Below are 206,786 nucleotides of genomic sequence, written 5' to 3' on the forward strand. Positions count from 1 at the left end.
TAGGCATCTAAAACCAAGTCCTATCTAAACGAATGGTGGAATCCTGAAATCCCCAAACTGCCTGCTGAACTCACAATTAAATTACATATTTCAAATCAGCAACAAAATCTGAAATGAACTACCCCAGAAATGTTTTTTATGCTTAAAAAGGCTAGACCAGCCAATGCGCATGTGCTGGAGTTTCTAACAGCAGTTGGAGTGACACTTTACCAATCAGGGATCGGCTGTTTTATTCAAGAGGCGGGTCTATTTCGCTGTATTGCGCGTTGCAGTTTCTCCTGTTCATAAGTAACAGGAGTGAACCACTTTTATGTATCTGTAGTCCTTGGTGTCATCTGTGACTATAGACTCCAATCCAGTAGATGGCAAAAATGTGTTGCTTTGAAGCTTGTTGAACCTATCCGTAATCTCAACTACCACAGAAAATCCTCTGTTTATTAATACAAATTTGTTAATTGTTCATGTTAGTATGATAATCACACAGAATGGAGCTCTCTCTTGTTTTTTTTTCTGTCAGTAAATATGTCATGATAGCAGGGTAAATGCTGTGTTCCTCCTTCAGTCGTGTTTTCTCCTCTATACTTGCTGGGATCCAATGGGTGAGTCTTTTATGCTGAAAAGCTTTAATTTCTCTCATGCAAAACTGCTGATTAACAGCCTAATTAAGAGGACTCCCGTTGCCTCACCAACTGGAATCAACTGTGCTTCAAAGAGCTCCAGTCATCCTTGAATTCAGCTTTGCTGTAAAATGGCACCTTGCCATCAGGCTGCCAGGCCTTTCCATGTTGTTTGTTAGACTTTTGTAAGATAAAGATTTTTGGGCAAAAAAATGTTGGATTAAACAGTGTTTTCACGACGCGTCATCAATTGGCCATATTAGCTGCACTGAACGTAAACAGTGCCACTGAACAGAATGAAACTTGCGCATTTTGCTAAGTATTGCTGCTGAAAATGGTCAATTATTGTTGTGTTTTGGGCTGTACTAATCATTTGGAAAAACATTTAGAGTAATATAGACTGACAAAAGTTCTAACAAATCAAGGAGGGGAGTGCAAAAAACTGTCTGGTTGGCCAAACTGAACCAGGATTTCCAGGGCAAGAATCTTGACAACATTCGTGTTTGTTTGTTCTTACCATTTCCAGTCAGGTAGGTGAAATATTAGGCTAATATCTTAATTAATACTGGTCGTACATATCTTTACCACCTATTAACTTTAGTTTTTCAAAATATTGCTCCCTTTCATGCTTATAGAGAGTTTTTCTCTATATGATTTAGCAGCTTCCACATGTTTTTTTCTGTGATTTAGACAGCATAAATTAGCAGAACAACATATTCAATACAGTACATTAACCATGCAATCCATGTTGTTTTTTACATCTTAATATCCCCAATATGGCCACGCATCTGGGTAATTGACCAAACCGTGATGTAAATAATAGAAAATGAACAACTGTTCTCAAGTATTTAAAGTTTCCATGTAAAGAAAGGATGTGGATTATTGGGAAGTTTTTATCAGCTGTTCATTCTGACAGCACCCATTCACTGCAAAGGATCCACTGGAGAGCAAGTAATGTGCTACATTTCTCAAACTTATCTACATCTTGGATTGCCTGAGGGTGAGTACATTTTCAGCAAATCCTTTAAAATGTATACAGATTTAGTTGAGAATGGCTTCTTATCTTGTTATCCTGCTTCTTTGCCCTAGTGAAAAAATAGTATACTTAAGTATAATTTATTTGTATGTACTAAATATATTTGTGGCACACTATAAATTGGAATACTTAAAGTCTGTTAAATTGGAACAACTAATTTTGTACTAAATGTATTTTAGTTGTGCAAAAGCAGAGCTGAAGTTTAACTTAAGTTGTATTAAATATACTCGTTTGTGCTAAAGTGGAACTATTTCACGTATACTTAAGTACATATATAATATCCACTCTTGTGTTTAAGTTTTGAAATGCAGAATTCACTCACCATAAACTTTAAATGCATTTTGGTGACATAACAATTGCAATTTAATTACACTGTAAGAGTGTTGAACATACATTAGTATTATACTAATAATACTTAAGTTATACTATCCTTTACTTTTAGTGACTTTAAAACACATTGCAATGGCATTCAAAGAACACTTGAAGTGTGCTAATGGCACCATTATTGTGTGCTTCTAATGCAATAAAAACAACAGCTTAAGAAATTGCCTATTACTAACACAACCAGCATACTAGCCAACTCTTGCGCTACCAAAACAGACATGTGCCGTGTTAAACTGCGGTCACTTTATGGTCTTTCTATACTGTTACATGTACTACTATAAATATATGACAACATACAGTACAAACAATCCTAACATACATACATTCATATGGCCTTCATACATCCACAGGATCATAAGATTAGTTTGCTTCATTCATCCCTTACCGTGATTAGTTGTTGGGCTGAGTGAGCATGGACATGTTATTGGGGTTATGAAGTGGGCATCCTCTTTCAAAGGTTTCGTCTAGTTAGTTTATATGGGTATGTGTGTGTGTGTAGGTCGGTATTTTTTGTGTTCAGGAAACATGTTGTAGATGGAATTAGAACTTAGCCAGTGCACTTTCTTAAAGAGGAATATATATATCATCCTACCCCTAATGCATTTGTAAAAAGTATACTATTTTACAAATCAGTTTGCAGTACACTATGTTTGTGCTTGATGAAAGCATGAAATAACTACATTTAGAGTGTATTTTTTTTTAGTATAGACATCTCAATCTATGTGTATTTTAAATACAATTAAGTATATTTATTTTTCACTAGGGTGTATATATGTTAATGTGGTTTTTGGTAATCTCTCAGGGCTTACATAGACAGAAAGAAGCATTAATTCACCTCACATCAAAACAGCATGCTTGCATAATTTTTTCAATTCAAAATGCAGTCTGTTATCTACCACATGCATTTTGGAATGAATATGAAAATTATTAAAATGTCATTGGTTCAAATTTTCAAGATTTTTGAACATGCATTATGAATTTTATTGCATGTGGTTAGTCAGCTTATCTTCATTGTACTCAGATTGTCTATTGAAATGGTTTCATTTAGTCAGTTTTTGAAAGTAGCATATCCTTTGCTACTTTTGAGATCTCACAAAGCCTATCATTCAGCGCATGGCTGAAAGAATAAAAATAGCATCTGACAGTGCCTGAAAGCAGTAAATTATTTTATAGATCTAGTTACCTTAGCTTTTAGACACAACTCTGAAATCTTCTCTTTGTGTTTCTGAGCTATTATAGCTCAGGCTGTGTGTGAACAATTTGGGAGGAAGATCAGAGACATTTTAAGAGTCAGATGATGCACCTTACTTCATCATTTTCCACTTTTCATCTACTTGTTTTATTATGCATTGAATTTTGGGTTATTGCATTCAAAAATGTTGGACTGAAACACTAATGTGCATAAAAACTTAAAATGCACACAAAAATGCATGTGCTCAACTGAGGTGGATGCATTTTTAAGCTAATAAGTAGATGTGTATAAACTATAGTTTACTAAATAAATTCCTCAACGCACGCAACGCGTGCCTCGACAAATCATATGATTGGATAACTGTGCTAATCAGTGAATCAATCACATTGCACACAATCTGAAACATTGTTTTAGTCATTCTGAAGTGCCTGAGCCAAAGTCTGTCATCGAAATAATTTGGTATAATTACCTTAATGAACTGTTTCCAAACATCAGGCATCTGCCTTCGAATGCAAGATAACATGATTGTGTTTATTATTGCTTTTCCTCTGTGTGCACTGAGGTGCAAGTCATTTATTATGTAGGAAAAAAGAGCCACAGTGGCTACCCTGGTTACAGCAGCTAACATTTTTATTATTGATATAGTTTCCCAGGAAAAGAGTGCAGTAAAAACTCCATTTATTCTCTTTTTAAGGAAACAGATTTTAACTTATAAACCTTTAAACACAGACCTGCGTTGATGTCTTATTATTAATTGATGATATATGGTTTTGTTGAAGCAATCAGTCTGCTATTTTACAATTTTTTTTTAATTAAATTTGCAGCTTTGCAGAACACAGTACAGTACAGTTGAAGTCAAAAGTTTGCATCCCCCTCTCAGAATCATTAAAAATGTTATTTTACCAAAATAAGAGGGATCATACAAAATGCATGTTATTGTTTATTTAGTACTGATCTTAATGAGATGTTACATAAAAGACATTAACAGTCCATAAGAGAAAATAATAGTTGAATTTATAAAAATGACCCTGTTCAAAAGTTTACATTACACTTGATTCTTAATACTGTGTTGTTACCAGAATGATCCACAGCTGTGTGTTTTTTTGTTTTTGTTTTTTTGTGTAGTGATAGTTGTTCATGAGTCACTTGTTTGTCCTGAACAGTTAAACTGTCCACTGTTCTTCAGAAAAATCCTTCAGGTCCAACAAGTTCTTTGGTTTTCCAGCATTTTTGTGTATTTGAACCCTTTCCAACAATGACTGCATAATTTTGAGATCCATCTTTTCACACTGAGAACAACTGAGGGACTCATATGCAACTATTACAGAAGGTTCAAACACTCACTGATGCTCTAGAAGGAAAAACGATGCATTAAGAACCGGGGGTGAAAACTTTTGAACAGAATGGAGATGTGTACATTTTTCTTATTTTGCCTGAAGATCATATTTTTTTCATTTAGTACTGGACTTCAGAGGCTACAGAAGATAGTCACATGTTTCCCAGAAGACAGAATAAGCTACATTTACACTGATCTTCAAATTCAAAAAGTTTTCACCTCCTGGCTCTTAATGCATTGCGTTTCTTTCTGGAGCATTAGTGAGCGTTTGAACCTTCTGTAATAGTTGCATATGAGTCCCTCAGTTGTCCTCAGTGTGAAAAGATGGATCTCAAAATCATACAGTCATTGTTGGAAAGGGTTCAGATGCACAAAAATGCTGGAAAACCAAAGAATTTGTGAGACCTGAAGGATTTTTAATGCTTCTGAAAGGGGAATGCGAACTTTTGACCTCAACTGTAGTTACTGTGCATCAGAAATTACCTCGTAGTAAAACACATAGTGCTTATCTCTTAGAAGAGGAATATAGCATCAGGTAGCGCCAGTAGCCCCCTGAGTGCAATCATTTTAGGTCATCAAAATAATGGCACCCACCCCATAGTCCAAAATATGTATAAAACGATGTAGATTTTTGAAGTAACATAAATCTTTGATGGGTTTTCTACTACATATTTCAGTAAGAGACTTCATTTACGTTATATTAAGTCTTAATCATAATATCTGGGGAGTCCTTTACATATTTAAAATAAATGTATTCTATTTGATTATGTTTTAAAATGTAATTTATTCCTGTGATGCAAAGCTGAGTTTTCAGCATCCTTACTCCAGTCTTCAGTGTCACATGATCCTTCAGAAATCATTCTAATATGACAATTTGCTACTCGAGAAGCATTCCTATTAAAATGCAAAAGACGGTTGTGCTGCTTCATATTTACAAATATCTAATTTTTCAGGATTTTTAGATTAATGGAAAGTTATAAACTTTTTTTTTTTTAAATATACAACTTTTGTAACATTATAAATGTCTTTATACTGTCACTTTGCATCAATTTAATGCATCCTTTCTGAATAAAAGTATATTTTTAAAAGTATATTTTTTTTAAAAATACACTTGCTCACTTGCTCACACTTGAACGTAGTGTAGGCCTATTTTCAGTTTCAATTAAAAAGTGCACAATAATATAATGATAATTAAATATAAAATTTAGTAATATAACCTTAATTGCTTCTGCAGGTCATGTCCATCTAATATATAAAAGTGGCCAACCAATATAGGTTTTTTAATGAATGATTCCTAAACTATTACATTTCGTCCCTCTAATCCTGAATATTTGGTTATGCTCTCCTAGACAGCAATAAGATTAAATGAAAAGCAAATTGCCCAAGTCTCAGACTCCACAGACTTAAAAAAAAAAAAAAAAAGTAATGTCAGATGTGCTTCTTCTAGAGTTTCAGAAGAGATTTCACAAACTGTGCTCAGATCTGCCAACACACCAAAGTCTTCAATCAAAAGATTCAAAAAATGTCAATATGAACATTTCTTATTAAGTTCTCTCCAAACCAAATTATTCAAACTCTTCTACATCATCTCCTTTGACAGAGTTGATCGGAAATAATTTCATACTGTATGGTTGCTTTGTCAGCTCTTCCCTTTTCCTTTTCCCTCCAGCATTCCTCTTTTGATCCATATTCTGTAAGTGATTTGATCCTGCTGGCAGATTCAGGGCTGGTGATTCATAAGCTCTCGTTACACTCCAAGAGCAGCACATAAAACACACTGGAGCTGAATTTACTTAATAGCCATGATTGCGCTTGATGATAATCCTCTCCAGAGGAATAAAAACCTGTTTATTCTGCCAGAAATATTAAGCTGTGCTGTATGAATATCAGCTTTTATGTGAGTGCTCTTTAGCTTTGCTTTGTCCTCACTACTTGGATACTGCTCCATGGATATTGGAGTTGTCGTGACAAAACAAAAATACTTAGTGCTAGTGTGTTCTAGGTGGTTGCTAACATGTTCTGAGTGATTTTTCATCAGTTGCTAGGGCATTGCTATGTGGTTTCTAAAATATTCTGATTGATTTTTGCTATGCAATTGCTAGTGTTTTCTGGATATGTTTTTTGTGCCTGCTTTATAGAGGGTTTGCACTTACGTCACAAATTGTTACCCGGATGTGTGGCCATATTGGCGATACTCGGACGCAGTGGTGGATGAAGTACACAAATCAAGTACTTAAGTTAAAGTACAGATCTGTATAATAAAATATTACTCCAATAAAAGTGCTCCTATTTCAGTTTTACTCAAGTGAAAGTACAAAAGTACCGAGATAAATTATTTAGCCTTAAATTTATTTTATATAGTCTACTTAAATTAATTTTATATTAGCATATATTTTTTATAATCCTACTGCTCAAAATGCCTGGGTTTTTCCCAAAATAACCACTATATGGAGATATATATTTTTTGCTGATATAGTGTACGCTGACAAGACTGATGTAGTAATGTTCATGGTGAAGCTTAAACTGAGATTTACCTGAGCGAAAACATCAGTCATCTCATTTTCACCAGTAAGAAAAAAGTGTTTTAAAGCTTGCTGTTTTGCAAAATGTCACCGTTATGGATATGAGAATAAGGCCTGATGTTAGGAAGAACATTTTAAGAAAAATATAATTATATTTTAATAATGATTTTTTTTTTCTTTTTAGACCTTGTCTGTGGTGTCAAAACACCACTGGCCAAATGCCCCCAGAAGGCATCACTTCCCACTTTGATAATTACTGTAATTACCATGTTGTGAACATCACAGCCTTTCTTTTTCCCTCAGATGTAATGTATCTGGTTGAATAAAAATATGTGGACTTTATATCTAAAACTTACCTTAACTTAGCACCAGCAAGATTGTTAGCTAGACAGTTCTGTCTGTCTACCCGGCTAGTTAATCCAAAGAATATACACATCTATACAGTTGATAAACATATGGCTAACTGCATAGCATTTTAATAAAACTGCTAACGTTACAGCAGCAGGGAATATGAACGTGCATGAGTTATTCTATTTCATCTGTGTTATTTTAATGTTTCGTTTTTTGATCTAAAACATAGAGACACTGATGTTGATGTGTCTGCATTCAAGCACTTCAGTGGGCTTAAATAGATCACCCTTTACAGCAGATTTAGTTCACAAACAACTGAAATTTTTGACCTATATATGATTTTCAGCTGCAATAATTAATCCTAAAATTCAACATTAGTAACTTACTTTTGCAGCATCAGGCGCGTGCACGCGCTCACAAAATCTCCCAGTTCTTGCTTGTGAATTCAGTTCAATGGAGACTCGCTCTAAACGGATCATTTGAATCAGTGAGCTGTCGACTCGAGAACAGCTGCAATCGGATCATTCCAATTCGTGAATGATTCGTTTGGTGCGATTTGTGAACCGATTTAACATTTTCATCGAAAAGAATCCGTTTGTTCATGAATCAAACCCTGCTTCTGCGGCTCGGAGCACGTGATATATTATAAGGAGCTCCGAGCCGCATATAATATATTATATTATAAAAACATTACAATAATTGACTAGTTTCAGCAGCAATAATAAGCAAAATATGCAAGTTTCGTTCGGTTCAGTGGCACTGTTTACATTCAGTGCCGCCAATATGGCCGACTGATGACTTGTCATTAAAAAACACTCTGATTCTTTCGATTATTTACAAAAGTATCAGCTTCTCCTCAACATAGCATGATTTGAGCTATCACTCATGTTTGTATCACAAACAGTTACAAGTTGCACTTTAATGTTTAGAGTTAAGGGTTTGTTCAAATCAGCATGAGTAATAATAATACAGAACACGCACAGTATAAATGTACAATTCCAATATGACTCTTGCCGTGTTTGTTTATCCTCTCAATCAGTCACTCCAGGCAGCCAGAAGTCCTCTGCCAGCAGGATATTTCCATCTGACAGCTGCCACTTTGCCATGTAGCGTCTGGCCCCGCACTGACTTCCCGTATCCCAGAGTTCCACTCTTAGCACAATGTTGATCTCCCACAGGGCCAAATCCATCTTAGTTTGCTCTCGTCCACTAGCCACATTACTGCAGATGAGAGGGGACAGGAGAGCCATTTCCTGTCCCGGGGTGCGCGGCTCAGCACGAGAGCCGTCCATCAATCCTGTATCTATGGAAGCTGATATATCACTGGGGGATTCAGAGTTCACATGGCTGCCAACAACAGACACAAAGTTGGTGGCTGAGCCGGAGTCCGTCGAGACTGAAGTGTCCTCATTGCGTTCAGGTAAACAGACACACCAAGAGCGGCGCAGAGGCAAACAGGATGCCATATTTGCTCGTAAGTGCTGACTATCTGATATTGAATTCTGGCTGTGTGAGTCCTTCCTGAATGTGCGCAAGACAAGCTTCTCAGGTTGTGTGTTGTTTACTAACTCCAATTTATATGCATCTGACCTTTTTGCTGTCTTCTCATTATTCCTGTCCTGTCTGGATGTTTGTCTTCTTGCGGTCAGGTCCATATTTTAAGGAGTGTCTGGAGAACGATGCTCTGTGAAGGGGTTGAGACAGCAGAATGTGATCTCTTAAGAAGGATGGTGTTGTGTGTGTCCTATAGGGATGACTGCATTCTTATGCCATAACTATGACCTGTCTCTGCTGGAAATGAGATGCCTCACACCTTCTGGTATTGTTTGAGGCAGTGATGTCATTTAAAATTAGGTCATTGAAAGTCGTATGTGGTCAGACTGAAACTTGTGAAGTCTTAAAGAAAAAAAAGAGAACAATGTTAAAAACTAGAACATGCTCTCATGCTTGTGGTTTGAAAAACATTATTATTTTTGAAAAACACATTGCATCAGTTATAAGTAAAGCTATCTACACTGTATGATCAATAAATCTCTTACCGCGCACCACACACATCTTCGGCGTGTTACAGCTCCGACACAGCCACTGGAGCAGATAGCAGCCACTCTAGTAGCCAGTGCTTGTGTTTATACCAGTTTATACTTGTTGAAGTGTCCCAGAAGCGGCTGTCCGTACTAAGGTCAGGCCAGGGATAGGCAGCGTCGGTCCTGTAGAGTTTATTTCCAACTCTGAAAAAAAAACCTCACCTGTCTGTAGCCCTAGTAATTCTAAATACCTTGATTAGCTTGTTCAGGTGTGCTTGATTAGAGTTGGAACTAAACTCTACAGGTCATCGGCACTCCAGGACCAACGTTGCCTATCCCTGGGTTAGGCTAAAACAACTTCCCCCTCCCCCAACCCAACCATTAGAATGTCTGTAGGTTGGATAAATTTTAATTATACTGTAATGAGCTTTGTGACATCACAAAACCCAGAAAACATAGTCCAAAGGAGCCGTTGGTTGTGGTTCTTCAAAAGGGATTTTTTAAAAACAAAATATCTCCCTTTGGACTGGACTTTGAGATTTGATCTTTTTTATGCCCAAACATACACACCACACACTGACTAAAATTCAAAAAGTGAAAAAGCATAATAGGACCCCTTTAATTACTCACCCTCATTTTGTTCCAAACCCGTAAGACCTTCATTCGTCTTTGCGAATGAGGTGGTGCAAATGATGCGGTGTGAATTGTGCGTTTCGGGCGAGTTGAAAAATCTGAACTTTGGAGCTGTATGATACATCTTCGTACTTTTATAGAAACAGGAATAAAAAGGATCTTGCTTGGAAGAAAGTGAGTGAGGAGGTCGGGCAACCTGGTAAGTTGTAAAAAACGCTCTTTACTCAATTTGAGCTATATACAGTGTTGGGAAGGTTATTTTGGAAATGTAATAGGTTACAGATTACAGGTTACTTGATTTAAAATGTAATAAGTAGTGTAACTTTTCAATTACTCTATTAAAGTAATGTAACATTACTTTTAATTACTTTTTGATTACTTTCTAAGTTTTTCAACTGTTAATCATTTTGAAACATTTAAACCAGGCAGAGTTAACCTTACAGTAGCACTCAACACTAATTACTGTCAGACTTTAAAAATCCTTTATCACTTGAATTAAGATTATAATAAGTAAGGGATAATATACATCTTTATTTTGCGATAACAACTGTTTGAATGTACATTATCCCTCTTATTGCACAGCTGCTTGATAGATTATTAGATGTTTTGTGTCAAAATTATTAGACACGAAACACTGATCTGAGTTTAAATATATTTGAACGCAAAGCTTCCATGAAGAAATCAGTTGCTAGCAAATGGCAAGTTCAAACTAGACATTTTAGGGATACAGTGCAGTCATACCAGTTTTCTTACACAACATTTCACCACATAATTAATTAAGTAGTAGTGCTAGTTTGTTAGTTATCTTATAATCCATTACAGTGTACGAAAAAAAAAATGGCAGCAAGTCCACGATACCAGGATGACAGAATTAAGAAATTGTACACATAATATTGAATTAAGCTTTAATATTTTATTAGCTAACAAAACGCAAAGCTTCCGCCAAGAAAAATTATCAAGCATATAGCACTGACTTTTTTTTGTACTTATATTTTTGGGTTTTTATGCTTTTTATTGTGATAGGACAGTAGAGAGATGACAGGAAAGAGCTGGGAGGAGAGAGGGGAACGGGATCGGCAAAGGATCTCGAGACGGGAATCGAACTCGGGTCACCGTGAGCGCAGTTGTGCTATATGTCATAACAAGATCATAATATAAATAACATCATAACAAGAAATAGTTATGATACTGGGTTCGAAAAAAAAATGTTTGCATTGTTATGACAGAAAACACTAGCATCTAACAATGCCTTGGAAAAAACAATCTTAAAAAATAAAATTTATGCATAAACCCAAATAGGAAATAAAACAGTTATCGAATAAGCATTTGTCCTGTTCTGTGTCCTAAACTCCTGAAACGTTGGTGTCTCATTTTAGAGCAGTTAATGAAATTTAAAAGAAGTCAATTAAATCTGTAAGTGGGGGTGGGTGGGTGAAAAAATTAATTTGTACTACCTTTGTAATCATTGGCATTTTTCAAAAGTAACTGTAATTTAATTACATATTTTTTCTCAGTAACTATAACTAATTACAATTACATTTATTTTGTAATTAAATTACGTAATTCCGTTACATGTAACTAGTTACTCCCCAACACTGGCTATATATATACATATTGATGGACTGATCTGATGGACCCAGACACGGCCCCGAATGAGTCTACGCCGTTTTTCAGCCTTCCATAGCACATAAAGCGCAGCTACCCTCTCAACAAAATCCATGTCAGCCATTTCGCAACGAGACTGAAGCCGCCTGGCAGATGCCCCTCCCATGACGCAAATTCGCGTCTGTTGTGAAGTGAATTTCACACGTGAATGAAGCGAGTAAACTCAAAATGTTCAAGTGTCCAGCTATGCGCGAATAGCACGATTTATTCTGCAATTGCGGTTATTTGTTGAATTAACTTCTTTACGTGGGTTGTGTTTTGGCCAACCTGATCTCATGATGAAAACGTACCTGTGGGAACTTTTTCGCAAGATGTGAAATACGTAGCGCCATGTACGTTTCGTGACATATGCGCCTTGCTAAAAAAGTTCCTACAGGTGCATATTTATCATGGGATCAGGTAGGTATTGGCACAGCTCCTCAGCGTGGATGAATCTAATTTTTGAGGGGTATGTGTGGCTGTCAGTTTTGTTCTGACTAACTGAAAAAGGCATTACAATAAACCGTGCTACCAATGGTGATTAAATCTAATGATCACAAAGTTAGGTGAGATCTGGTCAAACCATGCAAATTCTTATTACTGTTAAACTTTGTTCTCAAACTGTTAGTGTTAACAACATCAACATTGCGTGACTATGTCATGTATATTTAAGTGTATTAGCGTTGTCAGTAGATTTCAATTGCTGTATGGTCTAATCTGTAATTGTCATTTGAATGTCATCGAAAGACATTCTTCTTTTAACCTCAATTACCAATATACTGTTCCTCAAAACTTGTTCTCTTTGAAATACGAAACTTTTAAAAAGTACAGTAATCCCACATATCATGTAATCAGATGCACATTTAAAACTGGAATATAATCTAATTTCAGTCAGTTACATGTGTTTCAGTGCCATCATGCACCATTAAGACTCTATTTCATTTATGACAAGTTTAATTATTCCAGCTGCTGTAAGAGCCTAGTAAGCCTACTAGCTGGGACTCCTTCTTTATGCATACAGGCGTGACATAATGACGCAAAAAGACAAACGACCCAAACTACTCAAATTAGAAAGCATTAGTACAAGCTTACTTTTGTGAATCAGCCTAAGGAGATTGGTTATGTACTTGCTCAATAATTGATTCTGGATCTTTTGATGGCAAATATTCTGACATATAGGAGTACAAGTTTTACCCTAGTCTCATTCTCCCTTCACAAAAAGTGGCACAGCTTACCCCACTCTCTGATTTTCCCTTTTGTTTTCCACTAAAATTACATTCACACAGAGGGCTGTGTTTTTGTTTTGTTTTTTTTGTCAGCTGGAAGTGTGGAGCTAGAGGGGGAATAAACAAGCAGTCAGAATTCCTCAGAGATTCAGATGTAGGGTTTAACGGTGGCCTAATTTGTAAAAGCAAAGCCACTCTACATATAGGAAGTGTGTTTCTTTCAGATAAATATGATGTTGTGTCAGGATGAGCCCCATCCCTGTCAAAATAACTCTGAGTGATTATAGTCAGATTGCACCTCTGTCTGAGCACATTGAGTCGCAATATCTCACACGGCCCTCGAGGCTTTTACAGAAATCACTTACTGTCACACCCCACCTCAAAGATGATACATCAGAGACTCACAGTGACAAACTCAATGTTATGGAGCCTTTCCTCAGATATGTTCCTGCTCAGATATTTTGTTCATCTTCTCTGGGATTATTACCTGCAGGGTTCTCATCACAAGAAGTTTCTGTAACTTTCTTCTTGGTGTTGATTTGTCGACATGGCTCTTCAAAAATCTTCAACATCAAAGCCCTTGGTGATCCTGAAACAATACTGTTCAAAAGTTTGAGGTCAGTAAATTAAAAAAAAAAAAAATCTTAAAGAAACTGATGCTTTTTTCAGAGCAAGGATCCATTAAAATGTGACAGTAAAGACTTTTATAATGTTGTGTTTAACAGTTCTCTATACTGTTCGAAATTCAGTTTCAAATAAAATTCTAATTCACTTTTTAATTCTATTTCACTTTTTCACTTTCACTTTCATAAATATCCATTTCAGTCATGAAACTGAATGATTGCGCACTTACAACCTGTTAGCAGCCACATAATTTACTATATGGGAAGTTGGTTTGCAAGATTGCTTGCTCAGCATTTAAGTAGCCTGGTTCAGTGTTCACTGTTAGCTGGTTCTCCGACACGCTATCAGAGTTCCTCTGAAACCCTCCACCTCCCCAGCTCCACCTGTCTAGATCTGCAACTGGTTTTATGTATGCTTATTTATGCAGCAGTAGCATGCATGATTGAAATGTTGTTTTGAGCTCACTATTTATCGTATACACTGCCCTCCAATGGTTTGGAAACACTCCTGGCAAAGTGTGGTTTTGGACGATATCATCATAAATCCTTATCATTTTTTGGTGCAGGTACATTAAAGTAACTTGACATTATCATTGAAGACCAGCAATAATAATTTTCATTTTGATTACATAATAATGGCAATACATACATGTCAAAGTCAGACATGCCCCTTTGCCAGCTGTGATGCCTGGTTATTGGTTTAAACTTGGCCCAGGTTTTTAAAAGATTTTTGGGTCAGCACACCTTAATAGCTTCAACAACTGATTGCCAATGAAGTTTAGATTACAATAAATTTAGGCCCAGATTATGCAGAGCTGTAATAGCTGCTAATGGTGGATATTTTGATTAAACGAAAATTTAAGTTTTTTTTTTATGTATAAACCGTTTATGTAATAAAATATGTTTTCGTAGTTTGTGTTGTCCCTTATCAGTGCATAATTAAACAGGATTCATGCCAGTATTGTCCAAAAACCCACTTTTTTAGGGTGTTTCCAAACTTTTGGAGGGGAGTGTATCTTGAGCATCAAATCAGCATGTTAGAATGATTTCTGAAGGATCATGTGACACTAAAGACTGGAGTATTGATGCTGAAAATTCAGCTTTGCATCACAGGAATTAATTACTTTTTAAAACATATTCACATAGAAAAACTGATATTTTAAATTGCAATAATATTTCTGTTTTTACTGTATTTTTGCTAAAATAAATGCAGCCTAAGGTCAAAACATTAAAGTGCTTTACTGATCTCAAACTTAGCATACATTTCCAGCCCTAACCTGAAATCAAAGTGAAATGACTAATTGAACACAGGATGTTGATCCCGGAACGTGTGCTGCTTGGGTTAATCACATTGTGCAAGCATAATCATTAATGACTGGACATTCTGAGACTTCCTGAGCACATTTGATCATTTGCCAATTAGAGCAGTTTATATGAAAATCTAATCTGCTATAAAACAGAAAATACTGCCAAATCTTCTGTGGTCCAGTATCAACATTAAGGATACTGGACCACAGTACCAAGGTAAGTTTTGATTTAATATGCAAAGTATGTAAAATTTAACAAGCTGCTGATTTATTGTATTGTGTGTCATCTTTTCAATCATGCACTACAATAGATCACATAATGTTGTGTTGGCATTATGCATTAAAAGCTGTTCATTTAGTCTGACACAAGCAGAACTGTGCCAGGCTGCTGATCTGATTAATGTAAGAAAACATATATTTCTTTTCATCATATGTGCATGTTTTGATTCTGGACTAGAATTTGACATAGTTCTCTATGAGATCATTGAAATGCCCTTCATGTACTTCTGCCCAGTCCCACTGAGAGAGTGAAAAGTTCAGCTCTATATCCATGAATGTCACAAACAGATGAATATCAGCATTCATAAAGCTCATCAAAACTCAAAATCTCTCATTCATGTGTTGATATTAATTTATGCCTGCTACAGCAAGCTGAATAAATAAATAAATAAATAAATGGGTAAAAATCAAACATACTTACATTAAAGGAATGACCTGAGCTACAGTATGTCTAGAGACTACAGTATCACAGGGACTTGAGTGTGAGCTCTTTCCATTTGAGCCAATAAGTGATCACTTGAAACATTCTAGCAACCACATAGCAACACGCTTACAACCATTTAGAATATCGTCACAACTGCATAACATCACCCTGACCTCTGACAACCACCCACAACTCCTTAACATCATGGCTACAAACTTTGTATGGACATTTAATTAAATTTAAAAATATAGTCTAGTAAAAAAAAAATAATAATAAATAAATAATAATAACATAATGGCTGTCCATGACATGCGGTGGAAAAAACTAGACATTGTGGCCTCAAATACATAATTTGGTCCCAAGACTTATTCCCTCATTTTAGTTCGACTGTGGCCATGATTTAAATAATCTCAAACATTTTAACACAATTTAACGAAATCAAGGGAACAAATTAGAACAACATGGCTACAGTTAAACCTAAAACAAGGGAACAACTTAACTTAATCAAAGGAACTAGTACAACAATTAGTACAACATGGTCACAGTTTGAAATATGGGAACGAATCAGTAAAACATGGCCAAAATAGAACTAATACTGCATTGAAATACTCGGAAGTCAGAAATTCTGCGTTCCCTGTAGGACTTTTAACTTGAACTTAAGTCAAAGTTCTTTATCAGGAGCTGTGAGGAACAACATCAACCTAGAGAATCCAAAATGGCTGCTTGGGGCATCAACAAAAGAGAAACAGTAGTACTTTATTGTTTATTAGCACCTCTGTTTGTCTGTCTCAATAAACTTAGTGGTGTATGAATCCATGTGCCATCCAATGAATATCTGTGTACTTGATTCTTCCCAGATAGCACACTAACGTCTGCAAGATGTCTGTTAAAGACCACTTGATCTGGAAAGCATCGTTCCCAGAACGTTCCCTGCAGGTTATTTTTTGGTTTAATTTTATAACCTAAAAAGAACCTTCCCAGAACGTTCCCTGCAGGTTATTTTTAGGTTTTATTTTTGTAACCTACAGAGAACTTTCCCAGAACATTCCCTGCAGGTTATTTTTAGATTGTAGTTTTACAGCCTACAGGGTTGTAAAAATACAAATCAATATGTAATAGAAAGCATGTTGAAGATACGATGGAATTCAATGGCTACCGTCAGCTGTCATTCTTTGGCCATGTCCACACTAATACGTTTTCGTTTGAAAACGCATCTTTTTCTCTCCGTTTTGGCTTTCCGTCCACACTGAGACGGCGTTTTTGGTCAAGGAAAACAGAGCTTTTTGAAAACGCTCTCCAAAGTGGATAAATTTGAAAACGCAGTTTTCGTGTTGCAGTGTGGACTGTGAAAACGGAGGCTTTTGAAAACGATGACGCATGTTTAGTCATGTGACACATATTGTACCAATAGATATCCATGTTTATACCGGTAATTGTGGCTGTTTTGTGCTGTTCGTGAATGATGAGATATTTCCGTAAATAAAATGATCCTGCCAAGAATTGTGTGAAAACGTATTATGTCTCTTACGTCTGTATCATCTCAATGAGTTTTTATTTAAAGTTTTCCTACGTTTCAGTGTGGATGAAAAACTTTTGGAAAACGCTTGAAAATGCTAGTGTGGACGGAGAGCATTTTAAAATGAAAACTCTGTTTTCAAATGTATCCGGATTAATGTAGACGTAGCCTTAGGCCCTGTTTACACTAGTGCATTTTCATTTCAAGCTGAAATGAAAACGGTCCTCGTCTACACTGGCGTTTTCACTGTGTTGCAGAAACGATCTCCGTCCACACTACACAACTGAAAACACATACAGTAACCATTCAAAATGAGCATGATGTTATTGTTTACTCGGTCATCAAGGATACGCAGAGCGAATGTGAGCAGCCACTCTATCGCTTTCAAAAGTCTCCGTTTTGGTCCATTATACACTGAACTGCAACCCCAGAGTTTTTGAGGGTTGAAAACACTGGAGTAGTGTAAACGACAAGCATAAATAGCAAAAGTTATGCGTTTTAAAACGAAAATGCACTAGTGTAAGCTTAAAATATTTTCTTTTGTGTTTAACAGAAAAAAAGACTTGAAAGCGAGTATAATGACAGAATTTTCATTCTGAATTTTCATTTCATTCAACTACCCCTTTAAGTTTACGTCTGCCTTAATTCTGATACATTTGAAAATGGCATTTTCATTTTAAAATGCTCTCCATCCACACTGGCGTTTTCAAGCATTTTCTAAAAGTTTTTCATCCACACTGAACGTCGGAAAATGTTAAATTTGCTTTGGTGAAAAGCCTCAAAAAAGCTCACCGAGATGATACAGACGGAACTATTCTTCTGGCAGGATCTTTACAAAAATATCTCACCAATCACTGACGCGTCCATGTCTCACTTACTCAGCATTATCTGATCATAAAACGCAACTGCCCTCATGTTTTGCCACAAACAGCGATCACGGGTAAATGCTCTGTCATCTTTGCAGGACTGTAATATGAAGAGTGTATAAAGTTAACATATATGTGGCATATATCAAATGTATCAAATATCAGCACTGGTATAAACAAAGATATCTATTGGTACAGTATGTGTCAGATAAATAAAAATGCGCCTCCGTTTTCACCATCCAAGTGTGTGAAGGGATTGCCAAAAACAGTGAGGAAAAGATTCAAACAAAAACGTATTAGTGTGGACAAAGAGCCAGGACCATCAACACTACATTTTCCAGTTTTAATTTTATTCATTGCATCACCTGTACAATTTTCAGCACACCTGGAGAGACAGCATGCAGACCCATCAGCCACATATGCACATGGACACTCTTTGCTGTTTATGCAGTCAGCTTAAGTCAGACTGTTGTCCTGTCTGGCTGTGAATGCTTGTGGAGAAAGAGTTTCAAACTGGCAACGTGTGGGCAGGCTACGGTGAGCAGAAAAGATCCGTCTTGGCATTTCACGCTTGTTGTTTTCTCCAAGCAGCCTCAAGCACGCTGCTTTCCTGATGTGATGTATTCAGGGAACACTGAGTGGAGTTTGGGGACAGGTGTTGGAACGCTGGGTGTCTGTCCCGGGGCTGTCTCGCACGACTGCAAGGTCAGTCTGAGGACTGCACAGTCTAGTTAGTCCCTGTAGACTGCTGCTGGTCTGACATGACTGGAAAATGCATCGATAGCTCAATAGCTATTTTTCCTGTTTTCATCCAGCAATTTAAATATTTATTATCAAATGCTTCTTGGCCGATGTCTCACTCACAGTGTCAACGTGCTTGTCAAGGGAGGGTTGTAGGCAAACATGCATAATACATGTGAAGTGTAATCTCAAGTCAGTAACACATTGGAACTCACTCCATTCGTCCTCTGACTTTGGACGAGACCGCAGGCTCTGGCATTGGGCCGCATTCTTACCGCATTCTAAGAGATATTTGCTAGGATGTACTCAAGTGTAAATGTGATCATAAAATAGTCTCAGAAGGACATGCAGTCAAGCATCAAATGTTTCTTACAATGTTTAATTTATTTCTCACAAAATATATATTTATTTAATGATATATGTTCATTTTTATATAGTAGTTTGTATTAAAAACATATTTTGTTTCATTGTGTTTTCATTAATTGTATTTTGTGGTATTTTTTTATCAATTTATATTTGCAAAACATGCATATTTAATTTAGTGTATTTTTATTTTATTAAGTGTATTTTTTCATTTAATTGTGTGAAAAAAGAAAGGAAAAAAAAAAGGAAAGATGGAGTCAAAAGTTTACATACACGTTTCAGAATTTGTGAAATGTTAATTATTTTACCAAGATAAGAAGGGTCATACAAAATGCAGGTTATTTTTAATTTAGTCATGACCTGAATAAGACATTTCACATAAAGATGTTTACATATAGTCCACAAGAGAAAATAATAGCTGAATTTATAAAAATGACCCGTTCAAAAGTTTACATACACTTGATTCTTAATACTGTGTTGTTACCTGAATAATCCATAGCTGTGTGTGTGGGTTTTTTTTTTTAGTGATAGCTGTTCATGAGTCCCTTGTTTGTCCTGAACAGTTAAACTGCCCGCGTTTTTGTGTATTTTGTGAATTTGTGTGAACCCTTTCCAGTAGTGATTTTGAACTCACTGATGCTTCAGAAGGAAAAACAATGCATTAAGGGGGTGAAAACTTTTGAAAAGAATGAAGATGTGTACATTTTTCTTATTTTGCCAAAATATCATATTTTTTTCATTTAGTCCTGCCCTTCAGAAGCTACAGCAGATACTTGCATGTTTCCCAGAAAACAAAATAAGTTAAATTTATTCTGATCTTCAAATTCAAAAAGTTTTCATCCCCTGACTGTTAATGCATTGTTTTTCTTTCTGAAGCATCAGTGAGACCTTGAACCTTCTGTAACAGTCAGTGTTGCCAAGTCCATGCTTTTCCCGCGAAATTGGGTTTCTTTAAAACTGTTGCCGCGGGTTGTTTTTCATGTCTGCGGGTTGAAGCGATTCTGATAATGTGATATTTAATTACTGAAATTACAATTTTGCCAGGGGAACCTTGCTAAAAAACGTGGATTTTACCACCTAGAATGCAATTTTTACCTGGGGAATCCCTCTAAAATGTGAATAGGCTAGTTTATGCTAATTTTGAATATGCACTTGGGCAGGTTTTATTGTGAATACCTGGCAACCCTGATAATAGTTGCATATGAGTCCCTCAGTTGTACTCAGTGTGAGAAGATGGATCTCAAAATCATACAGTCATTGTTGAAAAGGTTCAAATACACAAAAATGCAAAAAAAAAAAAAAAAAAAAAAAAACAAAGAATTTGTGGGACTTGAAGGATTTCACTAAACAACAACAACAACAAAACAGCTGTGGATCATTCAGGTAACAACACAGTATTAAGAATCAAGTGTATGTAAACTTTTGAATGGGGTCATTTTTATAAATTCAAATATTATTTTCTCTCGTGGACTATATGTAAACGTCTATTATGTGAAATATCTTATTTAGGTCAGTACTAAAAAAATAGGCATTTTGTATGATCCCTCTTATTTTGGTAAAATAATTAACATTTTGCAGATTCAGCAAGGTATATGTAAACTTTTGTCCTCAGTTGTAGATAGATCATCATGATAATTGGCACCTTAACTGATGAATTATTGGAACATCAGATAAAAATAACAGGTAGAAATGTGTTTATGGTTAATTGAGGGGTTTAAATATATGATTAACTGATATTTAGTAATATAAATTAAAAACTCGAAAATTAAATGTAAATGTAATGTAAATGTAAATTAAACTCGAGCATCTTCATGATCAATATAACGCACCTGTAGGGGACGCTAGTGGCGTCTACAGTATTCACTACTAAGTGAACATGGCAGGCTTTCTGTTGCTGTCAGAGCGTTCGCTGTAGGCTTTGATACGCCTCGTGTGATTGGCTGTGGAAGTGGTGGGCGTGGTTTCAACAGCGCTTGGTTTATATAGGGCAGGAAGCGCTCAACCACAGAGAAACTGAAGGCTTGAGGAAAGTGAGCGAGGGCTGATGTAGGGTGCTTAGAGAGGACAACAGTGAGAGCTGTTTGTAGTATTTTTCGTACAGGACGGGTAGACCAAAGACAAAACACCTCTCCAAAATGCTCTGCCATGTAACGCGACCGGACGCGGTGGTGATGGAGATTGAAGTGGACGCGAAGGCGAACGGAGAGGACTGTCTAAATAAGGTAAGATGATGAATGAAAGTCTCAATGTGAAATTGGTGTGATGTTTGTTATTAATTGGTATTTCATACCATCCGCTCTCGTGCATTATTACATATAGAAAACAAGCACAAATGTTGAAAAACAAAAGATGTTGCCTGAGCGTGGAATGAATGAGTTTTTACGAGGCACATGGAAACTTGATATCAACATCAGTCTGTTTATGTCTTAGATTTCACGCGTTTATTTATGTAAACATGCCCAATTATTTTTAGCATTTTCTTAAAGCATTTTTAAGTCTCATTCGATCATTTCTTTCGTTAGATCATGGAGACAAATAATTAAATGTTAGGTTCTGTTTACAATTACACTGTTTCAAAACGGACAAAATTATTTTGCATGATGTTTAACAGATGCAGAGTGTTGTATGTAGACGTTTACGTTATCATTTTCAGAGAAAGAGATATTTGCATACTCTAAAACAACAGTGTGTGCATGTGTGAAGGCATGCTTGAGGTTACTAGAGTTCATTCGCTTCAGCAGCAGATGTTTGGCTCATGCATGGAGATACTACACCTCCTTCAACGTAAATGACAAAGTGAACTGTTTTTAAACACCTCAACTTTTATAAATAATTTTAAGGACATCTCTGATTTTTGCACAAAACTCAAACGTTTTAGTCTAGCACCAATTTAGAAAAACGACATAAAATTTGAGCTGAGTGTAAAGTTGCGTTCTCATGACGATGTAGAGGCTTAAAATAGTGAATTAATTCGCTTGCGTAAGCATGTCATCTCAGGATATTTCCATGAAGTGTACAAACTATAGCATAGTACACTAAAGGCGTCATTTTGCCTCGCTGGACTTCAGATTTGCCCTTTAAAGGGATTTTTCTCGCCTCTATTACGTAAGACTCTTAAAAATAATCGCTTCAGACTCTTGATAAAAACAAAACAATGAAAATGTAACTCCTTGTTTGTTTGTTTCTTTTTATCTTGATTTCTTTAAATAAGCCACATTTTATCTTAATCTTAAAAGCGGCCTCAACACTCCTGGCTGCAATTTTCAAGCAGTCTTGAGGAGTTTGTTTGGCCGCTTCCGGTGTGTTTGTGGGTCCCCCAGTTTGAAGACATCTGGGTTAAAGAAATCGTTCATCCACAAATAAGGATGAGTAAACAATGACAAAGTGTCATGTTAAAAAAAAAAAAAAAAAAAAAAAGGCAGAATGTGACTAATGTGACACAAAAGAAGATGTTGGGCAGAATGTCCAAGGTGCGCTTTTTAACAAATCAGTTAAATTCTGATGTTTAACAAAGCGTGAATCTTTCTTTGTTGCTGACAGGTATGTCGGAAGTTAGGAATAATTGAGGTGGATTACTTTGGGCTGCAATTTTCTGGCAGTAAGGGAGAAAACCTGTGGCTGAACCTGAGGAACAGAATCTCCCAGCAGATGGACAATCAAACACCCTGCAGACTACGGCTCAGAGTAAAGTTCTTCGTGGAGCCTCATCTAATTCTGCAGGAGCAGACGAGGTACGTTGATTACACAAAAACGTGTATATTACCGAAAACAATAAATAGACATTATTTGAGGAAGTTTGGACTGGGAATGTTTCATCATAGTCTGTGAGAACAGAGAGTTTTAAACTTCCTTTTCAATACAGTGAGAAAAGATTTCACTAGAATTTCAGTAGAATAATGACAGGAAGAAAGGCAACTGCGCATGTGGGTGTACGAATGTGTTATATTATTGGAAGCAAAGCCATTTCTCTTGCATTCACTGCGTCTAATGTGAATTGCATGCCCGACTTGAGCTATATCTTGTGCCTGTGTTAAGATATAACCGCAAAAAAATCTAGGGCATGTTACATATTAAATATTCATTTAACAACGCTGGTTTTATGAGTGTACCTTAAGCTTCAAATCAGCTGAAGTCATGTGTCTCTATTAGAGAAGGAGCACTTTGCACAGTAGCCTGTAAAGTTTTTTTTTCCTCTCAGTACAGTGGTTTGCCCTGTAGTAACCCTGCTCCCTGTAGGTTACTGTAGGTCGTTGTGCTATGAGCGGCAGCAGGAAATGTGATCCCCTGCTCAAAGGCTCCTACCCACAGAGACTGAGCTGGCAGAGGCTGAGAGTCACCACCACCGCATGCTCTTTTATTCACTGTAACTGTGGAGTTTTGTTACTTTTCTTTGTCTGAGACAAATGTGGAGCACAAGTTAAACTATAGTAACCGCATTTGTAGCATTCTTGACCAAGTTATTTTATAAAAGTTAGAGTACAGTGAAACGCAAGAAGTGTTAGAACGCACTTTGCTTAAAGTATAAGCACAAGACTTAAGGGGTTAGTTCACCAAAAAATACAAATTCTGTCATTGACTGACTTGTCCCAAATCTGTATGACTTTCTTTTGTGGAGATGTTTTGATGAATGCTGTTAACCAAACATGTGATAATTAAGAAAAAGGCATTTTTTAGTCTTTTGTGTTCAGCCTTGGGAAGTCATAATTAATACAGTTTTGCAGTTATGAGTAAATAATGAAAATTTAAATTTTTGTTTGAACTATCCTTTTAAGAATTGTGCGAGACTAGACTAGTGTGATAGAATCGCTTATCCTTGTCTGTTTAGTTGACTTTCTGTTAATTAAAATCAATTTTTGTTCATTGAAATGGTTACATATTATATGAAAAGCTTAAACTTACAAACTAAAAATATTACCTTTGCAGTTAACTGAAATGAGCTTAAACTGAAAACTAAAATTACTAAAACTTGAAGCTACATCGAAATGTAGGTTACTCTTTACAATAAGGTACATTAGTTAACTTAAATTCACTGCGTTTAACATGAACAAAGAATGAACAGTGCATCTACAGCATTTATTAACCTTAGTGTTAATTTCAGCATTTACTAATGCAATGTCAAAATTACAGGTTGTTTGTTAACATCAGTTAATGCAGTGAACTAACATGAGCAATGAACGACTGTATTTTTATTAACTAACATTAACAAAGATGAATAAATAGTGTAATAAATGTATTATTGTTAACATTAGTTAGGGGTGGGCGATATAAGCAAAAAAATTATCACAATTTTTTTTTTTCATATCAGTCGATATCGATAATTGTCTCGATAAATGTCAAATCTTTCTTTCAAGTTTAAAGTCAGATTTTTGCTCCAATGTGAAAGTTGTAGAAACCAGACCATTAATTTTCCTTCACAAAATAAATATCTAAATAGAAAAATTAATTTCTGCATGTTCTAATGAGTTCAAATCAAGTATATCAATAATAAGCAAATCAATAATAATATCACTTTTTCTGTCTCTTAGAAATGCACATTTGATAGTAGCTTGAGGATGCAGAGGTAAAGTTTTGTTCATTATCAATCAGTAACATCTATAAAAATCGTAGCAACCTCAGTTTTATATGGTTAAGTTTTTATTTTTTATTATTATTTTTTATTTAATTAAGCATTGGTCTCCCATAGTAGCAAGCATACGTTTCAAATCATGATAAACACTGTTAAAACCACACATAATGGTACCTCAATACCATGGTAAAAATATAACTACATGGTTTTATAGGTAGCCTATTTGTATGAAAAACAGTAGTCTAAAAACATTCGGTATAAATGCACACCTGCTATAGCTTAATCACAAATACATACATACTATAATTATATGCCATTACTCCTGTAATAAAATTCAGTGTAAAAATCCCACATTTCTGCCACAATACCATGGTGCAGTGAGTGTTACTACAGTAAATCCATGGTAAATGATGGCGATGTGTAAATTGAAAAGCCTTCTGACTGTCTCGTGGCACACAGCTTTAGACTAGTTTGAATCATAAACTAGTTTGAGTCATTTGTGTTCATCGCTGAATTCAGGTGTTTCACACTTCATCTCACAGCGCTGTTTAGTGCTTGTGTGACGGAGTAAATGCACCTTTTGTAGTGAGCTTGCGCAGCGTGGCAGTTTGAACTTTGATCCAAGCAGATAAACAGTCCATGTGGCGCAATTCAAATGAGTCCCGTTCATTTACCGAACTCTTCATAACATTTTATCGAGGAAAATTATATTGCGATAATTATTGTTATCGAATTATCGCCCAGCCCTAGCTAAGTGTTACTGAAATGTAATACAAATAAATAAATAAATAAATAAACATACATACATATACATATACATATACATATATACACACATATACATATATACATATATACATATATACATATATATATATATATATATATATATATATGTATATGTATATGTATATGTGTGTATGTATGTGTGTGTATATATATATATATGTATATGTGCATGTAACTATTGCTAAAACTTAATTACTTTGAAAACTGAAAATATAAAATGGTATAAAATATAAAATAAGATAATTCACACTATTTTTAATAAATAATATAAAAGTATATAAAGAATACTAAATTACTTTGAAAACTGAAAATATAAAATGGTATAAAATATAAAATAAGATAATTCACATTTTTTAACCCTAATAAAAAGTATAAAGAATACTCTTAAAGTTTGTTTTTAAAAGTCAGAACTTCACTTTTAACCAAAAGTGTGATTCTCAGTGATTCTCTGGCTAGTCTTGTGGCTTTAAAAGAAAGTGTATTTTAACATTTATTGTGTTAGCCTGTACTTTTATTATAAGTCCCAGACTGTAAACACTGTTTACTGTAACGGAGTTAATTATTTTCTGTGGTTAGGGACTTTCTGCCAATAAATTCTCCACCAATGTCCATTCCTGCAGTTCTCGGAAATTAAATTGCCCAGTTTTCTTTTCTTTTCTAAAATTGAAGAAATGAAAGCTTTGGACTTACAATTCAAAAATGAAATTAAGCCATCAGTCTGAGGTTTTTAAGCACTCCGACAGTCAACTTCCTCCCTGGAGATAATTTGACTGGGTAGTTACAATGCTTGTCATGTAAATGAACTCTGTCAGGACGCTGGTTCCACAAATGTTTGTCTCTGATAAAGAGAGGCACAGACAGGTGTTAACAAGTTTTTTTCTTGTTACTCCAGTCTCTCTCCTTGTAGGATGTTATAAACTGTGTCACATGCTCACTCGTACTTCATTAGCTTCAGGTTGTGTGTGGCTTTGCAGTGAGTATGTACCTGCAGCGTGCCATTTTCAACCCCACAGTGAGTTCTCAGTCCTCCTCCGGTATCTGCTGTGTGCTGTTATTTGATAGGTGGCCCATTTTGGAGCCCCACGTTCTGTATTCTCCAAGCTCTGCTGGGTCCTTTTCAATAAAATGAAATGGGATGGCATGCCAGATCCTGTGTCCTCTGGGCAGAACAGCTCTGGCAGGGGCAGCATGTCCATGTACACTCGCTTCCGTTTCCTGGACAGTGTCCTTTTGTAAGGATTTGTAATTTAAAAGCCACTTTTTTGGTTTAGATGGTCTTCTGGTGACCTGAGGGAGATTAGTGGGGGTCACTGACAGATGGCGGATGAGAAGATTGAAGGATTTTTGGGGGGGAGGGAGAAACTTGGACTGGTAATTAGAAGTTGCACGTGTTGCGCTGCTTTCCACAAGGCTTCTTGATGCGACGTGGAGGGACGTCGCACCCCCAGAGCCGCCACATGTAATTTCATTCAAGCTGTTAAGGCACCCTGGACGGCCTTCCAAATGGGCACAAAAACAGCTTACAGTGTGTGAAAGTGTGAAGGCTGACGTGTTAGGAAAATCTGAGATGGCGGGGGTTGAGATTTTGTTCTCGTCTTGATGTCGACAGAGAAACAAAGCTTTGATCAGGCTGAGATTGCATATTTGGAAGAGAAAATGTGAGGCACATTGAATAACAATGAACACATTCATTGTGCTCTATATGTGGCAGGAGCTGGCAGCGTTCAGAATGGAATATTAGCATATTGCTTACAGCACAGTTACGGAATAATGCCTTTTTATAGAATGTGGGATGGTTATATATTCTTAAGTGTTTCAAACTGTAGTATGCTAGGGTGTCACATGACCTCACTGTGTTGTTGTTTTTTCCCCACAAGTGATGTCCAGGTATTATGGAATAAAGTTTTCTGTAAGAACAGCCTAAGTCAGGAGTCAAAAAAAAAAAAAAAATAAATAAATAAATAGTGTCCAATATTGTATTTATTAAAAAAAAAAAAAAAAAAAACTTTCTAAACGTTAAGATTTTAAAAATGTCTCTTATCAAGGTTTGTACAAGGTGCTTAAGGTGTTTGAAGTACTTGAATTTGACTGAAGTTTAAGCCCTGAAAATCCTATGAAAATGGCAATATTCCTGAAAAAAGGTACTTGAAAAGTGCTTGAGTTATTGAAAGACATTGCATCTAAGAAATAAGTGCTTAATTTAGTCAATAAGCACATTTATTTTCACACAAAATTCACACAATTCTAAAAACACCAAACCTTTTTTGCTTATTACAGTTAATGTCAGAAACAAATCATTTGATTCAGATTGGGACTTTAAACCGAGTATCACAAATCATTTGATTTAGATCAGGACTTTGGAACATGTATCGCAAATCATTTGATTTGTGAATTGAATGATTCAAATCAAATGATTCCCGTTACGTGAACTCAGAGAGTCCTGATCCGAAATGATGATGCTTTAGAGCGTGGATCGCAAATCACTTGATTTAGATTGAAACTGGTTCGTGAATCATTTCACGAATTGAAGAATTCAAATCAAATGATTTGCAGTACGCAAAGTTCCGATCTAAGTCAAATGATTTGCGATCTGCACACAGAATCCTGTTTTGAAATGATGATTCTTCAGATAATGGATCATGAATCATTTTATTTAGATCAGAACTTTGTGCGGGTTCACAAATCTTTTGCTTTAGATCGTTTTTTCTGAGTGCGAATTGGGAATCGTTTGATTCTGTTTGGGACTTCCAGAGTAGGTCTGTGAATCATTTGTTTCAGATAAGGATTTCAGAGAGATTTTGCAAATCTTTTTTCAGATTAATTTTTTTTTTCTTTTTAAACAGTAGAAAATATCAAACCATTAAAGTACACACACTAATCCCTTAAGAAAATTAACCCTTAAAATCTTTTTTTTTTTGAGTAGTATATATATATATATATATATATATATATATATATATTATATATATATATATATATATATATATATATATTTATATTTATATTTATATATTTATATTTTATTAATCTATTTCTTTTTTTTTTTTTTTTTTTCTCTTTCTTTTTTTTTTTTTTTTTTTTTTTTTTTTTTTCCCCCCCTGATAAGTAAGATCTAGTTCTTAAAGTCCTGGATTTTTTTTTTTATGGTGTCTGTACAAACCCTGTTTTATGCTCTCCAAGGCTGTGTTTGTTTGTTAAAAGTAAAAACGGTACTATTGTGAAATGTTGTTTTTTTTTTTTTTTTTTTTTTTTTTTTTTTTTTTTTTATTTGTATATCACTTGTGTTTAAAATTATTTTTGTTTTTAGTGTTTCGTTTTAAATACATTGAGACCAAAGGTATAGAATTTTAATATCTGCCATTTCAAAATAATTAGTAACTATCATATCAGCCAGAGTTTCATTATTCTTGCATTCCTCTTAAAACGCAAAGTATAAAACACTCTTTTGTCAAAGTAACCCATACAAGAGTAATGGACTAAATGGGGAAAGTGACGCCCATGGCAGAATATAGATGGCTGCCTGGCATTTCTGAGTGTAATTCCGGCTGCTGTCGGATGAAAACAGTCCTTTGTTCACTCTTTGGCACTGTTGTAGATTTGTGTGCGCGCACATGCATGCATGATGCGACCCAGCCTCCGGCTACAAGGGTCATGTTCTCTAACCTTGTTTGTGCAATGACCTCTGGCCTACTTCGACACTGCGTTCCACTGCTCATCGCATTGACTGGCAGTGAGCTCTGGGTATTTGTATGTATTTACCACACACTCATGCAAATGCAGCCTGAAGCCACATGGTATTCCCCCACAGAGAATTAAGTGAGTCGTGTATGTGCATGAAGTCTGGTATTCTTTCTTATCATTTTGTGTCTGGTACTTTTGATGCTATCTTAGAAACTGGGTGAACGTCTCACAGCCATAATGAGAACGAAAAATGCTACAGATGACTGAAGAGCTGAATTACAGCTGAAAATGAGCCCAAGAACTATGGTTCAGTGAATGCATAGAATTGGAAATTCCGTCGTACTATTTGATTACCATATTTGTGTGTTGTGATATTGCTGTAACATATGTAAGTCAACATGAAACAACCTTTACAAGTCATTTTAATTCTGTGATATGGCACGTTTTTACATCTAATGTTTGAAAGAAGTGGGTGTTGTTGACCAAGGGGTGATGCTTATTATGATAAATGTACTTTCTTCCTTCATCCATAACAAAAAGCAAAAAATTTGGTGTGCCTAAACAGATTCTGGAGTCGGAAATGTCAGAATGAGATCGGGCCACGTACCGAACCCTGTTGCACCTCAGCTCCTGTTCGGGACTAGAACTCTGCTCAGGCTTTCACACTTTCTCCGCTTCCTTTCTATCTCTGTCGGTACTGTTATGTAAGATGCACTAAACAGTGCACAGGCCTTTGAATGCCGAAGAGCTGCTTATATAAGACCCAGAGGGGGCCGAATGGAACAGCTTCTGCTTCTGTAGTCCATTATTATGACAGTTCCTCATGTTCATTAGTTTAAGTGCATCTTCTAAAAATAGATCCTTGTGCTTCCTCGGTGGAGAGTGCTGGTGGATGATTGCCAGATAGAAGAAATATTTACTAGTAGCGCAAAAGGGATTCAGCACAAATGACTGTGTTTTCAGTGCTTGTACGTCTATGTTTCATGTTTTAATTACGGGCTGGGGAAAATCCTCAAATGAGGCACGGTTTAAAGATAACCACCAGCCTTGAGGGCCTAATCCTGCTTACAGCATTACTGGATCTTTTGAGGATCAGAGCCGCCCCACCTCTTCTCCCAACCACAAACACTCACATGTTAAAGAAACGCCACCTTCCAAAAAAAGCATCTCTTAATCTGCCCCGTTCTATTTTCGGTACACGTAATCAGACGTGATGTTCGCATTTGTGTCAAGACAAGTGTTAGCAGACATTTTTAAAAGCGTTTCTGGCAATGTCATGTTCCATCTCCGAATCGGAGCTTCAAAATTCAGCTTCATGTGAGAAAGTAAACAAACTTCTAACCTAAAGCAAAAGCAGTTTTTTTTACATTTATATTGCTGTGTATGTGCGCTACTGTCGCAATCCTTCTTCATCTATACTCATGCAACGCACTATTAAAATCAATAGATTTGTCAGTGCTTACTGACATTTCATAAACTTAAGAGTGTAGAGGCCTTAATGCTACCTAGCTGTGCCTCATTATCCCATCCTAGAGGCCACTTTTGGTTAGACTATGTACGTTTTTGTTATGAGGGGAGAAATAAGGTCATTAGTGAGTAGTCGACTCTCAACTACGCTTGCATGCTCTTGATTATGCCCTAGCTAGTCTTTATGGCATGCTATGCGTGCCAGGCTTGTGTAAAGATGCCTGTATTGTTATGGAGGGCTTGAGTGTTTAGCATTCTCATCAGGACTGAATGATCCTGTTGATCCACAGAGGCCAGCGCCATTAGCAGAGGCACAGCACACTTTAAATAAGAGAAGGTCTCTTTTAAACATTAATCTGTGCGCTGGTTTAGCTTCAGCCCTTTGGGACGAACAGCGAGTAATGTTTATAAGATTAAGCCATGCACATACTCTTACCCTGGCTGTTTGGTTCTCTTTTAGAAACATGAGAACATCCACCACGCTCTCATGCTTGAACACCACTGGTTTTCTTTACGCCTGCAAATATGCAAAACATGCTGCTGTGATCTCAGGTCTTGTTATCTTCACAGTCAGGGCCCTGGGTGTTGTCAGCAGGAACTGCTGAGCGGGTGCTATTCGGGGTCAACGTGAGCACGAACAGATAACTGCATAGACAAACCTCTTGCCCTACATCCAGTCCTAACAACAAGGTCACCAGCAATCCCAGTAAGCCCCTGATTACCCACTTACTGCAGGAAGACTATGATGCATAAGATCCTCCTGGAGCTTCATATATGGATCACAAAACAAGCTGTAGCTTTGCATATAACATGCATGCATTGAAACGTTGAGCTGTGGAGATAACATGGAAAATGGTTTGCAAACATTCCTGTTTGTTCCCATTCCTGTGCTATTCTAACTTCAGAACTCAAACGCATTATAAACGCTTATAACCTTAAAAGAGAAGTCTTCCAAAACAAAGATTCATATATAATGTACTTGCAGCCTTGTCATCCAAGATGTTCATGTCTTTCTTCAGTCGTAAAGAAATAGTTTTTTGAGGGAAAACATTTCAGCATTTTTCTCCATATAATGGACTGATATGGTGCCCCACTTTTGAACTTCCAAAATGCAGTTTAAATGCAGCTTCAAACAATCCCAGATGCGGTTGTAAACGATCCCAGCTGAGAAAGAAGGGTCTTTACTAGCGAAACGATCAGTTATTTTCATAAAAATAATACAATTTATATACTTTTTAATGCTGAAACGCTCGTCTTGTCTTACTCTGCCTGGACTCTGATTGTCCTATATCGCTGTTTTACCTTTTTTGTTAGGAGTGTTTGATGATCTTTGCATGTTCACTTTGCAAAGACTGAGTCGGTACTTCTACATCGATGTAGGGTGATTTTGAAATGAGTTTTGAAGTTGAGGGAGAAAATACAATTGGAGTTTTTCGACATACCCTAACTTTCTTGAGTCAGAATACACAGAGTTCAGGGACAGTGAGACAAGATGTTGAGACAAGTGTTTGAGATTGAAAAAGTATTTAAGTTGTAGTTTTTAAAAAATCAAAATAACCGATCGTTTCGCTAGATAAGACCCTTCTTCCTCGGCTGGACTCGTAACCGCATTTAGGATCATTTGAAGCCGCGTTTAAACTGCATTTTGGAAGTTCAAAATCGGGGCAACATATCAGTCCATTATATGGAGAAAAATCCTGAAATGTTTTCCTCAAAAAACATAATTTCTTTACGACTGAAGAAAGAAAGACATGAACATCTTTGACAGGGTGGTGAGTATATTATCTGCAAATCTTTGTTCTGGAAGTGGGCTTCTCTTTTTAAAATTTACCATCAGCGTAGCACAAATAAACTTTACAAAAGTAGTCCAGTCGTTGGTAAAAAAAACATATTCATTTGGAAATCCAGCTGTTGAGTAGTTTACTCCAGACTAGCTCAAGTTCACAGAGGCGTAGACGACGGAAATTTATTTTTTATTTTACAAACGTTCCTTTGTTATTGTGAGTGTACACAAATAAATGTAGAGTGTTTATAGATTTGAAAGATGTATTGTTGCTACACCACTGAACTGATGGTCAATACTACTTGACTGTGTCCAAAAATGTCTAGGTTACATCTGTAACCCTCGTTCCCTGAAGGAGGGAACAGAGACGTTACGTCGAGTGACCATTTTGGGATCCCAAGTACGTCACTCGACTTGACGTCGGAGTGAATGACTGAAGGGGAATGTTTAATACATTGACATTCAAGTAGACACCGTAAGAACTACGAACGCACAAAAACTAAACGGAAACAAACACTACATAAACCAAATACAAAACTAACAATTTGCTTCATGCAATACACTAAATCCATTTACCTTCTAATCCTTTTCAGTGAGATGCACAAGTCCAATAAAGAGAGGATAAAACTGCACAAAACTGCAGGCTGTGTCCCTCACAAAACGGAAACGAGTTGCACTTTATGCAGTCACATTTTGCACGTTAAGTTAATTTCAAAATAAAAGTCCTTCTGTGATGCTCCGTACAAAAGGGTTAATACAATGCAGATTATATAATACATTTAACAAAATAGCAGTCCTTTACACTCCCACCAAATCATAAGTCACAATACATGAATGATTTCAAAATTACAAATGACATAGCAAGACACTTGTATAAAATGCATAGTTAGGGGGAAAAAAAAAAAGGGTTTACCAAACTTAACAGTAAAACCCACATTTGGACTAGACATTCGATTACAGCAGTTTACCAAAACATTACAGGATGTTGAGTAGACTACAGAAGAAGAGTTACTTGGTCATCCTTTCACCTTAATCACATCATCACTGTCAAGAAATAGATCAAGATTATGCAATTCCTTAAAAGATGATAAATGGTTTCCTTTACTTAACACTTTGTTCATTGCGAAACGCATGTCTTTGCAGAAGTTTGGCTACCAGACACTCTGCCTTTTCTCTTTCCTCAACTGTAGAAAGATTTGATTTATCCTTATTAACTTGTTAATTAAATGCGTGCGATCACTCTAACTGTATGAGACCAAGATGAGAACTTGCACAAGAGATTTACAACAGTTCCCTGGCCCACTACCCTAGTGTAAAGGGTTGAGAACTTCTGATTTCTAAGTCACATGATAGTAGTTCTGGAATCTCACTAGGAGGGAGGTTGATCTTCTGGTTCCATAAAACTTTCCTAAAACAGTCTGGCCTTATTATCGATGTATCCCAGAACAAATTTGAAGTCAGTCCAGAAGAACTCTGCGTTGTCGGTATACCGAAGCACTTCTTTAAAGATTTTACTGACATCCACTGTCAACTCCAACCTTGGAACAGTCGTTATCTTTATTGGGGACACATGGGACTTTGCCATTGAAAGAGTAACATGGACATCGTCTCTTTCATTTGTCAATCTCAGATATGAGCACTGTCCGTATCTGCTAGAACTAGCATCTGAAAAATGATGCAACTCCACTTCCTTCAACTTTCCAAAATCAGGCGGAGTCACTTTAAGTTACTCAAGTCTTTTTTCCAGAACTCCCACACTGGCTGCAACTCATAACTCAGTATGTCGTCCCAGCCTATACCCTGTCTGCATACTTCCTGAAGTGTCTTCTTTCCACGGAGGGTAAATGGAGCTATAAATCCTAGTGGGTCATTATAATGATGCAATTGTGGATAAGATTCCACGCAGAGTTGCTGGCTGTTCCTTAAGACAAATGTCAAACTTAAAGCAGTCAAGTTCTACATTCCACTGAATCCCCAATGTTCGCTCTATCAAGCAATCATCAAATGAAAGGTCAGATTCTCTTACATCATTAGCTCGTTATGAAGAAGAAATGCTTTCGAGGACAGCTTTATCATTAGAGGCAAATTTGTGAAGTCTTAAGGCCACCAATAGCCCAAAGTTCTCTGGCTTCTTGAGCAAGGTGAATTACATCCTCTGTTGTTGGTACACTTGTAACACCGTCATCTACGTAGAAGTTATTCATTACAAACTCAAAGCCCAAAGGGTACTGATCCTTGTTACCTTCAGCCAAATACTTTAATTCATAGTTCACACATCCCGGAGAGGAAGACGCTACAAAGAGATGAACTTTCATTCTGTATTCTTGAGGTTGTTCTTTCAAGTCTCCATTTCTCCACCACAAAAATCGCAGAAAATCTCTGTCTGCTTCCCATACATGGAACTGATTTTCTTAACGTCACATATTAAAGCAACAGGGTGTTGATGAAATGTTAGAAGAATACCAGTCAAATTGTTCATCAATCAGGTCCTTGAAGGAGACAATCATTCAAACCATTTCCGTCATACCTGGCAGAACAATCAAAAACAACTCTCAATTTGTCCGGTTTCTTAGGGTGGTAAACACCGTGATGAGGAACATATCATTTTTCGCCTTCGCATCCACCATCTTTACCTTCCTCTGCCTCTTCTCTTTCAATGACATCTTCTATGAATTTCACATAATGCTCCTTATACCTTTGGTCCTTTAAGAGTTTTCTCTTTAAATGATTAAGTCTCACAAGGACAAGTTGTCTGGTGTCTGGCAGCTTAGGTCTTTCTTTGAAGGGTAGAAGGGCGTTTCATAGTGTCCAGAACTATTTTTCCTTATACCATTTAATTTGTTCAAAATGTGATGTCATCTTGGGATAAGGTGTTGTTGTTGTTGTCATCATTAACATCTTTAAAATCAGATTCTAAAACACATGTAGCATCTGCTGGAGTAAGTGCAGGAATGTCCTTAACAAAAAGTCTGTGGCAGACTTAAGGTTTAAGTTCTGGGTCAGAACTTCTGCAGCAATGTAGGATGATTTTGAAATGATTTGAGGGAGAAAATACAATTGTAGTTTTTCGACATACCCTAACTGAACCAGAATACACAGAGTTCAGGCAGAGCAAGACAAGATGAGCGTTTGAGATTAAAAAGTATTTAAATTGTATTTTTTAAATTGTATTTTTTAAATTGAAAATAACCAATCGTTTTGCTAGATAAGACCCTTCTTCCTTGGCTGGGATAATTTACAACTGCATTTGGGATCAGTTTTTGGAAGTTCAAAATGGGGGCACCATATCAGTTCATTATATGGAGAAAAATCCTGAAATGTTTTCCTCAAAAAAAGTTTCTTTACTACTAAAGAAAGAGAGACATGAACATCTTGGATGAAAAGGGGGTGAGTACATTATCTGTAAATTGTTCTTCTGGAAGTGGGCTTCTCCTTTAAGTATTTGATATTAAAGACAACATATGGGTTTTATAATATTAAGGTGATTATAAAAATTGCTCTTAAAGATATAAAAATTACAAAATATTGCCTCTTAATGGAAAAGTTAAATTCTGACCCTGGCTGGCAAATATGAATTTAGAGAGTAGTTTTCACTCTACTCTTCTCTGAAGAAAAAAAAAAAAAAAAAAAAAAAAAAGTGACCAAAAGACTAAAAATAGAACAAACCTAAAAAGATGACTGTGTGCCATTCCCCAGTGAAGTCATCTTTTGTCTCGATTCTAAATTACTGAATTATCATGTGTATCATGAGGCGTATTTCATTCAAATGCAAACCTGAGGTGTGAAATTCTATCAAAAGATTATTTGAGCTTGTGTCTTGCTCTTTTTCTCGTGATTTAATGATCATTTTCTGAATTAAAACACTAGAGCTCTGTTTTCTTACTGTGTTACTGGATTACATGCGCTTTGACGGCAGAACAGGTTTAGCCACGTTTGTGGATGAACTATAGTAACCTACACCTCTCTGAGCTGAGTGTGTATTACTCAGAAATGATGCTGGGTTATCTCCGCACTAAATCTAATTTTGTGGGTGTTTTTTTTCAGCCTACGGCATCATTACGGTTTGCAAAGTTGATGGAAAACACACAAGCATCACTTGCCAAAGGCGATTGTTCACAAAGCATGTGTTTGTGCGAGTTCTGATTTTTATTGGTGTTTTCTTGCATGTTTAGGCGAATGATGATTAACACTTTGTGGATTGGTGAGGAGGTGTTTACCTGTGATGCATGGAGCTGATAGAAGGGTTTACTAGAGTTCGTTGACTGCGAGTAACCCCCGCCGCATGGCTCACAGCAATGTTATTTGACTAACTCTAAAACCACATTGTTTCAAAGGGCGCCTGAAAAGAATGAAACTCCTGTGCGGATTGGCCTCTTTGTTGCTGTCTCTGGGCAGAAGCTTCTCGTTTCATTTCAGAGGAATGTTTTGTTCTTTGCGGCAGACCCCCCTAAACATCTGGCCCCCGACAATGAGCCTGCCTGTAACGGAGAAGATGAAACGATTAGAAAGAAATTGGTGCAAAAACGGTGACGTGGTTAGGTTACGTGTTTATATATTACATGTATTTGTAATATTTATATTTGCAATCGATTTCAGTAAATTGCCTTGAAAATGTGAAACATCTGATTTGACGATGCCATAAACTTAGTGAACTTTGAGCAATTTAGATTTTCATCCCTGCCAGTTGTGAGATTTGCTTTCTAGCCAAACATCTGAGGAAATTCTGCAGAAAGTGCACCGCATTTGAAGCCAAAACCTCAAACCCACAAAAGCCCTCCTTCACAAAGCTCAAGCTCGCTCAGATATCAAGCCATGACCCATTTCTTGTCAACAGAATGGTACAGGCGTTTTAATTGAATTCTCTTCAGTTACACAATCAAATGCTCCTGTTGCAAAATGAAGATTTCCTTGTCTTTTTTATGAGAATTTGCTTCTGAGAAAATGGCCCTCGAAGACGAGAGGTGTGTGTTTGTGAATTAGTTTGAAAATATTAGAAGGAAAGTTTCACTTTTGTTGTTGGGGTGTGGCAACAACACTTCATGTACACTATTTATGTGCTAAACACTAACTACTGGGGTGTAGATTACTATTTATAGGCATTTAACATGCCTAACACACACACAGTGTTGAACGGTAGGAAAAACTGACTGCGTTATGCTTTCAATTCGCTTATCGCCCCCGACAGGTGCGGTGACATTGCTGATGAAAGTTACAGACAGACTGGGTCGTATCTCTATAACATGAACACCTGACCTTGTGCACACATACGCTGTGTTCACTTTCACTTTACTGAAATGGTTATAAAGTGAGATGTAGTGAGAGCGAGTGGCGCCCATCTGTGGCCCCCGGACCTCCTCTCATGCTCGCTAATCTGAAAGCATTAAGACTTCAGACTCCTCCACAACAGGCTATTCTCAGCTGCTCATAGCTGATAAAGTCTTTCCCTTGTGAAGGGGAAAAACACTTCTGCATACTTTCGAAGTAAATTATTTGCATAATAAATGCACGGAGTGTGGACTGAGTGTAATGTTTTGGACGCCTAACTGAATGTTAACTGTAATTAAATGGAAATGTATTCAAGTAAAATGTGTTCTAGTTAAATCTAGCAAAATTTTGTTAAATTAATTTAGCTGAACTTTAGAGTTTTTTTTTGCTTGAGTACATCTTTATATGCAATATCATAAATACTACTTTAGTCTCTGAAATGTAGTAAATGCTTAATGTACTGACAAGCATTTATGATAAACCAAAATATAGTTTTAATGTAATTTCTATTAAAACTTGTATATCATGCGTTTTTATTGTATTAGTAAATACACATTTTAATGAAGTTTCAATTTAGCACACTTAAAATATATTATATTAGCACGCTTTTTGTCTATCTTATTTGTAACATTATATAAATGTATTTATTATCAATTTAAAGCATCCTTGCTACATAAATGTAATGGAATAATACTAAAAATCTAAATTTAATATTTAAAGGTGGCCAATATGGGACATTTCCATTAATTCATTTTAGATTTTCAGTAACAGAGTTTTTTTGCAACAATTCCCCCTTGTTAACCATGGTAAAACCATTGAAACATGGTCTCTAGTGGCTTATTGTTTTAACCTCCTTTACTAAACATCAGGCATTTTTCGGTTAATGTTCCCACCATTAGAGCCACACACAGTGGTGGATCACATTGTGTGGTGTTTGTTGATGACAAGTGGCTGCATCAGCGAGGCTGCGTGTTTCTAAGATTAGTCTTGTAACGAACCTGACTGAACCGGCGCCGCGTGTTCGTCCTGGAGTAGCAGGAGTTTGACCGCTAGTAACCCGTCTCTCTCCCTGCCCCCCATCAGCCGCCTTTGTTTTGCCTGCCAGGTAATTCATCACATGAGTCTGATGTCACCGCAGGGAAGTGCCTCGTCAGGCCGGGCGAGACTCCCTTTGTCAAACGGCAGGTCTTGTTTATTTGTCTGGCCTATGAATCCACCTCAATCTTTCGTTCTCCGCCTTTTTTTTTCTAGTGTCTTTTTTTTCATCCAAAGTCAATGTTTATCAGCCCAGGGCTTTTGTCGGCAGCTCTGCGCAAACTGATATGCCGGTGTTTGTTTTCCTAAAGAGCCATCGCCTGCGTGCAGATCAGGAGTATCTCCCAGCCTGTTTTTGGTGTTCCCATGCTCCTCTGTTGGCTGGGGGAAAACATCAGTTCTGTTTGGTCTCCAAACCTAGTCTCGGGGGACTTGCAAAATTTGACATTGTGTCCTGTAGTGGACATTATTGCACATTAGCGTACGAGAACATAAGGGCTTTGGATCAGATGTACATGAACCTAAAGGAGCCAGAGCTGTGCAAGAAAAGTAAAGTTTAAGAGTAGTTCACCCATGATGCTGTTGAACAGGTTTGTGAAGAACAACAGGAACAGATGAACAGCTGATACAGTTCGGGCAGATTCAGCTCGTTTTTCCCTGAACACAAGTATGACATAACTTGTTTGTTTAAAAAAACTAAAGAAAAAACATAATATATGAACGGTTCATTTGCAGAAACCGATAACTTTCAAAACTCATGTTTTTTTCATTGTGCATTTCCGTTTAATCTCAGTCAACTTCAGTTGGGTTACCTTGATTATGTAAGAATAACACTAACACACTAAAACACAGTAAAAACATAACATTAAAAAAAAAAACAAAAGTTGTTGTTCTCATTATTATATATGAACAACAACTTTGCAATTATTTAATTAAATATTGCAAGTTGTAGTTGTTTAAAACATTTATATTGTTATAAAATTATAATATCATATTTATAAAAAATGTTTTACTACTTTTTTTCCCTTTTTAAATCATGCACAGTGCTGACATGCAAAAACAAACATTTGTTCCGTACTTAACATTTTTTATTAACTTTTTTTTTCCCCATTTTTATTTTATTTATTTATTTACTTGTTCTTTATTTACATTTTTCAGTCATACACAGTGAAGACATACAGACTCAAACTAGGGTTATTCTGGTTATCGAATAATCTGTAAATTATTCTGACAATTAATCGGATAATTATACTTTTATTTTTTTGTCATAATAAAAATAGACCTAAGCGAACAATAGCCTGTAAAATGACTTCTAATACATGTATAATAGCAATGAGATTGTAATTAGTTCAAATAAAGTATCAAAAAGAAGTAATTATATCGTTTTGTTAAACAAAAGTGTTAAAATAGCATTATGCTTTATAATTTTTAAACTGATTTAATATATCATACAGCCTTGGAAAATGGTCTAATAATGGGTTTCATGGATTCTCATCCACAGAATGCGCCACTTCCAGTATTTTGCCAGTTACTCGACACAGAAATGATTGTGCATCTGCAAAATATTTGTGTTTGCTATTACAGTGTAATTAAATTCCACTTATCTGTACATTTTCACAGCTGAGCAGGAAGTATTCTGACTCTTAGTCAAGGTGAAAAACCTTCCCTTAGAGAGAATTAATCAATAGAAAAAAAAAAAAAAACTTAAGTCCTCATGGCTGCAAGCCTGGTTTGTGTGACTTTACCGTCAAGTTTTATCCTTGAGACTTCTCCTGTCATTGATCGATCAAAGAGCAAATACTGACAGCTGAAAAGAGATCCATCCTCAGTGAAACGCACAATTAGCTCTCCTGAATTACAGCTACAGGGATTTATGTCAGCTTTATGTCAGTAGTGAGTGTGGTTTTCATGCTTTGTATGAGACGGGATGCTTATCGTTTAGTAACACGCAAGTGTTCTGCATTAAGAGCCGTGCAACCGCAAGACGTTTTTCACCAACTGATATGAGAGATAAGACTGAAACTGGAGCAAAAGTCAAACCAATTCACCCATACAAATGCAGTTACAAAGTTCTCCTGTTTGGTTTTTGAAGTGAAAGTGACCATATCAAATGAAAACCGTCATTTCTGCTTTTCTTTGACCTTTCATTATTTTCAATTGATTTTTGGCCACTTCTGGTTTTCACTGTTCCTTTCTAAAGGATCAGTTCTTCTAAAAATGATCTCCATAATAAAATGCTAGTTGGATCCAGCAAATGAGAGCATGTGCAAGACGTGTTTTTGTAATTCAAGTTCCCATCACCTGTTTCAGTCTGCGTGGATCACCCTCGCTTTCCTGTCGTACCACCTGTCGACATCCATATGCGTTTCCTTCACTTCACTTGCCACCTGTTTCAATTCGTAACTCACTTTCTTTGTCTTCTGTTCTGCTCTACAGGCACCTGTTTTTTATGCATGTGAAAGAGGATCTGCATCGTGGACATCTGCGGATGTGCTCCGAACAGGCTGAAGAGCTCAGCGCACTCCTGGCCCAGGCAGAGTTTGGTGACTATAACCAGAACACGGCCAAGTACTGGTACACTGAACTCTGTGGCACAGAGCCCAACCAAACCACTATCAACAGGTAAATAAACATGTCAGTCACTGTTATCTCTGTGAACTTGTTTGTTTTTGTTTTGCTTTTTTTTTTTTTTTTTTTTTTTTTTTTTTTTTTTCCACTGTTTAATAGAAATGACAGAAAATAGCTGTTGTTTATGGGGGGGGAAACATAAAATTCATGAACATAAACGTGTTTTATATTACAAATATATTAGAAACATTTGCTGTGGTGATCAACGTTATGTCAGAAGTTGTGTTAGTAGAGTTTAGCTTCCTTGTATTGAACCCAGAGGATTATCTATTTTATAAATCGATTAGAGAGAATAAAGTAACTCTGGTCGCTTGATTTGGCGCAGTATTTTTCTGTTAATATGTAATTTGATGGGAAGATTCATAGACTTACTTTATAGGTGATGTTTTATGTACACTTAAAGGAGAAGTCCACTTCCAGAACAGCACTTTACAAATAATGTACTCACCCCCTTGTCATCCAAGATGTTCATGTCTGTCTTTCTTCAGTTGTAAAGAAATTGTTTTTTGAGGAAAACATTTCAGCATTTTTCTCCATATAATGGACTGATATGGTGCCCCGATTCTGAACTTCCAAAATGCAGTTAGGATATGTCGAAAAACTCCCATCTCATGTTCTCCCTCAACTTTGAAATTGTCCTATATCGCTGTTTTACCTTTTTTTGTTAAGGGTGTTTGATCTTCTTTGCATGTTCACTTTGCAAAGACTGGGTCAGTACTTCTGTAGCGATGTAGGATGATTTTTGAAATGATTTTTGAAGTTGAGGGAAAAAATATTGGAGTTTTTCGACATACCCTAACTGTCTTGAGTCAGAATACACAGAGTTCATGGAAAGAAAGGCAAGACGAGCGTTTGAGATTAAAGAGTATTTAAATTTTATTTTTTTGAATGAAAATAACCGATCGTTTCGCTAGATAAGACCCTTCTGCCTCAGCTGGGATCGTTTACACCCGCATTTGGGATCGTTTGAAGCCGCATTTAAACAGCGGTCCATTTATATGGAGAAAAATCCTGAAATATTTTTCTCAAAAAACATAATTTCTTTACGACTGAAGAAAGAAAGACATGAACATCTTGGATGACAAGGTGGCGAGTACATTATCTGTTAATCTTTGTTTTGGAAGTGGACTTCTCCTTTAAAAACTTTTAAAAATGTATTTTAAAGTATCTGTAACGCTTTACAATAAGGTTCCATTAGTTAATGTATTAACCAACCTGAACTAACAATGAACAATACATTTATTACAGTATTTATTAATCTTTGTTAATGCTGGTTAATAAAAATACAGTCGTTTATTGTTCGTTCATGTTAGTTCATAGTGCATTACTTATGTAAACAAACACCACTTGTGATTTTAGTATGTTAGTAAATGTTGAAATTAACATTAACTAAGATTAATAAATGCTGTAGAATGATTGTTCAGTCATAGTTCATGTTATCTAAAGTAAACTAATGTTAACTTATTACAAATTGTGTTAAAGTAAAACTGAGATCCTACAAACTGCCATCTAGAAGGAGCAATGAATGAGTGTACTTTCTCAAAATGATACTTTAGTGTAAAGGTTGTAATTTCTTTCTTCAAATACATGTTTAAACTGGTTGTTGGGTGTTTAGGTAATTACTTACTGGACCAAATCAAGGGAGCTGAGCTGTAATCTGTGCACTCTTGTGAACATCTTATCCAGAGCCATGTGGATGTAAACAAAGCACTCCTAATGCTGTTTGACTAATTACACTGCTCCTTTTATAGAGTTCTGTTCTGACTCTTCAGCTCGTTTGGTTTAGATAATAGACGACCTAATCAACTGCAATCAAAAAGGATTAATGAAATCTGTCTGTACTGATTAATCGTCATTGTTACCGAATCAAATTAAGACTAATGCGTACAAGAAGAAAATCAAAAGGTTTCATACAGGGAAGCACGAAGCCGTGGACTTTGTCAGTGATTGACGTGTTATTTACTTGTTTGTGCACAAAATATTGGCAGCTTTATTGATATTGCCCATGTTAACGTAGTCTTTTAAAAATATCTACCAGTTGGTTTTATATGGCTGATACCGAAAGCAAAGTGTTTATTCCTGAAATATTGTTTCAACAAAAAATCATGGTTGTTATTGGTAATAATATTAGTAATGGTCACATAGCTGTAATGTAATATAAAAGAACATAATATAATATTATATAACATAACAATATAATATAATAAAATTTTTTATTATATTAAAAAATGTTGTGTGTTTTATATAATATAATATAATATAATATAATAAAAAAAAAAAAAAAAAAAATTGGGGTAATATCCAAATAGAATAGAATAGAATATTTTGTTGGTGGTGGTGTTTTTTTTTTTTTTTTTTTTTTTTTTTTTTTTCAGTTTGATTTGGCAGATATTTGAATTAGGTAATATCCAGGTATATTATATTATATTATATTATAATATTTTATATTATATTATATTATATCATATATTATATTATATTATATTATATTATATTATAATATGGGCCTTTTTGTGTCAATTTTAAGTGTTTTGAGGTCATTTGAAGCATGTACAGTTCAATTTATTTAATTGTAAATTGTAAGTAAATAGTTTTAGATTTAATTGAACAATCTTCAGATAAGTTAAATGGATCCATAACTGTAGCTATCATATGTTACCAGCCATAATAAACATAATTATCAACTTTCAGTATTGTTCTGATTTTTCTTTTTCTTTTTTTTTTTTTTTTTTTTTTTTTTTTTTTTTTAAACCAAAAGTACAACTTGGTTTGGCTTCTTCAACCTCTCTCCTTCATTTCATGTGATCAGCTGGCATCATTTTCCTCTCAGACTCAATGTGTCTTTTGTTCTTTTGGCAGTATTATAGCCAAGCACAAGGCTCTGGAGGGTTTGAGCCAGGCGTCGGTGGAGTACCAGGCCCTGCAGCTGGTGTCGTCTCTGGAGCATTATGGGGTGGAGTGGCACTGGGTACGGGACGCTGAAGGACAGAGGTTAGCTATCGGCGTGGGACCAGATGGTATCGCTATCTGCCGAGAGGACTTCAGCCTGGTTAACAGGTTAGAATGTGGCAAGGCATAAAGTGCTCTCGATTGCATAACTGTCATAAAGTAACGCCCAGTCATGTAACATTAAATCAATTTGTGCCATCGCTGCTTTTCAATAATGCCGCTTTTTCTCTTCAATGCAGGATATCTTATCCCATAATACAAATTGCCACGCAATCAGGGAAGAGCGTGTACTTGACAGTCACCAAGGAAACCAGCGACAGTGTGGTCCTGCTGTTCAAATTAATCAGTAATCGAGCGGCCAGCGGTCTGTATCGGGCCATCACAGAGACTCATGCCTTCTACAGGTGAGACCCATTTATACAGCACCATAAAACCCTTCAGCGAGCACAATTACATTCTAAAACATGATTTTTTTTTTTCACGTTAATGTTCAGTTAAGCAGCTCTGCCGGGCTTAATGTGACAAACGACTTCTGTTACATGGCTTTGAGTGTCGAGCGTTTCAGGACCAAAATATTTTATTCTTTGCACATTGTTATCATAGATGGGGAAATAATCTGTCTTTGGGCTGCTTCTTGTTAAAAGCTCTGTTGTACTTCCTTTGTGGAAAGCCTGTGTGTCAGCAGTTTGATTTGCTCTGTTGTGAGGAGTTTTGTGCTTATGTTCTTTGTCAGAAAAGTACAGGATTATGTGCTTTTGTTTTGGACTTTCTCCAAGCATAGTTTTTATTGCAAACCAGCTTCAGCCTTTCTTTTGTAAACAGGTAGCTGTGAGAACATCTTGTTGAGTTACAAAGTAACTAAAAGCAAATAAGATGTAGGTCAGTCTTACAAAAATGGGAAAACGTGTCGTAACATAATTCTGAAATATTCCAGAATTCTAAAAAAATAATAAAATCGAAATAAATTTAATAAAGAAAATCCAATCAATCAATAAAATCCCATATATAAACAACAATGATTTTATATAAATGAATCAACAAATACATAAAAATCCAATCAGTCAATTAAAATAAATAAATAATTAAATTATAAATAAAATCAGTAAATCTATAAATGAGTAAAATACCATTAATTAATCAATGAATACAATCTCATAAATGATTAAAGTCATATCATTAAATAAAATCCCCTAAATACATAAAAATAATGAATGGATTGATTGATCCATTCTGTATTTTATTATTCAATCAGTTAGTGAATCTCATAAATCAACAACAATCAGTCAATAAAAAATAAATATATAAAGAAATAAAATAAATCAATAAATAAATGGTCAAATTTCATCAGTTAATCAATGAATAAAATGCCATAAATAAAATCCCATAAATACAAACAATTGAATTTAATTAAATTGGATTGATCGATTGATTGATCAGCCAGGCAATAAATCACATGAATCAAAAAATGCATAAAATCCAAGCACTTAATAAAAAATGTATTAAATAAGTAATAAGTAAATCAATCAATAAATAAATATATACATAAATAAAATCAATAAATTATATAAATAAAGTCCCATCGGTAAATGAATAAATCAAATCTAATAAATGAAACCCAATAAATAAATAAAATCCAATAAATAATGAATGAATGGATTGATTGATTATTTGATTTGCTTTTTGTTAATTAATCAGTCAGTCAGTCAATGAATCACATAAATGGATCAACAAATACATAAAAATCGAATCAATTAAAAAAATAATAATAAATAAAATCAGTAAATCTGTTAATAAAATCCCATCAATTAATAAAATCCCATCAATAAATCCTTTCAAAAAAAAAAAAAACAATGAATAGATTGAATGACTGATTGTATGTTAGTAATCAATCAATAAGTCAGACATTGTCAATTAATCATATAATTGAATCAACGAATACATAAAAATCAATCATTCAATAAATAAATAAATAAAATCAAACCATAAATAATCCCAATCAATTAATCAATAAAAAAAAAAAAAACATTAATACAATAAAAACAAGCTCCCATTTTGGACCAATTAATGTGTGTTCTCTCTAAAATTCACGATTTTTATTTTTTTATTTATTTTAATAGTAATTCTCGTAATACAGTAATGTTATAACTGGGGGGGAAAATGTGTTTATTTGTCATGGAAATGCCACACAGAACACAATTAAATGCTTCTCCTTATGCAAAATGATTTTTGGTCGTTTTTGATTTTGGTTAAACGTACAGTTATAATTTTGGGTTTCGTTCAATCTAAGAGACATTACTCTGTAGCAACATGTGCACCCATTATTCAGCCTATGGCAAATTTACACTGCAAAGGTAACGCTTCTGAAGTGGCATTTAGGTGTCTGTTTAATGCTGCTGGAAAGTGGCATAAATACAGTTACACCACAAGCATAGCTATATACTTTGATACTAAGGGCTGAGGTGGGTCAGAGCTGGCATAATTTAATGTACCTTTTATACAACATTTGCATCTTTACACCGAATTTTAAGCAGGCATTAACTGCTGTGTTAAGACACTTCTAGACAGTCTCTTAATAAAACAGCTTTCACCTGTTTAAGTGTGCGGTAGTATAAGGTTTCATCAGTCCCCGATAAGAGCTTTTATTGCCAAGACGTTGGAGAACAGCTGCTGCTCTCTACCCTTGAACTCTAACAAGCGGCAACATCCTTCATTTTCACAACCACAGCACCTTTCCAGTCGCCCATTATCGCTGATGGATAATGGATCGTTTGAGCTGTTGTGTGGCAGGCGGCGAGCAGATAATGTGCTAGCGTGTAATATGCGGTCTCGCTCACCCATCGCTCTTGTTTTTGTCTGCAGGTGTGACACGGTAACAAACGCCGTCATGATGCAATACAGCCGGGATTTCAAGGGTCACCTGGCCTCGCTTTTCCTCAACGAGAACATCAACCTTGGCAAGAAGTATGTATTCGACATCCGGCGGACCTCCAAGGAAGTGTACGACTACGCCAGACGCGCGCTGTACAACGCCGGGATCGTGGACATGATGTCGAGGCCGGGGGAGCGCACGCCGTCGTCCCGCTCGCCGTCCCGGAACCAGGAGGGGGCGCTGGACTGCGGGGGCTGCCAGCAGAGCCGCTTGCTGCAGGAGAAGCTGCAGAAACTGCGGGAGGCGCTGCTGTGCATGCTGTGCTGCGAGGAAGAGATCGACGCCGCGTTCTGCCCCTGCGGTCACATGGTGTGCTGCCAGAACTGTGCTGAACAGCTGCAGGTCAGAGAACATTTAGTTTTAAGTACATTTTGCCAAAAATTTGTCAAAAATGTCAGGGTGATAAAGCGGTGTAGATATCATAATGAGAAAAAGTAGCTTGGGATAATCTTTTAGTCTTTCTTCCCAAAAATGTCATTTTATCAAATTAAAGTCATGCGGTGCAACCACCTGTCAGAAATGAAACTAAATATCAGATAAAAATTCAGTTGAAAAAAAAAAATAAAAAAATCCGGTCAAGTAAAATCACGTAAATAAAATAAAATTTAAAAAAAAAAAAAAAAAAAAAAAAAAAAAACGACTGAATGAATTGATTTTGTATTTTATTAATTAATCAGTCAGTCATTGAATCGCATAAATAAATCAGCAAATACATAAAATCCAATCAGTCAATAAAAATAGTAATAATAATAAATTATTAAATCTATAAATTAATAAATTAAACAATGAATAAAATCTCATAAATATTAATTCCTTAAAATGTACACAATAAAATCTTGTTAAAATATATATTTTAAGAAGTAAAATATCAGTTTGATGTTTTTTTTTTTTTTTTTTTTTTTTTTTTTAAATAGCTCAGGTTGCAAAATTTCATGTGGTGTGACTCCCCGTAAGTGTAATATTTATGAAATAAATTATTTTATTTTTAGTAAAGTGATGATTAATGATTAAAGTAATATTAATATTTTGAATTACATTTTATTTTTATACTTCTCGGTTTCCATTGTAATTTTAGAGGGGTTTTTTTGTAGTTTAATTTTATTTTTTTATGACTTTTTTCTGTTTTAGTACTTCAACATAATTGCCAGGGCATTTTTAAACATATCTAACATTTGTTTTTACTGTTAACAGTTTAAACTTTTTAAAATGTACAAAAACAAAACTTGTTTTTTCTTTTTTTAAATGGGGTCATGTAAATTTAAACTTTCTAAAATTTTAAATATTTGTTCATTCGTTTGTTTGTTCGTTTGCTGGAATTTTACTAAAATGTTTAGATATTATATAGCTGTAATGTAATCATGCCTAGTTTCGCATAATCCAGTGAATTAAATACTGTAATTTTCTCTTTTAATTTATAATTTGATGGAAATTAACCAAACGATTTACTCATAATAAATGACATCAGTACAAAATGACTTTATTTATTTATTTATTTATTTATTTATTTATTTATTTATTTATTTAGCTAGTTGCTGGCATTTTGCTAAAATGTTTAGATATGAAATAACTCTGTAATGATGCCTACTTTTGCATAATCCAGTGAATTAAATATTTTCTTATTTGATTATTTTCTCTTTTAATTTATAATTTGATGGAAATAAACCAAACAATTTATCCATAATAGACATCAGTACAAAATTCAATCATTCATTGGAATTTTGCTAAAATGTTTCGATGTGAATAACCGTAATGATGCCTAGTTTTGCGTAATCCAGTTAATTAAATACTTACATTATTTGATCGTTTTCTTTTAAAGTGATGGAAATAAACCAAACAATTTATTTAAAACAAATGACATCGGTACAAAATGACTTCACAATAACATCATAAAAATCAGTAAAGCTGTAAAATATAAAAAGCTCATTGCAATAAACAAGTAAACTCCGCATCCTATCACACCTTAAAGTTGTTCCTTTAGTGCATTTTATTATCACACTCACTTTTAGATAACATAAAACTGCTAATTGCTGTGTAAACACATTTACCGTGATATAAGCAGTACGAAAAATCTCTTCTGTTGACATGCCGCCCAGACGTAATTGGGACTATCTACCACATGAACGTTATTTGCAGGCAATATAACAATGTTACATACTGATTAGGTCTGTCGTTATCTCCCTACAGTCATGCCCGGTGTGTCGGTCAGAGGTGGAACACGTCCAGCACGTCTACTTGCCTACATGCACCAGTCTGCTCAACCTGACCATCGGCAGCGGCGACAACAGCCCCCAACCCATCCACCGAGGCATGGCCTCCCACACCTGCACTACCAACGACTACAACACCACTGAGAAGATCTACCAAAACTAAGCTCGCCTGCCTCTTTTCCACAGGACTTTGATTTCATTCGACACGGCGGGGACTAAGAGTCCGAGCGCTGCGCTGGTCGAATCGCTCCACGAAAAAACTGAGCTCTTTTGATGTTTGTGAATGTTTGTCTTCTAAATTAATTGTATCAGTTGATCTGATAAATGTATTTCGAGTGTTTTTCTTTTACTTTTTTTCATACGCAGCAGCATGCGAACATTTAATGTTTTTGCCTCATAACCTGCACAAATCTGTATGCCATGAGGAAATGTATTGTTTAGGAAGCTTTCCTTTTTCTAATTTAACTGAGTTTTACATTTGCTTTTAATATGCAGCGTCCACTTTGTTTCTTTTGCCGTGGATTTGAGTTTGTTTTAGGTTTGTTTTGAGGTTTTCGTCGTTTCCATGCCAACGAAGAGGTATTTATGGCGAGGGGCGCAGACCCTCGCGGCACTTTGAGTAGAGAGGAAGTCGTCAAACTACTGATCCTCCATTCGTATGTAGATTCGCAGCTTCCATAACCGACTCTCCGAACCCGATTGGCAAACACTCCTTGAGGCCCAGAGCTTTTATTTCACAGTTATGGTCAACCAGTGATTTGCTTTGAATTTAAAGGGTACTGAATGATCTCTCAGTGCAATGCTAACCCTTTTTTAAAAAGAGATTTTGACCTTTTATGCTTTGTTTTTGCGGATGATGTGGGAAGTTCTTTTATAGGAAGGCTAAAAAAAGATTATCTAATCGACACTGTCACTTTACCAAGGAGTTTCCTAAGTGTATTGTTCCTAGGGGTTTGCCTTAATGTAGCAGCAACACGGTGTGTTTGATATGCATTCTTTCTTTGCACAGACTATTATTGAGAGATGAAGAGGACTATTTTCTTTACTGCTGACATCTGATATCGAACAGTCACAGCAGGGGATATTTTTTCAATTTGTACAAGTAGGATTTGTTTCTGTTTGTTTGAAGCAAAAACTATGCTCTGTAAATATAGAAATAACTCTCAATCTTTTATATTTCTTTGAAAGAGAGGTATTAATAAAGCTGTTTTTTTAAACTAACATTGTTTGCGTACGTGTTTTTGTCCTAGATTCTTGCTTTGTTTTTCTCACTTTAATATGGAAATGTACTGGTAATAAATTTACTTGGGTATATTATAAACTGCAAGTTAAAAGTTATAAAACACAGGCTGTATAAGCCTCCCAGCGTACAAAACAACTCTGAGGGCAAAAGTCTCTGAGTCATTAGGCATTAGTGCTAACTCAGGTTAGACTGATGGTGAGGATCGGAGTAGATATGTGACCATGGACAACAAAATCAGTCATGAGTGACATGGGTATATTTGTAGCAATAGCCAACAATACATCGTATGGGTCAAAATGATTGTTATATCAAAACGTAATTTTTGATTAGTAATATGCATTACTAAGAACTTCATGTGGACCACTGTGAAGGTGATTTTTCTCAATATTTTGTTTTTCAGACTCAGACTTTCAAATGTACTACATTGTCTGATCAAAGCAGATGTGATGTGGGTCTTACTTTTTGTATCTACATCTATTATAATGAATATGTTTTCAGTTATTTTATTGAATTAAAGAAATTAATTCTTGAAAAGGAGAACATCTATTAACAAAGTAACACAATAACCCCATTTCACACACACACACACGTTTGTTTTTGTGAATTGTGGGGACTTTCCATAGACTTCTATAGTTTTTATACTGACTAAACGATATTGTCTATCCCCTAAACCTACCCCTTACAGGAAACATGTTTGCATTGTTACATTTTCAGATAAACACCATTTACAATTTTTAATAATTTTTTAACATTCTGGGGACCGCAGGCCAGTCAAAAAATTCAGGTTTTACTATCCTTGTGGGGACATTTGGTCCCCACAATGTAGCAAAAACAAGTACACACACACACACACAGTCTTTACTGGTAAATGAAACTCTGTGAACAAGACCTTTTTAAAATACTCGTAATTTTGCTCTGGTAAAGAAGTTGCAACACTACCAGTAAATTACCTGTACGTGCTCTTTGTGTACGCAGAACAAGACTGACACAGAATGAGCATGTACGTGTTCGGAGCGGCCTTCTACTGGGGCAATCATAACATTTTGATGCAGATGACACATTTACTCCGCTGTGTAGTGTTGGTGTAAAGTCATCTAATACTAAGGTTGCAGCTGACTGCTTGTCTCGCTGCCTTAACCGGAAATGACTTAGCAGGCAGTGGTTGCGCATGAAGTCACCTCAAGAAACTGATTTCCGACATGCTTCTGAGGCAGCGCAATGGTTTAATGATCTACAACAAAACACTACAAGAATATTTAATTACTGTAACAGGGCAGCGCAGGGGTACAAAGTAACAGTTTCTTTTTTCCATTAGGGTTAGGGTTGTGTAAATGCCTAACAGTTCTTGAAATAATCATTTCTAAGCATTAAACATCGATTGTCAGTCTTCATTCCTGTTTCTTGTGGTTTCTTATAAAAACTCATTAACGTAAACGGTGTAAATTGCATCACTAATGTCACAGAATATAGTTCTAATAATAGCAGGGCACATTTGGAGATTGGAGATTAAAATAATAGCACATTTCACTCATTTTTAAAGGAACACCACTTTTTTTGACAATAAGCTCATCACTAGAGTTAAACAGATATGGCTAGGAACAACTCTCATTCTGGCGTGATAATCAAGGAACTTTGCTGCTGTAGCATTGGTGCAGCAGGCGCAATGATATTACGCAGCACCTGAAAATAGTCTAACTTCCGTCAACATAACCAACATGACCTGCTTGCACAGGGAGACTATTTTCAGAAGCTGTGTAATATCATTGCGCCTGCTGCACCAATGGTACGGCAGCAAAGTTCCTTGATTATTACGCCGGAATGAGAGTATAGTTCCTATATCGGTCTAGAAAATTGCAACTTTTTTATTTTTCGTCAGTCTTAGTACACGATGTAACTACAGAAGAGTCAAGTTTTAAAAAGGGGAAAAATATTGAAACTTGGCCATTTTTGAGCGAGATGCTAACAGTCTAATCAGATTTAATAATCTATGCTAAGCTATGATAAAAGTGCTACCGCCACACCGAGAGATCGGCTGAATGGATTCGAAAACGGTAAAACTCGACTGTTAGGGGAGTTGGAAAATGAGCCTGTTTTCAAAAAGAGTGGAGTGTTCCTTTAAATGAAAACTAAAAACTGAGATGAAAAATTTACTTCAGCCAGAAATGTACTTTTACTATTGTAAAATAGATATTCAGCAATATCTTCAAAAGATTTTTGAATTTTGGTGCACTTTTCTTTTCTATAGTGTTGATATGACAACTAGTAAATACCCTAAATTTGGTTATGCTAGCATGTGTGGAAATATTTAGAACATGTGTTACAACTAGCCCTGTGTTAGTTTGTGCCCCGTGCTCCCCTACTGATTTCTCGCTAGAAATAACATGAAAACTGAAAAAAGTTGGTCGGAAACATACATTTTCATACAAACTGACCACCAAACACAACCTTTAGATGCCATCTTTATTTTTTCCCTCAACTATCACGGAATGGAACGTACAGGATTGTGGGATATCAACAGCAGTGAGGGCATACATCTGTGCTGCCTTCAAAAATCGACCTGAAAAAGGTATGTACGGAGGCAGGAAGTGAAGCTAACATTGGATTTAATGCTTTCCTACATTGAAATGTGTCCTAGGCAGCATTTTTCCGTTTTCGGATGCAGCCAATGTCTCTGGGCCAAAAACAGCTGCATTCATGTGAACGTTTGGCACAAAAATGAAAACATCAACAAAAACTGACCGCGTTTACCCTGTCACGTTTACAAACACAACACCGGAAGGCGCAGTTGTTTAGAGGTCATTTCTGGTGAATGATGTCACAGAATTTAGCGGTATTTTGAAACGGATGTGTGAATGGCGCTTTACCGGTAAAAAGACGGAATGGCGTTGCCTGTGTGAACAGTGCATTTTTGTATTTTGGTAAAGTCGTTCCATAATTGTGTGAAGATTTATTGGTATTACTGTGTGAAAGGAACTGTTAGCCTAACTTTATAAAGTTATTTGACCTAATTTGTTATTGTTTGATTCAAAAAGTTATGGTTTTGTTTTGAAATATTTAGAATCGTTTGTCTGCCAGTTATTTAATGAAAGTTTTAATGACGCGGCAACGTTAGATTTTAAATTGCATAACCCCAAGAAAACCTTATGATACTCATGGTTCAAAAAAGTATTAAAATTGTAAATAGAATTTACATAGGAAGCATATTAAATGCAAGTAAAGAGTATACTTTTATGTTTGTGGATATAAAATGACAAAATATCAGTGAAATAATGTCCCATCGTTATTGAGTGAAACAGATATATTTATGTAAACATGAAACTCTTATTCTGACCTGTACTTACTAAAATATATAAAATAATATGTAAACATACTTTTTTTTTAATGATTAAAGCCTCCTTGCTGACAAATGGGTAAAACCTTGAAAGATAGTGGCAAAGATGGTTAAATATTTAACATTTTAGTTAATTAGTGTTTGGGGGTTCTTTTTATCTAATGATTATTTTTCTAAATATGCCTGACGAGATTTTTTGTTATATTAAGTATTGCCACACTGAATGACATGTTAGTGGGTGTCTTCTATAAAAATGCTAAAAATGTATGACAGGGTATTTTTTGTTTAGAAAAAAATTAGTGAAACAGGACACATTCTAATATATGGAGAAAAAATATAGCTATATCAAAATGTATTGTTGTTCATATGCATCGCAGAGTAAATTATCTTAGACACCCTTGTTTTTCTTTTAACCCTTTTTTGTGAATCAGAGACTATATATGCATCATTGCATGTGCATATAGCATATATTCCTTGTTCCAGCTGATCTCTCTTTGTTTGCACAATTCTGCCTAAGGGAAATTAGCTTTGACCCACATGACCTGTGCATATAGGGCTCTGCCTAAACACTGCCACTGTGCAAATCAGATCCTGCGTCTCCTTCAGATTCAAATGAAGTGTACAAACATACTGTATGTAGCAGTGTTTTGGAAGTCATGTCAGTGTGCTTTGCCTCTCTGTATATGTTTAACAGCATCTTACCAAATTCTGTTGAATTTGAGTTACAATTATGAACATATTTTCAATATGTAAACAATCTGCGTGATCTCAGACAGTGATAAGTTAACAGCGTACTGTTTCATCTTTTATTTATCGTGTGGATCTTTTAAAGAGATATTAATTATACATAACTGGGCAAATGTGTTACATCAAAGTGCAAATCCTAAGTTTAGATGGCAATTTACACAGCCTTACAGCGCCATCTAGTGGTAAAGAATAATGTTACTGTCAAAATCGGCCACTGAGACACTGAAAAGACTCTTATTCTAATGCTGAATGTGATATTACTGTGTGAGTATGTATAATATATGCTGCCACTTGTTTTACTGTACAAGCACGAGTCTGTCTGATTTACCACTTCCACTAACCCAGTGAATAGTATTTCTGCACATTTCTGATTCAAAACTATTTAGTTTTTCCAGTCTACCAATGCTTTTTGTATAAGATGAAGTGAGTGACGAATGTGATGTTGAAAATTCAGCAAATATTTTTGCTAGTCATTTTTACTTATGAATAATGTAATCAGAATCAAGCTTGCCCATTTCAAACTGATATATTATTAGTATTGCTATGATGTCTTTGATGTTTCTTCTGAAAGGTCTTAAGAGAATTAAAAACAGAAACAAAAGCAACTGCTTACATATCTAAGCATATGGAGCAATATAATTCATATGGATAACTTCAGAAATAATATAGTATGTTGCTAGTTTCCTGTGAAACTCTTTAGACAGCAGGAGGCGCCAATGCTCTAAAATCTTAATCACCTCTGTGTTTTGCAAGTTAGTCGTTTTCTTAACATTTTGTCTGAATTTACCAACGTGAATCATCACTGCACCCCCACAGACAAAATGCAGCTTGATTCATCTGTGGTTTTGCAACCACACAAATCTCATAACCACAGTTGTTATTAAAGAATCATTTGTTTGATAGAGGGGTTTGATATGACCAACAGTGGTTTAATTGCAGGTATTTCTCATCCAGTGTTTTTTTTTAAAGAGAACTGGTTGAACTTCTGTTGGTGACCTCCATTGAGCTCTCTGCTTAAGCTCAGTGTAATATGGATGGGTTGACACTAAAAAACATTTGATTCAATAAAGGGGATCTGCAGAGGCTCCATAAACATAAAATGTGCCTGCTTGGACCTGAATTGCCTCTAACCAGACATTTATGCCGGTCTTATCCACAGTGTTTACAAGACCAGATCAGCCCAATTACCCTCCTGTAGCTGAGCAGATGGTCTCCCGTTTAGCCAAAGTTCATTATTTTTGTTGAAATACATTTGCCTTCAGTGTGAGAGCAGAGTTTGATTTTAGACTAGACTGGTGAAGGCAAGCAGGAGAAACAGGTCAAGCCTACAATTTAGCCATATTTAAAAATTATATTTGTTATCATTTAAAATTATACAAGGATGCAGATAGTTTTGCCAAAGTTTCCAGAGACTTCTCTCTTTCTCATATATCCTCACACGAAGTTCAGTGACAGCAAAGGTACAGTGAATTGACAACATCCAGCGATTTAAACGTCTTTCAAAACAAAGAAATTCTCACTGTCAGAATTGACACTGGTAAAAACAATATAAGTTAACTAAGGCTGTTAATTTAACAGGTTAATTTAGTGCAGTTAGCCAGCAGTTCCAGTAAATGTGCGAGACATACGATTCATTAGCCGCCATATAGGTATAACTAGAAGAATAACAAAAAGTGTAGTAAGTGTAAATCTATTCGCTCAACAAACCAATATGTTTATTATTATAATAAATAAAACAAACATCAATTTGCAGTTTTGAACAACAGAACAAACTCTTTTGTTCTGTTAAACCATAGAACAAACTCTTTCAGAACAAAATCAAGGGTTTGCACTTAAATTACGATTTGGTCAGTTACCCAAATGCGCGGCCATACGGGCGATACTCGGATGTAAACAACAGCATCGATTGCATGGTTAATGTTCTACTGAATACGTTGTTCTGCTAATTTATACTGTCTAAAACATGGAAAATGTGTGGAAGCTGCTAAATCATATAGAGAAGGACTTAGTAAACAGGAAAGGGTGCAATATTTTGACAAACTAAAGTTAATAGGTGGTAAAGATACGAGCAGTATTTATTTACAAATTAGCCAAATGTTTCACCTACCTGACGGGAAATGATAAAAACAAACACGAATGTTGTCAGGATTCTTGCCCTGGAAATCCTGATTCAGTTTGGCCAACCACAAACACCTTTTGTTCCTCAGACAGATTTTTGCACTCTTCTCCTTGATTTGTTATAACTTTTGGCAGTCTATAGTACTCCAAGTATTTTTCCGAGTACAGCCCAAAACATGACAGTAATTGATTATTTTCAGCAGCAATAATCAGCAAAATATGTGAGTTTGGTTTAGTGGCATTGTTTACCTTCAGTGCTGCTATTATGGCTGATTGATGATGAGTCGTGAAAACACTCTGTAAACTGGAAGTGGATAAAACTGGAAGCTGCATATATTTAAGTTACAAAATGGCCGCATCCACTCTTATGTCAAAAATAAGGTGGCTAGAGAAATCAGTGATTAGTAGGCATTCACACGAAACAAACAAAGTGCAATATGGCAAGTCAGTAGATTTAGAATTGCAATGGAACATAAAGTGTCCATATCCAAATATTGCCTAAATACTTGCCTACAAACAATATGCAAAACAGTATGTGAAATAAGTAGTATTTCATAACGTTCATAAAAGAGTAAGCAAATGTTATTTAGATGCTGCTTCTGGCGAGATTCTTAATTGTGCATCCAAATGGATGCTTAACTACCCCACGAGTTGTGAATAGCAGTGAAGTAGTGCAACTAATGTTGGTAGATCACATGACAATGACAAATTGATGAAGAGAATTACTTGTTTAATATAAATACCTAATCAGAGAGTGTGCGCTTTTAGATTCCACCAGAGTTTTAAAGGGTGTTACTCATAGCGAAGGATGCTGAAATCTATTATATATGATGCGATGGAACAGCCAGTTAGGCCCAGTATGTAGGATGATTACACCAAAAATGAAAAATATTGCAGATGGAATACAAGAAAGCATCCTCAGTGTATCTTAATTGGCTTATGTTCACTGATAGGAAGTAAATAAAAAATATATTGATTCTAAAGCAACCTTTTGTTTAAGCTATTTAAACATTTGCCATTTTTATTTAGGGTTTATAATACTGGTGATTATTTGTAACTAATCGTAGCGATTAAGTGCATCTGACTGATCATTTTTAAATAGATTGACAGCCCTATAAAGTTATTAGCCAAAATATTTTTTTTATTAAAAAAGAAAAACACTTTCAGATGGGATCTGAGAGTTGTGAAGGTTTTTGAGAACTTGTTACATAGTTTCCTTGTCCTTCCGCTGTTAAGAGTGCTACTTTAATAGGCAATTTGTATCAAAATCCTGGCTGAAGTGACATACATATTCAGCTCTCTCACTGATTGCCTAAGAACGTTATTTTCCCTGCAGGTGGTGGGCATATGTTTCTGCTGTTTTACAAATGAATGCTAAACTGTGCCTGCTATGAGATGTCTTTTTGAATTCTTCTGCAGTTCAGTGTATGAGAAAAATGGAAAAGACATGATTTAGCTTATAGCTTCACAGTGTAAGTGGAATTGATTTTGAAGCTTAGACCCCACCAGAAAAAAGTGGATTTATGTCGCTGGTTAGAAGATATTATATAACTAGACTGGTTGTGATCTGAAGATAAGATGAGTATTGGTTGACATGTTCTTTAGATGTACAAAACTGCAAAAGTGCTCAGGGGAGAGAGCTAAAGCCATGATATCACCCTCAAGACACTTTCGTTTATGAACTGCACAGGTCCCACCTCACACACTGAAGCACAGCTCATGTAATCACAGCAAATTAACCTAAAAAAATGAGTCTCTGTACAGCAATTGCTTTTCTCCCCATGTGTTTGGTTCGTATAGCTACATCAAAGTGTCCACATGACAAGCTGTGATTGTAGATAATGAAAGCAAGTCATTTTCAGATAGGAGTAAAAAGGATGCTGTAGATGTTAGTGAAGAGGCAGCCCAGCTCTATATGTGCTGTGGGTAGCTTTTTGATATTGACAGTCTATGATTGTGTGTTATTGACAACAAAACCAAGAATTCTGTCAATCTATGCATTCTGTTATTCACGTCTATCAGATTTCTATGAACTACACAAACAAACAATATACAGAAAACAGCTCTGGTGTTTTACAGCACATTCCTGGAAATTTTCACTGTAAGAAAAGTGTATGTTATTCAAACTAATTTTTCATGAATAATAATGTCAGATTACAAATGTAATGTTCTCTTTCAGTTACCCGCTGGTACCAGCATGCTGATATGTCTACAAGTGCCTAAAAAGAGTACAGGTGTGTATAACAGTGTCTAAAAGGTGAGATATTATTCTGTTTGACCTTAAAATCTGTGAGCTTCAGTTCCTTTAGCTTTATTTCCAGAAACAGTCTGCTTTTCACAAACACTGCTCAGCATTCAGTTTTTTGCCCAATGTCAGTATATTGAAACCAGACAGAGCAGATCTTCTGAAGTTTACATAAAAATGGAATATAAAATAAAAAAAATACTTGGTATTTGGCTTTAAATGTTTGAGAGTAACTGCAGTGCAGCATGTTCAAGACTAGGTTTTTTATATTTTGCCTGTAAAAATGTTACACAACGATTCTAGGTGTTGCTATGCAGTGGCTAAATGTAGTTTTTAGTAAGTTTCTATGCAGATACTATAGGCATTTCTGAGTGGTTGCGAGTCAAAAGAGCCTACCTCCAAGTCTCTGTGATATTCTGGTCTCTAGATATGACTCAGATCCTCCTTCTGTATACATAGAACATATGGGATATTTTTGCCCTTTTTATCATCCGGTAAGCAAAAATCCAACCCAGAAAAGTCAAAAAAGTAATAGCTTGTCATATCTGTAGCAAAAATGGTGCTTACAGGTATATTTATTTAAATCCCGCTCTCTGATGTTTGCCTGTAGCCTCTTACTAGAGCCTTTCGTATGCATGGACAGGCTTTTATTATTTTGGGGTTTAAAATAAGTCCAGATAAAATCTGAATCTAAATACAAGGCACAAAGACACATGGATCTTAAATAGAACCACATGCTAGGAAATCACACTGAGCAAACAAGTAATTATATTGCGCCTGTTTGTTTGTCTGCATGTGCTGTGTTGTCTAGTCAGGCTGTCTAATAAACATTTACTGCCATCGGCTAAAAGCTAATAAAAATCACTCTAAGGGGAACGAGGTAACAAAGAGAAAGTGTGACTTTCAAACTGACTGCCAGCAATGTTACTTTGTTTTAAGCAACTTTTGAAAGAGTGAAACGCCTATATGGATATACAGTATAATATATATATTGAAATTTTTACTATGTATTGCATTGGCCAATATAGCAATATGCTAACACCTAGTGTTGTGGATGTCGCATCTCTCAAGTGTTCAGTTAATCATGCCATTGACACTTGTATCCAAAGCGACTTTCATTGCATTCAAGATAAACATTTTAGCAGTTTATGCATTCCCTGGGAATCGAACCCATGACCTCAGCATTGCTAGCTACAGTACGCTCTAGTGTTTCATTATGTGTGACAGTGTAACTGGTAATATTTGAAAGCTACACTGCTCAAAACATTAAAGGATTCATTAGAGTATAACAACAAGTTATGTGGATTTCAGAGATATAAACATAACTATAAATATACATATAACAAAGAGGTTTGGTGTCTTTCACCACAGTCTCAGGAGTATAGAGAAGATTCCAGGTGACAGCCCTTTATGCAAGTAGAGGTGTGAAGCCATTGAGGAGGAACAGAGGGAGCACTGCCAGAGCTAGCTCCAACCCTAATAAACACACCTGAACCAGCTAAGCAAGGTCTTACTAGGCATGCTAGATACTCTCAGGCAGGTGTTGAGACAAGTTGGAACTAAACTCTGCAGGACACCAGCCCTCCACGACCGTGTTTGGAGACCACTGGTGGCGATAACTAGTGGGACCTGTGCTCACAGCCCAGCACCACGATGTTAAATTGGCATGCCAACTACTGGTGTCCCATTATCTTCACCTGGGGTCTCCAAACTTGGTCCTGGAGTGCTGGTGTTCTGGAAAGTTTAGCTCCAACTTGTCTCAACACATCTGCCTGGAAATGTCTAGCATGCCTAGTAAAACCTTGATTAGCTGAATCAGGTGTGTTTAATTAGTGTTGGAGCTACACTCTGGTGCACACTGGCTCTCCAGGAACAAGTTTAAAGACTCTTGCTCTTCACAGATGATAGGGTTCAGAATGACCATGTGACAGATGTGAAGGAGTCTGGAGATGCCATGGAGAACATTAAGCAGCCTGCAAAATCATTCAGGATGAGTAATTTGACAGTAGGTCACTGATGGTCTGGGAAGGAATATTACCCTTACTGCTGTGATGAAAGCCTCAGAGCCATTGACAGACCACACACAATGGGACCTAGGCTTCTTCTGGTGCATGACAATACCTGGCTTTATATGGGCTGGAGTGTTTTGGCAGTTTCCGGATGATGAATGCATTGATGCCTTTAACTGGCCCTCATGCTCCTCAGCCCTAATCCAATTGAGAACCTCTGAAAAGTTATGTATTGGAGCATTCAAAGCTGGCAAGCAGCACCACACACTGTGGTCCCCCAGGACACCATCTACTATATCAGGAGTCTCCGAACTCGGTCCTGGGGGGCTGGTATCCTCCAACTAGCTTCAAGACACCTGCCTGGAAATTTCTAGTATGCCTAGTAAGACCTTGATTACATTGGTCAGGTGTGTTTAACTAGTGTTGGAGCCACATTCTGCAGGAGAATGGCCCTCCAGGACCAAGTTTAAAGACTCGTGACAGGTGTGAAAGAGTCTGGAGATGCCATGGAGAACATTAAGCAGCCTGCAGCATCATCCAGGATGAATGGTTTGACAGTGGGTCACTGATGGTCTGGGGAGGAAAATCATTGGAGGGTCACACAGACCTCCACACGCTGGTCAGTGGTAACCTTACTGCTGTTAGGTACCGAGATGAGCCATTTGCAGACCGTACACTGATGCAGTGAGACAATGCCTGGCCTCATGTGAGCCAGAGCGTTTGGGCAGTTTCTGGATCCCCCAGGACATCATCTGCTATATTCAGGAGTCTCAAAACTCAGTCCTGGAGGTAATCAAGGTCTTACATTGCTAGAATCTTCCAGGTAGGTGGATTGAGGCAAGTTGGAGCTAAACTCTGCAGGAAACCGGCCCTCCAGGAGACCCCTGCACTACATCATCAGGATTGAAACCTTTAGCCACCATTGGATACCTTTGTTGGGCCAATTGTTGGGCCTTGCAGGAGCACAGGACCTTTTCGTTTATCAAGATCCAATGTGTGATTTAGGTGTTCCCTTAATTATCACAGTTTTGTTTACAAAATGTGTTTTCTAATTCAATTTTTATTATATAATGTTGGTCTTAGTACCTTTACTAAGTAACCTTAGTAGTTCTATATAATAGTGGAGTGAATGAGTCTTCACATAAAAAAGGTTCAGTCCCACAAATGAGCAGCTGAGCCTCTTCCACTGCCTTTTTCTGTCATGGTACCTCTCTTGTGGGAATAATGATGTCTGAAGGTAGGGTTGGCAAATAGCAAGGACAGACAGAATGGAACTGACAGTTACTAATAAATGAGCAGAAATCAGTTTTTGCCAGATGGAGATGTCACTCTAGCAACCACCTAAACATTTCACAGAGGCTGCTTTTACCCTCATATCAGCGGATTTCGCAAAGCCTTGGTTATCTGGAACTGATATCCACAATGACATCGTCACTGTGGCAAGCAAAGGGATTTTGTATCCCGCTGTGCTCCTGAATCTTCAAATTCTGATGATGACTGTAGTAGGCCTACAGCAGAAAGAAGCTGCATCTAATTTTTTGGCCAAACTTCAGACAGTTTTTAAGGAGACATTGTTGGCCTTTGCCTTTTGTCTTGGTGGCCAGACCATTTAAATACCTGAAAATGTCAGCCAAGTAGGCAGCTGAAATCATTTAGTTGGTCTACAAGGTTGAACTATGAATCCACAAAAAATGTTCTCACTTCATCATGCAAATGAAACAGATGAGTGGGAACTTTTCCAATCAAGAGTTACTGCACTTCTGTGTGTAATGGAAATTGGCATTGTCTATGCAATGTCCTTGTATAATGATGGAAACAGGCATGTTTGTAAAGGTGACACTTGATAAAGTCGATCTTTCTGACAACTCTGTCCAACAGACATTTCTTTGTGACTAATCTTTGGTGATGTGTTTATCTGCCAGAGTCTCATCTTCCTTGATTTTGCCATGAGAGTCAGACCTGAAGAATTAACCCATTTTCTGCCATGTCATCTATTCTGTGCTAAGCTATATTATTAGCCTGCTTAACTGCTTTCTTTGCCAGCATAACACTGTCCGTAGCTTTGTAGACAGGTAAAATAACATCCTCCCTGATTGGGTGTGGCATGCTGGCCTTTACTTTTTGCAGGCTTTACAGCTGTTGTTCTCCTTCACCTTATTTTAAAAAGATTTAGATGTTTAGATATTGCCACAGATTGGTTGGTTTATACAGAGCCCCTAAAAGCAAAGGTGTCCAGTTCTGCTCTTACAGGGCCATTTTCCTGCAGAGTTTGGCTTCAACACCCCTGCCTGGAGGTTCCTAGTTATCTGGAAGATCCTGATTAGTATGTTTAATTGGGGTTAGAGCTGAACTCTGCAGAACAGTGGCCTTCCAGGAGCAGGACTGGACGCCTGTGGTCTAAAGGATTTAGGTGTCCACTTCTGCTTCTGAAGGGCCATTGTCTTGCAGAGATGAGCTTATCCCAAATGAAACATCTGAACAAGCTAATCAAGGTTTTCAAGATCACTAAAAACTTAAGATGTATTGAGGAAAGATGAAGCTAAACCCTCCAGGAGCAGGTTTGGGCACCCCTGCTTTAGGGGCTTTGTAGGTTTTTAGGTTTAGGTTTGTAGCTTTAGCAGAGTTTATCTGCCTGTAATTAATGTAGGCCTGGGAATAGTTCATTTTACACATTCTTTGTGCTCCATCTACAGTAAAGTTGAGTGTGCAAGCCTTTAAAGCTATACTTCATTTATTGCGTGCCCTACCTAGCGGACTTCTTTTGCACACACAGATCATTTGTAAACGGGCAGTGCATGTCCACAAAAATCAAGCTGCAGGCTGATGATGTATTGTGCACTGAGGCATTATTAGCATCTTATAAAACAGCTTATAATTTACCTATAAACCCATTAAATACAGATTAATTGCACTCATCTGAGTAAAACCAGAGATGAATTGTGCTTGATTTTGTGGTTACAAGAGCTGTGATACTGTTCTTGCAGTGTTGCTCATGCAGGTTCTGCAAAGATTTATAACAAAGATCATTTTTGGCATCAGCTAACAGTTGCATGGATGATGACCACCCATATCCAGCAGCTCCTGGGGGCTGATAAAATGATGGTAAAATAGTAGTCAGACATTCTCCCTGATAAGGAAGCTATATCTTACTTGCCTTCTGATATATTCACTAATAGAGAAGGCTTATGGTGCATTGAGGTTATATACATGCAGCAGAATGGAGCTGATTCTTTGAATCACTATGAGTTGGTTTACACCTTTTAAAGCTTGAGCCTAGCAATCGGTGACCATGTCCTTAGCAAACTTATTCGGTGTTAGCTTTTGATTCATAGAAGTTCATGCTTATTTCTCTTGAACTGACTTTGTGCATGTTCTTTCTCCAAATTAGATTTGACCAAGGTTATCTGTCACATGATCATGTAGTTAACTGATATCAGATTAAGTGGATGTTCTGAAGACGCAGCCACAATTCATTAATCCTCTTTCATCTTAAATTATTTGAATCACTGTTTCCTGAAGCTAAATGACTAGAAGTTCTAAACCTAAAGTGAAGACAGTAGCAGTCTGATCTGAATTTAAAATCTCACACTGATGATTCAGACTTGATGTTTTTATTCCAGGAACATTATACCACAATTAACCTTTCTCGTATTTTAAAGCAGTGCTCTTTACAAGATAATACACAAAATTATTTATTTGTATAAAACCCTGCCTGGTGGATAATAAATTGAATAGTTTCTAAACCCGGTCCTGGAGTATCTCCAACATCGGATATCTCTCTCAACTGGCTCAACCATTTCAGGTCTTGAAGTCCCTGCAAATGAGCTGATGAGTTAAATCAGAGTATTTTTTCGAGTTGAGTGTACTCCAGGACCTGTATTGTGAACCACTGCATTAAGGCACAATAGTGTTGTCAAAAGTACCAACTTTGGTACCAGTTGGTAGTGAAATTTTAAAAATGTGATGATACCAGCATTTCCCACTAGCATTTTGAGTGCTGTTGAGCGGATTCGTAAACACCTCTGATTGGCTATTGTGTTAACGCACTCAAAAAGCAGGTCATATGGGTTTTTGAAAAATATCTTTTTAGCAGTTTGTAACATAGCTATCCTTGAATGTATACAGTCTGCAAGGTTTTAATAAAAAAAGTGCATTAAATATAAAGTCTCTCAAAAGAAAAAGTCGACACAGAATCGCTTTAACGAGTCGTCATATTTTGTTACCAATCTATGTCACTGGGTAACACATTTGCATAATCCCCAACTGATCACAAAATACGAACAGTCTGATCTGCCCACAAACACCTCCGCTAGTTAGTGTGTTTACATCATGTCGAGAAGACACTGTGTTCTGTACATTGCCGAAAGATGATAATGTGAAGAATCAGTGGCTAAAATTCATTTTTTCCCATGATACCACGGCAATACAATTCAAACCTTTTGTTGAATGCTCGTCATTTTACAGAGGACTGCTTCTATAGTCTTGGCTTTTATCTTCCTAGTGTAATCTGTCGTAGTGTAGACACGCATGCTGCTAAAGACCGCCTACTCTCCACCTACTGACCTAATATGTATTCATTCATTTATTCATATGTATTCAGGACGCGCACTTATCAGGTGGGATAAAAACTTTGACGGGCCGAAATGAAATCAAACCAAAACGGTTAAGTTACAATGATTTTAATTAAGACACAGGTGATACAAGGTTAACTCATAATGACATAGCGAGGGCAGGGACAGGAAAACCATATATGGGCACAAGAGGGAAAAGCCAGTACAAAAAGTTCAGGGGTGTGACACTTAATACCAAGTGAAACAAGGCCTTAGTCATCTTAGCCATCATTATTGTTTTGTTAAGTGTTTACAGTTTAGCAGCTAAACTTTAGCTGTGGGCACGATTTGCTTGCATAAGCGTTAAACTAAATGTTTTCATCATTATTTTAATAACAGATTGGAGCACTATATTATTGTTTTATATAAAGGTGCATGCTCAGGGTTGCCAGGTTTTCACAACAAAACCCGCCCAATTGCTACTCAAAACTAGCCCAGTCGTGTTTCGAGGCGGGGGGGATAGACATCGTGTTCAGGGGTGTAAATTTCATGTTTTTTTGTCAGTGTCCCCATGGTAAATTTGCATTCCAGGGGCTAAATATGACATTACTGGTGTCACTTCAACACTCGCTAACTTGCTCAAGTACTCCTTTCTGTACCAATCACAACAGGCTTGGCCAACTGACCAATCAGAACAGAGTAGGCTTATGGAAGTGAGGGGTTTCGTTTCTAAATCATTGACAAATGATTTAGATGACAAATGACCTTAGATGCATTTAAACCTGTTGTAGGGGACTCCAACACAATATTTGGACACTTTAAAAAAAGCATATGATCTCATATAATTCTACCCACTTTGAAGTGGTACTAAACTGCAGTGGAAAAGCAAACCAAGCCAAAGTAAAGCAAACCAAATTGTACCACACAGTGGAAAAGCCCCAAATAGTGTAGTGATGCACAAAGTTCTACTCACACAGAAATCGCTTTTTTCTGTTGGTCAAGCTGTCAAATTCACATGAAAAACTTGAACGCCTATGTGAAGTTCCTGAATGTGCAATGATAAATGTGGCTGCATTTTTAGACATACAGTGAAGGAGGGATCTGAGTCGTTTCTAGAGACCAGAATATCATAGAGATTTGGAGGTTAGCAACCTTAGCAAATGCATAGCAACACCCTGACAGCCACCCACAATGCCTTAGCATTGTGTCAGCAATACGCAAGTGACAAACTTCAGACAAACGTAATAATCTAGTTATATTTGTTGTAGCTGTTGTTTTCATTATTTATTATTGTGTGACAGTAAGGCATTTTTAGAGTTTATCTACAAATCTAATCACTTCTGGTTTTTAACAAGGCAACTGGCCTATACTGGTTGCCATGGTAAACCTGAGTATGAGTAGGACTTGTGCTGCAAGAGAGGCCACAGGTTATTTTTGTGTGTGTGTGTACTGTGATTCAGACTATACCAAGAGCTGCTGACATCTCTTCCCAAAGTACACTTGCACCTCTTCTGCCTAATGATCTCTTACCAAAACGATGTGTGAAAGCAGCGGTTAACCAACCAAACGCCAGATCTGTAGTCTAACAAACAGAGCATCAGAAAAGATGTTATTCCACAGAACAAAATCATTGTATTATTTCAATAAAGGGCCATAGTAAAGGTGCTTTGAGGGGAAACAGAGCAAAAAGGAGAGTTAGGAAAAGGGAGAGGGAGTTGAGAGTTTCCTCCCACGTACACATTCAGGAAGTCACTGCTGAGCAGATGCAAAGCGTCATTATGGGGCTGACTTATCCGTGCTGAGGTAATGCAATGCATCAGACCACTTCTCGATCCAGACGAGAGATGAGATGCAAATGAAATGTTTACACAGCTATTAAGATCAAGACACTTGACACACTCTCACACAAAGGCACGTCCTCCTTGTTTATTTCCGCACCGTGATTCCAGACCTCTTCTCGCTGCATCGTGAGGTTTAAAGGCCAGTGACCAAAGACCACAAAAAAGGACGAGAGATCACTCCAAACATCAAACATCCTGGAGACACAGAGGGAGGAAGCTGTTTCATTAGGCCATGGAAGAATCCAGGCCAAAACAAAACAAGCAAGAACAGTTTGTGCGTTATTTCTGCGCACACAGGAATGTGTGTAGGCTGTTCTGTTTTTACCATATAGCGATTACATACATCACTGGTAAAGCTCACTTGTGTTTGTTTGTAACAGACAAGAGAACTTTGAATGTGGAGGATTTATTGGAGGTTGAACTCCTCTAAGTTTGAGTGAGTAATACAGAAGAATGTACGAGGGGGAGGAGAGGGAAGAGATGAGAGGAGGTTACCTGTAATAACAACCCTGGAAATGCTAAAAAGCGAGGATGTATTATAAACGGCTTACTGCATACTGCGCAGTATATACTACATACTGCCTACTAGTTTTTAAATGCAGTATGTGAAAGCCAATGCATTAGGCATACATATAAAATAGTGAAAATCACTATTTTAAAAGCAGTATGGAGATCTGTCTGTCTGTCTGTCTGTGTGTGTGTGTGTGTCTGTCTGTCTGTCTATCTGTCTGTCTGTCTGTCTGTCTCTCTATCTATCTGTCTATCAATCTGTCTGTGTGTGTGTCTGTCTGTCTATCTGTCTATCTATCTATTAATTGTCATTCTATATATCTATCATTCTGTCTGTCTATCTATCTATCTATCTATTAATTGTCATTCTATATATCTATCGTTCTATCTGTCTTTCTTTCTACCTATCTATCTATCTATCCATCACTTGTCATTCTATAGATCTATCTATCTGTCTGTCTTTCTGTCTGTCTATCTATCTATTAATTGTCATTCTATATATCTATTGTTCTGTCTCTCTGTCTACCTATCATCTATCTATCTATCTATCTATCTATCTATCTATCTATCTATCTATCTATCTATCTATCTATCACTTGTCATTCTATAGATCTATCTATCTGTCTGTCTATCTGTCTGACTATCTGCCTGTGTGTGTGTGTCTGTCTGTCTATCTATCTATCTGTCTGTTTATCTATCTATCTATCTGTCTGTCTATCTGTCTGTCTGTCTGTCTATCTATTAATTGTCATTCTATATATCTATCGTTCTCTGTCTCTCTCTATCTATCTATCTATCTATCTATCTATCCTCTATCACTTGTCAATCTATATATCTATCGTTCTGTCTGTCTATCTATCTATCTATCTATCTATTAATTGTCATTCTATATATCTATCGTTCTGTCTGTCTCTCTACCTATCTATCTATCTATCTATCTATCTATCTATCCTCTATCACTTGTCATTCTATATATCTATCGTTCTGTCTGTCTGTCTATCTATCTATCTATCTATCTGTCTATTAATTGTCATTCTATATATCTATCGTTCTGTCTGTCTCTCTTTCTACCTATCACTTGTCATTCTATAGATCTATCTATCTGTCTGTCTGTCTTTCTGTCTGTCTATATCTATTAATTGTCATTCTATATATCTATCGTTCTATCTGTCTGTCTCTCTGTCTACCTATCATCTATCTATCTATCTATCTATCTATCACTTGTCATTCTATAGATCTGTCTGTCTATCTGTCTGTCTGTCTATCTATCTATCTATCTATCTGTCTGTCTGTCTGTCTATCTATCTATCTGTCTATCTGTCTGTCTATCTATTAATTGTCATTCTATATATCTATCATTCTATCTGTCTGTCTCTCTGTCTACCTATCTATCTATCTATCCTCTATCACTTGTCATTCTATAGATCTGTCTGTCTATCTATCTATCTATCTATCTATTAATTGTCATTCTATATATCTATTGTTCTATCTGTCTGTCTATCTAATTATCTATCTATCTATCTGTCACTTGTCAGTCTGTATATCTATTGTTCTATCTGTCTGTCTGTCTATCTATCTATCTATCTATCTGTCTGTCTGTCTGTCTATCTATCTGTCGGTCTATCTATCTATGTACTGAAGGACATCAACTGTTCATCTCCGGGGAAAAAAAAATGTCTTTTTTAAAAAGCATGCATTGTAATCTATATCAGCAATTTTGTGTCTTTTGCATTTCTGCCAATGCAACTGCCGGTTTCTTCGTAAAGGAGGTGTGCTTTGATTACATTTTTAGTACACTGCACATAATGTGCATACTATATATACTGCAGAAATAGCAAGAGTTACATGGTAGTAATCGAGCATTGTCAGAGAAAGCGCGAGTGACAGAATGAGTAAGGGTGCAACATATCCTGTTTTGGAAACTATAGCCACTGGTATGTGTGTGGTTGACCGGATGAGGTCAAAGGTGCAAGGGGGGTCCGGATAAGCAGCATGGGTAGTCAGGGAATGAATGGAAGGGCATTTGGTCACAAGGACGGTGGCAGAAGTTTAAAAGTAACGCATGGGCCCTCCTGGAGGCGGGGAAAGAGAAAGTGGCTCACAGTTTATCAGCTGTCCAGCCCTCCCTAACGCTTCTTATTTACGACCAGCCATAACCGGGAGGTCCTGGCCTGGCGCGCAGCATGCCTTTCCCGGCGCGCTCTGTGTACGGGAAGCCAGCAGCCGAGGTCCTCCCTGTGCTTTATTGATCTGGAAGTTGTTTGTCAGGGTGAGTGCTGCTGAGGACGCACAAGATGAGACGCTCCCGCAGAAGGCCGAACGGAGAACAGAACAGAGAGGAGGAGAGGACGGAGCAGAAGCCAATAAAAGCGTAACGGACTGCACCAAAATAGCATGTTTTAATTGGGAGGAAGTGGGCGAAAAAGCTGGAACAATGAGGAGGAAGAAAGGCATGTGATTAAAATGCCGGAGGTCGAGAGGGACCCCACCTCACCTCGCCTCACACCAAACACTCGCACAGTGGCAGGGACAACACGACAAGTCCTGCTTTCTCATCTGTCCAGCAAGCTGTTTTTCCTGTGTATTCCCATGCAAGAGGTCAAGTCATTGTTACACAGTGATAAAGTGGCTGCTCATCCTGTGTAGGGCACAATGATCTTGTAGCTACAACAAACATGTCCAGCAGTAATGTAACTCCTAAACAAATTATTCTTTCACAATTGCTGAGCCACAAATGTTCTTATCAATCAGTATGCATTTAAAACACACACACATACAGTATATGTCCATAAAAACAAATAGTTGTCATTATATATTAAATACTGGGGTAAGCAAATGTAAAAATGCAAAATTGTAGAATTTTAAAAACATACATTTCAAAATTAAGAATAAATTAAGAATGAATGTCCTTTTGTTTTATATATTTGCCAGTCTGTCTATATCTATTCATGTTATTATAAAAATCGATCTATCTATTATTCTATCTATCGTTCTATCTATTGATCCATCTATCGTTCTATCTTTTGTTCTATCTATTGTCATCGTTCTATTCTATCATTCTATCGTTCAGTTGCTATCTGTCTATCTATCTATCTATCTATCTATATCATTCTATTGCTATCTATCGTTCTATCACTCTATCTACCTATCGTTCTATCTGTTGTTCTATCGTGTTATCGTTCTATTCTCCTATCATTCTATTCTATTGTTCTATTGTTCTATTCTGTCATTCTGTCTATCGTTCTGTCGCTATCTAGCCATCTATCATTCTATCTGTCGTTCTATCTATTAATCTATCTATCGTTCTATCTATTGTCATCATTCTATTCTATCATTCTATTCTGCTATCATTCTATTTTGTCATTCTGTCTATCATTTAGTCACTATCTATCTATCTGTCTATCTATCTATCATTCTATCGCTATCTATCTATCTGTCTATCATTCTATCTATTGATCTATCTATCATTCTATCTTTCATTCTATCTATTGTCATCATTCTATTCTATCATTCTATTCTATCGTTCTGTTCTGTCGTTCTGTCTATCGTTCAGTCGCTATCTATCTATCGCTATCTATCTACCTATCATTCTGTCTGTTGTTCTATCTATTGTTCTATCTGTCTTTCTATCGTGTTATCGTTCTATTCTCCTATCATTCTATTCTATTGTTCTATTTTCTATTCTGTCATTCTGTCTATCGTTCTATCGCTATCTATCTACCTATCTGTCTATGTATCTCTCTATCATTCTATTCTCCTATCATTCTGTTCTTCTACCGTTCTATTCTGTTATTCTGTCTATCTGTCAATCTGTCTATCATTCTATGTCTAATTATCTGTTTCTCATTTTATATATTAATCATTCTTATTTGAACGTTCTTTCAATCGACTGTTCAATCTGTCTGTCAATTGTTCGTTCCTTTGATTGATTATAAATGGATCCCATTTTCAATCAGTTGTTCTATCTATCTATCTATCTGTCTATCTATCCATCTCTCTCTCTCTCTCTATCTATCTATCAATCAGAGGTTCTCATAACAGATTGGGGTAATGATGCCACATGGCTGCGCAACAGTGCTGTAAACATTCTTTCTACATCTTTCTTTTTCTCTTTCTCCTCCTCCTCCTCCTCTCCCGCCTGCATTTAGACTCGCACACTGTGTCATTCCCTCTCTCAGTTCTCTCCTCCTCCCACCTTGAGCTTCACATCGCTTTGACTGACCCAACACTCATTGGATGAGCTGGAGGGGAGAACAGCCTTCAAACATAAAACCCGCACCTCACAATATCAAAATTTTATTTCATAAAATCCTTGAGCTTGTCTCATGAAGAGTCGAGTTTTGTAGATGCATATGTGACCGTGATTTTTTTTTACTTTGACTTCACTTTTTGTTGTGACATCGCGCGTATACGGAATCAAATCTACACGATTTGCTCATCTTCTCCAATCGGGAAAACAGCCAGGAGAAGAGGACACGTTCAACAATATTTAACTAAAGAAGCCTCAATACTCACTAACAAAGTTTCCAAGAAATTCACATGCGCACCAGGAAAGGGAAAGATTTCCTCTTTGTGAATCCCGTTTCCTCAGCACATTCGGAGAAAGAGGGGAGCTTGAGAAATCATGCTGGTTTCTGTGAAGAGGGGCAAGATACTAAAGTTTCACTCCTGTAAGTTGGATGAGTCGGTTTGAGCTGTAATAGTCAACGCGTTTTTTTCCAAAGGGAACAGGAGTTTTGCCGCCGCGTTCACGAAACACGGATTGTAATTACAAAGATTGCATAGGGATTATGACATCAAATCGACCTGATCTGTGGTAAAATATTAATTAAATTCAGTTTTGCTGTTGTTGTCTGTTAAATTATGTTTTATATCAAAAGTGTGTTTTAATATGTTATATTATTTAATAAAGCTATAGGTTGAAGTGAGGACGCGCTTTAGCGTTCCGTCGCCTACGCTGATGAATGCTGGACTGTGTACACTTGTGTCAAGTTTTAGAAGCTCAGCGTTTTTCAGCTTTGCGTTTTAAGGCGTGTAAAGTGAAAAATAGTTAAACTCTTAGAAACGCGTCTCCAGATGGTTACGTTTCATTCGATCGCGTTCCGTCGTGTTGCTGTTGAACGCCAGAAGGCGTCATTTGCGAACGCAGCTAAGAAGTTTGCTTTGAAATAACAATCATTTTAAATATTGCATAGCCTAGTCTTCTCAATTATGAAGTATATATTTATATGATACGTGTACTTCTAATATTTTTTTTCACAGTATCATGAAGAACATTTTAATTATCTGACGAAGCTTGTTGTAGACGTTTTTAGTAGCATACAGTTTTATCATATAATTTCTGTCAACAAGTAACTTTGTGAATGGTGACCCATTTCAGTTCTGCCGAAACCATGTCTCAACTGTGTCTCTATCTTGATGCTTTCAGAGTCTTAGACCTTCCCATCCATTTTGAGAATGGAAGTATTCCGGATGGGGCCGCTAAGGCTCACTCTTCTAGTTCTGCTGAGCGGTGTATCATTTGGAGTGGTTGAACTGGAGCCCCTCGCTCAAAACCAGCCTCAGTCTCTCAGTCCCCATCCGCCTCATAAGAACATCACCTTGGCAGTCATCCTGCCTCGGAACAACACTGAGTACCCCTGGGCATGGCCCCGGGTTGGTCCTGCCTTGTACTGGGCCCTGGACAAGGTGAACTCTGACCCCAACCTACTGCCAGGCTACCATCTACAACTGGTCTTTAACAGCAGCGAAAACAAGGAAGAAGTGTGTTCGGATTCAGTGGCTCCTCTCGTGGCCGTGGACCTGAAGTTCTCATATAACCCCTGGGCGTTCATTGGGCCGGGATGTGACTACTCGTCCTCACAGGTGGCCCGTTTCACCACGCATTGGGAGGTTCCGATGATCACGGGTGGGGCGAGAGCGCTGGGGTTCAATTTGTACTCATCCATCACCAACATCGGCCCAACGCACAAGAAGCTGGGTGAATTTGTGGTCAGGATGCATCGGTATTTTGGATGGCACAAACACGCCCTGCTCACGTTTAGCGATAATAAGAACGACGACCGGCCGTGCTACTTTGCCGTCGAGGGGCCGTACACAGAGATGCGCAATGACAACATCACAGCAGATGACATGGTTTTTAATGAGGATGAAGAACCCGTCCGTTATGAAGTGCTTCTCCGGGACATCAGCCAGAAAGCCCGTGGTAAGTGTGACACGCCGTGGGGTGGGGAAGAGATGTCAAGTAGGAATGGCAGGCTGATGTTAAATGTCACATTTGTCAAATGAAAAAGCTCTTGCATGCATTGTCTGGCTGTTGTTGGTTTGAAGAAGCTCATCTTATTTTTCTTTCATGTTGTCATTTATCATAGCACAACGACTATGTTCACACAGCAGCGCAATACAGTTGCCAATCACATTTGGAGTAATAAATACCCTTGTGAAAAAGAAGTGCATTTAGTTGTACTGAATGTGCACTTGGAATGTACTTTGAAATTTAAAAGTATGCTTTAAAAACCAATACTTGCAGATAATATAGTATTAATGAAGTAAAAGGCCACTTAAAGAGAGTACACTTTTATGCACTTTGTGTAAAGACTGTAGAAGCTAAAAAGACAATAGACGTAAATATGGAATTACATATAAAATCTTACTTCAGTGGGTCAACAACACTCTTAAGTGTAATTAATTGCATTTAATATAAATTTAATCTATAATGTCTTTTTATTTAACATGCAGTTAAGTGTCTGAAAACACTGCATAGTTCACACTTGGGTTTATTCTTTTTAAGTTATTTCTGTAATAAGTACTCTTTTTAAAAGTATGATAAAGTGTTTTTTCTTAGGGGTATGGTTGTGTTCGATTATGAAAGAGACATGAATCATAATCAAACTCACTGCTTGAAATATAAAGTCACAGCTGATTTTTGAGAGGTAGTTAGATTGATATGTGCTGTATGAATAGACCTGCTGTCGTCACGCCATTGATATGCAGTACATGTTATATAATTGCATTCCTGTCTGTCACTAATGTGAGTGCTATAAACCTCTCTAAGGTTATAAAAATTGAAAAATTGAAAAATTGAAAAATATAAAAATTGAAAAATAGTGTGAGACTGGGAAGTTTAGAAAGGGTCGGAACCTGTATTTTGAAATGCCAAACAGCTGAGAATAAGAATCAAACCTGTGAAGACACAATACATTTTGATATTTTCTGCAGGTATATGGTTTTCTTTCCCTGTGGTTTCATGCATTATTCATGGGTTAGAGAACAGGATTGTCTCTGATGCCTGTCTATGCAGACGTCATTTGATCCACTCTTGTCACCCTTTAAATACACAGGACGATTTGAGAGTCACACCTGGTATAAAATGGAATATGGTTGTCTCAAACATTAGCTAAGTTTATACAACCATGCAATACATTAATAATGGGTTCAGTTGATGGATCAGTTGGACTGAAAATCCTTCATGTAAACACCTTACTCGATCGGTCTGAATGAAATTTCAGTCAGATTGGAAGTGTGCAGACCCGAAATAACGTGATCAATAGGAAAGAATTTAAACGCATAAATGCTTGACTTTGACAGTTTTCTTAATCAAATTCAATCTACCTTGTGTACCTGTGGAGTGCTGTGACGTGTATGTTTTCATACATTTGATGTCTTGTGAAGTTACAAACTGGTAAATGGAGATTGAATATTTACTATATATTTACAATATCATTAGATCATTTAGATATATCATCATGGCAGCAAGTACAGTTATACTAGCAGTAGCTTTGGTAACATTTACATTGGCTTTATCTGGTTCTGAACATGGCAACTGCACTTATGTTGAGGTTTTGTTTGGAATACATGAACTGCTAATGCAAACAAATATGTGAATCTGATTGCAAAAGTTTAGGGGTCATATAAACAGAAAATTCAGAATCTGAAATCAGATTAAATTCATTCAGACTGATGAAAAAGAATGCATGTAAACATAACTGCTGACGGTATGAACACTGGCAACTTCATATAATGATAAAACACAGTTTACAAAAACACAAATAGTAAAATTTTTTCTACTTACTATATATCAGCTATTTTTTCATTGTTGTGTGCTCTCAAAATATGCTCAAATGAGTAAATAAAAAGTAATTACAACAAAAAGTATAGGGAAAATAATAACTAGAGCTTTAATAGGCAGTTACGAGGGTATTATAGGTGGTTACTTTGGTAATGCTGTAGAGTGTGCTGTTCTAGGTGGTTGCTAGGGTGTACTAGGTGGTTGCTAGTAGTTGCTCTGGGATTGGTGGGGTATTCTGGGTGGTTTGTGGGATGTTTTGGATGGTTGCTGGGGTGTTATGGTGTTGCTAGGGTCTTCAGGGTGGTTGTTAGGGTGTTGCTAGGGTGTTCAGGATGGTTGTTATGTGGTTGGTAGGGTGTTCTGGGTGGTTGCTAGGGTGTTTAGGTGGTACTAAAGTGTTCATGGTGGTTGCTAAGGGGTTGGTAGGGTATTATAGGTGGTTGGTAGGGTGTTGGGGTGTTGCTAGGATGGTCAGGGTGGTTGTTGTTGGGTAATAGGGTCTTCTGGTGGTTGCTGGGGTGTTGGGGTATTGCTAGGGTGTTCAGGGTGGTTGCTATGGCATTGATAAGGTATTCTTGGTGGTTGCTAGTGTGTTGGGGTGTTGCTAGGGTGTTCAGGGGGATTGCTATGGGGTTAATAGGGTATTCTGGGTGGTTGCTGTGGGGTTAGTATGGTCTTCTGGCTGGTTTGTAGGGTGTTCTGGGTGGTTGCTAGGGTGATGGGGTGTTGGTAGGGAGTTCAGGTGGTGCTAGGATGTTCAGGGTGGTTGCTAGGGTGATATGGTGTTGCTAGGGTGTTCTGGGTGAGTGCTACGGTGTTTGGTGGTTGCTAGGGTGTTTGTATTGGTTGCTGTGGAGTTAGTAGGGTATTCTAGGTGGTTGCTAGGGTGTTGATTGGTGGGTCTTCTGGGGATTTGCTATGGTATTTTCATTGGTTGTTAGGATGTTGGGGTGTTGCTAGGGTGTTTAGATTGGTTGCTATGGGCTTAGTAGGGTCTTCTGGGTGATTGCTAGGTTATTTTGGGTGATTAAGTTGTTGGGGGTGTTGCTAGGGTGGTCAGGTGGTGCTAAGATGTTTTGAGTGGTTGCTACGGTGTTTAGTGGTTGCTAGGATGTTGGGGTGTTGCTAGGGTTTTCAGATTGGTTGCTGTGGGGTTAGTAGGGTCCTCTGGGTGGTTGCTAGGGTGTTGGGATCTTGCTAGGGCGTTCAGATTGGTTGCTATGGGATTAGTAGGGTCTTCTGGGTGGTTGCTAGGGTATTTTGGGTGGTTGTTAGGCTGCTGGGGTGTTGCTAGGGTGGTCAGGTGGTGCTAGGGTGTTTTGGGTGGTTGCTGCAGTGTTTTGTGATTGCTAGGGTGTTCAGGTTGGTTGCTGTGGGGTTAGTAGGGTCTTCTGGGTGGTTGCTAGGGTGTTCAGGTTGGTTGCTGTGGGGTTAGTAGCGTATTCTGGGTGGTTGCTAGGGTATTCTGGGTGGTTGCTAGGGTATTTTGGGTGGTTGTTAGGGTGTTCTGGTGCTCCTAGGATGTTCGGGGTGGTTGCTATGGGGTTGGTAGGGTCTTCTGGGTAGTTGCTGTCGTATTTTGGGTGGTTATTAGGGTGTTGGGGTGTTGCTAGGATGGTCAGGTGCTAGGGTGTTTTGGGCGGTTGCTAGGGTGTTGAGATGCTGCTAGGGTGTTCAGGGTGGTTTCTATGGGGTTTGGTAGTGTCTTCTGAGTGATTGCTAGCATGTTTTGGATAGTTACAAAATTCAAAATTAAAATAATTGAATAGTATTGGAAATATAAACTATAAAACAGCATTCATTGGATATTTCAGAGGTGTGAACATGACAAATTATAAACAATTACAAAAGTACACCTATAACATCCTATCACAATATGTACTTAGATAGCGAAAGAAGAAGAACATTAAATTTGACTGCTAATGTAAATACTGACAGAAATGTGACTGACAGCTTTATAACGAGAGTCTACAGACTTTTATTAAGCGTAGATTTATTACTCAGGTCTGTGTGTGAACTGCCACAGGAATTGCACAGGTGAATAGAAACAGGAGGCAGGAGCCCCTCGAGCTCATCTGTGCCCGTGGCAGAGAAATGAGTTCACGCAAGCACAGCTCTGGAAACAATTAACTCAAAAGAGATGCAAGAGCACTCTACCGCGTCCCTGTGCCCCTATTCCCAGGCTCTGACAAAAACAACTGAGCATTTCATAAAAGTTTGTACAGGTAATAAAGTCCTGAGAATATGAAAATTGGAGACAGACACAAAGGGAGGGACAGAGATATACAGAAATGTCGAGAGGGGAATGAGTACAAACGGAATAATTTTGAGAAAATTACTGGCTCGCTGTTGGCTTCACACACCAGGAGACATGAGAGTCAAGGTCGTCTCCTCTTCGGGGACGGAATAAAAAGAACTGGCAGACAGGTGGAGACTGATAGATGTAGATAGTAAAAGAGCTGAGAGAATAAATGAGTGATTCGCATCTCTCTGTTGGTCCCCTCGCTATTATTCTAATGTTTTTGTTAGTTAATGGAGCAAAATTGATTCACTAATGCGTCATGATTCTGAATCAATACATACACATTTTAGTTATTGTTATAAAATAGCACATGTAGGACAAAGCATTATGAATAAGTGATGTGTACAAAGGCGGCACATACGATGCATCTGTAGGATCTGTTGCACATACTTATATCATTCGAAAGGTGCATTTACACAACATATACTTGAGCCTTTAGATAAGTGTCACAGCCAAGGACAAAAAGGCTGAATGGAGATGCACTTTACAACATCTTAAAGAAAACCACCAGCCAGTGTTGTGTGTCACGAACTCTATATTTAAAAAGAAGCATATATTTTCACAGAAGTCACAATAGGGGAAAATATATAGAATCCAGATTCTGCCACAGAATGAAATAAATAAATAAATAAATAATATAGAGCCAGATTGGTCTCATTAATTTTCATACAAGATATGGCTACACATGTAGCCAAGTTGTAGCCAAGATTAAAAAATAAACTCATCCATTTTAAACATTCAAAACTTGTATATATGCATTTTTTCATGTGAATTTGTGAAATCTCGTGCATTGATTATTAATCAGACCAGTGTGGCCCGATATGGTAATTGTGAGTTTATCTCAGTTATGTCTTTATTTCTTGGAATTCCAAGCTTACAAATTTCACCATTTTGAGTTAACATTTCACAGTTCAGACTTTTTCCCTTTCAGCTATGAGTTTGTGTGGGTTTTCACTTTATATCACACAGTGTGATTTTATATCTTAAAGGGGTCATCGGATGCCCATTTTCCACAAGTTGATATGATTCTTTAGGGTCTTAATGAAAAGTCTCTAATATACTTTGATTAAAAAATTCTTAATGGTTTTGTAAAACAACACCCTTTTTACCTTGTCAAAATGAGCTCTGCAAAAATCATCTCATTCTAAGGGGTTGTTCCTTTAAATGCAAATGAGCTCTGCTCACCCCGGCCATCTCTTCTCTCTGTGGAATGACAATATTGTTTACTTTAGCCACATTTAACCGCGTTTAGCCGCTAAACTTCCTAATTGCCACGTTATAAGGAAAGGCGATCGCAAAGATTCATAAAAAAATGCTTATACTCACTTCTGCTGTAAGCGAAGCTGGATCATGAATGATTCGTGTGAACATAGACGTATATATGTAGATTGGGAGGCACATTCCATTCACAAACAAATGTAATCCACTGCATCTTCAGCGGCTCAGATGTCGGGAGTAAATGATGACCACTATGTTCATTATTACATCCAGCAACACAACACCTCAATCGCTCAATTGAAGTTATTCTTGTCTAGCTTACATCCCTGCTTCGGCATCGAAACAAGGAAAGTTACTGGACTGTGACAGCTGGTCTGAGGTAAGAGCTCATGTCAATCAACTATCGTGGGAGCGGCCTCTGAGAACGGCTCGATTTGAAAAAGGGGATATTATTTTTACAGATTAATTAAAAACCACTGCATGGATTTTGATCATTATAGGATAGAGTTGTACATACACTGCCAACACATTAATGTTCAAACAACATGAAAACATTACAATAATTCAAGTCAGAATTAGAAGTTGTAAGGTGGCATTGTGAAATTCACACTGCACTATAGTCAGAATTGCACTATAAACTCAAATTTCAAATAAAAAAGTCTGAAATGGAAGATGTTATCTCAGAATTTTGCAATATAGACTCACAATTGTGATAAATTAAGTCAGAATTTTGGTATATGAATTCCTTTTACATATATATATTCATTTTGTATAAGGCATTATTTATTTATACAACCGTTCTTTCTGGTCCTCAGATCTGATTGGCTGAGAGGAGTGTGCTATTCTAGTATATTGGAATGCCAACCGTTTCACTGTTTGTGTTACTCCGCTTGCAGTATTTCTCACAGTGAGTGTCATGCCAGATGTCCAAACCCACTATGATTTTAAAAATGAGGCTGTTTTTGTACTGGTGAGAATGTACTGGTTTAGACTTCAAATATGTGGTTTGTTAAAAAAGATAACGTCTATTTGAAAATTTGCTTTGAAGTTTTCGGAGATGTGAACTCCAGGGCGTCGGTGGCCGTTCAGCGCTCATGAACATCTAATTATATCTCTAATTATATCTCATGCCAACAGCTGTCTCACCTCGGCCAGATCTTCTGAAATTTACTGCTGGCCCTGATGTCTCCATAGTGGTTAAACATGAGATATAATTTGTTTTAGGTAAATCTAATAGGCAGTATTTGGTCTCATTAATCTATTATTTGTTTCAGAGCAAATAGTTTTGGCTTAGGGCAAATATATATATCAGAGCGCTGCCTTTGTACTTTGGACTGAATTGCCTAGCAAATTTTATGATGGCTGTTGTTGTTGTTTATTGAATATTATTATTCAATAAATAATATTTTAAATAAATAAACAAATAAATAATAGTATTTAATAATAGTATTTAGTATTGGGAAAAGTGATTTTAGTTACATTGTTCTCCCATTAGATGGCAACAAGATGGTTTTTATGAGTGAGTCAGCAGTAGAAGCTTTTATATTGAAAGAGACTGAAATAGGGTTGTAAACAAAGAAGTTATTGTTACTTTCACAGTGTTTCACGGTGGGTATGTAGGAATATATAAAGACCTACATTTTACTGTACAAAAGTAATACAAGACATATATTTCTGTTACATGTTAAACTGTACTTTTTTATTTTGACGGGTTGCCGTTTAGTTTCTGTTTGTATACAGTACGATATGATGCTAGTTTTCTGAATGAATGAGACGTAAAATTCACATGAAGTGACTCTCACAGCAAGATTAAGTTTATGTCGTCATATAGTGAGACGCAGAGGCCGAAAATCACAGCAAGCCTCGCGTGTGCTTCAGTATTTATGTAGTAAACAAAATCGTGTCTTTGACATTAATACATACAGAGGCAAATGGAACATGGAGGATTCATATTCTTTTTGCGTTTCAGTATTCACAGACACTAGTGCATATCACAATCCGAATTAAGTAACAGACCAACTTTTGATTTATCCAAAAATTGACAAATTCCTTGGCATTCCACACTCTAGAGTAAATTTTGTTTTTATGAATGGACTCGCGATCCCATCTGTGTTTTTGCGGAGGAGAAATTATGGACGCGCGTCCATGTAGAGATGGAAATGTCATGCTGTAAATAAAAAAAATACCATAAGGTTATTTAGTTTGTTTAATAAAAGATTATAGACTGTATAGGCCTGTTCTAAAGGAAAGGTAACCTTAAATGACTTCTATTGTAATCTGGCGCTATATTGACCTTCAAGGGGGGCAGGGGGTGCCATTGGGGGGCTGGGTGCCCCCCCTAATATAATGGTAGGGGAAACACTGCTTTCAACAACACCTTGTAAGATGCAGCCAACAAATGCACTGAGCAGCGCTGTCATCGGAAATCACCCTTAACAAATGAAAGGATGGTACAACAAAGATATCGCTTTCCTTATTGGACATTAAAACTGATGTTTTATTGTGAATAGGAGCTGAAAAATGAATGATGTATCAGATGCCGGTAATCACACTCGCTCAGTCCATAACACAGTGAGTTTTTAATACAGTAATATAATAACCTTTCAATGAAGCTACCCAACTTGTTCTAAAGTGACGTTTTCAAATTAGTAATGGAGGCTTGGCCTCAGCTGTTAAACTGTCAACTTGAGATTTGAATCTGTGGCGGAAGGAAATAGTTCTGCACAAAAGAGGACGTTCCATTGTTGTTTCTTATGTATTTACACACTTGTGCCATCAAACTGTTGTATAAATGCAAAATTTTGGCATGCTGTGTTTGTGAGGAAAAAATTGTGAGAAATTAACTCAGTTTTTTTCTTTTCTTTTTTTTTGTTTAATTCAAAAGTAGGCTTCTATACACTTTTTTTAAAGTTAGTGAATGAAACAGCAATTCTTGGCAAACATTTTTTAAGACAACAGTTTTATTCTTTCTGAAATCGTTTTTAGCATTTAGGTTTTTTTTGTTTCAGCATTTCATGTTTAATTCAATGTGTTACCTGCCATTTTCTTTGGAATTATTTGTGAATTTACTTGCAATTTCTTAGCGAAAATTGTTTTAAAGTGACTCTTACACCAAATATTTTTCAGTGTTTTAAACACATTCTGAAGTTGATCAGTCACAGTCACACGCGGCTATTATTTCTAATGTACTATGCTATTATCGGCAATAGTTCTGATTCTGTGATGAGAAAGTATGCGAATTTGGATGCAATCAAAATCCATAGCTGTGTTTGCGTTACTCCAGACAGCATGTCTCATTCTGAGTGCCAGTAGATGCAGCTAATGCTTTTCCTATCTTGCAATATGTACCCGAGAAATAACTGCAGCATGTCTGAATATTGACTCCCTATCTGTGTGAGTAATTGCTGTCTATCTAGAGCAATAGCAGAGCGGTGAAAGAAGTGAGAGTGTGAACGGTCTTCAGCTGGGGCGCTCTGTGCTCAGACGGGGTCTAAATCTTCAGCTGCTGTGCAGGCGATTAAATGGGTTCAGACACCGGAGGATAGGCTTGTTAGATGTCGACCAGGACATGGCATCCTTTTAATAAGGCTTCCCATTCCTTGATCTCAGAGTCACGCACACAAACGCATGTAAACATGCATCCACACACAATCACACACACATTTTCTGCATTCAACTGGAGTAAACAACTCATCGTTCATCTGTTGCATACAGTATCATCAAAATATGTGTCAGGATATGGGGATAGAGAACAAGATATTTTGATTAAATACTAACATTTAAACATTAAAGGAGAAGTCCACTTCCAGAACAACAATTTACAAATAATTTACTCACCCCCTTGTCATCCAAGATGTTGATGTTTTTCTGTCTTCAGTTGTAAAGAAATTATAGTTTTTTAGGAAAGCATTTAAGGATTTTTCTTCATATAATACACTTGAGTGGTACCCCGAATTAAAACTTCCAAAATGTAGTTTAAATGCAGCTTCAAATGGCTCTAAATGATTCTGGCCGAGGAAGAAGGGTCTTATCTAGTCATTTTTTTCGAAAAATTAAAATTTGTATATTTTTTAAGTATACAAAAGACATGAACATCTTGGATGACAAGGGGGTGAGTAAATTATTTGTGAATTGTTGTTCTGGAATTGGACTTCTCCTTTAAATTCATATTGTTTTTTTTTAATTGTATTTTTTTAAAAGAGATTCCTGCGTTCTAACTCCATGTGCAATTACAGATGTTAGCTATTTACACAATTCTAAAAATATACACACATTGTGCTGAAGGTTTAACAAAGATCGACAGGCAGCCCCTGGTTTAAATAATGGAATCAGCTCACTGGTATTTCCACATGAGCAAAATCCCTTGTGACTTTTGTTCTTCTTGGCTGTGGTTTATGGTTTTATTTTGGCCTGTATGACTCCCGTTACTTTTATTGACCTTGTCATCCTGCCATTTCTCTTTTTGAGCATGCAATCAATCAATTTGCAGGTTTCACTGGTATGGGGGGCAGGGGTACATTTGAGAAGGATACTTGCTAATGTCCTGCTGCTTTATCCTCATCCCTTGAAACTAATACTGATGTTGTGGCTACACGGAAGGTTGTTTGATTTTTATGTAGTTATTCTAAATCATGCTGTGTGTTTTGTATGTATTATTATTAATGGTGGTGGTGTGCAAATATTTTTTCTGTTATATTTTTAGGTGAAAATTATAAGGATAGTTCACCCAAAAATGAAAATTACCCTATGATTTACTCACCCTTAAGTCATCCTAGATGTATATGATTTCTTATTTCCACCAAATACAAACAGAGTTCTATTAAAAATGTCCTGGCTCTTTCAAGCTTTATAATAGCAGTGAACGGGTGTTGAGATTTTGAAGTCCAATAAAGTGCATCCATCCATCATTAAAAGTGCTCCACACAGCTCCAGGGGGTTAATAAAGGCCTTCTGAAGTGAATCGATGCATTTGTGTAAGAAAAATATGCTTATTTAAAACTTTATAAACCATAATCTCTAGATTCCATTAACTGTTGTACGTGCATTCACGAGAGAGTGGCATTCCAGCGAATGACGTAGGATGTAGGCGTAGCGTAAACTCTGGTGAGAATATGCTAGTCTCGTGAGAACCAAGTTTTGTTCACAGCAAACCAGTCTCCTCTTGGCTTATATCGAAATCCTCCAACATTTTTTTTTACAAATCTTCATTTTGTACTTTTAATTTATGACCTGTGTTTTGCTTTTTTCACTGGGCTTCTGCGTTCGTCATTTCAGCGTTCACCTACCTCCTACATCATCCACTGGAACACATGTACGACAGTTAACGAAAGCTAAAGATTATGGTTTATGAAGTTTTAAATATGGATATTTTTCTTGCACAAACACATTGATTCGTTTCAGAAGGCCTTTATTAACTCCCCAGAGCTGTTTGGAGTACTTTTTATGATGGATGGATGCACTTTATTGGACTTCAAAATCTCAACACCCGTTGGCACCCAGAATACAGCCAGGTTGAAGTCTCATGGCGGGAGGGAATTGAGGGAGGGAGGAGCAATGGTGGAGACCTGGCGAACAAAACCAGGGGGACAACAGATAAAGATGGAGCCGATGGAGGTGGAGACCCAGGGGGACATCAGAGGCCAGAAGGCTGAGGTGGAACCGCAGACTCAACCGAGGTAGAGACGGGGGCTCAGCAGACCATGGCAAAAGCCGGAAGGAAGGAAGAGCCCAGTAGAACCAGAGAGATGGAGGGACGAGGTGCTTCCAGAGGAGTTGAAGACTGTGATTAAGGCAGGTCAATGACTGACCAAGGCAGAGCCGGAGGGACGAGGAACCCTGGTGGAGCCAAGGGGGAGCCAAAGAGTTAGAGGGCCAAAGTGGAATCCAGTGCTCGGAGCCAGCCTGGAAAACCTGATTCAGATCCACACAGCAGAGTAGAGTTAGAGGAGGAGCTGAAGTAAAACAACAGAAGCAGGGCCAGGAAACTGTCTGTCTTTGGAAGAGGGAGAAGACACAGCAGACTTGGAAATGAGTGGAACCACTGGGCACGGGACGGGATATTTAGCTTTAAAAAATATTTTAGCTTTAAAAAATATTCATATATAAAGCATTATAAACCGTAATCTCTAGCATTCCAGCAGATGATGTAGGATGTAGGCGGAACGTAAGCACCAGTGAGAATATGCTAGTCTCGCGAAAACCAACTTTTGTTTACAGCAAAGGAAAACCAGTCTCCTCTTGGCTTATAACCCTCCCGTATTTTTCTTTACAAATCCTCGTTTTGTACTTCTAACTTGTGACCAGTATTTTGTCCTACATCATCTGCTGGAACACCACTGTCTTGTGAATGCGCGTACGACAGTTAGCGAAAGCTGGAGATTATGGTTTATAAAGGTTTAAATATAGATCATTTTCTTACAGAAATGCATTGATTTGCTTAAGAAGGCCTTTATTGACTCCCCAGAGCCATGTGGAGCACTTTTTATGATGGATGGATGCATTTAATTGAACTTCAAAATCTCATCACCCACGGGGATCCAAAACACAGCCAGGTTGAAGGCTCATCGTGGAATTGAGGGAGGGAGGAACAATTGTGTAGACCTGGTCAAGGAAAACGTTGAAGGGACGAAGCACATCCAGAGGGGTGGAAGACCATGGTGAAAACAGGTCAATGACTGACTAAGGTGGAGCTGGAGGGACGAGGAACCCCGATCAAGCTGAGGGAGGATGGAGCCCAGGTGGAGCCAAAGAGTTGGAGGGCCAAGGTGGAATCCAGGGCTCACACTTCTTTTCCTAGTTTCAAATCCGTCTTTCGACACCCAAAGCACCAGCTCGGAACCAGAAAAGTGGTTCATATCTAGCACCAAAACATTGCTGGTCTAGAAGTAAGAACCGCTTAAGTCAGGGACTGGGGACAGGGTTACCATGACCAACAAGATGAACAGCAACTTTTGACTGCCATTTTTGAAATAGCAGCTCACATCACATGTTGAATTTGCCGTGTTTGGATGCTGATGTAGGTTCGCAAAGCCATGAACATCAATAGCAACACAACATCCGCCATTGTTGATATTAGACTTGTTCAGGATGCCTCTGTGCTGTGTGGACCGGTCAGCATCTGGCATCGAAGTACTGTAAGAGCATTTCAAAAGCCTAAAAAGACTTCTGCTCTCCAGACCATCTCACAGTGCTTTGATGTCATGTGCCGGTTGGTCTGCGCGGCGCCGATGCATCTTGAGCAAACCTGGTGTGCTTGTGTTTGCTGCTTCCACACTAGCGTTGCTGGGAATGATGATATTTATTTAGTGATGTAAGACCTGGTTTTTTAGTGGCTCTTTAGGACTGGTTCTTAGAAGGCTCGCTAGTTGAACCAACTCCGAACCGACAATAGCCCTGGCTCTGAACTAGCACCCGGTTCATGCTATGATGAGGAGGACTGAAATGGAGCCAGAATATCCGGAGCCCGGAAGACCCGAGGCAGATCCATGCCACAGACCAGAGTAAGAGGAGGAGTCTAAAGGGTTGAAGGAAAACAACAAAGAGAGGACCGTCTTCGGAAGAGGAGGTGGAAGAGGGAGGCTTGGTGGGATCTCAGGAGAAACAACAGAATCGGAGATGGCTAGAACCAGCAGAAATGGGACTGGGTGGGATGGGATATTCAGCTTGTTACCACCTTCAAAATGATATATTGTAAATATTTAAAATGTTACCCAGCCCTAGTTTTCTCAGCATTACAATGCCAGTTATGTATGCCAATGTCACAGCACAGTTTTCACAACACTAGAGCCAATTTTCACAGGAATGAAACCTTGTTCACAGTTGTCATTTTTGTCTCTTTCTGAGATCTAAAGGTAATATGTTAGGTGCACAGGGGTTTGGAGGTTTGGAGCGGTCCTGGCGGGTGCTGTTAAGCCTCATTGTGAGCGTCAGTGCTCTGGCTGAGATGTGGGCGTAGAGCTAATTCAAACGGCATGCTTTTGTCCAAGAGCTGGATTACATCCTGAGTTTGTACTGTTCGTGTCAGTGTTTACCCCCAGAGCGCTGTTTACTAAATCAAAGCTGTGATTTGTGTAGAAACAGAGAGAATGAAAAAGAGAAATATGCCAGCATATAGTATCCTGAGGGAAGTTGTGGTCTTATCACCTATGATGGTGGAAATAGATCAATCCCACCATTGTAATTACACACTAATGCTGCTCGCAAATGTGGTTTTTCCTCGCATTGTCACACATGATGGTATCGGGACTGTGACACACATGCATATTTCCACATGGCAACATGGCTGGTTTTCGGGAAACAGAAAAGATGAACAGTTGCTGAAAACATTTGTTAAGGTGTTCAAAGTGGTTGTCAGTGCATTGCTAGGTGGTTGCTAGGACTTTCCTGTTAGGTGGATTCTTACTGGAGCAAGTCAAAAAAAAAAAAAGCTTTGGCTTCAGTTTCTTCTGGTTTTATCATGTGAAAATTAAGCTTAATTGTTTTAAAATATATATAAGAATTGTATATAAATAATAATAATGATAGCAGTAAAACAATGTTGTGAAAATCAGGGTGTTTTTTTTTTTTGTTTTAGTATCAGATGAAAATTAAACTTGATTGTTTAGAAAACTATAATAATTAAAAATGCAATAAAATGATAGTAATAATGATGATAATAATAATGGCAGTCATGATATGCTAATTATAATAATACTAGCTTTAAGTAAATCCTTTTTTGTTTTATCGTGAAATTAAGTAAAATAATTATAATTAGAAAAAAACAATAATTAATAATTTAGTTATCATTATTATAAGAAAGCATAATGATGATACCAGTATATCCAAAATACAGCTGCTACTACTAATAATAGCAGTAAAATATGGTGTTATTTTTTCTGTTGCAAATAGAAAATGATTAGAATTAGAAACCTATTATTATTATTATTATTATTATATTACAGTAGTACTACTAATAATATTCCAATTATAATAATATTAGCGGTAAATAAAATCTTTTTTTGTTTGTTTTGATTAGTGTTAGAAACATTATTTTTATTATTATTATTATTATTATTATTATTATTATATTACAGTAATACTGATAATAATATGCTTCTTATAATAATATTAGCAGTAAATATTTTTTTTCTGTTTAAGTCTAATTAAGTTAAAAAAATATAATTAGAAAAAAGTATTATTAATTAAATTATTATTATTATAAGGAAGCATAATAATAATAATAATAATAATAATAATAATAGCAGTAAAAATGGTGGTGTTCGTTTTTTTTTTTTTTATTGTCATCAGGTAAAAATATAAATAATTAGAATTGGAAATCTATTACTATTATTATTATTATTATTATTATTATTATTATTATTATAAATTATTATTAACAGTAATATACATAATAATATGCTAATTAGAATAATATTAGCAGTAAATAAAATCTGTTTTTTCTGTTTTATCATCAAAAATTATAATTAGAAAAAAAATTAATTATAATTTTTATTTAAAAAAAGAAGCATAACAGTGATACCAGTAGTAATAATAATAATAATAATAATAATAATAATAATAATAGCAGTAAAAAAGGGTGTTGTGCCATTTTTTCTGTTTTGTCATTAGGTGAAAATAGAAATTAATTGGAATTAGATTTACAAACTTTATTATTATTATTATTAGTAGTAGTAGTATTTAGGAGTAATATAAATAATAGTATACTAAATATTAATATAATAATAGCAGTAAATAAAATCATAAAAATAATTATCATTAGAAAAAATATTAGTCATTTAATTATCATTATTATAATAATGTTACCAATAATAATAATAATAATAATAATAACAGCAGTAAAAAATCTGTTTTTTTTCCTGTTTTGTCATCAGACAAAAATAGTTAGAATTAGAACTAGATACCTATTATTATTATTACTATTATTATTATTATGTAATAGTAATATTAATAATAGTAATAATAATAATTATTATTATTATTATTATTAGTAGTAGTATTTTGTTATATAGCACCCTTTATACATACAATATGTAAGAATATAAAAACATTTTAGACAGCAAATAAATAACATTCGATCGATTAAAAACAACATGCAAAAATAATAATAATAACATTTTCAACATTTTTTAATAATAACATTTTTTAAAAAGAAAAAAAGGAAAAATTAAAAAAGTATCTAGAAGTCATGAGCTTGCTTGAGTAAACACTAGTGATAGTGGTTGTGTAACTGATACTTCCAATGTTTACTGCTTCCAGACACTTTTTTTTCGTGCACGTCTATGTCTGGAGTTTCTATTTAGGAATGACCTCAGAGATAAGCTGCGCTCCACACAGCACTTCAACTGGACTAACGCTTTCACAATCTCCTTGGCCGCCATGATCGAACACCACAGAACAGGAACCAGGTTGTTTCCATAGCGACAAGGAGCATCTGTCCAAATGCACAAAGGCGAGTGGGCGTGACGAGACCCGTCACCTGTCGACTTCGTCGTATGTTTTCATTTAACATGGACCAGAGCTGTCGGAAAAAGAAGGACACAGCCCACACGCACGTGTACCACCCATCCACTCACAACAGAAATGCTTCTACATGCTTCAATCCAAACATCAGCTGAAACCATTGTTGCTTTAATTGCCAAGATCTTCTCAATGAAACACAACGGCTGCATGATTTCAGTTCCTAGGAGCTTTAAAGTGACACTGAGCTGCCATAACTCTTTTTTCAACTTTAAAGGAAAAAACATTCAGAGCATACCAGCTGCTGCATGATAAGTGTGAACTGACATTTCCAGTTCTCAGCCTCTGCACTGTAATTCATAAAGATCGCATGGCTTTCATTGCCAGCTGGAATGCAGAGCTCACGTCAGTCATTTAGACACAGCTGCTGATGATGGCTAGGGTTGGATGGTGACTTTCAGCAGGATGATCCGAGCTTCACACGTTGAGGTGTTGATGCGCTCACTGGTGTTCCTCAGACACATGTTCTTACATCACACACGCTGTCCTTTATAGATTAAAGTGAGCTGTCATCATCTGCTCATCCTGATGTCATCAGAAACATTTTCTTGTTTGTTTTTTAAAGGCAGACTTTTAGATGTGGTATCCGAAAGATTAGGCAGCTGACTTGAAGCGTTTGTGCACGAAAGTACCTCCTGAAACTGATTTGCGACAAATTTCTGAGGCAGCATAGTGGTTTAATGAATGAACTAAATAGAGAGAGCGTTGGTGGCAGCTAAGAGAATATTTAATTACAATACTACAGTAATTTGTGGTGGAAAGTCCGAGATGTGCATTTACACCAAAACTTACCACCAACCACAACTTACAATTCCAGTCTTTATTTTTTAGATGAGCTGTCATTGAATTTAACACTGAGGATAGAGATATACAGTCATGGCCAAAAATATTGGCACCCTTGCAATTCTCTCAGAAAATTTTTCCAATTGCAAATGTTTTGGTATTCACATGCTTATTGTTTTTGTTTGCACTGCAACAACACATTAAAACAGAGAAGAAAAGTATAACTTGATAAAATTTTACACAGAACTCAAAAATGGACTGGACAAAATTACTGGCACCTTGTCAACATTGTAAGAAATAATTGCTTTTCAAGCATGTGATGCTCCTGTAATTTGTACTTAGACACACCTGTTGCCACAACAGGTAACAGGTGCGTAACAGGTGTGGGCAATAGTAATCACACTTGCAACCAGTTAAAATAGAGAAAAACATTTGTGTTGTGTGTCACACTGAGCATGGAGAAAAAGTATAAAAAAGTATAAAGAGTTGTCTGTGGATTTCAGAGAATAACTGTGGAAAAACATGGACAATCTCAAGGCTACAAGTCCATCTCCAGAGATCTTAATGTTCCTGTGTCCACGGTGCGCAAAATCATCAAGAGGTTTACAAGAGGTTTATCTCTAGCTAACCTCCCTGGACGTGGACGGAAGAGTAAAATTATTGAAAAATTACAACGAAGCATTGTTTGAATGGTGGATAAAGAACCCTGATTAACTTCCAAACAAATTCAAACTGATCTGCAGACACAGGGTACAACAGTGTTAGCTCAAACTATCCGTCGCCATCTGAATGAAAGGGACGCTATGGTAGCAGACCACTGCTGACACAAAGGCATAAAAAAGCAAGACTGGAGTTTGCCAAAACCTATGTGAAAAAACCACAATCCTTCTGGGAGAACGTACTGTGGACAGATGAGACAAAAGTAGAGCTTTTTGGTAAAGGACATCATGGACATCACTGTTTACAAAAAAAGAAATGAGGCCTTCAAAGAAAAGAACACAGTCCCTACAGTCAAACATGGTGGAGGTTCAAAGATGTTTTGGGGTTGCTTTGCTGCTTCTGGCACTGGATGCCTCGACTGTGTGAACGGTATCATGAAATCTGATGATTACCAAAGAATTTTGGGGTGCAATGTAATGGCCAGTGTCAGAAAGCTGCATCTCCACCAGAGGTCATGGGTCTTCCAGCAGGACAATGACCCGAAACAGACTTCAAAAAGCACTCAGAAATGGGTACAAACAAAGTGCTAGAGAGTTCTGAAATGGCCAACAATGAGTTCAGATCTGATTCCCACAGAACACCTATGGAGAGATCTCAAAACAGCAGTTGGGAGAAGGCATCCTTCAAATCTGAATGACCTGGAGCAGTTTGCAAAAGAAGAGTGGTACAAAATTCCAGTAGAGAGGTGGAAGAAACTCATTCATGGTTACAGGAAGCGATTGATTTCAGTTGTTTTTTTCCAAAGGGGATGCTACCAAATATTAAGTTAAGGGTGCCAATAATTTTGTCCAGTGCATTTTTGGGTTCTGTGTGGAATTGTATAGGATTTGACTTTTCTATCTGCTGCCTTCAACAATCGATCAGATTAAGGCATTTTAGTAGACATTATGTGGCAGAATCATTGGGTTCGGATGTGGATGTTGCCTTCGTATCTTTCTATGTTGTCTGCAGAGGCTGCATTTTTCTGCTTTTGGATGCAATCAGAGTGTTCAGCCTGCTTGAATATGGATGGTGAGCGCAATTGTTAGTCTTTTAAACATTCTTCATTGAAAATCTTGCCTTTAGGCCTTGCTTTTCAATTTGGTTCATGCTTCTGCATGCTGTACCTTGGCATGTTCACAAAACACAATCAGTGGAGAATCAGTGGAGTTTGCGTGCAGTTTTTCTTCTTTGTTGTATGCATATCTTTTTGTGTGTGGGTTAACTATGCCAAGGCTTGTTCTTGAGTATCTGTTTTAAGAGTGCGTATGTTAAATATATGCCAAAATAGTTGTAAGCGTGATATTTGGCCTATTATTTTACCTATACAAACCCAAATACACTACCAGTCAAACGTTTTTGAACAGTATGAGTTTTAATGTTTTTTAAAGAAGTCTCTTCTGTTCACCAAGCCTGCATTTATTTGATCCAAAGTAGGCAAAAATCAGTACATTTTGAAATATTTTTTACTATTTAAAATAACTCTTTTCTATTTGAATATATTTTAAAATAGTATTCCTGTGATTTCAAAGCTGAATTTTTAGCATCATTACTCCAGTCACATGATTCTTGTGAAATCATTATGATCATTATGAGTAGATTTTTTTTCAGGTTTCTTTGATGAATAGAAAGTTCAGAAGAACAGCATTTATCTGAAATAGAAATCTTTTGTTATAAATGTCTTTATCATCACTTTTGATCAATTTAAAGCATGCTTGCTAAATAAAAGTATTCTTTTCTATCATTTCTTTCCCCAAAGATTTTACTGACTCCAAGCTTTTGAATGGTATAGTAATGGTATAATGTTACAAAAGCTCTTTATTTCAGATAAATGCTGATCTTTGGCTCCTTCTATTCATTAAAGAATCCTGAAAAAAAATGTGTACTCAACTGTTTTCAGCATATTAGATTAGATTGATTTCTGAAGGATTATGTGACACTGAAGACTGGAGTAATGATGCTGAAAATGTAGCTTTGATCACAGGAATAAATTACATTTTAAAATATATTCAAATAGAAAGTGGTTACTTTAAATAGTAAAAATATTTCAAAATTGTACTGTTTTGCTGTATTTTGACTCAAATAAATGCAGGCTTGGTGAGCAGAAGAGACTTTTGACTGATGTGTATGAAACCAATCAAAAGTTTGGACACACTGTCAATGAAACCGTCTACACTGCATAATGAATGTCATTTACATTGTATTTACACTTTGTTGGTCGGGATTTATGAGTGTGCAGAAGGGTAAACTCAACATGTTTGTGAATGGCAGTAATGCGCAATGTTTAAAAAAAAAAAAAAAAAAAAAAAAAAAAAAACATCATTCGCATATTCGCAAAAATGATCATTTTCAACCCTCTTTCTGAGCCCCTGAAGTGTTTTGAACACATTATCCATATTAAATCATAATTTACAGAAACAGCATTATAAAATTGTTTACTTACGGTTTGCGATGCAACTGCTGTCAGATCCAGTACAGTTGGCTGCTACCTCTTTCAACAAACGTTTCTTTGTGAACTGTCCATTACACTGTGCCTCGTTTACAAAACAATCTGCAGTCAAATGTTTCTGAACTAGCAAATAATCCTCTGATGCAATCCAGGACGCTGTTAAAAATAAACCACCAGTTGTTCCTGTCCCAGGGATAAGCTGTTTAAACTGGATGCATCGAAGCAAAAGTTCTTTTATTCTTCCATTTGCCCAGCTGTCAGGAGTTGCTCAAGCGCGTTGACTGAAAATTCAACATCTACTGTATGCTGTATCCAGTGAAGAAAGTGTCAGTGATTACAGTGGCTTCTGTGGTAATTGCTTTTAATGTATTGCTCGTTTCGGATGTAAACGTGTCAACCATCAAGCGAGTGAACACCAGTGGGCGGGGCCTGTGGCGCAATGGTGTATAACTATTCATTGATGTCTTGCTCTGGAGGTGGTCATATGTGACCCTGGACCACAAAACCAGTCGTAAGTAGCACGGGTATATTTGTAGCAATAGCCATTGCCAATAACAATACTTTGTATGGGTCAAAATTATGGATTTTTGTTTAATGGCAAAAATCATTAGGATATTAAAGGGGTCATTGGATGCAAAGTTCACTTTTACGTGTTGTTTGAACATTAATGTGTGTTGGCAGTGTATGTACACAACCACCCTATAATGATAAAAATCCACCCAGTGTTTATTTAATCTGTAAAAATAATTTACCCTTTTTCAAATAAAGCCATTCTCAGCATCTTGTCTGTGTGACAACACACCGACAGAGGCTGCTCCCATGATAGTTGATAGTAAGACATGGCCATCTTACCTTAGACCCGCCTTGAATGAGCAGTAACAGTCTTATCACCATTGTTTCGATGCCGGAGAATGTAATAATGAACACAGTAGTCGTCATTTACTGTGCTCGCACGAATCATTCGTGATCCAGCTTCACTTACAGCAGAAGTGAGTATACGTTTTTGTTTTTTTTTTGTTTTTTTTTTGTTTTTTTTATGAATCTTTGTGATCACCTTTCCTAATAACGTGCTAGTTAGCAAGTTTAGCGGCTAAATGCAGCTAAAGTAAACAGGCTCGTCACTCCACAGAGAGAAGATAGGGGCGGGGCGAGCAGAGCTCATTAACATGTAAAGCAACAGTGACCAGACCAGGATGATTTTTGCAAAGCTGATTTTGGCAAGGTAAAAAAGGTGTTTTTTACACTACCATTGAGAAATTTTAACCAAAGCATGTTATAGACTTTTCATTAAGACCCTAAAGAATCATATCAACCTGTGGAAAATGGGCATCCGATGACCCCTTTAAGTAAAGATCATGTTCCATGAAGATATATCAAAACTTGAATGAAAATCTTATTTATTCATCTTTCATATTATGTGTAAATCTCAATTTTCAAAAAATGACCCTTAGGACTGGTTTTGTGGTCCAGGATGACATTTGCAAATGTATTTGCCCATGTGATGTCACAAATCCCCCACTATCCAAATAAGCCATGTTTGGAGCTTAGTTAAAGAGATAGTTCACCAAAAAATGTTGTCATTAATTACTCATCCTCATGTCATTCCAAACCTGTTAGACCTTCTTTCATCTTCAAACCACACATTAAGATATTTTTGATGAAATCCGAGAGCTTTCTGACCTCGCATAGACAGACAATGCAATTACCACATTCAAGGCCCAGAGAGGTAGTAAGGACATTGTTAAAACAGTCCATGTGACATTCAACCATAATGTTATGATGCTATGAGAATACTTTCTGGACACAAAGAAAACAAAAATAATGACTTTATTCAACAATTTCTTTTCTTCCATGTCAATCTTCAATGTGCATTCACAAGAATATCACAACGCATGCATGTGTTGCTGCAGAAACAGGAGTAAGAAAGTATTTTTGTAGCTTCATAACATTATGGTTGAACCACTGATGTCACATGGACTATTTTAATGATGTCCTTACTACCTTTCTGGGTCCTGAATGTGTCAATTGTGTTGCTGTCTATGCAGGGTCAGAAATCTCTCGAATTTTATTAAAAATATCTTAGGTCTTATGGGTTTGGAACGACATGAGGGTGAGTACTTAATGACAGAATTTGTATTTTTGGGTAAACTATCATTTTAAATAAATGCTTTTTGATACAATCAGGACGTTGTATGCTATGAAACTCACAAAGATGTTTTAATGATACAAAGACCTCTTATATACCAAAAGATCAAGGAAAATTAGATTTTCATATCATGACTCATCTCAGTATCAACTTGGTAATGAAGTACTGGTACTTTTGACAGCGCCATTGAAGAATGAGTAGGTGTATCCAAACAAACATTTAGCCTGTACTCTTTGTAACTCATAACGTCTGATAAGGATGTCTGTGACGCCTGTTTGGGGAGTCATCGGGCAAACGGCTGCAGTTTCAGTCATTTCCCATAAAAGAGTCCATCTGTTGCCTCCACGGACCCAGAAAGAGCCGATGTTAATTGTGCCTGGTTGTTGAAACAAGTAGAGTTTGTTACCCTTTTCCAGCAGACGGATTTGTAAACACAAGGTGACTGGCACATAAAAGCAGCCATTGTCATTTCCAGTCTGTGCCAAAGGCTCAGAGACCCATGGGAGGCTCACAGAAAGGAGAGGAGCCTTCTGTGCAAGCAGACAATCTAGAGTTCCAGTCAGATCCGATTGGAGGTGTAATTCATCAGAGCGGATCGCCCCTCCTGCCACCTGAGCACAGTGCTGGGTCAATGGCAAATTGCCTATTGCTTATCTGGAATGTTCTGATTACCGAAAAGCTTCCGTAACAACAGATTTTCTTCATTATGGATGACATTATAATGTCACTGTTCACCATTTGCCAATTTTTCTCTCTTAGGACAAGGGATTGTTTGGCGTATTGTTGAATAATTTTGTTTTCTTTGCACACAAAAAGTACCCTCGTAGCTTCATAAAATTACGGTTGAACCACTGTTGTCACATGGAATATTTTAAAGATGTTCTTACTACCTTTTTGGGCCTTGAACATGGTAGTTGCATTGCTGTCTATGCAGGGTCAGAAAGCTCTCAGATTTCATTTAAAATTTCTTAATTTGTGTTCTGAAGATGAACAGTCTTATGGGTTTGGAATGGCATGAGGGTGAGTAAATAATGTCAAAATTTTAATTTTTGGGTGAACTATCCCTTTAAAGATTAGGGTGCTTTTTTTGGTATTAAAAAAGGATATTTATTTTGCTAAAGATTACTCTAAACAGTGTTATTGTATGTTTTTAATGATTAACTTTAAGAGTGTTAGATGGTGGAAATCTAAATGTGATCTAAATGAAGCTGTTTAAACTTTATACAGTTAAAATGATTTACAATGTAACATTTTCTGTGAAAGCATTTAGTCTGTTGGTGTATTTCATGGAAAGTTTGAATTGAAATCCATTTATATATGAAGTCTTTGTCCATACATCTCTCTGTATGAATGTGCGCTTAGTTACTCTTTTGCAAAGCTGGTTTCAAGGCCATACTAATGATGTATGTAGCATGCTAGTCAAACATTGCTCAGCCGCCCACCTAGCAGGTTTAATTAACTCAAAGTTTCTGTTTTCCCTGAAAGCTAGAGGCTTTTCCGGTAAATGTCTTTGTGGATCATTAATTCTGACGGTCTGACACTGGACAGCTATTCATCACAGGCAGTAATGAATGACATTCTCAGAGCATTAGAGCATCAACCACCTTGAAGTCAGTGAGGAAGAGCGAGACAGCAGAGGACAGTGACAAAGGCAGAATGAATATGCTCTCTTACAGTAATACTGACACTCTTCGGCTACACGCTCACGTTCTTAACAGCCGGTTAAATATATCTCCTACATGCCTGGGCACGCTTGTCACAAAGCATTCTCTTTAATCAGGATCTGTCACAGGACTTTATTAAGTGTATGAAAACTGACATCTCAGCTGGTGAGGGATGAAAGGCATCGGTTTGGGCCAAGTTTGCATTTTTATTTACTCTGAGTATGGCGGGTAGGGCAAAACGTTTTTTATCAAATTACTTAAAGGGATAGTTTACCCAAAATGAAAATAACCCCATGAATTACTCACCCTCAAACCATCCTAGGTGTATATGGCTTTATTCTTTCAAACGAATACAGTCAGAGTTATATTAAAAAATGTTCTTGCTTTTCCAAGCTTTATAATGGCAGTGAATGGGTGTTGAGATTTTGAAGCCTAATAAAGTGCATCCATCTATCATAAAAAGTACTCCACACGGCTCAGGGGGTTGATAAAGTCCTTCTGAAGTGAATCAATGTGTTTGTGTAAAAAAAATATTCATATTTAAAACTTTACGAACTGTAATCTGTAGCTTACGCTGACTGTCGTTCACGAGAGAGGCATTCCAGCAGATGACGTAAGATGTACAGTAGGCCTAACCTATGGTCCGGTGAGAATATGCTAGTCTCGCGAGAACCAAGTTTTGTTTACAGCAAAGGAAAACCAGTCTCCTCTTGGCTTATATAGAAATCCTCCAGCATTTTCTTTACAAATCCTTGTTTTGTACTTCTAATTAGTGACCAGTGTTTTGTTTTGCTCTCTCCACTGCACTTCTGTGTTCATCACATTCACCTGCCATGCACAACAGTTAGCAGAAGCTAGAAATGACAGTATATAATAGTATATAGTATATATTTTAGTATATCATTTGTAAAGAAAAAATGTTGGAAGATTCGATGTAAGCCAAGAGGAGACTGGTTTTCCTTTGTTGTAAACGAAACTTGATTCTCACGAAACTAGGATATTCTCACCAGAGCTTACGCTACGCCTACATCCTACATCATCCGCTGGAACCCCACTCTCTCGTGAATGCACGTACAACAGTTAGCGGAAGCTAGAGATTATGGTTTATAAAGTTTTAAATAAGGATATTTTTCTCACACAAACGCATTGATTTGCTTCAGAAGGCCTTTATTAATCCCCGGAGCCGTGTGGAGCACTTTTTATGATGGATGGATGCACTTTATTGAGAAGAAACTCATATTCACCTAGGATGGCTTGAGGGGAGTGTTGCCAAGTCCATGGTTTTCCCGCGGAATTGGCGTACTTAAACGCTATTGCTTGTTTTTCATGTCCGTGAGTTTAAGCCACCCCAATAACATGATATTTAGCCTCTGGAATGCAAATTTTACCAGGGGACCCCCCAAAACACAGTTGGGCTAGTTTTAAGTAGTAATTGGCTGGGTTTTGCTGTGAAAACCTGGCAACCCCAAAACCTGGCAACCACAATCGATATTAGGCAAAAGCTGCGATATTCATGCACGCATCTTGCCAGTGAAGCACGGTTCTGTGATCAGTAGTAAATCTCTATCTGAAGGCCTGAGGACGCTCTTGCGTGAAAACTCCAAATACCAAATAATATGTAATGTCTTTTTCCTTATGTGCTTAAATACCTAAACTGCTTGAACTGCTTGAATCGCTGCTTGCAGCTATATTTATAATTATTATTATCATTTTCATTGTAATAAAATATATAAAAATGCAGTGGTAATCGACATAGCCTTCATCAATGCTTAGAATACTATGAAATATGTTGTGTGCCTTATTCTGTGTAAGAAGCCACATCATCTCACAGAAGGATTTATTTCAAACACTCGACCGACATTATAAAGTGAGTTTGGCATAAAACATAATTAAATGTGTTATTTTCACGTGCTTTCAGATGGAGCAGCATTTTCTACACGGAGCCGTAGTTCACTTCAAAGCTACACAAACAACTTTATTATCACAGCCTGATTTCAGAATATCAATATCGTCTGCGAATATAAACGTGGTTTTGCGTAACTTGGTAGTGAATTACAGCTCTTTGTAGTAAATGCTGCTACATCTGAAAGCACGCACATGATGAAGATTTACTACTGATTACAGAACCGGCTTTACTGGCAAGATGCGCATGGATATTGCATAAAATTTATAGTCCAGTCCTAACCATTTTTGGCTGAACTATTACTTTAAATCACAATAATATGTAAAATTAGCATTTAGGAGTTAATAATGTAAATGGCTTGCTGTATGCAAAATTGAAATCTTGATGGAATTAGTAATTTATTTGAGAATTTTTTCCTAGAGTTTTATGAATACTGGTTATTTGAAATAATATTTGTCTGACATATTGCGCTTTACACTTTATACAGTAGTAGTAAAAAAGGACAGTTCACTATAAATGAATATTATTTACCATGTTGTTGTTCTAAAGCCAAGTGACCTTTCTTCTTTTTCTAAACACAAGGAGCTCTGCTTGTGCTCATTTGTATAATGGAATAAATGGTGACCACTGTCAAGCTTAAAAAAAGAAGTATACAGTAAAATAATCTTATGCAGCTCAAGAGTTTGGTGAAAAACACACCAAATTGTTATTTATAATTTTTATATTATTATATATTTATTATTTTCTGTAAATGTATTTTTCTGCATATTGAAAGATTGCAACATTAGCTTGGCAACATGCTAATGGCAAACTTTCATGGTTAGTTGTGAATCAACTCCAATGTGCAGTTCAAAGGAAGTGCTTTTTTGTTTGTTTGTTTTTTTGTGGCTGCCAGCTGAGCTTTGATACATCAATGATGACGTATTTTTGTTAGCATCTCCCTGGTACCCTCGACAAACACTTAATAGGATTTTCCATTGGCTTTTGGATTATTGGAGAAAAATAAACTCTGTGACCATTAAAATTTGTGATTCTTGAATGTTTTGTTTTCTGTTTATCTAGGCAGTAGACAGCATGGCAGCTTTCTAGCAAACTTTCAGAAAAAAAAGTATAAAACTGTCACTATATCAAAAGATACTAATATGTAATTTTTGAAGCACTAATGTGTACCTTTGAAGTATTGATATGTAACATTTATGTGTAAATAAGATTTTTAGTTTTAGTTAACTACAAAAAAACAGATTGGAACAGAACTTGCATGAATATTAGATGAAGTCAATGCTTGGCAAAGCATGTGTGTTTTGTATTTCCATGGGTGGGTATTGTGGGTATGTTGGAGCTCAGACTGTTAAAGCCCCACTATAATAAGCAGCCTTTTAAAGCGACCCTGACAATACTCCCCCAAACATTCATCTGTCAACTCTGACTTAAAAATACAAGATTTGGTTAGTAGAGTTGGCATATAAAGACTTGTTTATGGCCTGGGAACATGATTATTGTGGGGGAGGAAAGTGCTTGATGTAAAATATTGCATTTGGATTCATATCTTTGTCTGAGTTTTTTGTTTTCCGTAAGGTTTTTGATGCAATATCTCGCAGGGGCCATATACATGTCAGATTTATAGACCTGATTCAATCATTTTACCTTTGGCTGGTCGTCAGAAGTACATTCAGTCTGATTTTATCCAACTACAGGAGAATAATCATGCAAAAAAAGCTGTTTACGTGAAGTGACTTAATCTGACGAGAGAGCAGCGACAGCGTGAAATGAAAAAAGAAGAACTCGAGAGGTAATTTTTCTGTCAGTCCTGTCGTAAACTATTCCCAGCCCTGTCTTCTTGCATTAAATATGACTATGAAGGAAAAACAGAACTATTATCAAATAGTTCCCAGCAGATACGCGAGGTCTGCTGTGCCAACATCGTTTAAGGGTACAAAGAGATCCTATTAGGTCATTTTAGGAAAGGGAGTTACATGATTGTTAGCACTGGCTAAATTGCTTTTTGTTGGAATAGTGTACTAGCAGATGCATTTATGTAGTATGTACACTGACATTCAAAAGATTAGGGCTCTTTTGCTTATCAAAGCTGCATTAATTTGATCATCATTACTCTAGTCTTCAGTGTCACATGATCCTTGTACGGTAAAATGGTAAAACGTCAAGTTGGATTTAAATAATGTGATCAAAAATAATGCTGTGTGCTATTTTGAAACATTTATCCTTGAGTAATGCATACTATTTTACATGCTGTTATTAGAAAATACTGTGTAATAGGCAATGATCAGTTTCATTTTCAATACTGACTGTGCCTGAGTCAACAATTAAACTGGATTTTCACCAGGGCATCGCCATTAGCGAAATTACATCAGAATAGCTTCCAGCCCTGTGTGCATTTGACTGGGCTGTGATTCTGATTGCCTGTTGATTAGTGGGATGAGGAGTGGAGATTTCTCTTAATTAATTTGTCACCCGGTGATTATGATCACATAATCGCAAGATGAAACAAAGTGTTAGAACTAAAGATATTATTTACCACTAACAAGTCAAAGCCCTGAAAATCCTTGACAAAGTAGCTCAGTTCATAAAACCTAGCAAGCTGTCTTGTCATCAGGTGCACACAGTACAGCTCAAAGTACATATATAATATTTCGATTTTGAGAATATATGATGATTTTATGTCTTTTCCACAAATTATCCGGTTTTAAAGGAATAATTCACCACTAAAAATGAAAATGTACTCACTGTCAGGCCATCCAAGATGTAGATAAGTTTGTTTCTTCATGGGAACAGATTTGGAGAAAAAAATGGATTACATCACTTGCTCATCATCTGCAGTGAATGCACTGTAAAAAACAATTTGTTGAATCAACTTGAAAAAATTTGTTACCCAGCTGCCTTAAAATTTTAAGTTCAGTCAACTCAAAAAAGTTTAGTCAACTTGAAATTTTGGTTGTACTAAGTGACAACTTAGATATTTGAGTTGATTCAACTTAAAATTTTAAGACAGCTGGGTAACTTACCCAGCTTTTAAGTTTAACAAACCAATTTTTTTAAGTCAACTCAAATATCTAAGTTGTCACTTAGTACAACTTAACATTTCAAGTTGACTAAACTTATTTGAGTTGACTGAACTTAAAATTTTAAGGCAACAGTGTAACAAATTATTTTAATTTGACTCAACAAATTGTGTTTTTTTGTTGTTGTTGTTTACAGTGTGGGTGCCGTCAGAACAGCTGATTATAAACAGTGATGGGAATAACAGTGATATAAATAGACGGCGTAATTTTTTTCCGCAACGAGTAATCAAACGAATTACTGTTTCTCCTGTTACAACGCTGTTACCGTTACTGGCAATAAAATGTGGCATTACTATAATTTATTGTAATATTTTTATAATTTTATTTTTTCAGTTCATCTGAATGGATGCGCAGCGTACCTGTATTTGACGAACCGTAGACTCTAGTGTAAAGGCACATGGCTAACTGTAGCTTTGTCTCACACACACGCAAAGAAGGACACAAAGCGAGAGAGACTTAGATACCATGCAGAATTGACACGCTAAATGTTAACGATATTCTTTGCTGTATTTTCCTGTCAAAATAACGGAGCTCCTCTGGAATTCCTTAGCTTTAAAGAACTGCCGGTTTCTCCGGTAGTAGGCAGAACTAATGCACAAACGGCAATCTCATTGGCTGGTGCTCACCTATTATCGTCCCTGATTTGATTTCAGCAAATCAGACCGATAGAACGCATACAGCGTGATTAATATTCATGAACCCAGCAGCTCATTAATCCTTAATGTGTTTTATATTGTTATTAGTAGTATAATTCGTAGTAATTTTGCTATCTAAATTATCATAATGTCATATTCTAATGCTTGACTGAATGATGCTAAGTGTACTTTCAGATATTTAAAAAAACTGTGCCATTAAGCTTTATATATGTATAGTAGTCAACATTTAAAGTGGATCAAAACCTTTCTAAAACTAAAACAATACTCATTCTTGTCTTAGGACAACTTCGATTAACTTTTCTGATGTACTTCAAATGCTGACTACTATATAATAGTGTATGAGATATGTGATATTAATCTGGTGAGTAAACTAAAAATTTCATTTAATTTCAATTTTATTCATTTAACTTATTTAATATTGGGGGCATCCAAGTTATTTTACATATTTGAACATTTTTTTTTAAGTAACACTTTCCCTGTAGTTTAGTAGTCACTTAATAGTTACTTTCCCTGGTATTAAGTCACTTTCATAATAATGTAACTCAATTATTATCTCAGTTACTATTTGTGGGAAGTAACTAGTAAATAAACAAATTTCTTTTTTAAGGCAAAATGCCCAACACGTCTTTTGGAAAGTTGTATGTTTGTAAGAAATACATAATTCAATTAAAAGTTGTAACTTTAACCCATTGCTTCTGGTTTAAAAAATATATATATATATATATATATATACATTCCATAATAACACTCCTCCAATGAAAACGTACCCTGTTGTCCTCTAGCATCAAAATGCACCAATATATTTGTTTAGAACTGTTTTGGACAAGATAATAAACTGGATGCACTGGGGTGGTGTGGATTACTTGCAGATTATTGTGATGGTTTTATCAGCTGTTTGGACTGTCATTCTGACGGCACCCATTCACTGCAGGAGATCCATTGGTGAGCAAGTGTAGTGCTAAATTTCTTTAAATCTGTTCCCATTAAGAAACTCATCTACATTTTGGATGGCCTGAGGGTGAGTATATTATCAACAAATTTTCATTTTTAGGAGAACTATTCCATTAATATTTCAGTCCATGCCCCTCTTCAAAAACAGACCAATTATCTACTCTACTGCATGTTCTGCAAAGAAGAATTCATGCGGTGAGCGAGTCATGTTGTTAGGAAAGAAATAGAGAACGTTAAACGTAAATGTGAAGGAGACAGAAGCTATGTGGTGGCAGAATGCATATCAGAGTACTTTACCAAGCGACGAATGTGTTAAAACCTGGAAAAGAGTCACTCTTTCCAAGACTTAGACTGAGATGGCCACTTTTAAAGTCATCTACCTCACAGATTGATAGTAAAGAGTCCACACTTCAACTATACTCATAGTGCACAAGTGGGGCTGTTGAGCTTTCATGTTGGTTCTTCTGTTCCATTCTTTTTCAATGCCACATGCGTGGAGAACGCCAGACTGTTACTGGGCCAGTTATAGGAGATAATGACTTACGGGTGCTTCCCAGGGCATCATAAATGAAGACCTGTGTGTGGTCCTGTTTGGTAATCTTTTCATCCGAAATAACGAGCGCTCTCACATCTGTCACTGTTATTTAAGCCCCACCTGCTGTGAATCTCTCACTGCAGTGCTGATGCTACACACCTGAGAGACACAAGTGCTTTTTGTTATTGTTGTGGTATGTGATTAGGTTTTATGACATCTCTGAGTTGGACATAAATCAGTCTGGTTCACTCAAGTATCAAAGTCTTTTTCCAGGTGCCATAGCAACAGATACGCCACTTTATCTTCTGTCACCAGGAGTTCCTCCATGATCAATTATTTATGAAATTACTGCACAATAACACAGGCTTTCAAAGGCTCCAACAGGTGATAGAAAATCTAGATAGATGGAACAGACAGATAGATCTATCTGTCTACCCTCTGTCTTTCATTCTATCTTTCTGCCTGTCTGTTATTCTGTTGTTTGGTCTGTCTGTCATTCTATCTGTTGTTCTTTCTATCATTCTGTCTGTCTATCATTCTGTCATTCTATCTATCATTCATTCTGTCTATATGCCATTCTGTCTATTGTTCCAGCTGTCTTTCTGTCATTCTGTCTTTCATTGTTTATTGTTTGTCTGTTGTTCTGTATATTGTTCTTTCTGTCGTTCTGTCTGTCATTCTATCTATCATTCTGTTTTTCTGTCATTCTGCCTATTGTTCTATCTGTCGTTCTGTCGTTCTTGCTATCATTCTGTCTGTCTGTCTGTCATTCTTTCGTTCTATCTATCATTCTGTCTGTCATTTTCTTTTGTTCCAGCTGTCGTTTTGCCATTCTATCTATCATTCTGTCTGTCTGTCTGTCATTCTATTATTCTGTCTGTCTGTCATTCTATCTATCGTTCTGTTCGTTTGTCTGTCGTTCATTCTATTTTTCTGCCTGTCGTTCTATCTATCATGCTGTCTGTCTATCTTTTGTTCTCTCATTCTATCTATCATTCTGTTTGCCTGTCTGTCTTTCTGTCGTTCTACCATTCTGTCTGTCTATCTGTCATTCTATCGTTCATTCATTCTGTCTGCCTGTCATTCTGTCTATTGTTCCAGCTGTCTTTCTGTCATTCTGTCTTTCATTGTTTATTGTTTTGTCTGTTGTTCTGTCTATTGTTCTTTCTGTCATTCTGTCTGTCTGTCATTCTATCTTTCTGTCTGTTGTTCTTTCTGTCGTTCTGTCTGTCTTTCTATCATTCTCTCTGTCATTTTGTCTATTTGTCGTTCTGTTTTGTTCCACCTGTCGTTCTGTCATTTTATTGTTCTCTCTGTCATTCTATCTTTCATTCTGTCTATCTGTCTGTCTGTCATTCTGTCATTCTATCTATTCTGTGTGTATGTCTGTCATTCTATCACTGTCTGTCATTCTGTCTTTTGTTCCAGCTGTTGTTCTGTCGTTCTGTCTGCTTCTGTCGATTTATTCTGTCTATCTGTCTGCTTGTCGTTCTGTCATTCTGTCGTTATATCTATTGTTCCAGCTGTCTTTCTGTCATTCTGTCTTTCATTGTTTATTGTTTGTCTGTTCTGTCTAATGTTCTTTCTGTCGTTCTGTCTGTCTGTCATTCTGTCTTTCTGACTTCTGTTTAATGTTCTGTCGTTCTAGCTATCATTCTGTCTGTCTGTCATTCTATCACTCTGTCTATTTGTCGTTCTCTTTTGTTCCACCTGTCATTTTGTCATTTTATCACTCTCTCTGTCATTCTGTCGTTCTATCTTTCATTCTGTCTGTCTGTCATTCTATCTATTCTGTGTGTATGTCTGTCATTTTATCACTCTGTCTGTCATTCTGTCTTTTGTTCCAGCTGTTGTTCTGTCGTTCTATCTATCATTCTGTCTATCTGTCTGCTTGTCATTTTATCATTCTGTCGTTCTGTATATTGTTCCAGCTGTCTTTCTGTCATTCTGTCTTTTATTGTTTATTGTGTCTGTTGTTCTGTCTACTGTTCTTTCTGACATTCTGTCTGTCTGTCATTCTATCATTCTATTTTTCTGTCATTCTGTCTATTGTTCTGTCTGTCGTTCTAGCTATCATTCTGTCTCTTTCTGTCATTCTGTCTATCATTCTGTCTATTTGTCATTCTCTTTTGTTCCAGCTGTCTTTCTGTCATTCTATTTATCATTTTGTCTTTCTGTCTGTCATTCTGTTGTTGTGTCATTCTGTCTGTCTGTATTTTGTTCCAGCTGGCATTCTGTCATTCTGTCTTTCATTCTGTCTCTGTCATTCTGTCATTCTATCTATTCTGTGTGTATGTCTGTCATTCTGTCTTTTGTTCCAGCTGTTGTTCTGTCGTTCTATCTATCATTCTGTCTGTCTGCTTGTCATTCTGTCATTCTATCTATTGTTCCAGCTGTCTTTCTGTCATTCTGTCTTTTATTGTTTATTGTTTGTCTGTTGTTCTGTCTATTGTTCTTTCTGACGTTCTGTCTGTCTGTCATTCTATCATTCTGTTTTTCTGGCATTCTGTCTATTGTTCTATCTGTCGTTCTGTCGTTCTAGCTATCATTCTATTTGTCGTTCTCTTTTGTTCCAGCTGTCTTTCTGTCATTCTGTTTATCATTGCGTCTGTCTGTCTGTCATTCTGTCTTTCTATCTATTCTGTGTGTATGTCTGTCATTCTATCACTCTGTCTGTCATTCTGTCTTTTGTTCCAGCTGTTGTTCTGTCGTTCTATCTATCATTCTGTCTGTCTGTCTGTCATTCTGTCATTCTATCATTCTGTTGTTCTGTCTGTTGTTCCAGCTGTCTTTTTGTCATTCTGTCTTTCATTGTTTATTGTTTTGTCTGTTCTGTTTATTGTTCTTTCTGACATTCTGCCTGTCATTGTATCTATCTTTCTGTCATTCTGTCTATTGTTCTATCTGTCGTTCTGTCGTTCTAGCTATCATTCTGTCTGTCTGTCATTCTATCGTTTCATCTATCATTCTGTCTCCTTTGTTCTAGCTGTCATTCTATCTATCATTCTGTCTGTCGTTCTGTCATTCTGTCTATCATTCTGTCTGTCTGTCTGTCTTTCTGTCATCTATTTATGTATGTCTGTCATTCTGTCTGTCTGTTTTTAATCGCTTTGTCTGTCATTCTATTATTCCGTCTGTCTGTCTTTCTGTTATTCTATCATTCTGTCTTTCTGTTGTTCTCTCTGTTGTTTGTCTGTCATTCTATCCATCCATCCATCCATCCATCCATCCATCCATCTATCCATCCATCCATCTATCCATCTATCTAGAGACATTGTGCATATAAGATGCACATTATCCAGTGCAGTAATTTTCCATTCAAAACATGTGAGCCTTTTCTCTCATATGTTTTTTGAAGGTACTGTTATAATTAACACCTCACCTCTCTTCCTCATGAAGCTTATCATTAGGAGCGGGTCTGTGGTTAATTGCCGTGGCGATCTGACCCTTCTTTGGCATTTAGGAGCGTGAAGCACATGACTCCCAGTGCGCACTGCTTCATATGCCTGACATATGCTGCACTTCAATGACTGTTACAGACTCAAATGTTACCTGCCATCCAATACCTCCTGCAATTAACCTCAAACGTTCTGTGAAAGGGTGAATAAAAGCAGCAGAAATTCAATGTAAACGTAAATGTTAAAATACTTTTATCTCAGAATAAGATACAGAGACAAATGTAAAAACAACTATAATTATATTAGCGTTAACACTAACGCACAGTAACGTTCTGTTTATAATAAGCGCACATTGCTTTTTTCATCAGCTGGGAAAAAATAATTCTAGTGATTTCAATGATATCTTTGTGGCTGTGATGTGGCTTACCATATTCTTATAGAATTTGAATGATAAAAATTAAAATTGTATAGTTATCGTTATAGTTATCATAATTGGTGCGAATGGGCCTTAGGCTGTGTGGCACTATTAAAATGCTGCTTTTGTTTGAGTATTGCAAATGAATTGGGTCAACCAGTGGTGTGAGTTTGGAGCAGGAATCTGTTTGTGTGACCAATGGCAGGGAGTGTTTGAGAAACCTGAGAACAATTATTGCATGTCTCTTTAGTGACGCCAATGCTGCAGAAACAGATGCCAGCTTTATAGGAATAGTCTTGTCACCCTTTTTTTGTTAGTCATGCATATAAGAGACTTCTTACCTTCAGAAAGACCTGCAGATTATTAACTAGCCAAAGAATAAATTAAAAAAAAAAAAAAAGCTTTGATGCAATAAACCTTGGAACATGTAGTTTTTGGTAAAATTATCATGACAGATGTTCATTGCACAACATGATTTACGCAAGTACATGTTCTTGAAACAACATCTTTTGTTGATCCTGAACCTGTTTTGACTCAATCATAGCCTAAACCCCACTGCTGAATCACAGGAAAATGATCAGCTGATGTGAACGTTGCTCCTGAAGTCCTAGGAAGCATCTACTTAGCAATTTATAAGTTGTAATTGTAAAATGATGTTGTGATTTTGTTTGAGAAACATGAATGTGTGGGGCAATTTCATGTCTTTTGTTTTTCACTTACTGACAGAGAACAAGCTTTTTAATGCTAGTGCAACATAATGAAGAGCAAATTACGTATAATAGGGACCAAACTTAATAAAATATGAACAAAAAGAATCTTTGTGTAAATTGTAAATACAAAAAATCAAGAAAATATATTTTAAAAAATGATACGTTGTACATAAAAATATACACCTGCTCCCAACCATGTTGAAATAATGTGTGTACAGTGTATTTTTTGTCCTTTTAGACACTGCATCTTGATATACAGATGAGAGAATAGAGAGAACATATTTTGTCCTCTGGAAATTTTCTTCTGTAGCTTCTAAAGGGCAGTACCAAATGACAAAAATATAATATTGTTGTTGTCCGTCTGTCATTCTACTCATCCGTATATCCATCTATCTAGAGACATTATGCACATAAGATGCACATTATCCAGTGCAGTTATATTCAATTCTGAACGTGAGCCTTTTCTCTCATATTTTATTTGAAGGCACTGTTATAATTAACACCTCACCTCTCTTCCTCATCAAGCTTATCATTAGGAGTGGGTCTGTGGGTAATTGCTGTGGCGATCTGACCCTTCTTTGGTATTTAGGAGCGTGAAGCACATGACTCCCAGTACGCACTGCTTCATATGCCTGACATATGCTGCACTTCAATGACTGTTACAAAAGTCAAAAGTTTAGGTCAAAAGTTTACATACACCTTGCAGAATCTGCAAAATGTTAATTATTTATTTAAAATAAGAGGGATCATAGAAAATGCATATTATTTTTAATTTAGTACTGACCTGAATAAGATATTTCACATAAAAGACATTTACATATAGTCCACAAGAGAAAATAATAGTTGAATTTATCAAAATGACCCTGTTCAAACGTTTACATGCACTTGATTTTTAATACTTGTTGTTACCTGAATGATCCACAGCTGTGTTTTTTTGTTAAGTGATAGTTATTCATGAGTCCATTGTTTGTCCTGAACAGTTAAACTGCCTGCTGTTTTTCAGAAAAATTCTTCAGGTCCCACAAATTCTTTGGTTTTTCAGCATTTTTGTGTATTTGAACCCTTTCCAACAATGACTGTATGATTTTAAGATTCATCTTTTCACACTGACGACAACATATTCAACTGTTACAGAAAAAACTATGCATTAAGAGCCGGGGGTGAAAACTTTTGAACAATGAAGATGTGTACATTTTTCTTATTTAGCCTAATTTGTTTTTCATTTAGTACAGCCCTTTAGAAGCTACAGAAGATGCTTCCATGTTTCCATGAAGACATAAGTTAAATTTACCCTGATCTTAAAATTCCAAAAGTTTTCACCCCCCCAGCACTTAATGCATCTGGAGCATCAGTGAGCGTTTAAACCTGGTGTAATAGTTGCATATGAGTCCCTCAGTTGTCCTCAGTGTGAAAAGATGAATCTCAAAATCATACAGTCATTGTTGGAAAGGGTTCAAATACACAAAAATGTTGAAAACCCAAAGAATTTGTAGGACCTGAAGGATTTTTCTGAATAACAGTAGGCAGTTTAACTGTTCAGGACAAACAAGGGACTCATGAACAACTATCACTTGAAAAAAAACAAATTAACAACTATCACTAAAAAAAAAACAAACAAACAAAAAAACGCACAGCTGTGGATCATTCAGGTAACAACACAGTATTAAGAATCAAGAAAGAAATTTTTTATCAGGGTCATTTTTATCAATTCAACTATTATTTTCTCTTGTGGACTATATGTAAATGTCTTTTATGTGAAATAGCTTATTCAGGTCAGTGCTAAATATAAAAATAACATGATTTTTGTATGACCCCTCTTATTTTGGTAAAATAATTAACATTTTGCAGATTCTGCGAGGTGTATGAAAACTTTTGACCTCAGCTGTATATAATAATAAAACTACTTTAGTTAAATGTTAATATGAATTTCACTGATAAAAAAGAAAATGATTGAAAACATTATTAGATTATATATTATTATTCTAAGCACCACTAGTATTTGTCTGCAAGTTTTCACTTTAACAGAATCATTTTTGACATTACGGTCAAATATTCTCTGTTTATGCAATATAGCGGAGCCAAAGCTAATAATGGAGTTCAGAAGATCCCACAGCATTCCTGTACATGCATGACTGAAAGTCATTAATATGCACATGTTTAACTCAAATCTGAGGTTATGTAATTCTCATGCAGCCTTTGCCAAAAAAGAGTGAATTTTTAATTTTTCCAGGAAAAAATTGTTTTGTTTTCTCATCAACAAAATGCATACAAACTCAAGAATGCTAACATTTTAGCATTATTAACCAAATTAAAATCTTTTTAAAATAATTAATTGATTACCTTCTGCAGTGATTCACAAACTAAGGGCCTTTTGCCAAAAAAAAAAAAAAAAAAAAACATTGTACAGCTTAGGGGGGAAAAAACACAATTCCCTTGCTATAGTTCCATACTAAGACTCTTGGAGTGAGTTTCAGTTCGTCAGCTGTTAATAACCTCCAGCCTAATTGCAAATTAAAGTGTCAGACTTTCAGGTGCTTTTGCAGTACAACCCAAAGCTCATTTGCCACACAAGCACATTCCTTTGTAGTAATAAGCGGGATTGAATTCTCATTAAGCCTGAACTTTTTTTCCCACCGCGAGCACCCTTAAGGCAGATAATTGAGTTTCCCTATTTTGTCTTTGCAGTGGTGTATGTCTGCTGCAAGTGGGACACGTTTCGCAAGCTGATGGTGGAGTTCTTGAGGTTGGGTCTTCCTCAGGAGGAATACGCCTTCTTCTTCATCGATCTGTTTGGATACAGTCTGCAGAGAAATCCTGCCAAACCATGGGCACGTGGAGATGCTGATGACAATGCAGCCAAGGAGGCGTTTAAGGTGAGTTTGATGGGCATGCACTGTAAAAAAAAATAATAATAAAAGAAAACACAGCTATGGTTGCCAGAACTTTACAGTGGAAGATATGGTAGCAATAGAAAAATGAAAATTCTGTCATTAATTACTCAACCTCATGTCGTTCCAAACCCATAAGGCCTTCGTTCATCTTCAGAACACAAATTAAGATATTTCTGATTAAATCCGAGAGCTTTCTGACCCTGCAATGTAACTACTACATTCAAGGCCCAGCAAGGTAGTAAGGACATCATTAAAATAGTCCAAGTGACATCAGTGGTTCAACCATAATTTTATGAAGCTACAAGGTAAAATCTAAGGAATAAGAGTTATAGAGATAAGAGATATATATAAGAGTTTCATCTATGATTTTATTTAGCTCAATTTTTTCAGTATACCATTACACAGGAAATGTCAAGCCATGAAAATGCCTGACACTTTCCACAGCTTTCATAGGGAAATGCATAGGCATATTCACAGTGAAAACATATTTGTGCAGAGCTTTGTTGATGTGTGATTAGCAGCCAGCTGCAGCTGTGTTTCCCCTTTTCAGATAGGATCAGACAGTGCTGCGTTTGGCTCAAAGTCGCAGAGAAATATGGTTGGAAATTTGAAATATGCGGAAATATGACAGCTCTGTAGGTGCTAGTGAAGGCTGTCGCACGGCTTCATGTCTTCATGTGGCTCGCTGCCAACTGTCACCCCCTACCGCATCTGAAAATGAACTTTTTAAATGTTTATTTAGGCTGGAACGAGACCATGTCACACATATTTCTGTTAGCTATCCGAATCCTTTTGAACATATTTTTGGAGCAGCTAATGTCACTAATGGGATCTGGTTGAAAAGATGATTACATAAACGTCATTATCTATGAAATTGAAGGTTTAAGAGGATCTCACTGTCAAATTAGTCACAGGAGTTTTGGGAATGTGCATATAAACTATACAGCTTGGTAACGAGAGGTGTTATGACTTTTATGTGCGATCAAACTAAAGAGTCTTACCTTGTGGATGATAATATCGGTGGAAAATGTTGAAAAATTAATGTGACAAAACAGTCATCTGCCGATGTGACAGAACTAGAGTGTTTTTTTTTTCACCCTAAGGAACTGCATTATAATGAGTTTTCACACAGACTCAGAGAGGGTCTATTTACATTCATTGGCATTAACTAACAGCTGTGGTGAACTGACATTTACTTACCCACAGACAGGAATTATTCCATTAGGCTCATGATACTGATAACAGTTGGTACAGAAAATGATTTCATCAACTGTTTGCATCAGAGTTGACTGTCCTGTTTGGACATTTATGTAATAAAAGCTGCAGACTGCAGTGCAAAGCAAACATGCTCATCAAGCAGTTGGCCAAAGTTATGAGAAAGCTTCATTTGTTCATTTTGTTTCTGTTGGGACCAGAGGTTGCGTTAACCGAAAATTGTCGGTCATTGACGGAATTTTTTCAAAATCCGGAGGGCGTCCGTCACTTTGACAGATTACACTGAGGTTGATCTATTGTAAACTGTAGCTGTAATTCCCACCCCTGTCCAGTTGGTGGTGAGTGCATTCCAGTGTGGCAGCAGAGCAAGGGATCCAGAACAAAAACGAAACTGTCACAAATGTTTTGCCATGCGTTTGATTATGCACAGGTGAGTAGCCTACCCACTTTAGCTGCAGCAGTCTATCACGCCACATTAAAGAGCACAAAAACAGTATTGCTTGAATTTCCTAATTAAATGGACAGAATTTGAAATCTGAGATTTTGTTTCATATCAAAAGTAACAAAGCACAGAGCTCAGCATGTTGTGATTTATTGGATGGGAGGCACACTGTGTACTGTTCATTCATCAACTGAAAACAGCATAGACCAAAAGATCAACGGGGATTTAAGAATTGATATTGGTTCATTAAAATGAATATCTGTATATATATATATATATATTTTTTTTTTTTTTTTTACCCAGGCCCAGCGTATTTTGTTGTTTTTAAGTACTGCGCTGTCATCCTGTAGGTTCATGATTAAAAATGAAAATGTGAACAAAAATAAAAGCAATTAAATGTGTTATAATAATTAAAATATGAAAATTAAAATGACAGCAAATAATAGATTATGATGGAATATTTTCAACCCTGTCTGTCAAAATGACGGACAATGTTGAAGTCTTATAAAGATTTTTTAATTTTTGATGAAATCCGAGAGCGTTCTGATCCTGCATAGACAGCAGTGCAACTGACTTGTTCACCGCCCAGAAAGTCTATGTGACATCAGTGGTGCAACCTTAATTTTATGAAGCTACGCAAAGCTGTTTCTACATCAAATTTTTCAAAAGGCAGTCAAACCTTTTTAGAGGAGAAGTCCACTTCCAAAACAAGATTTACATATAATGTACTCACCCCCTTGTCATCCAAGATGTTCATGTCTTTCTTTCTTCAGTCGTAAAGAAATTATGTTTTTTTGAGGAAAACATTTCTGCATTTTTCTCCATATAATGGACTGATATGAACTTCCAAAATGCAGTTTAAGGGAGAACATGAGATGGGAGTTTTTCTGTCACAAACTGGAACAAAAACAGTCTAAGCAGAGTAAGACAAGATGAGCGTTTGGCATTAAAAAGTATATAAATTGTATTATTTTTATTAAAATAACCAATCATTACACTAGATAAGACCCTTCTTTCTCGGCTGCATTTTGGAAGTTCAAAATCGGGGCACCATATCAGTCCATTATATGGAGAAAAATGCTGAAATGTTTTCCTCAGAAAACATAATTTCTGTACGACTGAAGAAAGAAAGACATGAACATCCTGGATGACAAGGGGGTGAGTACATTATTTGTAAATTGTTGTTCTGGAAGTTCTCCTTTTAAGCACTTGCTGAAAATGAATCATATTTACATCACTGTAAGGTTTTCTAGTATTGTTTTGTTTGTATGTTTTGTCCTTCTGTTCTATTGAAAATCCAGGAGAAACTCTTTTTCAGACACACTGTTATCATTAGCTTGAGCTCCCATTATCCTCATCCACTTCACATGAATCATAATGTGTTATACACAAATCTGTCCTCAGAGGACAGACACAAACTGAAACACCGTGGAGGCTTTTTTTGAGTTTGAAGATTTGAGAATGTGCACTTCCCAATTTTTATACAACAGCCTTTTCATTCAGACTGTCATAATTTGGCACTTGTGGCGCAGATGCAAAAGAAAATTGTTGTAGATTCAATTTTGGCAGAAAACAGTTGGAATTATTGTGAAACTGGACAGATGACATAAAAAAACATTTTCTCAGAGGAGGCGACCGTGAAAGGGCAAAAACAAATGGTACATGCTTTGTGGAGGGAGCTGTTGATTGTTTGTGCCATTTTTTTTTATTTAAAAGCAGATTTCCAAACAAGACGAAAGAAAAAGAGCTACTCAGGATAAGTGCTTTTTAATATACAATAGCACTTTTTAATCATTGAATGTTCATTAGTGGCATTTGCTGTTTGCTTTCATGTTTGTTGTCCTTTACCCTGGACAGAAATGTTTTTTTTTTTTTTTTTTATGTACCATCTATCTTTAACCCTAAAAAGTCTGTTGTATCATATTTGATAAAATTATTTCTGCTGTCTCTTAAAGGGATAGTTCACCCAAAAATTTAAATGATCCCATTATTTACTCACCTTCCATGCATCCTAGGTGTATACAACTTCCTTCTTTCGGACAAGTACAATCAGAGTTATATAAAAAATTACCCTGACACTTTCAAGCTTTATGGTGCGTTCACACCAGACGCGACTTGCGCGAATCGTGCTATTCACGCGTAGTTGGATGCTTAAACATTTTGAGTTTACTCGCTTTATTTGCGTGTGAAATTCACTTCACAACAGAAGCGAATTCGCATCATGGGAGGGGCTTCTGCCAGGCGTCTCCAGTCTCGTTGCGAAATGGCTGACATAGATTTTGTTGAGAGGGTAGCTGCGCTTTATGTGCTATGGAAGGCTGAAAAACGGCGTAGCGCCATGTCTGGGTCCATCAGATCAGTCCATCAATATGTATATATATATAGCTCAAATTGAGTAAAGAGCGAATTTACCAGATTGTCCGACCTCCTCACTCACTTTCTTCCAAGCAAGATCCTTTTTATTCCTGTCTATAAAAGTACAAAGATGTATCATACAGCCCCGGGAATCCACATACAGCAACGTTGATTTTGTCCTCCATTGTTGTTTCGGATTTCTGCCTCCGCTTGCTACGTCATAATCACGTCACTACTAGAGCAAGCTCCCGATTGGTTAATGCGGCGCAAATATTCGCCAAAGTTCAGATTTTTGAACTTGCGTGAATTACGCGTTATGTCAACCGCACAATTCGCGTTACCTCATTCGCACGAATCACGCCGCAGGATGTCTATCGCGTCTTTGCATTGACTTAACGTGAATCACTTGCGCTTAACGCTTCATTTGTGTCTGGTGTGAACACACCATTGGAACAGCATAGACAGGTGTTTCTCTTCATCAGTCCAAACCAAGTCCAATAAAGTGCCTCACACGGCTCTGGGGGGAGAATAAAGGCCTTCTGTAGTGAACTGATGCATTTTTATAAGAAAAAAAATCATATTCAAAACATGACAGGTGCTGTGTTGACCTCTCTCCACAGCGCATTTGTGTTCATCACGTCTGAACGGCGCACGTGCAACACTGACATACTACGTCATCCTCCTGGAAAGGCTTTCGTGTACGACTAGTTGGCAACAGCTAGATTAAAGTGATTCTCACAATTTGAATATGGTTATTTTTTTTATAAAAACATATCGATTCGCTACAGGAGGGCTTTATTCACCGCTGCCCAAGGTAGTGTGAGGAACTTATAATTATGGGTGGATGCACTTTATTAGACTTATTTTGGACTAATGAAGGGAAACACTCGTCTATAGCCATGATAAAGCTTGGAAGTGCCAGAATAATTTTTAGTATAACTGATTGGATTTGTCTGAAAGAAGGAAGTCATATATACCTAGGATGCCTGGAGGGCAATTAAATAATACATTTTTGGGTGAACTGTCCCTTTAATTACTCACTCTCATGTTGTTCCAAACCCGTAAGTCCTTTATTCATCTTCAGAACACAAATTACGATTTTTTTTTTATGAAATCCGAGAACTTTCATTTGAAAAAGAAACACATGCAGAGCATCTTCCATTCTAATGAAATGCAACGATGAGCCTTTCTAAACTTGTTGTCGAACAAAAGAGAACATTATAACTTATTTTTACTTCACAGCATCAGTCAAGTGTTTGAAATAACTTCCTTTTGTGATCTGATGTGGCTTCTTATTATAGGATGTGGCAGAAAATATATTCTATACTGTATGTCGATTAGCAATGGCTTACAAATATACTTAATCATTATGAAAATACCCGAGATGGCTTAAAGAACAAAGATAAACCATATATTATTGCAGAAGAGTGTTTATTGTCCTTACATTTCATCATTCAAAACGTTTAACGTTATATCTTGTTTTTATTTAGTTACAGCAATAGAGATGCCTTTATCCATATTAGAGAAGCTGGAACGGAAAGTCATCAGTGATACTTCTTTGTGGATTTTCTGCTCGAGGGCGCCCTCTGGCGCCTAGTATTAATGAAACCCATTCTATTTTGCGTAAAAATCTGAAAAATAATACCTCTCTCAAAAGACATATTAAGCAGACATATAATAATCCACGCTTTTTCCAGTGTAAAGAGGTTTACAGGAGTATTTTGTTGTTAATTAGATGCAGAAAATAAAAAATAAATAAATACACACACACACACACACACACACACATCCCTAATAGACAGCAACACAACTGACACGTTCAAGGCCCAGAAAGCTAGTAAGGACATTGTTAAAATAGTCCATGAGATCAGTGGTTTAACCATAATGATATGAAGCTACAAGAATACTTTTTGTGAATGCAGGGTTAGAGAGCTCTCAGATTTCATTAAACATGTCTTAATTTGTGTTCGAAGATGAACAAAAGTGTTATGGGTTTAGAACAACATTAGGGTGAGTAATTAATGAAAGAATTTATCCCTTTAAGATATCAAGATGTTGTACAGAGTCTATGCCTTCTGTTGTCTGATTCATACTTTTTTAGCAAGCAAAACGCTTTTTAGTATAATCTAAAAGTGTCCACCCTCAGGTTGTGATTCATGTGTCTTTTGCTGTGAAATCTTTACTAATTTATATGACAATTTTTAGCCATAGAAATATCAACAGCTGCACTAAATCACATATTTTTGCTCAGTTTTGGTCTCTGAATAGAATTAAGGTGTATTATTTTTTTCATAAAAGCCGGATGTATCAAATATGATACTCAAGAAAAAAGATCCATTCCAGTTCCATTAAAAAAAAAAAACCTGACTATTATTTCATATGTCAGGCTTAACAGGTTTAAACAGCGCAAAAGAAGAGCAAATTATATGAATAAAATCAATAAGGACTGTGCAAACTCCGCCGCTTCATGCGTCTGTCCTTGAGCTGATTTGTTTATTGGATTAGCTGAAAAAGATTCAAATGTGTTCTGTTTGATTCATACATGTGTATCCTAAACAGTTGGAGTGAGTGAGCACTTTTTTATCCTGTACATTGAACTCCAAATTTTCTTTTGTGTTGATTCCTCACAGAGCGTGAAAATTCTGACCTACAGAGAGCCTCAGAACCCCGAGTATAAGGACTTTGTGTCCAAACTGAAGACAGATGCCATGGACATGTTTAATTTCAGCTTGGAAGATTCACTGGTAAGAGTTAATCAAAGTGCTACTAAACTAACAAAAATGATTGTCCATTTGCATTACTTGTGAAAAAAGAAGTACACTTTAGTATACTTCTACAAAGAGTACTTATTACAGAAATAACCTACTTCAAAAGAGTATACTTAAGTGCGAACTGAACCGGATAATGCCTCGCATTGATTGTAAACAGATTTCAAGACTCATCTCCTGAGACCAAACCACTGGAATGAGATTCATGTGCTGAAATTCATTCCTGATGAGTTTTTGAAACCGCACGGTTCCCCATGTTGAATGAATGTCAATCCAGTGCACACATAAGACCCTAGTGACTTTGAAGCTTATACAAGAATGCAAACGGTTTCTCTGGCTTCTCCAAGACGCAGTACATTTCACCTTGTCCTAATAGATTACAGCTGCATGCTCTCAGTTCACCTTTGGAATGTTTCTGATAAGGAATTACCCCAAGGTTTAGAAAACAAGAATGAATTGTGCCTGCTGATAGCATTGTTTACTTGCATGTGTTTTCTAAATTGTTTTAACACCTAATTCACTAAAGTAATTACGTAAATCAGATAAAGGCACAGACTTACAACATCAATGTTGATTGCAATTTGCACAGGGCAATTCCTCAGCATTCAAGCTAGTTTTGAGAGCTATGCTGTGAAAGATGCAGCAAACTCCAGACGGCTGGATTGATTCTTCAGATGCCAAAAGTAGTAAGACTGATAGCATGCATCAGCATGGGTGTGATCAACCGGTCCAAACTTAATAAGAATGAGTGGAAAAATAAATGTCCGTACAAGCAAACCCTGCTGGAGTGATGAAACAAACTGCAATGACCCGTCGCTTTCACACCACAGACTGAGAATATAAGCTGCAACTTCAAGTGCCAAGCACAAACATTCAGAGCCATGTTACTAGCATGAGCCATGGAAAATAACGTGGTTGAATGCAAAATTGTCCATTAATGGACATATGTCCGATGAGACATAATTGAAAAAGAACACTGCAAACTAGGGCTGGGCGAAATGGTCACAAAAAATTTGTATGATATTTTTTTTCATATCAGTCAATATCAATAATTATCACGATAAATGTCAAATTTTTATTTTTTTTAATTAGTTTAAAGGCAGATTTTTACTACAAAGTGAAAGTTGTAGAAACCAGATGGTTAATTATGTTTTTAAACTATCTTAAGAACAAGACAAACACTTCATGTTTTTGAATTATTTACACTTTTCCACACATTTTTCCCTAACAAAATAAATATCTTAATAGAAAAACTAGAAAAATAGAACGAGGCATCAGTTTACTGTCACTTGCATAGTGATGCAATCAAGCTGTATTTAATATATCATGATGAGTCACGAGTTCAGTATTTGCACAAAATCTGCACAGGTTTGGCTTACATGAATTTCCCCAAGACATTAATTAGTGAACATAATTTATGAAAAGTAACCCGCCAAATTGGCTGGCAATTTGACAGCGTTACCCACCACAGCAGTTTTTTACTCACATTTGGCAGGTTGCCGGGTGTTAATTTCAAACACTGATGGTAAAATTTAATTATTCTGACTGTTTACTTATTCAGTTTTTTTTAATTATTATTATTAGAATTTTTAGAGGGTCATATGATGTTGCTAAAAAGAACATTATTTTGTGTATTTGGTATAATGCAATGTGTTTGCGTGGTCTGGGGTTCAAAAAACACATTATTTTCAAAATACTGTACATTATTGTTGCTCCTCTCTGCCCTGCCTCTCTGAAACGCGTCGTTTTTTACAAAGCTTATCGTTCTGAAAAGCATGGTGTTCTCTGATTGGCCAGCTTACCGGTGCGTTGTGATTGGCTGAATACCTCAACCGTGTGTCGGAAATGTTACGCCCCATACCATGTTGTGATGCCGGGTCCCGGTGCAACGAGACAAAACAATAAAACCCATTATAAATTAGGTATTTGTTACATCCAGTGAGGACATAATTACTGATTATGACTTTTTACGCATTGCATTGCGTCGTACCACATAAGCATAACACCATGTCTGCATTTGTGATTGTAGAAACAAGAAACAACAAGCAGTACTCTACACTGCTCAAAACTCGTGTTTGAATAGCCAGTAGCAAATTATTTAAATATGAAAACTTACTTACAGGCTGTGAGTCAGAAACGCCAGACTTTCTTTGCAAAGTTGGAATCGCCCCATTTTATAGTGTGCACAGCCAGCGTTGTAGGCTACTTTCCCAGGTTCAGGAAACAGTCCTCCATAAAATGTGCTGCACCCACTTGAATATTTGTGTTGTACTGTTCTGGAACAGTGTTGTAAATATAACGTAACCACTGGTTTCTAGTTGTGTACTAATTTGGAAGGCCAAACAAAGTACTTTCGCTTTCACAACAAAACACACAGCGTTTCCACAACATTGTGGCTGCAACAATACTACAGCGAGAATAAAAGTATTTTTGAAGACAATTATTATTATTATTATCCACAAGCATTGAGTAGAGTGGCCACGTCACAGAGCCGGCTCCAGGGCACCTCCATCAGGGGGCATTTACATTTCTAGGGGGGACACAAATCATGTTGAGCAGGAGGGGGTGTTTCGGGTGGGAAGCGTGCAGTCTGTGATTACTTAAAGTTGCTGATGCTCACAAAAGTGTGCAAACTTTTTTTTACACTCGCTGTTCACTTTCGAAAACACGTTCAGCGAAAAGGGGAGGGGATGGACAAGGGGTCACAGTAACTCGTTTTGGGGGGCACGGCTCGCGAATGTGACGTGTGCAGTGTACATAAAGGGTAAGAGATTTATTCATCATACAGTGATGTAACTGTGTATTGTATTTACTTATGGTACCAGGAGTGTTTTTTAAAGTGCATAAACTCACGCTAGAACAGGCTACGCTAGTCAATGATGATGTTCTTTGACAATGTAAATGTTCTTTGCTCGTTTTCTGTAGCTGCTTTTTGAATAACTAAGGAAATGTAAACATTAGTAACTTACAATGTTTATATTAAATTGTTATCATGTTAAACACAAATTAAGTCATATTAAAAACATTAAAACATAGCAGCAATCTCACAGGCTGACGATAGGACGATATGAAAATTGAGCATATCGCCCAACGTGATATACACAAATGGCTTGTAACACTCCAAAGACAAAGGAAAACATGAAATCGCATCATATGACCCCATTAACCATTAGACCAATAGTAGCATACATCATGATAACCACAGTTAAAACCACAAATATAGCGCCTTGGGACTTCTAAATTGTCTAAAATGTCTGGGTTTTGGCTTTGTTTTGCTACTGACATGCACTTTACAGTCTTATTCATATTCATACTCTTATTCATATATATACATATTTGCATTGCTTTGGCTGTTCTTTGTACATCCCGCATTGTCGATTATGCACAATGCCTGCATGCTATTGCTTAAACAACTTTCAGTCATTACCTTCAGCCAATATGAAAGCAAAAGCCAAAACCTGGACATTGTAGGCAATTGAGAAATCCCAGCCAGGACATGTCCAGGGAAAAGAGAACATATGGTCACCCTCTTACTGAATGGACCTTTAAATTTACTAAACTGAAATAATAGATAGTTAACCCCAAAAATGAAAATTCTGTCATTAATTACTCAACCTCATGGTGTTTCAAACCCATAAGACCTTTTCTTTGGAACACAAATTAAGAGATTTTTAATGAAATCTGAGAGCTTTCTGACCCTGCTTAGTCAGCAACGCAACTGACCTGTTCAAGGCACAGAAAGGTAGTAGTGACATCATTAAAATAGTCCATGTGACATCAGTGGTTCAACCATAATTTTACAAAGCTATGAAAATACTTTCTGTGCGCAAAGAAAATAATAATGATGTTATTCAACAATTTCTTCCGTGTCAGTCTTCGATGCACATTTGTGAATGTCCATACAATGTCCATACTATCTTTCTGGGCCTTGAAAGTGGTAGTTGCATTGCTGTCTATGCAGGTTCAATCTTTCAGAATTCATCAGAAATATCTTAATTTGTGTTTCGAAGGTGAAAGAAGGTCTTACAGGTTTGGATGGACATGTGGATGAGTAATTAATGACAGAATTTTTAGTTTTTGGTGAACTATTCCTTTAATTGTGCAAGAGATCGTCAGGAATCTGGTACATTTTATATTATTCCTCATTTGCATAGAAATAAGCCCAGACTCAATCAAGACAAATTTATTTGTATAGCACTTTTTTACAGTACACATTGTTTAAAAGGCCATTGTGTATATGTTTAGCAGATTGGAGTTGACCACAATATAGGTTACATTTTGCGACAATACAAGCAACCAAGCAGGTAAGATTTGCTATATAGTATATATCGCCCTGTGTGAGTATACTGTATATGTGTGGATAAAGTTTGACCTACTAGAGCTAGGTGATGATATAGTTGTGTTTTGTGATGAAATAAATATTGCATATATTGAATCTGGTTAAAATGGACTGTGGTGTGTGAGGATATTTGTTGAAATTAAAGGTTAAAGTTAAAGTTGTGCAATGGTTGTGCAATGGTTTAATGAATTCACCTTTTTGTGGTAGAATATTCCCTTGCAGAAGATCTACATCTAATCAAAACTAAAGCCTCATGGGAAGGGAGCTTTATTTTTTGGTTCGCAGAGGTTTAGGGATAGAAAGGGAAACTGGCCCCCCGAAACCCCAGAGATGGTGGTTGTTCTTAGTCAGAGATGATTGAAGCTGCCGGCTCTGCTTGTTTGTGCTTAGACAGTAAATGTCACCCAGTACTCGCCCAGAAAAAAGCCCCAATGCATGTGCGCGTGATGAGTAACCTTTCACTGACAGTGGGGAAGAGTGGTAATTACCCTTAGCTTCAGGTCTCCTCATGCGAGTCTGTCACCACAGAGAAGTCTGTTAGCTCCAGATCAGCTCAGGGCTGGTGAAGACGTGTGCCCTGAATGAGGCGCCTGCCCGCCCATCCTCTGAAGCTGAACTACAAGCTATTGAGTGTTTTATACAACGCACCTACTAAGGACCTTCTAGAGGAATGGATTCACATTTGATCTTCTCTAGTAATAATGGTGGTCATTGCCAGATCCATTTCTTCGCTGTCGGCTGTGAGATTTTCTGCTCCCCTTCAACTCCTAGAAATAAGGGTTCTTTAAAGGTTTCTAGCACTTTAGATTTGAAAAATAATCTTCTTTTAGGTGTTTTGAACTCTTGAGTTTGTTATATGGCTCTTTGAAGATTTACCTTAAGTAGCTTCATGCTGCATAAAAGCTTACTTTGATCAATGATTAAGTTTCTGGATTATTTAGTGGTAATTCGGATAAGCATATATTTATATATTTTTTTATTTTTCATGTTTTTTTTCTACCCTTTTGTCTGAAACTTATGACTTCCTTTCATGGAACACAACAGGAGAAGTTTAGCAGAAAGACCAAGCTGTTGTTGTTTCAATCTCAAACATGTCAAAATATTTTAATGGAAAAAAATGCACTGAAATGATTAATGCATATAAATGCACCCCTCCCCAGTCAGACCTGTAAGTCATTTTTATGTTGCATGCAGTTGCTGACAAATATGATGTAGGATGATGACTGACTACATAATATAGCTTATTATAATGCAATTATATGCCCTTAAAATTCAAGATATAAATCATAGTTTAATAAAGTCACAAGATTTTTCAGAATATCCATTTCATTACTGAATAAATCCATGTTTTGAACAAATTGAGTGAGCCAGTGATTCAGTAACTTCGAATTGGTTGAAGGAATGACTGAGTGACTCACTCATTAAGAGAGTAACTTGCTTAATTTCTGAATGAATCAGCAGTTTGAATGAATCAACTGAATAAACGACTGAGTTACTCACTCATTAAGAGACTAACTTGCTTAATTTCTAAATTTTTTAATTAGAAATGTAATTTTTTTTACACTGTTAAAAGTAAAAGCTTGAATACACTGTACTATTAAAATCTAAACAGATTTCAAAACATTATGAATCTTACACTTGCTGACTTTGTAAACCGTTATAGAGGAAAAACTGGGCATCGTACAATAACTGACTGAAGATCACACAATTTCATACTTTCATGTAGATCTGAACACCAACTCACACAGAAACATGTGCTTTGTTGCTAGGAGACACATGACAAACAAAAACAATAAATCATATCAAACATGTTTGATATCCTCAGCCTGGATGAAATCATAGTATAAATTTAAAATGCCCATTATACACTATGTGATTTTATGTGAATTCTGCCAACCCAAAATCTGCAGCGTCGACTCTTCCAGTCTGTAAATGGTGGCAAAAATCAGGCCAAAAGTTATGCAGTGTATTCCAGCCTTTAGTAACAAACATTCCCACATGCAGATTTACCACCCTGCCTGTGTGCGAACTACAAACAACATAGCCGACTTATTAGCAGTGCCTGGAAAGAGTTGCAGCTGTTTCCATAGATAACTATTAGATGAGATATGCTGTACGCTCTGTGCACAGTCAAATTATTTGCTGAAGTCTAATAAGGTGCCTGCAACTCTTCTCACTGTTCTGTCATCTGTTGTTCTAGTCTGTTAGCCTGATGCATCCATCCATTTCCCTAGGGTAGTGAGCTCATTTGGAAGGTTCCCTCTGCCCGCAGCTCACACGTCTGTCTCTCCAATTAGTTGTTCCTTTCATTGCCACCATATTATTTCAGCCGAGCACATTTTCCCTCTTTCTCTCTCTCCTTGTACTTCCTTTGGTGAACTATGTACTTTTCAGATTGTCTCAAGTTTCTCTTCCCATTTCACCATGGAAGGCCTAATTTCTCCATAAATACTCTCTCTAATCCAAAGCATTGTTAGGCACTGCCTATGGCAAGGCTCTCTGATTAGATGACCCATTTCACTGTGACGTACGTGACTGTGCACAGAAAAAATAACACAAATGGAGACAGGTGTGGCAAAAGCTGCTTCCTTTTTAGGGGATTTAATCTACAATGAGCTTTCCCATGTAGAAACATCTAATGGTGGGAACAACAAGTGCAGTCATTCATCAGAGGTTGCAGAAACTGTTGAACTGGGAATCATGTATAATGGAGGACAAATAACAAATATCTTGCTGCTCGTGAAAGATTTTGTCATTAGTAGTTCTTGTTGAGGCTTATTGAGGAAGTATGCAGTCAGATGCTGATAAAACATGCAAAACATTCCATAGTGACAAAACAGGATGGACTTGAGCCATGTAGAGACCAGAATATTATATTAAAAAAATTGGGGTGGAAGTAACCAACCAGATAGGAAACCCTTTTCAAATCCAAAGCAGCTCCCAGGCAACCAACCAAAACTCCCTAGCAGCTGTACAGCAACACACTGGCAACCGCATAGTAACACCCTTGCATTCACCCAGAACACCCTGATAACCGCTATGCAGTAACTGCCCAGATTAATCAAGCAACACCTAGGCAGTCATCCTGGACACCATGGAATCTACTTAAGAACACCCAGGCAAATAACCAGAACACCATAGCAACTGCATAGCAACACCCTGGAAACTGCTATGCAGCAATCCCTAAACAACCACCCAGAACACTCTAACAACTGCATAGCAACATCCTAGCAACTGCTATGGAGCAATCCCCAGGCAACCACCGAGAATACCCTAGCAACTGCAATGCAACACCCAGGCAATCACTCGGAATACCCTAGCAACTGCATAGAAACACCCAGGCAGCCACCCAGAACTGTCTAGCAACTGCATAGCAACATTCTGGCAACTGCTATGTGTCAGTCCACAGGCAACCACCCAGTACACCCTAGCAACCACATAGTAACAGCTTTGCAATCACCCAGAACACCCTGACACTGCTGAACTGCCTAGATTAACCTAGCAACATTTAGGCAATCATCCTGAATACCAATGAAACTGTATAGCCATGCCAAGGCAACCACCAAGAACACCCTAGCAGAACACCCTAGCAAATATACAGCAAGACCCTGGCAACCACATAGTGACAACCTTGTAATCACCCAGAACACCCTGACAACCGCTATTCAGTAACAGCCCAAATTAACCAAACAACACCTAGGCAATTGTCCTGAATACCATGGAAGCTACATAGCAACTCCCTGGCAACTGCTATGCATCAATCCCCAGGAAACCACCAAAAACACCCTAGCAACTGCATAGCAACACCCAGGCAACCACCCAGAACACTCTAGCAACTGCATAGCTACAGACTTGCAATTACCCAGAACACCCTGATAACTGCTATACAGTAACCACCCAGATTAACCTAGCAACGCCTAGGCAATCACCCAGAACACCATAGCCACTGCATAGCAACACCCTGGCAACTGTTATCCATCTGTCCCCAGACAACCACCCAGAACACCCTAGCAACTGCATTACCACATCCAGAACACCCTAGCAACTGTATAGCAACACCCAGGCAACTGCATAGTAACAGCCTTGCAATCACCCAGAACACCCAGACAAATGCTATGCAGTAACCATCCAGATTAACCTAGCAACACCTAGACAAATACCCAGAACACCCTAGTAACTCCATAGCAACACTCTGGAAACTGCTATGCATCAATTCCCAGGCAACCACGCCGAAGACCCTAGTAACTGCATGGAAACACCCAGGCAACCACCCAGAACACCCTAGTAACTGCATAGGAACCCCCAGAGCATCTTAGCAGCTGCTTAGTAAGACTCTGGCAACTGCTATGCATCAATTCCCAGGCAACCACGCCGAAGACCCTAGTAACTGCATAGAAACACCCAGGCAACCACCGAGAACACCCTAGCAACTGCATAACAACACCCCGGCAACTGCAATGCATCAATTCCCAGGCAACCACTCAGAAGACCCTAGCAACTGCATAGAAACACCCAGGCAGCCACCCAGAACACCCTAGCAACTCCATAGCAACCCCCAGAGCATCTTAGCAGCTGCTTAGTAACACTCTGGCAACTGCTATGCCACACTACCCAGGCAACCACCCAAAACATCCTAGCAACTGCATAGAAACACCCAGGAACCACCCAGAACACCCTAGCAACTGCATAACAACACCATGGGACGTGCTTTGTGTCAATCCCCCAGGCAACCATCCAAAACCCTTGTAACTGCATAGCAACACCCAGGCAACTGCTATGCCACAACACCCAGGCAACCACCCAGAATACCTTAGCAACTATATAGCAACACCCTAGCAACTGCATAAAAAGACCCATACCATGGTTGTTTTCTGTTGTTGTCGTAGTTTTATTTGGATTTGTTTGTGTCTCACAGTCTTTTAGCACATGTAAATATGCTGTTGCTCTCTCTCTTTTTTCTTGATCTCTCACAGTCTGATTCTGTAATTGCTTTCGATCCTTTATTTTGTTTCCGCAATGTTTTTCTCAGTATCTCTGAACCAATTTGTTTTTTTTGGTCTAGTCCCCCTCATCTCCCACTCTCTCAGTCCATTCAACCTTTTACCCATAATTTGCATTTCATTGCGCACTTCTCTTTCTCTCAGGACAGTAGCGATCTCCTTCTCTCCTCCAGTAATCTCCAAATCCGCCGTCACCCACAGATGTTCCGTATCGATGAGTACAAGCTCTGTCTATAGTTGCTATGACAACCACACTTTTGTACATCTCTCTGCCTCCTTTGGCTTTTTGAAGCATTTTCCCTCTGTTTCATTACGCTATGCCGGAGCTCAGAGTTTGCCAGCAACCATCTGGCTCTGCGCCACTGACTTCTACCTGTGGACTGCTTTAGCTTAGACTGACTGACATTTTAGGCTAGTTACTTAACTTTGACAAGATTTTAGAAGTCAAATAAAGCTCAATTCAGCTAGGATCCTGTCTGGTTTCCCTTTAAATTATACGTAGTGTGTAACGGTAGTGGCATTGGGTAGATGGATGGTTTGTAAGGTGGACAGATGGCTGATTTTTGGCTGGAAATGCATCTTTCCCTTGCCTAAATTTAGCCAAATTAGTTATTCATGATCAGGTTTTAAGATGCCCTGGATATTTGAATCATGATAGAAGACTTTGTTGTAAAACGTTCGAGTTGTAGATGTATACTGTAAAAAGTAAAATGTTCAGATTGTAGCAGGCAACTGTTGTATCAGGTTCTTATTCAAACAGAGTGGTGATTAATGACCGAGCAGCAGACCCACAGTCTGAATAATCACATGTCAGTCTGAGCTTTCAGAACCGTCTCTCATGCACATGTTCACATACCAACATCACAGCAGCTGATATATGTACATGTTTACCCAGTGAAACTCAGGTCCCCAAAGACTGCTGGGAAACAGCAGTACAGAAACTGTTCAGTTCAGATTCTCACACATGTGGGGTGGTTGTAATCACGACTGGACGTCATGTAAGGGCAATAAAGCATACCATAATGTAATTTAGTGTCCTTGGCTGTGCCGCTCTCTCGGGTGCGTGTTTGTGTTCTCAGACTTGTGGGAAGTCAGTGCACATGTTGTTGATATGTAACCAGTGTTGGGCTGTAACTAGCTACATATAACGCAATTACGTAATTTAATTACAAAATAAATGTAATTGTAATTAGTTACAGTTACTTTTAAAAATGTTAATGATTACAAAGGGGGTTATATTTAATTTTTTTCTCACACACACATATTGAATTTACTACTTTCAGAAACTGCATTGACTGCTCTAAAATGAAACACCACTGTTTCAGGAGTTTAAGACACAGAATAAGACACATGCTTATTTGATAACTTTTCAAGTTGATAAGTTTTATTTCCTATTTGGGTTTATGCATATGCTTTATTTGTTAAGAGTTTTTTTCCAAGGCTAATTAGATGCCAGTCATAACTATGCAATTTTTTTTTTATTTCAAAACCAGTATCATAGCTATTAAACTATTTCTTGTTATGATTTAAAATCTGTATTTAACAGAATTATCTCAAAATAAATGAGAGGTGTTAAGTCTGAATTTGTGGTGGCTGTGCTTTAAATTAAATTATTACACGGCTCTGTGGAATGCTTGATTCTGATTGGTCAGTCATGACATTCCAAGGTATGTTATTCTTTGATAACAACTGGTAAAAGCTAATAACACGGACTCATCCAGGCAACTTAAGTCAGAACTATACGCTTGATAGTTTTTCTTGGTGGAAGCTTTACGTTTGGTTAGCTAATAAAATATTAAAACTCAATTTAATATTATAATGCTTCCATGAAGAAAGCAGTTGCTAGCAAGTGGCAAGTTCAAACTAGATGGACATTTAAGGGATACAGTGCACTCATACCACTTTTATTACACAATATTTCACCACATAAATAATTAAGTACTAGTACTTACAGTACTAGTTTGTTAGTTATCTTATAATTTATTACAACCACCAGTTAGAACACAAGCAGAGGAAAGACCAAGCTGATGAAAAAAAAACTATTTGCCATCACCTAGGCCACATCCTAGATTGTAGGATGAAAGTTATTATGATGCTTTAAAAATGACAAAATTGAGTTATACTGTACATTTTATTGAAATGCAAACAGAAAGATTAGAGTGCAAGCATAATTTAGACTTGTTTACCCAGGTAAACATGCAGGAGGCCTATAACTATGAATCATTAGAAATGTGTAAGGTTTTATTATAAAAATTTTTATTTATGATAAAAAAAACAGTAAATTTTTAAAGGGATAGTTCACCCAAAAATGAAAATTGCCCCATGACTTACTCACCCTCAAGCCATCCTAGGTCGAATACAATTGGAGTTATATTTAAAAAAAGCCTTGCCTCTTCTAAACTTTACAATGGCAGTGAATGGGTGTTTAAATTTTGAAGCAAAATAAAGTACATCCATCCATCATAAAAAGTGCTCCACATGGCTCCAGTGGGTTAATAAAGCCTTCTGAAGCAAATCGATGTGTTTGTGTAAGAATAATATCCATATTTTAAACTTTATAAACCGTAATCTCTAGCTTCAGCTAACTGTTACATTCACAAGAGTTGTGTTCCAGTGTATGACGTATAAAGTAGGCATAGCGTAAGCTCCGGTGAGAATATGCTAGCAAAGGAAAACCAGTCTCCTCGTGGCTTATATTGAAATCCTCTAACATCCTTGTTTTGTACTTCTGATTCATGACTGGTGTCTTGCTCTCTCCACTGCATTTCCGCGCATTCACCTACGTCATCCGCTAGAACGCCACTCTCTTGTGAACGTGCGTACCGTTAGCTGAAGCTACAGATTATGGTTTATGAAGTTGTAAATATAAATGTTTTTCTTACACAAATGCATCACTTCACTTCAGAAGGACTTTATTAACCCCCGAAACCATGTGGAGCACTTTTTATGATGGATGCATGCTCTTTATTGGACTTAAAAATTTCAACACCCATCCACTGCTATTATAAAGTTAAAAAGAGACAGGACATTTTTAATATAACTCCGACTGTATTTGTTTGAAAGAAGAAAGTCATATACACCTAAGATGGTTTGAGAATGAGTAAATCAATGGTAATTTTCATTTTTGGGTGAACTATCCCTTTAATTTTTATCAATGAATCTTACACATCCACTGAAAGAAAAAATAAATTCTGTACACTTTACACTGGAGAAAAATGTATAGATATGGATGTTTACTTGCAATGTCTTTAGAGTGTTATTTTTCCCATTTATATCCAAAATACGATGTTGTAAACATTAGTGAGTCCACACGTAAAGTAATGTTTGTTTCATTCTTACTGGTAGCCGGAGGGCGCCCTTGAGAAAAACTCCACAAGTGAGACTCACAGAAGTAATAAATCTCATGATGTTCCAGGAAAACAATAATGTGGACAAAGGCAAGGCACCCAGGTATCGCTGTAGCTGAATAAAATGCAGAAAGAGACGTTTTACCTGATGAAACATGATTGCGACAATATGGCTTATCTGTGTTCTTAAAGCCATCTTGGGTATTAGAACCATGTCAGATCACAAAAAGAAGTTATTTCAAACACCTGATTGATGTTATTAGGTGAATCTGGACAAAAAAATTGCTACTTTCCATCTCTGATGATTAGGGCTGTAGCTATCGATTATTTTAGTAATCGAGTATTCTACCGATTATTCTATTGATTAATCAAGTAATCGGATAAGAAGTCATTTTTCTTTACTAAAGAGCAATACTAAATATACAAGAGAAAATAAGATAGGTTTCTTAAAATAAACGACTAATTTGTTTCCTTTTTAGAAAAATCAACATTTTTATTGCTGAAATTGCATACATTATTAACCATGAAAAGTAATTCCCATGTATCTATCTATCTATCTATTTATCTATCTTTACCGTAAAATTACGGTACATTAAATGTCCAGCGTTTATCGGTTTGTGCGTCAGTAATAATGGTCCGTGGGGAGACATCGCCTGATTCACGCTGCGTATTTTAGCGCTGCTTAATTTTTATTATTATTTTTTTTTGCCTATATTAAAAGGTTACAGCACTGTGAGCATGAGCCGTGCAATACTGCATAGCAGATGTGCATAAGACACGCTGAGTTTTACAGAAAACGTGCTATTTATGTATTTGCAATATGTTTTTTTTTTCAAAACAAAATTATGTAATGAACTTCTGTTGTAACAAAAAGACATCTTTTAGGCTTCATGCATGTTAAACACACAATGAAGCACAAAAACATATTTTATTTAATAAATATGACTGAATTCAGATGATTTAATTGTATATTCTGCACTTTGGGGTGTGGGTTTCATTCTGAGTATTAATTAATTTTCATTTAGATAAAAATAAATAAATATGATGCTCCTCCTGATGTAAATAACAAGTTTAAAATAACTCTTACTTCTTAACTCCTCGCCGTTTTAGAATTTATTTCCATTATCAAACAAATACTCTATGTGTTGAAATAAGCACATGAGAGACAGGATGTATTTCAAAGTATTTAGGAGGAATGTGTGATATTAAACAGAATGCTGTTAAAGGAACGCTGCCATTTTTCTTTGCACACAGTCTTGTGTGGATCATCGAATTACATTCTTGCGACCCTGTCAAGTTTTCTGCTAAACATACTATCATTATGATCTCTAGAGACCTGGTAATCTAATAAAAGTAATCATATTTAAACCCCAGTTATTTGGAGATTTAATGCTAGTTTGTAATTTGTGCACTTCCTCTCTTCCAGGTGAATCTGATTTCTGGCTCATTCCACGACGGAGTCATGCTGTATTCTCATGCCCTGAACGAAACTCTGGATCGCTCGGGTGTGAGGCCCCCAGGGGACGTTATCAATAAGCGGATGTGGAATCGCACATACCATGGTCAGTTCTGTTTAAAGTCACCTATAGTCTAGCACAGCCAAATTTTGGGTTGAATGACAGAAAGTCTGGAAAACGCAGCAGCTAAATCTGAACAGGAAGAAACCATTTTGACAAATGTGTAACATCAACCACTAAATTTCGTTCACATTCTCCAAGCACTTTTTGTTTTGCTTTGCTTTTTTGTTTTTAGGTTTTTAAGCCAAAAACGTAGTCAGTATCTCCTCCTAGAGCTTTAAAGCTACAGCCACCAAACTCAGGTCAGACCTTCAGACTGGTCTGAAGTTAGTTGCTATATCTTTTCTGACTGATCCGTCTTACGGTTTTCAAAAACCAATATCAAAACCACCTAAAATCCCACATTGACTTTCATTGAGGGGGTGAAAACTTTTATACAAAGAGACCTATGGTGCTTCTAAGCTGTTTATTGCTGTAGTAAAGCTTAACAACTTCCTACTTAAAAAAAAAAAAAACAGCTAAACCAGCCTAAGCTGAATGGCTGTTTTGGCTGGTTTCCCAGACTGGTTTTAAAGGTGTTTAAAGGTGTTTAATGTGGTTTTGGCCACTTTTAGCTGGCCAAGCTGGGAGACCTGCTAAAAGACCAGCCAAGGTTAAACCAGCTAAGACTGGATAACCAGCATAGGCTGGTTTTAGCTGTTTTTTAGCTGTTTTTTTACTGGATCAACTGGTTTTAGCTGTTTTAAACATGTTACTCATGCTAGAAACATGCTAACAACATGCTAATTATGCTAGAAACATGCTAGCCACATGCTAGTAACTTGCTAATCATGCTAACAACTGCTAGTAAAATGCTAATCATGCTAGTAACATGCTACTAACTTGCTAACCATGTTAGAAACATGCTAGCAATATGCTAGTAACTTGCTAATCATGCTAGCAACATGTTAGTAACTTGTTAATCATACTAGCAACATACTAGTAACATGCTAATCATGTTAGAAACATGATGGCAACATGCTAATTATGTTAACAACATGCTAGTAATATAATCATGCTGGAAACATGCTAGTGACATGCTTATCAAACTAACATGTTAGTAATGTATTAATCATGCTAGAAACATGGCAGCAACAAGCTAGTAACATGCTAATCATGCTAGCAACATGCCGGTAACTTGTTAATCATGCTAGCAACATGCTAGTAATTTGCTAATCATGCTAACAACATGTAAGTAACATGCTAATCATGCTAGCAACATGATAGTGGCTTCCTAATCATGTTAACAACATGTAAGTAACAGGCTAATAATGCTAGAAACATGCTAGTAGCATGTTAATCATGTTAGAAACATGCTAGCAACATGCTAATCAGGCTATAAACATGCTAGCAACATGCTAATCAGGGTATAAACATGCAAGTGACTTCATAATCATGCTAACAACATGCCAGTAACTTGCTAATCATGCTAAAACATGCTTACAGCACATTAAATCATGTAAGCAATGTGCTAAATCATGATACAACATTACCTTTCATACTTTTACAACTGCTTCAAACTTTCAGGCTAGGCTTTCTCAAGCCAACTCAAAGTTTGTTCTTAAACTTAACTCATCTACTTTGGTTTTGATTTGGTCTGATTTGATTTGTTTTGCTTTAATTTTCCTTTTTTGTTTTTGTTTTGCTTTGTTTTTTTTATTGTTTTGTTTCGTTGCTTTGCTGTGCTTTGATTTGTTTGTTTTGCTTTTTGTTTTGTTTGCTTCTTTGCTTTGACTTGTGTTTTTTGTTTTATGTTTTGTTTTGCTTTGCTTTGATGTGATTTAGGGTCTGTTTTGCTTTTTGCTGTTTGATTTCATTTTGTGTTTTGCTTGGCTTTGAAGTGGTTTACATTTGTTTTTGCTTTTTGAAGTTTGCTTTTGTTCTGCTTTTTTAGTTATTTTTTGTGCTTTGTTTTGTTTAATATCTAGTTTATTATCTAGTTATATCTACTAAACTGTCTGTTAACGAGTGTCTTTCAAAGATTTAATGCCACTAACTTTACTCACTAACATTACTCATTTGTTTTTCCTGATCCGATAGCTAAAACATGTATAAACACATGCAAAAACATTCGGTAATACTTTACTTAAAGCCTTTGCCTGTAATGCAATATAAAAGTAGTTTTAATGCATTAATTATGCCTTGTAATGCACCATATAATGCATTTTATGATTTCACGAATAATTGTAACCACAGTTGTAATACGTTATGATACTTATCTATTCACAGTTACACCTTCTGAAAGTATAATGACAAGCAAACATAATAATGCATTTTAACTTTGATACAGTTATTTTTAAAAAGACATAATGGATTACAACATACATTTTAAATACCTTTATAATGCATTGTACATAAAGGCTTTAAGTAATTATGTCCATGTACAGGAACTAAGTCTGCATACAGATGATAATTTCTGGGAACACTAATTACCATAAAAAGTGAAGAGAGTGCTTAATAGAAAATTACATTACCTGGTATTACATTAGCATTTGCATTTAGAACAGGAAGAGCAGATGCATTTTAAGGAGAAACATTTATGTGGAAATAAGTGTAAATGCAGTGTGCATAATGAATCAGCAGTCCCAACAGTCTAAATGCATGAAGTAACTAATCCAGTGTTTTTTTAATCCTTCAGGAGTCTCACACCTGTAATTTCTGTAACGTCAACCAATCAGATTAGAGCTCGCCCCACTGAGTCCTTTCTAGTTCTGTGAGCATTATGAATCAGACAGACGGTGAATGGACTGTGGGCGGCCTACAGGCGTAACGCCTGTGGCTGAGACTAGAAGTCACCTAGACAGCTTGTCCACACATTCACTCGTTCGTATAAAACACAGTTCTCTTTAATCTTAAAGTTGTGGTTAGGAATAATACAGCTGATGCATATTATTCTGCAGGTGTAACAGCCCATGATGGAAACTTCATTACTCGGTTTTCAACGAGTTACTCTGCAGAATACATCAGCAGAAGTATCCGAGCATGCTGTGTTTGGACATTCAGTTTGAATGATACTCAACCGAACTGCTCATTAAATGTCTTACGAATGCATCTTTTTTCAGTTCTTGCCACTCAAGTCAATACTCAGTGCGGCCGCTTTGATCAACTTGGAGATTATTAGCGCCTCAGATTGAGCCGCGTAGACGCTCTGCTCCTCCAGGTGTCTTTATCTTTAGATCGCAGGTGTCTCATTCAGCTCCAAGATGAGATTTCTGGCGAGGAGTGAGTTTGTTTATAAAAAGCAAACAGGACACTAATAGGGGGAAAAGAAATGTCTGTCGTTTCTCCAGTTCTCCAGCCTATGTCTTTTTTTGGTCTTCCTCTCTTTCTCTCTTTTGTCTGCCTGAGCTCATTAATAAGATGTGTTTAGTTTGCTCTGCAGCTTGTGTTCAATATCCCCTTAAGGGTCCAACCAGCACCAGTCTAAGTATGGCACACGTTGCCAATTGGCAATCTTACCCGTCTTTACAACAAGGTCCAACACCCACAATCAAGTCACACTCAAATCACAGAGCCGACGTCACGATGATTAGAGGAAGGCATTTAGAAAAGAAATAGGCTTTAGAGGTAAACTGTGCCTCAGTTTAGACGCTTATATTTGAGTTTTATGGTTTTAGATCTTATATAACTTATGTATGTTCTTTTGCATGTGTGAGATAACGGGATACATAATAAATCGATCCTGAGCCCACACGTGCACAAAAACTGCTTTATGTATTTGTATGCAACATGTGGTTGATGTGTCAATGTGTGTTTGTTTCACATAAGCATATTGAAATGGAATAGAAAAATGTAAAACTAAACAGACAAGTGGAAGGAAAATACAAATAAATAAACAAAAAGAAAGAACAAACTTGGGGTTCTTCAGATTAACTGTCTGTGGCTTTGCCTGGCATAGTTCAGCTCCACATCTGAAGATGGTCAAATCAAGATCTTCAGCATTATTAGAAAATGACATGCAGGTTTGTTGGATTAGAGTCAGAACTAAACTTTGCAGGACTTGAGCGGAAAAGCTCTGTTATAAACAAACAGACAAACAAATAAAGAAAAGAATGAATATACAAAGAAAAGAAAGATCAAACAGAAAAAAGTGTTGATGAGGTTTAGAAAACTTTTTTATTTAAAAACATTAACACTTACATTAATCAATTATTTAAAAACTTGACAAGGCAAAATAAAACTCTCTCTGTTGAGTGTCTAGGCTACTGAATTCACATCAGTGAATCTGTCCCAGCCAGTTCAGTTTCACACTTTCACTGGGATGACTTGTGTTGTAGTGAAAGTGTCAGCCATCCTTGGGGCTTCTGTCAACAAAATACCTAATACCTTGGCTCACGAACAGTAAGCTTCACCAACAACCAGAACATAATGTTTTGTGTGTCTGTACTACAATGTGTCCCTGTAAACCAAAAGGCTTAAAAAAACATACTAAACAGTGTTTTATGAAATTAAAAAAAAAAAAATACTGAATACACACTGACTCATGGGGGCACATGTCACCGTTGGGACCTAAATTGAGGTTCCCATGGGTAAACAAGTTTATAAATCGTACAGAATAAGTTTTTTGAGAATGTAAGGTGTAGAGATGGTGGAGAGATGGTGTAGGGCAATAGACAATACGGCTTGTACAGTATAAAAACCAATAAGCCCTTGGAGAGTCCCTACAAGGATAGAAAACCAGATGTGTGTGTGTTTTAAACCGAAATTTACATTAGGAAGAACAAGCAAATGAAAGGAAAATAAGAATGAATGCACAAGCAAACAAAAAAGAATTAACATTTGAACAAAAATTTGAAGAAGCAAACAAGTTATAGGAATTAAAGAACTAATGCAAAAGCAAACAAAAGAAAGAATGAACGTATAACCAAATATTAGCACAAACAAAAGGAAAACAAAAACTAATGCGAAAGAATGAACAAAACAGAAAGAACAAACAAATGAAAGGAAAATAATAAACTAATACAAAAACAAACAAAAGAAAGAACAAACATGTATAGAAAATAAGAAGTAATCCAAAAACAAACAAACAAATATTAGAAAGAACAAGCAAATGAAAAGAAAATAAGAACTAATGCAAAAACAAATAGAATAACAAACAAATATTAGTAAGAACAAACAAATGAGAGGAAAATAAGAACTAATGCAAAAACAAACAAAAGATGAAAAACATAAACAAATAATAGAACAATCACATGAATGGAAAATAATAAACTAATGCAAAAATAATCAAAAGAGAGAATGAACGTATAATCTAATATTACCACAAATAAAAGGAAAATAAGAACTAATGCAAAAACAAACAAAAGAAGAAAAACATTTAAACAAATAATAGAACAATCAAATGGATGGAAAATAATAAACTAAAACAAAAATAAATAAAAGAAAGAACAAACATGAATAGGAAATAAGAAGTAACGCAAAAACAAACAAAAATCAGAAAGAACAAACGAATAGAAAATAAAAAGTAATGCAAAAATGAACAAAAGAATGAACAAATATTAGAAAGAACAAACAAATGAAAGGAAAATAAGAATGAACAAAAATTTGAAGAAGCAATCACGAAGGAATTAAAGAACTAATGCAAAAGCAAACAAAAGAAAGAATGAACATATAACCAAATATTAGCACAAAAAAAGGAAAACTAAAATTAATGTGAAAACAAATGAAAGAATGAACAAAATAGAAAGAACAAACAAATGAAAGGAAAATAAGAACTAATATAAAAACAAACAAACAAAAGAAGAAAACAAACATATAAATGAATATAAACGAAACAAACAAACAAACAAATATTAGAAACAACAAACAAATGAATGGAAAATAATCAGTAATGCAAAAACAAACAAAAGAACACAAATATTAGAAAGAATAAACAAATGAAAGGAAAATAAGAACCAATGCAAAAACAAGCAAAAGAACGAACAAACATATAAACAAATATTAGAAAGAACACACCAATGCAAAAATGAACAAAACAATTGAACAAATATTAGAAAGAACAAACAAATGAAAGGAAAATAAGAACCAATGCAAAACAAACAAAAGAACAAACAAATGTCACAGAAGGAAAATGAGTAGTATTGCACAAATGAAAAAAAAATAGAAACAAAAAAAGAAAGAACAAAACAAACAATGGATATAAAGTAAAGAAACAAATGAAGTAAAGATATTATATTTCTATTAAAGGATAATGCTGTATCAGTTATGAGCTACATACACATGGTAATTTTTATTCTTGTGTTTGTAGTTTTTTTCCATCAAACGGCTATTACAACAACACATAGTACTTGCAAATGACTGAATCTGTGGATGTAATGACTATTCACCCCCTCTCAAAGAAAAACAGTGGGCTTCTCTGCTGCTGTGAGAAGCATTATTGCACATTCAATCACTGATATGCGATTGAGGGAAATCCAGAAGTTCACAGCAGAATAACTTCATACTGCCGTCATGCCAGAATCCTATTTGAATTGTTTGTGACTGGATGATTCCCCCCTCTACTGTTTGTTTGGACTCAATATGTCCCCAATTTAAACACAAATGCCGTCAAGCTTCTCAAATTGCCCGTTCTTCCTTTTCCCCTGTTCCAACACTCCTGACGCCGTCACCTTTCTGCTCCATCTCCTTCTTCACCCCTCCATTTATCTGCCTGAAATCCCCATTATCTTCTCTCTCTCACTGTCTCTCTCTCCCTCCGATGACCTGCTATGCATAAATCCAATTTCACCATATTTACCACAGACAAATTCAATCGCCCAGGCCTCTCTCACTACTACATATCCATTTGTGGAGCACAACAACACCCAACAGACCAATAACTCCTTCAGCACACAGCTAAACACAGAATGAGTATTTAATAGTGGAACTCTTGAGAGAACTTTGTGAACCGACATGGATATGGGAATTAAATTTGCAGATCAAATTTTAAAGAAAGGTCCTCACTTACACAGATGTTGCAGGAATATCTAGGAATCATATCCACAAAACATCTTAAAGGGGAAGTCCACTTCCAAAACAAAGATTCACCTATAAAGTACTCACCCCCTTGTCATCCCAGATGTTCATGTCTTTCTTTTCTCAGTCATAAAGTAATTATGTTTTTTTGAGGAAAACATTTCAGCTTTTTCTCCATATAATGGACTGATATGGTGCCCCGATTTTGAATGTCCAAAATTCAGTTTAAATGCGGCTTCAAACGATCCCAAATGCGGTTGTAAACGATCCTAGCCGAGGAAGAAGGGTCTTGTCTAGTGAAAAGATTGATCTTTTCATTCAAAAAAAAAATATTCAATTTAAATACATTTTAATCTCAAACGCTCATCTTGTCTTGCTCTGCCTGAACTCTATGTATTCTGGCTCAAGACAAAAAACTCCAATCATATTTTCTCCCTCAACTGCAAAAATCATTTTAAAATCATCCTACATCACTGCAGAAGTACCGACACAGTCTTTGCAAAGTGAACATGCAAAGAAGATCAAACACCCTTAACAAAAAAGGTAAAACAGCGATATAGGATGATTTTGAAGTTGAGGAAGAACATGGGATGGGAGTTTTTCGACATACCCTAACTGTCATAAACCGGAACAAAAACAGTCCAGGCAGAGTAAGACAAGACGAGTTTACAACCGCATTTGGGATCATTTGAAGCCGCATTTAAACTGTATTTTGGAAGTTCAAACTCGGGGCACCATATCAGTCCATTATATGGAGAAAAATGCTGAAATGTTTTCCTCAAAAAACATAATTTCTTTACGACTGAAGAAAGAAAGACAAAGTGTTTTAGTGTTAAGACTAGCTCCTAAATCTGTGAAATGTTAGGAATAGTGAAAAGGATTTCTAACTAAGACCAAATCACAAACTATCCTCCTTGCTTAAGAAACAATACAAAAAAATCACAGAAATTCTAATGGTTTTCACTACAAATACCATTACAAACATCAACTTTTAACCATTAAAATGGTTTCCTCTAGTGTGTTTTGGGACATGTTCCATTAGGATTTAGTGGTTTTAACAAGCCACCACTAAAAGGCGAGTAGAGACCAACAGGCACCATTAAAGTTACCATTAAAACCAGTACAATTCCCAGTATAACCAATAAAACCATTAAAAATTCTTTGGTGGTTTCTATTGTTTTTTCAGCATTCTATTGTTTTTTTATTCGTCGACATCAATGCATGCAGCTCACGGCGACCCAAGTTCGAATCCCGTCTCATGGTCCTTTGTCAACCCCGCTCCCCTCTCTCTCCACCCAGTGCTTTTCTGTCTACTCTATGCTGTCCTGCCCGAATAAACGCATAAAAAAGTCCATAAATAAATATTAAAAAGAAAAAAGCAGATATCTTGCAAGGTTAAACACTACTTATATTATGTACTTATAGAAAATATAGAAATTTACTTCATAATGTAGTTACAGGGGACATTTTGTCCATGCTTTTCTAAAAAAGAAACATTTACAACAGCTTCAATTATCATCAAAGCACAATAAGTTTGAAGTGTCACCCACAGGCGAACACTGTAATTTGTACAAACATAAATGAAAAGGGGATCAGTTGGAAACAAGTTTGCAGCAAAACATTTCTGGAAGTTTGTAATTAAGATTGAGTGTATAAAATGTGAAACAGTTGCTATAAAGAGTTTATACAATGTAATTTTTTGGAACTGTCAGTGTTCAAATCTTAATTTAAAGGGCTAGTTCATTCTGTCATTTATTCACACTCATGTGATTTCAAGACTTTGGTTAATCTGCGAAACACAAATAAAGATATTTTTAATGAAATCTTCATTGAGTGACCAGGTAACCAAAACTTCAAAATTAAAAAAGGTCATAAAGGTCTGGTAAAATAAACCAATATGAAGTTTGTGCCTCCATTGCTTGCCTCTTTGGTTATAATGCAAATAATTTATATGGATTACTTTTACAACACCTACAACACCTTACAACGCCATTTTTCGTTCTTTTACATTTTGGTTACCTGGACTTTCAGTTGAAGCAAATTAAAGGTTTCATTGAAAATACTTAAACTGATGTTTCAGATTAACTGTAACGGAGTGACAGACGCATGAAGTGGGCGGATCCATATGCAAAGCTTTTATTGACATGAGACAGGGGCAAAACAGCAGGCAGAATCAAACATCAGCAAACAGGTATATTAGGACTGGACACAAGAGTAATCTGTGACACAGGAAAGGGTCGATCTACGGCGAACGTAATCCAGGGGTCTAGACAAAAGGGTAATCCTATAAACATGCGAGAGACCCAGGGCAGGGAGCTAAACAGACTAGACAAGATAAGTAGTTGAGAATACAAAACTCAGAAAACCAGACAAAACACAGGAAACTAGGAAATGGCTCTGTAATGGTTGCTAACACTGGAGAGTGTTAAATGCAACGTACAATACTCGGCAACTAGAAAAAGGAAGTACAAGGCTTATATAGTGTGCTTGATTGGTCTCAGCTGTGTGTGTCATCAGAGCAATGAATGATGGGAAATGTAGTCCGGGATGTGGTGCAACAGTCTGTGTAATGTGAAATGGCAAGGCGACTTCTGGTGGCAAGCGCACTGGCGTTCAGGACCAGATTCATGACATAAACCATAGTCTTATGGATTTGTAAGCTGTAGTAAATATTTTAAACAAAAGTATGTAGTTTAACATAAAATGCTAAATAGTTTGAATCATTTTAGCACATTTTCTGACTTTTTAATTATATTCTTTCATTCTGATTTTTATAAAAAATCATGTGATTAATAGCCATTATTTTATTCTGTTGACAGTCATAGTGTTTAACAGTAGGAATTCAGAGCTAAATCTTACATGTATTGTGGGAAAAAAACCTCCTTTGCAAAACAAATTAAAGGGATAGTTCACCCAAAAATGAAAATTCTGTTATTATTTACTCACTGTCATGTCTTTCTAAACCTGTAAGACCTTTGTTTATCTTCAGAATACAAATTAATATGCATTTGTTGAAATCTGAGAGCTTTCTGACGCTGCATAGACAGCAACGTAACTGACACGTTCAAGACCCAGAAAGGTTTGTAAGGACAATAGTCCACGTGTCCATGTATGCGTCGTGGTATTCTTGTGAACCACTGATGTCACATGGATTATTTTAATAATGTCTTTACTACCTTTCTAGGCCCTAAACATGTCAGTTGTATTGCTTTTTATGCAGGGTCAGAAAGCTCTTGGATTTCATCAAAAATATCTTAATTTGTGTTCCAAAGATGAATGAAGGTCTTACGGGTTTGGAATGACATGAGGGTGAGTAATTAATGACAGGATTTTAGTTTTTTGAGTGAACTATCATTTTAATTGGGTTCAACTGAAATAAAATTCTGGTTTAATTTTACTTCAGCTAGCATTAGTGGGTCAAATGTACTGTCCCCAGTCAGGGTAAAACAAAGCTTTGGATTTAATACTGTGGCAAAATAAAAGCCAATTATTTAATTTCAGAAACATGTTTTCTCATACTTAATATTTTCCCACACTTTATAAATGGGTCTTTATGCATGAAAATATATAGCTGTCATAATATCATATAAGGACGTCCCTCAGAAGGCCATCTTTATATGTCGAGGTTCTTGGCATTAAAAAAAAAAAAAGAAAACCCATGAAGTCGTGATTAAATATTTCAGTCGATTGACAGCACTAGTCTTTTTTATGTCTACTAGAGTCTTGAGAGAAACATCTGCGACAAAGCTGTTGTGAATGCATGCATTTCTTAAGTACTTTTTAATTTTCTTCACCCACTCGCTCTCATCCACTAAAAGCTGTCCTCTTTTCTTTATTTCCTTGTTTTTGTCCTTCATCATCTGTGGTGTATTAATACAGGTGTGTGTGGGCAGGACAGAGCCTCTGTCCATAAAAACAAACAAGGTCATCTGTTTTTGTTTTTTTGTTTTTTGTCCTGTAACATCTGCGTCCTCCTCTCAAGGGTTGTCATCTGCAGACACACCTCCTTTACCCATCCTGCCCTGCTCTGCCTGTTTTTCTTCCCTCTCTATTTCCTCCCCCTCTCATTTCACACTTTCCTCTCACACTGCTTTCCGTGACCTCTGTCTCCTCTCTTCCTCTGCCACAGACCTGTCAAGCTCCTCTGCCAATTTTATGTTCACACTCCACGTTTCAGAACTTCATCCTGTGTCTTCCATCATGGACGTGCTACATTCAGTCCCCTGCATCTTCTCCAGCTTTCTTCTTCCAGTTTGGTTCCAGATGTTTCATCCAAATGAATGTCTCTCCTTCTTTGTGTCTCTTTTTGGTGTCCATGCAACATTGGTTTTGTGCTCCACATGACTGCCTGACAGAAATCTTCGTTTAGGAGCTGGGGTCTGGCATAGACTCTAAATCAAAATGAATTTGGGAGACACTTTTATCCTTTTCAGCACAAAAAAAAACGTACTAACCCCAGTGCTACCAATCACTGACTTCTCTGTGCTTTAATGATTCATATTTGTCATTTATGAAGACAGAAATGTACTTTTATAGTCCTGTGGTTTGGTGGTTAATGATCTTGGCTTGAAGGCTGTTGGTTCAAACCCCAGTAGGGCTTACACATTAGCGAGGCACTTAACCCCAGGTGACTCCAGGGAGATGGAGCGTGTAGTAAAAATACACTGTTGCTTGGTTAAGACAGCATCTGCTAAATGCATAACATTAATAATTCTGTCTTCATTTGTTGATGTTTAACCCACAAGAACACCCAGCCCGATGCCTTGTGTTTAATGTCAGTGACATTTTTTTTTCTTCAAGCTTGCTCTGTTATTTTACACTATAGTCAATGGGCAGCGGTGCAGAGCTTTTAATAAATGCATCAGTGCACAGCACACTTATCTAATAGTGGCATTAATGGCAGTGCGACCAAGTTCCCATAGGGAGGAATGATAACACTGAAGCGGCATTCACTTCCATTACTTTAAGTGCTTTCCGCCTCGCTCTCTCGCTGTCCCCCGTGACCTTACATTATTACCCGAGAGATCCAGGTCGTAAATCCACTGTGCTGCTTGTGACCTGAGCTCAGGTCAGAGGGCAAGAGGTCACTGATGAGATTCTTTTGAGGATCTGCAGCTCTCAGATCATCATTCGTATTCATGCAAGAAGGCATGGACTAAATCCTCTCATAGCAGCAATGGAGGAGACACTCCAGAAGAGTGAGGCTCAGCAAGAAACACTGAGCAGAGGGAAAGCTGAGATGCTCTACAGATGACATTTTAGAGTGCTTTTTAGGGTTGTTTACATGTATTTGAGGATCCCTTAAATGGCTTTCAAGTGTTTGTGTTTGTAATAGATTTTTTAAGTAAGATCTTAACCCTCTAATGCATCGTGGTCACTACTATTCGGAAGCCATTGTGAACCATTTAAGTGCACAATTCCATTTAAAGTTTACTTCCAGAACAACAATTTACAAATAATTTACTCACCAAGATGTTCATGTCTTTCTGTCTTCAGTCATAAAGAAATTATGGTTTTTGAGGAAAACATTTCAGGATTTTTCTCCATATAATGGACTGATATGGTGCCCCGATTTTGAACTTCCAAAATGTAGTTTAAATGCGGCTTCAAATGGCTCTAAATGATCCCAGCTGAGGAAGAACGGTCTTATCTAGCGAGACATCTTTTTTTTTTTTTTGAAAAATAAAAAATTGTATGTTTTAAGCACAAAAGCTTGTGTAGCACAGGCTCTGGGATGCACGTCCACGATGGGCAACGATTCTTTCATTTTGAACAAATCTTTAGTGTGACTCAGAAGAACGAGTCGTCTCGGGGAGTGATTCGTTCAGTCGCGCAACATCCTATTAGGTTCTGTACTGAAATTAGTTCACCTGTTTTGAGTCTTCGGGTTTTTTGAGTCATTCGTTCGAGCCTGTGCTACACAAGCTTTTGTGCTTAAAACACACAATTTTTTATTTTTCAAAAAAAAAAGATGTCCGATCAAAAAAAATGACAGATCGTTTCGCTAGATAAGACCCTTCTTCCTCGGGTGGGATCATTTAGAGCCCTTTGAAGCTACATTTAAACTACAGTTTGGAAGTTCATAATCGAGGCACCAATGAAGTCCATTATATGGAGAAAAATCCTGAAATGTTTTCCTCAAAAAAACATAATTTCTTCTGAAGACATAAAGACATGAACATCTTGGATGACAAGGGGGTGAGTAAATTATTTGTGAATTGTTGTTCTGGAAGTGGACTTCTTTAATTATCTTTGTATCTTTTTTTTGTTTTGAGATATTACATCATATATTCACAATGGCGACAGGAAAAGGGGATGCACCATGTGCCTCAGGAATAAGTGTTAAATTCTTTTATTCTCAGAAAACCCAACAGGTACAAAAATATTTTTTCAGCAAAACAGGATGTCAGAAATACTTTCATCCACATTTTAACACTATTTTTCTTGTCCATTTTTTTCCTGTGACAGAAAATATATCTGTCCACTACAGTGGACGTCATGCAGCAAAGGGTATAATTCTGCGTATGGGGCTATATATAGATTCTGCCTTATTTTGTATATTTTATTAAAATTATGATACCATTTACACTTGTATGGATTTATTGAACAGAAATATTACATAGCCTTCAGATTTTATAATTTATTTCTATGCTTACAGTCTATATTGACTAATTGGGTCTTATAAAAGTGTAAGCATGTATACATGTGTACTGTATGAGTGCAGATATATGTGCTTACCAACTTACGTGACATTTAGTTTTTTTAGGGATGACGTCATCACGCACACCATTTTATTGGTAAAATACCAGTTGGATGGAAACAGGCTGGAGAAGCAAAAAAGTTTTTTAACGTATATTCTCTTTGTCGATAACTAAACATTGCAGAAAACTGGATGGAAACTTGACTCTTGTTGGATGGTTGTGTCCACAACACGTGTATATGTAACCACCATGTAAAAGTGAATTTTGCATCCAGTGTTGTCTATGGAAGCAGATCAGTAGTTTTGGAGCAGAGCTTTAGTGTCATTTGTAAACTGATTAACAGCCATACTTTTGAAAATAGCTGGCCTGGATATGTTGATGGTGTGCTAATCAAGACATAATTGCATGAGTCATAAAAGTTGGTTGATACGCATGCTCGTTGAGGCATAAACGCTGTGATGTGGTAATACGATCTGAATATTGTGCTGAGTCACGTGGGTTTGTGTTACACTGAGAGCAGTCAGACAGCTGGCACAGACTCTCATCCAGCATATGCTAGTGTTTAGATCTACAGCACAATCAGCCTGCATGCTTTATGTATGAAGCGCACTGTTTTACCCAGTGCAGTGCATTCTCTAGCATACTAAACCTTTTGTTTGCTTTATTTGAGGCATATTTTACTTTTTAATAAGGAGCATTTTTCATTATTTTTATTTGCTTTGCCCTTAATGGGACTCGAGAGGTGTCTGTACATAAGCACATAATGAATAGATTGTATTGGTCAAAGTAAACTGTTATTTGTTAGAAGCCATGAAAGAAGTTTGAAGAAATAAATTAGCTATCTGTACTTCTTAATGTACATTGCAATGTACTGAAATGATTTGCAGTAAAACTCAAGGCATTTAGTGAGTTTTATTTGTCTTGAACATAAAATAACATTGATATGTAATATTGGCCACCATTTGGTTAATAACTTGTTTTCAGACAAACCTTACAAAAAGTTATGAAAAAAGCTTAAAATTAGAAAAAAAAAAAACTTTTATGTTGGTTTAAGAAAAAAAAATATTTTAACATATTTTCTCTTTGAATTAAGTACATTTTTCTAAAAAGAAAAAAAAGTAATTTAATAATTGTATTTTGTCTTGACAATGTTTCTATTTTTATACTGTATTGGTGTATCCATTTCTTCTTGAAAAAACTTATTTGGAATACAAAAGCAATTGGAAAATACATTTTTATTTTTATATTTCTTGTTTTAATTGATGTTACAGTTTTAGCCTTTTTGTGTCATTTTTATTAGTTTTTTTTCCCCTGAAAACTAAAAATTTAATTTAGTATTTGCATCTTGTTTTGACAATGTTTTGAATTTTTAAACTGGAGAACAAGACAAATTGAGTACATCTAAAAGTTTTGGTAATTTAATAATTTGAATTTGTTTTTATTTTTATAGTTTCTGAGTTTTTTTTTTTTTTTTTTTTACTTTTTTACTTTTACTTTTTTTTTAAAATTAGTTAGACTATAAAAACAATTGGCAAATACATTTAAAATACAATTTTGCCAATTTAATAGTCTATAATAGTTTTTAGATTTCCTTTTTTGTTTTAAGTGATGTTACAGTTGTAGTCTTTTTTGTGTCATTTTTATTTGTTTTACTTTTTTCAAAAACTAAAAATTTAATTTAGTAATTGTATCTTGTTTTGACAATGTTTTGAATTAGTTTTTACTGGAAAGTAACACAAATTGAGTACAATTAAAAAAAATATTTAGTAATTGTATTTTATTTTGGCAATGTTTACATTTTTTGTAAATTGAGTACATATTGGTGTATCCATTTTTTATTGAAAAAAATAATTTTATTTGGACTACAAAAGCAGTTGGCAAATACATTTAAAGTGCAATTTTGCTAATTTAGTAGTTTGAAAGTAGTTTTATTATTATTTTTTTGTTCCCCAAAACAAAACAAAAAAATGTCATTTAGTAAGTGTATCTTATTTTGTCAATGTTTCAATTTTTTACCGGAAAACAAGGCGTGAATTGAGAACATATTGATGTATCCATTTTTTATTGGAAAAACAAATTTTATTTAGACTACAAAAGTGGTTGGCAAATACATTTAAAATTCAAATTTGCTAGTTTAGTAGTTTGAATTAGTTTGTATTTTTATATTTTCTTATTTTGTTTTAGTTTCTTATTTTGTGTCATTTGTATAGTTTTTTTTTCTGAAAACAAAAATATGTATATTTAGTATCTTGTATAATTGTATCTTGTTTTGACAATATTTCGGACTCTTTTACTGGAAAACAATTTAGTACATTTAAATGTAATAATTGAAAAGCTAATTTAATAGTTTGAATTAGTTTTTTATATATTCTTTTTTTTAATTTATGTTAAAGTTTTTGTCATTTTTGTGTAATTTTTATTATTACTTATTACTTTTTTTTAATACGTCAATATAGTTTCTATTTATTTGTATTTTCAGTTATTTCAGTTTTAGTCATTTTAGGACTTCAAGTTAAACTGAATGAAAATGAGAAATGTTTTCTTGGGAACTAGCTGAATTAAACTGTTTTTTTTTATGGGGGCGTTCAGTTAACATTTAAGATACTTATTTTAAGAACCAAAAATGTTTATTTTTTTGTTCATAGTTTTGCTATTAGTTAAATTTAATAACCCTGTTTGGTACATTATTCTGTTTTTAGGGTTAGACTCCATATTTTTGCACAGGAAACCGCAGTGCAGCTTCTCTCCCACAGTTTCCCACAGCGCTCTGCAATCCATATGGATGCAGACTCTTTCCTTTTTGAGTCCGAGCTCATAAACATGTCCACTTTGCATTGTAATACCTTCCATACTCAGCATCCCTTTGGAGTGACTTCTCAGCTTTCCTTTCCTGCATCATGGGTTTGCTGAAGTCAAAGAGATCATCTTCCCAGTGGCGTAATCCCTGTAGCCCTACTCCCTGGCCTCTCTCAGATTTCTTCATAAATTAGCACCATTTGGTGAGCATGTTGAAACCCACATCCCTCCATCTCACCCCCACTCACAGTCCATGAGGACATCCTTTGACCATCTGCAACAGACTGTCTATTGACATCCTCTTCGTCTCTGAGGCTCATCTTCCAATCCCGTGTTGCTTGTCTCGTCCGGTGTCCCCCACGTAACACCCTACCTCATTCAGGAGAGGCAATTTGATCAGGGGATGAGCCTGTCAATCACGCTCCTCACGTCTCCATGGCGATTACATTAGCTCCCACCCGCAGCTGAGGATGGTGCGATGTCACTTCCCCAGATGGACCCTTGCTTCCCGTGAGCAGGGATTTTTCACACAGGAACAGACCCCTCTGTTAGGGCCAGCTGTTTCCACTGACCATGCCTTTTTATGTGCATGTATGCATATATGAATTTACTTCACGTCACCTGTAGCTAGTAACGTTTCATGGGTTTGAAGTGAAAATAAGTAGAAAAATCTGTAATATATGTAGGTGGAATTTATTTAAAGGGGTCTTCGGATACAAAACTCACTTTTACATGTTGTTTGAACATAGATGTGTGTTGGCAGTGTGTGTACACAACCACCCTATAATGATAAAAATCCACCCAGTGGTATTTTTGTAATCTTTATAAGAAATATCCCCTTTTTTAAATCAAGCCATTCTCAGCTTTTTGTCAGTGTGACGTCACACCGATCAAGGCCGCTCCCACGATAGTTGATTGACATGACCGTCTTACCTTAGACCCGCCCTGATTGAGCCGTGAACAGTCTGAATCCAACTGCCATTGTTTGGACTCCGGTGCAGGGGAAGACAATAATGTCTCCAGTTGTGCGATTGAGGTGTTCTGTTGTTGGATGTAATGATGATCATAGCAGTCATCATTTACTCCCAACATCTGAGCCACTGAAGATGCAGAGGATTAACATTACTTTAGTTTTAGATGGAAATGTGCCCGGCGATCTACATAAATGCGTCTATTTTTGCGTAAATCATTTATGATGCAGCTTCACCTACAGCAGAAGTGAGTATAAGGGTTTTTATGCATCTTTGCAAATCGCCTTTCTTAACAATGTGCTAGTTAGCAAGTTTCGTGGCAAAAATGCGGCTAAATGCGGCTAAAGTAAACAGCCCGGCTTGTCACCGCATGGTCGAGAGGGGCGGGCCGGGGTGAGCAGAGCTCATTAGCATTTAAAGGAACATGCAATAGAATGGTTCGCTCTGAACAGGGCTGATTTTGACAAGGTAAAAAGGGTGTTTTTTTACACTACCACTTAGAAATTCTGACCAAAGTATGTTATAGACTTTTCATTAAGACCCTAAAGAATCATATCAACTTGTGGAAAATGGGCATCCGATGACCCCTTTAAAGGGTTCAACCAAAAATGAAAATTCCGTCATTAAAGGAGAAGTTCACTTCCAGAACAGCAATTTACAGATAATGTACTCACCCCCTTTTCATCCAGGATGTTCATGTCTTTCTTTCTTCAGACATAAAGAAATTGTGTTTTTTGAGGAAAACATTTCCGGATTTTTCTCCATATAATGGACTGATATGGTGCCATGAGTTTGAACTTCCAAAATGCAGTTTAAATGCATTTTCAAATGATTCCAGATATGGTTGTAAACGATCCCAGCGGAGGAATAAGGGTCTTATCTAGCGAAACGATCTGTTATTTTCATTTAAAAAATAAAATTTAATTTCTTGCTAATCTCAGACGACAAGGGGGTGAGTAAATTATCTGTAAATTGTTGTTCTGAAAGTGGACTTCTCCTTTAATTACTCACCCTTATGTCGTTCCAAACCCGTAAGACTTTCGTTCATCTTCAGAACACAAATTAAGATATTTTTTTATTAAATCTGAGACCCTGAATTTCCCAAATTTTATTCTTATCTTAAAATCCTCTGGTGTTTTAAAATAAGTACCTGTCCAACTTAGATTACGTCACAATGATTAGATGGCCAAACACTGAAAGAGTGTCATCTGTATGTAAATGTGTTTATCAATATTCAGAAAATTTTAAATGAGCCTATTTTTGGCCTCTATTATGCCCCTTTATATATTTTGTAATATACATGTCAGTTGTCGCCAGAATGTGTCTGTGACGTTTCAGCTCAACATACCTCACAGATGATTTACTGTTGAGTGGAAGCAGAAACAGGTTGTTTTTGTGCATGTCTCTTTAAATGCAAATGAGCTGCTGCTCCCCGCCCCCTTTTCCAGAATAGAGCTGCGCCTTTACAGCTCCTACTTCAGATACTCTGACAAAAACATCTGTTTGGTTTAGATAATCTTGTCTATCTTGCTGAAATCATGCGTTTTATACCATATTAGTTTAAATTTCTGACATACGGTTTTCTGAGCACATGCACAGAAAGCAACTGTTACACGGCATGTGAGTACTAAATATGAGTTCTCTTTTATGTCTAATTGCGCTTAAACTGTCAAATACACACAAGTTTATGTTAAAAACAACAACTGGCAAAGAAATGTCATGTTTACATTAGATCTGTGTGGCAGCAGCGCAGTATACAGTAAATAAATCAATAAATCCACTGCTCGTCTCCTCTGAGGCTGTGACTCTAAATAGTGTTTTGTGTTGTTCTGTGCAGCCAACCACAGAACAGTTTGCTTGCTTTGCTTGAACCTTTGTTATGGCGTTAGAACTGGTACACCATTGTCATTTTCGAAAAACAAAGAGACGGCACTGCGGGTGGAAACATGCAGATTAAGGGGCGGTAATATTATAATAAAATCTCCTTTATGCATCACAGGGGGAACAAAATCTGACGTGCTTGTTTTTTTCACATGCTTTGTTTTCTGTGTTAATAGATTCACTGGGGACCCAATTATAGCACTTAAACATGGAAAAAGTCAGATTTTCATTATATGTCACTTTTAAATAAAAAAAATAATTGAATATGTATGCTGATGTATATGCTAATACCTTTCTCGATTTATCCAATTAGATCTACAGTGTTTGTATCAAACCATGAGCTTTTATTACATAATATTATGGCCATCTACTGTACCAGCTGTCTGCTTTCATTCTCCTTGTATTCCCTCTCAGTTGGTTTTGCTCCAGGTTTCGCTGCTAATCAGCTGCATTCAGCAGTAAATACAGCCCATTCAGTGGCTATGCTATCCTTATCGACCTGAGCACCAGACCTGCCTTGAGCACCTCTGGGCTGCTCAAAACAGCCATTCTGTGTGAGAAGCTGAAAAAGGAAATCTATTCCCATTTGAGAAGAAATTAGACTGCACAGAGAGAGAGAAAGACAAGCTAGGAAACAAAAAGCAGACCCCTCGAAACCCTGTTTCTTTACTCATTTGATCAATGATATCCTTGTACAACTGGGCAGAGTAACAAAACTGCATTCAGTGTTATAGTAGTTTGGACTTAGTACATCTTTAGTTCAGTTTATAAATTATTAGAGGGTTTTTTATATTGATGAAAATATGAGAGAAAACTTATGAATGTACAGTTGAGCTCAAAAGTTTACATACACCTTGCAGAATCTGCAAAATGTTAATTATTTTACCTAAATAAGAGGGGTCATACAAAATGCATGTTATTTTTTATTTAGTACTGACCTGATTAAGATATTTCACATAAAAGACATTTACATATAGTCCAATAATGACCCCGTTCAAAAGTTTACATAAGCTTGATTCTTAATACTGTGTTGTTACCAGAATGATCCACAGCTGTGTTTTTTTGTTTAGTGATAGTTGTTCATGAGTCCCTTGTTTGTCCTGAAAGGTTAAACTGCCCAGTATTCTTCAGAAAAATCCTTAAGATCCACAAATTCTGTGGTTTTTCAGCAATTTTGTTCATTTGAACCCTTGCCAACAATGACTGTATGATTTTGAGATCCATCTTTTCACACTGACGTAACTGAGGGACTCATATGCAACTATTACAGAAGGTTCAAACACTCACTGATGCTCCAGAAGGAAACACAATGCATTAAGAGCCAGGGGGGTGAAAACTTTTCAGGGTAAATTTAACTTATTTTGTTTTCAGGGAAACATGTAAGTATCCTTTGTAGCTTCTGAAGGGCAGCACTAAATGAAAAAAATATGGTGGTTAGGCAAAATAAGAAAAATGTACACATCTTCATTCTATTCAAAAGTTTACACCCCCCTGCTCTTAATGTATAGTTTTTACTTCTGGAGCATCAGTGAGTGTTTCAATCTTCTGTAATAGTTGCATATGAGTCCCTCAGTTGTCCTCAGTGTGAAAAGATGGATCTCAAAATCATACAGTAATTGCTGGAAAGGGTTCAAAAATGCTGAAAAACCAAACGATTTGTGGGACCTAAAGGATTTTTCTGAAGAACAGCAGGCAACTTTTCAGGACAAACAAGGGACTCATGAACAACTATCACTAATCAAAAAAACACAGCTGTGGATCATTCAGGTAACAACACAGTATTAAGAATCAAGCGTATGTAAACTTTTGAACGAGGTCATTTTTATAAATTCAACTATAATTTTCACATGCATTTTGTATGACACCTCTTATTTTTGCAAAATAATTAACATTTTGCAGATTTGTTTAAGGTGTATGTGAAGTTTTGAACTCAACTGTATATTAGACAAGCAGCTTATTCATTTGAGTGTATCTCACTTTTTTTCCTTTTTTTTTTTTTTTGTATAAAAGGTGTATAATATAAGTTCTATTATTATTATTATAGAAATTGTATATTAAAATGGTAATAGTTATTGTACCATTGTTTTCTTATAATAATTTTCTACCATATAGGCATTATGGTAATGAAGTTATTTAAATTATAATGAAATTAATGTCTAAATAAATAAAGTTGCACCTAAAAATCTACTCCATTTTCTTTATGCAATTTATGCAAACATGTTGTCTTGAAATCCTGTAATTTAGATCAGGTAAAAACCCTCATTTTGTAATGTTTTGTCTTATAGAAGTTTAGCAAACCTTTTTTAGTCATATTGGCTTACTGTGACAAGTGTCTCATTTACAGTAGTAGAAACTTTCATAACATTGCAGCCTTTCTCAAAAGCACCGCTGATAACAGTTACACACTAAAAGGTCACTATCTTTATTTATAATTCAATCTAAGAGTAGCAGAAACCACTAAACTCTGAGCCATTCTCTATAAAACAACTATATTTGACTCAGCAAGGAACATTATTGGCAGAGTTTGTTCGCAAGCCGGCAAATGTTATCGACAGTGTGAGGAGCTGTCATGCTGTGAAGTTCTTATAACAGGCAATCAAATCCACTTGATATTGACTGAGGACTGAAAATCATTTGCTCTTAAACAATTGAGATCCAAAATCTGTCTGTCTACTCATTCTTTCAGACACTCTACCAAGCGCCAGCCATCAATTCTGACCCTGTCTGAGCTCTTGTTTTGTATTGGATGCCTAAGAGTCAATGTTTTTGTAAGTTGCTTCAGTTACAAAGTAAGAAACAAATATTGAATGTCGCTCTCACTAGAATGAGGTCAATCCATCTTTGAAGACCTTTTTACATAATCCAAAGTTAATGTTCCTCAGCGGATTTCAAAAGTAGGGTTGTACAGTGCATCAAATCAGGATATAGACTAGTGGATGTGAAAATTAACTTCATAAGCATTTCACCATTTCGTTTGAGAGGAAAAAAAAAAACTCCGGTCAGATACACAGAAACTCAAGTCTTTACGACAACCTGCCAAAATAAAAGTTTTGTTTAACTTGAAGAAATTGTGACAGAAGATGCAGTAAGATGCACTTCTCAAAGTAACATTAACATAGCATTAATAGTTTATTAAACATTATTTTTGAGGAATATGAAAAAATATCACATTTTCTCATGCATGTTTTTAACTGTTTGTCCAAAAAAAAAAAAAACCAGCTTCACCAGTTTGTTTACCAAAAGAAGGAAGGGAATGTTAAAAATTCATTCATGAAATTTTAAAACATGTATTCAGTTGTTAATATTTTATGCATTCCTTTTATTACCAACATTTGATAATAATTTTATATTAAATCATAAAATGCAAATTCCAGAAGAACAGACAACACAGAATTTCTTTGGAAAAAATAAATACAATTCATATAGCTCTAATGTTGTTAAGCTTGTATATTTTTTTAAATAAATTTTTTATGAATTCAGTTGATTTGAAATCCTTTTTAATTATTAAAATTTATTAAACCCAGAGAAATTAAATCCATAAAAATTAGGCAATGTAAACTCCATGGAGCAAATCACAGCATTACTTTGCTTGCAGGTTTAGTGTTGCAACATAAAGTTGACCCCTTTGGAAGCACAGCCTATATGAATTAAAAGCAATTGCTTTCACGATTTTGACTTTCGTTTTGTTACCTAGCAACCTTAATGTGAAGGCCAATGGGGGAGGCATGTCGCTTGTGTTTAGAGGTGCGTTTCCCATCATGCGGATCATGTGAATGGACTAATAGGACATATTTTGGTCACGGTGGGAAGAATATAGATTTAGAACTGTTTGTGTTTTTAATGCATCTTGATATGAGAAGACCCCACTTGGTCCATTCCCACACCCGAGCAAACCATCTGAATGTTCGATAAGCCCCTTCCCATAATTCAACAGTTATCCACAATCCCTCTGGTGGCTATGTGAAGTTTGTGTGTCCTGTTATTTTCATGCACATTCGCAGCACATGTTGCCACATGTTCAAACTTGCACACATATCCTGGTTAGCAAGGGAACATTCTATTAAAAACAGTTCGTAAAAGGAAACATTCAGTGTTTATAGTTGTAAAAAAGTAGAAAAAGATTTATTCTCCAGACAAAAACTGTGTAATATCCTATAAATGCCAAAAACGGTCTTTTATTAGAAAAAAATCATAGACAATTCAACACGTTTAGTGTATGTATGTATTGTAGCCATGTACATTTTGATGTCAGAATTGACTATTTAGAAAACAAATGCAATTTCTTCTGAAATTATTTTAGTATTAATTTATTAATACTAAAATAATTAGTATTAGTATTAATTAATTTGAGCAGAATATCTCAATTAAAAAAGCACTGATGATTAAAAAAAAAATTTAGAGCAGAAAAACCACATCAGGCAACCACAAGAATAGCTTATGGAGGTATGTTACCAGTTCAAGATCATGCAAATGTAAAATGAAAATGAAATGTTTTCAGGATAAACAACCAGCAGAAATTACTTTAATGGATTATGCTTAATTAATCGAGAAAACAGAAGTCGTGATAACAATTAAAATTCAATTTATCATCCAGCTTGTGAAATGTTCACTTGTGAAATTATTTCGTTACCATATTTTGTACACATACTTTTTTAATTATCTCTTTTTTTATATTTGTTTTAATTTTTGTATTTTTTCATTTTCAAGTTTTAGTAATTTGGTTTTGTTTTGGGCATTTTCATTAGTTTTTCCTAAACATGTCTACATAGTTTTCAAATTATGTTAATGTTTTTTCTCATAAAACAACCAAAAAAGACTTTGTGTTGTGGTGCTATGTTTGGATTTATTACAGTTTTTCATTTGCATATTTCCTTTCATTTGAGGAATATCTCAACAGAGATCTCAGAAATCAAGCTTACATTTTTTTTTTTGTTTGTTTGTTTTGTTTTGTTTTAAATCATCATTGTTTTTTTTTAAGAGCAGAAAGAGCACATACACATAGTTGCCAGATTGGTATTAATTAACACGCTTGTCAGAAATTGTATCCTTTTAAGATAAAAGCTCTGAATGTGGGATTGAAACACTTGACATCAGGCAACTGCAAGTATAAAAGCTTATGGAGGCTTGTTATTAGATTAAGATAAGCGGAGTGATCCGCACAGCCGATTTGGCACGTTTTATGCCAGGTAAGATCATGCAAATGTGAAATGAAAATAAAATGTTTTCAGGATAAATAGCCAGCAGAAATTACTGCTGATGATTATGCTTAATAAATCGAGAGAAGCAGAAATCGAAAATAAAATAATTAAAATTCAATTTATCATCCAGCTTGTGAAATGTTCACTTGTGAAATTATGTTGCTGTATTTTTCAATTTCTGTAAAATTTTAATTACCATATTTTTTGCATGTACGGTTTTAATCATTTTTTGTATTTTTTCATTTTCAAGTTTTAGTAATTTTGTTGTTGTTATTGTTGTTTTTGTCATTTTCATAGTTTTTTTAAACATGTCAACTAGTGTTGTCTATATTGGTAAGAAACATCTTATTTCATGATATAGTAATTTTATTTCACAACAACAATTTATATCATGACATAATCATTTGTTGTTATTTTATCTTTGTTATTAAGAACCTAGATGCAAGTAACAAACTGAAGGACAACTGCAATTAAACAAAAACAGAAAAAACAAAGAGGGCCCTATGAAATCAGTTTTATTTTTTCTCAAATTCCATTTTATTTTTCTAGACTCTGTTTTAATGGTTACATAAAAAAAAATATATCAAAAAGCTTGTCTAATGAGACTTGCAGAATTTAACAGCAATTTATTAAAAGTTAAAAAAAATTACATGTTTTTAAGGCCCTATGAAATACATTTTATTACTTTTCTCAAATTCAGTTTTGTTTGTGAATCTCTGTTTTCCAGTCATTTTCTGGATCCTATTTTAATCGTTTCATTACATTTTAATAATCCAAAGCATGTCTAATGAATTTATAAAGGATAATTAGATTTGATAAAGAATTAATTTATTAAAGGATATTTTTTTAAACATGTCTATATAGTTTCCAAGTTTTTTGTTTTACTTTGTATTGTGGCACAATGTTTGGATTTATTCTTCGTTTTCATTTGCATATTTATTTTCATTTGAGTGAAATATCTTAACAGAGATCACAAAACTCCAGCATACATATTTGTTGATTATTTTCAGATCATCAGATTGAGCACATACACATAGTTGCCAGGTTGGGATTAATTAAAACACTTGTCAGAAAATGTATCCATTTAAGATAAAATTTAATTATGCTTGCTTAATTGAGAGAATCAGAAATCATGATAATGATTAAAATATATACAATTTTGTTGTGTTTCCTAAGTCCTGTGCAATTTTAATAACTGTATTTTTATACATTTGTAATGATTATACATGTCTAATTTCATTTGTCTTTTTTCACCATAATCTTACATTCGTCAGACTTTTATTTACTGTTGCATTCAGAATGTATGCACGTTTTCCTTTTTTAATGAATGAACATTCACTCTGGTCTTTTTTTCTGAAAGAAAGCTCCTTGTTTTTAAGAACAACAAATTCCGCATGTCATTTCCCTCTTGCTTGACTGCTGTTATTTGTAAATACCAAGCTAATTAGAGCTGAAATTAAAGAAAGAAAGCCATGCCAGTCACGTCAGCATTGCTTTTTTTCTGCCGTCGCTTCTTGCGAGAGGGAGTCTGTCAAACTATCGTCTAATTACATAGATACAACCTCATAAAAAGATGTTTTCCTCTGAAATCAATCTAACTAAAGGGGCTGTTTCAAAGAGTGCACGCTTTTGCAGGCTCCAGTAACCACTTTTCTTATTCATTCAATTTGATGCTGCTAAATCAGGTACACTCCGGCTCAGAAATTGTGGAGGGAGGGAACTATGTCCTCGAATGGAGAGACAAACACCCCTGAGCATGCACACATGCACGTACCCCCACTTAACACACATGCGGGCATGCACACACACACTTTATATTGGCGGCCTATTAGTGTGGCTCAAATGGAAACCGTACAGTGCCGCGACAGGGATGAAACTCTATGCTGCCGGGTGAACCTGGCTCTCCTCTGGGACCTCGGGAGCCCAAATCACCATTACTGCCGAGAAAGATGTGCATTCATTCAGCGTTTTAACAGTCTCTCTAGACACAACACAACTGTCTTTGAGTCTGTTTATTCAGCATTGATTTCTTAGCGCAGTCTCGGCCGATTCTGTCTTTATTGTGTTTTTCCATGTTGCACCGGTATTATTTCTACTCCATTAACACGTCTTGCTCTATTGCATCTCTATTGTGGTCCGTCTCTGTCTCGCTTCCCACGGTGAGCACTATTGATCACTATCAACACGCTGAGGCAGTAAAAGTCATTCTCCACCCTGCTGACACTGAAAGCGATACTCACCGGATTCATGACACATATTTCAACTTCACGGGCTGAAAGAATCTGCAACTAAAAAAAATATGTGTAGTCATTCTGCATTCAGACCCCTCCACACCATTCTGACACGGAAATTAGAAAATCTACCAGGGGAACGACACATGGGGTAAAGGATTTCAGGAATAGCAACTCTCTAAAGACTCTTATAACTAGAATCAGACTGTTGTGAAACAGCCAAGTTCCACCACAAATTCAGTTATTTTTAACATGCATCTGCAATTATTAAAGCAGTAGTTCATCCAAAAATGAAATGAACATTTTGTTAGTATTTACTCATGCTCATGTTGTTCCAAAAATGCTGTTTTTCACATGGATCACATCATTTCTTTCTTCCAAAAAAAGCCTTGGGGGGAGGTGAAGTATTTTCATTTAATGAAGCGTGTTTTTTTTTTTTTTTGTTTTTTTTTTTTTTCATTTCACAACATGAGGGTCAGTAAATTAGATTTTAATGTTTGACTGATTTATTCCTTGGCCTTAAATACATGCATTGGAATAAAATCTGCGCCTGTGAAAAAGAAGTGCACTTGTAGTATAATGCAAAACATAAAAGTATATTTAAAAATGTACTTGTAGATAATAGAATTACTAAAATAAAAGGTCACTTAATTGGTGTGAATAGTTCATTGTAACAAACAAAAAAATTAGTTGAGTCAACTTAAAATAATTTGTTAACCTGCTGCCTTAAATTTTGAGTTCCGTCAACTCAAATAAGTTTAGTCAACTTAAAATTTTAACTTGGGGGAGGTGAAGTTCATGACAGAATTTTCATTTAATGAAGCATTTTTTTCTTTCATTTCACAACATGAGGGTCAGTAAATAGGATTTTAATGTTTGACTGTTTTATTCCTTGGCATTAAATACTTGCATTGGAATAAAATCTGCCCCTGTGAAAAAGAAGTGCACTTCTGAGTTCCGTCAACTCAAGTAAGTTCAGTCAACTTGAAATTTTAAGTTGTACTAAGTGACAACTTAGATATTCGAGTTGACTAAACTTAAAGACTGTTTGTTTGTTTGTTACCCTCGGCCTTAAAATTGTAAGTTGAATCAACTCAAATATCTAAGTTGTCACTTAGTATAACTTAACATTTCAAGTTGGCTAAACTTTTTTTGAGTTGACTGAACTTAAAATTTTAAGGCAGCAGGGTAACAAATTATTTTAAGTTGACTTTTTTACAGTGTTCACTGTTAACACACTTAAAGGAGAAGTCCACCTCCAGAACAAAAATTTACAGATAATTTACCCACCCACTTGTCATCCAAGATCTTTTTTCAGTCGTAAAGAAAATATGTTTTTTGAGGAAAACACTTTAGGATTTTTCTCCATATAATGGACTGATATGGTGCCCTGAGTTTAAATTTCCAAAATGCAGTTTAAATGTGGCTTCAAACGATCCCAAATGTGGTTGTAAACGATCCCAGCTGAGGAAGAAGGGTCTTATCTAGCGAAACTGCATATATTTTCATTAAAAATAATACAATTTATATACTTTTTAATGCCAAATGCTCGTCTTGTCTTACTCTCCCTGAACTCTGTGTATTCATGTAGTCATGAACCGGAAAAAAACAGTCCAGGCAGAGTAAGACAACACAAGTGTTTGACTTTAAAAAAGTATATAAACTGTATTATTTTTTTTATGAAAATAACCGATTGTTTTGCTAGATGAAGCCGCATTTAAACAGCATTTTGGAAGTTCAAAAACAAGGCACCATAGCAGTCTATTATATAAAGAAAAAACGCTGAAAAGTTTCCCTCAAAAAACATAATTTCTTTACGACTGAAGAAAGACATGGACATCTTGAATCACAAAGGGGTGAACACATTATATGTAAATCTTCGTTTTGAAAGTGAACTTCTCCTTTAAGAACACTTTTTAAACGTGCAACTAATAATAATGTAAAATTATTAGTTTTATTATTATTAGTTTTACTTTAAAGTACTTTTTTGTGTGTGTGTGGTAGTTCTTTTTTGGAAGGGTGTAGAAAATACAGAATAGAATCAAATTAGACAAAAAGAATCAATACAGGCATGATAATAGTAAAATGAAACCTGCAGGAAAGGAAAATCAGTCCGTGTAGATCAGCATACTGAGAAATATGATTCCATGTTGTTGGTGTAGATCTTGATTTTTGGTCACACTTTATTTTAAGGTCCAATTCTCACCATTAACAAATGATTAACTACAACTTTTGCCTCAATAAACTCTTCATACGCTGCTTATTTATAGTAAGTAAGCTAGTTGTTAAGTTTAGGTATTGGGTAGGATTAGGGATGTAGAATAAGGTCATGTAGAATATGTGCTTTATAAGTATTAATAAACTGCCAATATGCTAGTAATATGCATGCTAATAAGCAACTAGTTAATAGTGAGAATTGGCCCCTATACTTAAGTGTTACCTGATTTTCTTAAGCATTTTAATTGACTTAGACTATTCTAACACAACTTTGAAATAATTCTGTTATTTTTTGGCCCTCTTGCAAGCTTGCTGAGGTGCCCTGTTTGAGCACCACTAACCTAAAGATGAAAACGACTTTTGAAACCACAAAACAACATCGTGGCAACCACACAGAAACCCTCACCCACTGTGGTGGAGAGTTTTGCATGGCTCAAGCTATATTTAGGGATTTTATTGAATCAGAGTGCTGTGGTGACATAGAGTGCCTGAGTGTTGCATATGGTGCAGGACAGCAGATCTGTGTTCATAATCACAGGGGCTGTTGGGAAGAGGTTGAGGTGGTAGACCACAGCAGATGGACCAAACACATCAAAGAACATTCAGTGGCCAGTTTAGTTCACACACACACACACACACACACACACACACACACTTCTACTTTGCATTTTTCTGAGGAGAAAAACATTCCACGTAAAAAGACCTCTAGATCTAATGCTACAAGCTGCCATTTTCTGTGACTTAAAATACCACAATATTGATTTTTATTTCTTTAGAATTCTGAGTTATAATTCATAATTCTGAAAGTTTTCTCTGAATTCTGAGTTTACGTCCTGCAAATCCAGATTTTTTTCTAAGAATTCTGAGTATGAATCTCATAATTCAGATTTTTTTCTTTGAATTCTGTTGACATATTAATTCTGCAATTTTTTCTTTGAATTCTGAGTTTACATCTTAATTCAGATTTTTTTTCTTCTGAATTATGAGTTTACATCTCACAATTCTGATTTTTTTCTTTGAATTCTGTTGACATATTAATTCTGCAATTTTTTCTTTGAATTCTGAGTTTACATCTTAATTCAGATTTTTTTTCTTCTGAATTCTGAGTTTACATCTCACAATTCTGATTTTTTTCTTTGAATTCTGTTGACATATTAATTCTGCAATTTTTTCTTTGAATTATGAGTTTACATCTCACAATTCTAATTCTTTTCTCTGAATTCCGAGTTTACATCTCACAATTCAGATTTTTTCCTAAGAATTCTGAGAATTCTTTTGACATCTCAATTCATTTTTTTTCCTCTGAATTCTGAGTTTACATCTCACAATTCTAATTCTTTTCTCTGAATTCTGAGTTTAAATCTCACAATTCTGATTTCTGTTTACATTTCTGACTTTTTTCTCAGAATTCTGAGTTTTCATCCTGCAATTCTGATTTTATTTTCCCTTTTTTAATTCTGAGTTTAAATTATACAATTCTATTTTTTTTTCTTTGAATTCTGTTGACATTTCACAATTCTGAATTTGTTCTAAGAGTTCTAAGAATTCTGAGTTTACGTCTTAAAATTCAGATTTTTTCCCCTGAATTCTGAGTTTACATCTCACAATTCTGAATTCTGTTTACATTTCTGACTTTTTTTCCTCAGAATTCTAAATTAACATCCTGGAATTCTGATTTTTTTCCCTCTGAATTCTAAGTTTAAATCTTACAATTCTAATTTTTTTTCTTTGAATTCTGTTGACATTTTACATCTTGGATTTTTACATTTTTCTCTGAATTCTGAGTTTACGTCTCAAAATTCAGATTTATTTTTCTTAGAATTAGAGTTAATATCTCACAATTCTGCCTTTTTTGCTCTGCATATGTATGCGGTCTATTCAGGTGTCTACAAATTTGGGAAAAATAGTTAATTGTGAGATGTAAACTTAGAATTCTTAGAAACAAAGTGTGAATTGTGAGATATAAACTCAGAATTCTGAGGGGAAAAAAAGTTACAATTGTGAGACATAAACTTAGAATTATAAAAAAAACTACCATAAAAGTTTTAAGCCTTTTGTTAGGGCTTTTTTTTTGATACTGGGGAATATAAGCCAAGATAAACTGGCCATGGCTTGTTGAATCACAGCCTATTGAATGTCTCTGCAAGGGTTAGCAGAACTCAGGTGTGCTAAGCTCGGTGCCAGGCATCAGAAAAGCGCAGTCAGGTTGTAGGCATTAATGCTGAGTGCCGGAAAAAGAGTCACATTGCTGGCAAGAAGCGTAGTGTGCTTGCTCAGTGCTTACTGCATCAATGATGGGAAAATCTACTGGATAAATGAGGTGTGATTATCTTTTAGCCTCGTTTCCCCTGTGTGGTTTGTCCAAGGCGTTTTTTCCTACAGGTGCTGTGCATCTGCTGCTGACTGTGTTAGCCTTGTGTTCATCCATCAATGATATTTAAACTGCTATATGATGAATGATTAATGATGTGCCAGTGCAAATTAGACCAAACACTCAATACAGCACTTGTGAAAATGTGGTGTGCTTATATGTATTGATTGTACACTTAAAAGTATATAAAAACATGCAATACAAAAGTGTATGTGGAGTATGCTCTCATGTGCTTTTTAAAGAACATTTGATTTTTATGAATATCTGATCTAATATTTGTTTTCTAATCTTCAAAGGGGTTACTGGACTTGTTCAGCTGGATAAGTATGGCGATCGGGAGATTGACTTTGCTCTGTGGGACATGACCGACACGGATACAGGAGTTTATCAGGTACAGATACCTTCATCTGATCATATATAACTCTCCACATTTAAAATACATTACTGGCTAAACCCGTCTCACTGCTGCTGAAATGATGGCTGTGTGTCCTAGATTGTGTCCGTGTATAATGGCAGTCAGAAGCGGATGATTCCGGAGCCAGGGATGAAGGTGTACTGGCTGAAGGGAAGTCCGCCTCCAGATATCCCACTGTGCGGCTTCAAAAACGACAACCCTGCCTGCTTGGCAAGTGAGTGCAGCCCTATATAACTCATGTAATAATAGACCTGTATGAAAAGACACCTCCACTATGCGTAGCCTAAAACATGTTCCCAAACGTATCTTTCCACATAATAAAATAAATTAGACTCAAATCAATATTTCATGTCCTTGCCTTTATAAGTAGCTTTGCATAAGCAAGACAGTATACAGTCATGCGTTTTAGTTTAATTTTAACCCTGTTGTGATGTATTTTGTGACAATGACTGGCTGGAAGTACATTATCGTTTACTTTTTTATAATGCGTTTATACATTTGCATACATTATATATAGAAAAGTGTAGCTGCATAATACTTCTCATTATAATTCAGTAAAATGTTTTCAAGAAGATCCTCTACTGAAATGAAGATTGTAGAGATCAGTGAATAGATGCGAAAATGTGTATATGTAAGCAGGATGAAACACTTTGTGTTAATGATTAATGTGATAATTAAATCCAAGCATGTTTCATGTTGTTTTAATGTAGTTCTGTAATGTTTCTTAATTAAATTTAGGTTAATAACAGATCCAGAAATAGCACACAGTAGTTGATCATTATTGTGAGAGCGTGTGAGAGACTCTGAGGTCTCATCACCTGAAAATGATCCTCAAAGAAGGAAAGACATGTCTAAAATGGGTTATTCCTATTATGCAGTACCTTTTTAACTTTTAAAAAATGAATAGGTTTGTATTTACAAGCAGACTGAAGTGTACTCTGTTAAAACTCAGGTAGTTCAGTTCAAATAAAAATATACAGTAGCATTAAAAAAAAAAATGGGGTTGAGATTTTTTTAATGTTTTTGAGTATTTTATGCTCACCCAGGCTGCATTTATTTGATGAAAAATACAATGAAAACAGTAACATTGTGAAATAATATTACAATTTAAAATAGCTGTTTTATATTTTAATACATGTTAAAATGTAATTTATTCCTGTGATGGTAAAGCTAAATTTTCAGCATCATTACTCCAGTCTTCAGTGTCACATGATTTTTCAGAAATCATTCTAATATATTGATTTCTATTTTTGAGAAATAGAAAAAAATGTAAACATTTTGTAAACAAATTGTAACATTATAAGTGGCTTTACTGTCCCTTTTGATTAAAAAAAAAAGCATACTGACCCCAACCATTTGAGCAGTATCTTGAATTAGGGTTATTATGTTCAAAATACTAATATCATCTTCAGTATGAATGTAAGGACACCCACCTGATATAGCCAAATTGGAATAACCCACCTGATTCAAATTTAGTCCTGTGTCATGAAAAATTGGCTTACTTACTCTCATTGTGCATTTGAGATTTTGTCTGTTTCATGAAGTTCTCTTTGAAATAGATTTCAAATACTGAGGAAAAGAAAGAGAAGAGGACAGAATAAAATCATATGTACAAAAATGAATTCAGCAGATTAGATCACCTTTCTGCTGTCTGTGTGAGTTATAATGCAATTCAGATGTGTGGAGATTGTGTTCTTGGTTTTGTTCCTCAGAGACGGTCACCATGCACCAGATGATCTCCATAGTGGTGTGCTTCATTTTTATCATCATCGTAACGGTCACAGTCTTCATATACAGGTCAGTTGAAACCCGTGCAGAAAAACACAATGTCTATACTGAGAGTGAGCGACGAGACGTGACAAAACTAGAGCGCTTTAATAAAGCCTTATTGATTTTAACGTGAGCGTTCTTGTTTCGTCGCGTCACCGGCCTGCAGTGTAGACATGATGTAACACTACATGTCAGGTGTGCAAATATTGAGCTTTGGGCAATCTGGGTCTGATATTATATCTCTCTGTCTTTCTTTCTGCTTTCTTCTCCTCTATCTGTTCCTGATGTTTAATTAGGGAACTTACTGCCAGACAACGACAGAGAAAGATATAGCAACTCAGTCTACGTCTCCATGACTTCATCAATTTATACCATATGTGACCATGTATCCAATGACAATGAAATGCATATGATTTCTATTAAGCTCATGCCAAGAACTGCAGCCAAATATGATGTAGATCCTATAACATTCATGTCATTTTTATTTAATTGCACTTACTTTTCATAATATTTGCATGAGATTATAAAAAGTGCTATTTTAACATTTCATTTAACATTTAAACATACTAAATAAGTATTTTTACAGTGTTACATTTCTATTTACATTTAGTGGTAATTTCAAAGTTTTCATAGCTAGCACTTTCAATCTGATGCTTTTAGTTCAGAGAGTGATGACATGCATTTGTTGGAGTCATATATTGCTCAGTTATAAAAATTACACATTATAATGTATTATGACAGCTGGAGAGCCCAATTGAGCTTTCACCTGAAATAGGTAGAAGCAATTTCAAGATCAAGATCAAGAGGTCAGCAATGCCACTAAATGTCTTGATTACCATCAGGGAACAAAGGTTACCATACTTAACCGAGGCTTTCAGTTGGCCATTTCGACATGTGTAGAAGTTCCAACACTAGAGGTCCTTATAAAGAGTCACAGCTGACTGAACCATTACAAATCCATGGTGGCGCAGGTGCTGACAAGACCAGCATGTCACAATGCAATGTTGCGTGCTTAATGTAAGCTCTGCACTTTTTCAGGCATTTGAATATAGGTGTTAGTACCCAGAACTCTGGTCGAGACTGGTTCCATTTGCAGATTATAGAATCTGGCAAAGATATTAGACATAGCCCAGCTGACGAAGTAACAACACCCTTGGTCGAGTGAGCTCTCTCTCCCAAGGGGCTTGGTAAGCCTCTGGCCTGATAAGCAATAAAAATTGCATCCAAAATCAAGTGGGAGATACTCTGATTGGAAACAGCCTTCCCCTTCTACTGTCCCCCAAAGCAGACACAGAGCTGTTCAGACGATCTGCGTGAGCTCTAGATAGATGCACAGGGGATGTGTCGGGCACAACAGACAGGTCCGTGTCTCCTTCATCAAGAGGGATAGCTTGCAGGGTCACCCCTTGGTCCCTGAAGGGAGTAGTGGGAACCTTGGGCAACATATCCAGGTCAGGGTCTCAGGACAATGTGAAAGTCTCCCGGCCTGAATTCTAGACAAGTTTTGTTAATGGAGAGAGCTTGCAGATCCCTCACCCTCTTGATAGAAGTGTGCGCAGTCAGGAAGGCCATCTTCATAGAGAGGGTACTAAGCTCAACTGACTGGAGAGTCTCAGATCACTTTTTAAGGCCAGAAGGACCACTGAGAGATCTCAAGAAGGGATTAGGTGCAGTCTCAGAGGATTCAACCTCTGTGCACCTGTTAGGAATCTAATAATTAGATTGTTCTTCTCCACCGATCTTCTACCCACGGTGTTGTGGTTCACTGCTATGGTGGCCACGTACACCTTGAGTGTAGATGCAGAAAAGTGCCTGTTCAGGAGAAAGAAAGCTAGAAATAGCCAGTTGTCAAGGTAGTTGAGAATGCAGATGCTCACTTCCATCAAGGAGGCAAGAGCAGCCCCTGTGACATTGATAAAGACGTGAGAAGACAGGGACAACCTGAATGGGAGAACCTTGTACTGATAAGCCTGTCCTTCGAAGGCAAACTGAAGAAACAGCCTGTGCCTTGGAAAGATTGAGACATGGAAGTATGCATCCTTTAGGTCTATAGCTGCAAACCAATCCGGGTACCTGACACATGTTAAAAAACAATACCCTTAAATCCAAGATCAATCTGAGCCCCCCACACTTCTTGGGTACATTGAAGTAAGAGCTGTAAATCCTTTTCTTCGTCTTGCCCAGTCCTTTGATAGAAGAACAGCAATTTCTGCTTAAAGGACAGCAGCATTCTCTCCTCATATAGAGGTAAAAAGAAGGCCACTGAACTTCGGTATGCTCCTGGGAATCTGAATCATGTAGCCGAGTTTAATTGTCCTGAGCGATCAGTGGGATCAGTTGGAGAGTACTATCTAAGCATCCAGACATCATGTCGATAGCCTCAGTGGAAATACATTTGATTTACCTGAGGGCAGGTACCTGCAGCATTGTGGAGCAAGGTTCACCATGCCCGAGGACATCATGTTCCTCATGGCGCATGGTGATGGGTGAGAAAAATTGATCTTGCTCCTTAAGTCTGTTGAAGAAGCCACCGATTTACACGGGAACCAGGGTTCACCAAGATTCATCCTGCTAACTTGGCAACAGACGTGATGCATCAAAACATGAGGAGGCAATGCAGCTGCGTCCGAACAGGCTTTGATGCTTAAATTCAGTGCCTGGCCATAGTGACAACAAAGCGCATTAATGCCGTGTGTGTGTATGACACAGGGAAAAAAGAAATTGCTCTTTTATTGACTGTTTGGTGGCTGTTTGCCACTTGGTGATGCAGCATTCACCTCCTATCGGAAGTGGAGCTGGGCTGGTCGGCAAGTCCCTCCTCCCTCCCTTTGAAGCGTTCCATTGTTTCTTAGTGGTCTGATAAGCCGGTGCCACCTTCCTGCGAGGGTATTGCCACTGTTTGAGTCTGATTGTCTGTCCAGACTGGTACAGTCCTTACAAAGGCACCATCCCTAGCATCAAGCAGGTGGAGGCTGCTGGTTTTGGGCTCCGGGGTGGAAATGAACCCACGATGAGGCAGGATGTGTTTAATGGCCTCCGTCTGCTTCTTAACTGGGCATAATCTTCGACAGTGTCACAAAAGAGACCAACCTGGAAACTGGGGGAACTGAGATACCAAACTTTCTCAGCATCCCTGTCAGGTTAAACCACAGGTGGCGCTCCTGAACCACTAATGTGGACATCACCCTCCCCAGAGCCTGCACTGTGACTTTCATAGCCTGAAGTTCATAGTCAGTCATCGAGCGCAGCTGCTGCATCATCTCTGGGTTGGGACCACCTTGTGCAGATCTTTCAACACCTTGACCTAATAGAACTGCGGGATAGCCATGGTGTTTAGGGCAGACGCAGCTTGTCCAGAGGCTGTGTAAGCTCTCGCCATGAGGGATGAGGTAAAATTGCATGCCCTGGATGGGAGTCTCTGGCAGCCCAGCCAGATGGCGGCATTTTGCGGGCAAAGATGTTCCGCAATTGCTCTTTCCTCCTGAGGGAGCCAGTGTACTGTGTTCTGGCAGAAGGTGTCTTCCACGATTTCATCAGCTCCTCATGCACTTCTGGTAAGAAAGGAACTGAGTGTCGCTCTCGGACCCCAAGAACCAATCTTCCAGCCGAGAATGCTTAGGGCAGGGTGGAGGAGTCCCCTCAAACCCGATACTCTCAGCCACCCAGGTAAGCATGCTTCCATCTCAGCATCAGCCTCAGACTTAGATTAAGTGCCCGAAGGTGCAGCTCCAGTGGAGTCATCTGCTTCCGAAGACTCCTGCCCGCTTTCCAAAGTTGACAGCTCCACCTCCTCACAAGCCCGAATGAAAAATCAAACTCGGTAACTGTACTGGAAAACACATGCTGTGGGTGGAACAAGAGGCAAAACTACACTTGTGACACCTCCTTGCTCTCCAATTTCGTTGGCCTTTCCTCAATGATGTCAGAGGTGTCTGGGCTCTCAAGTGGAACCCCTAGTGTTGGAACTTCAACACAACATTGAAATGACCGACCGGAAGGGAATAATATTCATTGAGACAGGGTATCAAGAGATTTAATTATAATTCATTGGACATATGGTAGTGACTAACAGTGAAAATATCGACAGTGTGTTATTGTCATTTGAAGCATTATCCAAAGACACAGATGGTATATCAATCAAGTAGATTGTTTCATCCCTTCAGATAGCTCTTACTCACAAGGTTGAACAACACACTTTCATGGCAATTTGTAACTATTACGTTTCGGCAAATTTGTGGGTAATTGGTATGAATTTGTATACAATCTCGTTTGTATGTTTTGGCATACAAAATGCTTTTATTTTATATGTAATCGTATTATATCGGAATGGTAATCATACATAATCTTGTAAAATAGTTATTTCTTTCCTGTGAAATTGGGCTGGATTGGAGAGCTCTGCTTTAGACTGATCTTCTGTTTCTGTGATTTCATCTGCCTCTTTTTATAGCCACACTTTGATGAATACCAAATTCTCCAGTGGGTAATTCTACAATTGCTCTGGCAGATGCTGTTTCTTACTTTTAAATGACAAAACGTCCAACTGCTTTGTATACATTTCCTATTTAGAAAATTATGTTTTAGTAAATTGTCTTATAATAAAAGAGTCATGAAATGTCTTGACAAAATATATTTCTTTCCTGTGCATAAAAATTTGGTTTATGCCACAAAACATTTTACATGTAAATATTGTATTATATTATATTGAAAATATTATATTATATTTAAATATTATATATATATTGAAACATGTCTGACAAATGAAAGTGGTATAAACACATATGCTTTTTTTAAAAGACAGATTTAGAAAAATATTTTTGAAGGGACATTTTGTATCATTTATTTACATGAGACAGTCTGTCAATGGAAAATTACATTTATTTCTAAGATTCTCCAATTATTTAGTGTGGCCTTGTGTGAAATGAGAATGGAAATTAGTGTAATAGATAAATTAGTTAATATACCATGGTAAGTTGCACATGTTGATTAATGAATTTATTTTTTAGATGGAAACAATGCAACAATTGTAGAGTAACCCAACTATGTGTCAGACAATAAGATTGTTTGTTGTGCTCTGTATTATTTCTGTAAATATCTGCATGCTTCAGTTATTATTTTGATAATAATCATGCAAATGCTAATAATAAAACTTCATCTTTTCCTCTGAAGGACATTTTATCTGTACATGTGCCATTTGAAAGCTGTTTTACTGATACTGATTACTGAGCATCATATTATTACCTGAATCCAATACACTGTATTCCAGTGCTGATAGTGATGCACATATTGATTTGTCTTATTTAACATTTATGCCAAATAAATGTTGTTCTCCTTTTCATTACTTATCTAATGTTTTTTCCCAGTTGCATCCCATCTCTCGTTGTCCCTCTCCTCTGCTTATTTATACTCTCTTTCTCTCTTGGTCTCTTTCTCTGTCCATCACTCGGCGGCGTCAGGAAGCTGAAGCTGGAGAATGAGTTGACCGCTCAGCTGTGGCGTGTGCACTGGGAGGACATCCAGATGAGTAACATGGAGAAGGTGCTGCGCAGAGCCTGCAGCAAACTCACCATGTCGTTGGTGAGGGTAAACACACACACACTGTCATTTCCAATAGTTTCCTGTGGTTTGAGTAAACCTGCTCATGTCTTATTCATCCTTCCATAAACAGAGAGGCTCTAACTACGGCTCGCTGCTGACTATGGAGGGAAACTTCCAGATCTATGCCAAGACTGGCTATTACAAGGTATTAAAGGTTTGGTGGTGACGGTGGATGGCAAATCTTGTTGTCTTGAACTGTTCCCTATGTTTCTTTCCTCAAGGGGACGCTTGACAGCCCCTCCACTGGGTCGCATTCAAATCTCAGGATGTTTTAGTCTTTTATCTGAGACATTTTTTAAGTAAAATTGTAGTTGCCACTTTATTAGCCTTGTTAAAAATAAACATGTTAAAGTTTTTACTTCATCTGAATGGTTTGAAACTTGGTAAAGGCATTGACACTTGCTGTGTAAACACAAAAAAATGGATGATTTGATGATTTGAAAAAGTTAAATAATCTGGAAACCTTGTCACAATTGCATGGAAGCCCGTTTCTGCCACTGAATAAAAATGTTAAAAAGAAATGGCTTTTTTGTCTCACAATTCTAAATTTTTCTCTCGCAATTCCAAGTTTACATCTCACAATTCTGACTTTTTTCTCAGAATTGTGTGATACAAACTCGCAATTCTGACTTTTTTTCACAGAATTATGAGATATAAACTTGCAATTGCAAGTTATAAAATTAGAATTGCGAGATAAAAACTCACAAGTATGACTTTTTCCCAGAATTGTGAGATAAACTCACAATTGTGGCATTTTTTTCCTCGGAATTGTTCATCTATATCTCGCAACTATGAGATATGAACTCGCAATTCTGTGAACATATCAGTCTTTTTCCCCCTCAAAATTGGACTTTATAATATAAAGTCCAATTTTCTATAATTAGACAGTAGAATTGTGATTTTATATCTCGTAATCCTGGCTTCATTTCTCAGTTTTGCAAGTTTGTGTCTTGCAATTCTGACTTTATAACATCTGTGAGTTTTTATCATGCAAGTATGAGTAAAAAGTCAGAATTGCGAAATAAAAAGTCAAAGTAACATTTTTTTTATTATTCAGTAGCAGAAACAGGCTTTCATACAATTGTGACTGCACTGGACATAAATTTCATCTAGTGGAAACATTTGATAACGCAATTAATCAAAATCTTACTGAAAGATATTTTTTTGAGATATCAACCTCAAAACAACTTGTTTGAAGTAAAACATGTACTGGAAAATATCTGTTTCATATAACATTTAAAAACAGTATTTTGCATAATAGTAAACTTTTATCTTTTTACTTTCATTTTTTACTTTGACAATAATCAAGTGTCCTCCTTAAAAAGAGACCAATCTTAAGTCTGTGCTCCAAAGATTTCTGAAAGAAGTCTGAAATTCTCATCCAATAACTAATAACTAATTTTTACATGTTAAAAAATAAATGACCTTAAGTTGGACATTTTATTTTCAGGCCTGTGCTTAAAAAGTTGTATAACGTATAATAATTTGGTAAATTTTGGTAAAAATTGAAACTACAAATGTGTAATTACAAATATATTTTACATATATGGCATACAGGTTTTGATAGACATTAAATATAAACTTATATGTAAATTAAATTATATATTAAATATAATTAAATTAGATTTTAGTTTATTGTTGTCACTGAATTTGACAATGTACTTTAGCCATATTTCAAAGACAACAGAATTACATATAAAGATGTAATAAGTCTTACTTGTCTAGGTCAAAAAGCACACTAAAGTTGAATTGATTGCTTTTGGTATAAATATAAACTACAACTGTATTTCTTTTTCACAAGGCAGTCGAGTCAAAATAGTAGGTTTATTATTTAGAACTATTCATTCTGACCAGTTAGAGACAATATCTGGTCTACTAAGCCCCGCCCACTTCCAGCTCTATTGTTTTGTATTAATTACCGTTCTGCCCTTTCATTCTATTGCTGTGGGTTGTGTGATTCTGTTGCAGGCTATGTGCCATTATGCACGTAAATAAATCGCATATCCTGCCTAGCAACAGGAGAGTGAAATAATGGAAGGGTTCATCTTTAGATCTCCCATAATACCATCGGTGTGCCCTGGCTAATGGGCCCGTTCTTCGTCAGATGAGCTCCGGCTCTTCTCCAATTAGGCAGAACCCCTGAGGATGAGCGCTATTCATGTCCACATGTCATCATTTCCCCCATTAATTAGGATGGTGCTTAATTAACGCATTATGTTGCTCTTTTTCTTCTCTTAAATGATGGGGCATTTTTTTTATCTGTCTCCAAAGCCCTTCAGCTCTTTGTCAAGCCCACGATAGCAATCAGGGTGAAACTAATGTGCGTTGATGCCTCTTTTCCAGGGAAACATAACAGCCATTAAGTATGTCAACAAGAAACGCATCGAGCTCACCAGGAAAGTGCTGTTTGAACTCAAACATGTAAGTGTGCGTCCATGCCGTTTTGTGCTTTTTGCCAGGTGCCTTAATTAAGTTTATATGATGTCCTGGGAGATATTAATAGCCGGGGCCTGATGGAAAAGAGCGACTAAACAGCTCTCTCTCTCTTTGTCCTCCTCATGATGTTCTCCCTCCTCTTTTCTCCTCCTGTTATAGATGCGTGATGTTCAGAATGAACACCTGACACGCTTTATTGGCGCTTGTATCGACCCACCCAACATCTGCATCCTTACTGAGTACTGCCCTCGAGGAAGCTTACAGGTGAACACTGACACTGCTTTCAGTTACTGCACATACAGTAGATGACTATGTTTATACCACGCTTTTTCTTCCACCAGGCAGGGCTCAACAATTAAATTAATCAAAGGATTAAAATTTTGGGCTTGCCTTGCCAACATTTTCACTGCATGCATTAATAAACAAACAAACAAATAAACACATACATGAATAAATACATAAATACGCTTAATTGATTAGTTCACTTCCAGAATAAAAAATTTCCTGGTAATTTACTCACCCCTATGTCATCCAAGATGTTCATGCCTTTCTTTCTTCAAAAAGAAGTTCAGGTTTTTGATAAAAACATTCCAGGATTTTTGCTTTCGAAGGGCTCTACACGATCCCAGCTGAGGAATAAGGGTCTTATTTAGTGAAACAGTCGAACATCTATATACCTTTTAACCACAAATTTGTGTCTTGCACTAGCCTGACCTAGCCTGAAAGGTCACGCATGACGTAGGTGGAAGTACCAACCCAGTGTTTACAAAGCATACATACAAAGAAAGTCAAACTCCTTTTACAAAAAAGGTAAAACAGCAATGTCAGATGATTTCAAAGTTGGAAAAGGAGCTTTTTGAACCGAAGTACACAGATGAAGAACTAACCAACACGTGACCTTTCCGGTGTGATTACATAATGCGTGAAGATGTGCATACACATTACGGAGCTAGTGCAAGATGAGCACTTGTGGTTAAAAAGTACATACTTTTTTTTTTTTTTAAGAAAATGACAGATCATTTGGTTATGTAAGACCCTTATTCCTCAGCTGGGATTGTGTAGAGCCCCTTGAAGCTGCACTGAAACTGCAATTTGGACCTTCAACCCGTTGGCTACCATTCAAGACCACTGTATGGAGAAAAATCCAACGTTTTCCTCAAAAAAAAAAAACGTACTTACGTAATTACTGTCTACTTAGACAACATTTTAAGACATACTTCTGACATAAATAATTATACTGCCTTCTAAGATTTCTAAGGCAGCACTGCATGTATATTTAACATAAGACGAACCTTGAATGCACTGTGATTAGCTCAGTGCATGTTATGTATGTACAGTGCAGTTTATATACTAGTAATTATTATTATTTTAATTTTTTTAATAGTTCTTTTTTTTTCAGTTTATTTTAAGTTTTAGTAATTTTTGTATTTTTATGTTTCTATTACATGTTAATTTTTATTTCAATTTTAGTTTTGGTAACTGTAGTACTTTAGCTTGTTCAACTTCAACTTATTTATATGACTTAGTTGCTAATGCAACATTTTTAATTTTCACGTTAATCAAGTTTTACATATAATATTAATATTTAATTTTTATTTCAGCTTTATTTCAATTACTGAAAACAATTATTAGCAAAAGCCTACATTTATTTAATTCAGTACTAAAAAAGTAGATTTAAAACTATTTCAGCTAATATATATATACACTGCTGCTCAGTAGTTTGGGATCAGTAAGATTTGTAATGGTTTTAAAAGACGTTTCTTTTGAAAGAAACTAATAATTGTGTTCACCAAGGATGTGTTAAAGTAATAAAAAGTGATAGCATAGATTTACATTGTTAGACATGATTTATATTTTGAATAAATGCTGTAAAACTTGTTATTTATCAAAGAATCACAGGTTCCAAAAAAACATTTGGCAGCACAACTATTTCCAATATTGATAATTCTAATAATAAATCAGCATATTAGAATGATTTCTGAAGGATCATGTGACATTTAAGACTGGAGTAACTGGAGTAACAGCTGATGAAAATTCAGCTTTGCATCACAGGAATAAATTATATTATAAAGTATATTAACATTAAAAACATTATTTTTTATTGTAATAACATTTTGCAATATTACTTTTTTGCAATGACTGTTTTTTTCTGTATTTTTGATCAAATAAATGCAGCCTTGATGAGCATAAGACGACATTAAAAAACATTACTGATCCCAAGCTTTTGAGCAGCAGTGTATGTATGTACAGGTGCATCTCAGTAAATTAGAATGTTGTGGAAAAGTTCATTTATTTCAGTAATTCAACTCAAATTGTGAAACTCGTGTATTAAATAAATTCAATGCAGACAGACTGAAGTAGTTTAAGTCTTTGGTTCTGTTAATTGTGACAAATTAGGAAAGGAAAGGATGTGACATGTGGCCAAGTATGGTGACAGTAGTGAGTAGTGAACAAACACACACTGTGAGCACACACCCGGAGCAGTGGGCAGCCATATTGCTATCGCTGCAGCACCCGGGGAGCAGTTGGGGGTTCAATGCCTTGCTCAAGGGACTCACCTCAGTAGTGGTATTGAGAGAAAGCTGGTTATTCACTCAATTCTTGGTAGGGGCTCCTTTTGCTTTAATTACTGTCTCAGTTTGGCATGGCATGGAGGTGATCAGTCTGTGGCACTGCTGAGGTGGTATGGAACCCCAGGTTTCTTTGACAGTGGCCTTCAGCTCATCTGCATTTTTTGGTCTCTTGTTTCTCATTTTCATCTTGACAACACCCCATAGGTTCTCTATGGGGTTCAGGTCTGGTGAGCTTGCTTGCCAGTCACGCACACCAACACCATGGTCATTTAACTGACTTTTGGTGCTTTTGGCAGTGTGGGCAGGTGCCAAATCCTGCTGGAAAATGAAATCAGCATCTTTAAAAAGCTGGTCAGCAGAAGGAAGCATAAAGTGCTCTAAAATTTCTTGGTAAACGGGTGCAGTGACTTTGGTTTTCAAAAAACACAGTGGACCAACACCAGCAGATGACATTGCACCCCAAATCATCACAGACTGTGGAAACTTAACACTGGACTTCAAGCAACTTGGGCGATGAGCTTCTCCATCCTTCCTCCAGACTGTAGGACCTTGGTTTCCAAATGAAATGCCAAACTTGCTCTCATCTGAAAAGAGGACTTTGGACCACTGGGCAACAGTCCATTTCTTCTTCTCCTTAGCCCAGGTAAGACGCCTCTGACGTTGTCTGTGGTTCAGGAGTGGCATAACAAGAGGAGTACAACAACTGTAGACAAATTCCTTGACACGTCTGTGTGTGGTGGCTCTTGATGCCTTGACCCCAGCCTCAGTCCATTCCTTGTGAAGTTCACCCAAATTCTTGAATCGATTTTGCTTGACAGGCTTCTCAAGGCTGCGGTTCTCTCGGTTGGTTGTGCATCTTTTTCTTCCACACTTATTCCTTCCACTCAACTTTCTGTTAACATGCTTGGATACAGCACTCTGTGAACAGCCAGCTTCTTTGGCAATGAATGTTTGTGGCTTACCCTCCTTGTGAAGGGTGTCAATGATTGTCTTCTGGACAACTGTCAGATCAGCAGTCTTCCCCATGATTGTGTAGCCTAGTGAACCAAACTGAGAGACCATTTTGAAGGCTCAGGAAACTTTTGCAAGTGTTTTGAGTTGATTAGCTGATTGGCATGTCACCATATTCTAATTTGTTGAGATAGTGAATTGATGGGTTTTTGTTAAATGTGAGCCAAAATCATTACACTTAAAAGAACCAAAGACTTAAACTACTTCAGTCTGTGTGCATTGAATTTATTTAATACACAAGTTTTACAATTTGAGTTAAATTACTGAAATAAATGAACTTTTCCATGACATTCTAATTTATTGAGATGCACCTGTATGTATGTACATATGTATGTATATATGTGTGTGTGTGTGTATACTATATAAACTATTTTTTTTTGTTAGCTTAGCAGACAAGAGACTGCGTTATGGTGTGTTTAAGTCATGTCATAAAGATCTTGTAAACATTACCATAAAGGCATAATCATGAGAGGTAAAGTTGGCTGTGTCGCAGTGAGAAAACATGAAGCAATGAATTTGTTAAAATGAATTCATTAATTTGCATGTAGAAAATACCATAGGATTAAACAATTCTTTTTAAATTTATAGCACATTTAATAAAAACAAAAAAGCATGTCTGATGTGCATTCTTTATTCATCATTTTGTTGATGTAAAGTTAAAAAGACCTGGTTGAATTTTTTCTTGACTTCCCAACTTATAAGTGCAAACTTGAATGTGCAGTACCACTAGAACATTTTGTGTCAAAAACTGGTAGCCCTTCCTCCAAATGAATCCTATTGGTTGAGCCAGTGTCGCTTTGGCAGATTGCGCCAACAAACAGCAATGTTTTGAAAGCACCACAGTGTTTACACTCTTCATAGTCAGTCTACAAATGGCTTACTTAAAGTTGTCTCCGCACATTCAACTGGGATAAGAAGTATTTTAACAAGAAAATTACACACTTTAGCTATAAACTGTGAAAATATAATAGCACATAACTGACAGGATGATGTGAGGGAATATAATTAATTCCCATCAAGTCTTTTCTCCACACGGCCTCTCCTCATGAGCTGTGTGCATGTGTGTGTGACCTGCAGGACCTCATGGAGAGTGAAGGAATCACGCTGGACTGGATGTTTCGCTATTCTCTGATCAATGACATTGTTAAGGTGAGACTCTTTCTCTTAATCTCAGGAGAAGGAAAGGGAAAGATGTCTTGCTGTTTTAATGACGCTTTTCAAAGAATACTAAAATATAAATCTTTCACAGCAAACCGCTTTGCACTTATGAAAACATAGTTCTCTGTAAAACTGAGGCTCAGTCCTTTTTGACATTTTATGGCGTGGTTTTAAAACGCATGTCATTTGAAAGGGTTTATGAGGATGTCAGTTCCCTGACAGAAAAATTATGACTCCAGAAAGCATATTGCATTTGCAAAAGAGTCTTTAATTAATATTTTCGTGGTACTGTGTACGTAAATACGATGGATGCTGTCAGATGTTTTTGTAAGACTGTCATCTTTTCACCACATTAAGGGAATGGCGTTCCTCCACAACAGCGTCATTGTCTCCCACGGCAACCTGAAGTCCTCCAACTGCGTGGTGGACAGCCGCTTCGTGCTGAAGATCACCGATTACGGCTTGGAAAGTTTCCACAAAGAGAGCAATCTGGATGACGTGCACGCATACTATGCACGTGAGTGCCGTGGCAACATGTAGATACAGACTACGTGCGTGTGAAGATGTAACATCGATGTTTGCGTTCGCAGGCAAGCTGTGGACGGCCCCCGAGCTCCTGCGTGCCGACAACCCACCTGCAGGTGGGACACAAAAGGGTGACGTCTACAGCTTTGGCATCATCCTGCAGGAACTTGCTCTGCTGAAGGGCATCTTCTACCTGGAAGGACCCTGTCTCAGCCCTAAAGGTCAGAGGTCACACACAATACTCTGAAAGTGTAATCAATGTTATTTTTTGTCCAGATCTATTCATTTATTCAAAAATCCATTAAAATGTATACATACATCTTAAATTGTTGAATTAAAATTCATTTTGATTTTTTAGAAGCCATAATGTTAAGAAAATATGAACTGTCCTGGTATTATATTGTAGAAAAGCCTCTGTATTGACGAAATGTCACATGCTGTAACTCCCCAAAAGTTTAATAATATTGATGAATTAAAATATAAGTATAAATAAATAAATAAATACACAGAAAAATAAATTGAAACCAATATGTGTAATCATATGAAACCAACCAGTTATTTTAATATTTATATACTATTACAGTATTTATTTACTTTTAATTAGCTTTTAGTATTATAATTTTATTTTTAATTTCATAATTGTTATATTTTTTGTTACTTTTATTCATTCATTTTTTTTAAATATTTCTATGTAACTTCAGCTAATTACCAATGCAATTTTTGTTAAACCGAAAAAAAAAATAAGTTTAAATGTTTTATCTGATAATTTTATTTCAGCGTTATTTCAATTACCAATAACATTAAATTAACAATATCAGTTTTTTCATTTTTATTTATTTCTTTTTTTTTTTTTTTATAGTTCAATTTTCATTTTAGTTAACAATAACTACAATAACAAATCCGCATTAAAAAAAGATCTTTTTTTATACTCAGGGAAAAAAACGGTACAAAACTGTCATTGGGGTTGTACTTTTTTTTAGAAGTACTGATATGCACAGTTTAGGTACATATAAATGTGTATGTGCATAAAAGGTACATTTAAGGTACTAATATGTACCTTTAAACCACTAATATGTATCATTTAGGGGTAAATAAGGTACAAAGATGTTGGTTTTAGCTTTTGTGTCTTATGGTACTGCCATAGTGACAGCTTTGTACATTTTTTTTTTTTTTTTTTCTGAGAGTGTATTCCGGTCACTCTTATTTATCACCTAGTTGCTGGGTTTGGTGTGACTGATGTCACTGGTTCTTGCTTGTTTAATAGTTGTAAATGTAAATGACACACAAAAAAGAAATTGTCATATTTTGGTGAACATTCCCTTTTAGCAAGTCTCTGAAAAGTGTCGCTTGCTGCTTGATCCCTAGAGATCCATAAAAATGACAGTAATTTTATTTAATGCTTTCAAGTTTTTTTTGTGAATATGAATTTTTCAGCGTTGTACTCTTACGAGAATGGTTAACTCATTATGCAGGTGAGTGTGCTTTCTCGTTTAGCGTTTTGATGTGAATCAAAACGCCATTAAATAAAATGTGTTAATAAGATGCAGATTATGCAGTGAATTAACTGATAGCACAGGTTGCTTTTCCATGTCATTTTTCCATTGCGTGTCGCTTGTGTTTACATTCACCTCACCTCTCTTGTACCCACTCGCTGTAAATAGTTTCATTTGTCAAAGCATTAGTAACAGTGGCCTAAAGAATCTTTGCACAGTTAAAATGTCATTGCATTAGTATATCAAACCAAGTGGCATTTATTTTAAAGTAAGATATCACCATCTTATTAAAGAAATAGTTCACTCAAAACTGAAAACTGACTAACTCCAGGCCATTCAAGATGTAGATGAGTTTGTTTCTTCATCAGAACTGATTTGGATATTTTGCATTGCATCGCTTGTTCACCTCTGAAGTAAATTGGGTGGCGTCAGAATGAGAGTCCAAACAGCTGATAAAAACATCACAATAATCCACACGTAAAGATGGACTCCACTGATGAGCAAGTGATGTAATGCTACATTTCTCCAAATCTTTTCTGATGAAGAAACAGACTCACCTACATCTTGAATGGCCTGAGGGGTCAGTACATTTTCAGCAAATATTCATTTTTAGATAACTATTGCTTTAAAAGTCATTGTAAAAATAGCTCACACAAGTGAAGATTTGCTGCATTCATGCCATATCGTAATTACCGTAATTTCAAGATGACAACACGTGATGTTGTACTGGGAGCTGTTCACACTCTTGGACTTGGACATGGAACTTGAAACAGGTGAACTAATTCCAGCACAGAATCTAATAGGATTTTGCATTAAAGATTCGTTCAAAATGAAAGAATCATTCAAGAGCGACCCATTACTAATTTGTAGCATCGTGGACGTGCATCCCAGAGCCTGTGCTACACAAGTATACGAATTTTTTTTTTTTTTTTTTTAAATTACCAATCGTTTTGCTAGATAAGACCCTTCTTCCTCGGCTGGGATCATTTAAAGCCCTTTGAAGCTGCATTTAAACTGCATTTTGGAAGTTCAAAATCGGGGCACCAATGAAGTCCATTATATGGAGAAAAATCCTGAAATGCTTTCCTCAAAATGCTTTCTTAAATTCTATTCTCCTTGTCCAGTAATCTGCAAAATACCGGAAGTGGCGGATTCCACATACTAAACACATTTAAAAACCAGAATAAAGCAGAATGCTATTAAAAATTTACAAACGCTACGATTCAGTTAGATACAGGTTTAATATATGCGCTTTAATTATTTACATGTGTGTAGGTCAGGTATTACGTGCATCTCAGAGCGGCTCCATTCACAGTAAATGCTGCTACACAAACTGTTATCATTTACATGTGTGGAGGGTGTTAAACTCCATCTCTGCATGTTGTTGTGAGATTAGGTTTATTATAACATTCATCTGGGAACGAAACGTGAGCTATTTCATTAGATTTGTAAGGTAAATCATTTATAAACCTATGCAAACACAGGAGAATACTTCATTATCTTTGTCAACATGCTAACTGTTCATCGCGATTTCAAAATAAAACCTCAAACCCTCACTGTGAGTTTAACTTAACACGTTTTGATGTCCACATATTCAAGAAGTTACAGTGGCTGTAGCTTTTCTATCATAAAGAAATGGCCAAATATTAAAAATTTATTAACTGGATATTTAAATTAAATGTTTGTTGAGTCAAGATAATGCAGTAAAGTGTAAATCAATCATCAGGCTGCTGGCGCCCTCTGCAGGCCTTTGAAATAATGCGTAATGTATTATAAACGTTAGCTCACCTGTTTATAATACATGATGTATTTTAACCGTTTTGTTCAATAAAACCATATGATTACTTGCTTTTGATACTTTATATAAAATAATTATTATTGCCTCATTGCTATTATATATGTATTTTAAATCATTTTTAAGGCTATTGTTCACCTAGGTCTATTTTTATTACTACACTGTAAAAAATAAAAAACACAATTTGTTGAGTCAACTTAAAATAATTTGTTACCCTGCTGCCTTAAAATTTTAAGTTTAGTGAACTAAAATAAGTTTATTCAACTTGAAATGTTAAGTTGTACTAAGTAACAACTTAGATATTTGTGTTTGCTAAACTTAACAGATGGGTAAGTAACCCAGTTATGTTGATTCAACTCAAATATCTAAGTTGTCACTTTGTATAATTTAACATTTCAAGTTGAATAAACTTTTTTTGAGTTGACTGAACTTAACATTTTAAGGCAGCCAGGTTACAAATTATTTTAAGTTGACTCAACAAATTGTTTTTTTGCAGTGTACAAAAAAAACAATTATAATTATCTGATTACTCGATTAATTATCAGAATAATTGACAGATCACTCGATTACCAAAATAATCTTAAGTGACAGTCCTAGTTCAAACACTTTTGGGCCAATATATAGACACGTACTCATATATACAATAAAGATATAGGTTATGAGTTATTCTGCATATAAACCTAAGTATTTTTTTTTTATTGTGCAAAGTGTCCTGGTTCCTTTCAGCTGTGACATAGTAACTGTCTCTGTTTCTTGCTTTAGGTTGTAAAATCTATGTTCTGTGTCTTATTTACATTCTATCGGTGTCAGTATTGCTTATGTACAGAGTCATGGATTCAAACACACACTCAGCAATGTCACCCGTCCTAATAAACGGATCACCACACACATACCAGCGGCTGCATTAAAGAGAGACAACAAAACATGAGTGACGTGTCTGGAGCAGAGCCAGCTCAACCACCAGAACAAAGGGAGTCAAAGACAGCAATGAGAGAATGCCAGAGACACTGCCATTAACAGACAGAGCAACTAGATAGATAGATAGATAGATAGATAGATAGATAGATAGATAGAGGCAATATATTTTCCTGAGTGCAGTGAGATGTGGAGTGGGACAGGAAGGTCGTGACAGCTTTGTGTCATCATCACTCCTGTTGATTGCTGTGAAGACATTTGTTAAGTCCAAGGTCTTCTCAAAACCTGTGAATGACACTTTCGTGTCTTTTCCTATTTTTTTTTTCTCACACATTTGCTCTCTTTCCATCTCTCGCACCAGTGGGGAGTCCAATCGCGCTCAGTGTTTTTCTGTGAAATTTGCTATGCTAACTCTATGTGCTAATCTATGTATGTTATTTCCTGTGTGATAAAAGACTGAGTTGTGTCACTTGCTGTCTGGGGAATGTTTAATTGCACGTTTGTTCATCTTTCTTATCATTGCTTTCTGTTGTTGTGCTTTAGAGATCATAGAGCGTGTGGCGGAGGGCCGCTGGCCGTACCTGCGTCCGCTGCTGTGTCCCCAGAGCCACAGTGAAGAGTTGGGACAGCTGATGCAGCGCTGCTGGTCAGAAGACGTCAACGAGAGGCCCGACTTCAACCAGATTAAAGTACTTCTCCGCAAGAATAACCGGTACCTGACATGCAAATCTGCTCATACACAACGGCTCAAATGACTTGACAAATTGACATCTGATTCTTTTCTTTCTTTTTTTTTTTGTGGATTAAGGTAATATTTTTATTTTTAGAATGTGGACCTTTTTGGACAGAAGTTATGAAAATTAAAAATGTAAAACTAGAAATGTGTTTGGATTGTTGCGTTAGATGGAGGAACACTCCACTTTTTTTTTTGAAAATAGGCTCATTGTCCAACTCCCCTAGAGTTAAACAGTTGAGTTTTACCATTTTCGAATCCATTCAGCCGATCTCAAAAATGACCATATATAATGATAATATTTTTCCTATTTAAAACTTGACCCTTCTGTAGTTACATCATGTACTAAGACTGTACGAAAATGAAAAGTTGCTGATATGGCTAGGAACTATACTCTCATTCCGGCGTAATAATCAAGGAACTTACCATGGGTGCAGCAGGCACAATGATATTACGCATGCCTGAAGGTGACCGGCACTAAGTTTGTGTAGATGCTGAGTTGCAGCCGGCAGAGTTGACGGCTGCGTAATATCATTGCGCCTGCTGCACCCTTGGTACAGCAGCAAAGTTCCTTGATTATTACGCCGGAATGAGAGTGTAGTTCCTAGCTATATCAGCCTAGAAAATCGCAACTTTTCATTTTTCGTCCGTCTTTGTACACGATGTAAGTACAGAAGAGTCGAGTTTTAAATAGGAAAAATATTGAAACTCTTTGTGGAAATTTGCTGATCTTTTTGTGGCCCCACTGTCTATGCTGTAGTGTTTAAACACACATTGCCAACTCTTGTCACTGCCTCATCTTCTGTTTTTTGACCTCAGTGGGTATGGGTCCAACATCCTGGATAACCTCCTGTCCCGTATGGAGCAGTATGCCAATAACCTGGAGGAGCTGGTGGAGGAGAGGACGCAGGCGTACCATGAGGAGAAACGTAAAGCTGAAGCTCTGCTCTATCAGATCCTCCCACAGTGAGTCCCACACAAATCATATTTATTCATAGTTTCTATTCCTGTTTATGTCTGGTTTTAGTTTTAAAAACACTACCAATTTGTGATGTGATTCTTTCTTATCGACTGATTCTGTATAATAATTTATTTGAACCAATTTGCAAAGCATTTGTAGATCATGTGTCTATGTACTAAGGCTGGGCAGCATATCGAGTTTGCACTATATATGTGACCCTGGACCAAAAAACCTGTCTTAAGTAGCACGGGTATATTTGTGTTTCAAAAAATTGACACTTATGACTGGTTTAGTGGTCCAGGGTCACATATATCGATATATTCCTTATAAGCGATATGCTATGAAGCAATACCATTTGTATCCATATGCAGTAGTTTAATACGATCACATATGAATAATAGCATAGGACGCAGAGTGAGCTGCTGCAGGAAAGTGTATAATTCGATGTCCTAAATACGAGACATGTTTTATATTAAGGGCTTTAAAACACTTTTTTTCTGGTGAAAATTAGATGGTCAGATTTGTTTTCTCTCAGGTACATCGCAGTGTAAGCTTCACATTGAACATCACTCTCATTAGCATAGTCCATATCATCAACAAAAATATATCTTGACTCCATATAGTGGTTATTTTGGGAAAATCACAGGTATTTTGAGCAGTACGATTATTATTAGCCTATATAAAATTGCAAAATAAATCTATCAGTACTCTTTTGATTAAGTACATTAAAAATCAAGTACTTTTGTACTTTCGCTCAAGTAAAATTTAAAAAAGGAGAACTTTTACTTTTAGTGGAGTAATATTTCATTATATGTATCTGTACTTTTACTCAAGTACTTGATTTGTGTACTTCGTCCACCACTGGCAGGCAATTAAAGGCTCATTATCATGATTTAAATGGTTTATTAATAAATGTGTGATTAGTCAACTAATCGCTTAAAATTAGCGACTACTAGTCAGCCAGAAAAATCTTTAGTTGAGGGCAGCCCTAAAAATACTGGGAATAAACCGTATATTGCAACTCAGCCCAATATGGCCATATCGCCCAGCCCTGCAAAGTAATACCACTCAAAAGTCTGGGCAAAAAGGCATTTAGTACCTTTATTCATTATTCAATTCAAAAGTGACAGAAAGGAAGGCCTGTTTCTACCACAAAATAAAAAATATATGAATATATTTTTTCTCACAATTCAGACATTTTCCAATTCAAGTTTATATCTTGCAATTTAGAGAAAAAGGTCAGAATTGCAAGTTATAAACTTGAACTGGACAACATCTGAATTGTGAGATAAAAAGTTGCAATTACCTTTTATATTTTTTATTCAAATTTCAGAATTCTGACTATCTTTCTTGCAGTTTCAAATGACATCTCATAATTTGGTTTTATATCCCAATTTTGACTTTTTTTCTCATTATTCGTAGTTTATATCTCAGACTATTTTTTGCAGCAGTTTTCATAATTCCAAGATATAAAAATTGTGGGGAAAAAAGTCAGAACTGTTAGGGAAAAAAATCTGCAATTACCATTTATTTATTTATTTATTTATACATTTATTTATTTATGTGTGGCAGAGACAGGTTCCCAAAGTAAAGATGTTTATAATGTTACAAAAGAAAATCAAAACTCTGTCCTTCTTACATTTTGATTATAAATGGGGAGTGAGAGTAAAACTATTAGAAATCAGACTAGTCGATTGTGAGAGGAAGTATAAATGTTCATATGATGTATATAGGGTGCAAGACTTTTGTGTATATACAGTGGGTACGGAAAGTATTCAGACCCCCTTAAATTTTTCACTCTTTGTTATAATGCAGCCATTTGCTAAAATCATTTAAGTTCTTTTTTTTCCTCATTATTGTACACACAGCACCCCATATTGACAGAAAAACACAGAATTGTTGACATTTTTGCAGATTTATAAAAAAAGAAAAACTGAAATATCACATGGTCCTAAGTATTCAGACCCTTTGCTGTGACACTCATATATTTAACTCAGGTGCTGTCCATTTCTTCTGATCATCCTTGAGATGGTTCTACACCTTCATTTGAGTCCAGCTGTGTTTGATTATACTGATTGGACTTGATTAGGAAAGCCACACACCTGTCTATATAAGACCTTACAGCTCACAGTGCATGTCAGAGCAAATGAGAATCATGAGGTCAAAGGAACTGCCTGAAGAGCTCGGAGACAGAATTGTGGCAAGGCACAGATCTGGTCAAGGTTACAAAACAATTTCTGCTGCACTTAAGTTTCCTAAGAGCACAGTGGCCTCCATAATCCTTAAATGGAAGACGTTTGGGACGACCAGAACCCTTCCTAGAGCTGGCCGTCCAGCCAAACTGAGCTATCGGGGGGAGAAGAGCCTTGGTGAGAGAGGTAAAGAAGAACCCAAAGATCACTGTGGCTGAGCTCCAGAGATGCAGTTGGGAGATGGGAGAAAGTTGTAGAAAGTCAACCATCATTGCAGCCCTCCACCAGTCAGGGCTTTATGGCAGAGTGGCCTGACGGAAGCCTCTCCTCAGTGCAAGACACATGAAAGCCCGCATGGAGTTTGCTAAAAAACACCTGAAGGACTCCAAGATGGTGAGAAATTCTTGGATTCTTTGGTCTGATGAGACCAAGATAGAACTTTTTGGCCTTAATTCTAAGCGGTATGTGTGGAGAAAACCAGGCACTGCTCATCACCTGTCCAATACAGTCCCAACAGTGAAGCATGGTGGTGGCAGCATCATGCTGTGGGGGTGTTTTTCAGCTGCAGGGACAGGACGACCGGTTGCAATCGAGGGAAAGATGAATGTGGCCAAGTACAGGGATATCCTGGACGAAAACCTTCTCCAGAGTGCTCAGGACCTCAGACTGGGCCGAAGGTTTACCTTCCAACAAGACAATGACCCTAAGCACACAGCTAAAATAACGAAGGAGTGGCTTCACAACAACTCCGTGACTGTTCTTGAATGGCCCAGCCAGAGCCCTGACTTAAACCCAATTGAGCATCTCTGGAGAGACCTAAAAATGGCTGTCCACCAACGTTTACCATCCAACCTGACAGAACTGGAGAGGATCTGCAAGGAGGAATGGCAGAGGATCCCCAAATCCAGGTGTGAAAAACTTGTTGCATCTTTCCCAAAAAGACTCATGGCTGTATTAGATCAAAAGGGTGCTTCTACTAAATACTGAGCAAAGGGTCTGAATACTTAGGACCATGTGATATTTCAGTTTTTCTTTTTTAATAAATCTGCAAAAATGTCAACAATTCTGTGTTTTTCTGTCAATATGGGGTGCTGTGTGTACATTAATGAGGAAAAAAAATGAACTTAAATGATTTTAGCAAATGGCTGCAATATAACAAAGAGTGAAAAATTTAAGGGGTTCTGAATACTTTCCGTACCCACTGTATATATGCATATATATATATATACACTACCGTTAAAAAGTTTGGGGTCAGTACATTTTTATTGTTTCTTTTTTTTTTTTTTTTTTTTTTTTTTTTTTTAAGAAATTAATACTTTTATTCACCAAGGATGTATTAAGTTAATAATTAAAAGTTTATTAAAAGTTAATAATAAATAATTTACATTGTTATAAAATATTTATATTTTGAATAAACACTGTACTTTTTAAACTTGTTATTTATGAAAGAATCCTGAAAAAAAAAAAAAAAAAAATCACAGGTTCCAAAAAATATTTGGCAGCACAACTGTTGATATTATCCAACATTGATCATTCTAATAATAAATCCACATATTAGAATGATTTCTGAAGGATCATGTGACACTTAAGACTGGAGTAACAGCTGATAAAAATTCAGCTTTTCATCACAGGAATAAATTCTGTTTTAAAGTATGTTAAAATAAAAAACATTATTTTATATTGTAAAAACATTTTGCAATATTACTGTTTTTTTTTTCTATATTTTTAATCAAATAAATGCAGCCTTGATGAGCATAAGAGACTTCTTTAAAGACTATTACAAGTCTTACTGACCCCAAACTTTTGAACGGTAGTATATATATACGTTACCTTATTCAGTATGTCACATATAAAGTTTGTTAGCTGGAATGTGAGGGGCATCAATTCACCAATTAAAATAAATAAGATACTGAGTCACCTTAAAAGATTAAAAGCTGATATATGCATGTTACAGGAAACACACTTACTTGAATCGGAAAACTTCAGCTTGCACAATACACTCATATTTACAGCGCTTCATACAATTAAAAAAAAAAGATAGGATTAGCTATACTAATCAACAAAAATATATTGAGAAATATCAGACCCAGAGGGATGCTATATTATTATAAATGCATCTATAAACAATACAGAAATGACTACTGCTAACATTTATAGGCCACACACAGACAATGATGAAATATTCCACAAAGTTTTTTCAATAACATCCACATTCCCACTGTCTAAAATCATTATTGAAGGTGATTTTAATACAATCCTCAATCCCTCTTTAGATAAATCACATAATACAAATCACACTAAAACATTGCGCTCCACACAACAAAACAGTACATTAATGAACTTGGACTTAGCGATAGCTGGAGACTAAACAGTCCCATAGCAAGAGATTACGCTTGCTTTAAACCGGTACATAAATCATATTCGCGCATAAATTTCTTCCTAACAAGCAACTCCATTATTCAAGACATAATAGACACAAAAATAAATCCAATTATTATTTCAGACCACGCACAAATCACGCTTATGCTCAGCAATAAAAAACATGCAAAAATCAAACAAGGAAGAAGAATGAAAAGGGAATGGACATCATTCTTAGAAATAAATGATACCCCAGGCATATCTTTATCGATACTTTGGGAAACCACATAAGTTGTTTTAAGAGGAAAAATAATTTCATACTCTACATATAAACATAAGACAAATCAGAACAAGAAGAAGAGTTAGAAACTAAATTAAAAATATTAAATAACATATACTCCAAAAGCCCAGTGTACAGACCTTAAATGAAATGAATAAATGTAAAAATAAATTGGAAGAAATTATTCTTAAAAAGTACAATTCCAAAAAACAATGATTAAAATCCTTACACTTTGAACATAATGATAAATCTGGGAAATATCTCGCTAATCTGCTTAAACAAAATAAAGAGAAAACACTCTTCAAAATTTAGAAAATAATACATAATCCACAAGAAATAAATAAAACTTTTCTTAAAAAGTACCAGATTACCAATATTAAATCCCATACAAATACAAAATAATAATAATAATGATAATGTTGCAAAAGATCTCTAATAAATGCCTAAATGAAAAACGTATCACAGTTTCCACAACAGTATGAAGCAGCACAACTGTTTTCAGCATTGATAGAAATAAATGTTTCTTGAGGAGCAAATCAGCATATTAGATGATTTCTGAAGGATCATGTGACACTAAAGACTGAAGTAATGATGCTGAAAATTCAGCTTTGATAACAGGAATAAATTACATTTTAAAATATATTACAATAGAAAGCAGTTATAATGCATTTTAAAAATATTTCACCATATTACAGTTTTTTACTGTATTTTTGACCAGTAAATGCAGTGGTAGGGAGCATAAAAGACTTTCAGAGACATTTGTAGATTTTACAGACCCCAAACTTTTGAGTAGTATACTATGTAAAATTAAACATTTATTTTAAAAAAAGTTATGTACCACTATTTTTTCAGTTAAATGCATTTTCTTACTGGCATAAGGCTGTATCTGATTGTGTCCATGTGTGTGTTTGTTTGTGTGTGTGTGTGTGTGTGTGTGTTTTGTTTCAGCTCAGTGGCTGAGCAGCTGAAGCGAGGTGAGATGGTGCAGGCAGAGGCCTTCGACTCGGTCACCATCTACTTCAGTGACATTGTGGGCTTCACCGCATTATCAGCCGAAAGCACACCGATGCAGGTCAGAAACCCTTAGCAGCGGGGTAATTCAGTAAACACTCCTCAAAGAGGCGCATACAAATAATTACAGGCTAATTTTCAGCTTTACTGCAACACATTGCAGTATTGAGTTAAAATAGATTATCTATTTGTTGTTTTGTAACTACCATAGGTGGTGACACTGCTGAATGATCTCTACACTTGCTTTGATGCAATCATCGACAATTTTGACGTGTACAAGGTAATTCCAGTCATTACGTTCACTGTCTATTGCTCAGTTAGTTTAAAGGTATAGTTCATCATCATTTACTCACCCTCATGTTGTTCCAAACCTGTATGAGTTTCTTTCTTCTGCTGAACACATAAGAAGATAATTTAAAAAATGTAATGAAACAGTGGCTGGTAGCCATTGACTTCCATAGAATTTTTTTTCTGTACTATGGAAGTCAATGGCTGTTCAGTTACACACATTCTTTAAAATATCTGTGTTTTCAACAGAAGAAAGAAACCAAGAACTATTCTTTTATGTGGCTGAGATGTTTCTCACACACATCTCTGCCCACCACTGAGCCGAGTGATGTGTTTTTGTGTGGCGCCCCCAGGTGGAGACCATCGGCGACGCGTACATGGTGGTGTCGGGTCTTCCCGTGAGGAACGGGAAACTGCACGCACGCGAGATCGCTCGCATGTCTCTGGCTCTGCTGGAGGCTGTTCATTCTTTTCGAATCCGCCACCGACCCAACCAGCAGCTCCGCCTACGCATTGGCATCCACAGCGGTGAGGATCACGGGTCATGAGAGTGTTTAATAGGGTACAAGTAGAGCACAGAGCAGTCTGGCCTCTCTGAGGACATGTCTGTTTGTTGCTGGCTGAGTAATGGGCAGGTCTGACTGATGGTTATGTGTGTGTGGGTGTGTGTGTGTTTTCATGTGTCCAGGCCCCGTGTGTGCAGGGGTGGTTGGTTTGAAAATGCCTCGGTATTGTTTGTTTGGCGATACAGTCAACACAGCTTCACGCATGGAATCCAATGGAGAAGGTGAGGCGCCTGCAGACTTACAAAAGGGTTGTATTTCACACTTTTGTGGCATTTATTTTTCCCTGAAGTCCATTTATAATATATATGTATAGTGTCAAGGTTTCTTGCACCACAACAGCTGTTAAAAAATTTGGTTGGTAAGATATGTTTAGTTATTTTGAAATAGTTCATTTATGCTCAGCAAGACAGCATTTATTTGAACAAAAAGTAACAAAAACAGTAAAATTGTGAAATATTATTACAATTTAAAATAATTGTTTTCTATTTGAATATATATTAAAATGTAATTCATTCCTGTGATGTCAAGCTGAATTTTTAGCATCATTACTCAAGTCTTCAGTGTCACATGACCCTTCAGAAATCACTTTACTATGATAGTAAATATATTTTATTTATTTATTTATTTTTTATCAATGCTAAGTCTAAATGTTTCAAAATTATGTTGAAATTACGAGAATAAGGTTAAAATTACAAGAGCAATGTCAACATGCTTCAAGAATTAAGTCGAAATGTTTTGAGAATAAAGTCGAAATTTCAAGAATAAAGTCAAAATATTTAGCAAATAAAGACGAAATTTCGAGAAGTCTAAATATTCTGAAAATAAAGTCAAAATGTTTTGAGAATAAAGTTGAAATGTTTCAAGAATAAAGTCGAAATGTTTTTAAAATTAAGTCAAAATGTTTCAAGAATAAAATTACCAGAATTAAATCGTAGCAAGTAAAGTTATATTATTTTGAAAGCATAGCCTGTGCATGCAGACGGCCCAGATTGGGAGCACCAGGAGAAGTTATTATTATTCAAATTATTTGAATATATGTGGGATTATTAGCAGAAATCACACTATGTGTCTAATACTATGTTGCCTAAAATAAACAGTTCAAGCATAAACAATGTTGGTTTAAACGTTAAACCTACACTGTAAAAAAAACAAACACTATTTGTTGAGTCATCTTAAAATATTTTGTTACCCTGCTGCCTTAATTTTAAGTTCAGTCAACTTAAATAAGTTTAGTCAACTTGAAATGTTAAGTTGTACTAACTTAAAAGCTGGGTAAGTAACCCAGCAGCCTTAAAATTTTAAGTTAAATCAACTCCAATATGTAAGTTGTCATTTAGTACAACTTAACATTTCAAGTTGAATAAACTTTTTTTGAGTTGACTGAACTTAAAATTTTAAGGCAGCCGGGTAACTGTCATGAATCTGGTCGGTGACCTGTGGTCCGCTCACCACCAGATGTCGCTCTCGCCCTGTCATTACACACTGACTGTTGCATTACACCCCGGACTACATCTCCCGTCATGCAGCGCGCTGACTGAGTCAGCACCTGTGACCAATCAGGCGTGCTATAAAAGCCCCGGACTTTCCCCATGCTGATCATGGAGTATTGTGGTTTTCATTGTGGTATTATCGTTGTTGTTATTTGCATTGTTGTTTCCCTAGTTACCAGTTTCCTAGTTTCCGTGTTCCCTAGTTTCCTTTTTTTTTTGTAATTCAGTGTTTTTATATGTTTTCAAAGTAGCATATAAGTTACATCAAACAAGAAAAAGTATCAAACAATTATTACCCCCACAACCTCCCCCCAACCCTCTCCCCTCCCATCGCACTTCAGGAATTTGGGAAAAAAAAAAAATGTACAGGTACATAAATAACATACCTACAAAATTACTAAAGATGGTTTAAATGTCCAAAATCTCTCTGACTGAACAGATACAATTCTTCCACATAGATAAAATGGTGGGTTTAGCATGATTGGTCCATGTTGAAGACAGTTCCAAATATAATATCTCAAGTAAAGAATGTAACCAGTGTTTAATAGAAAGGTCATGTGGAGGTTTCCATCATTGAACTAAAAGTTTTTTTGCAGCAGTCGAGGCAGCTAACCAAAATTTCCAGTCCTTCTCCTTTAGAGGAAACTGAGAGTTGTTATTCAACAATAACAGAACAGGGTCTTTGGGAAAACAAATTCCAGTGATCTTGTACAGAACATCAAGCAATATATCCCAGAAATCTTGCACATCTGGACATTCCCAAAGCATATGCATCAGCGTGCCCAGATAACCTGGCCCACAAAAATTACAATAAGGGTGTGGTGATAAACCCATAGCATGTCTTGTGCGCATGGTTAAATAAGCCCTGTGAATAATTTTAAAATGGATAAATTGATGATTGGGGTTTGTGGATGCATGAAATGTATTATCCCATATTTTTTCCCATTCAATTTTACTATTATTAGGAATCAATTCAGATAACCATGCTCTCGCTTTTGGAAAAATCTCTGCTTTATGAGTTGCAAAACAGAAGTACAAATAAGAAACCGTTCCTTTGTTTGGCGCATTGTTAATCCATTTTACTACTGGATGAGTTTGAAGATCAGTTACATGCCTTTAATGCTGCACGTAATTTAAAATATAGAAATAGAGTATTCTGAGAAATATTAAACCTTTTAATTATTTCTTGAAAATCTAGGATTGATTTTTCTCCTTTTATATCTTTTAATATTAGAATACCTTTTTCTGCCCAGGATGGCTGTACAAAAGGTTTTCCACCAGAAAGTAAATTAAAATTGTGCCAAATAGGGGTATGAGTATGCCATACAGTTTTAGAAGAAAAGAGACTTTCTATTTTCTTAAATATTTGAAGAGTGTAGGACAGAATAGAACCATAGTATAATGAACTCTTCCTGTAAGAAATGCCAGAAAACAGAAAGTCTTGCAAACAAATTGGTGAAATTAGATCTTTTTCTATTTGTTTCCACGAAGACTGTGAACAAGGATCAAACCATTTCACAACTGGGAGCAGAACGAAGGACCAATGATACCATTTAAAGTTGGGACAGCCCCATCCACCTTCCGATTTGCTTTTCTGAAGTGTAGACCACTTAATGCGTGGACGTTTTCCATTCCATACATATTTTATCAGTAAAGAATCTAACTTTTTCCAATAATTTGCTGGTGGGGAAAGAGGAACCATGGAGCTAATAAAATTAATGCGAGGCAAAATATTCATTTTTATTGATGACATTCGGGCAGGTGGTGATGAAGGTAGACACATCCATCTTTGAATGTCATCTTCTACATTTCTATAGATTGACATATAATTTACTTTTGAAATAAGGGATAAGGTAGGTCTCAATTCAATCCCTAAGTATTTAACTTGCGTTGATATCTGAATATCATTATTATTATTAGGAACATTGGAACTAGTTCCTAGTTTCCATGTTCCCCAGTTTCCTGTGTATAGATTTCTCGCCTGGCCATCTCGTCTCGTCTGTCTCGCCGCCTGTCTACGGACTACTCGCTCGTTTTACGGACTATTCCCTTGCCTCTCCCTTTGGTTAACGTTCGCTGTGGATCTACCCTTGCCTGTGTTATTGACTACTCTCTGTCTTGCTGTCTACATACCTGTTTGCCATTGTTCTGACCCTGCCTGCTATGACCATGTCTTTGCCTCGTCCTGTTAATAAAAGCTCGCATTTGGATCCGCTCTCCTCTCGTCTCTCACTCAACGTTACAGAATGGGAACTAAGGGACTTGGAACTAGGGAAACAACAATGCAAATAACAACGATAATACCACAATGAAAACCACAATACTCCGTGATCAGCATGGGGAAAGTCCAGGGCTTTTATAGCGCGCCTGATTGGTCACAGGTGCTGACTCAATCAGCGCGCTGCATGACGGGTAATGCAACAGTCAGTGTGTAATGACAGGGTGAGAGCGACATCTGGTGGTGAGCGGACTCAACAAATTGTTTTTTACAGTGTAGATAAATGTGGGATTCAATCGTTTGTGAGGAGAGTGGAAGCTGAAGCCGCTTTGGAGGCATCAGCGTGATCACTTCTCAGTGGAAACAATTTAAAATATTATGTCATTTTTGCTCATAAAGGTAAGAATAATGCATTATTTGGAACTGTAAAGGGTATACTTTTATTTATGTGCACTCACAATATGAACAAAATGCTGCAAACGGTACTTTTATAAAATAACGGTGCTTTTATAAAATAAAAAACACAAACGTGATGCTTTCTGTCGTCTCAACTGGAGCGCTTCACAAAAATGAACCGAAACAGCGAATACATACCTTACAGACATGATAAATATATCTATAGAAAGGTTTAAATTATTACTTAACGAAATAAAATAAATTGAAAACAAAAACTCTTTTATTATGTAATCTGTAAAGATGCTTTTCTCTCTAAAGGCGCGTCCAAAGAGCATCGGCAACTTCACACCTGCGACACTGACTCAGAAAAAAATAGTTTATTAATAAATAATTTAAAAATCTCCTTACTATTTCCCCCCCGAAACATTCATGGTAATAATTTTTGCAGGTGCAAGGCAATCTTTAGCCTATTATGTGTGACTGAACGTGGAACTGCGCTGAAGGTGTGCTCATTGCTGCTGCTGCTGACGGAGACACTAAACACACTTGCATTTTCGAATACTTTTATACGAAATTGATGTTCACACAGTCAGTTATGTTTTCAGAGCAGGACAAAACATCTGATATATCGAAATAGATCTGTGCATTAGTGTGAATACAGTCTGTTAAAGCTGCCACTGTCTATGATCTCATCAGTAATAATCAATCGGCAATAATGCTGAGGAAAAAAAGAAAAACCCAAAAAACTATTGTCTGTAATCTTTCGGATACATAAAGAACAATTATTTTAAATAAGTAATTGTTTTTAAATGTAGCCTGCTATAATAAAAAAATTAAGTAAATTTTGTATTTGCACAGCATAAAAATTAATTAGGGGAAAAATGTAGATCAAGAATCGATTTGGAATCAGATTGTGACTTCCAGAATCGGAATCAGATCGGATTGTGAAGTGCCTAAAGATTTCCACCCCTATTCATTAGGCCTGTTGATAGTGCACCAGCCACCCAATAATAGCAATAAGCTTTGTGATTTTGATACTTTTAATATAAAATAAAGCCTCAGCTTTCAAAATCTGTCAGTTTTATAGCGAAATACAAATAATGTGTTATTCACACTCTTTAATGTGGTGAGACAGATCGCTGTATTCATTTGAATCAATAGACTTTTCGATTACAATGAGACATTTGTTTCATTAAATTTTACTGTTTTCTTTGTGAAAATTCCACCACCTACTCTGCAAAAATGTCTGTGGCATCCAATCTATCATTCCTCACATGTATTTAATTAAAAACAACAATAAAACGTTCTAAAGTTTGAAAGGGACTCCAACTCATTAACATAAGTTATACTGTTGTCTTTTCTGAAGTATGTAAGTGACTTTTCACAAGCTGTTTTATTCACAGTATAATACAGTAAATAATTGGAAATAATATTTAACATCTTCCGTTCATTGTTTGTAGCATGCCAGCCAGGAATCACAATAATATTGTGCTTTGTTGCTTTTTATGTAACACAGCTCAGCTTTCAAATTCTGTCAGTTTTATCATGAAATACAAATTATAAATGTGTTTTTCCTTTTTATTTCAAGTTTATAGCACAATATAAATGTGAAGGAACATCAGAAGGAAAAAAAAACAGTAAAGCCTGATTGAATTAAACGAACGTCTCATTGTAATCAGAAAGATGACTGATTGATAAACGATTACTATTGTGAACGCATGTTGAAATTGTTGATTAAAGTTATTTTTGTTTTCATTGTGCACAAAAAAGTATTCTCATAGCGTCATAACAGCATTCAAATGCTTTCAATTTTATCACAAAATACAAATTATACATGTGTTTTTCCTCTTTATTTTAAGTTTATAGCACAATATTAATGTAAAGAACATCAGAACGACTGAAAAAAGTATAGCCTAATTTAATTAAACAAATGTCTCATTGTAATCAAAAAGATGACTGATTCAAATGCTGCTACAGCAATCTGTCACGCCACATTAAAGCGTGTGAAAAACACATTATTGTAAGACATATTGTTTAAATTTCACTGTAAGACTGACAGATTTTGAAAGATGAGAATGCTGAAATATTTCCAGGTGTTCTCAATCCAGGCAATTTGCATGTGCAACAGGCTAGAATTTTGACTTTATTCTCGGAACAATTTAACTTTAGTCTCTAAATATTTTGACTTTATTTTTGTAATTTCGACTTCATTCTTCATTCACCATCGTAAAAAAACGTTGTGTTGATTATCATACATATCACGTATATTACTGACCCCAAATGGTAGTTTTTAACAGTAGTGTAGTTATAAATCTTGCACCCTTTTTCTGACAAATAAAATTCATCCTTTTTTTGTTTTTTGTTGTTTTGTTTTTTTACTACTACTGCATCTTTAAAGTTCACCCAAAAACGAACATTTTGTCATTAATTACTCACCCTTATGGTATTACAAACCCGTAGGACCTTTGTTCATCTTTGGAACACAAATTAGGATATTTTTGATGAAATCTGAGAGATTTCTGACCCTGCATAGACAGCAATGCAACTGAAACATTCAAAACCCAAGATATTAAGGACATGCATCGTGGTATTCTTGTGAATGCGTGTTGATAGACATGGAAGAAATAGTTAAATTAAGTTGTTATTTTTGTTTTCTTTGCACACAAAAAGTATTCTGATAGCTTCATAACATTATGGTTGAACCACTGATGTCACATGGGCTATTTTATCGAAGTCCTTAAAGGAGAAGTCCACTTCCAAAACAAAGATTCACATATAATGTACTCACCCCCTTGTCATCCAAGATATTCATGTCTTTCTTCCTTCAGTCGTAAAGAAATTTTTTTTGAGGGAAACATTTCAGCGTTTTTCTCCATATAATGGACTGATATGGTGCCCCGAGTTTGAACTTCCAAAAGGCAGTATAAGTGCGGCTTCAATTGATCCCAAATGCAGTTGTAAACGATCCCAGCCGAGGAAGAAGGGTCTTATCTAGTGAAACAATCAGTTATTTTCATTTTAAAAAATACAGTTTAAATACTTTTTAATCTCAAACGCTTGTCTTGTCTTTCTCCCCTGTGTATTCTCTGTGTATTCTGGCCCAAGAGAGTTAGTGTATGTCGAAAAACTCCAATCGTATTTTCTCCCTCAACTTCAAAAATCATTTCAAAATCATCCTACATCGCTGCAGAAGTACCGACCCAGACATTGCAAAGTAAACATGCAAAGAAAAGCAAACACCATTAACAAAAAAGGTAAAACAGCGATATAGGACGATTTTGAAGTTGAGGGAGAACATGAGATGGGAGTTTTTCGACATACCCTAACTGTCATGAACCGGAACAAAAACAGTCCAGGCAGAGTAAAACAGGACGAGCGTTAGACATTAAAAAGTATATACAATGTATTTTTTAAATGAAAATAAGCAATCGTTTCATTAGATAAGACCCCTCCTTTTCGGCTGGGATTTTTTACAACTGCATTTGGGATCGTTTGAAGCCGCATTTAAACTGCTTTTTGAAAGTTTAAACTCGGGGCACCATATCAGTCATTATACGGAGAAAAATCCTGAAATGTTTTCCTCAAAAAACATAATTTCTTTACGACTGAAGAAAGAAAGACATGAATATCTTGGATGACAAGGGGGTGAGTACATTATATGTGAATCTTTGTTTTGGAAGTGGACTTCTCCTTTAATACCTTTTTGTGCCTTGAACGAGTTGCGTTGCTTTCATCAAAAATATCTTGATTTGGCTTTCAAAATTTAACGAAGGTCTTATGGGTTTGGAATAGCTTGAGGGTGATTAATGACAGAATTTTCATTTTTCAGTGAACTATCCCTTTAAGGTTGATTATGTGTTATTTAATTTAATGCGAACTAAATTGACACAGCCAGGGAAAGATATACAGAGAAAAGAGTGTGTGTGATAATTTCATAATGTACTGTACATCCCTCTTCCATCAGCCCTGAAGATCCACGTTTCAGAGGCCACACGGGCCGTCCTGCAGGAATTCAACTGCTTCCAGCTGGAGCTCAGGGGAGACGTGGAGATGAAGGGAAAAGGACGAATGAGGACGTACTGGCTGCTAGGAGAGATCAGCTCCAACAATGCCTAAAAACTGACGGACAGAGAGAAAGAGCAATGCACCTGAGAGTAGAGAACAAAACAAACACTTCTAAACAAGTACTGGGACATTGTGGGACAGAAGATTTCTTCAGAAAAACACCAGACTTAGAAAGTTTCAAAACTGGGTCTGGTTCATCTTTCATCTCCCAGAAGCTTCACGGTATTGCTTCATGGGAATCTAGCTGTGACTTCTTTGCCAAGTAAACTAAGAAAAAAACTATACTTGAGCAGAATCTTTAGACAAATAAAAGATGACGTAACACACCATCAGATCAGTGACTGTTGAGCTGAACGGACCTGCTCCTGGTCTGATCGAATCTGGGATCGAGTGTTTACGGGTCTCGTAGGAGTTTTGAATTTTGTTTTGTCGTGATAGGTCTTCATCCAGATTTTTTTAAAGCAGTCATCAGGAGTCCTCTGGGTCTGTATGTTGTTGATCACGTTATTGTTCAGAGACACAGTGCTGTAGTCACTCTAGGTTTTTTTAGCCATGCAAAATGTTCTCGATTGCTCCTCTGGGATGCAGGTCAGTTCAGATCTCTACTGTCTGCTAAAACTGATCCAGTCAGCAGAGGGTTTTGAACCACAGGTGAAAGTTGCGCACATAAGAGAAATAATAATAAATGGCAAGTATGATGAAGCAAGCGTAGAAATGTGCAATGATGAATTTTTTTCTCCGATCGAAAGATAATTTCCCTCCAGAACTCCACATGTATTGATGTTGCAATAGCATTTCAGATGAAAACAGCCCAGGGATGTTCTTATCTTCATTTAATAGCAGGATTTACTTTTTCCAACAAGAATCACCAACACTTCTGACATCCAGAATGTAAAACGATTTTAACCACTGAGATTTAATTAGCGGTTAATGTTATTTTGCTGCATTTATGAATTCTGATATTTTTGGATTTAAAACCATTTGGGGTCAGATTAGATTTTATTTTAAGAAATTACTACTTTTATTCAATAAGAATGCATTAAATTGATCAAAAGTGACAGTAAAGACATTTATAATGTTACAAAAGATTTCTATTTCAAAAAAATGCTGTTCTTTTAAACTTCATATTTATCAAAGAACCTTGAAAAAGAAAATGTGTCACAGTTTCCACAAAAATATTAAGCAGCTTAACTATTTTCAACATTGATAATAATCAGAAATGTTTCTTAAGCAGCAAATCAGCATATAAGAATGATTTCTGAAGGATCATGTGATACTGAAGACTGGAGTAATGATGTTGAAAATTCAGTTTTGCATCACAGGAATAAATTACATTTTAACATATATTCAAATAGAAAAGAGTTTTTTAGAATTATATGATATTTAACAATATTACTGTTTTTACTGTATTGTGATATAAAAAAAAGTACAGCCTTTGTGAGCATAAGAGACTTATGAAAACATTTTACTGACCCCAAACCTTTGACAAGTAGATTGACTCAAAACAATACCTCTATATCATCACTTCTATACTCAATTGCAAAAAAAATTGAAGAACAAAAGGAGTATGTCACACACAGCTATAATAAAATAACACTGGTGGGTCAATATCACCATAGAGTGCCTGTCAACCCTCACAATACTCAAAAATTGTAATAATTTCCCATTCGCTCTATGTCATGTCATAAAGTACTATAGAAACATATTAGCTGAGCTCTTGAGACACTCCATTTGAGTAATCTCTTATTAAACAAAATATTAATAGAAGAACAAAATGTTACAATTTTATGATTTGACTATATTCTACTCTCATTCAAATTTAATGGGCAGTACATGGGACATAGCAAAAATATCTTACACAAAACTTTAAAAAGTCTAGAAAATGTATCTAAAGAGCCAAGTAATGCTTTTGTTATGAAAATTTTTCATAGTAATTTTTATGCTATCATGGCAAATGAGTTATGTACAGGACACAAAAAGACCCTACAGTGACCCTGGTAATGATGCAAATGGAAAAATGTGTAGACAATTAAAATGTGTACTCCCTTCCTAACCCAGAGCTGCTGCCATAATTTTTTTCTAAAATTTCACGTTTTTTAGCATACAATTATACATTCAAAAACATGAACAGCAGCTGCAACCGTACAATTATAGTAATTTAACTAACTATTGTTACATTTTTATGAAGATAATAATAGACAATAATAGATTATAAAACAAAGGTTTGTTTCTTCAGAATGTGATGAATGTGGATAAGCGCAAGAACAGTAAATGGGTTCAATTTTGACTTGTATTTTCAATATAATAATATTTTAGCATCAATTAGCATAGTATTTTTGTTAGGTTTGGATGTGGGAAAGTTGAACCACCATCACCATCACTAAATGTACACATTATACACCTTTTAATATTTACCAGCTCATAATGATTCAAAGATCTTCATTAAAGGTATAGTTCACCCAAAAATAAAAATTCAGTCATTAATTGCTCACCCTTATATCGTTCCAAACCCGTAAGACCTTTGTTTATCTTTAGAACACAAATTAAGATATTTTTGATGAAATCCAAGAGCTTCTTGACCCTGCATAGACAGCAACACAACTGACACCTTCAAAGCTAGTAAGAACATTGTTAAAATAGTCCATGTGATGTAAGTAGAAGAAATTGTTGAATAAAGTCATTAGTTCTGCTCACAAAGAGTATTTTTTTGCTCACAAAGAGTATTTTCATAGCTTCATAAAATTACAGTTAAAACACTGATGTCACATGGACTATTTTAATGATGTCCTTATTACCTTTCTGAGCCTTGAATGTGGTAGTTGTGTTGCTGTCTATTCAGGGTCAGAAAGCTCTCAGATTTTATCAGAAATATCTTAATTTGTGTCTTACGGTCTTACGGGTTTGGAACAGCATGAGGGTGAGTAATTAATGATAGAATGTTCATTTTTGGGTGAACTATCCCTTTAATAATAGTTCTAATAAGAAGAAACGTTCTAACCGGCAGCTTCCTGCTGACAAAATCTCAGCTATGCTGAATTCCATCCAGCATGATGCAAATGTCAAGTTTAAGATTCAGTTAAATCACATATTTCTTCCCATTCTGAAACTTTCACAGATTCTTGTGTTTTGTAAGGTGTCAATTGTGCAGCGCTGCTCATCTCCCTGAGTCTAAGCTGAGATAATGAGGATGTGGACAGAAACTTTCCCTGTTGCGATGACACCTGCTGAGCCATCGAATCTCACCGGGTCAGAGTCCTCTGGGATGCTCATTACATTTCAGTACAATCCGAAAAATTCTTTGATCCACTTCTTGTGCTGATGACTGCATACAGTACATCCTGAGAGGAAACAGTCCAACAGTTATCTGATGGCATTAATGGGATAGTTCACCCAAAAATGAACATTCTGTCATCATTTACAGTAGCCATTGGCTTCCATAATGTTTTTTCCTTATTATATTAAAACCAATGGCTACTGTCAACCAACATTTTTCAAAGTATCTTCTCTGTTGTGCAACAAGAAAACATAAGAGTAAACATTTTTGGGTGAACTATCCCCGTAAAGGCTTTGGTAATCATGCTGCTCTATTTTTGAAATAAATATTAATATCTGGTCCAGATGTAAATAAATGCTGTGTTTTTCCACATCACCTCTGCTGTGACAACTGTCAGTCAAACTGTAGCAATGCAACATGTGGACGTGACAGCAGACGTCCTGTGTCATGAGATCCTGATTGATAATGTCAGATGTACAGTCTTTAAGAAGCAGCTCTTCTTGCTTTCCTGTTGGGAGGGCATGAATATATGATTGTATTGTTTTATCTGTCCTCTGTGTGTGGTTTGAATAGCTGGGGCTGTGGGGAATATTGGTATATATTACTACCAAGTCTTTAAGTGAAGTTTCTTTTTGTTATGTTTGAGGGGAGGGGGATTATGTAAAATAAACACATTAAAAACACTGAGCTATTTTCACTAATTCTTGTGTTTTTAATGGTGTACAGTAATGTCTCACATAGTCAGCCTTTTGAAGAATAAGAGGTAATGCATCTAAGAGGTAAGTACTGCTATAATAGCACTGTTCAATTATTATATTTTGGCATGTAGAGGCCATTTTTATTGGGGTAAACTGTCACGTGTAACTTCTATCAAGCATTTTTGTAAAATAAAATTAATAAAGGATTGCTAAAGGATTAAAGAATAAAGAATTAATAAAGGATTGCCGCTTTTTATATATTGAAAAATATGTGACAATATATTTACATTTTTGAAGAAAAAAAAATCTGGTGTGACCACCATTTGCCTTACGCAGTGCAACACATCTCCTTCCCATAGAGTTGATCAGGTTGTTGATTGTGGCCTGTGGAATGTTGGTCCACTCCTCTTCAATGGCTGTGCGAAGTTGCTGGATATTGGCAGGAACTGAAACATGCTGTTGTATACGCTGATCCAGGGCATCCCAAACATGCTCAATGGGTGATTTGTCCGGTGAGTATGCTAGCCATGCAATTGTGTACAGATCCTTGCAACATGGGGCCGTGCATTATCATGCTGCAACATGAGGTGATGGTCGTGGATGAATGGCACAACAATGGGCCTCAGGATCTCATCACAGTATCTCTGTGCATTCAAAATGACATAATAAAATGCACCTGTGTTTGTTGTAAATAACAGATGCCTGCCCATACCATAACCCCACCGCCACCATGGGCCACTCGATCCACAACGTTGACATCAGCAAACCGCTCACCCACACGACACCATACACGCTGTCTGCCATCTGCCCTGTACAGTGAAAACCGGGATTCATCTGTGAAGAGAACACCTCTCCAAAGTGCCAGATGCCATCGAATGTGAGCATTTGCCCACTCAAGTTGGCTACGACGACGAACTGCAGTCAGGTCAAGACCCCGATGAGGACGACGAGCATGCAGATGAGCTTCCCTGAGACGGTTTCTGACTTTGTGCAGAAATTCTTTGGCTATGCAAACTGATTGTTGCAGCAGCTGTTCGGGTGGCTGGTCTCAGACAATCTTGGAGGTGAAGATGCTGGATGTGGAGGTCCTGGGCTGGTGTGGTTACACGTGGTCTGCGGTTGTGAGGCCGGTTGGATGTAGTGCCAAATTCTCTGAAATGCCTTTGGAGACGGCTTATGGTAGAGAAATGAACAATCAATTCACGGGCAACAGCTCTGGTGGACATTCCTGCAGTCAGCATGCCAATTGCACGCTCCCTCAAAACTTGCAACATCTGTGGCATTGTGCTGTATGATGAAATTGCACATTTGAGAGTGACCTTTTATTTTGACCAGCCTAAGGCACACCTGTGCAATAATCATGCTGTCTAACCAGCATCTTGATATGCCACATCTGTGAGGTGGATGGATTATCTCGGCTCACTAACACAGATTTAAACAGATTTGTGTATAGGCCTTTTGTGTACATAGAAAAAGTCTTAGATCTTTGAGTTCAGCTCATGAAAAATGGGGGCAAAAACAAAAGTGTTGCGTTTATAATTTTGGTCAGTGAGTGTGTATATATATATATATATGTATGAGGAAAATATATACAGTTTATATACACTTACACACACACATAAACATATTGAAAATCAGTAAAGCCAGAAATTACTTTTTTTTTTGCTTGCTTTTTTTTGTAAGCAGTGATATAATATTATATAATATAATAAACATAAATTCAGATTACAATTGTAATGTAATAATTAATGTATTATTATTAATTATATTAAAATAATAATATTGTTGAAAAGCTATCCCCACAGAATTCCTCATATACTAACAAGCAATGTATTCAATTATGTATATATTGAAACTATATTAAATAATAT

General features: G+C 36.4%; 2 protein-coding genes across 2 annotated transcripts; both read left to right on the top strand.

The window, feature by feature from the left end:
* Positions 1 to 21,070: 21,070 nt before the first annotated feature.
* On the top strand, positions 21,071 to 50,604 carry mylipa (myosin regulatory light chain interacting protein a). Its single transcript, XM_051136860.1, has 7 exons — positions 21,071 to 21,306; positions 22,625 to 22,815; positions 41,107 to 41,292; positions 44,158 to 44,355; positions 44,487 to 44,651; positions 47,107 to 47,518; positions 49,361 to 50,604. The coding sequence occupies exons 1-7, from the start codon at positions 21,220 to 21,222 to the stop codon at positions 49,544 to 49,546; spliced, it is 1,425 nt and encodes a 474-aa protein (XP_050992817.1). The 5' UTR covers positions 21,071 to 21,219; the 3' UTR covers positions 49,547 to 50,604.
* Positions 50,605 to 72,149: 21,545 nt separating this feature from the next.
* On the top strand, positions 72,150 to 204,037 carry npr1a (natriuretic peptide receptor 1a). Its single transcript, XM_051136845.1, has 22 exons — positions 72,150 to 72,647; positions 73,406 to 74,182; positions 112,152 to 112,339; positions 119,000 to 119,113; positions 133,250 to 133,385; positions 164,996 to 165,090; positions 165,193 to 165,328; positions 166,827 to 166,911; positions 172,338 to 172,458; positions 172,550 to 172,624; positions 174,823 to 174,900; positions 175,075 to 175,179; positions 179,577 to 179,648; positions 180,015 to 180,174; positions 180,248 to 180,403; positions 184,929 to 185,097; positions 185,938 to 186,084; positions 191,858 to 191,981; positions 192,132 to 192,200; positions 192,562 to 192,736; positions 192,897 to 192,995; positions 200,843 to 204,037. Exons 2-22 carry the CDS (start codon positions 73,435 to 73,437, stop codon positions 200,992 to 200,994), a joined length of 3,204 nt encoding a protein of 1,067 aa, XP_050992802.1. The 5' UTR covers positions 72,150 to 72,647; positions 73,406 to 73,434; the 3' UTR covers positions 200,995 to 204,037.
* The last annotated feature ends 2,749 nt before the right edge of the window (positions 204,038 to 206,786 follow it).

The sequence above is a fragment of the Labeo rohita genome, chromosome 19 (genome assembly GCF_022985175.1).
Source record: "Labeo rohita strain BAU-BD-2019 chromosome 19, IGBB_LRoh.1.0, whole genome shotgun sequence".
Lineage (NCBI taxonomy): Eukaryota > Metazoa > Chordata > Actinopteri > Cypriniformes > Cyprinidae > Labeo > Labeo rohita.

Bases quoted from the DNA above. Each gene is read 5' to 3' on its own strand.
- mylipa (XM_051136860.1), top strand. From the start codon at position 21,220: ATGCTCTGCCATGTAACGCGACCGGACGCGGTGGTGATGGAGATTGAA. The intron at 21,307-22,624 runs GTAAGATGATGA...TGTTGCTGACAG, and splicing joins GAGAGGACTGTCTAAATAAG to GTATGTCGGAAGTTAGGAAT. The intron at 22,816-41,106 runs GTACGTTGATTA...TCTGCTCTACAG, and splicing joins ATTCTGCAGGAGCAGACGAG to GCACCTGTTTTTTATGCATG.
- npr1a (XM_051136845.1), top strand. From the start codon at position 73,435: ATGGAAGTATTCCGGATGGGGCCGCTAAGGCTCACTCTTCTAGTTCTG. The intron at 174,901-175,074 runs GTAAGTGTGCGT...CTCCTGTTATAG, and splicing joins TGCTGTTTGAACTCAAACAT to ATGCGTGATGTTCAGAATGA. The intron at 192,996-200,842 runs GTGAGGCGCCTG...CTCTTCCATCAG, and splicing joins CATGGAATCCAATGGAGAAG to CCCTGAAGATCCACGTTTCA.